Source organism: Narcine bancroftii, chromosome 6, assembly GCF_036971445.1.
Source record: "Narcine bancroftii isolate sNarBan1 chromosome 6, sNarBan1.hap1, whole genome shotgun sequence".
NCBI classification, from domain to species: Eukaryota; Metazoa; Chordata; class Chondrichthyes; order Torpediniformes; family Narcinidae; genus Narcine; species Narcine bancroftii.
Window position 1 is genome coordinate 105403198 of NC_091474.1, and position 288358 is coordinate 105691555.

Sequence of the window (288358 nt, forward strand, 5' to 3'; positions counted from 1 at the left end):
ACAAGTTCCAACCACTATGTTTCGCCCATCTCTTTCACCGCCTCTATTTATGCACCTATGTTTACCCGCTTCTGTTTACCCGCCTGTTTCCCCACATCTCTTTCACCACCTCTGATTCCCTGCCTCTGATTCCCCGCCTCTGATTCCCCGCCTCTGATTCACCGCCTCCCTTTCCGTGCATCTTTCCTGGCCTACGTTTCCCCACATCTCTTTCCCCACCTCTGATTCCACGCCTCAGATTCGCCGTCTCTGATTTCCCGCCTCTGATTCCCCGCCTCTGATTCCCCGCCTCTGATTCCCCCCTCTGATTCCCCGCCTCTGATTCCCCGCCTCTTATTCCCCACCTCAGATTCCCCGCCTCTGATTCCCTGCCTCTCTTTCCCTGCCTCTATTTCCGTGCCTCTTTCTCTGCATCTCGTTTCCCAAATCTCATTTCCACCTTCTGATAACCCTCATCAGATTCCCTGCCACAGATTCCCTGCCTCAGATTCCCTGCCTCAGATTCCCTGCATCAGAGTCCCTTCATCTGATTCCCTGCCTCTGATTCCCCGCCTCTGATTCCCCACCTCTGACTCCCTGCCTCAGATTCCCTGCCTCTGATTCCCTGCCTCTGATTCCCTGCCTCTGATTTCCTGCATCTGATTGCCCGCCTATGATTCTCCGCCTCTGATTCCCCGCCTCTGATTCCCCGCCTCTGATTCCCCACCTCTCATTTTCCGCCTCTGATTCCACGCCTCAGATTCCCCGCATCTGATTCCCTGCCTCTGATAACCTGCCTCTGATTCCCTGCCTCTGATTCCCTGCCTCTGAGTCCCCACCTCTGATTCCCCGCGTCCGATTCCGCACCCATGTTTCACCGCCTCTGTTGCTATGCTTCTGATTTCCCGGCTCAGATTCACCGGCTCTGATTCCGCACCTCTATTCTACGCCTCTCTTTCTGTGTCTCTGATTCCCCGCCTCTGATTCCACGCCTATGATTACCCGCCTCTGATACCCTGCCTCTCTTTCCCTACCTCTATTTCCGTGCCTCTTTCTCTGCATCTCGTTTCCCACATCTCATTTCCCCCTTCTGATAACCCGCATCAGATTTTCTGCCACAGATTCCCTGCCTCAGATTCCCTGCCTAAGATTCCCTGCATCAGATTCACTTCATCTGATTCCCTGCCTCTGATTCCCCGCCTCTGAATCCCAGCCTCTGATTCCCCATATCTGATTCCCCGCCTCTGATTACCTGCCTCTGATTCCCCAGCTCTGATTCCCCGCCTTTGATTCCCCCCGTCTGATTCCCAGCCTCTGAATCCCCGTGTCTGATTTCCTGCCTCTGATTCCCCGCCTCTGATTCCCCATCTCTGATTCACCGCCTCTGATTCCCCATCTCTGATTCCCCACATCTGATTCCCCATATCTGATTCCCTGCCTCTGTTTCCCCGCCTCTGATTCCCCACCTCTGTTTCCCCATATCTGATTCCCCGCCTTTGATTCCCCAACTCTAATACCCCACCTCTGATTCCCCAGCTCTGATTCCCCGCCTCTGATTCCCCGCATCTGATTCCCTGCCTCTGATTCCCCGCCTCCGATTCCAGGCCTCTGATTCCCAGCATCTGATTCCGGCCTCTGATTCCCGGCCTCTGATTCCCTGCTTCTGATTCTGATTCCTTGCCTCTAATTCCCCACCTCTGATTCCCCATATCTGATTCCCCGCCTGGGTTTCCCCGCCTCTGATTCCCCGCCTCTGTTTCCCAATATCTAAGTCCCCGCCTCTGATTCCCCAAATCTGATTCCCCACCTCTTATTCCCCAGCTCTGATTCCCCGCCTCTGATTCCCCGCATCTGATTCCCTGCATCTGATTCCAAGCCTCTGATTCCCTGCCTCTGATTCCCAACCTCTGATTCCCCACCTCTGATTCCCCATATCTGATTCCCCGCCTCTGTTTCCCCGCCTCGGATTCCCCGCCTCTGTTTCCCCATATCTGATTCCTTGCCTCTGATTCCCTGCCTCTGATTCCCCGCCTCTGATTCACTGCCTCTGATTCCCCATCTCCGATTCCCCTCGTCTAATACCCCGCCTCTGATTCTCCGCCACTGATTCACCGCATCTGATTCCACGCCTCTGATTCCCCGCCTCTGATTCCCCGCCTCTGATTCCCCGCCTCTGATTCCCCGCCTCTGATTCCCTGCCTATGTTTACCCGCCTCTGATTCCCCGCCTCTGATTCCACGCCTCTGATTTCCCGCCTCTGATTCCCCGCCTCTAATTCCCCGCCTCTGATACCGCACCTCTGATGTCCCGCATCTGATTCCCTGCATCTGATTCCCCGCCTCAGATTCCCCGCCTCTGATTTCCCGGCTCTGATTCCCCGCCTCTGATTCCCCACCTATGTTTACCCGCCTCTGTTTACTCGCCTGTTTTCCCGCCTCTGGTTCCCCAACACAGATTCCCTGCCTCAGATTCCCTGCCTCTGATTCCCTGCCTCTGATTCCCTGCCTCTGATTCCCTGCATCTGATTTCCCGCCTCTGATTCCCCGCCTCTGATTCCCCGCCTCTGATTCCCCACCTCTGATTCCCCACTTCTGATTCCCCGCCTCTGATTCACCGCCTCTGTTTCCCCGCCTCTGATTCCCCGCTTCTGATTCCCCACTTCTGATTGCCCGCTTCTGATTCCCTTCCTCTGATTCCCCGGCTCTGATTCCCCACATCTGATTCCCCACTTCTGATTCCCCGCCTCTGATTCCCCGCCTCTGATTCCACGCCTCTGATTCCCCGCCTCTGATTCCCCGCCTCTGATTCCCCGCCTCTGATTCCCCTCATCTAATACCCCACCTCTGATTCCCCGCCTCTGATTCCCCGCATCTGATTCCCCGCCTCTGATTCCCCGCCTCTGATTCACCGCCTCTGAGTCCCCGCCTCTGATTCCCTGCCTCTGATTCCCCGCCTATGTTTACCCGCCTCTGTTTACCCGCCTGTTTCCCCGCCTCTGATTCCCCACCTCAGATTCCCTACCTCAGATTCCGTGACTCTGATTCCCTGCCTCGGATTCCCTGCCTCTGATTCCCTGCATCTGAATGCCCATCTCTGATTCTCAACCTCTGATACCCCGCCTCTGATTCCCCACCTCTGATTCCCCTCTTCTGATTCCCCGCCTCTGATTCCCCGCCTCTGATTCCCCGCCTCTGATTCCCCGCCTCTGATTCCCCACCTCTGATTCACTGCCTCCCTTTCCGCTCAACTTTCCTGGCCTACGTTTCCCCACATATCTTTCCCCGCCTCTGATTCCCTGCCTCTGATTCCCCGCCTCTGATTCCCCGCCTCTGATTCCCCACCACTGTCTCTACGCCTCTCTTTTGCCTGCACTCTTTCCCCTCCACTCTTTCCGTGCCTCTCTTTCCCTCCCTCAATTTCAGCAACTCTGTTTGATCTGTTCTGTGTAACTCATTTTCAACATACAAGTTCCAACCACTATGTTTCGCCCATCTCTTTCACCGCCTCTATTTATGCACCTATGTTTACCCGCTTCTGTTTACCCGCCTGTTTCCCCACATCTCTTTCACCACCTCTGATTCCCTGCCTCTGATTCCCCGCCTCTGATTCCCCGCCTCTGATTCACCGCCTCCCTTTCCGTGCATCTTTCCTGGCCTACGTTTCCCCACATCTCTTTCCCCACCTCTGATTCCACGCCTCAGATTCGCCGTCTCTGATTTCCCGCCTCTGATTCCCTGCCTCTGATTCCCCGCCTCTGATTCCCCGCCTCTGATTCCCCCCTCTGATTCCCCGCCTCTGATTCCCCGCCTCTTATTCCCCACCTCAGATTCCCCGCCTCTGATTCCCTGCCTCTCTTTCCCTGCCTCTATTTCCGTGCCTCTTTCTCTGCATCTCGTTTCCCAAATCTCATTTCCACCTTCTGATAACCCTCATCAGATTCCCTGCCACAGATTCCCTGCCTCAGATTCCCTGCCTCAGATTCCCTGCATCAGAGTCCCTTCATCTGATTCCCTGCCTCTGATTCCCCGCCTCTGATTCCCCACCTCTGACTCCCTGCCTCAGATTCCCTGCCTCTGATTCCCTGCCTCTGATTCCCTGCCTCTGATTTCCTGCATCTGATTGCCCGCCTATGATTCTCCGCCTCTGATTCCCCGCCTCTGATTCCCCGCCTCTGATTCCCCACCTCTCATTTTCCGCCTCTGATTCCACGCCTCTGATTCCCCGCATCTGATTCCCTGCCTCTGATAACCTGCCTCTGATTCCCTGCCTCTGATTCCCTGCCTCTGAGTCCCCACCTCTGATTCCCCGCGTCCGATTCCGCACCCATGTTTCACCGCCTCTGTTGCTATGCTTCTGATTTCCCGGCTCAGATTCACCGGCTCTGATTCCGCACCTCTGATTCTACGCCTCTCTTTCTGTGTCTCTGATTCCCCGCCTCTGATTCCACGCCTATGATTACCCGCCTCTGATACCCTGCCTCTCTTTCCCTACCTCTATTTCCGTGCCTCTTTCTCTGCATCTCGTTTCCCACATCTCATTTCCCCCTTCTGATAACCCGCATCAGATTTTCTGCCACAGATTCCCTGCCTCAGATTCCCTGCCTAAGATTCCCTGCATCAGATTCCCTTCATCTGATTCCCTGCCTCTGATTCCCCGCGGCTGATTCCCTGCCTCTGATTCCCAGCCTCTGTTTACCCGCCTGTTTGCCCGCCTCTGATTCACTACCTCATATTCGCCCCCTCAGATTCCCTGCCTCTGATTCCCTGCCTCTGATTCCCTGCCTCTGATTCCCTGCATCTGATTGCCCGCCTCTGATTCCCTGCCTCTGATTCCCCGCCTCTGATTCCCCGCCTCTGATTCCCCGCCTCTGATTCCCCACCTCTGATTCCCCACTTCTGATTCCCCGCCTCTGATTCCCCGCCTCTGATTCCCTGCCTCTGATTCCCCGCCTCTGATTCCCCACCTCTGATTCACTGCCTCCATTTCCGCTCAACTTTCCTGGCCTACGTTTCCCCACATATCTTTCCCCGCCTCTGAATTCCCGCCTCTGATTCCACGCCTCTGATTCCCCGCCTCTGATTCCCCGCCTCTGATTCCCCGCCTCTGATTCCCCTCCTCTGATACCCCGCTTCTGATTCCCCACCTCTGATTCCCCGCATCTGATTCCCCGCATCTGATTCCCCGCCTCTGATTCCCCGCCTCTGATTCCCCGCCTCTGATTCCCCGCCTCTGATTCCCCGCCTCTGATTCGCCGCCTCTGATTCACCGCCTCCCTTTCCGCGCAACTTTCCTGGCCTACGTTTCCCCACATCTCTTTCCCCACCTCTGATTCCACGCCTCAGATTCGCCGTCTCTGATTTCCCGCCTCTGATTCCCTGCCTCTGATTCCCCGCCTCTGATTCCCTGCCTCTGATTCCCCCCTCTGATTCCCCGCCTCTGATTCCCCGCCTCTGATTCCCCGCCTCTGATTCCCTGCCTCTCTTTCCCTGCCTCTATTTCCGTGCCTCTTTCTCTGCATCTCGTTTCCCAAATCTCATTTCCCCCTTCTGATAACCCTCATCAGATTCCCTGCCACAGATTCCCTGCCTCAGATTCCCTGCCTCAGATTCCCTGCATCAGATTCCCTTCATCTGATTCCCTGCCTCTGATTCTCCGCCTCTGATTCCCCACCTCTGACTCCCTGCCTCAGATTCCCTGCCTCTGATTCCGTGCCTCTGATTCCCTGCCTCTGATTTCCTGCATCTGATTGCCCGCCTATGATTCTCCGCCTCTGATTCCCCGCCTCTGATTCCCCGCCTCTGATTCCCCGCCTCTGATTCCCCGCCTCTGATTCCCCGCATCTGATTCCCTGCCTCTGATAACCTGCCTCTGATTCCCTGCCTCTGAGTCCCCACCTCTGATTCCCCGCGTCTGATTCCGCACCCATGTTGCACCGCCTCTGTTGCTATGCTTCTGATTTCCCGGCTCAGATTCACCGGCTCTGATTCCGCACCTCTGATTCCACGCCTCTCTTTCTGTGTCTCTGATTCCCCGCCTCTGATTCCATGCCTCTGATTACCCGCCTCTGATACCCTGCCTCTCTTTCCCTGCCTCTATTTCCGTGCCTCTTTCTCTGCATCTCGTTTCCCACATCTCATTTCCCCCTTCTGATAACCCGCATCAGATTTTCTGCCACAGATTCCCTGCCTCAGATTCCCTACCTCAGATTCCCTGCATCTGATTGCCCGCCTCTGATTCCCTGCCTCTGATTCCCTGCCTCTGATTCCCTGCATCTGATTGCCCGCCTCTGATTCCCTGCCTCTGATTCCCCGCCTCTGATTCCCCGCTTCTGATTCCCCGCCTCTGATTCCCCACCTCTGATTCCCCACTTCTGATTCCCCGCCTCTGATTCCCCGCCTCTGATTCCCCGCCTCTGATTCCCCGCCTCTGATTCCCCACCTCTGATTCACTGCCTCCATTTCCGCTCAACTTTCCTGGCCTACGTTTCCCCACATATCTTTCCCCGCCTCTGAATTCCCGCCTCTGATTCCACGCCTCTGATTCCCCGCCTCTGATTCCCCACCTCTGATTCCCCGCCTCTGTTTCCCCTCCTCTGATACCCCGCTTCTGATTCCCCACCTCTGATTCCCCGCATCTGATTCCCCGCATCTGATTCCCCGCCTCTGATTCCCCGCCTCTGATTCCCCGCCTCTGATTCCCCGCCTCTGATTCCCCGCCTCTGATTCCCCGCCTATGTTTACCCGCCTCTGTTTACCCGCCTGTTTCCCCGCCTCAGATTCCCTGCCTCAGATTCACTGCATCAGATTCCCTTCATCTGATTCCCTGCCTCTGATTCCCCGCCTCTGTTTACCCGACTGTTTCCCCGCCTCTGATTCACCACCTCATATTCGCCATCTCAGGTTCCCTGCCTCAGATTCCCTGCCTCAGATTCCCTGCATCAGATTCCCTTCATTTGATTCCCTGCGTCTGATTCCCTGCCGCAGATTCCCTGCCTCCGATTCCCTACCTCAGATTCCCTGCCTCAGATTCCCTGCATCAGATTCCCTTCATCTGATTCCCCGCCTCTGATTCCCCACCTCTGTCTCTACGCCTCTATTTTGCCTGCACTCTTTCCCCTCCACTCTTTCTGTGCCTCTCTTTCCCTCCCTCAATTTCAACAACTCTGTTTGATCTGTTCTGTGTACCTAATTTTCAACACACAAGTTCCAACCACTATGTTTCGCCCATCTCTTTCGCTGCCTCTATTTATGCAGCTATGTTTACCCGCTTCTGTTTACCCGCCTGATTCCCCACATCTCTTTCCTCACCTCTGATTCCACGCCTCTGATTCCCCGCCTCTGATTCCCCGCCTCTGATTCCCCGCCTCTGATTCACCGCCTCCCTTTCCGCGCAACTTTACTGGCCTACGTTTCCCCACATCTCTTTCCCCACCTCTGATTCCACGCCTCAGATTCGCCGCCTCTGATTTCCCGCCTCTGATTCCCTGCCTCTGATTCCCTGCCTCTGATTCCCCACCTCTGATTCCCCCCTCTGATTCCCCGCCTATGATTCCCAGCCTCTGATTCCCCACCTCTGATTCCCCGCCTCTGATTCCCTGCCTGTCTTTCCCTGCCTCTATTTCCGTGCCTCTTTCTCTGCATCTCGTTTCCCACATCTCATTTCCCCCTTCTGATAACCCGCATCAGATTCCCTGCCACAGATTCCCTGCCTCAGATTCCCTGCCTCAGATTCCCTGCATCAGATTCCCTTCATCTGATTCCCTGCCTCTGATTCCCCGCCTCTGATTCCCCACCTCTGATTCCCTGCCTCAGATTCCCTGCCTCTGATTCCCTGCCTCTGATTCCCTGCCTCTGATTTCCTGCATCTGATTGCCCGCCTCTGATTCTCCGCCTCTGATTCGCCGCCTCTGATTCCCCGCCTCTGATTCGCCGCCTCTGATTCCCCGCCTCTGATTTCCCACCTCTGATTCCCTGCCTCTGATAACCTGCCTCTGATTCCCTGCCTCTGATTCCCGGCCTCTGAGTCCCCACCTCTGATTCCCCGTGTCCGATTCCGCACCCATGTTTCACCACCTCTGTTGCTCTGCTTCTGATTTCCCGGCTCAGATTCACCGGCTCTGATTCCGCACCTCTGATTCCACGCCTCTCTTTCTGTGTCTCTGATTCCCCGCCTCTGATTCCACGCCTCTGATTACCCGCCTCTGATACACTGCCTCTCTTTCCCTGCCTCTATTTCCGTGCCTCTTTCTCTGCATCTCGTTTCCCACATCTCATTTCCCCCTTCTGATAACCCGCATCAGATTCCCTGCCACAGATTCCCTGCCTCAGATACCCTGCCTCAGATTCCCTGCATCAGATTCCCTTCATCTGATTCCCTGCCTCTGATTCCCCGCGGCTGATTCCCTGCCTCTGATTCCCCGCCTCTGTTTACCCGACTGTTTCCCCGCCTCTGATTCACCACCTCATATTCGCCATCTCAGGTTCCCTGCCTCTGATTGCCTGCCTCTGATTCCCTGCCTCTGATTCCCTGCATCTGATTGCCCGCCTCTGATACCCTGCCTCTGATTCCCCGCCTCTGATTTCCCACCTCTGATTCCCAGCCTCTGATTTCCCACCTCTGATTCCCCACTTCTGATTCCCCGCCTCTGATTCCCCGTCTCTGATTCCACGCCTCTGATTCCCCGCCTCTGATTCCGCGCCTCTGATTCCCCGCCTCTGATACCCCGCCTCTGATTCCCCGCCTCTGATTCCCTGCATCTGATTCCCCGCCTCAGATTCCCCGCCTCTGATTCCCCGACTCTGATTCCCCGCCTCTGATTCCCCGCCTCTGATTCCCCGCCTCTGATTCCCCGCCTATGTTTACCTGCCCTGATTCCCCATCTCTGTTTCACCGCCTTTGATTCGCCACCTCTGATTCCCCATATCTGATTCCCCGCCTCTGTTTCCCCGCCTCTGATTCCCTGCCTCTGATTCCCAACCCCTGATTCCACACCTCTGATTCCCCATATCTGATTCCCCGCCTCTATTTCCCCATATCGGATTCCCCGCCTCTGATTCCCCAACTCTGATACCCCGCCTCTGATTCCCCAGCTCTGATTCCCCGCCTCTGATTCCCGGCGTCCGATTCCCTGCCTCTGATTCCCCGCCTCTGATTCCCCATCTCTGATTCACCACCTCTGATTCCCCACCTCTGATTCCCCATATCTAATTCCCCGCCTCTGTTTTCCCGCCTCTGATTCCCCGCCTCTCTTTCCCCATATCTGATTCCCCGCCTCTGAATCCCCAACTCTGATTCCCTGCCTCAGATTCCCCAGCTCTGATTCCCCGCCTTTGATTCCCCCCGTCTGATTCCCAGCCTCTGAATCCCCGTGTCTGATTTCCTGCCTCTGATTCCCCGCCTCTGATTCCCCATCTTTGATTCACCGCCTCTGATTCCCCACCTCTGATTCCCCATCTCTGATTCCGCACATCCAATTCCCTGCCTCTGATTCCCCAACTCTGATTCCCCACCTCTGATTCCCCAGCTCTGATTCCCCGCCTCAGATTCCCCGCTTCTGTTTCCCTGCCTCTGATTCCCCATATCTGATTCCCTGCCTCTGATTCCCCATATCTGATTCCCCGCCTCTGATTCCCCAACTCTGATTCCCCGCTTCTGATTCCCCAGCTCTGAATCCCCGCCTCTGATTCCCCGCGTCTGATTCCCTGCCTCTGATTCCCCGCCTCTAATTCCCCATCTGTGATTCACAACTTCTGATGCCCCACCTCTGATTCCCCATATCTGATTCCCCGCCTCTGTTTCCCCGCCTCTGATTCCCTGCCTCTGATTCCCTGCCTCTGATTCCCAACCTCGGATTCCCCACCTCTGATTCCCCATATCTGATTCCCCGCCTCTGTTTCCCCGCCTCTGTTTCCCCGCCTCTGATTCCCCGCCTCTGTTTCCCTATATCTAATTCCCCACCTCTGATGCCCCAACTCTGATTCCCCGCCCCTGATTCCCCAGCTCTGATTCCCCGCCTCTGATTCCCTGCATCCGATTCCCCATATCTGATTCCCCGCCTCTGTTTCCCCGCCACTGATTCCCCGCCTCTGTTTCCCCATATCTGATTCCCCACCTCTGATTCCCAACTATGATTCCCCGCCTCTGATTCCCCAGCTCTGATTCCCTGCCTCTGATTCCCCGCGTTCTATTCCCTGCCTCTGATTCCCCGCCTGTGATTCCCCATCACTGATTCACCACCTCTGATTCCCCACCTCTGTTTCCCCATATCTAATTCCCCGCCTCTGTTTTCCCGCCTCTGATTCCCCGCCTCTGTTTCCCCATATCTGATTCCCCGCCTCTGAATCCCCAACTCTGATTCCCTGCCTCAGATTCCCCAGCTCTGATTCCCCGCCTTTGATTCCCCCCGTCTGATTCCCAGCCTCTGAATCCCCGTGTCTGATTTCCTGCCTCTGATTCCCCGCCTCTGATTCCCCATCTCTGATTCACCGCCTCTGATTCCCCACCTCTGATTCACTGCCTCCATTTCCGCTCAACTTTCCTGGCCTACGTTTCCCCACATATCTTTCCCCGCCTCTGAATTCCCGCCTCTGATTCCACGCCTCTGATTCCCCGCCTCTGATTCCCCGCCTCTGATTCCCCGCCTCTGATTCCCCGCCTCTGATTCCCCACCTCTGATTCCCCGCCTCTGATTCCCCGCCTGTTTACCCGCCTCTGTTTACCCGCCTGTTTCCCCGCCTCAGATTCCCTGCCTCAGATTCCCTGCATCAGATTCCCTTCATCTGATTCCCTGCCTCTGATTCCCCGCATCTGATTCCCCGCATCTGATTCCCCGCCTCTGATTCCCCGCCTCTGATTCCCCGCCTCTGATTCCCCGCCTCTGATTCCCCGCCTCTGATTCGCCGCCTCTGATTCACCGCCTCCCTTTCCGCGCAACTTTCCTGGCCTACGTTTCCCCACATCTCTTTCCCCACCTCTGATTCCACGCCTCAGATTCGCCGTCTCTGATTTCCCGCCTCTGATTCCCTGCCTCTGATTCCTCGCCTCTGATTCCCTGCCTCTGATTCCCCCCTCTGATTCCCCGCCTCTGATTCCCCGCCTCTGATTCCCCGCCTCTGATTCCCTGCCTCTCTTTCCCTGCCTCTATTTCCGTGCCTCTTTCTCTGCATCTCGTTTCCCAAATCTCATTTCCCCCTTCTGATAACCCTCATCAGATTCCCTGCCACAGATTCCCTGCCTCAGATTCCCTGCCTCAGATTCCCTGCATCAGATTCCCTTCATCTGATTCCCTGCCTCTGATTCCCCGCCTCTGATTCCCCACCTCTGACTCCCTGCCTCAGATTCCCTGCCTCTGATTCCGTGCCTCTGATTCCCTGCCTCTGATTTCCTGCATCTGATTGCCCGCCTATGATTCTCCGCCTCTGATTCCCCGCCTCTGATTCCCCGCCTCTGATTCCCCGCCTCTGATTCCCCGCCTCTGATTCCCCGCATCTGATTCCCTGCCTCTGATAACCTGCCTCTGATTCCCTGCCTCTGAGTCCCCACCTCTGATTCCCCGCGTCTGATTCCGCACCCATGTTGCACCGCCTCTGTTGCTATGCTTCTGATTTCCCGGCTCAGATTCACCGGCTCTGATTCCGCACCTCTGATTCCACGCCTCTCTTTCTGTGTCTCTGATTCCCCGCCTCTGATTCCATGCCTCTGATTACCCGCCTCTGATACCCTGCCTCTCTTTCCCTGCCTCTATTTCCGTGCCTCTTTCTCTGCATCTCGTTTCCCACATCTCATTTCCCCCTTCTGATAACCCGCATCAGATTTTCTGCCACAGATTCCCTGCCTCAGATTCCCTACCTCAGATTCCCTGCATCTGATTGCCCGCCTCTGATTCCCTGCCTCTGATTCCCTGCCTCTGATTCCCTGCATCTGATTGCCCGCCTCTGATTCCCTGCCTCTGATTCCCCGCCTCTGATTCCCCGCCTCTGATTCCCCGCCTCTGATTCCCCACCTCTGATTCCCCACTTCTGATTCCCTGCCTCTGATTCCCCGCCTCTGATTCACCGCCTCTGATTCCCCACCTCTGATTCACTGCCTCCATTTCCGCTCAACTTTCCTGGCCTACGTTTCCCCACATATCTTTCCCCGCCTCTGAATTCCCGCCTCTGATTCCACGCCTCTGATTCCCCGCCTCTGATTCCCCACCTCTGATTCCCCGCCTCTGATTCCCCTCCTCTGATACCCCGCTTCTGATTCCCCACCTCTGATTCCCCGCATTTGATTCCCCGCATCTGATTCCCCGCCTCTGATTCCCCGCCTCTGATTCCCCGCCTCTGATTCCCCGCCTCTGATTCCCCGCCTCTGATTCCCCGCCTATGTTTACCCGCCTCTGTTTACCCGCCTGTTTCCCCGCCTCAGATTCCCTGCCTCAGATTCACTGCATCAGATTCCCTTCATCTGATTCCCTGCCTCTGATTCCCCGCCTCTGTTTACCCGACTGTTTCCCCGCCTCTGATTCACCACCTCATATTCGCCATCTCAGGTTCCCTGCCTCAGATTCCCTGCCTCAGATTCCCTGCATCAGATTCCCTTCATTTGATTCCCTGCGTCTGATTCCCTGCCGCAGATTCCCTGCCTCCGATTCCCTACCTCAGATTCCCTGCCTCAGATTCCCTGCATCAGATTCCCTTCATCTGATTCCCCGCCTCTGATTCCCCACCTCTGTCTCTACGCCTCTATTTTGCCTGCACACTTTCCCCTCCACTCTTTCAGTGCCTCTCTTTCCCTCCCTCAATTTCAACAACTCTGTTTGATCTGTTCTGTGTACCTAATTTTCAACACACAAGTTCCAACCACTATGTTTCGCCCATCTCTTTCGCTGCCTCTATTTATGCAGCTATGTTTACCCGCTTCTGTTTACCCGCCTGATTCCCCACATCTCTTTCCTCACCTCTGATTCCACGCCTCTGATTCCCCGCCTCTGATTCCCCGCCTCTGATTCACCGCCTCCCTTTCCGCGCAACTTTACTGGCCTACGTTTCCCCACATCTCTTTCCCCACCTCTGATTCCACGCCTCAGATTCGCCGCCTCTGATTTCCCGCCTCTGATTCCCTGCCTCTGATTCCCTGCCTCTGATTCCCCACCTCTGATTCCCCCCTCTGATTCCCCGCCTCTGATTCCCAGCCTCTGATTCCCCACCTCTGATTCCCCGCCTCTGATTCCCTGCCTGTCTTTCCCTGCCTCTATTTCCGTGCCTCTTTCTCTGCATCTCGTTTCCCACATCTCATTTCCCCCTTCTGATAACCCGCATCAGATTCCCTGCCACAGATTCCCTGCCTCAGATTCCCTGCCTCAGATTCCCTGCATCAGATTCCCTTCATCTGATTCCCTGCCTCTGATTCCCCGCCTCTGATTCCCCACCTCTGATTCCCTGCCTCAGATTCCCTGCCTCTGATTCCCTGCCTCTGATTCCCTGCCTCTGATTTCCTGCATCTGATTGCCCGCCTCTGATTCTCCGCCTCTGATTCCCCGCCTCTGATTCCCCGCCTCTGATTCGCCGCCTCTGATTCACCGCCTCCCTTTCCGCGCAACTTTCCTGGCCTACGTTTCCCCACATCTCTTTCCCCACCTCTGATTCCACGCCTCAGATTCGCCGTCTCTGATTTCCCGCCTCTGATTCCCTGCCTCTGATTCCCCGCCTCTGATTCCCTGCCTCTGATTCCCCCCTCTGATTCCCCGCCTCTGATTCCCCGCCTCTGATTCCCCGCCTCTGATTCCCTGCCTCTCTTTCCCTGCCTCTATTTCCGTGCCTCTTTCTCTGCATCTCGTTTCCCAAATCTCATTTCCCCCTTCTGATAACCCTCATCAGATTCCCTGCCACAGATTCCCTGCCTCAGATTCCGTGCCTCAGATTCCCTGCATCAGATTCCCTTCATCTGATTCCCTGCCTCTGATTCCCCGCCTCTGATTCCCCACCTCTGACTCCCTGCCTCAGATTCCCTGCCTCTGATTCCGTGCCTCTGATTCCCTGCCTCTGATTTCCTGCATCTGATTGCCCGCCTATGATTCTCCGCCTCTGATTCCCCGCCTCTGATTCCCCGCCTCTGATTCCCCGCCTCTGATTCCCCGCCTCTGATTCCCTGCATCTGATTCCCTGCCTCTGATAACCTGCCTCTGATTCCCTGCCTCTGAGTCCCCACCTCTGATTCCCCGCGTCTGATTCCGCACCCATGTTGCACCGCCTCTGTTGCTATGCTTCTGATTTCCCGGCTCAGATTCACCGGCTCTGATTCCGCACCTCTGATTCCACGCCTCTCTTTCTGTGTCTCTGATTCCCCGCCTCTGATTCCATGCCTCTGATTACCCGACTCTGATACCCTGCCTCTCTTTCCCTGCCTCTATTTCCGTGCCTCTTTCTCTGCATCTCGTTTCCCACATCTCATTTCCCCCTTCTGATAACCCGCATCAGATTTTCTGCCACAGATTCCCTGCCTCAGATTCCCTACCTCAGATTCCCTGCATCTGATTGCCCGCCTCTGATTCCCTGCCTCTGATTCCCTGCCTCTGATTCCCTGCATCTGATTGCCCGCCTCTGATTCCCTGCCTCTGATTCCCCGCCTCTGATTCCCCGCTTCTGATTCCCCGCCTCTGATTCCCCACCTCTGATTCCCCACTTCTGATTCCCCGCCTCTGATTCCCCGCCTCTGATTCCCCGCCTCTGATTCCCCGCCTCTGATTCCCCACCTCTGATTCACTGCCTCCATTTCCGCTCAACTTTCCTGGCCTACGTTTCCCCACATATCTTTCCCCGCCTCTGAATTCCCGCCTCTGATTCCACGCCTCTGATTCCCCACCTCTGATTCCCCACCTCTGATTCCCCGCCTCTGATTCCCCTCCTCTGATACCCCGCTTCTGATTCCCCACCTCTGATTCCCCGCATCTGATTCCCCGCATCTGATTCCCCGCCTCTGATTCCCCGCCTCTGATTCCCCGCCTCTGATTCCCCGCCTCTGATTCCCCGCCTCTGATTCCCCGCCTATGTTTACCCGCCTCTGTTTACCCGCCTGTTTCCCCGCCTCAGATTCCCTGCCTCAGATTCACTGCATCAGATTCCCTTCATCTGATTCCCTGCCTCTGATTCCCCGCCTCTGTTTACCCGACTGTTTCCCCGCCTCTGATTCACCACCTCATATTCGCCATCTCAGGTTCCCTGCCTCAGATTCCCTGCCTCAGATTCCCTGCATCAGATTCCCTTCATTTGATTCCCTGCGTCTGATTCCCTGCCGCAGATTCCCTGCCTCCGATTCCCTACCTCAGATTCCCTGCCTCAGATTCCCTGCATCAGATTCCCTTCATCTGATTCCCCGCCTCTGATTCCCCACCTCTGTCTCTACGCCTCTATTTTGCCTGCACTCTTTCCCCTCCACTCTTTCTGTGCCTCTCTTTCCCTCCCTCAATTTCAACAACTCTGTTTGATCTGTTCTGTGTACCTAATTTTCAACACACAAGTTCCAACCATTATGTTTCGCCCATCTCTTTCGCTGCCTCTATTTATGCAGCTATGTTTACCCGCTTCTGTTTACCCGCCTGATTCCCCACATCTCTTTCCTCACCTCTGATTCCACGCCTCTGATTCCCCGCCTCTGATTCCCTGCCTCTGATTCACCGCCTCCCTTTCCGCGCAACTTTACTGGCCTACGTTTCCCCACATCTCTTTCCCCACCTCTGATTCCACGCCTCAGATTCGCCGCCTCTGATTTCCCGCCTCTGATTCCCTGCCTCTGATTCCCTGCCTCTGATTCCCCACCTCTGATTCCCCCCTCTGATTCCCCGCCTCTGATTCCCAGCCTCTGATTCCCCACCTCTGATTCCCCGCCTCTGATTCCCTGCCTGTCTTTCCCTGCCTCTATTTCCGTGCCTCTTTCTCTGCATCTCGTTTCCCACATCTCATTTCCCCCTTCTGATAACCCGCATCAGATTCCCTGCCACAGATTCCCTGCCTCAGATTCCCTGCCTCAGATTCCCTGCATCAGATTCCCTTCATCTGATTCCCTGCCTCTGATTCCCCGCCTCTGATTCCCCACCTCTGATTCCCTGCCTCAGATTCCCTGCCTCTGATTCCCTGCCTCTGATTCCCTGCCTCTGATTTCCTGCATCTGATTGCCCGCCTCTGATTCTCCGCCTCTGATTCGCCGCCTCTGATTCCCCGCCTCTGATTCGCCGCCTCTGATTCCCCGCCTATGATTTCCCACCTCTGATTCCCTGCCTCTGATAACCTGCCTCTGATTCCCTGCCTCTGATTCCCGGCCTCTGAGTCCCCACCTCTGATTCCCCGTGTCCGATTCCGCACCCATGTTTCACCACCTCTGTTGCTCTGCTTCTGATTTCCCGGCTCAGATTCACCGGCTCTGATTCCGCACCTCTGATTCCACGCCTCTCTTTCTGTGTCTCTGATTCCCCGCCTCTGATTCCACGCCTCTGATTACCCGCCTCTGATACACTGCCTCTCTTTCCCTGCCTCTATTTCCGTGCCTCTTTCTCTGCATCTCGTTTCCCACATCTCATTTCCCCCTTCTGATAACCCGCATCAGATTCCCTGCCACAGATTCCCTGCCTCAGATACCCTGCCTCAGATTCCCTGCATCAGATTCCCTTCATCTGATTCCCTGCCTCTGATTCCCCGCGGCTGATTCCCTGCCTCTGATTCCCCGCCTCTGTTTACCCGACTGTTTCCCCGCCTCTGATTCACCACCTCATATTCGCCATCTCAGGTTCCCTGCCTCTGATTGCCTGCCTCTGATTCCCTGCCTCTGATTCCCTGCATCTGATTGCCCGCCTCTGATACCCTGCCTCTGATTCCCCGCCTCTGATTTCCCACCTCTGATTCCCAGCCTCTGATTTCCCACCTCTGAGTCCCCACTTCTGATTCCCCGCCTCTGATTCCCCGTCTCTGATTCCACGCCTCTGATTCCCCGCCTCTGATTCCGCGCCTCTGATTCCCCGCCTCTGATACCCCGCCTCTGATTCCCCGCCTCTGATTCCCTGCATCTGATTCCCCGCCTCAGATTCCCCGCCTCTGATTCCCCGACTCTGATTCCCCGCCTCTGATTCCCCGCCTCTGATTCCCCGCCTCTGATTCCCCGCCTATGTTTACCTGCCCTGATTCCCCATCTCTGTTTCACCGCCTTTGATTCGCCACCTCTGATTCCCCATATCTGATTCCCCGCCTCTGTTTCCTCGCCTCTGATTCCCTGCCTCTGATTCCCAACCCCTGATTCCACACCTCTGATTCCCCATATCTGATTCCCCGCCTCTATTTCCCCATATCGGATTCCCCGCCTCTGATTCCCCAACTCTGATACCCCGCCTCTGATTCCCCAGCTCTGATTCCCCGCCTCTGATTCCTGGCGTCCGATTCCCTGCCTCTGATTCCCCGCCTCTGATTCCCCATCTCTGATTCACCACCTCTGATTCCCCACCTCTGATTCCCCATATCTAATTCCCCGCCTCTGTTTTCCCGCCTCTGATTCCCCGCCTCTCTTTCCCCATATCTGATTCCCCGCCTCTGAATCCCCAACTCTGATTCCCTGCCTCAGATTCCCCAGCTCTGATTCCCCGCCTTTGAATCCCCGTGTCTGATTTCCTGCCTCTGATTCCCCGCCTCTGATTCCCCATCTTTGATTCACCGCCTCTGATTCCCCACCTCTGATTCCCTGCCTCAGATTCCCCAGCTCTGATTCCCAGCCTCTGAATCCCCGTGACTGATTTCCTGCCTCTGATTCCCCGCCTCTGATTCCCCATCTTTGATTCACCGCCTCTGATTCCCCACCTCTGATTCCCCATCTCTGATTCCGCACATCCAATTCCCTGCCTCTGATTCCCCAACTCTGATTCCCCACCTCTGATTCCCCAGCTCTGATTCCCCGCCTCAGATTCCCCGCTTCTGATGCCCTGCCTCTGATTCCCCATATCTGATTCCCTGCCTCTGATTCCCCATATCTGATTCCCCGCCTCTGATTCCCCAACTCTGATTCCCCGCTTCTGATTCCCCAGCTCTGAATCCCCGCCTCTGATTCCCCGCGTCTGATTCCCTGCCTCTGATTCCCCGCCTCTAATTCCCCATCTGTGATTCACAACTTCTGATGCCCCACCTCTGATTCCCCATATCTGATTCCCCGCCTCTGTTTCCCCGCCTCTGATTCCCTGCCTCTGATTCCCTGCCTCTGATTCCCAACCTCGGATTCCCCACCTCTGATTCCCCATATCTGATTCCCCGCCTCTGTTTCCCCGCCTCTGTTTCCCCGCCTCTGATTCCCCGCCTCTGTTTCCCTATATCTAATTCCCCACCTCTGATGCCCCAACTCTGATTCCCCGCCCCTGATTCCCCAGCTCTGATTCCCCGCCTCTGATTCCCTGCATCCGATTCCCCATATCTGATTCCCCGCCTCTGTTTCCCCGCCACTGATTCCCCGCCTCTGTTTCCCCATATCTGATTCCCCACCTCTGATTCCCAACTATGATTCCCCGCCTCTGATTCCCCAGCTCTGATTCCCTGCCTCTGATTCCCCGCGTTCTATTCCCTGCCTCTGATTCCCCGCCTGTGATTCCCCATCACTGATTCACCACCTCTGATTCCCCACCTCTGATTCCCCATATCTAATTCCCCGCCTCTGTTTTCCCGCCTCTGATTCCCCGCCTCTGTTTCCCCATATCTGATTCCCCGCCTCTGAATCCCCAACTCTGATTCCCTGCCTCAGATTCCCCAGCTCTGATTCCCCGCCTTTGATTCCCCCCGTCTGATTCCCAGCCTCTGAATCCCCGTGTCTGATTTCCTGCCTCTGATTCCCCGCCTCTGATTCCCCATCTCTGATTCACCGCCTCTGATTCCCCACCTCTGATTCACTGCCTCCATTTCCGCTCAACTTTCCTGGCCTACGTTTCCCCACATATCTTTCCCCGCCTCTGAATTCCCGCCTCTGATTCCACGCCTCTGATTCCCCGCCTCTGATTCCCCGCCTCTGATTCCCCGCCTCTGATTCCCCGCCTCTGATTCCCCGCCTCTGATTCCCCGCCTCTGATTCCCCGCCTGTTTACCCGCCTCTGTTTACCCGCCTGTTTCCCCGCCTCAGATTCCCTGCCTCAGATTCCCTGCATCAGATTCCCTTCATCTGATTCCCTGCCTCTGATTCCCCGCATCTGATTCCCCGCATCTGATTCCCCGCCTCTGATTCCCCGCCTCTGATTCCCCGCCTCTGATTCCCCGCGTCTGATTCCCCGCCTCTGATTCGCCGCCTCTGATTCACCGCCTCCCTTTCCGCGCAACTTTCCTGGCCTACGTTTCCCCACATCTCTTTCCCCACCTCTGATTCCACGCCTCAGATTCGCCGTCTCTGATTTCCCGCCTCTGATTCCCTGCCTCTGATTCCCCGCCTCTGATTCCCTGCCTCTGATTCCCCCCTCTGATTCCCCGGCTCTGATTCCCCGCCTCTGATTCCCCGCCTCTGATTCCCTGCCTCTCTTTCCCTGCCTCTATTTCCGTGCCTCTTTCTCTGCATCTCGTTTCCCAAATCTCATTTCCCCCTTCTGATAACCCTCATCAGATTCCCTGCCACAGATTCCCTGCCTCAGATTCCCTGCCTCAGATTCCCTGCATCAGATTCCCTTCATCTGATTCCCTGCCTCTGATTCCCCGCCTCTGATTCCCCACCTCTGACTCCCTGCCTCAGATTCCCTGCCTCTGATTCCGTGCCTCTGATTCCCTGCCTCTGATTTCCTGCATCTGATTGCCCGCCTATGATTCTCCGCCTCTGATTCCCCGCCTCTGATTCCCCGCCTCTGATTCCCCGCCTCTGATTCCCCGCCTCTGATTCCCCGCATCTGATTCCCTGCCTCTGATAACCTGCCTCTGATTCCCTGCCTCTGAGTCCCCACCTCTGATTCCCCGCGTCTGATTCCGCACCCATGTTGCACCGCCTCTGTTGCTATGCTTCTGATTTCCCGGCTCAGATTCACCGGCTCTGATTCCGCACCTCTGATTCCACGCCTCTCTTTCTGTGTCTCTGATTCCCCGCCTCTGATTCCATGCCTCTGATTACCCGCCTCTGATACCCTGCCTCTCTTTCCCTGCCTCTATTTCCGTGCCTCTTTCTCTGCATCTCGTTTCCCACATCTCATTTCCCCCTTCTGATAACCCGCATCAGATTTTCTGCCACAGATTCCCTGCCTCAGATTCCCTACCTCAGATTCCCTGCATCTGATTGCCCGCCTCTGATTCCCTGCCTCTGATTCCCTGCCTCTGATTCCCTGCATCTGATTGCCCGCCTCTGATTCCCTGCCTCTGATTCCCCGCCTCTGATTCCCCGCTTCTGATTCCCCGCCTCTGATTCCCCACCTCTGATTCCCCACTTCTGATTCCCCGCCTCTGATTCCCCGCCTCTGATTCCCCGCCTCTGATTCCCCGCCTCTGATTCCCCACCTCTGATTCACTGCCTCCATTTCCGCTCAACTTTCCTGGCCTACGTTTCCCCACATATCTTTCCCCGCCTCTGAATTCCCGCCTCTGATTCCACGCCTCTGATTCCCCGCCTCTGATTCCCCACCTCTGATTCCCCGCCTCTGATTCCCCTCCTCTGATACCCCGCTTCTGATTCCCCACCTCTGATTCCCCGCATCTGATTCCCCGCATCTGATTCCCCGCCTCTGATTCCCCGCCTCTGATTCCCCGCCTCTGATTCCCCGCCTCTGATTCCCCGCCTCTGATTCCCCGCCTATGTTTACCCGCCTCTGTTTACCCGCCTGTTTCCCCGCCTCAGATTCCCTGCCTCAGATTCACTGCATCAGATTCCCTTCATCTGATTCCCTGCCTCTGATTCCCCGCCTCTGTTTACCCGACTGTTTCCCCGCCTCTGATTCACCACCTCATATTCGCCATCTCAGGTTCCCTGCCTCAGATTCCCTGCCTCAGATTCCCTGCATCAGATTCCCTTCATTTGATTCCCTGCGTCTGATTCCCTGCCGCAGATTCCCTGCCTCCGATTCCCTACCTCAGATTCCCTGCCTCAGATTCCCTGCATCAGATTCCCTTCATCTGATTCCCCGCCTCTGATTCCCCACCTCTGTCTCTACGCCTCTATTTTGCCTGCACTCTTTCCCCTCCACTCTTTCTGTGCCTCTCTTTCCCTCCCTCAATTTCAACAACTCTGTTTGATCTGTTCTGTGTACCTAATTTTCAACACACAAGTTCCAACCACTATGTTTCGCCCATCTCTTTCGCTGCCTCTATTTATGCAGCTATGTTTACCCGCTTCTGTTTACCCGCCTGATTCCCCACATCTCTTTCCTCACCTCTGATTCCACGCCTCTGATTCCCCGCCTCTGATTCCCTGCCTCTGATTCACCGCCTCCCTTTCCGCGCAACTTTACTGGCCTACGTTTCCCCACATCTCTTTCCCCACCTCTGATTCCACGCCTCAGATTCGCCGCCTCTGATTTCCCGCCTCTGATTCCCTGCCTCTGATTCCCTGCCTCTGATTCCCCACCTCTGATTCCCCCCTCTGATTCCCCGCCTCTGATTCCCAGCCTCTGATTCCCCACCTCTGATTCCCCGCCTCTGATTCCCTGCCTGTCTTTCCCTGCCTCTATTTCCGTGCCTCTTTCTCTGCATCTCGTTTCCCACATCTCATTTCCCCCTTCTGATAACCCGCATCAGATTCCCTGCCACAGATTCCCTGCCTCAGATTCCCTGCCTCAGATTCCCTGCATCAGATTCCCTTCATCTGATTCCCTGCCTCTGATTCCCCGCCTCTGATTCCCCACCTCTGATTCCCTGCCTCAGATTCCCTGCCTCTGATTCCCTGCCTCTGATTCCCTGCCTCTGATTTCCTGCATCTGATTGCCCGCCTCTGATTCTCCGCCTCTGATTCGCCGCCTCTGATTCCCCGCCTCTGATTCGCCGCCTCTGATTCCCCGCCTATGATTTCCCACCTCTGATTCCCTGCCTCTGATAACCTGCCTCTGATTCCCTGCCTCTGATTCCCGGCCTCTGAGTCCCCACCTCTGATTCCCCGTGTCCGATTCCGCACCCATGTTTCACCACCTCTGTTGCTCTGCTTCTGATTTCCCGGCTCAGATTCACCGGCTCTGATTCCGCACCTCTGATTCCACGCCTCTCTTTCTGTGTCTCTGATTCCCCGCCTCTGATTCCACGCCTCTGATTACCCGCCTCTGATACACTGCCTCTCTTTCCCTGCCTCTATTTCCGTGCCTCTTTCTCTGCATCTCGTTTCCCACATCTCATTTCCCCCTTCTGATAACCCGCATCAGATTCCCTGCCACAGATTCCCTGCCTCAGATACCCTGCCTCAGATTCCCTGCATCAGATTCCCTTCATCTGATTCCCTGCCTCTGATTCCCCGCGGCTGATTCCCTGCCTCTGATTCCCCGCCTCTGTTTACCCGACTGTTTCCCCGCCTCTGATTCACCACCTCATATTCGCCATCTCAGGTTCCCTGCCTCTGATTGCCTGCCTCTGATTCCCTGCCTCTGATTCCCTGCATCTGATTGCCCGCCTCTGATACCCTGCCTCTGATTCCCCGCCTCTGATTTCCCACCTCTGATTCCCAGCCTCTGATTTCCCACCTCTGAGTCCCCACTTCTGATTCCCCGCCTCTGATTCCCCGTCTCTGATTCCACGCCTCTGATTCCCCGCCTCTGATTCCGCGCCTCTGATTCCCCGCCTCTGATACCCCGCCTCTGATTCCCCGCCTCTGATTCCCTGCATCTGATTCCCCGCCTCAGATTCCCCGCCTCTGATTCCCCGACTCTGATTCCCCGCCTCTGATTCCCCGCCTCTGATTCCCCGCCTCTGATTCCCCGCCTATGTTTACCTGCCCTGATTCCCCATCTCTGTTTCACCGCCTTTGATTCGCCACCTCTGATTCCCCATATCTGATTCCCCGCCTCTGTTTCCTCGCCTCTGATTCCCTGCCTCTGATTCCCAACCCCTGATTCCACACCTCTGATTCCCCATATCTGATTCCCCGCCTCTATTTCCCCATATCGGATTCCCCGCCTCTGATTCCCCAACTCTGATACCCCGCCTCTGATTCCCCAGCTCTGATTCCCCGCCTCAGATTCCCCGCTTCTGTTTCCCTGCCTCTGATTCCCCATATCTGATTCCCTGCCTCTGATTCCCCATATCTGATTCCCCGCCTCTGATTCCCCAACTCTGATTCCCCGCTTCTGATTCCCCAGCTCTGAATCCCCGCCTCTGATTCCCCGCGTCTGATTCCCTGCCTCTGATTCCCCGCCTCTAATTCCCCATCTGTGATTCACAACTTCTGATGCCCCACCTCTGATTCCCCATATCTGATTCCCCGCCTCTGTTTCCCCGCCTCTGATTCCCTGCCTCTGATTCCCTGCCTCTGATTCCCAACCTCGGATTCCCCACCTCTGATTCCCCATATCTGATTCCCCGCCTCTGTTTCCCCGCCTCTGTTTCCCCGCCTCTGATTCCCCGCCTCTGTTTCCCTATATCTAATTCCCAACCTCTGATGCCCCAACTCTGATTCCCCGCCCCTGATTCCCCAGCTCTGATTCCCCGCCTCTGATTCCCTGCATCCGATTCCCCATATCTGATTCCCCGCCTCTGTTTCCCCGCCACTGATTCCCCGCCTCTGTTTCCCCATATCTGATTCCCCACCTCTGATTCCCAACTATGATTCCCCGCCTCTGATTCCCCAGCTCTGATTCCCTGCCTCTGATTCCCCGCGTTCTATTCCCTGCCTCTGATTCCCCGCCTGTGATTCCCCATCACTGATTCACCACCTCTGATTCCCCACCTCTGTTTCCCCATATCTAATTCCCCGCCTCTGTTTTCCCGCCTCTGATTCCCCGCCTCTGTTTCCCCATATCTGATTCCCCGCCTCTGAATCCCCAACTCTGATTCCCTGCCTCAGATTCCCCAGCTCTGATTCCCCGCCTTTGATTCCCCCCGTCTGATTCCCAGCCTCTGAATCCCCGTGTCTGATTTCCTGCCTCTGATTCCCCGCCTCTGATTCCCCATCTCTGATTCACCGCCTCTGATTCCCCACCTCTGATTCACTGCCTCCATTTCCGCTCAACTTTCCTGGCCTACGTTTCCCCACATATCTTTCCCCGCCTCTGAATTCCCGCCTCTGATTCCACGCCTCTGATTCCCCGCCTCTGATTCCCCGCCTCTGATTCCCCGCCTCTGATTCCCCGCCTCTGATTCCCCACCTCTGATTCCCCGCCTCTGATTCCCCGCCTGTTTACCCGCCTCTGTTTACCCGCCTGTTTCCCCGCCTCAGATTCCCTGCCTCAGATTCCCTGCATCAGATTCCCTTCATCTGATTCCCTGCCTCTGATTCCCCGCATCTGATTCCCCGCATCTGATTCCCCGCCTCTGATTCCCCGCCTCTGATTCCCCGCCTCTGATTCCCCGCCTCTGATTCCCCGCCTCTGATTCGCCGCCTCTGATTCACCGCCTCCCTTTCCGCGCAACTTTCCTGGCCTACGTTTCCCCACATCTCTTTCCCCACCTCTGATTCCACGCCTCAGATTCGCCGTCTCTGATTTCCCGCCTCTGATTCCCTGCCTCTGATTCCTCGCCTCTGATTCCCTGCCTCTGATTCCCCCCTCTGATTCCCCGCCTCTGATTCCCCGCCTCTGATTCCCCGCCTCTGATTCCCTGCCTCTCTTTCCCTGCCTCTATTTCCGTGCCTCTTTCTCTGCATCTCGTTTCCCAAATCTCATTTCCCCCTTCTGATAACCCTCATCAGATTCCCTGCCACAGATTCCCTGCCTCAGATTCCCTGCCTCAGATTCCCTGCATCAGATTCCCTTCATCTGATTCCCTGCCTCTGATTCCCCGCCTCTGATTCCCCACCTCTGACTCCCTGCCTCAGATTCCCTGCCTCTGATTCCGTGCCTCTGATTCCCTGCCTCTGATTTCCTGCATCTGATTGCCCGCCTATGATTCTCCGCCTCTGATTCCCCGCCTCTGATTCCCCGCCTCTGATTCCCCGCCTCTGATTCCCCGCCTCTGATTCCCCGCATCTGATTCCCTGCCTCTGATAACCTGCCTCTGATTCCCTGCCTCTGAGTCCCCACCTCTGATTCCCCGCGTCTGATTCCGCACCCATGTTGCACCGCCTCTGTTGCTATGCTTCTGATTTCCCGGCTCAGATTCACCGGCTCTGATTCCGCACCTCTGATTCCACGCCTCTCTTTCTGTGTCTCTGATTCCCCGCCTCTGATTCCATGCCTCTGATTACCCGCCTCTGATACCCTGCCTCTCTTTCCCTGCCTCTATTTCCGTGCCTCTTTCTCTGCATCTCGTTTCCCACATCTCATTTCCCCCTTCTGATAACCCGCATCAGATTTTCTGCCACAGATTCCCTGCCTCAGATTCCCTACCTCAGATTCCCTGCATCTGATTGCCCGCCTCTGATTCCCTGCCTCTGATTCCCTGCCTCTGATTCCCTGCATCTGATTGCCCGCCTCTGATTCCCTGCCTCTGATTCCCCGCCTCTGATTCCCCGCCTCTGATTCCCCGCCTCTGATTCCCCACCTCTGATTCCCCACTTCTGATTCCCTGCCTCTGATTCCCCGCCTCTGATTCACCGCCTCTGATTCCCCACCTCTGATTCACTGCCTCCATTTCCGCTCAACTTTCCTGGCCTACGTTTCCCCACATATCTTTCCCCGCCTCTGAATTCCCGCCTCTGATTCCACGCCTCTGATTCCCCGCCTCTGATTCCCCACCTCTGATTCCCCGCCTCTGATTCCCCTCCTCTGATACCCCGCTTCTGATTCCCCACCTCTGATTCCCCGCATTTGATTCCCCGCATCTGATTCCCCGCCTCTGATTCCCCGCCTCTGATTCCCCGCCTCTGATTCCCCGCCTCTGATTCCCCGCCTCTGATTCCCCGCCTATGTTTACCCGCCTCTGTTTACCCGCCTGTTTCCCCGCCTCAGATTCCCTGCCTCAGATTCACTGCATCAGATTCCCTTCATCTGATTCCCTGCCTCTGATTCCCCGCCTCTGTTTACCCGACTGTTTCCCCGCCTCTGATTCACCACCTCATATTCGCCATCTCAGGTTCCCTGCCTCAGATTCCCTGCCTCAGATTCCCTGCATCAGATTCCCTTCATTTGATTCCCTGCGTCTGATTCCCTGCCGCAGATTCCCTGCCTCCGATTCCCTACCTCAGATTCCCTGCCTCAGATTCCCTGCATCAGATTCCCTTCATCTGATTCCCCGCCTCTGATTCCCCACCTCTGTCTCTACGCCTCTATTTTGCCTGCACACTTTCCCCTCCACTCTTTCAGTGCCTCTCTTTCCCTCCCTCAATTTCAACAACTCTGTTTGATCTGTTCTGTGTACCTAATTTTCAACACACAAGTTCCAACCACTATGTTTCGCCCATCTCTTTCGCTGCCTCTATTTATGCAGCTATGTTTACCCGCTTCTGTTTACCCGCCTGATTCCCCACATCTCTTTCCTCACCTCTGATTCCACGCCTCTGATTCCCCGCCTCTGATTCCCCGCCTCTGATTCACCGCCTCCCTTTCCGCGCAACTTTACTGGCCTACGTTTCCCCACATCTCTTTCCCCACCTCTGATTCCACGCCTCAGATTCGCCGCCTCTGATTTCCCGCCTCTGATTCCCTGCCTCTGATTCCCTGCCTCTGATTCCCCACCTCTGATTCCCCCCTCTGATTCCCCGCCTCTGATTCCCAGCCTCTGATTCCCCACCTCTGATTCCCCGCCTCTGATTCCCTGCCTGTCTTTCCCTGCCTCTATTTCCGTGCCTCTTTCTCTGCATCTCGTTTCCCACATCTCATTTCCCCCTTCTGATAACCCGCATCAGATTCCCTGCCACAGATTCCCTGCCTCAGATTCCCTGCCTCAGATTCCCTGCATCAGATTCCCTTCATCTGATTCCCTGCCTCTGATTCCCCGCCTCTGATTCCCCACCTCTGATTCCCTGCCTCAGATTCCCTGCCTCTGATTCCCTGCCTCTGATTCCCTGCCTCTGATTTCCTGCATCTGATTGCCCGCCTCTGATTCTCCGCCTCTGATTCCCCGCCTCTGATTCCCCGCCTCTGATTCGCCGCCTCTGATTCACCGCCTCCCTTTCCGCGCAACTTTCCTGGCCTACGTTTCCCCACATCTCTTTCCCCACCTCTGATTCCACGCCTCAGATTCGCCGTCTCTGATTTCCCGCCTCTGATTCCCTGCCTCTGATTCCCCGCCTCTGATTCCCTGCCTCTGATTCCCCCCTCTGATTCCCCGCCTCTGATTCCCCGCCTCTGATTCCCCGCCTCTGATTCCCTGCCTCTCTTTCCCTGCCTCTATTTCCGTGCCTCTTTCTCTGCATCTCGTTTCCCAAATCTCATTTCCCCCTTCTGATAACCCTCATCAGATTCCCTGCCACAGATTCCCTGCCTCAGATTCCCTGCCTCAGATTCCCTGCATCAGATTCCCTTCATCTGATTCCCTGCCTCTGATTCCCCGCCTCTGATTCCCCACCTCTGACTCCCTGCCTCAGATTCCCTGCCTCTGATTCCGTGCCTCTGATTCCCTGCCTCTGATTTCCTGCATCTGATTGCCCGCCTATGATTCTCCGCCTCTGATTCCCCGCCTCTGATTCCCCGCCTCTGATTCCCCGCCTCTGATTCCCCGCCTCTGATTCCCTGCATCTGATTCCCTGCCTCTGATAACCTGCCTCTGATTCCCTGCCTCTGAGTCCCCACCTCTGATTCCCCGCGTCTGATTCCGCACCCATGTTGCACCGCCTCTGTTGCTATGCTTCTGATTTCCCGGCTCAGATTCACCGGCTCTGATTCCGCACCTCTGATTCCACGCCTCTCTTTCTGTGTCTCTGATTCCCCGCCTCTGATTCCATGCCTCTGATTACCCGACTCTGATACCCTGCCTCTCTTTCCCTGCCTCTATTTCCGTGCCTCTTTCTCTGCATCTCGTTTCCCACATCTCATTTCCCCCTTCTGATAACCCGCATCAGATTTTCTGCCACAGATTCCCTGCCTCAGATTCCCTACCTCAGATTCCCTGCATCTGATTGCCCGCCTCTGATTCCCTGCCTCTGATTCCCTGCCTCTGATTCCCTGCATCTGATTGCCCGCCTCTGATTCCCTGCCTCTGATTCCCCGCCTCTGATTCCCCGCTTCTGATTCCCCGCCTCTGATTCCCCACCTCTGATTCCCCACTTCTGATTCCCCGCCTCTGATTCCCCGCCTCTGATTCCCCGCCTCTGATTCCCCGCCTCTGATTCCCCACCTCTGATTCACTGCCTCCATTTCCGCTCAACTTTCCTGGCCTACGTTTCCCCACATATCTTTCCCCGCCTCTGAATTCCCGCCTCTGATTCCACGCCTCTGATTCCCCACCTCTGATTCCCCACCTCTGATTCCCCGCCTCTGATTCCCCTCCTCTGATACCCCGCTTCTGATTCCCCACCTCTGATTCCCCGCATCTGATTCCCCGCATCTGATTCCCCGCCTCTGATTCCCCGCCTCTGATTCCCCGCCTCTGATTCCCCGCCTCTGATTCCCCGCCTCTGATTCCCCGCCTATGTTTACCCGCCTCTGTTTACCCGCCTGTTTCCCCGCCTCAGATTCCCTGCCTCAGATTCACTGCATCAGATTCCCTTCATCTGATTCCCTGCCTCTGATTCCCCGCCTCTGTTTACCCGACTGTTTCCCCGCCTCTGATTCACCACCTCATATTCGCCATCTCAGGTTCCCTGCCTCAGATTCCCTGCCTCAGATTCCCTGCATCAGATTCCCTTCATTTGATTCCCTGCGTCTGATTCCCTGCCGCAGATTCCCTGCCTCCGATTCCCTACCTCAGATTCCCTGCCTCAGATTCCCTGCATCAGATTCCCTTCATCTGATTCCCCGCCTCTGATTCCCCACCTCTGTCTCTACGCCTCTATTTTGCCTGCACTCTTTCCCCTCCACTCTTTCTGTGCCTCTCTTTCCCTCCCTCAATTTCAACAACTCTGTTTGATCTGTTCTGTGTACCTAATTTTCAACACACAAGTTCCAACCATTATGTTTCGCCCATCTCTTTCGCTGCCTCTATTTATGCAGCTATGTTTACCCGCTTCTGTTTACCCGCCTGATTCCCCACATCTCTTTCCTCACCTCTGATTCCACGCCTCTGATTCCCCGCCTCTGATTCCCTGCCTCTGATTCACCGCCTCCCTTTCCGCGCAACTTTACTGGCCTACGTTTCCCCACATCTCTTTCCCCACCTCTGATTCCACGCCTCAGATTCGCCGCCTCTGATTTCCCGCCTCTGATTCCCTGCCTCTGATTCCCTGCCTCTGATTCCCCACCTCTGATTCCCCCCTCTGATTCCCCGCCTCTGATTCCCAGCCTCTGATTCCCCACCTCTGATTCCCCGCCTCTGATTCCCTGCCTGTCTTTCCCTGCCTCTATTTCCGTGCCTCTTTCTCTGCATCTCGTTTCCCACATCTCATTTCCCCCTTCTGATAACCCGCATCAGATTCCCTGCCACAGATTCCCTGCCTCAGATTCCCTGCCTCAGATTCCCTGCATCAGATTCCCTTCATCTGATTCCCTGCCTCTGATTCCCCGCCTCTGATTCCCCACCTCTGATTCCCTGCCTCAGATTCCCTGCCTCTGATTCCCTGCCTCTGATTCCCTGCCTCTGATTTCCTGCATCTGATTGCCCGCCTCTGATTCTCCGCCTCTGATTCGCCGCCTCTGATTCCCCGCCTCTGATTCGCCGCCTCTGATTCCCCGCCTATGATTTCCCACCTCTGATTCCCTGCCTCTGATAACCTGCCTCTGATTCCCTGCCTCTGATTCCCGGCCTCTGAGTCCCCACCTCTGATTCCCCGTGTCCGATTCCGCACCCATGTTTCACCACCTCTGTTGCTCTGCTTCTGATTTCCCGGCTCAGATTCACCGGCTCTGATTCCGCACCTCTGATTCCACGCCTCTCTTTCTGTGTCTCTGATTCCCCGCCTCTGATTCCACGCCTCTGATTACCCGCCTCTGATACACTGCCTCTCTTTCCCTGCCTCTATTTCCGTGCCTCTTTCTCTGCATCTCGTTTCCCACATCTCATTTCCCCCTTCTGATAACCCGCATCAGATTCCCTGCCACAGATTCCCTGCCTCAGATACCCTGCCTCAGATTCCCTGCATCAGATTCCCTTCATCTGATTCCCTGCCTCTGATTCCCCGCGGCTGATTCCCTGCCTCTGATTCCCCGCCTCTGTTTACCCGACTGTTTCCCCGCCTCTGATTCACCACCTCATATTCGCCATCTCAGGTTCCCTGCCTCTGATTGCCTGCCTCTGATTCCCTGCCTCTGATTCCCTGCATCTGATTGCCCGCCTCTGATACCCTGCCTCTGATTCCCCGCCTCTGATTTCCCACCTCTGATTCCCAGCCTCTGATTTCCCACCTCTGAGTCCCCACTTCTGATTCCCCGCCTCTGATTCCCCGTCTCTGATTCCACGCCTCTGATTCCCCGCCTCTGATTCCGCGCCTCTGATTCCCCGCCTCTGATACCCCGCCTCTGATTCCCCGCCTCTGATTCCCTGCATCTGATTCCCCGCCTCAGATTCCCCGCCTCTGATTCCCCGACTCTGATTCCCCGCCTCTGATTCCCCGCCTCTGATTCCCCGCCTCTGATTCCCCGCCTATGTTTACCTGCCCTGATTCCCCATCTCTGTTTCACCGCCTTTGATTCGCCACCTCTGATTCCCCATATCTGATTCCCCGCCTCTGTTTCCTCGCCTCTGATTCCCTGCCTCTGATTCCCAACCCCTGATTCCACACCTCTGATTCCCCATATCTGATTCCCCGCCTCTATTTCCCCATATCGGATTCCCCGCCTCTGATTCCCCAACTCTGATACCCCGCCTCTGATTCCCCAGCTCTGATTCCCCGCCTCTGATTCCTGGCGTCCGATTCCCTGCCTCTGATTCCCCGCCTCTGATTCCCCATCTCTGATTCACCACCTCTGATTCCCCACCTCTGATTCCCCATATCTAATTCCCCGCCTCTGTTTTCCCGCCTCTGATTCCCCGCCTCTCTTTCCCCATATCTGATTCCCCGCCTCTGAATCCCCAACTCTGATTCCCTGCCTCAGATTCCCCAGCTCTGATTCCCCGCCTTTGAATCCCCGTGTCTGATTTCCTGCCTCTGATTCCCCGCCTCTGATTCCCCATCTTTGATTCACCGCCTCTGATTCCCCACCTCTGATTCCCTGCCTCAGATTCCCCAGCTCTGATTCCCAGCCTCTGAATCCCCGTGTCTGATTTCCTGCCTCTGATTCCCCGCCTCTGATTCCCCATCTTTGATTCACCGCCTCTGATTCCCCACCTCTGATTCCCCATCTCTGATTCCGCACATCCAATTCCCTGCCTCTGATTCCCCAACTCTGATTCCCCACCTCTGATTCCCCAGCTCTGATTCCCCGCCTCAGATTCCCCGCTTCTGATGCCCTGCCTCTGATTCCCCATATCTGATTCCCTGCCTCTGATTCCCCATATCTGATTCCCCGCCTCTGATTCCCCAACTCTGATTCCCCGCTTCTGATTCCCCAGCTCTGAATCCCCGCCTCTGATTCCCCGCGTCTGATTCCCTGCCTCTGATTCCCCGCCTCTAATTCCCCATCTGTGATTCACAACTTCTGATGCCCCACCTCTGATTCCCCATATCTGATTCCCCGCCTCTGTTTCCCCGCCTCTGATTCCCTGCCTCTGATTCCCTGCCTCTGATTCCCAACCTCGGATTCCCCACCTCTGATTCCCCATATCTGATTCCCCGCCTCTGTTTCCCCGCCTCTGTTTCCCCGCCTCTGATTCCCCGCCTCTGTTTCCCTATATCTAATTCCCCACCTCTGATGCCCCAACTCTGATTCCCCGCCCCTGATTCCCCAGCTCTGATTCCCCGCCTCTGATTCCCTGCATCCGATTCCCCATATCTGATTCCCCGCCTCTGTTTCCCCGCCACTGATTCCCCGCCTCTGTTTCCCCATATCTGATTCCCCACCTCTGATTCCCAACTATGATTCCCCGCCTCTGATTCCCCAGCTCTGATTCCCTGCCTCTGATTCCCCGCGTTCTATTCCCTGCCTCTGATTCCCCGCCTGTGATTCCCCATCACTGATTCACCACCTCTGATTCCCCACCTCTGATTCCCCATATCTAATTCCCCGCCTCTGTTTTCCCGCCTCTGATTCCCCGCCTCTGTTTCCCCATATCTGATTCCCCGCCTCTGAATCCCCAACTCTGATTCCCTGCCTCAGATTCCCCAGCTCTGATTCCCCGCCTTTGATTCCCCCCGTCTGATTCCCAGCCTCTGAATCCCCGTGTCTGATTTCCTGCCTCTGATTCCCCGCCTCTGATTCCCCATCTCTGATTCACCGCCTCTGATTCCCCACCTCTGATTCACTGCCTCCATTTCCGCTCAACTTTCCTGGCCTACGTTTCCCCACATATCTTTCCCCGCCTCTGAATTCCCGCCTCTGATTCCACGCCTCTGATTCCCCGCCTCTGATTCCCCGCCTCTGATTCCCCGCCTCTGATTCCCCGCCTCTGATTCCCCGCCTCTGATTCCCCGCCTCTGATTCCCCGCCTGTTTACCCGCCTCTGTTTACCCGCCTGTTTCCCCGCCTCAGATTCCCTGCCTCAGATTCCCTGCATCAGATTCCCTTCATCTGATTCCCTGCCTCTGATTCCCCGCATCTGATTCCCCGCATCTGATTCCCCGCCTCTGATTCCCCGCCTCTGATTCCCCGCCTCTGATTCCCCGCGTCTGATTCCCCGCCTCTGATTCGCCGCCTCTGATTCACCGCCTCCCTTTCCGCGCAACTTTCCTGGCCTACGTTTCCCCACATCTCTTTCCCCACCTCTGATTCCACGCCTCAGATTCGCCGTCTCTGATTTCCCGCCTCTGATTCCCTGCCTCTGATTCCCCGCCTCTGATTCCCTGCCTCTGATTCCCCCCTCTGATTCCCCGGCTCTGATTCCCCGCCTCTGATTCCCCGCCTCTGATTCCCTGCCTCTCTTTCCCTGCCTCTATTTCCGTGCCTCTTTCTCTGCATCTCGTTTCCCAAATCTCATTTCCCCCTTCTGATAACCCTCATCAGATTCCCTGCCACAGATTCCCTGCCTCAGATTCCCTGCCTCAGATTCCCTGCATCAGATTCCCTTCATCTGATTCCCTGCCTCTGATTCCCCGCCTCTGATTCCCCACCTCTGACTCCCTGCCTCAGATTCCCTGCCTCTGATTCCGTGCCTCTGATTCCCTGCCTCTGATTTCCTGCATCTGATTGCCCGCCTATGATTCTCCGCCTCTGATTCCCCGCCTCTGATTCCCCGCCTCTGATTCCCCGCCTCTGATTCCCCGCCTCTGATTCCCCGCATCTGATTCCCTGCCTCTGATAACCTGCCTCTGATTCCCTGCCTCTGAGTCCCCACCTCTGATTCCCCGCGTCTGATTCCGCACCCATGTTGCACCGCCTCTGTTGCTATGCTTCTGATTTCCCGGCTCAGATTCACCGGCTCTGATTCCGCACCTCTGATTCCACGCCTCTCTTTCTGTGTCTCTGATTCCCCGCCTCTGATTCCATGCCTCTGATTACCCGCCTCTGATACCCTGCCTCTCTTTCCCTGCCTCTATTTCCGTGCCTCTTTCTCTGCATCTCGTTTCCCACATCTCATTTCCCCCTTCTGATAACCCGCATCAGATTTTCTGCCACAGATTCCCTGCCTCAGATTCCCTACCTCAGATTCCCTGCATCTGATTGCCCGCCTCTGATTCCCTGCCTCTGATTCCCTGCCTCTGATTCCCTGCATCTGATTGCCCGCCTCTGATTCCCTGCCTCTGATTCCCCGCCTCTGATTCCCCGCTTCTGATTCCCCGCCTCTGATTCCCCACCTCTGATTCCCCACTTCTGATTCCCCGCCTCTGATTCCCCGCCTCTGATTCCCCGCCTCTGATTCCCCGCCTCTGATTCCCCACCTCTGATTCACTGCCTCCATTTCCGCTCAACTTTCCTGGCCTACGTTTCCCCACATATCTTTCCCCGCCTCTGAATTCCCGCCTCTGATTCCACGCCTCTGATTCCCCGCCTCTGATTCCCCACCTCTGATTCCCCGCCTCTGATTCCCCTCCTCTGATACCCCGCTTCTGATTCCCCACCTCTGATTCCCCGCATCTGATTCCCCGCATCTGATTCCCCGCCTCTGATTCCCCGCCTCTGATTCCCCGCCTCTGATTCCCCGCCTCTGATTCCCCGCCTCTGATTCCCCGCCTATGTTTACCCGCCTCTGTTTACCCGCCTGTTTCCCCGCCTCAGATTCCCTGCCTCAGATTCACTGCATCAGATTCCCTTCATCTGATTCCCTGCCTCTGATTCCCCGCCTCTGTTTACCCGACTGTTTCCCCGCCTCTGATTCACCACCTCATATTCGCCATCTCAGGTTCCCTGCCTCAGATTCCCTGCCTCAGATTCCCTGCATCAGATTCCCTTCATTTGATTCCCTGCGTCTGATTCCCTGCCGCAGATTCCCTGCCTCCGATTCCCTACCTCAGATTCCCTGCCTCAGATTCCCTGCATCAGATTCCCTTCATCTGATTCCCCGCCTCTGATTCCCCACCTCTGTCTCTACGCCTCTATTTTGCCTGCACTCTTTCCCCTCCACTCTTTCTGTGCCTCTCTTTCCCTCCCTCAATTTCAACAACTCTGTTTGATCTGTTCTGTGTACCTAATTTTCAACACACAAGTTCCAACCACTATGTTTCGCCCATCTCTTTCGCTGCCTCTATTTATGCAGCTATGTTTACCCGCTTCTGTTTACCCGCCTGATTCCCCACATCTCTTTCCTCACCTCTGATTCCACGCCTCTGATTCCCCGCCTCTGATTCCCTGCCTCTGATTCACCGCCTCCCTTTCCGCGCAACTTTACTGGCCTACGTTTCCCCACATCTCTTTCCCCACCTCTGATTCCACGCCTCAGATTCGCCGCCTCTGATTTCCCGCCTCTGATTCCCTGCCTCTGATTCCCTGCCTCTGATTCCCCACCTCTGATTCCCCCCTCTGATTCCCCGCCTCTGATTCCCAGCCTCTGATTCCCCACCTCTGATTCCCCGCCTCTGATTCCCTGCCTGTCTTTCCCTGCCTCTATTTCCGTGCCTCTTTCTCTGCATCTCGTTTCCCACATCTCATTTCCCCCTTCTGATAACCCGCATCAGATTCCCTGCCACAGATTCCCTGCCTCAGATTCCCTGCCTCAGATTCCCTGCATCAGATTCCCTTCATCTGATTCCCTGCCTCTGATTCCCCGCCTCTGATTCCCCACCTCTGATTCCCTGCCTCAGATTCCCTGCCTCTGATTCCCTGCCTCTGATTCCCTGCCTCTGATTTCCTGCATCTGATTGCCCGCCTCTGATTCTCCGCCTCTGATTCGCCGCCTCTGATTCCCCGCCTCTGATTCGCCGCCTCTGATTCCCCGCCTATGATTTCCCACCTCTGATTCCCTGCCTCTGATAACCTGCCTCTGATTCCCTGCCTCTGATTCCCGGCCTCTGAGTCCCCACCTCTGATTCCCCGTGTCCGATTCCGCACCCATGTTTCACCACCTCTGTTGCTCTGCTTCTGATTTCCCGGCTCAGATTCACCGGCTCTGATTCCGCACCTCTGATTCCACGCCTCTCTTTCTGTGTCTCTGATTCCCCGCCTCTGATTCCACGCCTCTGATTACCCGCCTCTGATACACTGCCTCTCTTTCCCTGCCTCTATTTCCGTGCCTCTTTCTCTGCATCTCGTTTCCCACATCTCATTTCCCCCTTCTGATAACCCGCATCAGATTCCCTGCCACAGATTCCCTGCCTCAGATACCCTGCCTCAGATTCCCTGCATCAGATTCCCTTCATCTGATTCCCTGCCTCTGATTCCCCGCGGCTGATTCCCTGCCTCTGATTCCCCGCCTCTGTTTACCCGACTGTTTCCCCGCCTCTGATTCACCACCTCATATTCGCCATCTCAGGTTCCCTGCCTCTGATTGCCTGCCTCTGATTCCCTGCCTCTGATTCCCTGCATCTGATTGCCCGCCTCTGATACCCTGCCTCTGATTCCCCGCCTCTGATTTCCCACCTCTGATTCCCAGCCTCTGATTTCCCACCTCTGAGTCCCCACTTCTGATTCCCCGCCTCTGATTCCCCGTCTCTGATTCCACGCCTCTGATTCCCCGCCTCTGATTCCGCGCCTCTGATTCCCCGCCTCTGATACCCCGCCTCTGATTCCCCGCCTCTGATTCCCTGCATCTGATTCCCCGCCTCAGATTCCCCGCCTCTGATTCCCCGACTCTGATTCCCCGCCTCTGATTCCCCGCCTCTGATTCCCCGCCTCTGATTCCCCGCCTATGTTTACCTGCCCTGATTCCCCATCTCTGTTTCACCGCCTTTGATTCGCCACCTCTGATTCCCCATATCTGATTCCCCGCCTCTGTTTCCTCGCCTCTGATTCCCTGCCTCTGATTCCCAACCCCTGATTCCACACCTCTGATTCCCCATATCTGATTCCCCGCCTCTATTTCCCCATATCGGATTCCCCGCCTCTGATTCCCCAACTCTGATACCCCGCCTCTGATTCCCCAGCTCTGATTCCCCGCCTCTGATTCCTGGCGTCCGATTCCCTGCCTCTGATTCCCCGCCTCTGATTCCCCATCTCTGATTCACCACCTCTGATTCCCCACCTCTGATTCCCCATATCTAATTCCCCGCCTCTGTTTTCCCGCCTCTGATTCCCCGCCTCTCTTTCCCCATATCTGATTCCCCGCCTCTGAATCCCCAACTCTGATTCCCTGCCTCAGATTCCCCAGCTCTGATTCCCCGCCTTTGATTCCCCCCGTCTGATTCCCAGCCTCTGAATCCCCGTGTCTGATTTCCTGCCTCTGATTCCCCGCCTCTGATTCCCCATCTTTGATTCACCGCCTCTGATTCCCCACCTCTGATTCCCCATCTCTGATTCCGCACATCCAATTCCCTGCCTCTGATTCCCCAACTCTGATTCCCCACCTCTGATTCCCCAGCTCTGATTCCCCGCCTCAGATTCCCCGCTTCTGATTCCCTGCCTCTGATTCCCCATATCTGATTCCCTGCCTCTGATTCCCCATATCTGATTCCCCGCCTCTGATTCCCCAACTCTGATTCCCCGCTTCTGATTCCCCAGCTCTGAATCCCCGCCTCTGATTCCCCGCGTCTGATTCCCTGCCTCTGATTCCCCGCCTCTAATTCCCCATCTGTGATTCACAACTTCTGATGCCCCACCTCTGATTCCCCATATCTGATTCCCCGCCTCTGTTTCCCCGCCTCTGATTCCCTGCCTCTGATTCCCTGCCTCTGATTCCCAACCTCGGATTCCCCACCTCTGATTCCCCATATCTGATTCCCCGCCTCTGTTTCCCCGCCTCTGTTTCCCCGCCTCTGATTCCCCGCCTCTGTTTCCCTATATCTAATTCCCCACCTCTGATGCCCCAACTCTGATTCCCCGCCCCTGATTCCCCAGCTCTGATTCCCCGCCTCTGATTCCCTGCATCCGATTCCCCATATCTGATTCCCCGCCTCTGTTTCCCCGCCACTGATTCCCCGCCTCTGTTTCCCCATATCTGATTCCCCACCTCTGATTCCCAACTATGATTCCCCGCCTCTGATTCCCCAGCTCTGATTCCCTGCCTCTGATTCCCCGCGTTCTATTCCCTGCCTCTGATTCCCCGCCTGTGATTCCCCATCACTGATTCACCACCTCTGATTCCCCACCTCTGATTCCCCATATCTAATTCCCCGCCTCTGTTTTCCCGCCTCTGATTCCCCGCCTCTGTTTCCCCATATCTGATTCCCCGCCTCTGAATCCCCAACTCTGATTCCCTGCCTCAGATTCCCCAGCTCTGATTCCCCGCCTTTGATTCCCCCCGTCTGATTCCCAGCCTCTGAATCCCCGTGTCTGATTTCCTGCCTCTGATTCCCCGCCTCTGATTCCCCATCTCTGATTCACCGCCTCTGATTCCCCACCTCTGATTCACTGCCTCCATTTCCGCTCAACTTTCCTGGCCTACGTTTCCCCACATATCTTTCCCCGCCTCTGAATTCCCGCCTCTGATTCCACGCCTCTGATTCCCCGCCTCTGATTCCCCGCCTCTGATTCCCCGCCTCTGATTCCCCGCCTCTGATTCCCCGCCTCTGATTCCCCGCCTCTGATTCCCCGCCTGTTTACCCGCCTCTGTTTACCCGCCTGTTTCCCCGCCTCAGATTCCCTGCCTCAGATTCCCTGCATCAGATTCCCTTCATCTGATTCCCTGCCTCTGATTCCCCGCATCTGATTCCCCGCATCTGATTCCCCGCCTCTGATTCCCCGCCTCTGATTCCCCGCCTCTGATTCCCCGCGTCTGATTCCCCGCCTCTGATTCGCCGCCTCTGATTCACCGCCTCCCTTTCCGCGCAACTTTCCTGGCCTACGTTTCCCCACATCTCTTTCCCCACCTCTGATTCCACGCCTCAGATTCGCCGTCTCTGATTTCCCGCCTCTGATTCCCTGCCTCTGATTCCCCGCCTCTGATTCCCTGCCTCTGATTCCCCCCTCTGATTCCCCGGCTCTGATTCCCCGCCTCTGATTCCCCGCCTCTGATTCCCTGCCTCTCTTTCCCTGCCTCTATTTCCGTGCCTCTTTCTCTGCATCTCGTTTCCCAAATCTCATTTCCCCCTTCTGATAACCCTCATCAGATTCCCTGCCACAGATTCCCTGCCTCAGATTCCCTGCCTCAGATTCCCTGCATCAGATTCCCTTCATCTGATTCCCTGCCTCTGATTCCCCGCCTCTGATTCCCCACCTCTGACTCCCTGCCTCAGATTCCCTGCCTCTGATTCCGTGCCTCTGATTCCCTGCCTCTGATTTCCTGCATCTGATTGCCCGCCTATGATTCTCCGCCTCTGATTCCCCGCCTCTGATTCCCCGCCTCTGATTCCCCGCCTCTGATTCCCCGCCTCTGATTCCCCGCATCTGATTCCCTGCCTCTGATAACCTGCCTCTGATTCCCTGCCTCTGAGTCCCCACCTCTGATTCCCCGCGTCTGATTCCGCACCCATGTTGCACCGCCTCTGTTGCTATGCTTCTGATTTCCCGGCTCAGATTCACCGGCTCTGATTCCGCACCTCTGATTCCACGCCTCTCTTTCTGTGTCTCTGATTCCCCGCCTCTGATTCCATGCCTCTGATTACCCGCCTCTGATACCCTGCCTCTCTTTCCCTGCCTCTATTTCCGTGCCTCTTTCTCTGCATCTCGTTTCCCACATCTCATTTCCCCCTTCTGATAACCCGCATCAGATTTTCTGCCACAGATTCCCTGCCTCAGATTCCCTACCTCAGATTCCCTGCATCTGATTGCCCGCCTCTGATTCCCTGCCTCTGATTCCCTGCCTCTGATTCCCTGCATCTGATTGCCCGCCTCTGATTCCCTGCCTCTGATTCCCCGCCTCTGATTCCCCGCCTCTGATTCCCCGCCTCTGATTCCCCACCTCTGATTCCCCACTTCTGATTCCCCGCCTCTGATTCCCCGCCTCTGATTCCCCGCCTCTGATTCCCCGCCTCTGATTCCCCACCTCTGATTCACTGCCTCCATTTCCGCTCAACTTTCCTGGCCTACGTTTCCCCACATATCTTTCCCCGCCTCTGAATTCCCGCCTCTGATTCCACGCCTCTGATTCCCCGCCTCTGATTCCCCACCTCTGATTCCCCGCCACTGATTCCCCTCCTCTGATACCCCGCTTCTGATTCCCCACCTCTGATTCCCCGCATTTGATTCCCCGCATCTGATTCCCCGCCTCTGATTCCCCGCCTCTGATTCCCCGCCTCTGATTCCCCGCCTCTGATTCCCCGCCTCTGATTCCCCGCCTATGTTTACCCGCCTCTGTTTACCCGCCTGTTTCCCCGCCTCAGATTCCCTGCCTCAGATTCACTGCATCAGATTCCCTTCATCTGATTCCCTGCCTCTGATTCCCCGCCTCTGTTTACCCGACTGTTTCCCCGCCTCTGATTCACCACCTCATATTCGCCATCTCAGGTTCCCTGCCTCAGATTCCCTGCCTCAGATTCCCTGCATCAGATTCCCTTCATTTGATTCCCTATGTCTGATTCCCTGCCGCAGATTCCCTGCCTCCGATTCCCTACCTCAGATTCCCTGCCTCAGATTCCCTGCATCAGATTCCCTTCATCTGATTCCCCGCCTCTGATTCCCCACCTCTGTCTCTACGCCTCTATTTTGCCTGCACACTTTCCCCTCCACTCTTTCTGTGCCTCTCTTTCCCTCCCTCAATTTCAACAACTCTGTTTGATCTGTTCTGTGTACCTAATTTTCAACACACAAGTTCCAACCACTATGTTTCGCCCATCTCTTTCGCTGCCTCTATTTATGCAGCTATGTTTACCCGCTTCTGTTTACCCGGCTGATTCCCCACATCTCTTTCCTCACCTCTGATTCCACGCCTCTGATTCCCCGCCTCTGATTCCCCGCCTCTGATTCACCGCCTCCCTTTCCGCGCAACTTTACTGGCCTACGTTTCCCCACATCTCTTTCCCCACCTCTGATTCCACGCCTCAGATTCGCCGCCTCTGATTTCCCGCCTCTGATTCCCTGCCTCTGATTCCCTGCCTCTGATTCCCCACCTCTGATTCCCTCCTCTGATTCCCCGCCTCTGATTCCCAGCCTCTGATTCCCCACCTCTGATTCCCCGCCTCTGATTCCCTGCCTGTCTTTCCCTGCCTCTATTTCCGTGCCTCTTTCTCTGCATCTCGTTTCCCACATCTCATTTCCCCCTTCTGATAACCCGCATCAGATTCCCTGCCACAGATTCCCTTCCTCAGATTCCCTGCCTCAGATTCCCTGCATCAGATTCCCTTCATCTGATTCCCTGCCTCTGATTCCCCGCCTCTGATTCCCCACCTCTGATTCCCTGCCTCAGATTCCCTGCCTCTGATTCCCTGCCTCTGATTCCCTGCCTCTGATTTCCTGCATCTGATTGCCCGCCTCTGATTCTCCGCCTCTGATTCCCCGCCTCTGATTCCCCGCCTCTGATTCGCCGCCTCTGATTCCCCGCCTCTGATTTCCCACCTCTGATTCCCTGCCTCTGATAACCTGCCTCTGATTCCCTGCCTCTGATTCCCGGCCTCTGAGTCCCCACCTCTGATTCCCCGTGTCCGATTCCGCACCCATGTTTCACCACCTCTGTTGCTCTGCTTCTGATTTCCCGGCTCAGATTCACCGGCTCTGATTCCGCACCTCTGATTCCACGCCTCTCTTTCTGTGTCTCTGATTCCCCGCCTCTGATTCCACGCCTCTGATTACCCGCCTCTGATACACTGCCTCTCTTTCCCTGCCTCTATTTCCGTGCCTCTTTCTCTGCATCTCGTTTCCCACATCTCATTTCCCCCTTCTGATAACCCGCATCAGATTCCCTGCCACAGATTCCCTGCCTCAGATACCCTGCCTCAGATTCCCTGCATCAGATTCCCTTCATCTGATTCCCTGCCTCTGATTCCCCGCGGCTGATTCCCTGCCTCTGATTCCCCGCCTCTGTTTACCCGACTGTTTCCCCGCCTCTGATTCACCACCTCATATTCGCCATCTCAGGTTCCCTGCCTCTGATTGCCTGCCTCTGATTCCCTGCCTCTGATTCCCTGCATCTGATTGCCCGCCTCTGATACCCTGCCTCTGATTCCCCGCCTCTGATTTCCCACCTCTGATTCCCAGCCTCTGATTTCCCACCTCTGATTCCCCACTTCTGATTCCCCGCCTCTGATTCCCCGTCTCTGATTCCACGCCTCTGATTCCCCGCCTCTGATTCCGCGCCTCTGATTCCCCGCCTCTGATACCCCGCCTCTGATTCCCCGCCTCTGATTCCCTGCATCTGATTCCCCGCCTCAGATTCCCCGCCTCTGATTCCCCGACTCTGATTCCCCGCCTCTGATTCCCCGCCTCTGATTCCCCGCCTCTGATTCCCCGCCTATGTTTACCTGCCCTGATTCCCCATCTCTGTTTCACCGCCTTTGATTCGCCACCTCTGATTCCCCATATCTGATTCCCCGCCTCTGTTTCCCCGCCTCTGATTCCCTGCCTCTGATTCCCAACCTCTGATTCCACACCTCTGATTCCCCATATCTGATTCCCCGCCTCTATTTCCCCATATCGGATTCCCCGCCTCTGATTCCCCAACTCTGATACCCCGCCTCTGATTCCCCAGCTCTGATTCCCCGCCTCTGATTCCCGGCGTCCGATTCCCTGCCTCTGATTCCCCGCCTCTGATTCCCCATCTCTGATTCACCACCTCTGATTCCCCACCTCTGATTCCCCATATCTAATTCCCCGCCTCTGTTCTCCCGCCTCTGATTCCCCGCCTCTCTTTCCCCATATCTGATTCCCCGCCTCTGAATCCCCAACTCTGATTCCCTGCCTCAGATTCCCCAGCTCTGATTCCCCGCCTTTGATTCCACCCGTCTGATTCCCAGCCTCTGAATCCCCGTGTCTGATTTCCTGCCTCTGATTCCCCGCCTCTGATTCCCCATCTTTGATTCACCGCCTCTGATTCCCCACCTCTGATTCCCCATCTCTGATTCCGCACATCCAATTCACTGCCTCTGATTCCCCAACTCTGATTCCCCACCTCTGATTCCCCAGCTCTGATTCCCCGCCTCAGATTCCCCGCTTCTGATTCCCTGCCTCAGATTCCCCATATCTGATTCCCTGCCTCTGATTCCCCATATCTGATTCCCCGCCTCTGATTCCCCAACTCTGATTCCCCGCTTCTGATTCCCCAGCTCTGAATCCCCGCCTCTGATTCCCCGCGTCTGATTCCCTGCCTCTGATTCCCCGCCTCTAATTCCCCATCTGTGATTCACAACTTCTGATGCCCCACCTCTGATTCCCCATATCTGATTCCCCGCCTCTGTTTCCCCGCCTCTGATTCCCTGCCTCTGATTCCCTGCCTCTGATTCCCAACCTCGGATTCCCCACCTCTGATTCCCCATATCTGATTCCCCGCCTCTGTTTCCCCGCCTCTGTTTCCCCGCCTCTGATTCCCCGCCTCTGTTTCCCTATATCTAATTCCCCACCTCTGATGCCCCAACTCTGATTCCCCGCCCCTGATTCCCCAGCTCTGATTCCCCGCCTCTGATTCCCTGCATCCGATTCCCCATATCTGATTCCCCGCCTCTGTTTCCCCGCCACTGATTCCCCGCCTCTGTTTCCCCATATCTGATTCCCCGCCTCTGATTCCCAACTATGATTCCCCGCCTCTGATTCCCCAGCTCTGATTCCCTGCCTCTGATTCCCCGCGTTCTATTCCCTGCCTCTGATTCCCCGCCTGTGATTCCCCATCACTGATTCACCACCTCTGATTCCCCACCTCTGATTCCCCATATCTAATTCCCCGCCTCTGTTTTCCCGCCTCTGATTCCCCGCCTCTGTTTCCCCATATCTGATTCCCCGCCTCTGAATCCCCAACTCTGATTCCCTGCCTCAGATTCCCCAGCTCTGATTCCCCGCCTTTGATTCCCCCCGTCTGATTCCCAGCCTCTGAATCCCCGTGTCTGATTTCCTGCCTCTGATTCCCCGCCTCTGATTCCCCATCTCTGATTCACCGCCTCTGATTCCCCACCTCTGATTCACTGCCTCCATTTCCGCTGAACTTTCCTGGCCTACGTTTCCCCACATATCTTTCCCCGCCTCTGAATTCCCGCCTCTGATTCCACGCCTCTGATTCCCCGCCTCTGATTCCCCGCCTCTGATTCCCCGCCTCTGATTCCCCGCCTCTGATTCCCCGCCTCTGATTCCCCGCCTCTGATTCCCCGCCTGTTTACCCGCCTCTGTTTACCCGCCTGTTTCCCCGCCTCAGATTCCCTGCCTCAGATTCCCTGCATCAGATTCCCTTCATCTGATTCCCTGCCTCTGATTCCCTGCCTCTGATTCCCCGCCTCTGATTCCCCGCCTCTGATTCCCCACCTCAGATTCCCCCCTCTGATTCCCCGCCTCTGATTCCCCGCCTCTGATTCCCCGCCTCTGAATCCACCCTCTGATTCCCCGCCTCTGATTCCCCGCCTCTGATTCCCCACATCAGATTCCCTGCCTCCGATTCCCTGCCTCAGATTCCCTGCCTCAGATACCCTGCATCAGATTCCCTTCATCTGATTCCCTGCCTCTGATTCCCCGCCTCTGATTCCCCGCCACTGATTCGCCACCTCTGTCTCTACGCCTCTATTTTGCCTGCACTCTTTCCCCTCCACTCTTTCCGTGCCTCTCTTTCCCTCCCTCAATTTCAACAACTCTGTTTGATCTGTTCTGTGTAACTCATTTACAACATACAAGTTCCAACCACTATGTTTCGCCCATCTCTTTCGCCGCCTCTATTTGTGCACCTATGTTTACCCGCTTCTGTTTACCCGCCTGTTTCCCCACTTCTCTTTCCACACCTCTGATTCCACGCCTCTGATTCGCCGCCTCTGATTGCCCCCCTCTGATTCCCTGCCTCTGATTCCCCGCCTCTGATTCGCCGCCTCTGATTCACCGCCTCTGATTCACCGCCTCCCTTTCCGCGCAACTTTCCTGGCCTACGTTTCCCCACATCTCTTTCCCCACCTCTGATTCCACGCCTCAGATTCGCCGTCTCTGATTTCCCACCTCTGATTCCCTGCCTCTGATTCCCCGCCTCTGATTCCCTGCCTCTGATTCCCCCCTCTGATTCCCCGCCTCTGCTTCCCCACCTCTGATTCCCCGCCTCTGATTCCCTGCCTCTCTTTCCCTGCCTCTATTTCCGTGCCTCTTTCTCTGCATCTCGTTTCCCAAATCTCATTTCCCCCTTCTGATAACCCTCATCAGATTCCCTGCCACAGATTCCCTGCCTCAGATTCCCTGCCTCAGATTCCCTGCATCAGATTCCCTTCATCTGATTCCCTGCCTCTGATTCCCCGCCTCTGATTCCCCACCTCTGACTCCCTGCCTCAGATTCCCTGCCTCTGATTCCCTGCCTCTGATTCCGTGCCTCTGATTTCCTGCATCTGATTGCCCGGCTATGATTCTCCGCCTCTGATTCCCCGCCTCTGATTCCCCGCCTCTGATTCCCCGCCTCTGATTCCCCGCCTCTGATTCCCCGCATCTGATTCCCTGCCTCTGATAACCTGCCTCTGATTCCCTGCCTCTGATTCCCTGCCTCTGAGTCCCCACCTCTGATTCCCCGCGTCCGATTCCGCACCCATGTTTCACCGCCTCTGTTGCTATGCTTCTGATTTCCCGGCTCAGATTCACCGGCTCTGATTCCGCACCTCTGATTCCACGCCTCTCTTTCTGTGTCTCTGATTCCCCGCCTCTGATTCCATGCCTCTGATTACCCGCCTCTGATACCCTGCCTCTCTTTCCCTGCCTCTATTTCCGTGCCTCTTTCTCTGCATCTCGTTTCCCACATCTCATTTCCCCCTTCTGATAACCCGCATCAGATTTTCTGCCACAGATTCCCTGCCTCAGATTCCCTACCTCAGATTCCCTGCATCTGATTGCCCGCCTCTGATTCCCTGCCTCTGATTCCCTGCCTCTGATTCCCTGCATCTGATTGCCCGCCTCTGATTCCCTGCCTCTGATTCCCCGCCTCTGATTCCCCGCCTCTGATTCCCCGCCTCTGATTCCCCACCTCTGATTCCCCGCCTCTGATTCCCCACCTCTGATTCACTGCCTCCATTTCCGCTCAACTTTCCTGGCCTACGTTTCCCCACATATCTTTCCCCGCCTCTGAATTCCCGCCTCTGATTCCACGCCTCTGATTCCCCGCCTCTGATTCCCCACCTCTGATTCCCCGCCTCTGATTCCCCTCCTCTGATACCCCGCTTCTGATTCCCCACCTCTGATTCCCCGCATCTGATTCCCCGCATCTGATTCCCCGCCTCTGATTCCCCGCCTCTGATTCCCCGCCTCTGATTCCCCGCCTCTGATTCCACGCCTCTGATTCCCCGCCTATGTTTACCCGCCTCTGTTTACCCGCCTGTTTCCCCGCCTCAGATTCCCTGCCTCAGATTCACTGCATCAGATTCCCTTCATCTGATTCCCTGCCTCTGATTCCCCGCCTCTGTTTACCCGACTGTTTCCCCGCCTCTGATTCACCACCTCATATTCGCCATCTCAGGTTCCCTGCCTCAGATTCCCTGCCTCAGATTCCCTGCATCAGATTCCCTTCATTTGATTCCCTGCGTCTGATTCCCTGCCTCTGATTCCCTGCATCTGATTCCCCGCCTCTGATTCCCCGCCTCTGATTCGCCGCCTCTGATTCACCGCCTCCCTTTCCGCGCAACTTTCCTGGCCTACGTTTCCCCACATCTCTTTCCCCACCTCTGATTCCACGCCTCAGATTCGCCGTCTCTGATTTCCCGCCTCTGATTCCCTGCCTCTGATTCCCCGCCTCTGATTCCCTGCCTCTGATTCCCCCCTCTGATTCCCCGCCTCTGATTCCCCACCTCTGATTCCCCGCCTCTGATTCCCTGCCTCTCTTTCCCTGCCTCTATTTCCGTGCCTCTTTCTCTGCATCTCGTTTCCCAAATCTCATTTCCCCCTTCTGATAACCCTCATCAGATTCCCTGCCACAGATTCCCTGCCTCAGATTCCCTGCCTCAGATTCCCTGCATCAGATTCCCTTCATCTGATTCCCTGCCTCTGATTCCCCGCCTCTGATTCCCCACCTCTGACTCCCTGCCTCAGATTCCCTGCCTCTGATTCCCTGCCTCTGATTCCCTGCCTCTGATTTCCTGCATCTGATTGCCCGCCTATGATTCTCCGCCTCTGATTCCCCGCCTCTGATTCCCCGCCTCTGATTCCCCGCCTCTGATTCCCCGCCTCTGATTCCCCGCATCTGATTCCCTGCCTCTGATAACCTGCCTCTGATTCCCTGCCTCTGATTCCCTGCCTCTGAGTCCCCACCTCTGATTCCCCGCGTCCGATTCCGCACCCATGTTTCACCGCCTCTGTTGCTATGCTTCTGATTTCCCGGCTCAGATTCACCGGCTCTGATTCCGCACCTTTGATTCCACGCCTCTCTTTCTGTGTCTCTGATTCCCCGCCTCTGATTCCATGCCTCTGATTACCCGCCTCTGATACCCTGCCTCTCTTTCCCTGCCTCTATTTCCGTGCCTCTTTCTCTGCATCTCTTTTCCCACATCTCATTTCCCCCTTCTGATAACCCGCATCAGATTTTCTGCCACAGATTCCCTGCCTCAGATTCCCTACCTCAGATTCCCTGCATCTGATTGCCCGCCTATGATTCCCTGCCTCTGATTCCCTGCCTCTGATTCCCTGCATCTGATTGCCCGCCTCTGATTCCCTGCCTCTGATTCCCTGCCTCTGATTCCCCGCCTCTGATTCCCCGCCTCTGATTCCCCACCTCTGATTCCCCACTTCTGATTCCCCGCCTCTGATTCCCCGCCTCTGATTCCCCGCCTCTGATTCCCCGCCTCTGATTCCCCACCTCTGATTCACCGCCTCCATTTCCGCTCAACTTTCCTGGCCTACGTTTCCCCACATATCTTTCCCCGCCTCTGAATTCCCGCCTCTCATTCCACGCCTCTGATTCCCCGCCTCTGATTCCCCACCTCTGATTCCCCGCCTCTGATTCCCCTCCTCTGATACCCCGCTTCTGATTCCCCACCTCTGATTCCCCGCATCTGATTCCCCGCATCTGATTCCCCGCCTCTGATTCCCCGCCTCTGATTCCCCGCCTCTGATTCCCCGCCTCTGATTCCACGCCTCTGATTCCCCGCCTATGTTTACCCGCCTCTGTTTACCCGCCTGTTTCCCCGCCTCAGATTCCCTGCCTCAGATTCACTGCATCAGATTCCCTTCATCTGATTCCCTGCCTCTAATTCCCCGCCTCTGTTTACCCGACTGTTTCACCGCTTCTGATTCACCACCTCATATTCGCCATCTCAGGTTCCCTGCCTCAGATTCCCTGCCTCAGATTCCCTGCATCAGATTCCCTTCATTTGATTCCCTGCGTCTGATTCCCTGCCTCTGATTCCCTGCATCTGATTCCCCGCCTCTGATTCCCCGCCTCAGATTCCCCGCCTCTGATTCCCCACCTCTGATTCCCCACTTCTGATTCCCCGCCTCTGATTCCCTGCATCTGATTCCCCACCTCTGATTCCCCACTTCTGATTGCCCGCCTTTGATTCCACGCCTCTGATTCCCCGCCTCTGATTCCCCTCCTCTGATTCCCCACTTCTGATTCCCCACCTCTGATTCCCCGCCTCTGATTCCACGCCTCTGATTCCCCACTTCTGAATCCCCACCTCTGATTCTCCGCCTCTGATACCCTGCCTCTGATAACTTTTTACTGATTCCCTGCCGCAGATTCCCTGCCTCCGATTCCCTGCCTCAGATTCCCTGCCTCAGATTCCCTGCATCAGATTCCCTTCATCTGATTCCCCGCCTCTGATTCCCCACCTCTGTCTCTACGCCTCTATTTTGCCTGCACTCTTTCCCCTCCACTCTTTCTGTGCCTCTCTTTCCCTCCCTCAATTTCAACAACTCTATTTGATCTGTTCTGTGTACCTAATTTTCAACACACAAGTTCCAACCACTATGTTTCGCCCATCTCTTTCGCTGCCTCTATTTATGCAGCTATGTTTACCCGCTTCTGTTTACCCGCCTGATTCCCCACATCTCTTTCCCCACCTCTGATTCCACGCCTCTGATTCCCCGCCTCTGATTCCCCGCCTCTGATTCCCCGCCTCTGATTCACCGCCTCCCTTTCCGCGCAACTTTCCTGGCCTACGTTTCCCCACATCTCTTTCCCCACCTCTGATTCCACGCCTCAGATTCGCCGCCTCTGATTTCCCGCCTCTGATTCCCTGCCTCTGATTCCCTGCCTCTGATTCCCCACCTCTGATTCCCCCCTCTGATTCCCCGCCTCTGATTCCCAGCCTCTGATTCCCCACCTCTGATTCCCCGCCTCTGATTCCCTGCCTGTCTTTCCCTGCCTCTATTTCCGTGCCTCTTTCTCTGCATCTCGTTTCCCACATCTCATTTCCCCCTTCTGATAACCCGCATCAGATTCCCTGCCACAGATTCCCTGCCTCAGATTCCCTGCCTCAGATTCCCTGCATCAGATTCCCTTCATCTGATTCCCTGCCTCTGATTCCCCGCCTCTGATTCCCCACCTCTGATTCCCTGCCTCAGATTCCCTGCCTCTGATTCCCTGCCTCTGATTCCCTGCCTCTGATTTCCTGCATCTGATTGCCCGCCTCTGATTCTCCGCCTCTGATTCCCCGCCTCTGATTCCCCGCCACTGATTCGCCGCCTCTGATTCCCCGCCTCTGATTTCCCACCTCTGATTCCCTGCCTCTGATAACCTGCCTCTGATTCCCTGCCTCTGATTCCCGGCCTCTGAGTCCCCACCTCTGATTCCCCGTGTCCGATTCCGCACCCATGTTTTACCACCTCTGTTGCTCTGCTTGTGATTTCCCGGCTCAGATTCACCGGCTCTGATTCCGCACCTCTGATTCCACGCCTCTCTTTCTGTGTCTCTGATTCCCCGCCTCTGATTCCACGCCTCTAATTACCCGCCTCTGATACACTGCCTCTCTTTCCCTGCCTCTATTTCCGTGCCTCTTTCTCTGCATCTTGTTTCCAACATCTCATTTCCCCCTTCTGATAACCCGCATCAGATTCCCTGCCACAGATTCCCTGCCACAGATTCCCTGCCTCAGATACCCTGCCTCTGATTCCCTGCATCTGATTGCCCGCCTCTGATACCCTGCCTCTGATTCCCCGCCTCTGATTCCCTGCATCTGATTCCCCGCCTCTGATTCCCCGCCTCTGATTCCCCGCCTCTGATTCCCCACCTCTGATTCCCCACTTCTGATTCCCCGCCTCTGATTCCCCGCCTCTGATTCCCCGCCTCTGATTCACCGCCTCTGATTCCCCGCCTCTGATTCCCCACCTCTGATTCCCCACTTCTGATTGCCCGCCTCTGATTCCACGCCTCTGACTCCCCGCCTCTGATTCCCCACCTCTGATTCCCCACTTCTGATTCCCCACCTCTGATTCCCCGCCTCTGATTCCACGCCTCTGATTCCCCACTTCTGAATCCCCACCTCTGATTCTCCGCCTCTGATACCCTGCCTCTGATAACTTTTTACTGATTCCCTGCCGCAGATTCCCTGCCTCCGATTCCCTGCCTCAGATTCCCTGCCTCAGATTCCCTGCATCAGATTCCCTTCATCTGATTCCCCGCCTCTGATTCCCCACCTCTGTCTCTACGCCTCTATTTTGCCTGCACTCTTTCCCCTCCACTCTTTCTGTGCCTCTCTTTCCCTCCCTCAATTTCAACAACTCTGTTTGATCTGTTCTGTGTACCTAATTTTCAACACACAAGTTCCAACCACTATGTTTCGCCCATCTCTTTCGCTGCCTCTATTTATGCAGCTATGTTTACCCGCTTCTGTTTACCCGCCTGATTCCCCACATCTCTTTCCCCACCTCTGATTCCACGCCTCTGATTCCCCGCCTCTGATTCCCCGCCTCTGATTCCCCGCCTCTGATTCACCGCCTCCCTTTCCGCGCAACTTTCCTGGCCTACGTTTCCCCACATCTCTTTCCCCACCTCTGATTCCACGCCTCAGATTCGCCGCCTCTGATTTCCCGCCTCTGATTCCCTGCCTCTGATTCCCTGCCTCTGATTCCCCACCTCTGATTCCCCCCTCTGATTCCCCGCCTCTGATTCCCAGCCTCTGATTCCCCACCTCTGATTCCCCGCCTCTGATTCCCTGCCTGTCTTTCCCTGCCTCTATTTCCGTGCCTCTTTCTCTGCATCTCGTTTCCCACATCTCATTTCCCCCTTCTGATAACCCGCATCAGATTCCCTGCCACAGATTCCCTGCCTCAGATTCCCTGCCTCAGATTCCCTGCATCAGATTCCCTTCATCTGATTCCCTGCCTCTGATTCCCCGCCTCTGATTCCCCACCTCTGATTCCCTGCCTCAGATTCCCTGCCTCTGATTCCCTGCCTCTGATTCCCTGCCTCTGATTTCCTGCATCTGATTGCCCGCCTCTGATTCTCCGCCTCTGATTCCCCGCCTCTGATTCCCCGCCTCTGATTCGCCGCCTCTGATTCCCCGCCTCTGATTTCCCACCTCTGATTCCCTGCATCAGATTCCCTTCATCTGATTCCCTGCCTCTGATTCCCCGCGGCTGATTCCCTGCCTCTGATTCCCCGCCTCTGTTTACCCGACTGTTTCCCCGCCTCTGATTCACCACCTCATATTCGCCATCTCAGGTTCCCTGCCTCTGATTCCCTGCCTCTGATTCCCTGCCTCTGATTCCCTGCATCTGATTGCCCGCCTCTGATACCCTGCCTCTGATTCCCCGCCTCTGATTCCCCGCCTCTGATTCCCAGCCTCTGATTTCCCACCTCTGATTCCCCACATCTGATTCCCCGCCTCTGATTCCCCGTCTCTGATTCCACGCCTCTGATTCCCCGCCTCTGATTCCGCGCCTCTGATTCCCCGCCTCTGATACCCCGCCTCTGATTCCCCGCCTCTGATTCCCTGCATCTGATTCCCCGCCTCAGATTCCGCGCCTCTGATTCCCCGACTCTGATTCCCCGCCTCTGATTCCCCGCCTCTGATTCCCCGCCTCTGATTCCCCGCCTATGTTTACCTGCCCTGATTCCCCATCTCTGTTTCACCGCCTTTGATTCGCCACCTCTGATTCCCCATATCTGATTCCCCGCCTCTGTTTCCCCGCCTCTGATTCCCTGCCTCTGATTCCCAACCTCTGATTCCACACCTCTGATTCCCCATATCTGATTCCCCGCCTCTATTTCCCCATATCTGATTCCCCGCCTCTGATTCCCCAACTTTGATTCCCCGCCTCTGATTCCCCAGCTCTGATTCCCCGCCTCTGATTCCCGGCGTCCGATTCCCTGCCTCTGATTCCCCGCCTCTGATTCCCCATCTCTGATTCACCACCTCTGATTCCCCACCTCTGATTCCCCATATCTAATTCCCCGCCTCTGTTTTCCCGCCTCTGATTCCCCGCCTCTGTTTCCCCATATCTGATTCCCCGCCTCTGAATCCCCAACTCTGATTCCCTGCTCAGATTCCCCAGCTCTGATTCCCCGCCTTTGATTCCCCCCGTCTGATTCCCAACCTCTGAATCCCCGTGTCTGATTTCCTGCCTCTGATTCCCCGCCTCTGATTCCCCATCTCTGATTCACCGCCTCTGATTCCCCACCTCTGATTCCCCATCTCTGATTCCGCACATCCAATTCCCTGCCTCTGATTCCCCATATCTGATTCCCCGCCTCTGATTCCCCAACTCTGATTCCTCGCTTCTGATTCCCCAGCTCTGAATCCCCGCCTCTGATTCCCCACGTCTGATTCCCTGCCTCTGATTCCCCGCCTCTAATTCCCCATATGTGATTCACAACTTCTGATGCCCCACCTCTGATTCCCCATATCTGATTCCCCGCCTCTGTTTCCCCGCCTCTGATTCCCCGCCTCTGATTCCCTGCCTCTGATTCCCAACCTCGGAATCCCCACCTCTGATTCCCCATATCTTATTCCCCGCCTCTGTTTCCCCGCCTCTGTTTCCCCGCCTCTGATTCCCCGCCTCTGTTTCCCTATATCTAATTCCCCACCTCTGATGCCCCAACTCTGATTCCCCGCCTCTGATTCCCCAGCTCTGATTCCCCGCCTCTGATTCCCTGCATCCGATTCCCCATATCTGATTCCCCGCCTCTGTTTCCCCGCCACTGATTCCCCGCCTCTGTTTCCCCATATCTGATTCCCCGCCTCTGATTCCCAACTATGATTCCCCGCCTCTGATTCCCCAGCTCTGATTCCCTGCCTCTGATTCCCCGCGTTCTATTCCCTGCCTCTGATTCCCCGCCTGTGATTCCCCATCACTGATTCACCACCTCTGATTCCCCACCTCTGATTCCCCATATCTAATTCCCCGCCTCTGTTATCCCGCCTCTGATTCCCCGCCTCTGTTTCCCCATATCTGATTCCCCGCCTCTGAATCCCCAACTCTGATTCCCTGCCTCAGATTCCCCAGCTCCGATTCCCCGCCTTTGATTCCCCCCGTCTGATTCCCAGCCTCTGAATCCCCGTGTCTGATTTCCTGCCTCTGATTCCCCGCCTCTGATTCCCCATCTCTTATTCACCGCCTCTGATTCCCCACCTCTGATTCCCCATCTCTGATTCCGCACATCCAATTCCCTGCCTCTGATTCCCCAACTCTGGTTCCCCACCTCTGATTCCCCAGCTCTGATTCCCCGCCTCAGATTCCCCGCGTCTGATTCCCTGCCTCTGATTCCCCATATCTGATTCCACGCCTCTGATTCCCCAACTCTGATTCCCCGCTTCTGATTCCCCAGCTCTGAATCCCCGCCTCCGATTCCCCGCGTCTGATTCCCTTCCTCTGATTCCCCGCCTCTAATTCCCCATCTGTGATTCACAACCTCTGATGCCCCACCTCTGATTCCCCATATCTGATTCCCCGCCTCTGTTTCCCCGCCTCTGATTCCCCGCCTCTGATTCCCCATATCTGATTCACCACCTCTGATTCCCGGCCTCTGATTCCCCATCTCTGATTCCGCACATCCGATTCCCTGCCTATGATTCCCCACCTCTGATTCCCCGCCTCTGATTCCCCATATCTGATTCCCTGCCTCTGTTTCCCCGCCTCTGATTCCCCACCTCTGTTTCCCCATATCTGATTCCCCGCCTCTGATTCCCCAACTCTAATACCCTGCCTCTGATTCCCCAGCTCTGATTCCCCGCCTCTGATTCCCCGCATCTGATACCCTGCCTCTGATTCCCCGCCTCTGATTCCAGGCCTCTGATTTCCCGCATCTGATTCCCTGCCTCTGATTCCCCGCCTCTGATTCCAGGCCTCTGATCCCAGCATCTGATTCCGGCCTCTGATTCCCAGCCTCTGATTCCCTGCTTCTGATTCTGATTCCCTGCCTCTGATTCCCCATCTCTGATTCCGCACATCTGATTCCCTGCCTCTGATTCCCCACCTCTGATTCCCCATATCTGATTCCCCGCCTCTGTTTCCCCGCCTCTGATTCCCCGCCTCTGTTTCCCCATATCTGATTCCCCGCCTCTGATTCCCCAACTCCGATTCCCCTCCTCTAATTCGCCAGCTATGATTCCCCGCCTCTGATTTCCTGCGTCTGATTCCCTGCCTCTGATTCCCAGCCTCTGATTCGCAACCTCTAATTCCCCACCTCTGATTCCCCATATCTGATTCCCCGCCTCTGTTTCCCTGCCTCTGATTCCCGGCCTCTGTTTCCCCATATCTGATTCCCCGCCTCTGTTTTCCCGCCTCTGATTCCCTGCCTCTGATTCCCCATATCTGATTCCCCGCCTCTGATTCCCCAACTCTGATTCCCCGCCTCTGATTCCCCAGCTCTGAATCCCCGCCTCTGATTCCCCGCGTCTGATTCCCTGCCTCTGATTCCCCGCCTCTGATTCCCCATCTGTGATTCACAACCTCTGATGCCCCACCTCTGATTCCCCATATCTGATTCCCCGCCTCTGTTTCCCCGCCTCTGATTCCCCGCCTCTGATTCCCCATATCTGATTCCCCGCCTCTGATTGCCCACCTCTGATTCCCCGCGTCTGATTCCCTGCCTCTGATTCCCCGCCTCTGATTCCCCATCTCTGATTCACCACCTCTGATTCCCGGCCTCTGATTCCCCATCTCTGATTCCGCACATCCGATTCCCTGCCTATGATTCCCCACCTCTGATTCCCCGCCTCTGATTCCCCATATCTGATTCCCTGCCTCAGTTTCCCCGCCTCTGATTCCCCACCTCTGTTTCCCCATATCTGATTCCCCGCCTCTGATTCCCCAACTCTAATACCCCGCCTCTGATTTCCCAGCTCTGATTCCCCGCCTCTGATTCCCCGCATCTGATTCCCTGCCTCTGATTCCCCGCCTCTGATTCCAGGCCTCTGATTCCCAGCATCTGATTCCGGCCTCTGATTCCCGGCCTCTGATTCCCTGCTTCTGATTCTGATTCCCTGCCTCTGATTCCCCATCTCTGATATCGCACATCTGATTCCTTGCCTCTGATTCCCCACCTCTGATTCCCCATATCTGATTCCCCGCCTGGGTTTCCCCGCCTCTGATTCCCCGCCTCTGTTTCCCAATATCTAAGTCCCCGCCTCTGATTCCCCAAATCTGATTCCCCACCTCTGATTCCCCGCCTCTGATTCCCTGCCTGTCTTTCCCTGCCTCTATTTCCGTGCCTCTTTCTCTGCATCTCGTTTCCCACATCTCATTTCCCCCTTCTGATAACCCGCATCAGATTCCCTGCCACAGATTCCCTGCCTCAGATTCCCTGCCTCAGATTCCCTGCATCAGATTCCCTTCATCTGATTCCCTGCCTCTGATTCCCCGCCTCTGATTCCCCATCTCTGATTCCGCACATCCGATTCCCTGCCTATGATTCCCCACCTCTGATTCCCCGCCTCTGATTCCCCATATCTGATTCCCTGCCTCTGTTTCCCCGCCTCTGATTCCCCACCTCTGTTTCCCCATATCTGATTCCCCGCCTCTGATTCCCCAACTCTAATACCCTGCCTCTGATTCCCCAGCTCTGATTCCCCGCCTCTGATTCCCCGCATCTGATACCCTGCCTCTGATTCCCCGCCTCTGATTCCAGGCCTCTGATTTCCCGCATCTGATTCCCTGCCTCTGATTCCCCGCCTCTGATTCCAGGCCTCTGATCCCAGCATCTGATTCCGGCCTCTGATTCCCAGCCTCTGATTCCCTGCTTCTGATTCTGATTCCCTGCCTCTGATTCCCCATCTCTGATTCCGCACATCTGATTCCCTGCCTCTGATTCCCCACCTCTGATTCCCCATATCTGATTCCCCGCCTCTGTTTCCCCGCCTCTGATTCCCCGCCTCTGTTTCCCCATATCTGATTCCCCGCCTCTGATTCCCCAACTCCGATTCCCCTCCTCTAATTCGCCAGCTATGATTCCCCGCCTCTGATTTCCTGCGTCTGATTCCCTGCCTCTGATTCCCAGCCTCTGATTCGCAACCTCTAATTCCCCACCTCTGATTCCCCATATCTGATTCCCCGCCTCTGTTTCCCTGCCTCTGATTCCCGGCCTCTGTTTCCCCATATCTGATTCCCCGCCTCTGTTTTCCCGCCTCTGATTCCCTGCCTCTGATTCCCCATATCTGATTCCCCGCCTCTGATTCCCCAACTCTGATTCCCCGCCTCTGATTCCCCAGCTCTGAATCCCCGCCTCTGATTCCCCGCGTCTGATTCCCTGCCTCTGATTCCCCGCCTCTGATTCCCCATCTGTGATTCACAACCTCTGATGCCCCACCTCTGATTCCCCATATCTGATTCCCCGCCTCTGTTTCCCCGCCTCTGATTCCCCGCCTCTGATTCCCCATATCTGATTCCCCGCCTCTGATTGCCCACCTCTGATTCCCCGCGTCTGATTCCCTGCCTCTGATTCCCCGCCTCTGATTCCCCATCTCTGATTCACCACCTCTGATTCCCGGCCTCTGATTCCCCATCTCTGATTCCGCACATCCGATTCCCTGCCTATGATTCCCCACCTCTGATTCCCCGCCTCTGATTCCCCATATCTGATTCCCTGCCTCAGTTTCCCCGCCTCTGATTCCCCACCTCTGTTTCCCCATATCTGATTCCCCGCCTCTGATTCCCCAACTCTAATACCCCGCCTCTGATTTCCCAGCTCTGATTCCCCGCCTCTGATTCCCCGCATCTGATTCCCTGCCTCTGATTCCCCGCCTCTGATTCCAGGCCTCTGATTCCCAGCATCTGATTCCGGCCTCTGATTCCCGGCCTCTGATTCCCTGCTTCTGATTCTGATTCCCTGCCTCTGATTCCCCATCTCTGATATCGCACATCTGATTCCTTGCCTCTGATTCCCCACCTCTGATTCCCCATATCTGATTCCCCGCCTGGGTTTCCCCGCCTCTGATTCCCCGCCTCTGTTTCCCAATATCTAAGTCCCCGCCTCTGATTCCCCAAATCTGATTCCCCACCTCTGATTCCCCGCCTCTGATTCCCTGCCTGTCTTTCCCTGCCTCTATTTCCGTGCCTCTTTCTCTGCATCTCGTTTCCCACATCTCATTTCCCCCTTCTGATAACCCGCATCAGATTCCCTGCCACAGATTCCCTGCCTCAGATTCCCTGCCTCAGATTCCCTGCATCAGATTCCCTTCATCTGATTCCCTGCCTCTGATTCCCCGCCTCTGATTCCCCACCTCTGATTCCCTGCCTCAGATTCCCTGCCTCTGATTCCCTGCCTCTGATTCCCTGCCTCTGATTTCCTGCATCTGATTGCCCGCCTCTGATTCTCCGCCTCTGATTCCCCGCCTCTGATTCCCCGCCTCTGATTCCCCGCCTCTGATTCGCCGCCTCTGATTCCCCGCCTCTGATTTCCCACCTCTGATTCCCTGCCTCTGATAACCTGCCTCTGATTCCCTGCCTCTGATTCCCGGCCTCTGAGTCCCCACCTCTGATTCCCCGTGTCCGATTCCGCACCCATGTTTTACCACCTCTGTTGCTCTGCTTCTGATTTCCCGGCTCAGATTCACCGGCTCTGATTCCGCACCTCTGATTCCACGCCTCTCTTTCTGTGTCTCTGATTCCCCGCCTCTGATTCCACGCCTCTAATTACCCGCCTCTGATACACTGCCTCTCTTTCCCTGCCTCTATTTCCGTGCCTCTTTCTCTGCATCTTGTTTCCAACATCTCATTTCCCCCTTCTGATAACCCGCATCAGATTCCCTGCCACAGATTCCCTGCCACAGATTCCCTGCCTCAGATACCCTGCCTCTGATTCCCTGCATCTGATTGCCCGCCTCTGATACCCTGCCTCTGATTCCCCGCCTCTGATTCCCTGCATCTGATTCCCCGCCTCTGATTCCCCGCCTCTGATTCCCCGCCTCTGATTCCCCACCTCTGATTCCCCACTTCTGATTCCCCGCCTCTGATTCCCCGCCTCTGATTCCCCGCCTCTGATTCACCGCCTCTGATTCCCCGCCTCTGATTCCCCACCTCTGATTCCCCACTTCTGATTGCCAGCCTCTGATTCCACGCCTCTGACTCCCCACTTCTGATTCCCCACCTCTGATTCCCCGCCTCTGATTCCACGCCTCTGATTCCCCACTTCTGAATCCCCACCTCTGATTCTCCGCCTCTGATACCCTGCCTCTGATAACTTTTTACTGATTCCCTGCCGCAGATTCCCTGCCTCCGATTCCCTGCCTCAGATTCCCTGCCTCAGATTCCCTGCATCAGATTCCCTTCATCTGATTCCCCGCCTCTGATTCCCCACCTCTGTCTCTACGCCTCTATTTTGCCTGCACTCTTTCCCCTCCACTCTTTCTGTGCCTCTCTTTCCCTCCCTCAATTTCAACAACTCTGTTTGATCTGTTCTGTGTACCTAATTTTCAACACACAAGTTCCAACCACTATGTTTCGCCCATCTCTTTCGCTGCCTCTATTTATGCAGCTATGTTTACCCGCTTCTGTTTACCCGCCTGATTCCCCACATCTCTTTCCCCACCTCTGATTCCACGCCTCTGATTCCCCGCCTCTGATTCCCCGCCTCTGATTCCCCGCCTCTGATTCACCGCCTCCCTTTCCGCGCAACTTTCCTGGCCTACGTTTCCCCACATCTCTTTCCCCACCTCTGATTCCACGCCTCAGATTCGCCGCCTCTGATTTCCCGCCTCTGATTCCCTGCCTCTGATTCCCTGCCTCTGATTCCCCACCTCTGATTCCCCCCTCTGATTCCCCGCCTCTGATTCCCAGCCTCTGATTCCCCACCTCTGATTCCCCGCCTCTGATTCCCTGCCTGTCTTTCCCTGCCTCTATTTCCGTGCCTCTTTCTCTGCATCTCGTTTCCCACATCTCATTTCCCCCTTCTGATAACCCGCATCAGATTCCCTGCCACAGATTCCCTGCCTCAGATTCCCTGCCTCAGATTCCCTGCATCAGATTCCCTTCATCTGATTCCCTGCCTCTGATTCCCCGCCTCTGATTCCCCACCTCTGATTCCCTGCCTCAGATTCCCTGCCTCTGATTCCCTGCCTCTGATTCCCTGCCTCTGATTTCCTGCATCTGATTGCCCGCCTCTGATTCTCCGCCTCTGATTCCCCGCCTCTGATTCCCCGCCTCTGATTCGCCGCCTCTGATTCCCCGCCTCTGATTTCCCACCTCTGATTCCCTGCATCAGATTCCCTTCATCTGATTCCCTGCCTCTGATTCCCCGCGGCTGATTCCCTGCCTCTGATTCCCCGCCTCTGTTTACCCGACTGTTTCCCCGCCTCTGATTCACCACCTCATATTCGCCATCTCAGGTTCCCTGCCTCTGATTCCCTGCCTCTGATTCCCTGCCTCTGATTCACTGCATCTGATTGCCCGCCTCTGATACCCTGCCTCTGATTCCCCGCCTCTGATTCCCCGCCTCTGATTCCCAGCCTCTGATTTCCCACCTCTGATTCCCCACATCTGATTCCCCGCCTCTGATTCCCCGTCTCTGATTCCACGCCTCTGATTCCCCGCCTCTGATTCCGCGCCTCTGATTCCCCGCCTCTGATACCCCGCCTCTGATTCCCCGCCTCTGATTCCCTGCATCTGATTCCCCGCCTCAGATTCCGCGCCTCTGATTCCCCGACTCTGATTCCCCGCCTCTGATTCCCCGCCTCTGATTCCCCGCCTCTGATTCCCCGCCTATGTTTACCTGCCCTGATTCCCCATCTCTGTTTCACCGCCTTTGATTCGCCACCTCTGATTCCCCATATCTGATTCCCCGCCTCTGTTTCCCCGCCTCTGATTCCCTGCCTCTGATTCCCAAACTCTGATTCCACACCTCTGATTCCACATATCTGATTCCCCGCCTCTATTTCCCCATATCTGATTCCCCGCCTCTGATTCCCCAACTTTGATTCCCCGCCTCTGATTCCCCAGCTCTGATTCCCCGCCTCTGATTCCCGGCGTCCGATTCCCTGCCTCTGATTCCCCGCCTCTGATTCCCCATCTCTGATTCACCACCTCTGATTCCCCACCTCTGATTCCCCATATCTAATTCCCCGCCTCTGTTTTCCCGCCTCTGATTCCCCGCCTCTGTTTCCCCATATCTGATTCCCCGCCTCTGAATCCCCAACTCTGATTCCCTGCCTCAGATTCCCCAGCTCTGATTCCCCGCCTTTGATTCCCCCCGTCTGATTCCCAACCTCTGAATCCCCGTGTCTGATTTCCTGCCTCTGATTCCCCGCCTCTGATTCCCCATCTCTGATTCACCGCCTCTGATTCCCCACCTCTGATTCCCCATCTCTGATTCCGCACATCCAATTCCCTGCCTCTGATTCCCCATATCTGATTCCCCGCCTCTGATTCCCCAACTCTGATTCCTCGCTTCTGATTCCCCAGCTCTGAATCCCCGCCTCTGATTCCCCGCGTCTGATTCCCTGCCTCTGATTCCCCGCCTCTAAATCCCCATCTGTGATTCACAACTTCTGATGCCCCACCTCTGATTCCCCATATCTGATTCCCCGCCTCTGTTTCCCCGCCTCTGATTCCCCGCCTCTGATTCCCTGCCTCTGATTCCCAACCTCGGATTCCCCACCTCTGATTCCCCATATCTGATTCCCCGCCTCTGTTTCCCCGCCTCTGTTTCCCCGCCTCTGATTCCCCGCCTCTGTTTCCCTATATCTAATTCCCCACCTCTGATGCCCCAACTCTGATTCCCCGCCTCTGATTCCCCAGCTCTGATTCCCCGCCTCTGATTCCCTGCATCCGATTCCCCATATCTGATTCCCCGCCTCTGTTTCCCCGCCACTGATTCCCCGCCTCTGTTTCCCCATATCTGATTCCCCGCCTCTGATTCCCAACTATGATTCCCCGCCTCTGATTCCCCAGCTCTGATTCCCTGCCTCTGATTCCCCGCGTTCTATTCCCTGCCTCTGATTCCCCGCCTGTGATTCCCCATCACTGATTCACCACCTCTGATTCCCCACCTCTGATTCCCCATATCTAATTCCCCACCTCTGTTATCCCGCCTCTGATTCCCCGCCTCTGTTTCCCCATATCTGATTCCCCGCCTCTGAATCCCCAACTCTGATTCCCTGCCTCAGATTCCCCAGCTCCGATTCCCCGCCTTTGATTCCCCCCGTCTGATTCCCAGCCTCTGAATCCCCGTGTCTGATTTCCTGCCTCTGATTCCCGGCCTCTGATTCCCCATCTCTGATTCACCGCCTCTGATTCCCCACCTCTGATTCCCCATCTCTGATTCCGCACATCCAATTCCCTGCCTCTGATTCCCCAACTCTGGTTCCCCACCTCTGATTCCCCAGCTCTGATTCCCCGCCTCAGATTCCCCGCGTCTGATTCCCTGCCTCTGATTCCCCGCCTCTGATTCCCTGCCTCTGATTCCCCATATCTGATTCCACGCCTCTGATTCCCCAACTCTGATTCCCCGCTTCTGATTCCCCAGCTCTGAATCCCCGCCTCCGATTCCCCGCGTCTGATTCCCTTCCTCTGATTCCCCGCCTCTAATTCCCCATCTGTGATTCACAACCTCTGATGCCCCACCTCTGATTCCCCATATCTGATTCCCCGCCTCTGTTTCCCCGCCTCTGATTCCCCGCCTCTGATTCCCCATATCTGATTCACCACCTCTGATTCCCGGCCTCTGATTCCCCATCTCTGATTCCGCACATCCGATTCCCTGCCTATGATTCCCCACCTCTGATTCCCCGCCTCTGATTCCCCATATCTGATTCCCTGTCTCTGTTTCCCCGCCTCTGATTCCCCACCTCTGTTTCCCCATATCTGATTCCCCGCCTCTGATTCCCCAACTCTAATACCCTGCCTCTGATTCCCCAGCTCTGATTCCCCGCCTCTGATTCCCCGCATCTGATACCCTGCCTCTGATTCCCCGCCTCTGATTCCAGGCCTCTGATTTCCCGCATCTGATTCCCTGCCTCTGATTCCCCGCCTCTGATTCCAGGCCTCTGATCCCAGCATCTGATTCCGGCCTCTGATTCCCAGCCTCTGATTCCCTGCTTCTGATTCTGATTCCCTGCCTCTGATTCCCCATCTCTGATTCCGCACATCTGATTCGCTGCCTCTGATTCCCCACCTCTGATTCCCCATATCTGATTCCCCGCCTCTGTTTCCCCGCCTCTGATTCCCCGCCTCCGTTTCCCCATATCTGATTCCCCGCCTCTGATTCCCCAACTCTGATTCCCCTCCTCTAATTCGCCAGCTATGATTCCCCGCCTCTGATTTCCTGCGTCTGATTCCCTGCCTCTGATTCCCAGCCTCTGATTCGCAACCTCTAATTCACCACCTCTGATTCCCCATATCTGATTCCCCGCCTCTGTTTCCCTGCCTCTGATTCCCGGCCTCTGTTTCCCCATATCTGATTCCCCGCCTCTGTTTTCCCGCCTCTGATTCCCTGCCTCTGATTCCCCATATCTGATTCCCCGCCTCTGATTCCCCAACTCTGATTCCCCGCCTCTGATTCCCCAGCTCTGAATCCCCGCCTCTGATTCCCCGCGTCTGATTCCCTGCCTCTGATTCCCCGCCTCTGATTCCCCATCTGTGATTCACAACCTCTGATGCCCCACCTCTGATTCCCCATATCTGATTCCCCGCCTCTGTTTCCCCGCCTCTGATTCCCCGCCTCTGATTCCCCATATCTGATTCCCCGCCTCTGATTGCCCACCTCTGATTCCCCGCGTCTGATTCCCTGCCTCTGATTCCCCGCCTCTGATTCCCCATCTCTGATTCACCACCTCTGATTCCCGGCCTCTGATTCCCCATCTCTGATTCCTCACATCCGATTCACTGCCTATGATTCCCCACCTCTGATTCCCCGCCTCTGATTCCCCATATCTGATTCCCCGCCTCTGTTTCCCTATATCTAATTCCCCACCTCTGATGCCCCAACTCTGATTCCCCGCCTCTGATTCCCCAGCTCTGATTCCCCGCCTCTGATTCCCTGCATCCGATTCCCCATATCTGATTCCCCGCCTCTGTTTCCCCGCCACTGATTCCCCGCCTCTGTTTCCCCATATCTGATTCCCCGCCTCTGATTCCCAACTATGATTCCCCGCCTCTGATTCCCCAGCTCTGATTCCCTGCCTCTGATTCCCCGCGTTCTATTCCCTGCCTCTGATTCCCCGCCTGTGATTCCCCATCACTGATTCACCACCTCTGATTCCCCACCTCTGATTCCCCATATCTAATTCCCCGCCTCTGTTATCCCGCCTCTGATTCCCCGCCTCTGTTTCCCCATATCTGATTCCCCGCCTCTGAATCCCCAACTCTGATTCCCTGCCTCAGATTCCCCAGCTCCGATTCCCCGCCTTTGATTCCCCCCGTCTGATTCCCAGCCTCTGAATCCCCGTGTCTGATTTCCTGCCTCTGATTCCCCGCCTCTGATTCCCCATCTCTGATTCACCGCCTCTGATTCCCCACCTCTGATTCCCCATCTCTGATTCCGCACATCCAATTCCCTGCCTCTGATTCCCCAACTCTGGTTCCCCACCTCTGATTCCCCAGCTCTGATTCCCCGCCTCAGATTCCCCGCGTCTGATTCCCTGCCTCTGATTCCCCGCCTCTGATTCCCTGCCTCTGATTCCCCATATCTGATTCCACGCCTCTGATTCCCCAACTCTGATTCCCCGCTTCTGATTCCCCAGCTCTGAATCCCCGCCTCCGATTCCCCGCGTCTGATTCCCTTCCTCTGATTCCCCGCCTCTAATTCCCCATCTGTGATTCACAACCTCTGATGCCCCACCTCTGATTCCCCATATCTGATTCCCCGCCTCTGTTTCCCCGCCTCTGATTCCCCGCCTCTGATTCCCCATATCTGATTCACCACCTCTGATTGCCGGCCTCTGATTCCCCATCTCTGATTCCGCACATCCGATTCCCTGCCTATGATTCCCCACCTCTGATTCCCCGCCTCTGATTCCCCATATCTGATTCCCTGTCTCTGTTTCCCCGCCTCTGATTCCCCACCTCTGTTTCCCCATATCTGATTCCCCGCCTCTGATTCCCCAACTCTAATACCCTGCCTCTGATTCCCCAGCTCTGATTCCCCGCCTCTGATTCCCCGCATCTGATACCCTGCCTCTGATTCCCCGCCTCTGATTCCAGGCCTCTGATTTCCCGCATCTGATTCCCTGCCTCTGATTCCCCGCCTCTGATTCCAGGCCTCTGATCCCAGCATCTGATTCCGGCCTCTGATTCCCAGCCTCTGATTCCCTGCTTCTGATTCTGATTCCCTGCCTCTGATTCCCCATCTCTGATTCCGCACATCTGATTCCCTGCCTCTGATTCCCCACCTCTGATTCCCCATATCTGATTCCCCGCCTCTGTTTCCCCGCCTCTGATTCCCCGCCTCTGTTTCCCCATATCTGATTCCCCGCCTCTGATTCCCCAACTCTGATTCCCCTCCTCTAATTCGCCAGCTATGATTCCCCGCCTCTGATTTCCTGCGTCTGATTCCCTGCCTCTGATTCCCAGCCTCTGATTCGCAACCTCTAATTCCCCACCTCTGATTCCCCATATCTGATTCCCCGCCTCTGTTTCCCTGCCTCTGATTCCCGGCCTCTGTTTCCCCATATCTGATTCCCCGCCTCTGTTTTCCCGCCTCTGATTCCCTGCCTCTGATTCCCCATATCTGATTCCCCGCCTCTGATTCCCCAACTCTGATTCCCCGCCTCTGATTCCCCAGCTCTGAATCCCCGCCTCTGATTCCCCGCGTCTGATTCCCTGCCTCTGATTCCCCGCCTCTGATTCCCCATCTGTGATTCACAACCTCTGATGCCCCACCTCTGATTCCCCATATCTGATTCCCCGCCTCTGTTTCCCCGCCTCTGATTCCCCGCCTCTGATTCCCCATATCTGATTCCCCGCCTCTGATTGCCCACCTCTGATTCCCCGCGTCTGATTCCCTGCCTCTGATTCCCCGCCTCTGATTCCCCATCTCTGATTCACCACCTCTGATTCCCGGCCTCTGATTCCCCATCTCAGATTCCGCACATCCGATTCACTGCCTATGATTCCCCACCTCTGATTCCCCGCCTCTGATTCCCCATATCTGATTCCCTGCCTCAGTTTCCCCGCCTCTGATTCCCCACCTCTGTTTCCCCATATCTGATTCCCCGCCTCTGATTCCCCAACTCTAATACCCCGCCTCTGATTCCCCAGCTCTGATTCCCCGCCTCTGATTCCCCGCATCTGATTCCCTGCCTCTGATTCCCCGCCTCTGATTCCAGGCCTCTGATTCCCAGCATCTGATTCCGGCCTCTGATTCCCGGCCTCTGATTCCCTGCTTCTGATTCTGATTCCCTGCCTCTGATTCCCCATCTCTGATATCGCACATCTGATTCCTTGCCTCTGATTCCCCACCTCTGATTCCCCATATCTGATTCCCCGCCTGGGTTTCCCCGCCTCTGATTCCCCGCCTCTGTTTCCCAATATCTAAGTCCCCGCCTCTGATTCCCCAAATCTGATTCCCCACCTCTGATTCCCCAGCTCTGATTCCCCGCCTCTGATTCCCCGCATCTGATTCCCTGCATCTGATTCCAAGCCTCTGATTCCCTGCCTCTGATTCCCAACCTCTGATTCCCCACCTCTGATTCCCCATATCTGATTCCCCGCCTCTGTTTCCCCGCCTCGGATTCCCCGCCTCTGTTTCCCCATATCTGATTCCCGGCCTCTGATTCCCCGCCTCTGATTCCCCGCCTCTGATTCCCTGCCTCTGATTCCCCATCTCCGATTCCGCACATCTGATTCCCTTCCTCTGATTCCCCGCCTCTGATTCCCCGCCTCTGATTCCCTGCCTCTGATTCCCAACCTCGGATTCCCCACCTCTGATTCCCCATATCAGATTCCCCGCCTCTGTTTCCCCGCCTCTGTTTCCCCGCCTCTGATTCCCCGCCTCTGTTTCCCTATATCTAATTCCCCACCTCTGATGCCCCAACTCTGATTCCCCGCCTCTGATTCCCCAGCTCTGATTCCCCGCCTCTGATTCCCTGCATCCGATTCCCCATATCTGATTCCCCGCCTCTGTTTCCCCGCCACTGATTCCCCGCCTCTGTTTCCCCATATCTGATTCCCCGCCTCTGATTCCCAACTATGATTCCCCGCCTCTGATTCCCTGCCTCTGATTCCCCGCCTGTGATTCCCCATCACTGATTCACCACCTCTGATTCCCCACCTCTGATTCCCCATATCTAATTCCCCGCCTCTGTTTTCCCGCCTCTGATTCCCCGCCTCTGAATCCCCAACTCTGATTCCCTGCCTCAGATTCCCCAGCTCTGATTCCCCGCATTTGATTCCCCCCGTCTGATTCCCAGCCTCTGAATCCCCGTGTCTGATTTCCTGCCTCTGATTCCCCGCCTCTGATTCCCCATCTCTGATTCACCGCCTCTGATTCCCCACCTCTGATTCCCCATCTCTGATTCCGCACATCCAATTCCCTGCCTCTGATTCCCCAACTCTGATTCCCCACCTCTGATTCCCCAGCTCTGATTCCCCGCCTCAGATTCCCCGCGTCTGATTCCCTGCCTCTGATTCCCCGCCTCTGATTCCCTGCCTCTGATTCCCCATATCTGATTCCCCGCCTCTGATGACCCAACTCTGATTCCCCGCTTCTGATTCCCCAGCTCTGAATCCCCGCCTCTGATTCCCCGCGTCTGATTCCCTGCCTCTGATTCCCCGCCTCTAATTCCCCATCTGTGATTCACAACCTCTGATGCCCCACATCTGATTCCCCATATCTGATTCCCCGCCTCTGTTTCCCCGCCTCTGATTCCCCGCCTCTGATTCCCCATATCTGATTCCCCGCCTCTGATTGCCCACCTCTGATTCCCCGCGTCTGATTCCCTGCCTCTGATACCCCGCCTCTGATTCCCCATATCTGATTCACCACTTCTGATTCCCGGCCTCTGATTCCCCATCTCTGATTCCGCACATCCGATTCCCTGCCTATGATTCCCCACCTCTGATTCCCCGCCTCTGATTCCCCATATCTGATTCCCTGCCTCTGTTTCCCCGCCTCTGATTCCCCACCTCTGGTTCCCCATATCTGATTCCCCGCCTCTGATTCCCCAACTCTAAAACCCTGCCTCTGATTCCCCAACTCTGATTCCCCGCCTCTGATTCCCCGCATCTGATTCCCTGCCTCTGATTCCCCGCCTCTGATTCCAGGCCTCTGATTTCCCGCATCTGATTCCCTGCCTCTGATTCCCCGCCTCTGATTCCAGGCCTCTGATTCCCAGCATCTGATTCCGGCCTCTGATTCCCGGCCTCTGATTCCCTGCTTCTGATTCTAATTCCCTGCCTCTGATTCCCCATCTCTGATTTCGCCAATCTGATTCCCTGCCTCTGATTCCCCACCTCTGATTCCCCATATCTGATTCCCCGCCTCTGTTTCCCCGCCTCTGATTCCCCGCCTCTGTTTCCCCATATCTGATTCCCCGCCTCTGATTCCCCAACTCTGATTCCCCTCCTCTAATTCGCCAGCTATGATTCCCCGCCTCTGATTCCCTGCGTCTGATTCCCTGCCTCTGATTCCCAGCCTCTGATTCCCCTTCTCTTATTCACCACCTCTGAATCCCCACCTCTGATTCCCCATCTCTGATTCCGCACATCCGATTCCCTGCCTCTGATTCCCCGCCTCTGATTCCCCGCCTCTGATTCGCAACCTCTAATTCCCCACCTCTGATTCCCCATATCTGATTCCCCGCCTCTGTTTCCCTGCCTCTGATTCCCGGCCTCTGTTTCCCCATATCTGATTCCCCTCCTCTGATTCCCCAACTCTGATTCCCCGCCTCTGATTCCCCAGCTCTGATTCCCCGCCTTTTATTCCCGGCCTCTGATTCCCTGCCACTGATTCCCCGCCCCTGATTCCCCACCTCTGATTCCCCATATCTGATTCCCCGCCTCTGTTTCCCCAGCGCTGATTCCCCACCTCTGATTCCCCAGCTCTGATTCCCTGCCACTGATTCCCCGCCCCTGATTCCCCACCTCTGATTCCCCATATCTGATTCCCCGCCTCTGTTTCCCCAGCTCTGATTCCCTGCCTCTGATTCCCTGCCCTGATTCCCCATCTCTGTTTCACCGCCTTTGATTCGCCACCTCTGATTCCCCATATCTGATTCTCCGCCTCTGTTTCCCCGCCTCTGATTCCCTGCCTGTGATTCCCAACCTCTGATTCCACACCTCTGATTCCCCATATCTGATTCCCCGCCTCTATTTCCCCATATCTGATTCCCCGCCTCTGATTCCCCAACTCTGATTCCCCGCCTCTGATTCCCCAGCTCTGATTCCCCACCTCTGATTCCCGGCGTCCGATTCCCTGCCTCTGATTCCCCGCCTCTGATTCCCCATCTCTGATTCACCACCTCTGATTCCCCACCTCTGATTCCCCATATCTAATTCCCCGCCTCTGTTTTCCCGCCTCTGATTCCCCGCCTCTGTTTCCCCATATCTGATTCCGCGCCTCTGAATCCCCAACTCTGATTCCCTGCCTCAGATCACCCAGCTCTGATTCCCCGCCTTTGATTCCCCCCGTCTGATTCCCAGCCTCTGAATCCCCGTGTCTGATTTCCTGCCTCTGATTCCCCGCCTCTGATTCCCCATCTCTGATTCACCGCCTCTGATTCCCCACCTCTGATTCCCCATCTCTGATTCCGCACATCCAATTCCCTGCCTCTGATTCCCCAACTCTGATTCCCCACCTCTGATTGCCCAGCTCTGATTCCCCGCCTCAGATTCCCCGCGTCTGATTCCCTGCCTCTGATTCCCCTCCTCTGATTCCCTGCCTCTGATTCCCCATATCTGATTCCCCGCCTCTGTTTCCCCGACTCTGATTCCCCGCCTCTGATTCCCAACTCTGATTCACCACCTCTGATTCCCGGCCTCTGATTCCCCATCTCTGATTCCGCACATCCGATTCCCTGCCTATGATTCCCCACCTCTGATTCCCCGCCTCTGATTCCCCATATCTGATTCCCTGCCTCTGTTTCCCCGCCTCTGATTCCCCACCTCTGTTTCCCCATATCTGATTCCCTGCCTCTGATTCCCCAACTCTAATACCCCGCCTCTGATTCCCCAGCTCTGATTCCCCGCCTCTGATTCCCCGCATCTGATTCCCTGCCTCTGATTCCCCGCCTCTGATTCCAGGCCTCTGATTCCCAGCATCTGATTCCGGCCTCTGATTCCCGGCCTCTGATTCCCTGCTTCTGATTCTGATTCCCTGCCTCTGATTCCCCATCTCTGATATCGCACATCTGATTCCTTGCCTCTGATTCCCCACCTCTGATTCCCCATATCTGATTCCCCGCCTGGGTTTCCCCGCCTCTGATTCCCCGCCTCTGTTTCCCAATATCTAAGTCCCCGCCTCTGATTCCCCAAATCTGATTCCCCACCTCTGATTCCCCAGCTCTGATTCCCCGCCTCTGATTCCCCGCATCTGATTCCCTGCATCTGATTCCAAGCCTCTGATTCCCTGCCTCTGATTCCCAACCTCTGATTCCCCACCTCTGATTCCCCATATCTGATTCCCCGCCTCTGTTTCCCCGCTTCGGATTCCCCGCCTCTGTTTCCCCATATCTGATTCCCGGCCTCTGATTCCCCGCCTCTGATTCCCCGCCTCTGATTCCCTGCCTCTGATTCCCCATCTCCGATTCCGCACATCTGATTCCCTTCCTCTGATTCCCCGCCTCTGATTCCCCGCCTCTGATTCCCTGCCTCTGATTCCCAACCTCGGATTCCCCACCTCTGATTCCCCATATCAGATTCCCCGCCTCTGTTTCCCCGCCTCTGTTTCCCCGCCTCTGATTCCCCGCCTCTGTTTCCCTATATCTAATTCCCCACCTCTGATGCCCCAACTCTGATTCCCCGCCTCTGATTCCCCAGCTCTGATTCCCCGCCTCTGATTCCCTGCATCCGATTCCCCATATCTGATTCCCCGCCTCTGTTTCCCCGCCACTGATTCCCCGCCTCTGTTTCCCCATATCTGATTCCCCGCCTCTGATTCCCAACTATGATTCCCTGCCTCTGATTCCCCAGCTCTGATTCCCTGCCTCTGATTCCCCGCCTGTGATTCCCCATCACTGATTCACCACCTCTGATTCCCCACCTCTGATTCCCCATATCTAATTCCCCGCCTCTGTTTTCCCGCCTCTGATTCCCCGCCTCTGTTTCCCCATATCTGATTCCCCGCCTCTGAATCCCCAACTCTGATTCCCTGCCTCAGATTCCCCAGCTCTGATTCCCCGCATTTGATTCCCCCCGTCTGATTCCCAGCCTCTGAATCCCCGTGTCTGATTTCCTGCCTCTGATTCCCCGCCTCTGATTCCCCATCTCTGATTCACCGCCTCTGATTCCCCACCTCTGATTCCCCATCTCTGATTCCGCACATCCAATTCCCTGCCTCTGATTCCCCAACTCTGATTCCCCACCTCTGATTCCCCAGCTCTGATTCCCCGCCTCAGATTCCCCGCGTCTGATTCCCTGCCTCTGATTCCCCGCCTCTGATTCCCTGCCTCTGATTCCCCATATCTGATTCCCCGCCTCTGATTCCCCAACTCTATTTCCCCGCTTCTGATTCCCCAGCTCTGAATCCCCGCCTCTGATTCCCCGCGTCTGATTCCCTGCCTCTGATTCCCCGCCTCTAATTCCCCATCTGTGATTCACAACCTCTGATGCCCCACCTCTGATTCCCCATATCTGATTCCCCGCCTCTGTTTCCCCGCCTCTGATTCCCCGCCTCTGATTCCCCATATCTGATTCCCCGCCTCTGATTGCCCACCTCTGATTCCCCGCGTCTGATTCCCTGCCTCTGATACCCCGCCTCTGATTTCCCATATCTGATTCACCACTTCTGATTCCCGGCCTCTGATTCCCCATCTCTGATTCCGCACATCCGATTCCCTGCCTATGATTCCCCACCTCTGATTCCCCGCCTCTGATTCCCCATATCTGATTCCCTGCCTCTGTTTCCCCGCCTCTGATTCCCCACCTCTGGTTCCCCATATCTGATTCCCCGCCTCTGATTCCCCAACTCTAAAACCCTGCCTCTGATTCCCCAACTCTGATTCCCCGCCTCTGATTCCCCGCATCTGATTCCCTGCCTCTGATTCCCCGCCTCTGATTCCAGGCCTCTGATTTCCCGCATCTGATTCCCTGCCTCTGATTCCCCGCCTCTGATTCCAGGCCTCTGATTCCCAGCATCTGATTCCGGCCTCTGATTCCCGGCCTCTGATTCCCTGCTTCTGATTCTAATTCCCTGCCTCTGATTCCCCATCTCTGATTTCGCACATATGATTCCCTGCCTCTGATTCCCCACCTCTGATTCCCCATATCTGATTCCCCGCCTCTGTTTCCCCGCCTCTGATTCCCCGCCTCTGTTTCCCCATATCTGATTCCCCGCCTCTGATTCCCCAACTCTGATTCCCCTCCTCTAATTCGCCAGCTATGATTCCCCGCCTCTAATTCCCTGCGTCTGATTCCCTGCCTCTGATTCCCAGCCTCTGATTCCCCTTCTCTGATTCACCACCTCTGAATCCCCACCTCTGATTCCCCATCTCTGATTCCGCACATCCGATTCCCTGCCTCTGATTCCCCGCCTCTGATTCCCCGCCTCTGATTCGCAACCTCTAATTCCCCACCTCTGATTCCCCATATCTGATTCCCCGCCTCTGTTTCCCTGCCTCTGATTCCCGGCCTCTGTTTCCCCATATCTGATTCCCCTCCTCTGATTCCCCAACTCTGATTCCCCGCCTCTGATTCCCCAGCTCTGATTCCCCGCCTTTTATTCCCGGCCTCTGATTCCCTGCCACTGATTCCCCGCCCCTGATTCCCCACCTCTGATTCCCCATATCTGATTCCCCGCCTCTGTTTCCCCAGCTCTGATTCCCCACCTCTGATTCCCCAGCTCTGATTCCCTGCCACTGATTCCCCGCCCCTGATTCCCCACCTCTGATTCCCCATATCTGATTCCCCGCCTCTGTTTCCCCAGCTCTGATTCCCTGCCTCTGATTCCCTGCCCTGATTCCCCATCTCTGTTTCACCGCCTTTGATTCGCCACCTCTGATTCCCCATATCTGATTCCCCTCCTCTGTTTCCCCGCCTCTGATTCCCTGCCTGTGATTCCCAACCTCTGATTCCACACCTCTGGTTCCCCATATCTGATTCCCCGCCTCTGATTCCCCAACTCTAAAACCCTGCCTCTGATTCCCCAACTCTGATTCCCCGCCTCTGATTCCCCGCATCTGATTCCCTGCCTCTGATTCCCCGCCTCTGATTCCAGGCCTCTGATTTCCCGCATCTGATTCCCTGCCTCTGATTCCCCGCCTCTGATTCCAGGCCTCTGATTCCCAGCATCTGATTCCGGCCTCTGATTCCCGGCCTCTGATTCCCTGCTTCTGATTCTAATTCCCTGCCTCTGATTCCCCATCTCTGATTTCGCACATCTGATTCCCTGCCTCTGATTCCCCACCTCTGATTCCCCATATCTGATTCCCCGCCTCTGTTTCCCCGCCTCTGATTCCCCGCCTCTGTTTCCCCATATCTGATTCCCCGCCTCTGATTCCCCAACTCTGATTCCCCTCCTCTAATTCGCCAGCTATGATTCCCCGCCTCTGATTCCCTGCGTCTGATTCCCTGCCTCTGATTCCCAGCCTCTGATTCCCCTTCTCTGATTCACCACCTCTGAATCCCCACCTCTGATTCCCCATCTCTGATTCCGCACATCCGATTCCCTGCCTCTGATTCCCCGCCTCTGATTCCCCGCCTCTGATTCGCAACCTCTAATTCCCCACCTCTGATTCCCCATATCTGATTCCCCGCCTCTGTTTCCCTGCCTCTGATTCCCGGCCTCTGTTTCCCCATATCTGATTCCCCTCCTCTGATTCCCCAACTCTGATTCCCCGCCTCTGATTCCCCAGCTCTGATTCCCCGCCTTTTATTCCCGGCCTCTGATTCCCTGCCACTGATTCCCCGCCCCTGATTCCCCACCTCTGATTCCCCATATCTGATTCCCCGCCTCTGTTTCCCCAGCTCTGATTCCCCACCTCTGATTCCCCAGCTCTGATTCCCTGCCACTGATTCCCCGCCCCTGATTCCCCACCTCTGATTCCCCATATCTGATTCCCCGCCTCTGTTTCCCCAGCTCTGATTCCCTGCCTCTGATTCCCTGCCCTGATTCCCCATCTCTGTTTCACCGCCTTTGATTCGCCACCTCTGATTCCCCATATCTGATTCCCCTCCTCTGTTTCCCCGCCTCTGATTCCCTGCCTGTGATTCCCAACCTCTGATTCCACACCTCTGATTCCCCATATCTGATTCCCCGCCTCTATTTCCCCATATCTGATTCCCCGCCTCTGATTCCCCAACTCTGATTCCCCGCCTCTGATTCCCCAGCTCTGATTCCCCACCTCTGATTCCCGGCGTCCGATTCCCTGCCTCTGATTCCCCGCCTCTGATTCCCCATCTCTGATTCACCACCTCTGATTCCCCACCTCTGATTCCCCATATCTAATTCCCCGCCTCTGTTTTCCTGCCTCTGATTCCCCGCCTCTGATTCCCCATCTCTGATTCACCGCCTCTGATTCCCCACCTCTGATTCCCCATCTCTGATTCCGCACATCCAATTCCCTGCCTCTGATTCCCCAACTCTGATTCCCCACCTCTGATTGCCCAGCTCTGATTCCCCGACTCTGATTCCCCGCCTCTGATTCCCTGCCTCTGATTCCCCGCCTCTGATTCCCCAGCTCTGATTCCCCGTGTTTGATTCCCTGCCTCTGATTCCCTGCCCTGATTCCCCATCTCTGTTTCACCGCCTTTGATTCGCCACCTCTGATTCCCCATATCTGATTCCCCGCCTCTGTTTCCCCGACTCTGATTCCCTGCCTCTGATTCCCAACCTCTGATTCCACACCTCTGATTCCCCATATCTGATTCCCCGCCTCTATTTCCCCATATCTGATTCCCCGCCTCTGATTCCCCAACTCTGATTCCCCGCCTCTGATTCCCCAGCTCTGATTCCCCGACTCTGATTCCCGGCATCCGATTCCCTGCCTCTGATTCCCCGCCTCTGATTCCCCATCTCTGATTCCCCGCCTCTGATTCCCCATGTCTGATTCCCTGCCTCTGATTCCCCGCCTCTGATTCCCCGCCTCTGATTCCCTGCCACTGATTCCCTGCCCCTGATTCCCCACCTCTGATTCCCCATATCTGATTCCCCGCCTCTGTTTCCCCGCCTCTGATTCCCCGCCTCTGATTCCCCTTATCTGATTCCCTGCCTCTGATTCCCCAACTCTGATTCCCCGCCTCTGATTCCCCAGCTCTGAATCCCCGCCTCTGATTCCCTGCGTCTGATTCCCTGCCTCTGATTCCCCGCCTTGATTCCCCATCTCTGATTCACAACCTCTGATTTCCCACCTCAGATTCCCTATATTTGATTCCCCGCCTCTGTTTCCCCGCCTCTGATTCCCCACCTCTGATTCCCCATATCTGATACCCCGCCTCTGATTGCCCACCTTTGATTCCCCGCCTCTGATTCGCCAGCTCTGATTCCCCGCCTCTGATTCCCCGCATCTGATTCCCTGCCTCTGATTCCCCGCCTCTGATTCCCCATCTCTGATTCACCGCCTTTGATTCGCCACCTCTGATTCCCCATATCTGATTCCCCACCTCTGTTTCCCCGCCTCTGATTCCCCGCCTCTGATTCTCCATATCTCATTCCCCGCCTCTGAATCCCCATCTCTGATTTCCGGACTCTGATTCCCCACCTCTGATTCCCGGCCTCTTATTCCCAGCATCTGATTCCCGGCCTCTTATTCCCGGCCTCTGATTCCCCGCTTCTGATTCTGATTCCCTGCCTCTGATTCCCCATCTCTGATTCCGCACATCTGATTCCCTGCCTCTGATTCCCCACCTCTGATTCCACATATCTGATTCCCCGCCTCTGTTTCCCCGCCTCTGATTCCCCGCCTCTGTTTCCCTATATCTAAATCCCCGCCTCTGATTCCCCAGCTCTGATTCCCCGCCTCTGATTCCCTGCATCCGATTCCCCATATCTGATTCCCCGCCTCTGTTTCCCCGCCTCTGATTCCCCGCCTCTGTTTCCCCATATCTGATTCCCCAACTCTGATTCCCCTCCTCTAATTCGCCAGCTATGATTCCCCGCCTCTGATTCCCTGCGTCTGATTCCCTGCCTCTGATTCCCAGCCTCTGATTCCCCTTCTCTGATTCACCACCTCTGAATCCCCACCTCTGATTCCCCATCTCTGATTCCGCACATCCGATTCCCTGCCTCTGATTCCCCGCCTCTGATATCCCGCCTCTGATTCGCAACCTCTAATTCCCCACCTCTGATTTCCCATATCTGATTCCCCGCCTCTGTTTCCCTGCCTCTGATTCCCGGCCTCTGTTTCCCCATATCTGATTCCCCTCCTCTGATTCCCCAACTCTGATTCCCCGCCTCTGATTCCCCAGCTTTGATTCCCCGCCTTTTATTCCCGGCCTCTGATTCCCTGCCACTGATTCCCCGCCTCTGATTCCCAACCTCTGATTCCCCATATCTGATTCCCCGCCTCTGTTTCCCCACCTCTGATTCCCGGCCTCTTATTCCCAGCATCTGATTCCCGGCCTCTGATTCCATGCCTCTGATTCCCCGCCTCTGATTCCCCATCTCTGATTCCCCGCCTCTGATTCCCCGTGTCTGATTCCCTGCCTCTGATTCCCCGTCTCTGATTCCCCGCGTCTGATTCCCTGCCACTGATTCCCTGCCCCTGATTCCCCACCTCTGATTCCCCATATCTGATTCCCCGCCTCTGTTTCCCCAACTCTGATTCCCTTCCTCTAATTCGCCAGCTATGATTCCCCGCCTCTGATTCCCTGCCACTGATTCCCTGCCCCTGATTCCCCACCTCTGATTCCCCATATATGATTCCCCGCCTCTGATTCCCCAACTCTGATTCCCCTCCTCTAATTCGCCAGCTATGATTCCCCGCCTCTGATTCCCTGCGTCTGATTCCCTGCCTCTGATTCCCAGCCTCTGATTCCCCTTCTCTGATTCACCACCTCTGAATCCCCACCTCTGATTCCCCATCTCTGATTCCGCACATCCGATTCCCTGCCTCTGATTCCCCGCCTCTGATTCCCCGCCTCTGATTCCCCGCCTCTGATTCCCCGCGTCTGATTCCCTGCCACTGATTCCCTGCCCCTGATTCCCCACCTCTGATTCCCCATATCTGATTCCCCGCCTCTGTTTCCCCACCTCTGATTCCCCGCCTCTGTTTCCCCATATCTGATTCCCCGCCTCTGATTCCCCAACTCTGATTCCCCTCCTCTAATTCGCCAGCTATGATTCCCCGCCTCTGATTCCCTGCATCTGATTCCCTGCCTCTGATTCCCAGCTTATGATTCCCCTTCTCTGATTCACCACCTCTAAATCCCCAGCTCTGATTCCCCATCTCTGATTCTGCACATCCGATTCCCCGCCTCTGATTCCCCACCTCTGATTCCCCATATCTGATACCCCGCCTCTGATTGCCAACCTTTGATTCCCCGCCTCTGATTCGCCAGCTCCGATTCCCCGCCTCTGATTCCCCGCATCTGATTCCCTGCCTCTGATTCCCCGCCTCTGATTCCCAATCTCTGATTCACCGCCTTTGATTCGCCACCTCTGATTCCCCATATCTGATTCCCCACCTCTGTTTCCCCGCCTCTGATTCCCCGCCTCTGATTCTCCATATCTCATTCCCCGCCTCTGAATCCCCATCTCTGATTTCCGGACTCTGATTCCCCACCTCTGATTCCCGGCCTCTTATTCCCAGCATCTGATTCCCGGCCTCTTATTCCCGGCCTCTGATTCCCCGCTTCTGATTCTGATTCCCTGCCTCTGATTCCCCATCTCTGATTCCGCACATCTGATTCCCTGCCTCTGATTCCCCACCTCTGATTCCCCATATCTGATTCCCCGCCTCTGTTTCCCCGCCTCTGATTCCCCGCCTCTGTTTCCCTATATCTAAATCCCCGCCTCTGATTCCCCAGCTCTGATTCCCCGCCTCTGATTCCCTGCATCTGATTCCCCATATCTGATTCCCCGCCTCTGTTTCCCCGCCTCTGATTCCCCGCCTCTGTTTCCCCATATCTGATTCCCCGCCTCTGATTCCCCAACTCTGATTCCCCTCCTCTAATTCGCCAGCTATGATTCCCCGCCTCTGATTCCCTGCGTCTGATTCCCTGCCTCTGATTCCCAGCCTCTGATTCCCCTTCTCTGATTCACCACCTCTGAATCCCCACCTCTGATTCCCCATCTCTGATTCCGCACATCCGATTCCCTGCCTCTGATTCCCCGCCTCTGATATCCCGCCTCTGATTCGCAACCTCTAATTCCCCACCTCTGATTTCCCATATCTGATTCCCCGCCTCTGTTTCCCTGCCTCTGATTCCCGGCCTCTGTTTCCCCATATCTGATTCCCCTCCTCTGATTCCCCAACTCTGATTCCCCGCCTCTGATTCCCCAGCTTTGATTCCCCGCCTTTTATTCCCGGCCTCTGATTCCCTGCCACTGATTCCCCGCCTCTGATTCCCAACCTCTGATTCCCCATATCTGATTCCCCGCCTCTGTTTCCCCACCTCTGATTCCCGGCCTCTTATTCCCAGCATCTGATTCCCGGCCTCTGATTCCATGCCTCTGATTCCCCGCCTCTGATTCCCCATCTCTGATTCCCCGCCTCTGATTCCCCGTGTCTGATTCCCCGCGTCTGATTCCCTGCCACTGATTCCCTGCCCCTGATTCCCCACCTCTGATTCCCCATATCTGATTCCCCGCCTCTGTTTCCCCAACTCTGATTCCCTTCCTCTAATTCGCCAGCTATGATTCCCCGCCTCTGATTCCCTGCCACTGATTCCCTGCCCCTGATTCCCCACCTCTGATTCCCCATATATGATTCCCCGCCTCTGATTCCCCAACTCTGATTCCCCTCCTCTAATTCGCCAGCTATGATTCCCCGCCTCTGATTCACTGCGTCTGATTCCCTGCCTCTGATTCCCAGCCTCTGATTCCCCTTCTCTGATTCACCACCTCTGAATCCCCACCTCTGATTCCCCATCTCTGATTCCGCACATCCGATTCCCTGCCTCTGATTCCCCGCCTCTGATTCCCCGCCTCTGATTCCCCGCCTCTGATTCCCCGCGTCTGATTCCCTGCCACTGATTCCCTGCCCCTGATTCCCCACCTCTGATTCCCCATATCTGATTCCCCGCCTCTGTTTCCCCACCTCTGATTCCCCGCCTCTGTTTCCCCATATCTGATTCCCCGCCTCTGATTCCCCAACTCTGATTCCCCTCCTCTAATTCGCCAGCTATGATTCCCCGCCTCTGATTCCCTGCATCTGATTCCCTGCCTCTGATTCCCAGCTTATGATTCCCCTTCTCTGATTCACCACCTCTAAATCCCCAGCTCTGATTCCCCATCTCTGATTCTGCACATCCGATTCCCTGCCTCTGATTCCCCGCCTTTTATTCCCGGCCTCTGATTCCCTGCCACTGATTCCCTGCTTCTGATTCTGATTCCCTGCCTCTGATTCCCCATCTCTGATTCCGCACATCTGATTCCCTGCCTCTGATTCCCCACCTCTGATTCCCCATATCTGATTCCCCGCCTCTGTTTCCCCGCCTCTGATTCCCCGCCTCTGTTTCCCGATATCTGATTCCCCGCCTCTGATTCCCCAACTCTGATTCCCCTCCTCTAATTCGCCAGTTATGATTCCCCGCCTCTGATTCCCTGCGTCTGATTCCCTGCCTCTGATTCCCAGCCTCTGATTCCCCTTCTCTGATTCACCACCTCTGAATCCCCACCTCTGATTCCCCATCTCTGATTCCGCACATCCGATTCCCTGCCTCTGATTCCCAGCCTCTGATTCCCCGCCTCTGATTCGCAACCTCTAATTCCGCACCTCTGATTCCCCATATCTGATTCCCCGCCTCTGTTTCCCTGCCTCTGATTCCCGGCCTCTGTTTCCCCATATCTGATTCCCCTCCTCTGATTCCCCAACTCTGATTCCCCGCCTCTGATTCCCCAGCTCTGATTCCCCGCCTTTTATTCCCGGCCTCTGATTCCCTGCCACTGATTCCCCGCCCCTGATTCCCCACCTCTGATTCCCCATATCTGATTCCCCGCCTCTGTTTCCCCAGCTCTGATTCCCCACCTCTGATTCCCCAGCTCTGATTCCCTGCCACTGATTCCCCGCCCCTGATTCCCCACCTCTGATTCCCCATATCTGATTCCCCGCCTCTGTTTCCCCAGCTCTGATTCCCTGCCTCTGATTCCCTGCCCTGATTCCCCATCTCTGTTTCACCGCCTTTGATTCGCCACCTCTGATTCCCCATATCTGATTCCCCGCCTCTGTTTCCCCGCCTCTGATTCCCTGCCTCTGATTCCCAACCTCTGATTCCACACCTCTGATTCCCCATATCTGATTCCCCGCCTCTATTTCCCCATATCTGATTCCCCGCCTTTGATTCCCCAACTCTGATTCCCCGCCTCTGATTCCCCAACTCTGATTCCCAGCCTCTGATTCCCGGCGTCCGATTCCCTGCCTCTGATTCCCCGCCTCTGATTCGCCATCTCTGATTCCCCGCCTCTGATTTCCCGTGTCTGATTCCCTGCCTCTGATTCCCCGCCTCAGATTCCCCGCCTCTGATTCCCTGCCACTGATTCCCTGCCCCTGATTCCCCACCTCTGATTCCCCATATCTGATTCCTCGCCTCTGTTTCCCCGCCTCTGATTCCCCGCCTCAGATTCCCCATATCTGATTCCCCGCCTCTGATTGCCCACCTCTGATTCCCCGCCTCTGATTCGCCAGCTCCGATTCCCCGCCTCTGATTCCCCGCATCTGATTCCCTGCCTCTGATTCCCCGCCTCTGATTCCCCATCTCTGATTCACCGCCTTTGATTCGCCACCTCTGATTCCCCATATCTGATTCCCCACCTCTGTTTCCCCGCCTCTGATTCCCCGCCTCTGATTCTCCATATCTCATTCCCCGCCTCTGAATCCCCATCTCTGATTCCCGGACTCTGATTCCCCACCTCTGATTCCCGGCCTCTTATTCCCAGCATCTGATTCCCGGCCTCTTATTCCCGGCCTCTGATTCCCCGCTTCTGATTCTGATTCCCTGCCTCTGATTCCCCATCTCTGATTCCGCACATCTGATTCCCTGCCTCTGATTCCCCACCTCTGATTCCCCATATCTGATTCCCCGCCTCTGTTTCCCCGCCTCTGATTCCCCGCCTCTGTTTCCCTATATCTAATTCCCCACCTCTGATGCCCCAACTCTGATTCCCCGCCTCTGATTCCCCAGCTCTGATTCCCCGCCTCTGATTCCCTGCATCCGATTCCCCATATCTGATTCCCCGCCTCTGTTTCCCCGCCTCTGATTCCCCGCCTCTGTTTCCCCATATCTTATTCCCCGCCTCTGATTCCCAACTATGATTCCCCGCCTCTGATTCTCCAGCTCTGATTCCCTGCCTCTGATTCCCCGCGTTCTATTCCCTGCCTCTGATTCCCCGCCTGTGATTCCCCATCACTGATTCACCACCTCTGATTCCCCACCTCTGATTCCCTGCATCTGATTCCCTGCCTCTGATTCCCAGCTTATGATTCCCCTTCTCTGATTCACCACCTCTAAATCCCCAGCTCTGATTCCCCATCTCTGATTCTGCACATCCGATTCCCTGCCTCTGATTCCCCGCCTTTTATTCCCGGCCTCTGATTCCCTGCCACTGATTCCCTGCTTCTGATTCTGATTCCCTGCCTCTGATTCCCCATCTCTGATTCCGCACATCTGATTCCCTGCCTCTGATTCCCCACCTCTGATTCCCCATATCTGATTCCCCGCCTCTGTTTCCCCGCCTCTGATTCCCCGCCTCTGTTTCCCGATATCTGATTCCCCGCCTCTGATTCCCCAACTCTGATTCCCCTCCTCTAATTCGCCAGCTATGATTCCCCGCCTCTGATTCCCTGCGTCTGATTCCCTGCCTCTGATTCCCAGCCTCTGATTCCCCTTCTCTGATTCACCACCTCTGAATCCCCACCTCTGATTCCCCATCTCTGATTCCGCACATCCGATTCCCTGCCTCTGATTCCCAGCCTCTGATTCCCCGCCTCTGATTCGCAACCTCTAATTCCGCACCTCTGATTCCCCATATCTGATTCCCCGCCTCTGTTTCCCTGCCTCTGATTCCCGGCCTCTGTTTCCCCATATCTGATTCCCCTCCTCTGATTCCCCAACTCTGATTCCCCGCCTCTGATTCCCCAGCTCTGATTCCCCGCCTTTTATTCCCGGCCTCTGATTCCCTGCCACTGATTCCCCGCCCCTGATTCCCCACCTCTGATTCCCCATATCTGATTCCCCGCCTCTGTTTCCCCAGCTCTGATTCCCCACCTCTGATTCCCCAGCTCTGATTCCCTGCCACTGATTCCCCGCCCCTGATTCCCCACCTCTGATTCCCCATATCTGATTCCCCGCCTCTGTTTCCCCAGCTCTGATTCCCTGCCTCTGATTCCCTGCCCTGATTCCCCATCTCTGTTTCACCGCCTTTGATTCGCCACCTCTGATTCCCCATATCTGATTCCCCGCCTCTGTTTCCCCGCCTCTGATTCCCTGCCTCTGATTCCCAACCTCTGATTCCACACCTCTGATTCCCCATATCTGATTCCCCGCCTCTATTTCCCCATATCTGATTCCCCGCCTCTGATTCCCCAACTCTGATTCCCCGCCTCTGATTCCCCAACTCTGATTCCCCGCCTCTGATTCCCGGCGTCCGATTCCCTGCCTCTGATTCCCCGCCTCTGATTCGCCATCTCTGATTCCCCGCCTCTGATTCCCCGTGTCTGATTCCCTGCCTCTGATTCCCCGCCTCAGATTCCCCGCCTCTGATTCCCTGCCACTGATTCCCTGCCCCTGATTCCCCACCTCTGATTCCCCATATCTGATTCCTCGCCTCTGTTTCCCCGCCTCTGATTCCCCGCCTCTGATTCCCCATATCTGATTCCCCGCCTCTGATTGCCCACCTCTGATTCCCCGCCTCTGATTCGCCAGCTCCGATTCCCCGCCTCTGATTCCCCGCATCTGATTCCCTGCCTCTGATTCCCCGCCTCTGATTCCCCATCTCTGATTCACCGCCTTTGATTCGCCACCTCTGATTCCCCATATCTGATTCCCCACCTCTGTTTCCCCGCCTCTGATTCCCCGCCTCTGATTCTCCATATCTCATTCCCCGCCTCTGAATCCCCATCTCTGATTCCCGGACTCTGATTCCCCAGCTCTGATTCCCCGCCTCTGATTCCCGGCCTCTGATTCCCCGCTTCTGATTCTGATTCCCTGCCTCTGATTCCCCATCTCTGATTCCGCACATCTGATTCCCTGCCTCTGATTCCCCACCTCTGATTCCCCATATCTGATTCCCCGCCTCTGTTTCCCCGCCTCTGATTCCCCGCCTCTGTTTCCCTATATCTAATTCCCCACCTCTGATGCCCCAACTCTGATTCCCCGCCTCTGATTCCCCAGCTCTGATTCCCCGCCTCTGATTCCCTGCATCCGATTCCCCATATCTGATTCCCCGCCTCTGTTTCCCCGCCTCTGATTCCCCGCCTCTGTTTCCCCATATCTTATTCCCCGCCTCTGATTCCCAACTATGATTCCCCGCCTCTGATTCTCCAGCTCTGATTCCCTGCCTCTGATTCCCCGCGTTCTATTCCCTGCCTCTGATTCCCCGCCTGTGATTCCCCATCACTGATTCACCACCTCTGATTCCCCACCTCTGATTCCCCATATCTAATTCCCCGCCTCTGCTTTCCCGCCTCTGATTCACCGCCTCTGTTTCCCCATATCTGATTCCCCACCTCTGAATCCCCAACTCTGATTCCCTGCCTCAGATTCCCCAGCTCTGATTCCCCGCCTTTGATTCCCCCCGTCTGATTCCCAGCCTCTGAATCCCCGTGTCTGATTTCCTGCCTCTGATTCCCCGCCTCTGATTCCCCATCTCTGATTCACCGCCTCTGATTCCCCACCTCTGATACCCCATCTCTGATTCCGCACATCCAATTCCCTGCCTCTGATTCCCCAACTCTGATTCCCCACCTCTGATTCCCCAGCTCTGATTCCCCGCCTCAGATTCCCCACGTCTGATTCCCTGCCTCTGATTCCCCGCCTCTGATTCCCTGCCTCTGATTCCCCATATCTGATTCCCCGCCTCTGATTCCCCAACTCTGATTCCCCGCTTCTGATTCCCCAGCTCTGAATCCCCGCCTCTGATTCCCCGCGTCTGATTCACTGCCTCTGATTCCCCGCCTCTAATTCCCCATCTGTTATTCACAACCTCTGATGCCCCACCTCTGATTCCCCATATCTGATTCCCCGCCTGTTTCCCCGCCTCTGATTCCCCACCTCTGATTCCCCATATCTGATTCCCCGCCTCTGATTGCCCACCTCTGATTCCCCGCGTCTGATTCCCCAGCTCTGAATCCCCGCCTCTGATTCCCCGCGTCTGATTCCCTGCCTCTGATTCCCCGCCTCTAATTCCCCATCTGTTATTCACAACCTCTGATGCCCCACCTCTGATTCCCCATATCTGATTCCCCGCCTGTTTCCCCGCCTCTGATTCCCCACCTCTGATTCCCCATATCTGATTCCCCGCCTCTGATTGCCCACCTCTGATTCCCCGCGTCTGATTCCCTGCCTCTGATTCCCCGCCTCTGATTCCCCATATCTGATTCCCCATCTCTGATTCCGCACATCCGATTCCCTGCCTATGATTCCCCACCTCTGATTCCCCGCCTCTGATTCCCCATATCTGATTCCCTGCCTCTGTTTCCCCGTCTCTGATTCCCCACCTCTGTTTCCCCATATCTGATTCCCCGCCTCTGATTCCCCAACTCTAATACCCTGCCTCTGATTCCCCAGCTCTGATTCCCCGCCTCTGATTCCCCGCATCTGATTCCCTGCCTCTGATTCCCCGCCTCTGATTCCAGGCCTCTGATTCCCAGCATCTGATTCCGGCCTCTGATTCCCGGCCTCTGATTCCCTGCTTCTGATTCTGATTCCCTGCCTCTGATTCCCCATCTCTGATTCCGCACATCTGATTCCCTGCCTCTGATTCCCCACCTCTGATTCCCCATATCTGATTCCACGCCTCTGTTTCCCCGCCTCTGATTCCCCGCCTCTGTTTCCCGATATCTGATTCCCCGCCTCTGATTCCCCAACTCTGATTCCTCTCCTCTAATTCGCCAGCTATGATTCCCCGCCTCTGATTCCCTGCGTCTGATTCCCTGCCTCTGATTCCCAGCCTCTGATTCCCCTTCTCTGATTCACCACCTCTGAATCCCCACATCTGATTCCCCATCTCTGATTCCGCACATCCGATTCCCTGCCTCTGATTCCCCGCCTCTGATATCCCGCCTCTGATTCGCAACCTCTAATTCCCCACCTCTGATTTCCCATATCTGATTCCCCGCCTCTGTTTCCCTGCCTCTGATTCCCGGCCTCTGTTTCCCCATATCTGATTCCCCTCCTCTGATTCCCCAACTCTGATTCCCCGCCTCTGATTCCCCAGCTTTGATTCCCCGCCTTTTATTCCCGGCCTCTGATTCCCTGCCACTGATTCCCCGCCTCTGATTCCCCACCTCTGATTCCCCATATCTGATTCCCCGCCTCTGTTTCCCTGCCTCTGATTCCCGGCCTCTGTTTCCCCATATCTGATTCCCCTCCTCTGATTCCCCAACTCTGATTCCCCGCCTCTGATTCCCCAGCTTTGATTCCCCGCCTTTTATTCCCGGCCTCTGATTCCCTGCCACTGATTCCCCGCCTCTGATTCCCCACCTCTGATTCCCCATATCTGATTCCCCGCCTCTGTTTCCCCACCTCTGATTCCCGGCCTCTTATTCCCAGCATCTGATTCCCGGCCTCTGATTCCCTGCCTCTGATTCCCCGCCTCTGATTCCCCATCTCTGATTCCCCGTCTCTGATTCCCCGCGTCTGATTCCCTGCCACTGATTCCCTGCCCCTGATTCCCCACCTCTGATTCCCCATATCTGATTCCCCGCCTCTGTTTCCCCAACTCTGATTCCCTTCCTCTAATTCGCCAGCTATGATTCCCCGCCTCTGATTCCCTGCCACTGATTCCCTGCCCCTGATTCCCCACCTCTGATTCCCCATATATGATTCCCCGCCTCTGATTCCCCAACTCTGATTCCCCTCCTCTAATTCGCCAGCTATGATTCCCCGCCTCTGATTCCCTGCGTCTGATTCCCTGCCTCTGATTCCCAGACTCTGATTCCCCTTCTCTGATTCACCACCTCTGAATCCCCACCTCTGATTCCCCATCTCTGATTCCGCACATCCGATTCCCTGCCTCTGATTCCCCGCCTCTGATTCCCCGCCTCTGATTCCCCGCCTCTGATTCCTCGCGTCTGATTCCCTGCCACTGATTCCCTGCCCCTGATTCCCCACCTCTGATTCCCCATATCTGATTCCCCGCCTCTGTTTCCCCACCTCTGATTCCCCGCCTCTGTTTCCCCATATCTGATTCCCCGCCTCTGATTCCCCAACTCTGACTCCCCTCCTCTAATTCGCCAGCTATGATTCCCCGCCTCTGATTCCCTGCATCTGATTCCCTGCCTCTGATTCCCAGCCTCTGATTCCCCTTCTCTGATTCACCACCTCTGAATCCCCACCTCTGATTCCCCATCTCTGATTCCACACATCCGATTCCCTGCCTCTGATTCCCCGCCTTTTATTCCCGGCCTCTGATTCCCTGCCACTGATTCCCTGCTTCTGATTCTGATTCCCTGCCTCTGATTCCCCATCTCTGATTCCGCACATCTGATTCCCTGCCTCTGATTCCCCACCTCTGATTCCCCATATCTGATTCCCCGCCTCTGTTTCCCCGCCTCTGATTCCCCGCCCCTGTTTCCCGATATCTGATTCCCCGCCTCTGATTCCCCAACTCTGATTCCCCTCCTCTAATTCGCCAGCTATGATTCCCCGCCTCTGATTCCCTGCGTCTGATTCCCTGCCTCTGATTCCCAGCCTCTGATTCCCCTTCTCTGATTCACCACCTCTGAATCCCCACCTCTGATTCCCCATCTCTGATTCCGCACATCCGATTCCCTGCCTCTGATTCCCAGCCTCTGATTCCCCGCCTCTGATTCGCAACCTCTAATTCCCCACCTCTGATTCCCCATATCCGATTCCCCGCCTCTGTTTCCCTGCCTCTGATTCCCGGCCTCTGTTTCCCCATATCTGATTCCCCTCCTCTGATTCCCCAACTCTGATTCCCCGCCTCTGATTCCCCAGCTCTGATTCCTCGCCTTTTATTCCCGGCCTCTCATTCCCTGCCACTGATTCCCCGCCCCTGATTCCCCACCTCTGATTCCCCATATCTGATTCCCCGCCTCTGTTTCCCCAGCTCTGATTCCCTGCCTCTGATTCCCTGCCCTGATTCCCCATCTCTGTTTCACCGCCTTTGATTCGCAACCTCTGATTCCCCATATCTGATTCCCCGCCTCTGTTTCCCCGCCTCTAATTCCCTGCCTCTGATTCCCAACCTCTGATTCCACACCTCTGATTCCCCATATCTGATTCCCCGCCTCTATTTCCCCATATCTGATTCCCCGCCTCTGATTCCCCAACTCTGTTTCCCCGCCTCTGATTCCCCAACTCTGATTCCCCGCCTCTGATTCCCGGCATCCGATTCCCTGCCTCTGATTCCCCGCCTCTGATTCGCCATCTCTGATTCCCCTCCTCTGATTCCCCGTGTCTGATTCCCTGCCTCTGATTCCCCGCCTCAGATTCCACGCCTCTGATTCCCTGCCACTGATTCCCTGCCCCTGATTCCCCACCTCTGATTCCCCATATCTGATTCCCCGCCTCTGTTTCCCCGCCTCTGATTCCCCGCCTCTGATTCCCCATATCTGATTCCCTGCCTCTGATTCCCCAACTCTGATTCCCCGCCTCTGATTCCCCAGCTCTGAAACCCCGCCTCTGATTCCCCGCGTCTGATTCCCTCCCTCTGATTCCCCGCCTTGATTCCCCATCTCTGGTTCACAACCTCTGATTCCCCACCTCTGATTCCCCATATCTGATTCCCTGCATCTGTTTCCCCGCCTCTGATTCCCCGCCTCTGATTCCCCGCCTCTGATTCCCCGGCTCTGATTGCCCACCTCTGATTCCCCGCCTCTGATTCGCCAACTCTGATTCCCCGCCTCTGAATCCCCGCTTCTGATTCCCTGCCTCTGATTCCCCGCCTATGATTCCCCATCTCTGACTCACCGCCTTTGATTCCCCACCTCTGATTCTCCATATCGGATTCCCCACCTCTGTTTCCCCGCCTCTGATTCCCCGCCTCTGATTCTCCATACCTCATTCCCCGCCTCTGAATCCCCATCTCTGATTCCCGGACTCTGATTCCCCACCTCTGATTCCCGGCCTCTTATTCCCAGCATCTGATTCCCGGCCTCTGATTCCCGGCCTCTGATTCCCCGCTTCTGATTCTGATTCCCTGCCTCTGATTCCCCATCTCTGATTCCGCACATCTGATTCCCTGCCTCTGATTCCCCACCTCTGATTCCCCATATCTGATTCCCCGCCTCTGTTTCCCCGCCTCTGATTCCCCGCCTCTGTTTCCCCATATCTGATTCCCCGCCTCTGATTCCCCAGCTCTGATTCCCCGCCTCTGATTCCCCGCAACCGATTCCCCATGTCTGATTCCCCGCCTCTGTATCCCCGCCTCTGATTCCCCGCCTCTGTTTCCCCATATCTGATTCCCCGCCTCTGATTCCCCAGCTCTGATTCCCTGCCTCTGATTCCCCGCATTCTATTCGCTGCCTCTGATTCCCCTCCTGTGATTCCCCATCTCTGATTCACCACCTCTGATTCCCCACCTCTGATTCCCCATATCTAATTCCCCGCCTCTGCTTGCCCGCCTCTGAATCCCCAACTCTGATTCCCTGCCTCTGATTCACCAGCTCTGATTCCCCGCCTTTGATTCCCCCCGTCTGATTCCCAGCCTCTGAATCCCCGTCTGATTTCTTGCCTCTGATTCCCCGCCTCTGATTCCCCATCTCTGATTCACTGCCTCTGATTCCCCACATCTGATTCCCCATCTCTGATTCCGCACAACCGATTCCCTGCCTCTGATTCCCCGACTCTGATTCCACACCTCTGATTCCCCAGCTCTGATTCCCCGCCTCTGATTCCCCGCGTCTGATTCCCTGCCTGTGATTCCCCGCCTCTGATTCCCCATCTCTGATTCCCCACCTCTGATTCCCCGTGTCTGATTCCCTTCCTTTGATTCCCCGCCTCTGATTCCCCGCCTCTGATTCCCTGCCACTGATTCCCCGCCCCTGATTCCCCACCTCTGATTCTCCATATCTTATTCCCCGCCTCTGTTTCCCCCCCTCTGATTCCCAGCCTCTGATTCCCCATATCTGATTCCCCGCCTCTGATTCCCCATATCTGATTCCCCGCCTCTATTTCCTCATATCTGCTTCGCCGCCTCTGATTCCCCAACTCTGATTCCCCGCCTCTGATTCCCCAGCTCTGATTTCCCGTCTCTGATTCCCGGCATCCGATTCCCTGCCTCTGATTCCCCGCCTCTGATTCCCCATCTCTGATTCCCCGCCTCTGATTCCCCGTGTCTGATTCCCTGCCTCTGATTCCCCGCCTCTGATTCCCCATATCTGATTCCCCGCCTCTGTTTTCCCGCCTCTGATTCCCTGCCTCTGATTCCCCATATCTGATTCCCCGCCTCTGATTCCCCAACTCTGATTCCCCGCCTCTGATTCCCCAGCTCTGAATCCCCGCCTCTGATTCCCCGCGTCTGATTCCCTGCCTCTGATTCCCCGCCTCTGATTCCCCATCTGTGATTCACAACCTCTGATGCCCCACCTCTGATTCCCCATATCTGATTCCCCGCCTCTGTTTCCCCGCCTCTGATACCCCGCCTCTGATTCCCCATATCTGATTCCCCGCCTCTGATTGCCCACCTCTGATTCCCCGCGTCTGATTCCCTGCCTCTGATTCCCCGCCTCTGATTCCCCATCTCTGATTCACCACCTCTGATTCCCGGCCTCTGATTCCCCATCTCTGATTCCGCACATCCGATTCCCTGCCTATGATTCCCCACCTCTGATTCCCCGCCTCTGATTCCCCATATCTGATTCCCTGCCTCTGTTTCCCCGCCTCTGATTCCCCATCTCTGTTTCCCCATATCTGATTCCCCGCCTCTGATTCCCCAACTCTAAAACCCCGCCTCTGATTCCCCAGCTCTGATTCCCCGCCTCTGATTCCCCGCATCTGATTCCCTGCCGCTGATTCCCCACCTCTGATTCCCGCCTCTGATTCCCGGCCTCTGATTCCCTGCTTCTGATTCTGATTCCCTGCCTCTGATTCCCCATCTCTGATTCCGCACATCTGATTCCTTGCCTCTGATTCCCCACCTCTGATTCCCCATATCTGATTCCCCGCCTGGGTTTCCCCGCCTCTGATTCCCCGCCTCTGTTTCCCAATATCTAAGTCCCCGCCTCTGATTCCCCAAATCTGATTCCCCACCTCTGATTCCCCAGCTCTGATTCCCCGCCTCTGATTCCCCGCATCTGATTCCCTGCATCTGATTCCAAGCCTCTGATTCCCTGCCTCTGATTCCCAACCTCTGATTCCCCACCTCTGATTCCCCATATCTGATTCCCCGCCTCTGTTTCCCCGCCTCGGATTCCCAGCCTCTGTTTCCCCATATCTGATTCCCGGCCTCTGATTCCCCGCCTCTGATTCCCCGCCTCTGATTCCCTGCCTCTGATTCCCCATCTCCGATTCCGCACATCTGATTCCCTTCCTCTGATTCCCTGCCTCTGATTCCCCGCCTCTGATTCCTTGCCTCTGATTCCCAACCTCGGATTCCCCACCTCTGATTCCCCATATCTGATTCCCCGCCTCTGTTTCCCCGCCTCTGTTTCCCCGCCTCTGATTCCCCGCCTCTGTTTCCCTATATCTAATTCCCCACCTCTGATTCCCCATATCTGATTCCCCGCCTCTGTTTCCCCGCCTCTGATTCCCCGCCTCTGATTCCCCATATCTGATTCCCTGCCTCTGATTCCCCAACTCTGATTCCCTGCCTCTGATTCCCCACCTCTGATTCTCCATATCTTATTCCCCGCCTCTGTTTCCCCCCCTCTGATTCCCAGCCTCTGATTCCCCATATCTGATTCCCCGCCTCTGTTTCCCCATATCTGATTCCCCGCCTCTATTTCCCCATATCTGCTTCGCCGCCTCTGATTCCCCAACTCTGATTCCCCGCCTCTGATTCCCCAGCTCTGATTTCCCGTCTCTGATTCCCGGCATCCGATTCCCTGCCTCTGATTCCCCGCCTCTGATTCCCCATCTCTGATTCCCCGCCTCTGATTCCCCGTGTCTGATTCCCTGCCTCTGATTCCCCGCCTCTGATTGCCCATATCTGATTCCCCGCCTCTGTTTACCCGCCTCTGATTCCCTGCCTCTGATTCCCCATATCTGATTCCCCGCCTCTGATTCCCCAACTCTGATTCCCCGCCTCTGATGCCCCAGCTCTGAATCCCCGCCTCTGATTCCCCGCGTCTGATTCCCTGCCTCTGATTCCCCGCCTCTGATTCCCCATCTGTGATTCACAACCTCTGATGCCCCACCTCTGATTCCCCATATCTGATTCCCCGCCTCTGTTTCCCCGCCTCTGATTCCCCGCCTCTGATTCCCCATATCTGATTCCCCGCCTCTGATTGCCCACCTCTGATTCCCCACGTCTGATTCCCTGCCTCTGATTCCCCGCCTCTGATTCCCCATCTCTGATTCACCACCTCTGATTCCCGGCCTCTGATTCCCCATCTCTGATTCCGCACATCCGATTCCCTGCCTATGATTCCCCACCTCTGATTCCCCGCCTCTGATTCCCCATATCTGATTCCCTGCCTCTGTTTCCCCGCCTCTGATTCCCCACCTCTGTTTCCCCATATCTGATTCCCCGCCTCTGATTCCCCAACTCTAATACCCCGCCTCTGATTCCCCAGCTCTGATTACCCGCCTCTGATTCCCCGCATCTGATTCCCTGCCGCTGATTCCCCACCTCTGATTCCCGCCTCTGATTCCCGGCCTCTGATTTCCTGCTTCTGATTCTGATTCCCTGCCTCTGATTCCCCATCTCTGATTCCGCACATCTGATTCCTTGCCTCTGATTCACCACCTCTGATTCCCCATATCTGATTCCCCGCCTGGGTTTCCCCGCCTCTGATTCCCCGCCTCTGTTTCCCAATATCTAAGTCCCCGCCTCTGATTCCCCAAATCTGATTCCCCACCTCTGATTCCCCAGCTCTGATTCCCCGCCTCTGATTCCCCGCATCTGATTCCCTGCATCTGATTCCAAGCCTCTGATTCCCTGCCTCTGATTCCCAACCTCTGATTCCCCACCTCTGATTCCCCATATCTGATTCCCCGCCTCTGTTTCCCCGCCTCGGATTCCCAGCCTCTGTTTCCCCATATCTGATTCCCGGCCTCTGATTCCCCGCCTCTGATTCCCCGCCTCTGATTCCCCATCTCGGATTCCCCGCCTCTGATTCCCCGTGTCTGATTCCCTGCCTCTGATTCCCCGCCTCTGATTCCCCATATCTGATTCCCCGCCTCTGTTTTCCCGCCTCTGATTCCCTGCCTCTGATTCCCCATATCTGATTCCCCGCCTCTGATTCCCCAACTCTGATTCCCCGCCTCTGATTCCCCAGCTCTGAATCCCCGCCTCTGATTCCCCGCGTCTGATTCCCTGCCTCTGATTCCCCGCCTCTGATTCCCCATCTGTGATTCACAACCTCTGATGCCCCACCTCTGATTCCCCATATCTGATTCCCCGCCTCTGTTTCCCCGCCTCTGATTCCCCGCCTCTGATTCCCCATATCTGATTCCCCGCCTCTGATTGCCCACCTCTGATTCCCAGCGTCTGATTCCCTGCCTCTGATTCCCCGCCTCTGATTCCCCATCTCTGATTCACCACCTCTGATTCCCGGCCTCTGATTCCCCATCTCTGATTCCGCACATCCGATTCCCTGCCTATGATTCCCCACCTCTGATTCCCCGCCTCTGATTCCCCATATCTGATTCCCTGCCTCTGTTTCCCCGCCTCTGATTCCCCACCTCTGTTTCCCCATATCTGATTCCCCGCCTCTGATTCCCCAACTCTAATACCCCGCCTGTGATTCCCCAGCTCTGATTCCCCGCCTCTGATTCCCCGCATCTGATTCCCTGCCGCTGATTCCCCACCTCTGATTCCCGCCTCTGATTCCCTTCCTCTGATTCCCCGCCTCTGATTCCCCGCCTCTGATTCCTTGCCTCTGATTCCCAACCTCGGATTCCCCACCTCTGATTCCCCATATCTGATTCCCCGCCTCTGTTTCCCCGCCTCTGTTTCCCCGCCTCTGATTCCCCGCCTCTGTTTCCCTATATCTAATTCCCCACCTCTGATTCCCCATATCTGATTCCCCGCCTCTGTTTCCCCGCCTCTGATTCCCCGCCTCTGATTCCCCATATCTGATTCCCTGCCTCTGATTCCCCAACTCTGATTCCCTGCCTCTGATTCCCCACCTCTGATTCTCCATATCTTATTCCCCGCCTCTGTTTCCCCCCCTCTGATTCCCAGCCTCTGATTCCCCATATCTGATTCCCCGCCTCTGTTTCCCCATATCTGATTCCCCGCCTCTATTTCCCCATATCTGCTTCGCCGCCTCTGATTCCCCAACTCTGATTCCCCGCCTCTGATTCCCCAGCTCTGATTTCCCGTCTCTGATTCCCGGCATCCGCTTCCCTGCCTCTGATTCCCCGCCTCTGATTCCCCATCTCTGATTCCCCGCCTCTGATTCCCCGTGTCTGATTCCCTGCCTCTGATTCCCCGCCTCTGATTCCCCATATCTGATTCCCCGCCTCTGTTTACCCGCCTCTGATTCCCTGCCTCTGATTCCCCATATCTGATTCCCCGCCTCTGATTCCCCAACTCTGATTCCCCGCCTCTGATTCCCCAGCTCTGAATCCCCGCCTCTGATTCCCCGCGTCTGATTCCCTGCCTCTGATTCCCCGCCTCTGATTCCCCATCTGTGATTCACAACTTCTGATGCCCCACCTCTGATTCCCCATATCTGATTCCCCGCCTCTGTTTCCCCGCCTCTGATTCCCCGCCTCTGATTCCCCATATCTGATTCCCCGCCTCTGATTGCCCACCTCTGATTCCCCACGTCTGATTCCCTGCCTCTGATTCCCCGCCTCTGATTCCCCATCTCTGATTCACCACCTCTGATTCCCGGCCTCTGATTCCCCATCTCTGATTCCGCACATCCGATTCCCTGCCTATGATTCCCCACCTCTGATTCCCCGCCTCTGATTCCCCATATCTGATTCCCTGCCTCTGTTTCCCCGCCTCTGATTCCCCACCTCTGTTTCCCCATATCTGATTCCCCGCCTCTGATTCCCCAACTCTAATACCCCGCCTCTGATTCCCCAGCTCTGATTACCCGCCTCTGATTCCCCGCATCTGATTCCCTGCCGCTGATTCCCCACCTCTGATTCCCGCCTATGATTCCCGGCCTCTGATTTCCTGCTTCTGATTCTGATTCCCTGCCTCTGATTCCCCATCTCTGATTCCGCACATCTGATTCCTTGCCTCTGATTCCCCACCTCTGATTCCCCATATCTGATTCCCCGCCTGGGTTTCCCCGCCTCTGATTCCCCGCCTCTGTTTCCCAATATCTAAGTCCCCGCCTCTGATTCCCCAAATCTGATTCCCCACCTCTGATTCCCCAGCTCTGATTCCCCGCCTCTGATTCCCCGCATCTGATTCCCTGCATCTGATTCCAAGCCTCTGATTCCCTGCCTCTGATTCCCAACCTCTGATTCCCCACCTCTGATTCCCCATATCTGATTCCCCGCCTCTGTTTCCCCGCCTCGGATTCCCAGCCTCTGTTTCCCCATATCTGATTCCCGGCCTCTGATTCCCCGCCTCTGATTCCCCGCCTCTGATTCCCTGCCTCTGATTCCCCATCTCCGATTCCGCACATCTGATTCCCTTCCTCTGATTCCCCGCCTCTGATTCCCCGCCTCTGATTCCTTGCCTCTGATTCCCAACCTCGGATTCCCCACCTCTGATTCCCCATATCTGATTCCCCGCCTCTGTTTCCCCGCCTCTGTTTCCCTATATCTAATTCCCCACCTCTGATTCCCCATATCTGATTCCCCGCCTCTGTTTCCCCGCCTCTGATTCCCCGCCTCTGATTCCCCATATCTGAATCCCTGCCTCTGATTCCCCAACTCTGATTCCCTGCCTCTGATTCCCCGCCTCTGATTCCCCATCTCTGATTCACCACCTCTGATTCCCGGTCTCTGATTCCCCATCTCTGATTCCGCACATCCGAATCCCTGCCTATGATTCCCCACCTCTGATTCCCCGCCTCTGATTCCCCATATCTGATTCCCTGCCTCTGTTTCCCCGCCTCTGATTCCCCACCTCTGTTTCCCCATATCTGATTCCCCGCCTCTGATTCCCCAACTCTAATACCCCGCCTCTGATTCCCCAGCTCTGAATCCCCGCCTCTGATTCCCCGCGTCTGATTCCCTGCCTCTGATTCCCCGCCTTGATTCCCCATCTCTGATTCACCGCCTTTGATTCGCCACCTCTGATTCCCCATATCTGATTCCCCACCTCTGTTTCCCCGCCTCTGATTCCCCGCCTCTGATTCTCCATATCTCATTCCCCGCCTCTGAATCCCCATCTCTGATTCCCGGACTCTGATTCCCCACCTCTGATTCCCGGCCTCTTATTCCCAGCATCTGATTCCCGGCCTCTTATTCCCGGCCTCTGATTCCCCGCTTCTGATTCTGATTCCCTGCCTCTGATTCCCCATCTCTGATTCCGCACATCTGATTCCCTGCCTCTGATTCCCCACCTCTGATTCCCCATATCTGATTCCCCGCCTCTGTTTCCCCGCCTCTGATTCCCCGCCTCTGTTTCCCTATATCTAATTCCCCACCTCTGATGCCCCAACTCTGATTCCCCGCCTCTGATTCCCCAGCTCTGATTCCCCGCCTCTGATTCCCTGCATCCGATTCCCCATATCTGATTCCCCGCCTCTGTTTCCCCGCCTCTGATTCCCCGCCTCTGTTTCCCCATATCTGATTCCCCGCCTCTGATTCCCAACTATGATTCCCCGCCTCTGATTCCCCAGCTCTGATTCCCTGCCTCTGATTCCCCGCGTTCTATTCCCTGCCTCTGATTCCCCGCCTGTGATTCCCCCACTGATTCACCACCTCTGATTCCCCACCTCTGATTCCCCATATCTAATTCCCCGCCTCTGTTTTCCCGCCTCTGATTCCCCGCCTCTGTTTACCCATATCTGATTCCCCGCCTCTGAATCCCCAACTCTGATTCCCTGCCTCAGATTCCCCAGCTCTGATTCCCCGCCTTTGATTCCCCCCGTCTGATTCCCAGCCTCTGAATCCCCGTGTCTGATTTCCTGCCTCTGATTCCCCGCCTCTGATTCCCCATCTCTGATTCACCGCCTCTGATTCCCCACCTCTGATTCCCCATCTCTGATTCCGCACATCCAATTCCCTGCCTCTGATTCCCCAACTCTGATTCCCCACCTCTGATTCCCCAGCTCTGATTCCCCGCCTCAGATTCCCCACGTCTGATTCCCTGCCTCTGATCCCCCGCCTCTGATTCCCTGCCTCTGATTCCCCATATCTGATTCCCCGCCTCTGATTCCCCAACTCTGATTCCCCGCTTCTGATTCCCCAGCTCTGAATCCCCGCCTCTGATTCCCCGCATCTGATTCCCTGCCTCTGATTCCCCGCCTCTAATTCCCCATCTGTGATTCACAACCTCTGATGCCCCACCTCTGATTCCCCATATCTGATTTCCCCGCCTGTTTCCCCGCCTCTGATTCCCCACCTCTGATTCCCCATATCTGATTCCCCGCCTCTGATTGCCCACCTCTGATTCCCCGCGTCTGATTCCCTGCCTCTGATTCCCCGCCTCTGATTCCCCATATCTGATTCACCACCTCTGATTCCCGGCCTCTGATTCCCCATCTCTGATTCCGCACATCCGATTCCCTGCCTATGATTCCCCACCTCTGATTCCCCGCCTCTGATTCCCCATATCTGATTCCCTGCCTCTGTTTCCCCGCCTCTGATTCCCCACCTCTGTTTCCCCATATCTGATTCACCGCCTCTGATTCCCCAACTCTAATACCCTGCCTCTGATTCCCCAGCTCTGATTCCCCGCCTCTGATTCCCCGCATCTGATTCCCTGCCTCTGATTCCCCGCCTCTGATTCCAGGCCTCTGATTCCCAGCATCTGATTCCGGCCTCTGATTCCCGGCCTCTGATTCCCTGCTTCTGATTCTGATTCCCTGCCTCTGATTCCCCATCTCTGATTCCGCACATCTGATTCCCTGCCTCTGATTCCCCACCTCTGATTCCCCATATCTGATTCCCCGCCTCTGTTTCCCCGCCTCTGATTCCCCGCCTCTGTTTCCCCATATCTGATTCCCGGCCTCTGATTCCCCGCCTCTGATTCCCCGCCTCTGATTCCCTGCCTCTGATTCCCCATCTCCGATTCCGCACATCTGATTCCCTTCCTCTGATTCCCAACCTCGGATTCCCCACCTCTGATTCCCCATATCTGATTCCCCGCCTCTGTTTCCCCGCCTCTGTTTCCCCGCCTCTGATTCCCCGCCTCTGTTTCCCTATATCTAATTCCCCACCTCTGATTCCCCATATCTGATTCCCCGCCTCTGTTTCCCCGCCTCTGATTCCCCGCCTCTGATTCCCCATATCTGATTCCCTGCCTCTGATTCCCCAACTCTGATTCCCTGCCTCTGATTCCCCGCCTCTGATTCCCCATCTCTGATTCACCACCTCTGATTCCCGGTCTCTGATTCCCCATCTCTGATTCCGCACATCCGATTCCCTGCCTATGATTCCCCACCTCTGATTCCCCGCCTCTGATTCCCCATATCTGATTCCCTGCCTCTGTTTCCCCGCCTCTGATTCCCCACCTCTGTTTCCCCATATCTGATTCCCCGCCTCTGATTCCCCAACTCTAATACCCCGCCTATGATTCCCCAGCTCTGAATCCCCGCCTCTGATTCTCCGCATCTTATTCCCTGCCGCTGATTCCCCACCTCTGATTCCCGCCTCTGATTCCCGGCCTCTGATTCCCTGCTTCTGATTCTGATTCCCTGCCTCTGATTCCCCATCTCTGATTCCGCACATCTGATTCCTTGCCTCTGATTCCCCACCTCTGATTCCCCATATCTGATTCCCCGCCTGGGTTTCCCCGCCTCTGATTCCCCGCCTCTGTTTCCCAATATCTAAGTCCCCGCCTCTGATTCCCCAAATCTGATTCCCCACCTCTGATTCCCCAGCTCTGATTCCCCGCCTCTGATTCCCCGCATCTGATTCTCTGCATCTGATTCCAAGCCTCTGATTCCCTGCCTCTGATTCCCAACCTCTGATTCCCCACCTCTGATTCCCCATATGTGATTCCCCGCCTCTGTTTCCCCGCCTCGGATTCCCAGCCTCTGTTTCCCCATATCTGATTCCCGGCCTCTGATTCCCCGCCTCTGATTCCCCGCCTCTGATTCCCTGCCTCTGATTCCCCATCTCCGATTCCACACATCTGATTCCCTTCCTCTGATTCCCCGCCTCTGATTCCCCGCCTCTGATTCCTTGCCTCTGATTCCCAACCTCGGATTCCCCACCTCTGATTCCCCATATCTGATTCCCCGCCTCTGTTTCCCCGCCTCTGTTTCCCCGCCTCTGATTCCCCGCCTCTGTTTCCCTATATCTAATTCCCCACCTCTGATTCCCCATATCTGATTCCCCGCCTCTGTTTCCCCGCCTCTGATTCCCCGCCTCTGATTCCCCATATCTGATTCCCTGCCTCTGATTCCCCAACTCTGATTCCCCGCCTCTGATTCCCCAGCTCTGAATCCCCGCCTCTGATTCCCCGCGTCTGATTCCCTGCCTCTGATTCCCCGCCTCTGATTCCCCATATCTGATTCCCCGCCTCAGATTGCCCAACTCTGATTCCCCGCCTCTGATTCCCCAGCTCTGAATCCCCGCCTCTGATTCCCCGCGTCTGATTCCCTGCCTCTGATTCCCCGCCTTGATTCCCCATCTCTGAATCACCGCCTTTGATTCGCCACCTCTGATTCCCCATATCTGATTCCCCACCTCTGTTTCCCCGCCTCTGATTCCCCGCCTCTGATTCTCCATATCTCATTCCCCGCCTCTGAATCCCCATCTCTGATTCCCGGTCTCTGATTCCCCACCTCTGATTCCCGGCCTCTTATTCCCAGCATCTGATTCCCGGCCTCTTATTCCCGGCCTCTGATTCCCCGCTTCTGATTCTGATTCCCTGCCTCTGATTCCCCATCTCTGATTCCGCACATCTGATTCCCTGCCTCTGATTCCCCACCTCTGATTCCCCATATCTGATTCCCCGCCTCTGTTTCCCCGCCTCTGATTCCCCGCCTCTGTTTCCCTATATCTAATTCCCCACCTCTGATGCCCCAACTCTGATTCCCCGCCTCTGATTCCCCAGCTCTGATTCCCCGCCTCTGATTCCCTGCATCCGATTCCCCATATCTGATTCCCCGCCTCTGTTTCCCCGCCTCTGATTCCCCGCCTCTGTTTCCCCATATCTGATTCCCCGCCTCTGATTCCCAACTATGATTCCCCGCCTCTGATTCCCCAGCTCTGATTCCCTGCCTCTGATTCCCCGCATTCTATTCCCTGCCTCTGATTCCCCGCCTGTGATTCCCCCACTGATTCACCACCTCTGATTCCCCACCTCTGATTCCCCATATCTAATTCCCCGCCTCTGTTTTCCCGCCTCTGATTCCCCGCCTCTGTTTACCCATATCTGATTCCCCGCCTCTGAATCCCCAACTCTGATTCCCTGCCTCAGATTCCCCAGCTCTGATTCCCCGCCTTTGATTCCCCCCGTCTGATTCCCAGCCTCTGAATCCCCGTGTCTGATTTCCTGCCTCTGATTCCCCGCCTCTGATTCCCCATCTCTGATTCACCGCCTCTGATTCCCCACCTCTGATTCCCCATCTCTGATTCCGCACATCCAATTCCCTGCCTCTGATTCCCCAACTCTGATTCCCCACCTCTGATTCCCCAGCTCTGATTCCCCGCCTCAGATTCCCCACGTCTGATTCCCTGCCTCTGATTCCCCGCCTCTGATTCCCTGCCTCTGATTCCCCATATCTGATTCCCCGCCTCTGATTCCCCAACTCTGATTCCCCGCTTCTGATTCCCCAGCTCTGAATCCCCGCCTCTGATTCCCCGCGTCTGATTCCCTGCCTCTGATTCCCCGCCTCTAATTCCCCATCTGTGATTCACAACCTCTGATGCCCCACCTCTGATTCCCCATATCTGATTTCCCCGCCTGTTTCCCCGCCTCTGATTCCCCACCTCTGATTCCCCATATCTGATTCCCCGCCTCTGATTGCCCACCTCTGATTCCCCGCGTCTGATTCCCTGCCTCTGATTCCCCGCCTCTGATTCCCCATATCTGATTCACCACCTCTGATTCCCGGCCTCTGATTCCCCATCTCTGATTCCGCACATCCGATTCCCTGCCTATGATTCCCCACCTCTGATTCCCCGCCTCTGATTCCCCATATCTGATTCCCTGCCTCTGTTTCCCCGCCTCTGATTCCCCACCTCTGTTTCCCCATATCTGATTCCCCGCCTCTGATTCCCCAACTCTAATACCCTGCCTCTGATTCCCCAGCTCTGATTCCCCGCCTCTGATTCCCCGCATCTGATTCCCTGCCTCTGATTCCCCGCCTCTGATTCCAGGCCTCTGGTTCCCAGCATCTGATTCCGGCCTCTGATTCCCGGCCTCTGATTCCCTGCTTCTGATTCTGATTCCCTGCCTCTGATTCCCCATCTCTGATTCCGCACATCTGATTCCCTGCCTCTGATTCCCCACCTCTGATTCCCCATATCTGATTCCCCGCCTCTGTTTCCCCGCCTCTGATTCCCCGCCTCTGTTTCCCCATATCTGATTCCCCGCCTCTGATTCCCCAACTCTGATTCCCCTCCTCTAATTCGCCAGCTATGATTCCCCGCCTCTGATTCCCTGCGTCTGATTCCCTGCCTCTGATTCACAGCCTCTGATTCCCCTTCTCTGATTCACCACCTCTGAATCCCCACCTCTGATTCCCCATCTCTGATTCCGCACATCCGATTCCCTGCCTCTGATTCCCCGCCTCTGATATCCCGCCTCTGATTCGCAACCTCTAATTACCCACCTCTGATTTCCCATACCTGATTCCCCGCCTCTGTTTCCCTGCCTCTGATTCCCGGCCTCTGTTTCCCCATATCTGATTCCCCTCCTCTGATTCCCCAACTCTGATTCCCCGCCTCTGATTCCCCAGCTTTGATTCCCCGCCTTTTATTCCCGGCCTCTGATTCCCTGCCACTGATTCCCCGCCTCTGATTCCCCACCTCTGATTCCCCATATCTGATTCCCCGCCTCTGTTTCCCCACCTCTGATTCCCTGCCTCAGATTCCCCAGCTCTGATTCCCCGCCTTTGATTCCCCCCGTCTGATTCCCAGCCTCTGAATCCCCGTGTCTGATTTCCTGCCTCTGATTCCCCGCCTCTGATTCCCCATCTCTGATTCACCGCCTCTGATTCCCCACCTCTGATTCCCCATCTCTGATTCCGCACATCCAATTCCCTGCCTCTGATTCCCCAACTCTGATTCCCCACCTCTGATTCCCCAGCTCTGATTCCCCGCCTCAGATTCCCCACGTCTGATTCCCTGCCTCTGATTCCCCGCCTCTGATTCCCTGCCTCTGATTCCCCATATCTGATTCCCCGCCTCTGATTCCCCAACTCTGATTCCCCGCTTCTGATTCCCCAGCTCTGAATCCCCGCCTCTGATTCCCCGCGTCTGATTCCCTGCCTCTGATTCCCCGCCTCTAATTCCCCATCTGTGATTCACAACCTCTGATGCCCCACCTCTGATTCCCCATATCTGATTTCCCCGCCTGTTTCCCCGCCTCTGATTCCCCACCTCTGATTCCCCATATCTGATTCCCCGCCTCTGATTGCCCACCTCTGATTCCCCGCGTCTGATTCCCTGCCTCTGATTCCCCGCCTCTGATTCCCCATATCTGATTCACCACCTCTGATTCCCGGCCTCTGATTCCCCATCTCTGATTCCGCACATCCGATTCCCTGCCTATGATTCCCCACCTCTGATTCCCCGCCTCTGATTCCCCATATCTGATTCCCCGCCTCTGTTTCCCCGCCTCTGATTCCCCACCTCTGTTTCCCCATATCTGATTCCCCGCCTCTGATTCCCCAACTCTGATTCCCCTCCTCTAATTCGCCAGCTATGATTCCCCGCCTCTGATTCCCTGCGTCTGATTCCCTGCCTCTGATTCCCAGCCTCTGATTCCCCTTCTCTGATTCACCACCTCTGAATCCCCACCTCTGATTCCCCATCTCTGATTCCGCACATCCGATTCCCTGCCTCTGATTCCCCGCCTCTGATATCCCGCCTCTGATTCGCAACCTCTAATTCCCCACCTCTGATTTCCCATACCTGATTCCCCGCCTCTGTTTCCCTGCCTCTGATTCCCGGCCTCTGTTTCGCCATATCTGATTCCCTTCCTCTGATTCCCCAACTCTGATTCCCCGCCTCTGATTCCCCAGCTTTGATTCCCCGCCTTTTATTCCCGGCCTCTGATTCCATGCCACTGATTCCCCGCCTCTGATTCCCCACCTCTGATTCCCCATATCTGATTCCCCGCCTCTGTTTCCCCACCTCTGATTCCCGGCCTCTTATTCCCAGCATCTGATTCCCGGCCTCTGATTCCCTGCCTCTGATTCCCCGCCTCTGATTCCCCATCTCTGATTCCCCGCCTCTGATTCCCCGTGTCTGATTCCCTGCCTCTGATTCCCCGTCTCTGATTCCCCGCGTCTGATTCCCTGCCACTGATTCCCTGCCCCTGATTCCCCACCTCTGATTCCCCATATCTGATTCCCGCCTCTGTTTCCCCAACTCTGATTCCCTTCCTCTAATTCGCCAGCTATGATTCCCCGCCTCTGATTCCCTGCCACTGATTCCCTGCCCCTGATTCCCCACCTCTGATTCCCCATATCTGATTCCCCGCCTCTGTTTCCCCAACTCTGATTCCCCTCCTCTAATTCGCCAGCTATGATTCCCCGCCTCTGATTCCCTGCGTCTGATTCCCTGCCTCTGATTCCCAGCCTCTGATTCCCCTTCTCTGATTCACCACTTCTGAATCCCCACCTCTGATTCCCCATCTCTGATTCCGCACATCCGTTTCCCTGCCTCTGATTCCCCACCTCTGATTCCCCAAATCTGATTCCCCACCTCTGATTCCCCAGCTCTGATTCCCCGCCTCTGATTCCCCGCATCTGATTCCCTGCATCTGATTCCAAGCCTCTGATTCCCTGCCTCTGATTCCCAACCTCTGATTCCCCACCTCTGATTCCCCATATGTGATTCCCCGCCTCTGTTTCCCCGCCTCGGATTCCCAGCCTCTGTTTCCCCATATCTGATTCCCGGCCTCTGATTCCCCGCCTCTGATTCCCCGCCTCTGATTCCCTGCCTCTGATTCCCCATCTCCGATTCCACACATCTGATTCCCTTCCTCTGATTCCCCGCCTCTGATTCCCCGCCTCTGATTCCTTGCCTCTGATTCCCAACCTCGGATTCCCCACCTCTGATTCCCCATATCTGATTCCCCGCCTCTGTTTCCCCGCCTCTGTTTCCCCGCCTCTGATTCCCCGCCTCTGTTTCCCTATATCTAATTCCCCACCTCTGATTCCCCATATCTGATACCCCGCCTCTGTTTCCCCGCCTCTGATTCCCCGCCTCTGATTCCCCATATCTGATTCCCTGCCTCTGATTCCCCAACTCTGATTCCCCGCCTCTGATTCCCCAGCTCTGAATCCCCGCCTCTGATTCCCCGCGTCTGATTCCCTGCCTCTGATTCCCCGCCTCTGATTCCCAATATCTGATTCCCCGCCTCAGATTGCCCAACTCTGATTCCCCGCCTCTGATTCCCCAGCTCTGAATCCCCGCCTCTGATTCCCCGCGTCTGATTCCCTGCCTCTGATTCCCCGCCTTGATTCCCCATCTCTGATTCACCGCCTTTGATTCGCCACCTCTGATTCCCCATATCTGATTCCCCACCTCTGTTTCCCCGCCTCTGATTCCCCGCCTCTGATTCTCCATATCTCATTCCCCGCCTCTGAATCCCCATCTCTGATTCCCGGTCTCTGATTCCCCACCTCTGATTCCCGGCCTCTTATTCCCAGCATCTGATTCCCGGCCTCTTATTCCCGGCCTCTGATTCCCCGCTTCTGATTCTGATTCCCTGCCTCTGATTCCCCATCTCTGATTCCGCACATCTGATTCCCTGCCTCTGATTCCCCACCTCTGATTCCCCATATCTGATTCCCCGCCTCTGTTTCCCCGCCTCTGATTCCCCGCCTCTGTTTCCCTATATCTAATTCCCCACCTCTGATGCCCCAACTCTGATTCCCCGCCTCTGTTTCCCCAGCTCTGATTCCCCGCCTCTGATTCCCTGCATCCGATTCCCCATATCTGATTCCCCGCCTCTGTTTCCCCGCCTCTGATTCCCCGCCTCTGTTTCCCCATATCTGATTCCCCGCCTCTGATTCCCAACTATGATTCCCCGCCTCTGATTCCCCAGCTCTGATTCCCTGCCTCTGATTCCCCGCATTCTATTCCCTGCCTCTGATTCCCCGCCTGTGATTCCCCCACTGATTCACCACCTCTGATTCCCCACCTCTGATTCCCCATATCTAATTCCCCGCCTCTGTTTTCCCGCCTCTGATTCCCCGCCTCTGTTTACCCATATCTGATTCCCCGCCTCTGAATCCCCAACTCTGATTCCCTGCCTCAGATTCCCCAGCTCTGATTCCCCGCCTTTGATTCCCCCCGTCTGATTCCCAGCCTCTGAATCCCCGTGTCTGATTTCCTGCCTCTGATTCCCCGCCTCTGATTCCCCATCTCTGATTCACCGCCTCTGATTCCCCACCTCTGATTCCCCATCTCTGATTCCGCACATCCAATTCCCTGCCTCTGATTCCCCAACTCTGATTCCCCACCTCTGATTCCCCAGCTCTGATTCCCCGCCTCAGATTCCCCACGTCTGATTCCCTGCCTCTGATTCCCCGCCTCTGATTCCCTGCCTCTGATTCCCCATATCTGATTCCCCGCCTCTGATTCCCCAACTCTGATTCCCCGCTTCTGATTCCCCAGCTCTGAATCCCCGCCTCTGATTCCTTGCGTCTGATTCCCTGCCTCTGATTCCCCGCCTCTAATTCCCCATCTGTGATTCACAACCTCTGATGCCCCACCTCTGATTCCCCATATCTGATTTCCCCGCCTGTTTCCCCGCCTCTGATTCCCCACCTCTGATTCCCCATATCTGATTCCCCGCCTCTGATTGCCCACCTCTGATTCCCCGCGTCTGATTCCCTGCCTCTGATTCCCCGCCTCTGATTCCCCATATCTGATTCACCACCTCTGATTCCCGGCCTCTGATTCCCCATCTCTGATTCCGCACATCCGATTCCCTGCCTATGATTCCCCACCTCTGATTCCCCGCCTCTGATTCCCCATATCTGATTCCCTGCCTCTGTTTCCCCGCCTCTGATTCCCCACCTCTGTTTCCCCATATCTGATTCCCCGCCTCTGATTCCCCAACTCTAATACCCTGCCTCTGATTCCCCAGCTCTGATTCCCCGCCTCTGATTCCCCGCATCTGATTCCCTGCCTCTGATTCCCCGCCTCTGATTCCAGGCCTCTGGTTCCCAGCATCTGATTCCGGCCTCTGATTCCCGGCCTCTGATTCCCTGCTTCTGATTCTGATTCCCTGCCTCTGATTCCCCATCTCTGATTCCGCACATCTGATTCCCTGCCTCTGATTCCCCACCTCTGATTCCCCATATCTGATTCCCCGCCTCTGTTTCCCCGCCTCTGATTCCCCGCCTCTGTTTCCCCATATCTGATTCCCCGCCTCTGATTCCCCAACTCTGATTCCCCTCCTCTAATTCGCCAGCTATGATTCCCCGCCTCTGATTCCCTGCGTCTGATTCCCTGCCTCTGATTCACAGCCTCTGATTCCCCTTCTCTGATTCACCACCTCTGAATCCCCACCTCTGATTCCCCATCTCTGATTCCGCACATCCGATTCCCTGCCTCTGATTCCCCGCCTCTGATATCCCGCCTCTGATTCGCAACCTCTAATTCCCCACCTCTGATTTCCCATACCTGATTCCCCGCCTCTGTTTCCCTGCCTCTGATTCCCGGCCTCTGTTTCCCCATATCTGATTCCCCTCCTCTGATTCCCCAGCTTTGATTCCCCGCCTTTTATTCCCGGCCTCTGATTCCCTGCCACTGATTCCCCGCCTCTGATTCCCCACCTCTGATTCCCCATATCTGATTCCCCGCCTCTGTTTCCCCACCTCTGATTCCCTGCCTCAGATTCCCCAGCTCTGATTCCCCGCCTTTGATTCCCCCCATCTGATTCCCAGCCTCTGAATCCCCGTGTCTGATTTCCTGCCTCTGATTCCCCGCCTCTGATTCCCCATCTCTGATTCACCGCCTCTGATTCCCCACCTCTGATTCCCCATCTCTGATTCCGCACATCCAATTCCCTGCCTCTGATTCCCCAACTCTGATTCCCCACCTCTGATTCCCCAGCTCTGATTCCCCGCCTCAGATTCCCCACGTCTGATTCCCTGCCTCTGATTCCCCGCCTCTGATTCCCTGCCTCTGATTCCCCATATCTGATTCCCCGCCTCTGATTCCCCAACTCTGATTCCCCGCTTTTGATTCCCCAGCTCTGAATCCCCGCCTCTGATTCCCCGCGTCTGATTCCCTGCCTCTGATTCCCCGCCTCTAATTCCCCATCTGTGATTCACAACCTCTGATGCCCCACCTCTGATTCCCCATATCTGATTTCCCCGCCTGTTTCCCCGCCTCTGATTCCCCACCTCTGATTCCCCATATCTGATTCCCCGCCTCTGATTGCCCACCTCTGATTCCCCGCGTCTGATTCCCTGCCTCTGATTCCCCGCCTCTGATTCCCCATATCTGATTCACCACCTCTGATTCCCGGCCTCTGATTCCCCATCTCTGATTCCGCACATCCGATTCCCTGCCTATGATTCCCCACCTCTGATTCCCCGCCTCTGATTCCCCATATCTGATTCCCCGCCTCTGTTTCCCCGCCTCTGATTCCCCACCTCTGTTTCCCCATATCTGATTCCCCGCCTCTGATTCCCCAACTCTGATTCCCCTCCTCTAATTCGCCAGCTATGATTCCCCGCCTCTGATTCCCTGCGTCTGATTCCCTGCCTCTGATTCCCAGCCTCTGATTCCCCTTCTCTGATTCACCACCTCTGAATCCCCACCTCTGATTCCCCATCTCTGATACCGCACATCCGATTCCCTGCCTCTGATTCCCCGCCTCTGATATCCCGCCTCTGATTCGCAACCTCTAATTCCCCACCTCTGATTTCCCATACCTGATTCCCCGCCTCTGTTTCCCTGCCTCTGATTCCCGGCATCTGTTTCCCCATATCTGATTCCCTTCCTCTGATTCCCCAACTCTGATTCCCCGCCTCTGATTCCCCAGCTTTGATTCCCCGCCTTTTATTCCCGGCCTCTGATTCCATGCCACTGATTCCCCGCCTCTGATTCCCCACCTCTGATTCCCCATATCTGATTCCCCGCCTCTGTTTCCCCACCTCTGATTCCCGGCCTCTTATTCCCAGCATCTGATTCCCGGCCTCTGATTCCCTGCCTCTGATTCCCCGCCTCTGATTCCCCATCTCTGATTCCCCACCTCTGATTCCCCATATCTGATTCCCCGCCTCTGTTTCCCCACCTCTGATTCCCCGCCTCTGTTTCCCCATATCTGATTCCCCGCCTCTGATTCCCCAACTCTGATTCCCCTCCTCTAATTCGCCAGCTATTATTCCCCGCCTCTGATTCCCTGCATCTGATTCCCTGCCTCTGATTCCCAGCCTCTGATTCCCCTTCTCTGATTCACCACCTCTGAATCCCCACCTCTGATTCCCCATCTCTGATTCCACACATCCGATTCCCTGCCTCTGATTCCCCGCCTTTTATTCCCGGCCTCTGATTCCCTGCCACTGATTCCCTGCTTCTGATTCTGATTCCCTGCCTCTGATTCCCCATCTCTGATTCCGCACATCTGATTCCCTGCCTCTGATTCCCCACCTCTGATTCCCCATATCTGATTCCCCGCCTCTGTTTCCCGATATCTGATTCCCCGCCTCTGATTCCCCAACTCTGATTCCCCTACTCTAATTCGCCAGCTATGATTCCCCGCCTCTGATTCCCTGCGTCTGATTCCCTGCCTCTGATTCCCAGCCTCTGATTCCCTTTCTCTGATTCACCACCTCTGAATCCCCACCTCTGATTCCCCATCTCTGATTCCGCACATCCGATTCCCTGCCTCTGATTCCCAGCCTCTGATTCCCCGCCTCTGATTCGCAACCTCTAATTCCCCACCTCTGATTCCCCATATCTGATTCCCCGCCTCTGTTTCCCTGCCTCTGATTCCCGGCCTCTGTTTCCCCATATCTGATTCCCCTCCTCTGATTCCCCAACTCTGATTCCCCGCCTCTGATTCCCCAGCTCTGATTCCCCGCCTTTTATTCCCGGCCTCTGATTCCCTGCCACTGATTCCCCGCCCCTGATTCCCCACCTCTGATTCCCCATATCTGATTCCCCGCCTCTGTCTCCCCAGCTCTGATTCCCCAGCTCTGATTCCCCAGCTCTGATTCCCTGCCACTGATTCCCCGCCCCTGATTCCCCACCTCTGATTCCCCATATCTGATTCCCCGCCTCTGTTTCCCCAGCTCTGATTCCCTGCCTCTGATTCCCTGCCCTGATTCCCCATCTCTGTTTCACCGCCTTTGATTTGCCACCTCTGATTCCCCATATCTGATTCCCCGCCTCTGTTTCCCCGCCTCTGATTCCCTGCCTCTGATTCCCAACCTCTGATTCCACACCTCTGATTCCCCATATCTGATTCCCCGCCTCTATTTCCCCATATCGGATTCCCCGCCTCTGATTCCCCAACTCTGATTCCCCGCCTCTGATTCCCCAACTCTGATTCCCCGCCTCTGATTCCCGGCATCCGATTCCCTGCCTCTGATTCCCCGCCTCTGATTCGCCATCTCTGATTCCCCGCCTCTGATTCCCCATGTCTGATTCCCTGCCTCTGATTCCCCGCCTCAGATTCCCCGCCTGTGATTCCCTGCTACTGATTCCCTGCCCCTGATTCCCCACCTCTGATTCCCCATATCTGATTCCCCACCTCTGTTTCCCCGCCTCTTATTCCCCTCCTCTGATTCCCCATATCTGATTCCCTGCCTCTGATTCCCCAACTCTGATTCCCCGCCTCTGATTCCCCAGCTCTGAAACCCCGCCTCTGATTCCCCGCGTCTGATTCCCTCCCTCTGATTCCCCGCCTTGATTCCCCATCTCTGGTTCACAACCTCTGATTCCCCACCTCTGATTCCCCATATCTGATTCCCCGCCTCTGTTTCCCCGCCTCTGATTCCCCGCCTCTGATTTCCCATATCTGATTCCCCGGCTCTGATTGCCCACCTCTGATTCCCCGCCTCTGATTCGCCAGCTCTGATTCCCCGCCTCTGAATCCCCGCATCTGATTCCCTGCCTCTGATTCCCCGCCTCTGATTCCCCATCTCTGATTCACCGCCTTTGATTCCCCACCTCTGATTCTCCATATCGGATTCACCACCTCTGTTTCCCCGCCTCTGATTCCCCGCCTCTGATTCTCCATATCTCATTCCCCGCCTCTGAATCCCCATCTCTGATTCCCGGACTCTGATTCCCCACCTCTGATTCCCGGCCTCTTATTCCCAGCATCTGATTCCCGGCCTCTGATTCCCGGCCTCTGATTCCCCGCTTCTGATTCTGATTCCCTGCCTCTGATTCCCCATCTCTGATTCCGCACATCTGATTCCCTGCCTCTGATTCCCCACCTCTGATTCCCCATATCTGATTCCCCGCCTCTGTTTCCCCGCCTCTGATTCCCCGCGTCTGATTCCCTGCCTGTGATTCCCCGCCTCTGATTCCCCATCTCTGATTCCCCACCTCTGATTCCCCGTGTCTGATTCCCTTCCTTTGATTCCCCGCCTCTGATTCCCCGCCTCTGATTCCCTGCCACTGATTCCCCGCCCCTGATTCCCCACCTCTGATTCTCCATATCTTATTCCCCGCCTCTGTTTCCCCCCCTCTGATTCCCAGCCTCTGATTCCCCATATCTGATTCCCCGCCTCTGATTCCCCATATCTGATTCCCCGCCTCTATTTCCTCATATCTGCTTCGCCGCCTCTGATTCCCCAACTCTGATTCCCCGCCTCTGATTCCCCAGCTCTGATTTCCCGTCTCTGATTCCCGGCATCCGATTCCCTGCCTCTGATTCCCCGCCTCTGATTCCCCATCTCTGATTCCCCGCCTCTGATTCCCCGTGTCTGATTCCCTGCCTCTGATTCCCCGCCTCTGATTCCCCATATCTGATTCCCCGCCTCTGTTTTCCCGCCTCTGATTCCCTGCCTCTGATTCCCCATATCTGATTCCCCGCCTCTGATTCCCCAACTCTGATTCCCCGCCTCTGATTCCCCAGTTCTGAATCCCCGCCTCTGATTCCCCGCGTCTGATTCCCTGCCTCTGATTCCCCGCCTCTGATTCCCCATCTGTGATTCACAACCTCTGATGCCCCACCTCTGATTCCCCATATCTGATTCCCCGCCTCTGTTTCCCCGCCTCTGATTCCCCGCCTCTGATTCCCCATATCTGATTCCCCGCCTCTGATTGCCCACCTCTGATTCCCCGCGTCTGATTCCCTGCCTCTGATTCCCCGCCTCTGATTCCCCATCTCTGATTCACCACCTCTGATTCCCGGCCTCTGATTCCCCATCTCTGATTCCGCACATCCGATTCCCTGCCTATGATTCCCCACCTCTGATTCCCCGCCTCTGATTCCCCATATCTGATTCCCTGCCTCTGTTTCCCCGCCTCTGATTCCCCACCTCTGTTTCCCCATATCTGATTCCCCGCCTCTGATTCCCCAACTCTAATACCCCGCCTCTGATTCCCCAGCTCTGATTCCCCGCCTCTGATTCCCCGCATCTGATTCCCTGCCGCTGATTCCCGACCTCTGATTCCGGCCTCTGATTCCCGGCCTCTGATTCCCTGCTTCTGATTCTGATTCCCTGCCTCTGATTCCCCATCTCTGATTCCGCACATCTGATTCCTTGCCTCTGATTCCCCACCTCTGATTCCCCATATCTGATTCCCCGCCTGGGTTTCCCCGCCTCTGATTCCCCGCCTCTGTTTCCCAATATCTAAGTCCCCGCCTCTGATTCCCCAAATCTGATTCCCCACCTCTGATTCCCCAGCTCTGATTCCCCGCCTCTGATTCCCCGCATCTGATTCCCTGCATCTGATTCCAAGCCTCTGATTCCCTGCCTCTGATTCCCAACCTCTGATTCCCCACCTCTGATTCCCCATATCTGATTCCCCGCCTCTGTTTCCCCGCCTCGGATTCCCCGCCTCTGTTTCCCCATATCTGATTACCGGCCTCTGATTCCCCGCCTCTGATTCCCCGCCTCTGATTCCCTGCCTCTGATTCCCCATCTCCGATTCCGCACATCTGATTCCCTTCCTCTGATTCCCCACCTCTGATTCCCCGCCTCTGATTCCCTGCCTCTGATTCCCAACCTCGGAATCCCCACCTCTGATTCCCCATATCTGATTCCCCGCCTCTGTTTCCCCGCCTCTGTTTCCCCGCCTCTGATTCCCCGCCTCTGTTTCCCTATATCTAATTCCCCACCTCTGATTCCCCATATCTGATTCCCCGCCTCTGTTTCCCCGCCTCTGATTCCCCGCCTCTGATTCCCCAGCTCTGAATCCCCGCCTCTGATTCCCCGCGTCTGATTCCCTGCCTCTGATTCCCCGCTTTGATTCCCCATCTCTGATTCACAACCTCTGATTCCCCACCTCTGATTCCCTATATTTGATTCCCCAACTCTGATTCCCCTCCTCTAATTCGCCAGCTATGATTCCCCGCCTCTGATTCCCTGCGTCTGATTCCCTGCCTCTGATTCCCAGCCTCTGATTCCCCTTCTCTGATTCACCACTTCTGAATCCCCACCTCTGATTCCCCATCTCTGATTCCGCACATCCGTTTCCCCGCCTCTGATTCCCCACCTCTGATTCCCCATATCTGATTCCCCGCCTCTGATTGCTCACCTCTGATTCCCCGCGTCTGATTCCCTGCCTCTGATTCCCCGCCTCTGATTCCCCATATCTGATTCACCACCTCTGATTCCCGGCCTCTGATTCCCCATCTCTGATTCCGCACATCCGATTCCCTGCCTATGATTCCCCACCTCTGATTCCCCGCCTCTGATTCCCCATATCTGATTCCCTGCCTCTGTTTCCCCGCCTCTGATTCCCCACCTCTGTTTCCCCATATCTGATTCCCCGCCTCTGATTCCCCAACTCTAATACCCTGCCTCTGATTCCCCAGCTCTGATTCCCCGCCTCTGATTCCCCGCATCTGATTCCCTGCCTCTGATTCCCCGCCTCTGATTCCAGGCCTCTGATTCCCAGCATCTGATTCCGGCCTCTGATTCCCGGCCTTTGATTCCCTGCTTCTGATTCTGATTCCCTGCCTCTGATTCCCCATCTCTGATTCCGCACATCTGATTCCCTGCCTCTGATTCCCCACCTCTGATTCCCCATATCTGATTCCCCGCCTCTGTTTCCCCGCCTCTGATTCCCCGCCTCTGTTTCCCCATATCTGATTCCCCGCCTCTGATTCCCCAACTCTGATTCCCCTCCTCTAATTCGCCAGCTATGATGCCCCGCCTCTGATTCCCTGCGTCTGATTCCCTGCCTCTGATTCCCAGCCTCTGATTCCCCTTCTCTGATTCACCACCTCTGAATCCCCACCACTGATTCCCCATCTCTGATTCCGCACATCCGATTCCCTGCCTCTGATTCCCCGCCTCTGATATCCCGCCTCTGATTCGCAACCTCTAATTCCCCACCTCTGATTTCCCATATCTGATTCCCCGCCTCTGTTTCCCTGCCTCTGATTCCCGGCCTCTGTTTCCCCATATCTGATTCCCCTCCTCTGATTCCCCAACTCTGATTCCCCGCCTCTGATTCCCCAGCTTTGATTCCCCGCCTTTTATTCCCGGCCTCTGATTCCCTGCCACTGATTCCCCGCCTCTGATTCCCCACCTCTGATTCCCCATATCTGATTCCCCGCCTCTGTTTCCCCACCTCTGATTCCCGGCCTCTTATTCCCAGCATCTGATTCCCGGCCTCTGATTCCCTGCCTCTGATTCCCCGCCTCTGATTCCCCATCTCTGATTCCCCGCCTCTGATTCCCCGTGTCTGATTCCCTGCCTCTGATTCCCCGTCTCTGATTCCCCGCGTCTGATTCCCTGCCACTGATTCCCTGCCCCTGATTCCCCACCTCTGATTCCCCATATCTGATTCCCCGCCTCTGTTTCCCCAACTCTGATTCCCTTCCTCTAATTCGCCAGCTATGATTCCCCGCCTCTGATTCCCTGCCACTGATTCCCTGCCCCTGATTCCCCACCTCTGATTCCCCATATATGATTCCCCGCATCTGATTCCCCAACTCTGATTCCCCTCCTCTAATTCGCCAGCTATGATTCCCCGCCTCTGATTCCCTGCGTCTGATTCCCTGCCTCTGATTCCCAGCCTCTGATTTCCCTTCTCTGATTCACCACCTCTGAATCCCCACCTCTGATTCCCCATCTCTGATTCCGCACATCCGATTCCCTGCCTCTGATTCCCCGCCTCTGATTCCCCGCCTCTGATTCCCCGCCTCTGATTCCCCGCATCTGATTCCCTGCCACTGATTCCCTGCCCCTGATTCCCCACTTCTGATTCCCCATATCTGATTCCCCGCCTCTGTTTCCCCACCTCTGATTCCCCGCCTCTGTTTCCCCATATCTGATTCCCCGCCTCTGATTCCCCAACTCTGATTCCCCTCCTCTAATTCGCCAGCTATTATTCCCCGCCTCTGATTCCCTGCATCTGATTCCCTGCCTCTGATTCCCAGCCTCTGATTCCCCTTCTCTGATTCACCACCTCTGAATCCCCACCTCTGATTCCCCATCTCTGATTCCACACATCCGATTCCCTGCCTCTGATTCCCCGCCTTTTATTCCCGGCCTCTGATTCCCTGCCACTGATTCCCTGCTTCTGATTCTGATTCCCTGCCTCTGATTCCCCATCTCTGATTCCGCACATCTGATTCCCTGCCTCTGATTCCCCACCTCTGATTCCCCATATCTGATTCCCCGCCTCTGTTTCCCGCTATCTGATTCCCCGCCTCTGATTCCCCAACTCTGATTCCCCTACTCTAATTCGCCAGCTATGATTCCCCGCCTCTGATTCCCTGCGTCTGATTCCCTGCCTCTGATTCCCAGCCTCTGATTCCCTTTCTCTGATTCACCACCTCTGAATCCCCACCTCTGATTCCCCATCTCTGATTCCGCACATCCGATTCCCTGCCTCTGATTCCCAGCCTCTGATTCCCCGCCTCTGATTCGCAACCTCTAATTCCCCACCTCTGATTCCCCATATCTGATTCCCCGCCTCTGTTTCCCTGCCTCTGATTCCCGGCCTCTGTTTCCCCATATCTGATTCCCCTCCTCTGATTCCCCAACTCTGATTCCCCGCCTCTGATTCCCCAGCTCTGATTCCCCGCCTTTTATTCCCGGCCTCTGATTCCCTGCCACTGATTCCCCGCCCCTGATTCCCCACCTCTGATTCCCCATATCTGATTCCCCGCCTCTGTTTCGCCAGCTCTGATTCCCCAGCTCTGATTCCCCAGCTCTGATTCCCTGCCACTGATTCCCCGCCCCTGATTCCCCACCTCTGATTCCCCATATCTGATTCCCCGCCTCTGTTTCCCCAGCTCTGATTCCCTGCCTCTGATTCCCTGCCCTGATTCCCCATCTCTGTTTCACCGCCTTTGATTTGCCACCTCTGATTCCGCATATCTGATTCCCCGCCTCTGTTTCCCCGCCTCTGATTCCCTGCCTCTGATTCCCAACCTCTGATTCCACACCTCTGATTCCCCATATCTGATTCCCCGCCTCTATTTCCCCATATCGGATTCCCCGCCTCTGATTCCCCAACTCTGATTCCCCGCCTCTGATTCCCCAACTCTGATTCCCCGCCTCTGATTCCCGGCATCCGATTCCCTGCCTCTGATTCCCCGCCTCTGATTCGCCATCTCTGATTCCCCGCCTCTGATTCCCCATGTCTGATTCCCTGCCTCTGATTCCCCGCCTCAGATTCCCCGCCTGTGATTCCCTGCTACTGATTCCCTGCCCCTGATTCCCCACCTCTGATTCCCCATATCTGATTCCCCGCCTCTGTTTCCCCGCCTCTGATTCCCCGCCTCTGATTCCCCATATCTGATTCCCTGCCTCTGATTCCCCAACTCTGATTCCCCGCCTCTGATTCCCCAGCTCTGAAACCCCGCCTCTGATTCCCCGCGTCTGATTCCCTCCCTCTGATTCCCCGCCTTGATTCCCCATCTCTGGTTCACAACCTCTGATTCCCCACCTCTGATTCCCCATATCTGATTCCCCGCCTCTGTTTCCCCGCCTCTGATTCCCCGCCTCTGATTTCCCATATCTGATTCCCCGGCTCTGATTGCCCACCTCTGATTCCCCGCCTCTGATTCGCCAGCTCTGATTCCCCGCCTCTGAATCCCCGCATCTGATTCCCTGCCTCTGATTCCCCGCCTCTGATTCCCCATCTCTGATTCACCGCCTTTGATTCCCCACCTCTGATTCTCCATATCGGATTCCCCACCTCTGTTTCCCCGCCTCTGATTCCCCGCCTCTGATTCTCCATATCTCATTCCCCGTCTCTGAATCCCCATCTCTGATTCCCGGACTCTGATTCCCCACCTCTGATTCCCGGCCTCTTATTCCCAGCATCTGATTCCCGGCCTCTGATTCCCGGCCTCTGATTCCCCGCTTCTGATTCTGATTCCCTGCCTCTGATTCCCCATCTCTGATTCCGCACATCTGATTCCCTGCCTCTGATTCCCCACCTCTGATTCCCCATATCTGATTCCCCGCCTCTGTTTCCCCGCCTCTGATTCCCCGCATCTGTTTCCCCATATCTAATTCCCCACCTCTGATGCCCCAACTCTGATTCCCCGCCTCTGATTCCCCAGCTCTGATTCCCCGCCTCTGATTCCCCACAACCGATTCCCCATGTCTGATTCCCCGCCTCTGTTTCCCCGCATCTGATTCCCCGCCTCTGTTTCCCCATATCTGATTCCCCGCCTCTGATTCCCCAGCTCTGATTCCCTGCCTCTGATTCCCCGCGTTCTATTCGCTGCCTCTGATTCCCCTCCTGTGATTCCCCATCTCTGATTCACCACCTCTGATTCCCCACCTCTGATTCCCCATATCTAATTCCCCGCCTCTGCTTGCCCGCCTCTCATTCCCCGCCTCTGTTTCCCCATATCTGATTCCCCGCCTCTGAATCCCCAACTCTGATTCCCTGCCTCTGATTCACCCGCTCTGATTCCCCGCCTTTGATTCCCCCCGTCTGATTCCCAGCCTCTGAATCCCCGTCTGATTTCTTGCCTCTGATTCCCCGCCTCTGATTCCCCATCTCTGATTCACTGCCTCTGATTCCCCACATCTGATTCCCCATCTCTGATTCCGCACAACCGATTCCCTGCCTCTGATTCCCCGACTCTGAATCCACACCTCTGATTCCCCAGCTCTGATTCCCCGCATCTGATTCCCCGCGTCTGATTCCCTGCCTGTGATTCCCCGCCTCTGATTCCCCATCTCTGATTCCCCACCTCTGATTCCCCGTGTCTGATTCCCTTACTTTGATTCCCCGCCTCTGATTCCCCGCCTCTGATTCCCTGCCACTGATTCCCCGCCCCTGATTCCCCACCTCTGATTCTCCATATCTTATTCCCCGCCTCTGTTTCCCCCCCTCTGATTCCCAGCCTCTGATTCCCCATATCTGATTCCCCGCCTCTGATTCCCCATATCTGATTCCCCGCCTCTATTTCCTCATATCTGCTTCGCCGCCTCTGATTCCCCAACTCTGATTCCCCGCCTCTGATTCCCCAGCTCTGATTTCCCGTCTCTGATTCCCGGCATCCGATTCCCTGCCTCTGATTCCCCGCCTCTGATTCCCCATCTCTGATTCCCCGCCTCTGATTCCCCGTGTCTGATTCCCTGCCTCTGATTCCCCGCCTCTGATTCCCCATATCTGATTCCCCGCCTCTGTTTTCCCGCCTCTGATTCCCTGCCTCTGATTCCCCATATCTGATTCCCCGCCTCTGATTCCCCAACTCTGATTCCCCGCCTCTGATTCCCCAGCTCTGAATCCCCGCCTCTGATTCCCCGCGTCTGATTCCCTGCCTCTGATTCCCCGCCTCTGATTCCCCATCTGTGATTCACAACCTCTGATGCCCCACCTCTGATTCCCCATATCTGATTCCCCGCCTCTGTTTCCCCGCCTCTGATTCCCCGCCTCTGATTCCCCATATCTGATTCCCCGCCTCTGATTGCCCACCTCTGATTCCCCGCGTCTGATTCCCTGCCTCTGATTCCCCGCCTCTGATTCCCCATCTCTGATTCACCACCTCTGATTCCCGGCCTCTGATTCCCCATCTCTGATTCCGCACATCCGATTCCCTGCCTATGATTCCCCACCTCTGATTCCCCGCCTCTGATTCCCCATATCTGATTCCCTGCCTCTGTTTCCCCGCCTCTGATTCCCCACCTCTGTTTCCCCATATCTGATTCCCCGCCTCTGATTCCCCAACTCTAATACCCCGCCTCTGATTCCCCAGCTCTGATTCCCCGCCTCTGATTCCCCGCATCTGATTCCCTGCTGCTGATTCCCGACCTCTGATTCCGGCCTCTGATTCCCGGCCTCTGATTCCCTGCTTCTGATTCTGATTCCCTGCCTCTGATTCCCCATCTCTGATTCCGCACATCTGATTCCTTGCCTCTGATTCCCCACCTCTGATTCCCCATATCTGATTCCCCGCCTGGGTTTCCCCGCCTCTGATTCCCCGCCTCTGTTTCCCAATATCTAAGTCCCCGCCTCTGATTCCCCAAATCTGATTCCCCACCTCTGATTCCCCAGCTCTGATTCCCCGCCTCTGATTCCCCGCATCTGATTCCCTGCATCTGATTCCAAGCCTCTGATTCCCTGCCTCTGATTCCCAACCTCTGATTCCCCACCTCTGATTCCCCATATCTGATTCCCCGCCTCTGTTTCCCCGCCTCGGATTCCCCGCCTCTGTTTCCCCATATCTGATTACCGGCCTCTGATTCCCCGCCTCTGATTCCCCGCCTCTGATTCCCTGCCTCTGATTCCCCATCTCCGATTCCGCACATCTGATTCCCTTCCTCTGATTCCCCACCTCTGATTCCCCGCCTCTGATTCCCTGCCTCTGATTCCCAACCTCGGATTCCCCACCTCTGATTCCCCATATCTGATTCCCCGCCTCTGTTTCCCCGCCTCTGTTTCCCCGCCTCTGATTCCCCGCCTCTGTTTCCCTATATCTAATTCCCCACCTCTGATTCCCCATATCAGATTCCCCGCCTCTGTTTCCCCGCCTCTGATTCCCCGCCTCTGATTCCCCAGCTCTGAATCCCCGCCTCTGATTCCCCGCGTCTGATTCCCTGCCTCTGATTCCCCGCTTTGATTCCCCATCTCTGATTCACAACCTCTGATTCCCCACCTCTGATTCCCTATATTTGATTCCCCGCCTCTGTTTCCCCGCCTCTGATTCCCCGCCTCTGATTCCCCATATCTGATTCCCCGCCTCTGATTGCCCACCTCTGATTCCCCGCCTCTGATTCGCCAGCTCCGATTCCCCGCCTCTGATTCCCCGCATCTGATTCCCTGCCTCTGATTCCCCGCCTCTGATTACCCATCTCTGATTCACCGCCTTTGATTCGCCACCTCTGATTCCCCATATCTGATTCCCCACCTCTGTTTCCCCGCCTCTGATTCCCCGCCTCTGATTCTCCATATCTCATTCCCCGCCTCTGAATCCCCATCTCTGATTCCCGGACTCTGATTCCCCACCTCTGATTCCCGGTCTCTTATTCCCAGCATCTGATTCCCTGCCTCTTATTCCCGGCCTCTGATTCCCCGCTTCTGATTCTGATTCCTTGACTCTGATTCCCCATCTCTGATTCCGCACATCTGATTCCCTGCCTCTGATTCCCCACCTCTGATTCCCCATATCTGATTCCCCGCCTCTGTTTCCCCGCCTCTGATTCCCCGCCTCTGTTTCCCTATATCTTATTCCCCACCTCTGATGCCCCAACTCTGATTCCCCGCCTCTGATTCCCCAGCTCTGATTCCCCGCCTCTGATTCCCTGCATCCGATTCCCCATATCTGATTCCCCGCCTCTGTTTCCCCGCCTCTGATTCCCCGCCTCTGTTTCCCCATATCTGATTCCCCGCCTCTGATTCCCAACTATGATTCCCCGCCTCTGATTCCCCAGCTCTGATTCCCTGCCTCTGATTCCCCGCGTTCTATTCCCTGCCTCTGATTCCCCGCCTGTGATTCCCCCACTGATTCACCACCTCTGATTCCCCACCTCTGATTCCCCATATCTAATTCCCCGCCTCTGTTTTCCCGCCTCTGATTCCCCGCCTCTGTTTCCCCATATCTGATTCCCCGCCTCTGAATCCCCAACTCTGATTCCCTGCCTCAGATTCCCCAGCTCTGATTCCCCGCCTTTGATTCCCCCCGTCTGATTCCCAGCCTCTGAATCCCCGTGTCTGATTTCCTGCCTCTGATTCCCCGCCTCTGATTCCCCATCTCTGATTCACCGCCTCTGATTCCCCACCTCTGATTCCCCATCTCTGATTCCGCACATCCAATTCCCTGCCTCTGATTCCCCAACTCTGATTCCCCACCTCTGATTCCCCAGCTCTGATTCCCCGCCTCAGATTCCCCACGTCTGATTCCCTGCCTCTGATTCCCCGCCTCTGATTCCCTGCCTCTGATTCCCCATATCTGATTCCCCGCCTCTGATTCCCCAACTCTGATTCCCCGCTTCTGATTCCCCAGCTCTGAATCCCCGCCTCTGATTCCCCGCGTCTGATTCCCTGCCTCTGATTCCCCGCCTCTAATTCCCCATCTGTGATTCACAACCTCTGATGCCCCACCTCTGATTCCCCATATCTGATTCCCCGCCTGTTTCCCCGCCTCTGATTCCCCACCTCTGATTCCCCATATCTGATTCCCCGCCTCTGATTGCCCACCTCTGATTCCCCGCGTCTGATTCCCTGCCTCTGATTCCCCGCCTGTGATTCCCCATATCTGATTCACCTCCTCTGATTCCCGGCCTCTGATTCCCCATCTCTGATTCCGCACATCCGATTCCCTGCCTATGATTCCCCACCTCTGATTCCCCGCCTCTGATTCCCCATATCTGATTCCCTGCCTCTGTTTCCCCGCCTCTGATTCCCCACCTCTGTTTCCGCATATCTGATTCCCCGCCTCTGATTCCCCAACTCTAATACCCTGCCTCTGATTCCCCAGCTCTGATTCCCCGCCTCTGATTCCCCGCATCTGATTCCCTGCCTCTGATTCCCCGCCTCTGATTCCAGGCCTCTGATTCCCAGCATCTGATTCCGGCCTCTGATTCCCGGCCTCTGATTCCCTGCTTCTGATTCTGATTCCCTGCCTCTGATTCCCCACCTCTGATTCCCCATATCTGATTCCCCGCCTCTGTTTCCCCGCCTCTGATTCCCCGCCTCTGTTTCCCCATATCTGATTCCCCGCCTCTGATTCCCCAACTCTGATTCCCCTCCTGTAATTCGCCAGCTATGTTTCCCCGCCTCTGATTCCCCAGCTCTGAATCCCCGCCTCTGATTCCCCGTGTCTGATTCCCTGCCTCTGATTCCCCGCCTTGATTCCCCATCTTTGATTCACAACCTCTGATTCCCCACCTCTGATTCCCTATATTTGATTCCCCGCCTCTGTTTCCCCGCCTCTGATTCCCCGCCTCTGATTCCCCATATCTCATTCCCCGCCTCTGATTGCCCACCTCTGATTCCCCGCCTCTGATTCGCCAGCTCCGATTCCCCGCCTCTGATTCCCCGCATCTGATTCCCTGCCTCTGATTCCCCGCCTCTGATTCCCCATCTCTGATTCACCGCCTTTGATTCGCCACCTCTGATTCCCCATATCTGATTCCCCACCTCTGTTTCCCCGCCTCTGATTCCCCGCCTCTGATTCTCCATATCTCATTCCCCGCCTCTGAATCCCCATCTCTGATTCCCGGACTCTGATTCCCCACTCTGATTCCCGGCCTCTTATTCCCAGCATCTGATTCCCGGCCTCTTATTCCCGGCCTCTGATTCCCCGCTTCTGATTCTGATTCCCTGCCTCTGATTCCCCATCTCTGATTCCGCACATCTGATTCCCTGCCTCTGATTCCCCACCTCTGATTCCCCATATCTGATTCCCCGCCTCTGTTTCCCCGCCTCTGATTCCCCGCCTCTGTTTCCCTATATCTAATTCCCCACCTCTGATGCCCCAACTCTGATTCCCCGCCTCTGATTCCCCAGCTCTGATTCCCCGCCTCTGATTCCCTGCATCCGATTCCCCATATCTGATTCCCCGCCTCTGTTTCCCCGCCTCTGATTCCCCACCTCTGTTTCCCCATATCTGATTCCCCGCCTCTGATTCCCAACTATGATTCCCCGCCTCTGATTCCCCAGCTCTGATTCCCTGCCTCTGATTCCCCGCGTTCTATTCCCTGCCTCTGATTCCCCTCCTGTGATTCCCCCACTGATTCACCACCTCTGATTCCCCACCTCTGATTCCCCATATCTAATTCCCCGCCTCTGTTTTCCCGCCTCTGATTCCCCGCCTCTGTTTCCCCATATCTGATTCCCCGCCTCTGAATCCCCAACTCTGATTCCCTGCCTCAGATTCCCCAGCTCTGATTCCCCACCTTTGATTCCCCCCGTCTGATTCCCAGCCTCTGAATCCCCGTGTCTGATTTCCTGCCTCTGATTCCCCGCCTCTGATTCCCCATCTCTGATTCACCGCCTCTGATTCCCCACCTCTGATTCCCCATCTCTGATTCCGCACATCCAATTCCCTGCCTCTGATTCCCCAACTCTGATTCCCCACCTCTGATTCCCCAGCTCTGATTCCCCGCCTCAGATTCCCCACGTCTGATTCCCTGCCTCTGATTCCCCGCCTCTGATTCCCTGCCTCTGATTCCCCATATCTGATTCCCCGCCTCTGATTCCCCAACTCTGATTCCCCGCTTCTGATTCCCCAGCTCTGAATCCCCGCCTCTGATTCCACGCGTCTGATTCCCTGCCTCTGATTCCCCGCCTCTAATTCCCCATCTGTGATTCACAACCTCTGATGCCCCACCTCTGATTCCCCATATCTGATTTCCCCGCCTGTTTCCCCGCCTCTGATTCCCCACCTCTGATTCCCCATATCTGATTCCCCGCCTCTGATTGCCCACCTCTGATTCCCCGCGTCTGATTCCCTGCCTCTGATTCCCCGCCTCTGATTCCCCATATCTGATTCACCACCTCTGATTCCCGGCCTCTGATTCCCCATCTCTGATTCCGCACATCCGATTCCCTGCCTATGATTCCCCACCTCTGATTCCCCGCCTCTGATTCCCCATATCTGATTCCCTGCCTCTGTTTCCCCGCCTCTGATTCCCCACCTCTGTTTCCCCATATCTGATTCCCCGCCTCTGATTCCCCAACTCTAATACCCTGCCTCTGATTCCCCAGCTCTGATTCCCCGCCTCTGATTCCCCGCATCTGATTCCCTGCCTCTGATTCCCCGCCTCTGATTCCAGGCCTCTGATTCCCAGCATCTGATTCCGGCCTCTGATTCCCGGCCTCTGATTCCCTGCTTCTGATTCTGATTCCCTGCCTCTGATTCCCCATCTCCGATTCCGCACATCTGATTCCCTGCCTCTGATTCCCCACCTCTGATTCCCCATATCTGATTCCCCGCCTCTGTTTCCCCGCCTCTGATTCCCCGCCTCTGTTTCCCCATATCTGATTCCCCGCCTCTGATTCCCCAACTCTGATTCCCCTCCTCTAATTCGCCAGCTATGATTCCCCGCCTCTGATTCCCCTTCTCTGATTCACCACCTCTGAATCCCCACCTCTGATTCCCCATCTCTGATTCCGCACATCCGATTCCCTGCCTCTGATTCCCCGCCTCTGATATCCCGCCTCTGATTCGCAACCTCTAATTCCCCACCTCTGATTTCCCATACCTGATTCCCCGCCTCTGTTTCCCTGCCTCTGATTCCCCGCCTCTAATTCCCCATCTGTGATTCACAACCTCTGATGCCCCACCTCTGATTCCCCATATCTGATTTCCCCGCCTGTTTCCCCGCCTCTGATTCCCCACCTCTGATTCCGCACATCCGATTCCCTGCCTATGATTCCCCACCTCTGATTCCCCACCTCTGATTCCCCATATCTGATTCCCCGCCTCTGATTGCCCACCTCTGATTCCCCGCGTCTGATTCCCCTCCTCTGATTCCCCAACTCTGATTCCCCGCCTCTGATTCCCCAGCTTTGATTCCCCGCCTTTTATTCCCGGTCTCTGATTCCCTGCCACTGATTCCCCGCCTCTGGTTCCCCACCTCTGATTCCCCATATCTGATTCCCCGCCTCTGTTTCCCCACCTCTGATTCCCGGCCTCTTATTCACAGCATCTGATTCCCGGCCTCTGATTCCCTGCCTCTGATTCCCCGCCTCTGATTCCCCATCTCTGATTCCCCGCCTCTGATTCCCCGTGTCTGATTCCCTGCCTCTGATTCCCCGTCTCTGATTCCCCGCGTCTGATTCCCTGCCACTGATTCCCTGCCCCTGATTCCCCACCTCTGATTCCCCATATCTGATTCCCCGCCTCTGTTTCCCCAACTCTGATTCCCTTCCTCTAATTCGCCAGCTATGATTCCCCGCCTCTGATTCCCTGCCACTGATTCCCTGCCCCTGATTCCCCACCTCTGATTCCCCATATCTGATTCCCCGCCTCTGTTTCCCAAACTCTGATTCCCCTCCTCTAATTCGCCAGCTATGATTCCCCGCCTCTGATTCCCTGCGTCTGATTCCCTGCCTCTGATTCCCAGCCTCTGATTCCCCTTCTCTCATTCACCACTTCTGAATCCCCACCTCTGATTCCCCATCTCTGATTCCGCACATCCGTTTCCCCGCCTCTGATTCCCCACCTCTGATTCCCCATATCTGATTCCCCGCCTCTGATTGCCCACCTCTGATTCCCCGCGTCTGATTCCCTGCCTCTGATTCCCCGCCTCTGATTCCCCATATCTGATTCACCACCTCTGATTCCCGGCCTCTGATTCCCCATCTCTGATTCCGCACATCCGATTCCCTGCCTATGATTCCCCACCTCTGATTCCCCGCCTCTGATTCCCCATATCTGATTCCCTGCCTCTGTTTCCCCGCCTCTGATTCCCCACCTCTGTTTCCCCATATCTGATTCCCCGCCTCTGATTCCCCAACTCTAATACCCTGCCTCTGATTCCCCAGCTCTGATTTCCCGCCTCTGATTCCCCGCATCTGATTCCCTGCCTCTGATTCCCCGCCTCTGATTCCTGGCCTCTGATTCCCAGCATCTGATTCCGGCCTCTGATTCCCGGCCTCTGATTCCCTGCTTCTGATTCTGATTCCCTGCCTCTGATTCCCCATCTCTGATTCCGCACATCTGATTCCCTGCCTCTGATTCCCCACCACTGATTCCCCATATCTGATTCCCCGCCTCTGTTTCCCCGCCTCTGATTCCCCGCCTCTGTTTCCCCATATCTGATTCCCCGCCTCTGATTCCCCAACTCTGATTCCCCTCCTCTAATTCGCCAGCTATGATTCCCCGCCTCTGATTCCCTGCGTCTGATTCCCTGCCTCTGATTCCCAGCCTCTGATTCCCCTTCTCTGATTCACCACCTCTGAATCCCCACCACTGATTCCCCATCTCTGATTCCGCACATCCGATTCCCTGCCTCTGATTCCCCGCCTCTGATATCCCGCCTCTGATTCGCAACCTCTAATTCCCCACCTCTGATTTCCCATATCTGATTCCCCGCCTCTGTTTCCCTGCCTCTGATTCCCGGCCTCTGTTTCCCCATATCTGATTCCCCTCCTCTGATTCCCCAACTCTGATTCCCCGCCTCTGATTCCCCAGCTTTGATTCCCCTCCTTTTATTCCCGGCCTCTGATTCCCTGCCACTGATTCCCCGCCTCTGATTCCCCACCTCTGATTCCCCATATCTGATTGCCCGCCTCTGTTTCCCCACCTCTGATTCCCGGCCTCTTATTCCCAGCATCTGATTCCCGGCCTCTGATTCCCTGCCTCTGATTCCCCGCCTCTGATTCCCCATCTCTGATTCCCCGCCTCTGATTCCCCGTGTCTGATTCCCTGCCTCTGATTCCCCGTCTCTGATTCCCCGCGTCTGATTCCCTGCCACTGATTCCCTGCCCCTGATTCCCCACCTCTGATTCCCCATATCTGATTCCCCGCCTCTGTTTCCCCAACTCTGATTCCCTTCCTCTAATTCGCCAGCTATGATTCCCCGCCTCTGATTCCCTGCCACTGATTCCCTGCCCCTGATTCCCCACCTCTGATTCCCCATATCTGATTCCCCGCCTCTGATTCCCCAACTCTGATTCCCCGCCTCTGATTCCCCAACTCTGATTCCCCGCCTCTGATTCCCGGCGTCCGATTCCCTGCCTCTGATTCCCCGCCTCTGATTCGCCATCTCTGATTCCCCGCCTCTGATTCCCCATGTCTGATTCCCTGCCTCTGATTCCCCGCCTCAGATTCCCCGCCTCTGATTCCCTGCCACTGATTCCCTGCCCCTGATTCCCCACCTCTGATTCCCCATATCTGATTCCCCGCCTCTGTTTCCCCGCCTCTGATTCCCCGCCTCTGATTCCCCATATCTGATTCCCTGCCTCTGATTCCCCAACTCTGATTCCCCGCCTCTGATTCCCCAGCTCTGAAACCCCGCCTCTGATTCCCCGCGTCTGATTCCCTCCCTCTGATTCCCCGCCTTGATTCCCCATCTCTGGTTCACAACCTCTGATTCCCCACCTCTGATTCCCCATATCTGATTCCCCGCCTCTGTTTCCCCGCCTCTGATTCCCCGCCTCTGATTCCCCATATCTGATTCCCCGGCTCTGATTGCCCACCTCTGATTCCCCGCCTCTGATTCGCCAGCTCTGATTCCCCGCCTCTGAATCCCCGCATCTGATTCCCTGCCTCTGATTCCCCGCCTCTGATTCCCCGCCTCTGATTCTCCATATCTCATTCCCCGCCTCTGAATCCCCATCTCTGATTCCCGGACTCTGATTCCCCACCTCTGATTCCCGGCCTCTTATTCCCAGCATCTGATTCCCGGCCTCTGATTCCCGGCCTCTGATTCCCCGCTTCTGATTCTGATTCCCTGCCTCTGATTCCCCATCTCTGATTCCGCACATCTGATTCCCTGCCTCTGATTCCCCACCTCTGATTCCCCATATCTGATTCCCCGCCTCTGTTTCCCCGCCTCTGATTCCCCGCATCTGTTTCCCCATATCTAATTCCCCACCTCTGATGCCCCAACTCTGATTCCCCGCCTCTGATTCCCCAGCTCTGATTCCCCGCCTCTGATACCCCGCAACCGATTCCCCATGTCTGATTCCCCGCCTCTGTTTCCCCGCCTCTGATTCCCCGCCTCTGTTTCCCCATATCTGATTCCCCGCCTCTGATTCCCCAGCTCTGATTCCCTGCCTCTGATTCCCCGCGTTCTATTCGCTGCCTCTGATTCCCCTCCTGTGATTCCCCATCTCTGATTCACCACCTCTGATTCCCCACCTCTGATTCCCCATATCTAATTCCCCGCCTCTGCTTGCCCGCCTCTCATTCCCCGCCTCTGTTTCCCCATATCTGATTCCCCGCCTCTGAATCCCCAACTCTGATTCCCTGCCTCTGATTCACCAGCTCTGATTCCCCGCCTTTGATTCCCCCCGTCTGATTCCCAGCCTCTGAATCCCCGTCTGATTTCTTGCCTCTGATTCCCCGCCTCTGATTCCCCATCTCTGATTCACTGCCTCTGATTCCCCACATCTGATACCCCATCTCTGATTCCGCACAACCGATTCCCTGCATCTGATTCCCCGACTCTGAATCCACACCTCTGATTCCCTAGCTCTGGTTCCCCGCCTCTGATTCCCCGCGTCTGATTCCCTGCCTGTGATTCCCCGCCTCTGATTCCCCATCTCTGATTCCCCACCTCTGATTCCCCGTGTCTGATTCCCTTCCTTTGATTCCCCGCCTCTGATTCCCCGCCTCTGATTCCCTGCCACTGATTCCCCACCCCTGATTCCCCACCTCTGATTCTCCATATCTTATTCCCCGCCTCTGTTTCCCCCCCTCTGATTCCCAGCCTCTGATTCCCCATATCTGATTCCCCGCCTCTGATTCCCCATATCTGATTCCCCGCCTCTATTTCCTCATATCTGCTTCGCCGCCTCTGATTCCCCAACTCTGATTCCCCGCCTCTGATTCCCCAGCTCTGATTTCCCGTCTCTGATTCCCGGCATCCGATTCCCTGCCTCTGATTCCCCGCCTCTGATTCCCCATCTCTGATTCCCCGCCTCTGATTCCCCGTGTCTGATTCCCTGCCTCTGATTCCCCGCCTCTGATTCCCCATATCTGATTCCCCGCCTCTGTTTTCCCGCCTCTGATTCCCTGCCTCTGATTCCCCATATCTGATTCCCCGCCTCTGATTCCCCAACTCTGATTCCCCGCCTCTGATTCCCCAGCTCTGAATCCCCGCCTCTGATTCCCCGCGTCTGATTCCCTTCCTCTGATTCACCGCCTCTGATTCCCCATCTGTGATTCACAACCTCTGATGCCCCACCTCTGATTCCCCATATCTGATTCCCCGCCTCTGTTTCCCCGCCTCTGATTCCCCGCCTCTGATTCCCCATATCTGATTCCCCGCCTCTGATTGCCCACCTCTGATTCCCCGCGTCTGATTCCCTGCCTCTGATTCCCCGCCTCTGATTCCCCATCTCTGATTCACCACCTCTGATTCCCGGCCTCTGATTCCCCATCTCTGATTCCGCACATCCGATTCCCTGCCTATGATTCCCCACCTCTGATTCCCCGCCTCTGATTCCCCATATCTGATTCCCTGCCTCTGTTTCCCCGCCTCTGATTCCCCACCTCTGTTTCCCCATATCTGATTCCCCGCCTCTGATTCCCCAACTCTAATACCCCGCCTCTGATTCCCCAGCTCTGATTCCCCGCCTCTGATTCCCCGCATCTGAATCCCTGCCGCTGATTCCCCACCTCTGATTCCGGCCTCTGATTCCCGGCCTCTGATTCACTGCTTCTGATTCTGATTCCCTGCCTCTGATTCCCCATCTCTGATTCCGCACATCTGATTCCTTGCCTCTGATTCCCCACCTCTGATTCCCCATATCTGATTCCCCGCCTGGGTTTCCCCGCCTCTGATTCCCCGCCTCTGTTTCCCAATATCTAAGTCCCCGCCTCTGATTCCCCAAATCTGATTCCCCACCTCTGATTCCCCAGCTCTGATTCCCCGCCTCTGATTCCCCGCATCTGATTCCCTGCATCTGATTCCAAGCCTCTGATTCCCTGCCTCTGATTCCCAACCTCTGATTCCCCACCTCTGATTCCCCATATCTGATTCCCCGCCTCTGTTTCCCCGCCTCGGATTCCCCGCCTCTGTTTCCCCATATCTGATTACCGGCCTCTGATTCCCCGCCTCTGATTCCCCGCCTCTGATTCCCTGCCTCTGATTCCCCATCTCCGATTCCGCACATCTGATTCCCTTCCTCTGATTCCCCGCCTCTGATTCCCCGCCTCTGATTCCCTGCCTCTGATTCCCAACCTCGGATTCCCCACCTCTGATTCCCCATATCTGATTCCCCGCCTCTGTTTCCCCGCCTCTGTTTCCCCGCCTCTGATTCCCCGCCTCTGTTTCCCTATATCTAATTCCCCACGTCTGATTCCCCATATCTGATTCCCCGCCTCTGTTTCCCCGCCTCTGATTCCCCGCCTCTGATTCCCCATATCTGATTCCCCAACTCTGATTCCCCAACTCTGATTCCCCGCCTCTGATTCCCCAGCTCTGAATCCCCGCCTCTGATTCCCCGCGTCTGATTCCCTGCCTCTGATTCCCCGCTTTGATTCCCCATCTCTGATTCACAACCTCTGATTCCCCACCTCTGATTCCCTATATTTGATTCCCCGCCTCTGTTTCCCCGCCTCTGATTCCCCGCCTCTGATTCCCCATATCTGATTCCCCGCCTCTGATTGCCCACCTCTGATTCCCCGCCTCTGATTCGCCAGCTCCGATTCCCCGCCTCTGATTCCCCGCATCTGATTCCCTGCCTCTGATTCCCCGCCTCTGATTCCCCATCTCTGATTCACCGCCTTTGATTCGCCACCTCTGATTCCCCATATCTGATTCCCCACCTCTGTTTCCCCGCCTCTGATTCCCCGCCTCTGATTCTCCATATCTCATTCCCCGCCTCTGAATCCCCATCTCTGATTCCCGGACTCTGATTCCCCACCTCTGATTCCCGGTCTCTTATTCCCAGCATCTGATTCCCTGCCTCTTATTCCCGGCCTCTGATTCCCCGCTTCTGATTCTGATTCCCTGCCTCTGATTCCCCATCTCTGATTCCGCACATCTGATTCCCCATATCTGATTCCCCGCCTCTGTTTCCCCAGCTCTGATTCCCCAGCTCTGATTCCCCAGCTCTGATTCCCTGCCACTGATTCCCCGCCCCTGATTCCCCACCTCTGATTCCCCATATCTGATTCCCCGCCTCTGTTTCCCCAGCTCTGATTCCCTGCCTCTGATTCCCTGCCCTGATTCCCCATCTCTGTTTCACCGCCTTTGATTTGCCACCTCTGATTCCCCATATCTGATTCCCCGCCTCTGTTTCCCCGCCTCTGATTCCCTGCCTCTGATTCCCAACCTCTGATTCCACACCTCTGATTCCCCATATCTGATTCCCCGCCTCTATTTCCCCATATCGGATTCCCCGCCTCTGATTCCCCAACTCTGATTCCCCGCCTCTGATTCCCCAACTCTGATTCCCCGCCTCTGATTCCCGGCATCCGATTCCCTGCCTCTGATTCCCCGCCTCTGATTCGCCATCTCTGATTCCCCGCCTCTGATTCCCCATGTCTGATTCCCTGCCTCTGATTCCCCGCCTCAGATTCCCCGCCTGTGATTCCCTGCTACTGATTCCCTGCCCCTGATTCCCCACCTCTGATTCCCCATATCTGATTCCCCGCCTCTGTTTCCCCGCCTCTGATTCCCCGCCTCTGATTCCCCATATCTGATTCCCTGCCTCTGATTCCCCAACTCTGATTCCCCGCCTCTGATTCCCCAGCTCTGAAACCCCGCCTCTGATTCCCCGCGTCTGATTCCCTCCCTCTGATTCCCCGCCTTGATTCCCCATCTCTGGTTCACAACCTCTGATTCCCCACCTCTGATTCCCCATATCTGATTCCCCGCCTCTGTTTCCCCGCCTCTGATTCCCCGCCTCTGATTTCCCATATCTGATTCCCCGGCTCTGATTGCCCACCTCTGATTCCCCGCCTCTGATTCGCCAGCTCTGATTCCCCGCCTCTGAATCCCCGCATCTGATTCCCTGCCTCTGATTCCCCGCCTCTGATTCCCCATCTCTGATTCACCGCCTTTGATTCCCCACCTCTGATTCTCCATATCGGATTCCCCACCTCTGTTTCCCCGCCTCTGATTCCCCGCCTCTGATTCTCCATATCTCATTCCCCGCCTCTGAATCCCCATCTCTGATTCCCGGACTCTGATTCCCCACCTCTGATTCCCGGCCTCTTATTCCCAGCATCTGATTCCCGGCCTCTGATTCCCGGCCTCTGATTCCCCGCTTCTGATTCTGATTCCCTGCCTCTGATTCCCCATCTCTGATTCCGCACATCTGATTCCCTGCCTCTGATTCCCCACCTCTGATTCCCCATATCTGATTCCCCGCCTCTGTTTCCCCGCCTCTGATTCCCCGCATCTGTTTCCCCATATCTAATTCCCCACCTCTGATGCCCCAACTCTGATTCCCCGCCTCTGATTCCCCAGCTCTGATTCCCCGCCTCTGATTCCCCACAACCGATTCCCCATGTCTGATTCCCCGCCTCTGTTTCCCCGCCTCTGATTCCCCGCCTCTGTTTCCCCATATCTGATTCCCCGCCTCTGATTCCCCAGCTCTGATTCCCTGCCTCTGATTCCCCGCGTTCTATTCGCTGCCTCTGATTCCCCTCCTGTGATTCCCCATCTCTGATTCACCACCTCTGATTCCCCACCTCTGATTCCCCATATCTAATTCCCCGCCTCTGCTTGCCCGCCTCTCATTCCCCGCCTCTGTTTCCCCATATCTGATTCCCCGCCTCTGAATCCCCAACTCTGATTCCCTGCCTCTGATTCACCAGCTCTGATTCCCCGCCTTTGATTCCCCCCGTCTGATTCCCAGCCTCTGAATCCCCGTCTGATTTCTTGCCTCTGATTCCCCGCCTCTGATTCCCCATCTCTGATTCACTGCCTCTGATTCCCCACATCTGATTCCCCATCTCTGATTCCGCACAACCGATTCCCTGCCTCTGATTCCCCGACTCTGAATCCACACCTCTGATTCCCCAGCTCTGATTCCCCGCCTCTGATTCCCCGCGTCTGATTCCCTGCCTGTGATTCCCCGCCTCTGATTCCCCATCTCTGATTCCCCACCTCTGATTCCCCGTGTCTGATTCCCTTCCTTTGATTCCCCGCCTCTGATTCCCCGCCTCTGATTCCCTGCCACTGATTCCCCGCCCCTGATTCCCCACCTCTGATTCTCCATATCTTATTCCCCGCCTCTGTTTCCCCCCCTCTGATTCCCAGCCTCTGATTCCCCATATCTGATTCCCCGCCTCTGATTCCCCATATCTGATTCCCCGCCTCTATTTCCTCATATCTGCTTCGCCGCCTCTGATTCCCCAACTCTGATTCCCCGCCTCTGATTCCCCAGCTCTGATTTCCCGTCTCTGATTCCCGGCATCCGATTCCCTGCCTCTGATTCCCCGCCTCTGATTCCCCATCTCTGATTCCCCGCCTCTGATTCCCCGTGTCTGATTCCCTGCCTCTGATTCCCCGCCTCTGATTCCCCATATCTGATTCCCCGCCTCTGTTTTCCCGCCTCTGATTCCCTGCCTCTGATTCCCCATATCTGATTCCCCGCCTCTGATTCCCCAACTCTGATTCCCCGCCTCTGATTCCCCAGCTCTGAATCCCCGCCTCTGATTCCCCGCGTCTGATTCCCTGCCTCTGATTCCCCGCCTCTGATTCCCCATCTGTGATTCACAACCTCTGATGCCCCACCTCTGATTCCCCATATCTGATTCCCCGCCTCTGTTTCCCCGCCTCTGATTCCCCGCCTCTGATTCCCCATATCTGATTCCCCGCCTCTGATTGCCCACCTCTGATTCCCCGCGTCTGATTCCCTGCCTCTGATTCCCCGCCTCTGATTCCCCATCTCTGATTCACCACCTCTGATTCCCGGCCTCTGATTCCCCATCTCTGATTCCGCACATCCGATTCCCTGCCTATGATTCCCCACCTCTGATTCCCCGCCTCTGATTCCCCATATCTGATTCCCTGCCTCTGTTTCCCCGCCTCTGATTCCCCACCTCTGTTTCCCCATATCTGATTCCCCGCCTCTGATTCCCCAACTCTAATACCCCGCCTCTGATTCCCCAGCTCTGATTCCCCGCCTCTGATTCCCCGCATCTGATTCCCTGCCGCTGATTCCCGACCTCTGATTCCGGCCTCTGATTCCCGGCCTCTGATTCCCTGCTTCTGATTCTGATTCCCTGCCTCTGATTCCCCATCTCTGATTCCGCACATCTGATTCCTTGCCTCTGATTCCCCACCTCTGATTCCCCATATCTGATTCCCCGCCTGGGTTTCCCCCGCCTCTGATTCCCCGCCTCTGTTTCCCAATATCTAAGTCCCCGCCTCTGATTCCCCAAATCTGATTCCCCACCTCTGATTCCCCAGCTCTGATTCCCCGCCTCTGATTCCCCGCATCTGATTCCCTGCATCTGATTCCAAGCCTCTGATTCCCTGCCTCTGATTCCCAACCTCTGATTCCCCACCTCTGATTCCCCATATCTGATTCCCCGCCTCTGTTTCCCCGCCTCGGATTCCCCGCCTCTGTTTCCCCATATCTGATTACCGGCCTCTGATTCCCCGCCTCTGATTCCCCGCCTCTGATTCCCTGCCTCTGATTCCCCATCTCCGATTCCGCACATCTGATTCCCTTCCTCTGATTCCCCACCTCTGATTCCCCGCCTCTGATTCCCTGCCTCTGATTCCCAACCTCGGATTCCCCACCTCTGATTCCCCATATCTGATTCCCCGCCTCTGTTTCCCCGCCTCTGTTTCCCCGCCTCTGATTCCCCGCCTCTGTTTCCCTATATCTAATTCCCCACCTCTGATTCCCCATATCTGATTCCCCGCCTCTGTTTCCCCGCCTCTGATTCCCCGCCTCTGATTCCCCAGCTCTGAATCCCCGCCTCTGATTCCCCGCGTCTGATTCCCTGCCTCTGATTCCCCGCTTTGATTCCCCATCTCTGATTCACAACCTCTGATTCCCCACCTCTGATTCCCTATATTTGATTCCCCGCCTCTGTTTCCCCGCCTCTGATTCCCCGCCTCTGATTCCCCATATCTGATTCCCCGCCTCTGATTGCCCACCTCTGATTCCCCGCCTCTGATTCGCCAGCTCCGATTCCCCGCCTCTGATTCCCCGCATCTGATTCCCTGCCTCTGATTCCCCGCCTCTGATTACCCATCTCTGATTCACCGCCTTTGATTCGCCACCTCTGATTCCCCATATCTGATTCCCCACCTCTGTTTCCCCGCCTCTGATTCCCCACCTCTGATTCTCCATATCTCATTCCCCGCCTCTGAATCCCCATCTCTGATTCCCGGACTCTGATTCCCCACCTCTGATTCCCGGTCTCTTATTCCCAGCATCTGATTCCCTGCCTCTTATTCCCGGCCTCTGATTCCCCGCTTCTGATTCTGATTCCTTGACTCTGATTCCCCATCTCTGATTCCGCACATCTGATTCCCTGCCTCTGATTCCCCACCTCTGATTCCCCATATCTGATTCCCCGCCTCTGTTTCCCCGCCTCTGATTCCCCGCCTCTGTTTCCCTATATCTAATTCCCCACCTCTGATGCCCCAACTCTGATTCCCCGCCTCTGATTCCCCAGCTCTGATTCCCCGCCTCTGATTCCCTGCATCCGATTCCCCATATCTGATTCCCCGCCTCTGTTTCCCCGCCTCTGATTCCCCGCCTCTGTTTCCCCATATCTGATTCCCCGCCTCTGATTCCCAACTATGATTCCCCGCCTCTGATTCCCCAGCTCTGATTCCCTGCCTCTGATTCCCCGCGTTCTATTCCCTGCCTCTGATTCCCCGCCTGTGATTCCCCCACTGATTCACCACCTCTGATTCCCCACCTCTGATTCCCCATATCTAATTCCCCGCCTCTGTTTTCCCGCCTCTGATTCCCCGCCTCTGTTTCCCCATATCTGATTCCCCGCCTCTGAATCCCCAACTCTGATTCCCTGCCTCAGATTCCCCAGCTCTGATTCCCCGCCTTTGATTCCCCCCGTCTGATTCCCAGCCTCTGAATCCCCGTGTCTGATTTCCTGCCTCTGATTCCCCGCCTCTGATTCCCCATCTCTGATTCACCGCCTCTGATTCCCCACCTCTGATTCCCCATCTCTGATTCCGCACATCCAATTCCCTGCCTCTGATTCCCCAACTCTGATTCCCCACCTCTGATTCCCCAGCTCTGATTCCCCGCCTCAGATTCCCCACGTCTGATTCCCTGCCTCTGATTCCCCGCCTCTGATTCCCTGCCTCTGATTCCCCATATCTGATTCCCCGCCTCTGATTCCCCAACTCTGATTCCCCGCTTCTGATTCCCCAGCTCTGAATCCCCGCCTCTGATTCCCCGCGTCTGATTCCCTGCCTCTGATTCCCCGCCTCTAATTCCCCATCTGTGATTCACAACCTCTGATGCCCCACCTCTGATTCCCCATATCTGATTCCCCGCCTGTTTCCCCGCCTCTGATTCCCCACCTCTGATTCCCCATATCTGATTCCCCGCCTCTGATTGCCCACCTCTGATTCCCCGCGTCTGATTCCCTGCCTCTGATTCCCCGCCTGTGATTCCCCATATCTGATTCACCTCCTCTGATTCCCGGCCTCTGATTCCCCATCTCTGATTCCGCACATCCGATTCCCTGCCTATGATTCCCCACCTCTGATTCCCCGCCTCTGATTCCCCATATCTGATTCCCTGCCTCTGTTTCCCCGCCTCTGATTCCCCACCTCTGTTTCCGCATATCTGATTCCCCGCCTCTGATTCCCCAACTCTAATACCCTGCCTCTGATTCCCCAGCTCTGATTCCCCGCCTCTGATTCCCCGCATCTGATTCCCTGCCTCTGATTCCCCGCCTCTGATTCCAGGCCTCTGATTCCCAGCATCTGATTCCGGCCTCTGATTCCCGGCCTCTGATTCCCTGCTTCTGATTCTGATTCCCTGCCTCTGATTCCCCATCTCTGATTCCGCACATCTGATTCCCTGCCTCTGATTCCCCACCTCTGATTCTCCATATCTCATTCCCCGCCTCTGAATCCCCATCTCTGATTCCCGGACTCTGATTCCCCACCTCTGATTCCCGGTCTCTTATTCCCAGCATCTGATTCCCTGCCTCTTATTCCCGGCCTCTGATTCCCCGCTTCTGATTCTGATTCCCTGCCTCTGATTCCCCATCTCTGATTCCGCACATCTGATTCCCCATATCTGATTCCCCGCCTCTGTTTCCCCAGCTCTGATTCCCCAGCTCTGATTCCCCAGCTCTGATTCCCTGCCACTGATTCCCCGCCCCTGATTCCCCACCTCTGATTCCCCATATCTGATTCCCCGCCTCTGTTTCCCCAGCTCTGATTCCCTGCCTCTGATTCCCTGCCCTGATTCCCCATCTCTGTTTCACCGCCTTTGATTTGCCACCTCTGATTCCCCATATCTGATTCCCCGCCTCTGTTTCCCCGCCTCTGATTCCCTGCCTCTGATTCCCAACCTCTGATTCCACACCTCTGATTCCCCATATCTGATTCCCCGCCTCTATTTCCCCATATCGGATTCCCCGCCTCTGATTCCCCAACTCTGATTCCCCGCCTCTGATTCCCCAACTCTGATTCCCCGCCTCTGATTCCCGGCATCCGATTCCCTGCCTCTGATTCCCCGCCTCTGATTCGCCATCTCTGATTCCCCGCCTCTGATTCCCCATGTCTGATTCCCTGCCTCTGATTCCCCGCCTCAGATTCCCCGCCTGTGATTCCCTGCTACTGATTCCCTGCCCCTGATTCCCCACCTCTGATTCCCCATATCTGATTCCCCGCCTCTGTTTCCCCGCCTCTGATTCCCCGCCTCTGATTCCCCATATCTGATTCCCTGCCTCTGATTCCCCAACTCTGATTCCCCGCCTCTGATTCCCCAGCTCTGAAACCCCGCCTCTGATTCCCCGCGTCTGATTCCCTCCCTCTGATTCCCCGCCTTGATTCCCCATCTCTGGTTCACAACCTCTGATTCCCCACCTCTGATTCCCCATATCTGATTCCCCGCCTCTGTTTCCCCGCCTCTGATTCCCCGCCTCTGATTTCCCATATCTGATTCCCCGGCTCTGATTGCCCACCTCTGATTCCCCGCCTCTGATTCGCCAGCTCTGATTCCCCGCCTCTGAATCCCCGCATCTGATTCCCTGCCTCTGATTCCCCGCCTCTGATTCCCCATCTCTGATTCACCGCCTTTGATTCCCCACCTCTGATTCTCCATATCGGATTCCCCACCTCTGTTTCCCCGCCTCTGATTCCCCGCCTCTGATTCTCCATATCTCATTCCCCGCCTCTGAATCCCCATCTCTGATTCCCGGACTCTGATTCCCCACCTCTGATTCCCGGCCTCTTATTCCCAGCATCTGATTCCCGGCCTCTGATTCCCGGCCTCTGATTCCCCGCTTCTGATTCTGATTCCCTGCCTCTGATTCCCCATCTCTGATTCCGCACATTTGATTCCCTGCCTCTGATTCCCCACCTCTGATTCCCCATATCTGATTCCCCGCCTCTGTTTCCCCGCCTCTGATTCCCCGCATCTGTTTCCCCATATCTAATTCCCCACCTCTGATGCCCCAACTCTGATTCCCCTCCTGTGATTCCCCATCTCTGATTCACCACCTCTGATTCCCCACCTCTGATTCCCCATATCTAATTCCCCGCCTCTGCTTGCCCGCCTCTCATTCCCCGCCTCTGTTTCCCCATATCTGATTCCCCGCCTCTGAATCCCCAACTCTGATTCCCTGCCTCTGATTCACCAGCTCTGATTCCCCGCCTTTGATTCCCCCCGTCTGATTCCCAGCCTCTGAATCCCCGTCTGATTTCTTGCCTCTGATTCCCCGCCTCTGATTCCCCATCTCTGATTCACTGCCTCTGATTCCCCACATCTGATTCCCCATCTCTGATTCCGCACAACCGATTCCCTGCCTCTGATTCCCCGACTCTGAATCCACACCTCTGATTCCCCAGCTCTGATTCCCCGCCTCTGATTCCCCGCGTCTGATTCCCTGCCTGTGATTCCCCGCCTCTGATTCCCCATCTCTGATTCCCCACCTCTGATTCCCCGTGTCTGATTCCCTTCCTTTGATTCCCCGCCTCTGATTCCCCGCCTCTGATTCCCTGCCACTGATTCCCCGCCCCTGATTCCCCACCTCTGATTCTCCATATCTTATTCCCCGCCTCTGTTTCCCCCCCTCTGATTCCCAGCCTCTGATTCCCCATATCTGATTCCCCGCCTCTGATTCCCCATATCTGATTCCCCGCCTCTATTTCCTCATATCTGCTTCGCCGCCTCTGATTCCCCAACTCTGATTCCCCGCCTCTGATTCCCCAGCTCTGATTTCCCGTCTCTGATTCCCGGCATCCGATTCCCTGCCTCTGATTCCCCGCCTCTGATTCCCCATCTCTGATTCCCCGCCTCTGATTCCCCGTGTCTGATTCCCTGCCTCTGATTCCCCGCCTCTGATTCCCCATATCTGATTCCCCGCCTCTGTTTTCCCGCCTCTGATTCCCTGCCTCTGATTCCCCATATCTGATTCCCCGCCTCTGATTCCCCAACTCTGATTCCCCGCCTCTGATTCCCCAGCTCTGAATCCCCGCCTCTGATTCCCCGCGTCTGATTCCCTGCCTCTGATTCCCCGCCTCTGATTCCCCATCTGTGATTCACAACCTCTGATGCCCCACCTCTGATTCCCCATATCTGATTCCCCGCCTCTGTTTCCCCGCCTCTGATTCCCCGCCTCTGATTCCCCATATCTGATTCCCCGCCTCTGATTGCCCACCTCTGATTCCCCGCGTCTGATTCCCTGCCTCTGATTCCCCGCCTCTGATTCCCCATCTCTGATTCACCACCTCTGATTCCCGGCCTCTGATTCCCCATCTCTGATTCCGCACATCCGATTCCCTGCCTATGATTCCCCACCTCTGATTCCCCGCCTCTGATTCCCCATATCTGATTCCCTGCCTCTGTTTCCCCGCCTCTGATTCCCCACCTCTGTTTCCCCATACCTGATTCCCCGCCTCTGATTCCCCAACTCTAATACCCCGCCTCTGATTCCCCAGCTCTGATTCCCCGCCTCTGATTCCCCGCATCTGATTCCCTGCCGCTGATTCCCGACCTCTGATTCCGGCCTCTGATTCCCGGCCTCTGATTCCCTGCTTCTGATTCTGATTCCCTGCCTCTGATTCCCCATCTCTGATTCCGCACATCTGATTCCTTGCCTCTGATTCCCCACCTCTGATTCCCCATATCTGATTCCCCGCCTGGGTTTCCCCCGCCTCTGATTCCCCGCCTCTGTTTCCCAATATCTAAGTCCCCGCCTCTGATTCCCCAAATCTGATTCCCCACCTCTGATTCCCCAGCTCTGATTCCCCGCCTCTGATTCCCCGCATCTGATTCCCTGCATCTGATTCCAAGCCTCTGATTCCCTGCCTCTGATTCCCAACCTCTGATTCCCCACCTCTGATTCCCCATATCTGATTCCCCGCCTCTGTTTCCCCGCCTCGGATTCCCCGCCTCTGTTTCCCCATATCTGATTACCGGCCTCTGATTCCCCGCCTCTGATTCCCCGCCTCTGATTCCCTGCCTCTGATTCCCCATCTCCGATTCCGCACATCTGATTCCCTTCCTCTGATTCCCCACCTCTGATTCCCCGCCTCTGATTCCCTGCCTCTGATTCCCAACCTCGGATTCCCCACCTCTGATTCCCCATATCTGATTCCCCGCCTCTGTTTCCCCGCCTCTGTTTCCCCGCCTCTGATTCCCCGCCTCTGTTTCCCTATATCTAATTCCCCACCTCTGATTCCCCATATCTGATTCCCCGCCTCTGTTTCCCCGCCTCTGATTCCCCGCCTCTGATTCCCCAGCTCTGAATCCCCGCCTCTGATTCCCCGCGTCTGATTCCCTGCCTCTGATTCCCCGCTTTGATTCCCCATCTCTGATTCACAACCTCTGATTCCCCACCTCTGATTCCCTATATTTGATTCCCCGCCTCTGTTTCCCCGCCTCTGATTCCCCGCCTCTGATTCCCCATATCTGATTCCCCGCCTCTGATTGCCCACCTCTGATTCCCCGCCTCTGATTCGCCAGCTCCGATTCCCCGCCTCTGATTCCCCGCATCTGATTCCCTGCCTCTGATTCCCCGCCTCTGATTACCCATCTCTGATTCACCGCCTTTGATTCGCCACCTCTGATTCCCCATATCTGATTCCCCACCTCTGTTTCCCCGCCTCTGATTCCCCACCTCTGATTCTCCATATCTCATTCCCCGCCTCTGAATCCCCATCTCCGATTCCCGGACTCTGATTCCCCACCTCTGATTCCCGGTCTCTTATTCCCAGCATCTGATTCCCTGCCTCTTATTCCCGGCCTCTGATTCCCCGCTTCTGATTCTGATTCCTTGACTCTGATTCCCCATCTCTGATTCCGCACATCTGATTCCCTGCCTCTGATTCCCCACCTCTGATTCCCCATATCTGATTCCCCGCCTCTGTTTCCCCGCCTCTGATTCCCCGCCTCTGTTTCCCTATATCTAATTCCCCACCTCTGATGCCCCAACTCTGATTCCCCGCCTCTGATTCCCCAGCTCTGATTCCCCGCCTCTGATTCCCTGCATCCGATTCCCCATATCTGATTCCCCGCCTCTGTTTCCCCGCCTCTGATTCCCCGCCTCTGTTTCCCCATATCTGATTCCCCGCCTCTGATTCCCAACTATGATTCCCCGCCTCTGATTCCCCAGCTCTGATTCCCTGCCTCTGATTCCCCGCGTTCTATTCCCTGCCTCTGATTCCCCGCCTGTGATTCCCCCACTGATTCACCACCTCTGATTCCCCACCTCTGATTCCCCATATCTAATTCCCCGCCTCTGTTTTCCCGCCTCTGATTCCCCGCCTCTGTTTCCCCATATCTGATTCCCCGCCTCTGAATCCCCAACTCTGATTCCCTGCCTCAGATTCCCCAGCTCTGATTCCCCGCCTTTGATTCCCCCCGTCTGATTCCCAGCCTCTGAATCCCCGTGTCTGATTTCCTGCCTCTGATTCCCCGCCTCTGATTCCCCATCTCTGATTCACCGCCTCTGATTCCCCACCTCTGATTCCCCATCTCTGATTCCGCACATCCAATTCCCTGCCTCTGATTCCCCAACTCTGATTCCCCACCTCTGATTCCCCAGCTCTGATTCCCCGCCTCAGATTCCCCACGTCTGATTCCCTGCCTCTGATTCCCCGCCTCTGATTCCCTGCCTCTGATTCCCCATATCTGATTCCCCGCCTCTGATTCCCCAACTCTGATTCCCCGCTTCTGATTCCCCAGCTGTGAATCCCCGCCTCTGATTCCCCGCGTCTGATTCCCTGCCTCTGATTCCCCGCCTCTAATTCCCCATCTGTGATTCACAACCTCTGATGCCCCACCTCTGATTCCCCATATCTGATTCCCCGCCTGTTTCCCCGCCTCTGATTCCCCACCTCTGATTCCCCATATCTGATTCTTCGCCTCTGATTGCCCACCTCTGATTCCCCGCGTCTGATTCCCTGCCTCTGATTCCCCGCCTGTGATTCCCCATATCTGATTCACCTCCTCTGATTCCCGGCCTCTGATTCCCCATCTCTGATTCCGCACATCCGATTCCCTGCCTATGATTCCCCACCTCTGATTCCCCGCCTCTGATTCCCCATATCTGATTCCCTGCCTCTGTTTCCCCGCCTCTGATTCCCCACCTCTGTTTCCGCATATCTGATTCCCCGCCTCTGATTCCCCAACTCTAATACCCTGCCTCTGATTCCCCAGCTCTGATTCCCCGCCTCTGATTCCCCGCATCTGATTCCCTGCCTCTGATTCCCCGCCTCTGATTCCAGGCCTCTGATTCCCAGCATCTGATTCCGGCCTCTGATTCCCGGCCTCTGATTCCCTGCTTCTGATTCTGATTCCCTGCCTCTGATTCCCCATCTCTGATTCCGCACATCTGATTCCCTGCCTCTGATTCCCCACCTCTGATTCCCCATATCTGATTCCCCGCCTCTGTTTCCCCGCCTCTGATTCCCCGCCTCTGTTTCCCCATATCTGATTCCCCGCCTCTGATTCCCCAACTCTGATTCCCCTCCTGTAATTCGCCAGCTATGTTTCCCCGCCTCTGATTCCCCAGCTCTGAATCCCCGCCTCTGATTCCCCGTGTCTGATTCCCTGCCTCTGATTCCCCGCCTTGATTCCCCATCTCTGATTCACAACCTCTGATTCCCCACCTCTGATTCCCTATATTTGATTCCCCGCCTCTGTTTCCCCGCCTCTGATTCCCCGCCTCTGATTCCCCATATCTGATTCCCCGCCTCTGATTGCCCACCTCTGATTCCCCGCCTCTGATTCGCCAGCTCCGATTCCCCGCCTCTGATTCCCCGCATCTGATTCCCTGCCTCTGATTCCCCGCCTCTGATTCCCCATCTCTGATTCACCGCCTTTGATTCGCCACCTCTGATTCCCCATATCTGATTCCCCACCTCTGTTTCCCCGCCTCTGATTCCCCGCCTCTGATTCTCCATATCTCATTCCCCGCCTCTGAATCCCCATCTCTGATTCCCGGACTCTGATTCCCCACTCTGATTCCCGGCCTCTTATTCCCAGCATCTGATTCCCGGCCTCTTATTCCCGGCCTCTGATTCCCCGCTTCTGATTCTGATTCCCTGCCTCTGATTCCCCATCTCTGATTCCGCACATCTGATTCCCTGCCTCTGATTCCCCACCTCTGATTCCCCATATCTGATTCCCCGCCTCTGTTTCCCCGCCTCTGATTCCCCGCCTCTGTTTCCCTATATCTAATTCCCCACCTCTGATGCCCCAACTCTGATTCCCCGCCTCTGATTCCCCAGCTCTGATTCCCCGCCTCTGATTCCCTGCATCCGATTCCCCATATCTGATTCCCCGCCTCTGTTTCCCCGCCTCTGATTCCCCGCCTCTGTTTCCCCATATCTGATTCCCCGCCTCTGATTCCCAACTATGATTCCCCGCCTCTGATTCCCCAGCTCTGATTCCCTGCCTCTGATTCCCCGCGTTCTATTCCCTGCCTCTGATTCCCCGCCTGTGATTCCCCCACTGATTCACCACCTCTGATTCCCCACCTCTGATTCCCCATATCTAATTCCCCGCCTCTGTTTTCCCGCCTCTGATTCCCCGCCTCTGTTTCCCCATATCTGATTCCCCGCCTCTGAATCCCCAACTCTGATTCCCTGCCTCAGATTCCCCAGCTCTGATTCCCCACCTTTGATTCCCCCCGTCTGATTCCCAGCCTCTGAATCCCCGTGTCTGATTTCCTGCCTCTGATTCCCCGCCTCTGATTCCCCATCTCTGATTCACCGCCTCTGATTCCCCGCCTCTGATTGCCCACCTCTGATTCCCCGCGTCTGATTCCCTGCCTCTGATTCCCCGCCTCTGATTCCCCATATCTGATTCACCACCTCTGATTCCCGGCCTCTGATTCCCCATCTCTGATTCCGCACATCCGATTCCCTGCCTATGATTCCCCACCTCTGATTCCCCGCCTCTGATTCCCCATATCTGATTCCCTGCCTCTGTTTCCCCGCCTCTGATTCCCCACCTCTGTTTCCCCATATCTGATTCCCCGCCTCTGATTCCCCAACTCTAATACCCTGCCTCTGATTCCCCAGCTCTGATTCCCCGCCTCTGATTCCCCGCATCTGATTCCCTGCCTCTGATTCCCCGCCTCTGATTCCAGGCCTCTGATTCCCAGCATCTGATTCCGGCCTCTGATTCCCGGCCTCTGATTCCCTGCTTCTGATTCTGATTCCCTGCCTCTGATTCCCCATCTCCGATTCCGCACATCTGATTCCCTGCCTCTGATTCCCCACCTCTGATTCCCCATATCTGATTCCCCGCCTCTGTTTCCCCGCCTCTGATTCCCCGCCTCTGTTTCCCCATATCTGATTCCCCGCCTCTGATTCCCCAACTCTGATTCCCCTCCTCTAATTCGCCAGCTATGATTCCCCGCCTCTGATTCCCTGCGTCTGATTCCCTGCCTCTGATTCCCAGCCTCTGATTCCCCTTCTCTGATTCACCACCTCTGAATCCCCACCTCTGATTCCCCATCTCTGATTCCGCACATCCGATTCCCTGCCTCTGATTCCCCGCCTCTGATATCCCGCCTCTGATTCGCAACCTCTAATTCCCCACCTCTGATTTCCCATACCTGATTCCCCGCCTCTGTTTCCCTGCCTCTGATTCCCCGCCTCTAATTCCCCATCTGTGATTCACAACCTCTGATGCCCCACCTCTGATTCCCCATATCTGATTTCCCCGCCTGTTTCCCCGCCTCTGATTCCCCACCTCTGATTCCCCATATCTGATTCCCCGCCTCTGATTGCCCACCTCTGATTCCCCGCGTCTGATTCCCCTCCTCTGATTCCCCAACTCTGATTCCCCGCCTCTGATTCCCCAGCTTTGATTCCCCGCCTTTTATTCCCGGTCTCTGATTCCCTGCCACTGATTCCCCGCCTCTGGTTCCCCACCTCTGATTCCCCATATCTGATTCCCCGCCTCTGTTTCCCCACCTCTGATTCCCGGCCTCTTATTCCCAGCATCTGATTCCCGGCCTCTGATTCCCTGCCTCTGATTCCCCGCCTCTGATTCCCCATCTCTGATTCCCCGCCTCTGATTCCCCGTGTCTGATTCCCTGCCTCTGATTCCCTGCCCCTGATTCCCCACCTCTGATTCCCCATATCTGATTCCCCATATCTGATTCCCCGCCTCTGTTTCCCCAACTCTGATTCCCTTCCTCTAATTCGCCAGCTATGATTCCCCGCCTCTGATTCCCTGCCACTGATTCCCTGCCCCTGATTCCCCACCTCTGATTCCCCATATCTGATTCCCCGCCTCTGTTTCCCAAACTCTGATTCCCCTCCTCTAATTCGCCAGCTATGATTCCCCGCCTCTGATTCCCTGCGTCTGATTCCCTGCCTCTGATTCCCAGCCTCTGATTCCCCTTCTCTCATTCACCACTTCTGAATCCCCACCTCTGATTCCCCATCTCTGATTCCGCACATCCGTTTCCCCGCCTCTGATTCCCCACCTCTGATTCCCCATATCTGATTCCCCGCCTCTGATTGCCCACCTCTGATTCCCCGCGTCTGATTCCCTGCCTCTGATTCCCCGCCTCTGATTCCCCATATCTGATTCACCACCTCTGATTCCCGGCCTCTGATTCCCCATCTCTGATTCCGCACATCCGATTCCCTGCCTATGATTCCCCACCTCTGATTCCCCGCCTCTGATTCCCCATATCTGATTCCCTGCCTCTGTTTCCCCGCCTCTGATTCCCCACCTCTGTTTCCCCATATCTGATTCCCCGCCTCTGATTCCCCAACTCTAATACCCTGCCTCTGATTCCCCAGCTCTGATTTCCCGCCTCTGATTCCCCGCATCTGATTCCCTGCCTCTGATTCCCCGCCTCTGATTCCTGGCCTCTGATTCCCAGCATCTGATTCCGGCCTCTGATTCCCGGCCTCTGATTCCCTGCTTCTGATTCTGATTCCCTGCCTCTGATTCCCCATCTCTGATTCCGCACATCTGATTCCCTGCCTCTGATTCCCCACCACTGATTCCCCATATCTGATTCCCCGCCTCTGTTTCCCCGCCTCTGATTCCCCGCCTCTGTTTCCCCATATCTGATTCCCCGCCTCTGATTCCCCAACTCTGATTCCCCTCCTCTAATTCGCCAGCTATGATTCCCCGCCTCTGATTCCCTGCGTCTGATTCCCTGCCTCTGATTCCCAGCCTCTGATTCCCCTTCTCTGATTCACCACCTCTGAATCCCCACCACTGATTCCCCATCTCTGATTCCGCACATCCGATTCCCTGCCTCTGATTCCCCGCCTCTGATATCCCGCCTCTGATTCGCAACCTCTAATTCCCCACCTCTGATTTCCCATATCTGATTCCCCGCCTCTGTTTCCCTGCCTCTGATTCCCGGCCTCTGTTTCCCCATATCTGATTCCCCTCCTCTGATTCCCCAACTCTGATTCCCCGCCTCTGATTCCCCAGCTTTGATTCCCCTCCTTTTATTCCCGGCCTCTGATTCCCTGCCACTGATTCCCCGCCTCTGATTCCCCACCTCTGATTCCCCATATCTGATTGCCCGCCTCTGTTTCCCCACCTCTGATTCCCGGCCTCTTATTCCCAGCATCTGATTCCCGGCCTCTGATTCCCTGCCTCTGATTCCCCGCCTCTGATTCCCCATCTCTGATTCCCCGCCTCTGATTCCCCGTGTCTGATTCCCTGCCTCTGATTCCCCGTCTCTGATTCCCCGCGTCTGATTCCCTGCCACTGATTCCCTGCCCCTGATTCCCCACCTCTGATTCCCCATATCTGATTCCCCGCCTCTGTTTCCCCAACTCTGATTCCCTTCCGCTAATTCGCCAGCTATGATTCCCCGCCTCTGATTCCCTGCCACTGATTCCCTGCCCCTGATTCCCCACCTCTGATTCCCCATATCTGATTCCCCGCCTCTGATTCCCCAACTCTGGTTCCCCGCCTCTGATTCCCCAACTCTGATTCCCCGCCTCTGATTCCCGGCGTCCGATTCCCTGCCTCTGATTCCCCGCCTCTGATTCGCCATCTCTGATTCCCCGCCTCTGATTCCCCATGTCTGATTCCCTGCCTCTGATTCCCCGCCTCAGATTCCCCGCCTCTGATTCCCTGCCACTGATTCCCTGCCCCTGATTCCCCACCTCTGATTCCCCATATCTGATTCCCCGCCTCTGTTTCCCCGCCTCTGATTCCCCGCCTCTGATTCCCCATATCTGATTCCCTGCCTCTGATTCCCCAACTCTGATTCCCCGCCTCTGATTCCCCAGCTCTGAAACCCCGCCTCTGATTCCCCGCGTCTGATTCCCTCCCTCTGATTCCCCGCCTTGATTCCCCATCTCTGGTTCACAACCTCTGATTCCCCACCTCTGATTCCCCATATCTGATTCCCCGCCTCTGTTTCCCCGCCTCTGATTCCCCGCCTCTGATTCCCCATATCTGATTCCCCGGCTCTGATTGCCCACCTCTGATTCCCCGCCTCTGATTCGCCAGCTCTGATTCCCCGCCTCTGAATCCCCGCATCTGATTCCCTGCCTCTGATTCCCCGCCTCTGATTCCCCGCCTCTGATTCTCCATATCTCATTCCCCGCCTCTGAATCCCCATCTCTGATTCCCGGACTCTGATTCCCCACCTCTGATTCCCGGCCTCTTATTCCCAGCATCTGATTCCCGGCCTCTGATTCCCGGCCTCTGATTCCCCGCTTCTGATTCTGATTCCCTGCCTCTGATTCCCCATCTCTGATTCCGCACATCTGATTCCCTGCCTCTGATTCCCCACCTCTGATTCCCCATATCTGATTCCCCGCCTCTGTTTCCCCGCCTCTGATTCCCCGCATCTGTTTCCCCATATCTAATTCCCCACCTCTGATGCCCCAACTCTGATTCCCCGCCTCTGATTCCCCAGCTCTGATTCCCCGCCTCTGATACCCCGCAACCGATTCCCCATGTCTGATTCCCCGCCTCTGTTTCCCCGCCTCTGATTCCCCGCCTCTGTTTCCCCATATCTGATTCCCCGCCTCTGATTCCCCAGCTCTGATTCCCTGCCTCTGATTCCCCGCGTTCTATTCGCTGCCTCTGATTCCCCTCCTGTGATTCCCCATCTCTGATTCACCACCTCTGATTCGCCACCTCTGATTCCCCATATCTAATTCCCCGCCTCTGCTTGCCCGCCTCTCATTCCCCGCCTCTGTTTCCCCATATCTGATTCCCCGCCTCTGAATCCCCAACTCTGATTCCCTGCCTCTGATTCACCAGCTCTGATTCCCCGCCTTTGATTCCCCCCGTCTGATTCCCAGCCTCTGAATCCCCGTCTGATTTCTTGCCTCTGATTCCCCGCCTCTGATTCCCCATCTCTGATTCACTGCCTCTGATTCCCCACATCTGATTCCCCATCTCTGATTCCGCACAACCGATTCCCTGCATCTGATTCCCCGACTCTGAATCCACACCTCTGATTCCCCAGCTCTGGTTCCCCGCCTCTGATTCCCCGCGTCTGATTCCCTGCCTGTGATTCCCCGCCTCTGATTCCCCATCTCTGATTCCCCACCTCTGATTCCCCGTGTCTGATTCCCTTCCTTTGATTCCCCGCCTCTGATTCCCCGCCTCTGATTCCCTGCCACTGATTCCCCGCCCCTGATTCCCCACCTCTGATTCTCCATAACTTATTCCCCGCCTCTGTTTCCCCCCCTCTGATTCCCAGCCTCTGATTCCCCATATCTGATTCCCCGCCTCTGATTCCCCATATCTGATTCCCCGCCTCTATTTCCTCATATCTGCTTCGCCGCCTCTGATTCCCCAACTCTGATTCCCCGCCTCTGATTCCCCAGCTCTGATTTCCCGTCTCTGATTCCCGGCATCCGATTCCCTGCCTCTGATTCCCCGCCTCTGATTCCCCATCTCTGATTCCCCGCCTCTGATTCCCCGTGTCTGATTCCCTGCCTCTGATTCCCCGCCTCTGATTCCCCATATCTGATTCCCCGCCTCTGTTTTCCCGCCTCTGATTCCCTGCCTCTGATTCCCCATATCTGATTCCCCGCCTCTGATTCCCCAACTCTGATTCCCCGCCTCTGATTCCCCAGCTCTGAATCCCCGCCTCTGATTCCCCGCGTCTGATTCCCTTCCTCTGATTCACCGCCTCTGATTCCCCATCTGTGATTCACAACCTCTGATGCCCCACCTCTGATTCCCCATATCTGATTCCCCGCCTCTGTTTCCCCGCCTCTGATTCCCCGCCTCTGATTCCCCATATCTGATTCCCTGCCTCTGTTTCCCCGCCTCTGATTCCCCACCTCTGTTTCCCCATATCTGATTCCCCGCCTCTGATTCCCCAACTCTAATACCCCGCCTCTGATTCCCCAGCTCTGATTCCCCGCCTCTGATTCCCCGCATCTGAATCCCTGCCGCTGATTCCCCACCTCTGATTCCGGCCTCTGATTCCCGGCCTCTGATTCACTGCTTCTGATTCTGATTCCCTGCCTCTGATTCCCCATCTCTGATTCCGCACATCTGATTCCTTGCCTCTGATTCCCCACCTCTGATTCCCCATATCTGATTCCCCGCCTGGGTTTCCCCGCCTCTGATTCCCCGCCTCTGTTTCCCAATATCTAAGTCCCCGCCTCTGATTCCCCAAATCTGATTCCCCACCTCTGATTCCCCAGCTCTGATTCCCCGCCTCTGATTCCCCGCATCTGATTCCCTGCATCTGATTCCAAGCCTCTGATTCCCTGCCTCTGATTCCCAACCTCTGATTCCCCACCTCTGATTCCCCATATCTGATTCCCCGCCTCTGTTTCCCCGCCTCGGATTCCCCGCCTCTGTTTCCCCATATCTGATTACCGGCCTCTGATTCCCCGCCTCTGATTCCCCGCCTCTGATTCCCTGCCTCTGATTCCCCATCTCCGATTCCGCACATCTGATTCCCTTCCTCTGATTCCCCGCCTCTGATTCCCCGCCTCTGATTCCCTGCCTCTGATTCCCAACCTCGGATTCCCCACCTCTGATTCCCCATATCTGATTCCCCGCCTCTGTTTCCCCGCCTCTGTTTCCCCGCCTCTGATTCCCCGCCTCTGTTTCCCTATATCTAATTCCCCACGTCTGATTCCCCATATCTGATTCCCCGCCTCTGTTTCCCCGCCTCTGATTCCCCGCCTCTGATTCCCCATATCTGATTCCCCAACTCTGATTCCCCAACTCTGATTCCCCGCCTCTGATTCCCCAGCTCTGAATCCCCGCCTCTGATTCCCCGCGTCTGATTCCCTGCCTCTGATTCCCCGCTTTGATTCCCCATCTCTGATTCACAACCTCTGATTCCCCACCTCTGATTCCCTATATTTGATTCCCCGCCTCTGTTTCCCCGCCTCTGATTCCCCGCCTCTGATTCCCCATATCTGATTCCCCGCCTCTGATTGCCCACCTCTGATTCCCCGCCTCTGATTCGCCAGCTCCGATTCCCCGCCTCTGATTCCCCGCATCTGATTCCCTGCCTCTGATTCCCCGCCTCTGATTCCCCATCTCTGATTCACCGCCTTTGATTCGCCACCTCTGATTCCCCATATCTGATTCCCCACCTCTGTTTCCCCGCCTCTGATTCCCCGCCTCTGATTCTCCATATCTCATTCCCCGCCTCTGAATCCCCATCTCTGATTCCCGGACTCTGATTCCCCACCTCTGATTCCCGGTCTCTTATTCCCAGCATCTGATTCCCTGCCTCTTATTCCCGGCCTCTGATTCCCCGCTTCTGATTCTGATTCCCTGCCTCTGATTCCCCATCTCTGATTCCGCACATCTGATTCCCTGCCTCTGATTCCCCACCTCTGATTCCCCATATCTGATTCCCCGCCTCTGTTTCCCCGCCTCTGATTCCCCGCCTCTGTTTCCCTATATCTAATTCCCCACCTCTGATGCCCCAACTCTGATTCCCCGCCTCTGATTCCCCAGCTCTGATTCCCCGCCTCTGATTCCCAACTATGATTCCCCGCCTCTGATTCCCCAGCTCTGATTCCCTGCCTCTGATTCCCCGCGTTCTATTCCCTGCCTCTGATTCCCCGCCTGTGATTCCCCCACTGATTCACCACCTCTGATTCCCCACCTCTGATTCCCCATATCTAATTCCCCGCCTCTGTTTTCCCGCCTCTGATTCCCCGCCTCTGTTTCCCCATATCTGATTCCCCGCCTCTGAATCCCCAACTCTGATTCCCTGCCTCAGATTCCCCAGCTCTGATTCCCCGCCTTTGATTCCCCCCGTCTGATTCCCAGCCTCTGAATCCCCGTGTCTGATTTCCTGCCTCTGATTCCCCGCCTCTGATTCCCCATCTCTGATTCACCGCCTCTGATTCCCCACCTCTGATTCCCCATCTCTGATTCCGCACATCCAATTCCCTGCCTCTGATTCCCCAACTCTGATTCCCCACCTCTGATTCCCCAGCTCTGATTCCCCGCCTCAGATTCCCCACGTCTGATTCCCTGCCTCTGATTCCCCGACTCTGATTCCCTGCCTCTGATTCCCCATATCTGATTCCCCGCCTCTGATTCCCCAACTCTGATTCCCCGCTTCTGATTCCCCAGCTCTGAATCCCCGCCTCTGATTCCACGCGTCTGATTCCCTGCCTCTGATTCCCCGCCTCTAATTCCCCATCTGTGATTCACAACCTCTGATGTCCCACCTCTGATTCCCCATATCTGATTCCCCGCCTGTTTCCCCGCCTCTGATTCCCCACCTCTGATTCCCCATATCTGATTCCCCGCCTCTGATTGCCCACCTCTGATTCCCCGCGTCTGATTCCCTGCCTCTGATTCCCCGCCTCTGATTCCCCATATCTGATTCACCACCTCTGATTCCCGGCCTCTGATTCCCCATCTCTGATTCCGCACATCCGATTACCTGCCTATGATTCCCCACCTCTGATTCCCCGCCTCTGATTCCCCATATCTGATTCCCTGCCTCTGTTTCCCCGCCTCTGATTCCCCACCTCTGTTTCCCCATATCTGATTCCCCGCCTCTGATTCCCCAACTCTAATACCCTGCCTCTGATTCCCCAGCTCTGATTCCCCGCCTCTGATTCCCCGCATCTGATTCCCTGCCTCTGATTCCCCGCCTCTGATTCCAGGCCTCTGATTCCCAGCATCTGATTCCGGCCTCTGATTCCCGGCCTCTGATTCCCTGCTTCTGATTCTGATTCCCTGCCTCTGATTCCCCATCTCTGATTCCGCACATCTGATTCCCTGCCTCTGATTCCCCACCTCTGATTCCCCATATCTGATTCCCCGCCTCTGTTTCCCCGCCTCTGATTCCCCGCCTCTGTTTCCCCATATCTGATTCCCCGCCTCTGATTCCCCAACTCTGATTCCCCTCCTCTAATTCGCCAGCTATGATTCCCCGCCTCTGATTCCCTGCGTTTGATTCCCTGCCTCTGATTCCCAGCCTCTGATTCCCCTTCTCTGATTCACCACCTCTGAATCCCCACCTCTGATTCCCCATCGCTGATTCCGCACATCCGATTCCCTGCCTCTGATTCCCCGCCTCTGATATCCCGACTCTGATTCGCAACCTCTAATTCCCCACCTCTGATTTCCCATATCTGATTCCCCGCCTCTGTTTCCCTGCCTCTGATTCCCGGCCTCTGTTTCCCCATATCTGATTCCCCTCCTCTGATTCCCCAACTCTGATTCCCCGCCTCTGATTCCCCAGCTTTGATTCCCCGCCTTTTATTCCCGGCCTCTGATTCCCTGCCACTGATTCCCCGCCTCTGATTCCCCACCTCTGATTCCCCATATCTGACTCCCCGCCTCTGTTTCCCCACCTCTGATTCCCGGCCTCTTATTCCCAGCATCTGATTCCCGGCCTCTGATTCCCTGCCTCTGATTCCCCGCCTCTGATTCCCCATCTCTGATTCCCCGCCTCTGATTCCCCGTGTCTGATTCCCTGCCTCTGATTCCCCGTCTCTGATTCCCCGCGTCTGATTCCCTGCCACTGATTCCCTGCCCCTGATTCCCCACCTCTGATTCCCCATATCTGATTCCCCGCCTCTGTTTCCCCAACTCTGATTCCCTTCGTATAATTCGCCAGCTATGATTCCCCGCCTCTGATTCCCTGCCACTGATTCCCTGCCCCTGATTCCCCACCTCTGATTCCCCATATCTGATTCCCCGCCTCTGTTTCCCCAACTCTGATTCCCCTCCTCTAATTCGCCAGCTATGATTCCCCGCCTCTGATTCCCTGCGTCTGATTCCCTGCCTCTGATTCCCAGCCTCTGATTCCCCTTCTCTGATTCACCACCTCTGAATCCCCACCTCTGATTCCCCATCTCTGATTCCGCACATCCGATTCCCTGCCTCTGATTCCCCGCCTCTGATTCCCCGCCTCTGATTCCCCGCCTCTGATTCCCCGCGTCTGATTCCCTGCCACTGATTCCCTGCCCCTGATTCCCCACCTCTGATTCCCCATATCTGATTCCCCGCCTCTGTTTCCCCACCTCTGATTCCCCGCCTCTGTTACCCCATATCTGATTCCCCGCCTCTGATTCCCCAACTCTGATTCCCCTCCTCTAATTCGCCAGCTATGATTCCCCGCCTATGATTCCCTGCATCTGATTCCCTGCCTCTGATTCCCAGCCTCTGATTCCCCTTCTCTGATTCACCACCTCTGAATCCCCACCTCTGATTCCCCATCTCTGATTGCGCACATCCGATTCCCTGCCTCTGATTCCCCGCCTTTTATTCCCGGCCTCTGATTCCCTGCCACTGATTCCCTGCTTCTGATTCTGATTCCCTGCCTCTGATTCCCCATCTCTGATTCCGCACATCTGATTCCCTGCCTCTGATTCCCCACCTCTGATTCCCCATATCTGATTCCCCGCCTCTGTTTCCCCGCCTCTGATTCCCCGCCTCTGTTTCCCGATATCTGATTCCCCGCCTCTGATTCCCCAACTCTGATTCCCCTCCTCTAATTCGCCAGCTATGATTCCCCGCCTCTGATTCCCTGCGTCTGATTCCCTGCCTCTGATTCCCAGCCTCTGATTCCCCTTCTCTGATTCACCACCTCTGAATCCCCACCTCTGATTCCCCATCTCTGATTCCGCACATCCGATTCCCTGCCTCTGATTCCCAGCCTCTGATTCCCCGCCTCTGATTCGCAACCTCTAATTCCCCACCTCTGATTCCCCATATCTGATTCCCCGCCTCTGTTTCCCTGCCTCTGATTCCCGGCCTCTGTTTCCCCATATCTGATTCCCCTCCTCTGATTCCCCAACTCTGATTCCCCGCCTCTGATTCCCCAGCTCTGATTCCCCGCCTTTTATTCCCGGCCTCTGATTCCCTGCCACTGATTCCCCGCCCCTGATTCCCCACCTCTGATTCCCCATATCTGATTCCCCGCCTCTGTTTCCCCAGCTCTGATTCCCCACCTCTGATTCCCCAGCTCTGATTCCCTGCCACTGATTCCCCGCCCCTGATTCCCCACCTCTGATTCCCCATATCTGATTCCCCGCCTCTGTTTCCCCAGCTCTGATTCCCTGCCTCTGATTCCCTGCCCTGATTCCCCATCTCTGTTTCACCGCCTTTGATTCGCCACCTCTGATTCCCCATATCTGATTCCCCGCCTCTGTTTCCCCGCCTCTGATTCCCTGCCTCTGATTCCCAACCTCTGATTCCACACCTCTGATTCCCCATATCTGATTCCCCGCCTCTATTTCCCCATATCTGATTCCCCGCCTCCGATTCCCCAACTCTGATTCCCCGCCTCTGATTCCCCAACTCTGATTCCCCGCCTCTGATTCACGGCGTCCGATTCCCTGCCTCTGATTCCCCGCCTCTCATTCGCCATCTCTGATTCCCCGCCTCTGATTCCCCGTGTCTGATTCCCTGCCTCTGATTCCCCGCCTCAGATTCCCCGCCTCTGATTCCCTGCCACTGATTCCCTGCCCCTGATTCCCCACCTCTGATTCCCCATATCCGATTCCCCGCCTCTGTTTCCCCGCCTCTGATTCCCCGCATCTGATTCCCCATATCTGATTCCCTGCCTCTGATTCCACAACTCTGATTCCCCGCCTCTGATTCCCCAGCTCTGAAACCCCGCCTCTGATTCCCCGCGTCTGATTCCCTCCCTCTGATTCCACGCCTTGATTCCCCATCTCTGATTCACAACCTCTGATTCCCCACCTCTGATTCCCCATATCTGATTCCCCGCCTCTGTTTCCCCGCCTCTGATTCCCCGCCTCTGATTCCCCATATCTGATTCCCCGGCTCTGATTGCCCACCTCTGATTCCCCGCCTCTGATTCGCCAGCTCTGATTCCCCGCCTCTGAATCCCCGCATCTGATTCCCTGCCTCTGATTCCCCGCCTCTGATTCCCCATCTCTGATTCACCGCCTTTGATTCCCCACCTCTGATTCTCCATATCTGATTCCCCACCTCTGTTTCCCCGCCTCTGATTCCCCGCCTCTGATTCTCCATATCTCATTCCCCGCCTCTGAATCCCCATCTCTGATTCCCGGACTCTGATTCCCCACCTCTGATTCCCGGCCTCTTATTCCCAGCATCTGATTCCCGGCCTCTGATTCCCGGCCTCTGATTCCCCGCTTCTGATTCTGATTCCCTGCCTCTGATTCCCCATCTCTGATTCCGCACATCTGATTCCCTGCCTCTGATTCCCCACCTCTGATTCCCCATATCTGATTCCCCGCCTCTGTTTCCCCGCCTCTGATTCCCCGCCTCTGTTTCCCCATATCTAATTCCCCACCTCTGATTCCCCAACTCTGATTCCCCGCCTCTGATTCCCCAGCTCTGATTCCCCGCCTCTGATTCCCCGCAACCGATTCCCCATGTCTGATTCCCCGCCTCTGTTTCCCCGCCTCTGATTCCCCGCCTCTGTTTCCCCATATCTGATTCCCCGCCTCTGATTCCCCAGCTCTGATTCCCTGCCTCTGATTCCCCGCGTTCTATTCGCTGCCTCTGATTCCCCTCCTGTGATTCCCCATCTCTGATTCACCACCTCTGATTCCCCACCTCTGATTCCCCATATCTAATTCCCCGCCTCTGCTTGCCCGCCTCTCATTCTCCGCCTCTGTTTCCCCATATCTGAATCCCCGCCTCTGAATCCCCAACTCTGATTCCCTGCCTCTGATTCACCAGCTCTGATTCCCCGCCTTTGATTCCACCCGTCTGATTCCCAGCCTCTGAATCCCCGTCTGATTTCTTGCCTCTGATTCCCCGCCTCTGATTCCCCATCTCTGATTCACTACCTCTGATTCCCCACATCTGATTCCCCATCTCTGATTCCGCACAACCGATTCCCTGCCTCTGATTCCCCGACTCTGATTCCACACCTCTGATTCCCCAGCTCTGATTCCCCGCCTCTGATTCCCCGCGTCTGATTCCCTGCCTGTGATTCCCCGCCTCTGATTCCCCATCTCTGATTCCCCACCTCTGATTCCCCGTGTCTGATTCCCTTCCTTTGATTCCCCGCCTCTGATTCCCCGCCTCTGATTCCCTGCCACTGATTCCCCGCCCCTGATTCCCCACCTCTGATTCTCCATATCTTATTCCCCGCCTCTGTTTCCCCCCCTCTGATTCCCAGCCTCTGATTCCCCATATCTGATTCCCCGCATCTGATTCCCCATATCTGATTCCCCGCCTCTATTTCCCCATATCTGCTTCGCTGCCTCTGATTCCCCAACTCTGATTCCCCGCCTCTGATTCCCCAGTTCTGATTTCCCGCCTCTGATTCCCGGCATCCGATTCCCTGCCTCTGATTCCCCGCCTCTGATTCCCCATCTCTGATTCCCCGCCTCTGATTCCCCGTGCCTGATTCCCTGCCTCTGATTCCCCGCCTCTGATTCCCCATATCTGATTCCCCGCCTCTGTTTTCCCGCCTCTGATTCCCTGCCTCTGATTCCCCATATCTGATTCCCCGCCTCTGATTCCCCAACTCTGATTCCCCGCCTCTGATTCCCCAGCTCTGAATCCCCACGTCTGATTCCCCGCGTCTGATTCCCTGCCTCTGATTCCCCGCCTCTGATTCCCCATCTGTGATTCACAACCTCCGATGCCCCACCTCTGATTCCCCATATCTGATTCCCCGCCTCTGTTTCCCCGCCTCTGATTCCCCACCTCTGATTCCCCATATCTGATTCCCCGCCTCTGATTGCCCACCTCTGATTCCCCGCGTCTGATTCCCTGCCTCTGATTCCCCGCCTCTGATTCCCCATCTCTGATTCACCACCTCTGATTCCCGGCCTCTGATTCCCCATCTCTGATTCCGCACATCCGATTCCCTGCCTATGATTCCCCACCTCTGATTCCCCGCCTCTGATTCCCCATATCTGATTCCCTGCCTCTGTTTCCCCGCCTCTGATTCCCCACCTCTGTTTCCCCATATCTGATTCCCCGCCTCTGATTCCCCAACTCTAATACCCTGCCTCTGATTCCCCAGCTCTGATTCCCCGCCTCTGATTCCCCGCATCTGATTCCCTGCCTCTGATTCCACGCCTCTGATTCCAGGCCTCTGATTCCCAGCATCTGATTCCGGCCTCTGATTCCCGGCCTCTGATTCCCTGCTTCTGATTCTGATTCCCTGCCTCTGATTCCCCATCTCTGATTCCGCACATCTGATTCCCTGCCTCTGATTCCCCACCTCTGATTCCCCATATCTGATTCCCCGCCTCTGTTTCCCCGCCTCTGATTCCCCGCCTCTGTTTCCCCATATCTGATTCCCCGCCTCTGATTCCCCAACTCTGATTCCCCTCCTCTAATTCGCCAGCTATGATTCCCCGCCTCTGATTCCCTGCGTCTGATTCCCTGCCTCTGATTCCCAGCCTCTGATTCCCCTTCTCTGATTCACCACCTCTGAATCCCCACCTCTGATTCCCCATCGCTGATTCCGCACATCCGATTCCCTGCCTCTGATTCCCCGCCTCTGATATCCCGCCTCTGATTCGCAACCTCTAATTCCCCACCTCTGATTTCCCATATCTGATTCCCCGCCTCTGTTTCCCTGCATCTGATTCCCGGCCTCTGTTTCCCCATATCTGATTCCCCTCCTCTGATTCCCCAACTCTGATTCCCCGCCTCTGATTCCCCAGCTTTGATTCCCCGCCTTTTATTCCCGGCCTCTGATTCCCTGCCACTGATTCCCCGCCTCTGATTCCCCACCTCTGATTCCCCATATCTGACTCCCCGCCTCTGTTTCCCCACCTCTGATTCCCGGCCTCTTATTCCCAGCATCTGATTCCCGGCCTCTGATTCCCTGCCTCTGATTCCCCGCCTCTGATTCCCCATCTCTGATTCCCCGCCTCTGATTCCCCGTGTCTGATTCCCTGCCTCTGATTCCCCGTCTCTGATTCCCCGCGTCTGATTCCCTGCCACTGATTCCCTGCCCCTGATTCCCCACCTCTGATTCCCCATATCTGATTCCCCGCCTCTGTTTCCCCAACTCTGATTCCCTTCCTATAATTCGCCAGCTATGATTCCCCGCCTCTGATTCCCTGCCACTGATTCCCTGCCCCTGATTCCCCACCTCTGATTCCCCATATCTGATTCCCCGCCTCTGTTTCCCCAACTCTGATTCCCCTCCTCTAATTCGCCAGCTATGATTCCCCGCCTCTGATTCCCTGCGTCTGATTCCCTGCCTCTGATTCCCAGCCTCTGATTCCCCTTCTCTGATTCACCACCTCTGAATCCCCACCTCTGATTCCCCATCTCTGATTCCGCACATCCGATTCCCTGCCTCTGATTCCCCGCCTCTGATTCCCCGCCTCTGATTCCCCGCCTCTGATTCCCCGCGTCTGATTCCCCATATCTGATTCCCTGCCCCTGATTCCCCACCTCTGATTCCCCATATCTGATTCCCCGCCTCTGTTTCCCCACCTCTGATTCCCCGCCTCTGTTACCCCATATCTGATTCCCCGCCTCTGATTCCCCAACTCTGATTCCCCTCCTCTAATTCGCCAGCTATGATTTCCCGCCTCTGATTCCCTGCATCTGATTCCCTGCCTCTGATTCCCAGCCTCTGATTCCCCTTCTCTGATTCACCACCTCTGAATCCCCACCTCTGATTCCCCATCTCTGATTCCGCACATCCGATTCCCTGCCTCTGATTCCCCGCCTTTTATTCCCGGCCTCTGATTCCCTGCCACTGATTCCCTGCTTCTGATTCTGATTCCCTGCCTCTGATTCCCCATCTCTGATTCCGCACATCTGATTCCCTGCCTCTGATTCCCCACCTCTGATTCCCCATATCTGATTCCCCGCCTCTGTTTCCCCGCCTCTGATTCCCCGCCTCTGTTTCCCGATATCTGATTCCCCGCCTCTGATTCCCCAACTCTGATTCCCCTCCTCTAATTCGCCAGCTATGATTCCCCGCCTCTGATTCCCTGCGTCTGATTCCCTGCCTCTGATTCCCAGCCTCTGATTCCCCTTCTCTGATTCACCACCTCTGAATCCCCACCTCTGATTCCCCATCTCTGATTCCGCACATCCGATTCCCTGCCCCTGATTCCCAGCCTCTGATTCCCCGCCTCTGATTCGCAACCTCTAATTCCCCACCTCTGATTCCCCATATCTGATTCCCCGCCTCTGTTTCCCTGCCTCTGATTCCCGGCCTCTGTTTCCCCATATCTGATTCCCCTCCTCTGATTCCCCAACTCTGATTCCCCGCCTCTGATTCCCCAGCTCTGATTCCCCGCCTTTTATTCCCGGCCTCTGATTCCCTGCCACTGATTCCCCGCCCCTGATTCCCCACCTCTGATTCCCCATATCTGATTCCCCGCCTCTGTTTCCCCAGCTCTGATTCCCCACCTCTGATTCCCCAGCTCTGATTCCCTGCCACTGATTCCCCGCCCCTGATTCCCCACCTCTGATTCCCCATATCTGATTCCCCGCCTCTGTTTCCCCAGCTCTGATTCCCTGCCTCTGATTCCCTGCCCTGATTCCCCATCTCTGTTTCACCGCCTTTGATTCGCCACCTCTGATTCCCCATATCTGATTCCCCGCCTCTGTTTCCCCGCCACTGATTCCCTGCCTCTGATTCCCAACCTCTGATTCCACACCTCTGATTCCCCATATCTGATTCCCCGCCTCTATTTCCCCATATCTGATTCCCCGCCTCCGATTCCCCAACTCTGATTCCCCGTCTCTGATTCCCCAACTCTGATTCCCCGCCTCTGATTCCCGGCGTCCGATTCCCTGCCTCTGATTCCCCGCCTCTGATTCGCCATCTCTGATTCCCCGCCTCTGATTCCCCGTGTCTGATTCCCTGCCTCTGATTCCCCGCCTCAGATTCCCCGCCTCTGATTCCCTGCCACTGATACCCTGCCCCTGATTCCCCACCTCTGATTCCCCATATCTGATTCCCCGCATCTGTTTCCCCGCCTCTGATTCCCCGCCTCTGATTCCCCATATCTGATTCCCTGCCTCTGATTCCACAACTCTGATTCCCCGCCTCTGATTCCCCAGCTCTGAAACCCCGCCTCTGATTCCCCGCGTCTGATTCCCTCCCTCTGATTCCCCGCCTTGATTCCCCATCTCTGATTCACAACCTCTGATTCCCCACCTCTGATTCCCCATATCTGATTCCCCGCCTCTGTTTCCCCGCCTCTGATTCCCCGCCTCTGATTCCCCATATCTGATTCCCCGGCTCTGATTGCCCACCTCTGATTCCCCGCCTCTGATTCGCCAGCTCTGATTCCCCGCCTCTGAATCCCCGCATCTGATTCCCTGCCTCTGATTCCCCGCCTCTGATTCCCCATCTCTGATTCACCGCCTTTGATTCCCCACCTCTGATTCTCCATATCTGATTCCCCACCTCTGTTTCCCCGCCTCTGATTCCCCGCCTCTGATTCTCCATATCTCATTCCCCGCCTCTGAATCCCCATCTCTGATTCCCGGACTCTGATTCCCCACCTCTGATTCCCGGCCTCTTATTCCCAGCATCTGATTCCCGGCCTCTGATTCCCGGCCTCTGATTCCCCGCTTCTGATTCTGATTCCCTGCCTCTGATTCCCCATCTCTGATTCCGCACATCTGATTCCCTGCCTCTGATTCCCCACCTCTGATTCCCCATATCTGATTCCCCGCCTCTGTTTCCCCGCCTCTGATTCCCCGCCTCTGTTTCCCCATATCTAATTCCCCACCTCTGATTCCCCAACTCTGATTCCCCGCCTCTGATTCCCCAGCTCTGATTCCCCGCCTCTGATTCCCCGCAACCGATTCCCCATGTCTGATTCCCCGCCTCTGTTTCCCCGCCTCTGATTCCCCGCCTCTGTTTCCCCATATCTGATTCCCCGCCTCTGATTCCCCAGCTCTGATTCCCTGCCTCTGATTCCCCGCGTTCTATTCGCTGCCTCTGATTCCCCTCCTGTGATTCCCCATCTCTGATTCACCACCTCTGATTCCCCACCTCTGATTCCCCATATCTAATTCCCCGCCTCTGCTTGCCCGCCTCTCATTCCCCGCCTCTGTTTCCCCATATCTGATTCCCCGCCTCTGAATCCCCAACTCTGATTCCCTGCCTCTCATTCACCAGCTCTGATTCCCCGCCTTTGATTCCACCCGTCTGATTCCCAGCCTCTGAATCCCCGTCTGATTTCTTGCCTCTGATTCCCCGCCTCTGATTCCCCATCTCTGATTCACTGCCTCTGATTCCCCACATCTGATTCCCCATCTCTGATTCCGCACAACCGATTCCCTGCCTCTGATTCCCCGACTCTGATTCCACACCTCTGATTCCCCAGCTCTGATTCCCCGCCTCTGATTCCCCGCGTCTGATTCCCTGCCTGTGATTCCCCGCCTCTGATTCCCCATCTCTGATTCCCCACCTCTGATTCCCCGTGTCTGATTCCCTTCCTTTGATTCCCCGCCTCTGATTCCCCGCCTCTGATTCCCTGCCACTGATTCCCCGCCCCTGATTCCCCACCTCTGATTCTCCATATCTTATTCCCCGCCTCTGTTTCCCCCCCTCTGATTCCCAGCCTCTGATTCCCCATATCTGATTCCCCGCTTCTGATTCCCCATATCTGATTCCCCGCCTCTATTTCCCCATATCTGCTTCGCTGCCTCTGATTCCCCAACTCTGATTCCCCATATCTGATTCCCCGCCTCTATTTCCCCATATCTGCTTCGCTGCCTCTGATTCCCCAACTCTGATTCCCCGCCTCTGATTCCCCATCTCTGATTCCCCGCCTCTGATTCCCCGTGCCTGATTCCCTGCCTCTGATTCCCCGCCTCTGATTCCCCATATCTGATTCCCCGCCTCTGTTTTCCCGCCTCTGATTCCCTGCCTCTGATTCCCCATATCTGATTCCCCGCCTCTGATTCCCCAACTCTGATTCCCCGCCTCTGATTCCCCAGCTCTGAATCCCCGCGTCTGATTCCCAGCGTCTGATTCCCTGCCTCTGATTCCCCGCCTCTGATTCCCCATCTGTGATTCACAACCTCCGATGCCCCACCTCTGATTCCCCATATCTGATTCCCCGCCTCTGTTTCCCCGCCTCTGATTCCCCGCCTCTGATTCCCCATATCTGATTCCCCGCCTCTGATTGCCCACCTCTGATTCCCTGCGTCTGATTCCCTGCCTCTGATTCCCCGCCTCTGATTCCCCATCTCTGATTCACCACCTCTGATTCCCGGCCTCTGATTCCCCATCTCTGATTCCGCACATCCGATTCCCTGCCTATGATTCCCCACCTCTGATTCCCCGCCTCTGATTCCCCATATCTGATTCCGTGCCTCTGTTTCCCCGCCTCTGATTCCCCACCTCTGTTTCCCCATATCTGATTCCCCGCCTCTGATTCCCCAACTCTAATACCCCGCCTCTGATTCCCCAGCTCTGATTCCCCGCCTCTGATTCCCCGCATCTGATTCCCTGCCGCTGATTCCCCGCCTCTGATTCCGGCCTCTGATTCCCGGCCTCTGATTCCCTGCTTCTGATTCTGATTCCCTGCCTCTGATTCCCCATCTCTGATTCCGCACATCTGATTCCTTGCTCTGATTCCCCACCTCTGATTCCCCATATCTGATTCCCCGCCTGGGTTTCCCCGCCTCTGATTCCCCGCCTCTGTTTCCCAATATCTAAGTCCCCGCCTCTGATTCCCCAAATCTGATTCCCCACCTCTGATTCCCCAGCTCTGATTCCCCGCCTCTGATTCCCCGCATCTGATTCCCTGCATCTGATTCCAAGCCTCTGATTCCCTGCCTCTGATTCCCAACCTCTGATTCCCCACCTCTGATTCCCCATATCTGATTCCCCGCCTCTGTTTCCCCGCCTATGATTCCCCGCCTCTGTTTCCTCATATCTGATTCCCGGCCTCTGATTCCCTGCCTCTGATTCCCCGCCTCTGATTCCCTGCCTCTGATTCCCCATCTCCGATTCCGCACATCTGATTCCCTTCCTCTGATTCCCCGCCTCTGATTCCCCGCCTCTGATTCCCTGCCTCTGATTCCCAACCTCGGATTCCCCACCTCTGATTCACCATATCTGATTCCCCGCCTCTGTTTCCCCGCCTCTGATTCCCCGCCTCTGATTCCCCATATCTGATTCCCCGCCTCTGATTGCCCACCTCTGATTCCCCGCGTCTGATTCCCTGCCTCTGATTCCCCGCCTCTGATTCTCCATCTCTGATTCACCACCTCTGATTCCCGGCCTCTGATTCCCCATCTCTGATTCCGCACATCCGATTCCCTGCCTATGATTCCCCACCTCTGATTCCCCGCCTCTGATTCCCCATATCTGATTCCCTGCCTCTGTTTCCCCGCCTCTGATTCCCCACCTCTGTTTCCCCATATCTGATTCCCCGCCTCTGATTCCCCAACTCTAATACCCCGCCTCTGATTCCCCAGCTCTGATTCCCCGCCTCTGATTCCCCGCATCTGATTCCCTGCCGCTGATTCCCCACCTCTGATTCCGGCCTCTGATTCCCGGCCTCTGATTCCCTGCTTCTGATTCTGATTCCCTGCCTCTGATTCCCCATCTCTGATTCCGCACATCTGATTCCTTGCCTCTGATTCCCCACCTCTGATTCCCCATATCTGATTCCCCGCCTGGGTTTCCCCGCCTCTGATTCCCCGCCTCTGTTTCCCAATATCTAAGTCCCCGCCTCTGATTCCCCAAATCTGATTCCCCACCTCTGATTCCCCAGCTCTGATTCCCCGCCTCTGATTCCCCGCATCTGATTCCCTGCATCTGATTCCAAGCCTCTGATTCCCTGCCTCTGATTCCCAACCTCTGATTCCCCACCTCTGATTCCCCATATCTGATTCCCCGCCTCTGTTTCCCCGCCTCGGATTCCCCGCCTCTGTTTCCCCATATCTGATTCCCGGCCTCTGATTCCCCGCCTCTGATTCCCCGCCTCTGATTCCCTACCTCTGATTCCCCATCTCAGATTCCGCACATCTGATTCCCTTCCTCTGATTCCCCGCCTCTGATTCCCCGCCTCTGATTCCCTGCCTCTGATTCCCAACCTCGGATTCCCCACCTCTGATTCCCCATATCTGATTCCCCGCCTCTGTTTCCCCGCCTCTGTTTCCCCGCCTCTGATTCACCGCCTCTGTTTCCCTATATCTAATTCCCCACCTCTGATTCCCCATATCTGATTCCCCGCCTCTGTTTCCCCGCCTCTGATTCCCCGCCTCTGATTCCCCATATCTGATTCCCTGCCTCTGATTCCCCAACTCTGATTCCCCGCCTCTGATTCCCCAGCTCTGAATCCCCGCCTCTGATTCCCCGCGTCTGATTCCCTGCCTCTGATTCCCCGCCTTGATTCCCCATCTCTGATTCACAACCTCTGATTCCCCACCTCTGATTCCCTATATTTGATTCCCCGCCTCTGTTTCCCCGCATCTGATTCCCCGCCTCTGATTCCCCATATCTGATTCCCCGCCTCTGATTGCCCACCTCTGATTCCCCGCCTCTGATTCGCCAGCTCCGATTCCCCGCCTCTGATTCCCCGCATCTGATTCCCTGCCTCTGATTCCCCGCCTCTGATTCCCCATCTCTGATTCACCGCCTTTGATTCGCCACCTCTGATTCCCCATATCTGATTCCCCACCTCTGTTTCCCCGCCTCTGATTCCCCGCCTCTGATTCTCCATATCTCATTCCCCGCCTCTGAATCCCCTTCTCTGATTCCCGGACTCTGATTCCCCACCTCTGATTCCCGGCCTCTTATTCCCAGCATCTGATTCCCGGCCTCTTATTCCCGGCCTCTGATTCCCCGCTTCTGATTCTGATTCCCTGCCTCTGATTCCCCATCTCTAATTCCGCACATCTGATTCCCTGCCTTTGATTCCCCACCTCTGATTCCCCATATCTGATTCCCCGCCTCTGTTTCCCCGCCTCTGATTCCCCGCCTCTGTTTCCCTATATCTAATTCCCCACCTCTGATGCCCCAACTCTGATTCCCCGCCTCTGATTCCCCAGCTCTGATTCCCCGCCTCTGATTCCCTGCATCCGATTCCCCATATCTGATTCCCCGCCTCTGTTTCCCCGCCTCTGATTCCCCGCCTCTGTTTCCCCATATCTGATTCCCCGCCTCTGATTCCCAACTATGATTCCCCGCCTCTGATTCCCCAGCTCTGATTCCCTGCCTCTGATTCCCCGCGTTCTATTCCCTGCCTCTGATTCCCCGCCTGTGATTCCCCCACTGATTCACCACCTCTGATTCCCCACCTCTGATTCCCCATATCTAATTCCCCGCCTCTGTTTTCCCGCCTCTGATTTCCCGCCTCTGTTTCCCCATATCTGATTCCCCGCCTCTGAATCCCCAACTCTGATTCCCTGCCTCAGATTCCCCAGCTCTGATTCCCCGCCTTTGATTCCCCCCGTCTGATTCCCAGCCTCTGAATCCCCGTGTCTGATTTCCTGCCTCTGATTCCCCGCCTCTGATTCCCCATCTCTGATTCACCGCCTCTGATTCCCCACCTCTGATTCCCCATCTCTGATTCCGCACATCCAATTCCCTGCCTCTGATTCCCCAACTCTGATTCCCCACCTCTGATTCCCCAGCTCTGATTCCCCGCCTAAGATTCCCCACGTCTGATTCCCTGCCTCTGATTCCCCGCCTCTGATTCCCTGCCTCTGATTCCCCATATCTGATACCCCGCCTCTGATTCCCCAACTCTGATTCCCCGCTTCTGATTCCCCAGCTCTGAATCCCCGCCTCTGATTCCCCGCGTCTGATTCCCTGCCTCTGATTCCCCGCCTCTAATTCCCCATCTGTGATTCACAACCTCTGATGCCCCACCTCTGATTCCCCATATCTGATTCCCCGCCTGTTTCCCCGCCTCTGATTCCCCACCTCTGATTCCCCATATCTGATTCCCCGCCTCTGATTGCCCACCTCTGATTCCCCGCGTCTGATTCCCCAACTCTAATACCCTGCCTCTGATTCCCCAGCTCTGATTCCCCGCCTCTGTTTTCCCGCCTCTGATTCCCTGCCTCTGATTCCCCATATCTGATTCCCCGCCTCTGATTCCCCAACTCTGATTCCCCGCCTCTGATTCCCCAGCTCTGAATCCCCGCGTCTGATTCCCAGCGTCTGATTCCCTGCCTCTGATTCCCCGCCTCTGATTCCCCATCTGTGATTCACAACCTCCGATGCCCCACCTCTGATTCCCCATATCTGATTCCCCGCCTCTGTTTCCCCGCCTCTGATTCCCCGCCTCTGATTCCCCATATCTGATTCCCCGCCTCTGATTGCCCACCTCTGATTCCCCGCGTCCGATTCCCTGCCTCTGATTCCCCGCCTCTGATTCCCCATCTCTGATTCACCACCTCTGATTCCCGGCCTCTGATTCCCCATCTCTGATTCCGCACATCCGATTCCCTGCCTATGATTCCCCACCTCTGATTCCCCGCCTCTGATTCCCCATATCTGATTCCCTGCCTCTGTTTCCCCGCCTCTGATTCCCCACCTCTGTTTCCCCATATCTGATTCCCCGCCTCTGATTCCCCAACTCTAATACCCCGCCTCTGATTCCCCAGCTCTGATTCCCCGCCTCTGATTCCCCGCATCTGATTCCCTGCCGCTGATTCCCCGCCTCTGATTCCGGCCTCTGATTCCCGGCCTCTGATTCCCTGCTTCTGATTCTGATTCCCTGCCTCTGATTCCCCATCTCTGATTCCGCACATCTGATTCCTTGCTCTGATTCCCCACCTCTGATTCCCCATATCTGATTCCCCGCCTGGGTTTCCCCGCCTCTGATTCCCCGCCTCTGTTTCCCAATATCTAAGTCCCCGCCTCTGATTCCCCAAATCTGATTCCCCACCTCTGATTCCCCAGCTCTGATTCCCCACCTCTGATTCCCCGCATCTGATTCCCTGCATCTGATTCCAAGCCTCTGATTCCCCGCCTCTGTTTCCCCGCCTATGATTCCCCGCCTCTGTTTCCCCATATCTGATTCCCGGCCTCTGATTCCCCGCCTCTGATTCCCCGCCTCTGATTCCCTGCCTCTGATTCCCCATCTCCGATTCCGCACATCTGATTCCCTTCCTCTGATTCCCCGCCTCTGATTCCCCGCCTCTGATTCCCTGCCTCTGATTCCCAACCTCGGATTCCCCACCTCTGATTCCCCATATCTGATTCCCCGCCTCTGTTTCCCCACCTCTGATTCCCCGCCTCTGATTCCCCATATCTGATTCCCCGCCTCTGATTGCCCACCTCTGATTCCCCGCGTCTGATTCCCTGCCTCTGATTCCCCGCCTCTGATTCTCCATCTCTGATTCACCACCTCTGATTCCCGGCCTCTGATTCCCCATCTCTGATTCCGCACATCCGATTCCCTGCCTATGATTCCCCACCTCTGATTCCCCGCCTCTGATTCCCCATATCTGATTCCCTGCCTCTGTTTCCCCGCCTCTGATTCCCCACCTCTGTTTCCCCATATCTGATTCCCCGCCTCTGATTCCCCAACTCTAATACCCCGCCTCTGATTCCCCAGCTCTGATTCCCCGCCTCTGATTCCCCGCATCTGATTCCCTGCCGCTGATTCCCCACCTCTGATTCCGGCCTCTGATTCCCGGCCTCTGATTCCCTGCTTCTGATTCTGATTCCCTGCCTCTGATTCCCCATCTCTGATTCCGCACATCTGATTCCTTGCCTCTGATTCCCCACCTCTGATTCCCCATATCTGATTCCCCGCCTGGGTTTCCCCGCCTCTGATTCCCCGCCTCTGTTTCCCAATATCTAAGTCCCCGCCTCTGATTCCCCAAATCTGATTCCCCACCTCTGATTCCCCAGCTCTGATTCCCCGCCTCTGATTCCCCGCATCTGATTCCCTGCATCTGATTCCAAGCCTCTGATTCCCTGCCTCTGATTCCCAACCTCTGATTCCCCACCTCTGATTCCCCATATCTGATTCCCCGCCTCTGTTTCCCCGCCTCGGATTCCCCGCCTCTGTTTCCCCATATCTGATTCCCGGCCTCTGATTCCCCGCCTCTGATTCCCCGCCTCTGATTCCCTACCTCTGATTCCCCATCTCAGATTCCGCACATCTGATTCCCTTCCTCTGATTCCCCGCCTCTGATTCCCCGCCTCTGATTCCCTGCCTCTGATTCCCAACCTCGGATTCCCCACCTCTGATTCCCCATATCTGATTCCCCGCCTCTGTTTCCCCGCCTCTGTTTCCCCGCCTCTGATTCACCGCCTCTGTTTCCCTATATCTAATTCCCCACCTCTGATTCCCCATATCTGATACCCCGCCTCTGTTTCCCCGCCTCTGATTCCCCGCCTCTGATTCCCCATATCTGATTCCCTGCCTCTGATTCCCCAACTCTGATTCCCCGCCTCTGATTCCCCAGCTCTGAATCCCCGCCTCTGATTCCCCGCGTCTGATTCCCTGCCTCTGATTCCCCGCCTTGATTCCCCATCTCTGATTCACAAACTCTGATTCCCCACCTCTGATTCCCTATATTTGATTCCCCGCCTCTGTTTCCCCGCATCTGATTCCCCGCCTCTGATTCCCCATATCTGATTCCCCGCCTCTGATTGCCCACCTCTGATTCCCCGCCTCTGATTCGCCAGCTCCGATTCCCCGCCTCTGATTCCCCGCATCTGATTCCCTGCCTCTGATTCCCCGCCTCTGATTCCCCATCTCTGATTCACCGCCTTTGATTCGCCACCTCTGATTCCCCATATCTGATTCCCCACCTCTGTTTCCCCGCCTCTGATTCCCCGCCTCTGATTCTCCATATCTCATTCCCCGCCTCTGAATCCCCTTCTCTGATTCCCGGACTCTGATTCCCCACCTCTGATTCCCGGCCTCTTATTCCCAGCATCTGATTCCCGGCCTCTTATTCCCGGCCTCTGATTCCCCGCTTCTGATTCTGATTCCCTGCCTCTGATTCCCCATCTCTAATTCCGCACATCTGATTCCCTGCCTTTGATTCCCCACCTCTGATTCCCCATATCTGATTCCCCGCCTCTGTTTCCCCGCCTCTGATTCCCCGCCTCTGTTTCCCTATATCTAATTCCCGACCTCTGATGCCCCAACTCTGATTCCCCGCCTCTGATTCCCCAGCTCTGATTCCCCGCCTCTGATTCCCTGCATCCGATTCCCCATATCTGATTCCCCGCCTCTGTTTCCCCGCCTCTGATTCCCCGCCTCTGTTTCCCCATATCTGATTCCCCGCCTCTGATTCCCAACTATGATTCCCCGCCTCTGATTCCCCAGCTCTGATTCCCTGCCTCTGATTCCCCGCGTTCTATTCCCTGCCTCTGATTCCCCGCCTGTGATTCCCCCACTGATTCACCACCTCTGATTCCCCACCTCTGATTCCCCATATCTAATTCCCCGCCTCTGTTTTCCCGCCTCTGATTCCCCGCCTCTGTTTCCCCATATCTGATTCCCCGCCTCTGAATCCCCAACTCTGATTCCCTGCCTCAGATTCCCCAGCTCTGATTCCCCGCCTTTGATTCCCCCCGTCTGATTACCAGCCTCTGAATCCCCGTGTCTGATTTCCTGCCTCTGATTCCCCGCCTCTGATTCCCCATCTCTGATTCACCGCCTCTGATTCCCCACCTCTGATTCCCCATCTCTGATTCCGCACATCCAATTCCCTGCCTCTGATTCCCCAACTCTGATTCCCCACCTCTGATTCCCCAGCTCTGATTCCCCGCCTCAGATTCCCCACGTCTGATTCCCTGCCTCTGATTCCCCGCCTCTGATTCCCTGCCTCTGATTCCCCATATCTGATACCCCGCCTCTGATTCCCCAACTCTGATTCCCCGCTTCTGATTCCCCAGCTCTGAATCCCCGCCTCTGATTCCCCGCGTCTGATTCCCTGCCTCTGATTCCCCGCCTCTAATTCCCCATCTGTGATTCACAACCTCTGATGCCCCACCTCTGATTCCCCATATCTGATTCCCCGCCTGTTTCCCCGCCTCTGATTCCCCACCTCTGATTCCCCATATCTGATTCCCCGCCTCTGATTGCCCACCTCTGATTCCCCGCGTCTGATTCCCTGCCTCTGATTCCCCGCCTCTGATTCCCCATATCTGGTTCACCACCTCTGATTCCCGGCCTCTGATTCCCCATCTCTGATTCCGCACATCCGATTCCCTGCCTATGATTCCCCACCTCTGATTCCCCGCCTCTGATTCCCCGCCTCTGATTCCCCAACTCTAATACCCTGCCTCTGATTCCCCAGCTCTGATTCCCCGCCTCTGATTCCCCGCATCTGATTCCCTGCCTCTGATTCCCCGCCTCTGATTCCAGGCCTCTGATTCCCAGCATCTGATTCCGGCCTCTGATTCCCGGCCTCTGATTCCCTGCTTCTGATTCTGATTCCCTGCCTCTGATTCCCCATCTCTGATTCCGCACATCTGATTCCCTGCCTCTGATTCCCCACCTCTGATTCCCCATATCTGATTCCCCGCCTCTGTTTCCCCGCCTCTGATTCCCCGCCTCTGTTTCCCCATATCTGATTCCCCGCCTCTGATTCCCCAACTCTGATTCCCCTCCTCTAATTCGCCAGCTATGATTCCCCGCCTCTGATTCCCTGCGTCTGATTCCCTGCCTCTGATTCCCAGCCTCTGATTCCCCTTCTCTGATTCACCACCTCTGAATCCCCACCTCTGATTCCCCATCTCTGATTCCGCACATCCGATTCCCTGCCTCTGATTCCCCGCCTCTGATATCCCGCCTCTGATTCGCAACCTCTAATTCCCCACCTCTGATTTCCCATATCTGATTCCCCACCTCTGTTTCCCTGCCTCTGATTCCCGGCCTCTGTTTCCCCATATCTGATTCCCCTCCTCTGATTCCACAACTCTGATTCCCCGCCTCTGATTCCCCAGCTTTGATTCCCCGCCTTTTATTCCCGGCCTTGATTCCCCATCTCTGATTCACAACCTCTGATTCCCCACCTCTGATTCCCTATATTTGATTCCCCGCCTCTGTTTCCCCGCCTCTGATTCCCCGCCTCTGATTCCCCATATCTGATTCCCCGCCTCTGATTGCCCACCTCTGATTCCCAGCCTCTGATTCGCCAGCTCCGATTCCCCGCCTCTGATTCCCCGCATCTGATTCCCTGCCTCTGATTCCCCGCCTCTGATTCCCCATCTCTGATTCACCGCCTTTGATTCGCCACCTCTGATTCCCCATATCTGATTCCCCACCTCTGTTTCCCCGCCTCTGATTCCCCGCCTCGGATTCTCCATATCTCATTCCCCGCCTCTGAATCCCCATCTCTGATTCCCGGACTCTGATTCCCCACCTCTGATTCCCGGCCTCTTATTCCCAGCATCTGATTCCCGGCCTCTTATTCCCGGCCTCTGATTCCCCGCTTCTGATTCTGATTCCCTGCCTCTGATTCCCCATCTCTGATTCCGCACATCTGATTCCCTGCCTCTGATTCCCCACCTCTGATTCCCCATATCTGATTCCCCGCCTCTGTTTCCCCGCCTCTGATTCCCCGCCTCTGTTTCCCTATATCTAATTCCCCACCTCTGATGCCCCAACTCTGATTCCCCGCCTCTGATTCCCCAGCTCTGATTCCCCGCCTCTGATTCCCTGCATCCGATTCCCCATATCTGATTCCCCACCTCTGTTTCCCCGCCTCTGATTCCCCGCCTCTGTTTCCCCATATCTGATTCCCCGCCTCTGATTCCCAACTATGATTCCCCGCCTCTGATTCCCCAGCTCTGATTCCCTGCCTCTGATTCCCCGCGTTCTATTCCCTGCCTCTGATTCCCCGCCTGTGATTCCCCCACTGATTCACCACCTCTGATTCCCCACCTCTGATTCCCCATATCTAATTCCCCGCCTCTGTTTTCCCGCCTCTGATTCCCCGCCTCTGTTTCCCCATATCTGATTCCCCGCCTCTGAATCCCCAACTCTGATTCCCTGCCTCAGATTCCCCAGCTCTGATTCCCCGCCTTTGATTCCCCCCGTCTGATTCCCAGCCTCTGAATCCCCGTGTCTGATTTCCTGCCTCTGATTCCCCGCCTCTGATTCCCCATCTCTGATTCACCGCCTCTGATTCCCCACCTCTGATTCCCCATCTCTGATTCCGCACATCCAATTCCCTGCCTCTGATTCCCCAACTCTGATTCCCCACATCTGATTCCCCAGCTCTGATTCCCCACCTCAGATTCCCCACGTCTGATTCCCTGCCTCTGATTCCCCGCCTCTGATTCCCTGCCTCTGATTCCCCATATCTGATTCCCCGCCTCTGATTCCCCAACTCTGATTCCCCGCTTCTGATTCCCCAGCTCTGAATCCCCGCCTCTGATTCCCCGCGTCTGATTCCCTGCCTCTGATTCCCCGCCTCTAATTCCCCATCTGTGATTCACAACCTCTGATGCCCCACCTCTGATTCCCCATATCTGATTCCCCGCCTGTTTCCCCGCCTCTGATTCCCCACCTCTGATTCCCCATATCTGATTCCCCGCCTCTGATTGCCCACCTCTGATTCCCCGCGTCTGATTCCCTGCCTCTGATTCCCCGCCTCTGATTCCCCATATCTGATTCACCACCTCTGATTCCCGGCCTCTGATTCCCCATCTCTGATTCCGCACATCCGATTCCCTGCCTATGATTCCCCACCTCTGATTCCCCGCCTCTGATTCCCCATATCTGATTCCCTGCCTCTGTTTACCCGCCTCTGATTCCCCACCTCTGTTTCCCCATGTCTGATTCCCCGCCTCTGATTCCCCAACTCTAATACCCTGCCTCCGATTCCCCAGCTCTGATTCCCCGCCTCTGATTCCCCGCATCTGATTCCGTGCCTCTGATTCCCCGCCTCTGATTCCAGGCCTCTGATTCCCAGCATCTGATTCCGGCCTCTGATTCCCGGCCTCTGATTCCCTGCTTCTGATTCTGATTCCCTGCCTCTGATTCCCCATCTCTGATTCCGCACATCTGATTCCCTGCCTCTGATTCCCCACCTCTGATTCCCCATATCTGATTCCCCGCCTCTGTTTCCCCGCCTCTGATTCCCCGCCTCTGTTTCCCCATATCTGATTCCCCGCCTCTGATTCCCCAACTCTGATTCCCCTCCTCTAATTCGCCAGCTATGATTCCCCGCCTCTGATTCCCTGCGTCTGATTCTCTGCCTCTGATTCCCAGCCTCTGATTCCCCTTCTCGGATTCACCACCTCTGAATCCCCACCTCTGATTCCCCATCTCTGATTGCGCACATCCGATTCCCTGCCTCTGATTCCCCGCCTCTGATATCCCGCCTCTGATTCGCAACCTCTAATTCCCCACCTCTGATTTCCCATACCTGATTCCCCGCTTCTGTTTCCCTGCCTCTGATTCCCGGCCTCTGTTTCCCCATATCTGATTCCCCTCCTCTGATTCCCCAATTCTGATTCCCCGCCTCTGATTCCCCAGCTCTGATTCCCCGCCTTTTATTCCCGGCCTCTGATTCCCTGCCACTGATTCCCCGCCTCTGATTCCCCACCTCTGATTCCCCATATCTGATTCCCCGCCTCTGTTTCCCCACCTCTGATTCCCGGCCTCTTATTCCCAGCATCTGATTCCCGGCCTCTGATTCCCTGCCTCTGATTCCCCGCCTCTGATTCCCCATCTCTGATTCCCCACCTCTGATTCCCCGTGTCTGATTCCCTGCCTCTGATTCCCCGTCTCTGATTCCCCGCGTCTGATTCCCTGCCACTGATTCCCTGCCCCTGATTCCCCACCTCTGATTCCCCTATCTGATTCCCCGCCTCTGTTTCCCCAACTCTGATTCCCTTCCTCTAATTCGCCAGCTATGATTCCCCGCCTCTGATTCCCTGCCACTGATTCCCTGCCCCTGATTCCCCACCTCTGATTCCCCATATCTGATTCCCCGCCTCTGTTTCCCCAACTCTGATTCACCTCCTCTAATTCGCCAGCTATGATTCCCCGCCTCTGATTCCCTGCGTCTGATTCCCTGCCTCTGATTCCCAGCCTCTGATTCCCCTTCTCTGATTCACCACTTCTGAATCCCCACCTCTGATTCCCCATCTCTGATTCCGCACATCCGTTTCCCCGCCTCTGATTCCCCACCTCTGATTCCCCATATCTGATTCCCCGCCTCTGATTGCCCACCTCTGATTCCCCGCGTCTGATTCCCTGCCTCTGATTCCCCGCCTCTGATTCCCCATATCTGATTCACCACCTCTGATTCCCGGCCTCTGATTCCCCATCTCTGATTCCGCACATCCGATTCCCTGCCTATGATTCCCCACCTCTGATTCCCCGCCTCTGATTCCCCATATCTGATTCCCTGCCTCTGTTTACCCGCCTCTGATTCCCCACCTCTGTTTCCCCATATCTGATTCCCCGCCTCTGATTCCCCAACTCTAATACCCTGCCTCTGATTCCCCAGCTCTGATTCCCCGCCTCTGATTCCCCGCATCTGATTCCCTGCCTCTGATTCCCCGCCTCTGATTCCAGGCCTCTGATTCCCAGCATCTGATTCCGGCCTTTGATTCCCGGCCTCTGATTCCCTGCTTCTGATTCTGATTCCCTGCCTCTGATTCCCCATCTCTGATTCCGCACATCTGATTCCCTGCCTCTGATTCCCCACCTCTGATTCCCCATATCTGATTCCCCGCCTCTGTTTCCCCGCCTCTGATTCCCCGCCTCTGTTTCCCCATATCTGATTCCCCGCCTCTGATTCCCCAACTCTGATTCCCCTCCTCTAATTCGCCAGCTATGATTCCCCGCCTCTGATTCCCTGCGTCTGATTCCCTGCCTCTGATTCCCAGCCTCTGATTCCCCTTCTCTGATTCACCACCTCTGAATCCCCACCACTGATTCCCCATCTCTGATTCCGCACATCCGATTCCCTGCCTCTGATTCCCCGCCTCTGATATCCCGCCTCTGATTCGCAACCTCTAATTCCCCACCTCTGATTTCCCATATCTGATTCCCCGCCTCTGTTTCCCTGCCTCTGATTCCCGGCCTCTGTTTCCCCATATCTGATTCCCCTCCTCTGATTCCCCAACTCTGATTCCCCGCCTCTGATTCCCCAGCTTTGATTCCCCGCCTTTTATTCCCGGCCTCTGATTCCCTGCCACTGATTCCCCGCCTCTGATTCCCCACCTCTGATTCCCCATATCTGATTCCCCGCCTCTGTTTCCCCACGTCTGATTCCCGGCCTCTTATTCCCAGCATCTGATTCCCGGCCTCTGATTCCCTGCCTCTGATTCCCCGCCTCTGATTCCCCATCTCTGATTCCCCGCCTCTGATTCCCCGTGTCTGATTCCCTGCCTCTGATTCCCCGTCTCTGATTCCCCGCGTCTGATTCCCTGCCACTGATTCCCTGCCCCTGATTCCCCACCTCTGATTCCCCATATCTGATTCCCCGCCTCTGTTTCCCCAACTCTGATTCCCTTCCTCTAATTCGCCAGCTATGATTCCCCGCCTCTGATTCCCTGCCACTGATTCCCTGCCCCTGATTCCCCACCTCTGATTCCCCATATATGATTCCCCGCCTCTGATTCCCCAACTCTGATTCCCCTCCTCTAATTCGCCAGCTATGATTCCCCGCCTCTGATTCCCTGCGTCTGATTCCCTGCCTCTGATTCCCAGCCTCTGATTCCCCTTCTCTGATTCACCGCCTCTGATTCCCCACCTCTGATTCCCCATCTCTGATTCCGCACATCCAATTCCCTGCCTCTGATTCCCCAACTCTGATTCCCCACATCTGATTCCCCAGCTCTGATTCCCCACCTCAGATTCCCCACGTCTGATTCCCTGCCTCTGATTCCCCGCCTCTGATTCCCTGCCTCTGATTCCCCATATCTGATTCCCCGCCTCTGATTCCCCAACTCTGATTCCCCGCTTCTGATTCCCCAGCTCTGAATCCCCGCCTCTGATTCCCCGCGTCTGATTCCCTGCCTCTGATTCCCCGCCTCTAATTCCCCATCTGTGATTCACAACCTCTGATGCCCCACCTCTGATTCCCCATATCTGATTCCCCGCCTGTTTCCCCGCCTCTGATTCCCCACCTCTGATTCCCCATATCTGATTCCCCGCCTCTGATTGCCCACCTCTGATTCCCCGCGTCTGATTCCCTGCCTCTGATTCCCCGCCTCTGATTCCCCATATCTGATTCACCACCTCTGATTCCCGGCCTCTGATTCCCCATCTCTGATTCCGCACATCCGATTCCCTGCCTATGATTCCCCACCTCTGATTCCCCGCCTTTGATTCCCCATATCTGATTCCCTGCCTCTGTTTACCCGCCTCTGATTCCCCACCTCTGTTTCCCCATATCTGATTCCCCGCCTCTGATTCCCCAACTCTAATACCCTGCCTCCGATTCCCCAGCTCTGATTCCCCGCCTCTGATTCCCCGCATCTGATTCCCTGCCTCTGATTCCCCGCCTCTGATTCCAGGCCTCTGATTCCCAGCATCTGATTCCGGCCTCTGATTCCCGGCCTCTGATTCCCTGCTTCTGATTCTGATTCCCTGCCTCTGATTCCCCATCTCTGATTCCGCACATCTGATTCCCTGCCTCTGATTCCCCACCTCTGATTCCCCATATCTGATTCCCCGCCTCTGTTTCCCCGCCTCTGATTCCCCGCCTCTGTTTCCCCATATCTGATTCCCCGCCTCTGATTCCCCAACTCTGATTCCCCTCCTCTAATTCGCCAGCTATGATTCCCCGCCTCTGATTCCCTGCGTCTGATTCCCTGCCTCTGATTCCCAGCCTCTGATTCCCCTTCTCGGATTCACCACCTCTGAATCCCCACCTCTGATTCCCCATCTCTGATTGCGCACATCCGATTCCCTGCCTCTGATTCCCCGCCTCTGATATCCCGCCTCTGATTCGCAACCTCTAATTCCCCACCTCTGATTTCCCATACCTGATTCCCCGCTTCTGTTTCCCTGCCTCTGATTCCCGGCCTCTGTTTCCCCATATCTGATTCCCCTCCTCTGATTCCCCAACTCTGATTCCCCGCCTCTGATTCCCCAGCTCTGATTCCCCGCCTTTTATTCCCGGCCTCTGATTCCCTGCCACTGATTCCCCGCCTCTGATTCCCCACCTCTGATTCCCCATATCTGATTCCCCGCCTCTGTTTCCCCACCTCTGATTCCCGGCCTCTTATTCCCAGCATCTGATTCCCGGCCTCTGATTCCCTGCCTCTGATTCCCCGCCTCTGATTCCCCATCTCTGATTCCCCACCTCTGATTCCCCGTGTCTGATTCCCTGCCTCTGATTCCCCGTCTCTGATTCCCCGCGTCTGATTCCCTGCCACTGATTCCCTGCCCCTGATTCCCCACCTCTGATTCTCCTATCTGATTCCCCGCCTCTGTTTCCCCAACTCTGATTCCCTTCCTCTAATTCGCCAGCTATGATTCCCCGCCTCTGATTCCCTGCCACTGATTCCCTGCCCCTGATTCCCCACCTCTGATTCCCCATATCTGATTCCCCGCCTCTGTTTCCCCAACTCTGATTCACCTCCTCTAATTCGCCAGCTATGATTCCCCGCCTCTGATTCCCTGCGTCTGATTCCCTGCCTCTGATTCTCAGCCTCTGATTCCCCTTCTCTGATTCACCACTTCTGAATCCCCACCTCTGATTCCCCATCTCTGATTCCGCACATCCGTTTCCCCGCCTCTGATTCCCCACCTCTGATTCCCCATATCTGATTCCCCGCCTCTGATTGCCCACCTCTGATTCCCCGCGTCTGATTCCCTGCCTCTGATTCCCCGCCTCTGATTCCCCATATCTGATTCACCACCTCTGATTCCCGGCCTCTGATTCCCCATCTCTGATTCCGCACATCCGATTCCCTGCCTATGATTCCCCACCTCTGATTCCCCGCCTCTGATTCCCCATATCTGATTCCCTGCCTCTGTTTACCCGCCTCTGATTCCCCACCTCTGTTTCCCCATATCTGATTCCCCGCCTCTGATTCCCCAACTCTAATACCCTGCCTCTGATTCCCCAGCTCTGATTCCCCGCCTCTGATTCCCCGCATCTGATTCCCTGCCTCTGATTCCCCGCCTCTGATTCCAGGCCTCTGATTCCCAGCATCTGATTCCGGCCTTTGATTCCCGGCCTCTGATTCCCTGCTTCTGATTCTGATTCCCTGCCTCTGATTCCCCATCTCTGATTCCGCACATCTGATTCCCTGCCTCTGATTCCCCACCTCTGATTCCCCATATCTGATTCCCCGCCTCTGTTTCCCCGCCTCTGATTCCCCGCCTCTGTTTCCCCATATCTGATTCCCCGCCTTTGATTCCCCAACTCTGATTCCCCTCCTCTAATTCGCCAGCTATGATTCCCCGCCTCTGATTCCCTGCGTCTGATTCCCTGCCTCTGATTCCCAGCCTCTGATTCCCCTTCTCTGATTCACCACCTCTGAATCCCCACCACTGATTCCCCATCTCTGATTCCGCACATCCGATTCCCTGCCTCTGATTCCCCGCCTCTGATATCCCGCCTCTGATTCGCAACCTCTAATTCCCCACCTCTGATTTCCCATATCTGATTCCCCGCCTCTGTTTCCCTGCCTCTGATTCCCGGCCTCTGTTTCCCCATATCTGATTCCCCTCCTCTGATTCCCCAACTCTGATTCCCCGCCTCTGATTCCCCAGCTTTGATTCCCCGCCTTTTATTCCCGGCCTCTGATTCCCTGCCACTGATTCCCCGCCTCTGATTCCCCACCTCTGATTCCCCATATCTGATTCCCCGCCTCTGTTTCCCCAAGTCTGATTCCCGGCCTCTTATTCCCAGCATCTGATTCCCGGCCTCTGATTCCCTGCCTCTGATTCCCCGCCTCTGATTCCCCATCTCTGATTCCCCGCCTCTGATTCCCCGTGTCTGATTCCCTGCCTCTGATTCCCCGTCTCTGATTCCCCGCGTCTGATTCCCTGCCACTGATTCCCTGCCCCTGATTCCCCACCTCTGATTCCCCATATCTGATTCCCCGCCTCTGTTTCCCCAACTCTGATTCCCTTCCTCTAATTCGCCAGCTATGATTCCCCGCCTCTGATTCCCTGCCACTGATTCCCTGCCCCTGATTCCCCACCTCTGATTCCCCATATATGATTCCCCGCCTCTGATTCCCCAACTCTGATTCCCCTCCTCTAATTCGCCAGCTATGATTCCCCGCCTCTGATTCCCTGCGTCTGATTCCCTGCCTCTGATTCCCAGCCTCTGATTCCCCTTCTCTGATTCACCACTTCTGAATCCCCACCTCTGATTCCCCATCTCTGATTCCGCACATCCGATTCCCTGCCTCTGATTCCCCGCCTCTGATTCCCCGCCTCTGATTCCCCGCCTCTGATTCCCCGCGTCTGATTCCCTGCCACTGATTCCCTGCCCCTGATTCCCCACCTCTGATTCCCCATATCTGATTCCCCGCCTCTGTTTCCCCACCTCTGATTCCCCGCCTCTGTTTCCCCATATCTGATTCCCCGCCTCTGATTCCACAACTCTGATTCCCCTCCTCTAATTCGCCAGCTATGATTCCCCGCCTCTGATTCCCTGCATCTGATTCCCTGCCTCTGATTCCCAGCCTCTGATTCCCCTTCTCTGATTCACCACCTCTGAATCCCCACCTCTGATTCCCCATCTCTGATTCCACACATCCGATTCCCTGCCTCTGATTCCCCGCCTTTTATTCCCGGCCTCTGATTCCCTGCCACTGATTCCCTGCTTCTGATTCTGATTCCCTGCCTCTGATTCCCCATCTCTGATTCCGCACATCTGATTCCCCACCTCTGATTCCCCATATCTGATTCCCCGCCTCTGTTTCCCGATATCTGATTCCCCGCCTCTGATTCCCCAACTCTGATTCCCCTCCTCTAATTCGCCAGCTATGATTCCCCGCCTCTGATTCCCTGCGTCTGATTCCCTGCCTCTGATTCCCAGCCTCTGATTCCCCTTCTCTGATTCACCACCTCTGAATCCCCACCTCTGATTCCCCATCTCTGATTCCGCACATCCGATTCCCTGCCTCTGATTCCCAGCCTCTGATTCCCCGCCTCTGATTCGCAACCTCTAATTCCCCACCTCTGATTCCCCATATCTGATTCCCCGCCTCTGTTTCCCTGCCTCTGATTCCCGGCCTCTGTTTCCCCATATCTGATTCCCCTCCTCTGATTCCCCAACTCTGATTCCCCGCCTCTGATTCCCCAGCTCTGATTCCCCGCCTTTTATTCCCGGCCTCTGATTCCCTCCCACTGATTCCCCGCCCCTGATTCCCCACCTCTGATTCCCCATATCTGATTCCCCGCCTCTGTTTCCCCAGCTCTGATTCGCCACCTCTGATTCCCAAGCTCTGATTCCCTGCCACTGATTCCCCGCCCCTGATTCCCCACCTCTGATTCCCCATATCTGATTCCCCGCCTCTGTTTCCCCAGCTCTGATTCCCTGCCTCTGATTCCCTGCCCTGATTCCCCATCTCTGTTTCACCGCCTTTGATTCGCCACCTCTGATTCCCCATATCTGATTCCCCGCCTCTGTTTCCCCGCCTCTGATTCCCTGCCTCTGATTCCCAACCTCTTATTCCACACCTCTGATTCCCCATATCTGATTCCCCTCCTCTATTTCCCCATATCTGATTCCCCGCCTCTGATTCCCCAACTCTGATTCCCCGCCTCTGATTCCCCAACTCTGATTCCCCGCCTCTGATTCCCGGCGTCCGATTCCCTGCCTCTGATTCCCCACCTCTGATTCGCCATCTCTGATTCCCCGCCTCTGATTCCCCATGTCTGATTCCCTGCCTCTGATTCCCCGCCTCAGATTCCCCGCCTCTGATTCCCTGCCACTGATTCCCTGCCCCTGATTCCCCACCTCTGATTCCCCATATCTGATTCCCCGCCTCTGTTTCCCCGCCTCTGATTCCCCGCCTCTGATTCCCCATATCTGTTTCCCTGCCTCTGATTCCCCAACTCTGATTCCCCGCCTCTGATTCCCCAGCTCTGAAACCCCGCCTCTGATTCCCCGCGTCTGATTCCCTCCCTCTGATTCCCCGCCTTGATTCCCCATCTCTGGTACACAACCTCTGATTCCCCACCTCTGATTCCCCATATCTGATTCCCCGCCTCTGTTTCCCCGCCTCTGATTCCCCGCCTCTGATTCCCCATATCTGATTCCCCGGCTCTGATTGCCCACCTCTGATTCCCCGCCTCTGATTCGCCAGCTCTGATTCCCCGCCTCTGAATCCCCGCATCTGATTCCCTGCCTCTGATTCCCCGCCTCTGATTCCCCATCTCTGATTCACCGCCTTTGATTCCCCACCTCTGATTCTCCATATCGGATTCCCCACCTCTGTTTCCCCGCCTCTGATTCCCCGCCTCTGATTCTCCATATCTCATTCCCCGCCTCTGAATCCCCATCTCTGATTCCCGGACTCTGATTCCCCACCTCTGATTCCCGGCCTCTTATTCCCAGCATCTGAATCCCGGCCTCTGATTCCCGGCCTCTGATTCCCCGCTTCTGATTCTGATTCCCTGCCTCTGATTCCCCATCTCTGATTCCGCACATCTGATTCCCTGCCTCTGATTCCCCACCTCTGATTCCCCATATCTGATTCCCCGCCTCTGTTTCCCCGCCTCTGATTCCCCGCATCTGTTTCCCCATATCTAATTCCCCACCTCTGATGCCCCAACTCTGATTCCCCGCCTCTGATTCCCCAGCTCTGATTCCCCGCCTCTGATTCCCCGCAACCGATTCCCCATGTCTGATTCCCCGCCTCTGTTTCCCCGCCTCTGATTCCCCGCCTCTGTTTCCCCATATCTGATTCCCCGCCTCTGATTCCCCAGCTCTGATTCCCTGCCTCTGATTCCCCGCGTTCTATTCGCTGCCTCTGATTCCCCTCCTGTGATTCCCCATCTCTGATTCACCACCTCTGATTCCCCACCTCTGATTCCCCATATCTAATTCCCCGCCTCTGCTTGCCCGCCTCTCATTCCCCGCCTCTGTTTCCCCATATCTGATTCCCCGCCTCTGAATCCCCAACTCTGATTCACCTCCTCTAATTCGCCAGCTATGATTCCCCGCCTCTGATTCCCTGCGTCTGATTCCCTGCCTCTGATTCCCAGCCTCTGATTCCCCTTCTCTGATTCACCACTTCTGAATCCCCACCTCTGATTCCCCATCTCTGATTCCGCACATCCGTTTCCCCGCCTCTGATTCCCCACCTCTGATTCCCCATATCTGATTCCCCGCCTCTGATTGCCCACCTCTGATTCCCCGCGTCTGATTCCCTGCCTCTGATTCCCCGCCTCTGATTCCCCATATCTGATTCACCACCTCTGATTCCCGGCCTCTGATTCCCCATCTCTGATTCCGCACATCCGATTCCCTGCCTATGATTCCCCACCTCTGATTCCCCGCCTCTGATTCCCCATATCTGATTCCCTGCCTCTGTTTACCCGCCTCTGATTCCCCACCTCTGTTTCCCCATATCTGATTCCCCGCCTCTGATTCCCCAACTCTAATACCCTGCCTCCGATTCCCCAGCTCTGATTCCCCGCCTCTGATTCCCCGCATCTGATTCCCTGCCTCTGATTCCCCGCCTCTGATTCCAGGCCTCTGATTCCCAGCATCTGATTCCGGCCTCTGATTCCCGGCCTCTGATTCCCTGCTTCTGATTCTGATTCCCTGCCTCTGATTCCCCATCTCTGATTCCGCACATCTGATTCCCTGCCTCTGATTCCCCACCTCTGATTCCCCATATCTGATTCACCACCTCTGAATCCCCACCACTGATTCCCCATCTCTGATTCCGCACATCCGATTCCCTGCCTCTGATTCCCCGCCTCTGATATCCCGCCTCTGATTCGCAAACTCTAATTCCCCACCTCTGATTTCCCATATCTGATTCCCCGCCTCTGTTTCCCTGCCTCTGATTCCCGGCCTCTGTTTCCCCATATCTGATTCCCCTCCTCTGATTCCCCAACTCTGATTCCACGCCTCTGATTCCCCAGCTTTGATTCCCCGCCTTTTATTCCCGGCCTCTGATTCCCTGCCACTGATTCCCCGCCTCTGATTCCCCACCTCTGATTCCCCATATCTGATTCCCCGCCTCTGTTTCCCCACCTCTGATTCCGGCCTCTTATTCCCAGCATCTGATACCCGGCCTCTGATTCCCTGCCTCTGATTCCCCGCCTCTGATTCCCCATCTCTGATTCCCCGCCTCTGATTCCCCGTGTCTGATTCCCTGCCACTGATTCCCTGCCCCTGATTCCCCACCTCTGATTCCCCATATCTGATTCCCCGCCTCTGTTTCCCCAACTCTGATTCCCTTCCTCTAATTCGCCAGCTATGATTCCCCGCCTCTGATTCCCTGCCACTGATTCCCTGCCCCTGATTCCCCACCTCTGATTCCCCATATATGATTCCCCACCTCTGATTCCCCAACTCTGATTCCCCTCCTCTAATTCGCCAGCTATGATTCCCCGCCTCTGATTCCCTGCATCTGATTCCCTGCCTCTGATTCCCAGCCTCTGATTCCCCTTCTCTGATTCACCACCTCTGAATCCCCACCTCTGATTCCCCATCTCTGATTCCGCACATCCGATTCCCTGCCTCTGATTCCCCGCCTCTGATTCCCCGCCTCTGATTCCCCACCTCTGATTCCCCATATCTGATTCCCCGCCTCTGTTTCCCCGCCTCTGATTCCCCGCCTCTGTTTCCCCATATCTGATTCCCCGCCTCTGATTCCCCAACTCTGATTCCCCTCCTCTAATTCGCCAGCTATGATTCCCCGCCTCTGATTCCCTGCGTCTGATTCCCTGCCTCTGATTCCCAGCCTCTGATTCCCCTTCTCTGATTCACCACCTCTGAATCCCCACCTCTGATTCCCCATCTCTGATTCCGCACATCCGATTCCCTGCCTCTGATTCCCCGCCTCTGATATCCCGCCTCTGATTCGCAACCTCTAATTCCCCACCTCTGATTTCCCATATCTGATTCCCCACCTCTGTTTCCCTGCCTCTGATTCCCGGCCTCTGTTTCCCCATATCTGATTCCCCTCCTCTGATTCCACAACTCTGATTCCCCGCCTCTGATTCCCCAGCTTTGATTCCCCGCCTTTTATTCCCGGCCTTGATTCCCCATCTCTGATTCACAACCTCTGATTCCCCACCTCTGATTCCCTATATTTGATTCCCCGCCTCTGTTTCCCCGCCTCTGATTCCCCGCCTCTGATTCCCCATATCTGATTCCCCGCCTCTGATTGCCCACCTCTGATTCCCAGCCTCTGATTCGCCAGCTCCGATTCCCCGCCTCTGATTCCCCGCATCTGATTCCCTGCCTCTGATTCCCCGCCTCTGATTCCCCATCTCTGATTCACCGCCTTTGATTCGCCACCTCTGATTCCCCATATCTGATTCCCCACCTCTGTTTCCCCGCCTCTGATTCCCCGCCTCGGATTCTCCATATCTCATTCCCCGCCTCTGAATCCCCATCTCTGATTCCCGGACTCTGATTCCCCACCTCTGATTCCCGGCCTCTTATTCCCAGCATCTGATTCCCGGCCTCTTATTCCCGGCCTCTGATTCCCCGCTTCTGATTCTGATTCCCTGCCTCTGATTCCCCATCTCTGATTCCGCACATCTGATTCCCTGCCTCTGATTCCCCACCTCTGATTCCCCATATCTGATTCCCCGCCTCTGTTTCCCCGCCTCTGATTCCCCGCCTCTGTTTCCCTATATCTAATTCCCCACCTCTGATGCCCCAACTCTGATTCCCCGCCTCTGATTCCCCAGCTCTGATTCCCCGCCTCTGATTCCCTGCATCCGATTCCCCATATCTGATTCCCCACCTCTGTTTCCCCGCCTCTGATTCCCCGCCTCTGTTTCCCCATATCTGATTCCCCGCCTCTGATTCCCAACTATGATTCCCCGCCTCTGATTCCCCAGCTCTGATTCCCTGCCTCTGATTCCCCGCGTTCTATTCCCTGCCTCTGATTCCCCGCCTGTGATTCCCCCACTGATTCACCACCTCTGATTCCCCACCTCTGATTCCCCATATCTAATTCCCCGCCTCTGTTTTCCCGCCTCTGATTCCCCGCCTCTGTTTCCCCATATCTGATTCCCCGCCTCTGAATCCCCAACTCTGATTCCCTGCCTCAGATTCCCCAGCTCTGATTCCCCGCCTTTGATTCCCCCCGTCTGATTCCCAGCCTCTGAATCCCCGTGTCTGATTTCCTGCCTCTGATTCCCCGCCTCTGATTCCCCATCTCTGATTCACCGCCTCTGATTCCCCACCTCTGATTCCCCATCTCTGATTCCGCACATCCAATTCCCTGCCTCTGATTCCCCAACTCTGATTCCCCACATCTGATTCCCCAGCTCTGATTCCCCACCTCAGATTCCCCACGTCTGATTCCCTGCCTCTGATTCCCCGCCTCTGATTCCCTGCCTCTGATTCCCCATATCTGATTCCCCGCCTCTGATTCCCCAACTCTGATTCCCCGCTTCTGATTCCCCAGCTCTGAATCCCCGCCTCTGATTCCCCGCGTCTGATTCCCTGCCTCTGATTCCCCGCCTCTAATTCCCCATCTGTGATTCACAACCTCTGATGCCCCACCTCTGATTCCCCATATCTGATTCCCCGCCTGTTTCCCCGCCTCTGATTCCCCACCTCTGATTCCCCATATCTGATTCCCCGCCTCTGATTGCCCACCTCTGATTCCCCGCGTCTGATTCCCTGCCTCTGATTCCCCGCCTCTGATTCCCCATATCTGATTCACCACCTCTGATTCCCGGCCTCTGATTCCCCATCTCTGATTCCGCACATCCGATTCCCTGCCTATGATTCCCCACCTCTGATTCCCCGCCTCTGATTCCCCATATCTGATTCCCTGCCTCTGTTTACCCGCCTCTGATTCCCCACCTCTGTTTCCCCATGTCTGATTCCCCGCCTCTGATTCCCCAACTCTAATACCCTGCCTCCGATTCCCCAGCTCTGATTCCCCGCCTCTGATTCCCCGCATCTGATTCCGTGCCTCTGATTCCCCGCCTCTGATTCCAGGCCTCTGATTCCCAGCATCTGATTCCGGCCTCTGATTCCCGGCCTCTGATTCCCTGCTTCTGATTCTGATTCCCTGCCTCTGATTCCCCATCTCTGATTCCGCACATCTGATTCCCTGCCTCTGATTCCCCACCTCTGATTCCCCATATCTGATTCCCCGCCTCTGTTTCCCCGCCTCTGATTCCCCGCCTCTGTTTCCCCATATCTGATTCCCCGCCTCTGATTCCCCAACTCTGATTCCCCTCCTCTAATTCGCCAGCTATGATTCCCCGCCTCTGATTCCCTGCGTCTGATTCTCTGCCTCTGATTCCCAGCCTCTGATTCCCCTTCTCGGATTCACCACCTCTGAATCCCCACCTCTGATTCCCCATCTCTGATTGCGCACATCCGATTCCCTGCCTCTGATTCCCCGCCTCTGATATCCCGCCTCTGATTCGCAACCTCTAATTCCCCACCTCTGATTTCCCATACCTGATTCCCCGCTTCTGTTTCCCTGCCTCTGATTCCCGGCCTCTGTTTCCCCATATCTGATTCCCCTCCTCTGATTCCCCAATTCTGATTCCCCGCCTCTGATTCCCCAGCTCTGATTCCCCGCCTTTTATTCCCGGCCTCTGATTCCCTGCCACTGATTCCCCGCCTCTGATTCCCCACCTCTGATTCCCCATATCTGATTCCCCGCCTCTGTTTCCCCACCTCTGATTCCCGGCCTCTTATTCCCAGCATCTGATTCCCGGCCTCTGATTCCCTGCCTCTGATTCCCCGCCTCTGATTCCCCATCTCTGATTCCCCACCTCTGATTCCCCGTGTCTGATTCCCTGCCTCTGATTCCCCGTCTCTGATTCCCCGCGTCTGATTCCCTGCCACTGATTCCCTGCCCCTGATTCCCCACCTCTGATTCCCCTATCTGATTCCCCGCCTCTGTTTCCCCAACTCTGATTCCCTTCCTCTAATTCGCCAGCTATGATTCCCCGCCTCTGATTCCCTGCCACTGATTCCCTGCCCCTGATTCCCCACCTCTGATTCCCCATATCTGATTCCCCGCCTCTGTTTCCCCAACTCTGATTCACCTCCTCTAATTCGCCAGCTATGATTCCCCGCCTCTGATTCCCTGCGTCTGATTCCCTGCCTCTGATTCCCAGCCTCTGATTCCCCTTCTCTGATTCACCACTTCTGAATCCCCACCTCTGATTCCCCATCTCTGATTCCGCACATCCGTTTCCCCGCCTCTGATTCCCCACCTCTGATTCCCCATATCTGATTCCCCGCCTCTGATTGCCCACCTCTGATTCCCCGCGTCTGATTCCCTGCCTCTGATTCCCCGCCTCTGATTCCCCATATCTGATTCACCACCTCTGATTCCCGGCCTCTGATTCCCCATCTCTGATTCCGCACATCCGATTCCCTGCCTATGATTCCCCACCTCTGATTCCCCGCCTCTGATTCCCCATATCTGATTCCCTGCCTCTGTTTACCCGCCTCTGATTCCCCACCTCTGTTTCCCCATATCTGATTCCCCGCCTCTGATTCCCCAACTCTAATACCCTGCCTCTGATTCCCCAGCTCTGATTCCCCGCCTCTGATTCCCCGCATCTGATTCCCTGCCTCTGATTCCCCGCCTCTGATTCCAGGCCTCTGATTCCCAGCATCTGATTCCGGCCTTTGATTCCCGGCCTCTGATTCCCTGCTTCTGATTCTGATTCCCTGCCTCTGATTCCCCATCTCTGATTCCGCACATCTGATTCCCTGCCTCTGATTCCCCACCTCTGATTCCCCATATCTGATTCCCCGCCTCTGTTTCCCCGCCTCTGATTCCCCGCCTCTGTTTCCCCATATCTGATTCCCCGCCTCTGATTCCCCAACTCTGATTCCCCTCCTCTAATTCGCCAGCTATGATTCCCCGCCTCTGATTCCCTGCGTCTGATTCCCTGCCTCTGATTCCCAGCCTCTGATTCCCCTTCTCTGATTCACCACCTCTGAATCCCCACCACTGATTCCCCATCTCTGATTCCGCACATCCGATTCCCTGCCTCTGATTCCCCGCCTCTGATATCCCGCCTCTGATTCGCAACCTCTAATTCCCCACCTCTGATTTCCCATATCTGATTCCCCGCCTCTGTTTCCCTGCCTCTGATTCCCGGCCTCTGTTTCCCCATATCTGATTCCCCTCCTCTGATTCCCCAACTCTGATTCCCCGCCTCTGATTCCCCAGCTTTGATTCCCCGCCTTTTATTCCCGGCCTCTGATTCCCTGCCACTGATTCCCCGCCTCTGATTCCCCACCTCTGATTCCCCATATCTGATTCCCCGCCTCTGTTTCCCCACGTCTGATTCCCGGCCTCTTATTCCCAGCATCTGATTCCCGGCCTCTGATTCCCTGCCTCTGATTCCCCGCCTCTGATTCCCCATCTCTGATTCCCCGCCTCTGATTCCCCGTGTCTGATTCCCTGCCTCTGATTCCCCGTCTCTGATTCCCCGCGTCTGATTCCCTGCCACTGATTCCCTGCCCCTGATTCCCCACCTCTGATTCCCCATATCTGATTCCCCGCCTCTGTTTCCCCAACTCTGATTCCCTTCCTCTAATTCGCCAGCTATGATTCCCCGCCTCTGATTCCCTGCCACTGATTCCCTGCCCCTGATTCCCCACCTCTGATTCCCCATATATGATTCCCCGCCTCTGATTCCCCAACTCTGATTCCCCTCCTCTAATTCGCCAGCTATGATTCCCCGCCTCTGATTCCCTGCGTCTGATTCCCTGCCTCTGATTCCCAGCCTCTGATTCCCCTTCTCTGATTCACCGCCTCTGATTCCCCACCTCTGATTCCCCATCTCTGATTCCGCACATCCAATTCCCTGCCTCTGATTCCCCAACTCTGATTCCCCACATCTGATTCCCCAGCTCTGATTCCCCACCTCAGATTCCCCACGTCTGATTCCCTGCCTCTGATTCCCCGCCTCTGATTCCCTGCCTCTGATTCCCCATATCTGATTCCCCGCCTCTGATTCCCCAACTCTGATTCCCCGCTTCTGATTCCCCAGCTCTGAATCCCCGCCTCTGATTCCCCGCGTCTGATTCCCTGCCTCTGATTCCCCGCCTCTAATTCCCCATCTGTGATTCACAACCTCTGATGCCCCACCTCTGATTCCCCATATCTGATTCCCCGCCTGTTTCCCCGCCTCTGATTCCCCACCTCTGATTCCCCATATCTGATTCCCCGCCTCTGATTGCCCACCTCTGATTCCCCGCGTCTGATTCCCTGCCTCTGATTCCCCGCCTCTGATTCCCCATATCTGATTCACCACCTCTGATTCCCGGCCTCTGATTCCCCATCTCTGATTCCGCACATCCGATTCCCTGCCTATGATTCCCCACCTCTGATTCCCCGCCTTTGATTCCCCATATCTGATTCCCTGCCTCTGTTTACCCGCCTCTGATTCCCCACCTCTGTTTCCCCATATCTGATTCCCCGCCTCTGATTCCCCAACTCTAATACCCTGCCTCCGATTCCCCAGCTCTGATTCCCCGCCTCTGATTCCCCGCATCTGATTCCCTGCCTCTGATTCCCCGCCTCTGATTCCAGGCCTCTGATTCCCAGCATCTGATTCCGGCCTCTGATTCCCGGCCTCTGATTCCCTGCTTCTGATTCTGATTCCCTGCCTCTGATTCCCCATCTCTGATTCCGCACATCTGATTCCCTGCCTCTGATTCCCCACCTCTGATTCCCCATATCTGATTCCCCGCCTCTGTTTCCCCGCCTCTGATTCCCCGCCTCTGTTTCCCCATATCTGATTCCCCGCCTCTGATTCCCCAACTCTGATTCCCCTCCTCTAATTCGCCAGCTATGATTCCCCGCCTCTGATTCCCTGCGTCTGATTCCCTGCCTCTGATTCCCAGCCTCTGATTCCCCTTCTCGGATTCACCACCTCTGAATCCCCACCTCTGATTCCCCATCTCTGATTGCGCACATCCGATTCCCTGCCTCTGATTCCCCGCCTCTGATATCCCGCCTCTGATTCGCAACCTCTAATTCCCCACCTCTGATTTCCCATACCTGATTCCCCGCTTCTGTTTCCCTGCCTCTGATTCCCGGCCTCTGTTTCCCCATATCTGATTCCCCTCCTCTGATTCCCCAACTCTGATTCCCCGCCTCTGATTCCCCAGCTCTGATTCCCCGCCTTTTATTCCCGGCCTCTGATTCCCTGCCACTGATTCCCCGCCTCTGATTCCCCACCTCTGATTCCCCATATCTGATTCCCCGCCTCTGTTTCCCCACCTCTGATTCCCGGCCTCTTATTCCCAGCATCTGATTCCCGGCCTCTGATTCCCTGCCTCTGATTCCCCGCCTCTGATTCCCCATCTCTGATTCCCCACCTCTGATTCCCCGTGTCTGATTCCCTGCCTCTGATTCCCCGTCTCTGATTCCCCGCGTCTGATTCCCTGCCACTGATTCCCTGCCCCTGATTCCCCACCTCTGATTCTCCTATCTGATTCCCCGCCTCTGTTTCCCCAACTCTGATTCCCTTCCTCTAATTCGCCAGCTATGATTCCCCGCCTCTGATTCCCTGCCACTGATTCCCTGCCCCTGATTCCCCACCTCTGATTCCCCATATCTGATTCCCCGCCTCTGTTTCCCCAACTCTGATTCACCTCCTCTAATTCGCCAGCTATGATTCCCCGCCTCTGATTCCCTGCGTCTGATTCCCTGCCTCTGATTCTCAGCCTCTGATTCCCCTTCTCTGATTCACCACTTCTGAATCCCCACCTCTGATTCCCCATCTCTGATTCCGCACATCCGTTTCCCCGCCTCTGATTCCCCACCTCTGATTCCCCATATCTGATTCCCCGCCTCTGATTGCCCACCTCTGATTCCCCGCGTCTGATTCCCTGCCTCTGATTCCCCGCCTCTGATTCCCCATATCTGATTCACCACCTCTGATTCCCGGCCTCTGATTCCCCATCTCTGATTCCGCACATCCGATTCCCTGCCTATGATTCCCCACCTCTGATTCCCCGCCTCTGATTCCCCATATCTGATTCCCTGCCTCTGTTTACCCGCCTCTGATTCCCCACCTCTGTTTCCCCATATCTGATTCCCCGCCTCTGATTCCCCAACTCTAATACCCTGCCTCTGATTCCCCAGCTCTGATTCCCCGCCTCTGATTCCCCGCATCTGATTCCCTGCCTCTGATTCCCCGCCTCTGATTCCAGGCCTCTGATTCCCAGCATCTGATTCCGGCCTTTGATTCCCGGCCTCTGATTCCCTGCTTCTGATTCTGATTCCCTGCCTCTGATTCCCCATCTCTGATTCCGCACATCTGATTCCCTGCCTCTGATTCCCCACCTCTGATTCCCCATATCTGATTCCCCGCCTCTGTTTCCCCGCCTCTGATTCCCCGCCTCTGTTTCCCCATATCTGATTCCCCGCCTTTGATTCCCCAACTCTGATTCCCCTCCTCTAATTCGCCAGCTATGATTCCCCGCCTCTGATTCCCTGCGTCTGATTCCCTGCCTCTGATTCCCAGCCTCTGATTCCCCTTCTCTGATTCACCACCTCTGAATCCCCACCACTGATTCCCCATCTCTGATTCCGCACATCCGATTCCCTGCCTCTGATTCCCCGCCTCTGATATCCCGCCTCTGATTCGCAACCTCTAATTCCCCACCTCTGATTTCCCATATCTGATTCCCCGCCTCTGTTTCCCTGCCTCTGATTCCCGGCCTCTGTTTCCCCATATCTGATTCCCCTCCTCTGATTCCCCAACTCTGATTCCCCGCCTCTGATTCCCCAGCTTTGATTCCCCGCCTTTTATTCCCGGCCTCTGATTCCCTGCCACTGATTCCCCGCCTCTGATTCCCCACCTCTGATTCCCCATATCTGATTCCCCGCCTCTGTTTCCCCAAGTCTGATTCCCGGCCTCTTATTCCCAGCATCTGATTCCCGGCCTCTGATTCCCTGCCTCTGATTCCCCGCCTCTGATTCCCCATCTCTGATTCCCCGCCTCTGATTCCCCGTGTCTGATTCCCTGCCTCTGATTCCCCGTCTCTGATTCCCCGCGTCTGATTCCCTGCCACTGATTCCCTGCCCCTGATTCCCCACCTCTGATTCCCCATATCTGATTCCCCGCCTCTGTTTCCCCAACTCTGATTCCCTTCCTCTAATTCGCCAGCTATGATTCCCCGCCTCTGATTCCCTGCCACTGATTCCCTGCCCCTGATTCCCCACCTCTGATTCCCCATATATGATTCCCCGCCTCTGATTCCCCAACTCTGATTCCCCTCCTCTAATTCGCCAGCTATGATTCCCCGCCTCTGATTCCCTGCGTCTGATTCCCTGCCTCTGATTCCCAGCCTCTGATTCCCCTTCTCTGATTCACCACTTCTGAATCCCCACCTCTGATTCCCCATCTCTGATTCCGCACATCCGATTCCCTGCCTCTGATTCCCCGCCTCTGATTCCCCGCCTCTGATTCCCCGCCTCTGATTCCCCGCGTCTGATTCCCTGCCACTGATTCCCTGCCCCTGATTCCCCACCTCTGATTCCCCATATCTGATTCCCCGCCTCTGTTTCCCCACCTCTGATTCCCCGCCTCTGTTTCCCCATATCTGATTCCCCGCCTCTGATTCCACAACTCTGATTCCCCTCCTCTAATTCGCCAGCTATGATTCCCCGCCTCTGATTCCCTGCATCTGATTCCCTGCCTCTGATTCCCAGCCTCTGATTCCCCTTCTCTGATTCACCACCTCTGAATCCCCACCTCTGATTCCCCATCTCTGATTCCACACATCCGATTCCCTGCCTCTGATTCCCCGCCTTTTATTCCCGGCCTCTGATTCCCTGCCACTGATTCCCTGCTTCTGATTCTGATTCCCTGCCTCTGATTCCCCATCTCTGATTCCGCACATCTGATTCCCCACCTCTGATTCCCCATATCTGATTCCCCGCCTCTGTTTCCCGATATCTGATTCCCCGCCTCTGATTCCCCAACTCTGATTCCCCTCCTCTAATTCGCCAGCTATGATTCCCCGCCTCTGATTCCCTGCGTCTGATTCCCTGCCTCTGATTCCCAGCCTCTGATTCCCCTTCTCTGATTCACCACCTCTGAATCCCCACCTCTGATTCCCCATCTCTGATTCCGCACATCCGATTCCCTGCCTCTGATTCCCAGCCTCTGATTCCCCGCCTCTGATTCGCAACCTCTAATTCCCCACCTCTGATTCCCCATATCTGATTCCCCGCCTCTGTTTCCCTGCCTCTGATTCCCGGCCTCTGTTTCCCCATATCTGATTCCCCTCCTCTGATTCCCCAACTCTGATTCCCCGCCTCTGATTCCCCAGCTCTGATTCCCCGCCTTTTATTCCCGGCCTCTGATTCCCTCCCACTGATTCCCCGCCCCTGATTCCCCACCTCTGATTCCCCATATCTGATTCCCCGCCTCTGTTTCCCCAGCTCTGATTCGCCACCTCTGATTCCCAAGCTCTGATTCCCTGCCACTGATTCCCCGCCCCTGATTCCCCACCTCTGATTCCCCATATCTGATTCCCCGCCTCTGTTTCCCCAGCTCTGATTCCCTGCCTCTGATTCCCTGCCCTGATTCCCCATCTCTGTTTCACCGCCTTTGATTCGCCACCTCTGATTCCCCATATCTGATTCCCCGCCTCTGTTTCCCCGCCTCTGATTCCCTGCCTCTGATTCCCAACCTCTTATTCCACACCTCTGATTCCCCATATCTGATTCCCCTCCTCTATTTCCCCATATCTGATTCCCCGCCTCTGATTCCCCAACTCTGATTCCCCGCCTCTGATTCCCCAACTCTGATTCCCCGCCTCTGATTCCCGGCGTCCGATTCCCTGCCTCTGATTCCCCACCTCTGATTCGCCATCTCTGATTCCCCGCCTCTGATTCCCCATGTCTGATTCCCTGCCTCTGATTCCCCGCCTCAGATTCCCCGCCTCTGATTCCCTGCCACTGATTCCCTGCCCCTGATTCCCCACCTCTGATTCCCCATATCTGATTCCCCGCCTCTGTTTCCCCGCCTCTGATTCCCCGCCTCTGATTCCCCATATCTGTTTCCCTGCCTCTGATTCCCCAACTCTGATTCCCCGCCTCTGATTCCCCAGCTCTGAAACCCCGCCTCTGATTCCCCGCGTCTGATTCCCTCCCTCTGATTCCCCGCCTTGATTCCCCATCTCTGGTACACAACCTCTGATTCCCCACCTCTGATTCCCCATATCTGATTCCCCGCCTCTGTTTCCCCGCCTCTGATTCCCCGCCTCTGATTCCCCATATCTGATTCCCCGGCTCTGATTGCCCACCTCTGATTCCCCGCCTCTGATTCGCCAGCTCTGATTCCCCGCCTCTGAATCCCCGCATCTGATTCCCTGCCTCTGATTCCCCGCCTCTGATTCCCCATCTCTGATTCACCGCCTTTGATTCCCCACCTCTGATTCTCCATATCGGATTCCCCACCTCTGTTTCCCCGCCTCTGATTCCCCGCCTCTGATTCTCCATATCTCATTCCCCGCCTCTGAATCCCCATCTCTGATTCCCGGACTCTGATTCCCCACCTCTGATTCCCGGCCTCTTATTCCCAGCATCTGAATCCCGGCCTCTGATTCCCGGCCTCTGATTCCCCGCTTCTGATTCTGATTCCCTGCCTCTGATTCCCCATCTCTGATTCCGCACATCTGATTCCCTGCCTCTGATTCCCCACCTCTGATTCCCCATATCTGATTCCCCGCCTCTGTTTCCCCGCCTCTGATTCCCCGCATCTGTTTCCCCATATCTAATTCCCCACCTCTGATGCCCCAACTCTGATTCCCCGCCTCTGATTCCCCAGCTCTGATTCCCCGCCTCTGATTCCCCGCAACCGATTCCCCATGTCTGATTCCCCGCCTCTGTTTCCCCGCCTCTGATTCCCCGCCTCTGTTTCCCCATATCTGATTCCCCGCCTCTGATTCCCCAGCTCTGATTCCCTGCCTCTGATTCCCCGCGTTCTATTCGCTGCCTCTGATTCCCCTCCTGTGATTCCCCATCTCTGATTCACCACCTCTGATTCCCCACCTCTGATTCCCCATATCTAATTCCCCGCCTCTGCTTGCCCGCCTCTCATTCCCCGCCTCTGTTTCCCCATATCTGATTCCCCGCCTCTGAATCCCCAACTCTGATTCACCTCCTCTAATTCGCCAGCTATGATTCCCCGCCTCTGATTCCCTGCGTCTGATTCCCTGCCTCTGATTCCCAGCCTCTGATTCCCCTTCTCTGATTCACCACTTCTGAATCCCCACCTCTGATTCCCCATCTCTGATTCCGCACATCCGTTTCCCCGCCTCTGATTCCCCACCTCTGATTCCCCATATCTGATTCCCCGCCTCTGATTGCCCACCTCTGATTCCCCGCGTCTGATTCCCTGCCTCTGATTCCCCGCCTCTGATTCCCCATATCTGATTCACCACCTCTGATTCCCGGCCTCTGATTCCCCATCTCTGATTCCGCACATCCGATTCCCTGCCTATGATTCCCCACCTCTGATTCCCCGCCTCTGATTCCCCATATCTGATTCCCTGCCTCTGTTTACCCGCCTCTGATTCCCCACCTCTGTTTCCCCATATCTGATTCCCCGCCTCTGATTCCCCAACTCTAATACCCTGCCTCCGATTCCCCAGCTCTGATTCCCCGCCTCTGATTCCCCGCATCTGATTCCCTGCCTCTGATTCCCCGCCTCTGATTCCAGGCCTCTGATTCCCAGCATCTGATTCCGGCCTCTGATTCCCGGCCTCTGATTCCCTGCTTCTGATTCTGATTCCCTGCCTCTGATTCCCCATCTCTGATTCCGCACATCTGATTCCCTGCCTCTGATTCCCCACCTCTGATTCCCCATATCTGATTCACCACCTCTGAATCCCCACCACTGATTCCCCATCTCTGATTCCGCACATCCGATTCCCTGCCTCTGATTCCCCGCCTCTGATATCCCGCCTCTGATTCGCAAACTCTAATTCCCCACCTCTGATTTCCCATATCTGATTCCCCGCCTCTGTTTCCCTGCCTCTGATTCCCGGCCTCTGTTTCCCCATATCTGATTCCCCTCCTCTGATTCCCCAACTCTGATTCCACGCCTCTGATTCCCCAGCTTTGATTCCCCGCCTTTTATTCCCGGCCTCTGATTCCCTGCCACTGATTCCCCGCCTCTGATTCCCCACCTCTGATTCCCCATATCTGATTCCCCGCCTCTGTTTCCCCACCTCTGATTCCGGCCTCTTATTCCCAGCATCTGATACCCGGCCTCTGATTCCCTGCCTCTGATTCCCCGCCTCTGATTCCCCATCTCTGATTCCCCGCCTCTGATTCCCCGTGTCTGATTCCCTGCCACTGATTCCCTGCCCCTGATTCCCCACCTCTGATTCCCCATATCTGATTCCCCGCCTCTGTTTCCCCAACTCTGATTCCCTTCCTCTAATTCGCCAGCTATGATTCCCCGCCTCTGATTCCCTGCCACTGATTCCCTGCCCCTGATTCCCCACCTCTGATTCCCCATATATGATTCCCCGCCTCTGATTCCCCAACTCTGATTCCCCTCCTCTAATTCGCCAGCTATGATTCCCCGCCTCTGATTCCCTGCATCTGATTCCCTGCCTCTGATTCCCAGCCTCTGATTCCCCTTCTCTGATTCACCACCTCTGAATCCCCACCTCTGATTCCCCATCTCTGATTCCGCACATCCGATTCCCTGCCTCTGATTCCCCGCCTCTGATTCCCCGCCTCTGATTCCCCGCCTCTGATTCCCCGCGTCTGATTCCCTGCCACTGATTCCCTGCCCCTGATTCCCCACCTCTGATTCCCCATATCTGATTCCCCGCCTCTGTTTCCCCACCTCTGATTCCCCGCCTCTGTTTCCCCATATCTGATTCCCCACCTCTGATTCCACAACTCTGATTCCCCTCCTCTAATTCGCCAGCTATGATTTCCCGCCTCTGATTCCCTGCATCTGATTCCCTGCCTCTGATTCCCAGCCTCTGATTCCCCTTCTCTGATTCACCACCTCTGAATCCCCACCTCTGATTCCCCATCTCTGATTCCACACATCCGATTCCCTGCCTCTGATTCCCCGCCTTTTATTCCCGGCCTCTGATTCCCTGCCACTGATTCCCTGCTTCTGATTCTGATTCCCTGCCTCTGATTCCCCATCTCTGATTCCGCACATCTGATTCCCCACCTCTGATTCCCCATATCTGATTCCCCGCCTCTGTTTCCCGATATCTGATTCCCCGCCTCTGATTCCCCAACTCTGATTCCCCTCCTCTAATTCGCCAGCTATGATTCCCCGCCTCTGATTCCCTGCGTCTGATTCCCTGCCTCTGATTCCCAGCCTCTGATTCCCCTTCTCTGATTCACCACCTCTGAATCCCCACCTCTGATTCCCCATCTCTGATTCCGCACATCCGATTCCCTGCCTCTGATTCCCAGCCTCTGATTCCCCGCCTCTGATTCGCAACCTCTAATTCCCCACCTCTGATTCCCCATATCTGATTCCCCGCCTCTGTTTCCCTGCCTCTGATTCCCGGCCTCTGTTTCCCCATATCTGATTCCCCTCCTCTGATTCCCCAACTCTGATTCCCCGCCTCTGATTCCCCAGCTCTGATTCCCCGCCTTTTATTCCCGGCCTCTGATTCCCTCCCACTGATTCCCCGCCCCTGATTCCCCACCTCTGATTCCCCATATCTGATTCCCCGCCTCTGTTTCCCCAGCTCTGATTCGCCACCTCTGATTCCCAAGCTCTGATTCCCTGCCACTGATTCCCCGCCCCTGATTCCCCACCTCTGATTCCCCATATCTGATTCCCCGCCTCTGTTTCCCCAGCTCTGATTCCCTGCCTCTGATTCCCTGCCCTGATTCCCCATCTCTGTTTCACCGCCTTTGATTCGCCACCTCTGATTCCCCATATCTGATTCCCCGCCTCTGTTTCCCCGCCTCTGATTCCCTGCCTCTGATTCCCAACCTCTTATTCCACACCTCTGATTCCCCATATCTGATTCCCCTCCTCTATTTCCCCATATCTGATTCCCCGCCTCTGATTCCCCAACTCTGATTCCCCGCCTCTGATTCCCCAACTCTGATTCCCCGCCTCTGATTCCCGGCGTCCGATTCCCTGCCTCTGATTCCCCACCTCTGATTCGCCATCTCTGATTCCCCGCCTCTGATTCCCCATGTCTGATTCCCTGCCTCTGATTCCCCGCCTCAGATTCCCCGCCTCTGATTCCCTGCCACTGATTCCCTGCCCCTGATTCCCCACCTCTGATTCCCCATATCTGATTCCCCGCCTCTGTTTCCCCGCCTCTGATTCCCCGCCTCTGATTCCCCATATCTGATTCCCTGCCTCTGATTCCCCAACTCTGATTCCCCGCCTCTGATTCCCCAGCTCTGAAACCCCGCCTCTGATTCCCCGCGTCTGATTCCCTCCCTCTGATTCCCCGCCTTGATTCCCCATCTCTGGTACACAACCTCTGATTCCCCACCTCTGATTCCCCATATCTGATTCCCCGCCTCTGTTTCCCCGCCTCTGATTCCCCGCCTCTGATTCCCCATATCTGATTCCCCGGCTCTGATTGCCCACCTCTGATTCCCCGCCTCTGATTCGCCAGCTCTGATTCCCCGCCTCTGAATCCCCGCATCTGATTCCCTGCCTCTGATTCCCCGCCTCTGATTCCCCATCTCTGATTCACCGCCTTTGATTCCCCACCTCTGATTCTCCATATCGGATTCCCCACCTCTGTTTCCCCGCCTCTGATTCCCCGCCTCTGATTCTCCATATCTCATTCCCCGCCTCTGAATCCCCATCTCTGATTCCCGGACTCTGATTCCCCACCTCAGATTCCCGGCCTCTTATTCCCAGCATCTGATTCCCGGCCTCTGATTCCCGGCCTCTGATTCCCCGCTTCTGATTCTGATTCCCTGCCTCTGATTCCCCATCTCTGATTCCGCACATCTGATTCCCTGCCTCTGATTCCCCACCTCTGATTCCCCATATCTGATTCCCCGCCTCTGTTTCCCCGCCTCTGATTCCCCGCATCTGTTTCCCCATATCTAATTCCCCACCTCTGATGCCCCAACTCTGATTCCCCGCCTCTGATTCCCCAGCTCTGATTCCCCGCCTCTGATTCCCCGCAACCGATTCCCCATGTCTGATTCCCCGCCTCTGTTTCCCCGCCTCTGATTCCCCGCCTCTGTTTCCCCATATCTGATTCCCCGCCTCTGATTCCCCAGCTCTGATTCCCTGCCTCTGATTCCCCGCGTTCTATTCGCTGCCTCTGATTCCCCTCCTGTGATTCCCCATCTCTGATTCACCACCTCTGATTCCCCACCTCTGATTCCCCATATCTAATTCCCCGCCTCTGCTTGCCCGCCTCTCATTCCCCGCCTCTGTTTCCCCATATCTGATTCCCCGCCTCTGAATCCCCAACTCTGATTCACCTCCTCTAATTCGCCAGCTATGATTCCCCGCCTCTGATTCCCTGCGTCTGATTCCCTGCCTCTGATTCCCAGCCTCTGATTCCCCTTCTCTGATTCACCACTTCTGAATCCCCACCTCTGATTCCCCATCTCTGATTCCGCACATCCGTTTCCCCGCCTCTGATTCCCCACCTCTGATTCCCCATATCTGATTCCCCGCCTCTGATTGCCCACCTCTGATTCCCCGCGTCTGATTCCCTGCCTCTGATTCCCCGCCTCTGATTCCCCATATCTGATTCACCACCTCTGATTCCCGGCCTCTGATTCCCCATCTCTGATTCCGCACATCCGATTCCCTGCCTATGATTCCCCACCTCTGATTCCCCGCCTCTGATTCCCCATATCTGATTCCCTGCCTCTGTTTACCCGCCTCTGATTCCCCACCTCTGTTTCCCCATATCTGATTCCCCGCCTCTGATTCCCCAACTCTAATACCCTGCCTCCGATTCCCCAGCTCTGATTCCCCGCCTCTGATTCCCCGCATCTGATTCCCTGCCTCTGATTCCCCGCCTCTGATTCCAGGCCTCTGATTCCCAGCATCTGATTCCGGCCTCTGATTCCCGGCCTCTGATTCCCTGCTTCTGATTCTGATTCCCTGCCTCTGATTCCCCATCTCTGATTCCGCACATCTGATTCCCTGCCTCTGATTCCCCACCTCTGATTCCCCATATCTGATTCACCACCTCTGAATCCCCACCACTGATTCCCCATCTCTGATTCCGCACATCCGATTCCCTGCCTCTGATTCCCCGCCTCTGATATCCCGCCTCTGATTCGCAAACTCTAATTCCCCACCTCTGATTTCCCATATCTGATTCCCCGCCTCTGTTTCCCTGCCTCTGATTCCCGGCCTCTGTTTCCCCATATCTGATTCCCCTCCTCTGATTCCCCAACTCTGATTCCACGCCTCTGATTCCCCAGCTTTGATTCCCCGCCTTTTATTCCCGGCCTCTGATTCCCTGCCACTGATTCCCCGCCTCTGATTCCCCACCTCTGATTCCCCATATCTGATTCCCCGCCTCTGTTTCCCCACCTCTGATTCCGGCCTCTTATTCCCAGCATCTGATACCCGGCCTCTGATTCCCTGCCTCTGATTCCCCGCCTCTGATTCCCCATCTCTGATTCCCCGCCTCTGATTCCCCGTGTCTGATTCCCTGCCACTGATTCCCTGCCCCTGATTCCCCACCTCTGATTCCCCATATCTGATTCCCCGCCTCTGTTTCCCCAACTCTGATTCCCTTCCTCTAATTCGCCAGCTATGATTCCCCGCCTCTGATTCCCTGCCACTGATTCCCTGCCCCTGATTCCCCACCTCTGATTCCCCATATATGATTCCCCGCCTCTGATTCCCCAACTCTGATTCCCCTCCTCTAATTCGCCAGCTATGATTCCCCGCCTCTGATTCCCTGCGTCTGATTCCCTGCCTCTGATTCCCAGCCTCTGATTCCCCTTCTCTGATTCACCACCTCTGAATCCCCACCTCTGATTCCCCATCTCTGATTCCGCACATCCGATTCCCTGCCTCTGATTCCCCGCCTCTGATTCCCCGCCTCTGATTCCCCGCCTCTGATTCCCCGCGTCTGATTCCCTGCCACTGATTCCCTGCCCCTGATTCCCCACCTCTGATTCCCCATATCTGATTCCCCGCCTCTGTTTCCCCACCTCTGATTCCCCGCCTCTGTTTCCCCATATCTGATTCCCCACCTCTGATTCCACAACTCTGATTCCCCTCCTCTAATTCGCCAGCTATGATTTCCCGCCTCTGATTCCCTGCATCTGATTCCCTGCCTCTGATTCCCAGCCTCTGATTCCCCTTCTCTGATTCACCACCTCTGAATCCCCACCTCTGATTCCCCATCTCTGATTCCACACATCCGATTCCCTGCCTCTGATTCCCCGCCTTTTATTCCCGGCCTCTGATTCCCTGCCACTGATTCCCTGCTTCTGATTCTGATTCCCTGCCTCTGATTCCCCATCTCTGATTCCGCACATCTGATTCCCCACCTCTGATTCCCCATATCTGATTCCCCGCCTCTGTTTCCCGATATCTGATTCCCCGCCTCTGATTCCCCAACTCTGATTCCCCTCCTCTAATTCGCCAGCTATGATTCCCCGCCTCTGATTCCCTGCGTCTGATTCCCTGCCTCTGATTCCCAGCCTCTGATTCCCCTTCTCTGATTCACCACCTCTGAATCCCCACCTCTGATTCCCCATCTCTGATTCCGCACATCCGATTCCCTGCCTCTGATTCCCAGCCTCTGATTCCCCGCCTCTGATTCGCAACCTCTAATTCCCCACCTCTGATTCCCCATATCTGATTCCCCGCCTCTGTTTCCCTGCCTCTGATTCCCTGCCTCTGTTTCCCCATATCTGATTCCCCTCCTCTGATTCCCCAACTCTGATTCCCCGCCTCTGATTCCCCAGCTCTGATTCCCCGCCTTTTATTCCCGGCCTCTGATTCCCTCCCACTGATTCCCCGCCCCTGATTCCCCACCTCTGATTCCCCATATCTGATTCCCCGCCTCTGTTTCCCCAGCTCTGATTCCCCACCTCTGATTCCCAAGCTCTGATTCCCTGCCACTGATTCCCCGCCCCTGATTCCCCACCTCTGATTCCCCATATCTGATTCCCCGCCTCTGTTTCCCCAGCTCTGATTCCCTGCCTCTGATTCCCTGCCCTGATTCCCCATCTCTGTTTCACCGCCTTTGATTCGCCACCTCTGATTCCCCATATCTGATTCCCCGCCTCTGTTTCCCCGCCTCTGATTCCCTGCCTCTGATTCCCAACCTCTGATTCCACACCTCTGATTCCCCATATCTGATTCCCCGACTCTATTTCCCCATATCTGATTCCCCGCCTCTGATTCCCCAACTCTGATTCCCCGCCTCTGATTCCCCAACTCTGATTCCCCGCCTCTGATTCCCGGCGTCTGATTCCCTGCCTCTGATTCCCCGCCTCTGATTCGCCATCTCTGATTCCCCGCCTCTGATTCCCCATGTCTGATTCCCTGCCTCTGATTCCCCGCCTCAGATTCCCCGCCTCTGATTCCCTGCCACTGATTCCCTGCCCCTGATTCCCTGCCTCTGATTCCCCAACTCTGATTCCCCGCCTCTGATTCCCCAGCTCTGAAACCCCGCCTCTGATTCCCCGCGTCTGATTCCCTCCCTCTGATTCCCCGCCTTGATTCCCCATCTCTGGTTCACAACCTCTGATTCCCCACCTCTGATTCCCCATATCTGATTCCCCGCCTCTGTTTCCCCGCCTCTGATTCCCCGCCTCTGATTCCCCATATCTGATTCCCCGGCTCTGATTGCCCACCTCTGATTCCCCGCCTCTGATTCGCCAGCTCTGATTCCCCGCCTCTGAATCCCCGCATCTGATTCCCTGCCTCTGATTCCCCGCCTCTGATTCCCCATCTCTGATTCACCGCCTTTGATTCCCCACCTCTGATTCTCCATATCGGATTCCCCACCTCTGTTTCCCCGCCTCTGATTCCCCGCCTCTGATTCTCCATATCTCATTCCCCGCCTCTGAATCCCCATCTCTGATTCCCGGACTCTGATTCCCCACCTCTGATTCCCGGCCTCTTATTCCCAGCATCTGATTCCCGGCCTCTGATTCCCGGCCTCTGATTCCCCGCTTCTGATTCTGATTCCCTGCCTCTGATTCCCCATCTCTGATTCCGCACATCTGATTCCCTGCCTCTGATTCCCCACCTCTGATTCCCCATATCTGATTCCCCGCCTCTGTTTCCCCGCCTCTGATTCCCCGCATCTGTTTCCCCATATCTAATTCCCCACCTCTGATGCCCCAACTCTGATTCCCCGCCTCTGATTCCCCAGCTCTGATTCCCCGCCTCTGATTCCCCGCAACCGATTCCCCATGTCTGATTCCCCGCCTCTGTTTCCCCGCCTCTGATTCCCCGCCTCTGTTTCCCCATATCTGATTCCCCGCCTCTGATTCCCCAGCTCTGATTCCCTGCCTCTGATTCCCCGCGTTCTATTCGCTGCCTCTGATTCCCCTCCTGTGATTCCCCATCTCTGATTCACCACCTCTGATTCCCCACCTCTGATTCCCCATATCTAATTCCCCGCCTCTGCTTGCCCGCCTCTCATTCCCCGCCTCTGTTTCCCCATATCTGATTCCCCGCCTCTGAATCCCCAACTCTGATTCCCTGCCTCTGATTCACCAGCTCTGATTCCCCGCCTTTGATTCCCCCCGTCTGATTCCCAGCCTCTGAATCCCCGTCTGATTTCTTGCCTCTGATTCCCCGCCTCTGATTCCCTATCTCTGATTCACTGCCTCTGATTCCCCACATCTGATTCCCCATCTCTGATTCCGCACAACCGATTCCCTGCCTCTGATTCCCCGACTCTGAATCCACACCTCTGATTCCCCAGCTCTGATTCCCCGCCTCTGATTCCCCGCATCTGATTCCCTGCCTGTGATTCCCCGCCTCTGATTCCCCATCTCTGATTCCCCACCTCTGATTCCCCGTGTCTGATTCCCTTCCTTTGATTCCCCGCCTCTGATTCCCCGCCTCTGATTCCCTGCCACTGATTCCCCGCCCCTGATTCCCCACCTCTGATTCTCCATATCTTATTCCCCGCCTCTGTTTCCCCCCCTCTGATTCCCAGCCTCTGATTCCCCATATCTGATTCCCCGCCTCTGATTCCCCATATCTGATTCCCCGCCTCTATTTCCTCATATCTGCTTCGCCGCCTCTGATTCCCCAACTCTGATTCCCCGCCTCTGATTCCCCAGCTCTGATTTCCCGTCTCTGATTCCCGGCATCCGATTCCCTGCCTCTGATTCCCCGCCTCTGATTCCCCATCTCTGATTCCCCGCCTCTGATTCCCCGTGTCTGATTCCCTGCCTCTGATTCCCCGCCTCTGATTCCCCATATCTGATTCCCCGCCTCTGTTTTCCCGCCTCTGATTCCCTGCCTCTGATTCCCCATATCTGATTCCCCTCCTCTATTTCCCCATATCTGATTCCCCGCCTCTGATTCCCCAACTCTGATTCCCCGCCTCTGATTCCCCAACTCTGATTCCCCGCCTCTGATTCCCGGCGTCCGATTCCCTGCCTCTGATTCCCCACCTCTGATTCGCCATCTCTGATTCCCCGCCTCTGATTCCCCATGTCTGATTCCCTGCCTCTGATTCCCCGCCTCAGATTCCCCGCCTCTGATTCCCTGCCACTGATTCCCTGCCCCTGATTCCCCACCTCTGATTCCCCATATCTGATTCCCCGCCTCTGTTTCCCCGCCTCTGATTCCCCGCCTCTGATTCCCCATATCTGATTCCCTGCCTCTGATTCCCCAACTCTGATTCCCCGCCTCTGATTCCCCAGCTCTGAAACCCCGCCTCTGATTCCCCGCGTCTGATTCCCTCCCTCTGATTCCCCGCCTTGATTCCCCATCTCTGGTACACAACCTCTGATTCCCCACCTCTGATTCCCCATATCTGATTCCCCGCCTCTGTTTCCCCGCCTCTGATTCCCCGCCTCTGATTCCCCATATCTGATTCCCCGGCTCTGATTGCCCACCTCTGATTCCCCGCCTCTGATTCGCCAGCTCTGATTCCCCGCCTCTGAATCCCCGCATCTGATTCCCTGCCTCTGATTCCCCGCCTCTGATTCCCCATCTCTGATTCACCGCCTTTGATTCCCCACCTCTGATTCTCCATATCGGATTCCCCACCTCTGTTTCCCCGCCTCTGATTCCCCGCCTCTGATTCTCCATATCTCATTCCCCGCCTCTGAATCCCCATCTCTGATTCCCGGACTCTGATTCCCCACCTCAGATTCCCGGCCTCTTATTCCCAGCATCTGATTCCCGGCCTCTGATTCCCGGCCTCTGATTCCCCGCTTCTGATTCTGATTCCCTGCCTCTGATTCCCCATCTCTGATTCCGCACATCTGATTCCCTGCCTCTGATTCCCCACCTCTGATTCCCCATATCTGATTCCCCGCCTCTGTTTCCCCGCCTCTGATTCCCCGCATCTGTTTCCCCATATCTAATTCCCCACCTCTGATGCCCCAACTCTGATTCCCCGCCTCTGATTCCCCAGCTCTGATTCCCCGCCTCTGATTCCCCGCAACCGATTCCCCATGTCTGATTCCCCGCCTCTGTTTCCCCGCCTCTGATTCCCCGCCTCTGTTTCCCCATATCTGATTCCCCGCCTCTGATTCCCCAGCTCTGATTCCCTGCCTCTGATTCCCCGCGTTCTATTCGCTGCCTCTGATTCCCCTCCTGTGATTCCCCATCTCTGATTCACCACCTCTGATTCCCCACCTCTGATTCCCCATATCTAATTCCCCGCCTCTGCTTGCCCGCCTCTCATTCCCCGCCTCTGTTTCCCCATATCTGATTCCCCGCCTCTGAATCCCCAACTCTGATTCACCTCCTCTAATTCGCCAGCTATGATTCCCCGCCTCTGATTCCCTGCGTCTGATTCCCTGCCTCTGATTCCCAGCCTCTGATTCCCCTTCTCTGATTCACCACTTCTGAATCCCCACCTCTGATTCCCCATCTCTGATTCCGCACATCCGTTTCCCCGCCTCTGATTCCCCACCTCTGATTCCCCATATCTGATTCCCCGCCTCTGATTGCCCACCTCTGATTCCCCGCGTCTGATTCCCTGCCTCTGATTCCCCGCCTCTGATTCCCCATATCTGATTCACCACCTCTGATTCCCGGCCTCTGATTCCCCATCTCTGATTCCGCACATCCGATTCCCTGCCTATGATTCCCCACCTCTGATTCCCCGCCTCTGATTCCCCATATCTGATTCCCTGCCTCTGTTTACCCGCCTCTGATTCCCCACCTCTGTTTCCCCATATCTGATTCCCCGCCTCTGATTCCCCAACTCTAATACCCTGCCTCCGATTCCCCAGCTCTGATTCCCCGCCTCTGATTCCCCGCATCTGATTCCCTGCCTCTGATTCCCCGCCTCTGATTCCAGGCCTCTGATTCCCAGCATCTGATTCCGGCCTCTGATTCCCGGCCTCTGATTCCCTGCTTCTGATTCTGATTCCCTGCCTCTGATTCCCCATCTCTGATTCCGCACATCTGATTCCCTGCCTCTGATTCCCCACCTCTGATTCCCCATATCTGATTCACCACCTCTGAATCCCCACCACTGATTCCCCATCTCTGATTCCGCACATCCGATTCCCTGCCTCTGATTCCCCGCCTCTGATATCCCGCCTCTGATTCGCAAACTCTAATTCCCCACCTCTGATTTCCCATATCTGATTCCCCGCCTCTGTTTCCCTGCCTCTGATTCCCGGCCTCTGTTTCCCCATATCTGATTCCCCTCCTCTGATTCCCCAACTCTGATTCCACGCCTCTGATTCCCCAGCTTTGATTCCCCGCCTTTTATTCCCGGCCTCTGATTCCCTGCCACTGATTCCCCGCCTCTGATTCCCCACCTCTGATTCCCCATATCTGATTCCCCGCCTCTGTTTCCCCACCTCTGATTCCGGCCTCTTATTCCCAGCATCTGATACCCGGCCTCTGATTCCCTGCCTCTGATTCCCCGCCTCTGATTCCCCATCTCTGATTCCCCGCCTCTGATTCCCCGTGTCTGATTCCCTGCCACTGATTCCCTGCCCCTGATTCCCCACCTCTGATTCCCCATATCTGATTCCCCGCCTCTGTTTCCCCAACTCTGATTCCCTTCCTCTAATTCGCCAGCTATGATTCCCCGCCTCTGATTCCCTGCCACTGATTCCCTGCCCCTGATTCCCCACCTCTGATTCCCCATATATGATTCCCCGCCTCTGATTCCCCAACTCTGATTCCCCTCCTCTAATTCGCCAGCTATGATTCCCCGCCTCTGATTCCCTGCGTCTGATTCCCTGCCTCTGATTCCCAGCCTCTGATTCCCCTTCTCTGATTCACCACCTCTGAATCCCCACCTCTGATTCCCCATCTCTGATTCCGCACATCCGATTCCCTGCCTCTGATTCCCCGCCTCTGATTCCCCGCCTCTGATTCCCCGCCTCTGATTCCCCGCGTCTGATTCCCTGCCACTGATTCCCTGCCCCTGATTCCCCACCTCTGATTCCCCATATCTGATTCCCCGCCTCTGTTTCCCCACCTCTGATTCCCCGCCTCTGTTTCCCCATATCTGATTCCCCACCTCTGATTCCACAACTCTGATTCCCCTCCTCTAATTCGCCAGCTATGATTTCCCGCCTCTGATTCCCTGCATCTGATTCCCTGCCTCTGATTCCCAGCCTCTGATTCCCCTTCTCTGATTCACCACCTCTGAATCCCCACCTCTGATTCCCCATCTCTGATTCCACACATCCGATTCCCTGCCTCTGATTCCCCGCCTTTTATTCCCGGCCTCTGATTCCCTGCCACTGATTCCCTGCTTCTGATTCTGATTCCCTGCCTCTGATTCCCCATCTCTGATTCCGCACATCTGATTCCCCACCTCTGATTCCCCATATCTGATTCCCCGCCTCTGTTTCCCGATATCTGATTCCCCGCCTCTGATTCCCCAACTCTGATTCCCCTCCTCTAATTCGCCAGCTATGATTCCCCGCCTCTGATTCCCTGCGTCTGATTCCCTGCCTCTGATTCCCAGCCTCTGATTCCCCTTCTCTGATTCACCACCTCTGAATCCCCACCTCTGATTCCCCATCTCTGATTCCGCACATCCGATTCCCTGCCTCTGATTCCCAGCCTCTGATTCCCCGCCTCTGATTCGCAACCTCTAATTCCCCACCTCTGATTCCCCATATCTGATTCCCCGCCTCTGTTTCCCTGCCTCTGATTCCCTGCCTCTGTTTCCCCATATCTGATTCCCCTCCTCTGATTCCCCAACTCTGATTCCCCGCCTCTGATTCCCCAGCTCTGATTCCCCGCCTTTTATTCCCGGCCTCTGATTCCCTCCCACTGATTCCCCGCCCCTGATTCCCCACCTCTGATTCCCCATATCTGATTCCCCGCCTCTGTTTCCCCAGCTCTGATTCCCCACCTCTGATTCCCAAGCTCTGATTCCCTGCCACTGATTCCCCGCCCCTGATTCCCCACCTCTGATTCCCCATATCTGATTCCCCGCCTCTGTTTCCCCAGCTCTGATTCCCTGCCTCTGATTCCCTGCCCTGATTCCCCATCTCTGTTTCACCGCCTTTGATTCGCCACCTCTGATTCCCCATATCTGATTCCCCGCCTCTGTTTCCCCGCCTCTGATTCCCTGCCTCTGATTCCCAACCTCTGATTCCACACCTCTGATTCCCCATATCTGATTCCCCGACTCTATTTCCCCATATCTGATTCCCCGCCTCTGATTCCCCAACTCTGATTCCCCGCCTCTGATTCCCCAACTCTGATTCCCCGCCTCTGATTCCCGGCGTCTGATTCCCTGCCTCTGATTCCCCGCCTCTGATTCGCCATCTCTGATTCCCCGCCTCTGATTCCCCATGTCTGATTCCCTGCCTCTGATTCCCCGCCTCAGATTCCCCGCCTCTGATTCCCTGCCACTGATTCCCTGCCCCTGATTCCCTGCCTCTGATTCCCCAACTCTGATTCCCCGCCTCTGATTCCCCAGCTCTGAAACCCCGCCTCTGATTCCCCGCGTCTGATTCCCTCCCTCTGATTCCCCGCCTTGATTCCCCATCTCTGGTTCACAACCTCTGATTCCCCACCTCTGATTCCCCATATCTGATTCCCCGCCTCTGTTTCCCCGCCTCTGATTCCCCGCCTCTGATTCCCCATATCTGATTCCCCGGCTCTGATTGCCCACCTCTGATTCCCCGCCTCTGATTCGCCAGCTCTGATTCCCCGCCTCTGAATCCCCGCATCTGATTCCCTGCCTCTGATTCCCCGCCTCTGATTCCCCATCTCTGATTCACCGCCTTTGATTCCCCACCTCTGATTCTCCATATCGGATTCCCCACCTCTGTTTCCCCGCCTCTGATTCCCCGCCTCTGATTCTCCATATCTCATTCCCCGCCTCTGAATCCCCATCTCTGATTCCCGGACTCTGATTCCCCACCTCTGATTCCCGGCCTCTTATTCCCAGCATCTGATTCCCGGCCTCTGATTCCCGGCCTCTGATTCCCCGCTTCTGATTCTGATTCCCTGCCTCTGATTCCCCATCTCTGATTCCGCACATCTGATTCCCTGCCTCTGATTCCCCACCTCTGATTCCCCATATCTGATTCCCCGCCTCTGTTTCCCCGCCTCTGATTCCCCGCATCTGTTTCCCCATATCTAATTCCCCACCTCTGATGCCCCAACTCTGATTCCCCGCCTCTGATTCCCCAGCTCTGATTCCCCGCCTCTGATTCCCCGCAACCGATTCCCCATGTCTGATTCCCCGCCTCTGTTTCCCCGCCTCTGATTCCCCGCCTCTGTTTCCCCATATCTGATTCCCCGCCTCTGATTCCCCAGCTCTGATTCCCTGCCTCTGATTCCCCGCGTTCTATTCGCTGCCTCTGATTCCCCTCCTGTGATTCCCCATCTCTGATTCACCACCTCTGATTCCCCACCTCTGATTCCCCATATCTAATTCCCCGCCTCTGCTTGCCCGCCTCTCATTCCCCGCCTCTGTTTCCCCATATCTGATTCCCCGCCTCTGAATCCCCAACTCTGATTCCCTGCCTCTGATTCACCAGCTCTGATTCCCCGCCTTTGATTCCCCCCGTCTGATTCCCAGCCTCTGAATCCCCGTCTGATTTCTTGCCTCTGATTCCCCGCCTCTGATTCCCTATCTCTGATTCACTGCCTCTGATTCCCCACATCTGATTCCCCATCTCTGATTCCGCACAACCGATTCCCTGCCTCTGATTCCCCGACTCTGAATCCACACCTCTGATTCCCCAGCTCTGATTCCCCGCCTCTGATTCCCCGCATCTGATTCCCTGCCTGTGATTCCCCGCCTCTGATTCCCCATCTCTGATTCCCCACCTCTGATTCCCCGTGTCTGATTCCCTTCCTTTGATTCCCCGCCTCTGATTCCCCGCCTCTGATTCCCTGCCACTGATTCCCCGCCCCTGATTCCCCACCTCTGATTCTCCATATCTTATTCCCCGCCTCTGTTTCCCCCCCTCTGATTCCCAGCCTCTGATTCCCCATATCTGATTCCCCGCCTCTGATTCCCCATATCTGATTCCCCGCCTCTATTTCCTCATATCTGCTTCGCCGCCTCTGATTCCCCAACTCTGATTCCCCGCCTCTGATTCCCCAGCTCTGATTTCCCGTCTCTGATTCCCGGCATCCGATTCCCTGCCTCTGATTCCCCGCCTCTGATTCCCCATCTCTGATTCCCCGCCTCTGATTCCCCGTGTCTGATTCCCTGCCTCTGATTCCCCGCCTCTGATTCCCCATATCTGATTCCCCGCCTCTGTTTTCCCGCCTCTGATTCCCTGCCTCTGATTCCCCATATCTGATTCCCCGCCTCTGATTCCCCAACTCTGATTCCCCGCCTCTGATTCCCCAGCTCTGAATCCCCGCCTCTGATTCCCCGCGTCTGATTCCCTGCCTCTGATTCCCCGCCTCTGATTCCCCATCTGTGATTCACAACCTCTGATGCCCCACCTCTGATTCCCCATATCTGATTCCCCGCCTCTGTTTCCCCGCCTCTGATTCCCCGCCTCTGATTCCCCATATCTGATTCCCCGCCTCTGATTGCCCACCTCTGATTCCCCGCGTCTGATTCCCTGCCTCTGATTCCCCGCCTCTGATTCCCCATCTCTGATTCACCACCTCTGATTCCCGGCCTCTGATTCCCCATCTCTGATTCCGCACATCCGATTCCCTGCCTATGATTCCCCACCTCTGATTCCCCGCCTCTGATTCCCCAGATCTGATTCCCTGCCTCTGTTTCCCCGCCTCTGATTCCCCACCTCTGTTTCCCCATATCTGATTCCCCGCCTCTGATTCCCCAACTCTAATACCCCGCCTCTGATTCCCCAGCTCTGATTCCCCACCTCTGATTCCCCGCATCTGATTCCCTGCCGCTGATTCCCCACCTCTGATTCCGGCCTCTGATTCCCGGCCTCTGATTCCCTGCTTCTGATTCTGATTCCCTGCCTCTGATTCCCCATCTCTGATTCCGCACATCTGATTCCTTGCCTCTGATTCCCCACCTCTGATTCCCCATATCTGATTCCCCGCCTGGGTTTCCCCGCCTCTGATTCTCCGCCTCTGTTTCCCAATATCTAAGTCCCCGCCTCTGATTCCCCAAATCTGATTCCCCACCTCTGATTCCCCAGCTCTGATTCCCCGCCTCTGATTCCCCGCATCTGATTCCCTGCCACTGATTCCCTGCCCCTGATTCCCCACCTCTGATTCCCCATATCTGATTCCCCGCCTCTGTTTCCCCACCTCTGATTCCCCGCCTCTGTTACCCCATATCTGATTCCCCGCCTCTGATTCCCCAACTCTGATTCCCCTCCTCTAATTCGCCAGCTATGATTCCCCGCCTCTGATTCCCTGCATCTGATTCCCTGCCTCTGATTCCCAGCCTCTGATTCCCCTTCTCTGATTCACCACCTCTGAATCCCCACCTCTGATTCCCCATCTCTGATTCCGCACATCCGATTCCCTGCCTCTGATTCCCCGCCTTTTATTCCCGGCCTCTGATTCCCTGCCACTGATTCCCTGCTTCTGATTCTGATTCCCTGCCTCTGATTCCCCATCTCTGATTCCGCACATCTGATTCCCTGCCTCTGATTCCCCACCTCTGATTCCCCATATCTGATTCCCCGCCTCTGTTTCCCCGCCTCTGATTCCCCGCCTCTGTTTCCCGATATCTGATTCCCCGCCTCTGATTCCCCAACTCTGATTCCCCTCCTCTAATTCGCCAGCTATGATTCCCCGCCTCTGATTCCCTGCGTCTGATTCCCTGCCTCTGATTCCCAGCCTCTGATTCCCCTTCTCTGATTCACCACCTCTGAATCCCCACCTCTGATTCCCCATCTCTGATTCCGCACATCCGATTCCCTGCCTCTGATTCCCAGCCTCTGATTTCCCGCCTCTGATTCGCAACCTCTAATTCCCCACCTCTGATTCCCCATATCTGATTCCCCGCCTCTGTTTCCCTGCCTCTGATTCCCGGCCTCTGTTTCCCCATATCTGATTCCCCTCCTCTGATTCCCCAACTCTGATTCCCCGCCTCTGATTCCCCAGCTCTGATTCCCCGCCTTTTATTCCCGGCCTCTGATTCCCTGCCACTGATTCCCCGCCCCTGATTCCCCACCTCTGATTCCCCATATCTGATTCCCCGCCTCTGTTTCCCCAGCTCTGATTCCCCACCTCTGATTCCCCAGCTCTGATTCCCTGCCACTGATTCCCCGCCCCTGATTCCCCACCTCTGATTCCCCATATCTGATTCCCCGCCTCTGTTTCCCCAGCTCTGATTCCCTGCCTCTGATTCCCTGCCCTGATTCCCCATCTCTGTTTCACCGCCTTTGATTCGCCACCTCTGATTCCCCATATCTGATTCCCCGCCTCTGTTTCCCCGCCTCTGATTCCCTGCCTCTGATTCCCAACCTCTGATTCCACACCTCTGATTCCCCATATCTGATTCCCCGCCTCTATTTCCCCATATCTGATTCCCCGCCTCCGATTCCCCAACTCTGATTCCCCGCCTCTGATTCCCCAACTCTGATTCCCCGCCTCTGATTCCCGGCGTCCGATTCCCTGCCTCTGATTCCCCGCCTCTGATTCGCCATCTCTGATTCCCCGCCTCTGATTCCCCGTGTCTGATTCCCTGCCTCTGATTCCCCGCCTCAGATTCCCCGCCTCTGATTCCCTGCCACTGATTCCCTGCCCCTGATTCCCCACCTCTGATTCCCCATATCTGATTCCCCGCCTCTGTTTCCCCGCCTCTGATTCCCCACCTCTGATTCCCCATTTCTGATTCCCTGCCTCTGATTCCACAACTCTGATTCCCCGCCTCTGATTCCCCAGCTCTGAAACCCCGCCTCTGATTCCCCGCGTCTGATTCCCTCCCTCTGATTCCCCGCCTTGATTCCCCATCTCTGATTCACAACCTCTGATTCCCCACCTCTGATTACCCATATCTGATTCCCCGCCTCTGTTTCCCCGCCTCTGATTCCCCGCCTCTGATTCCCCATATCTGATTCCCCGGCTCTGATTGCCCACCTCTGATTCCCCGCCTCTGATTCGCCAGCTCTGATTCCCCGCCTCTGAATCCCCGCATCTGATTCCCTGCCTCTGATTCCCCGCCTCTGATTCCCCATCTCTGATTCACCGCCTTTGATTCCCCACCTCTGATTCTCCATATCTGATTCCCCACCTCTGTTTCCCCGCCTCTGATTCCCCGCCTCTGATTCTCCATATCTCATTCCCCGCCTCTGAATCCCCATCTCTGATTCCCGGACTCTGATTCCCCACCTCTGATTCCCGGCCTCTTATTCCCAGCATCTGATTCCCGGCCTCTGATTCCCGGCCTCTGATTCCCCGCTTCTGATTCTGATTCCCTGCCTCTGATTCCCCATCTCTGATTCCGCACATCTGATTCCCTGCCTCTGATTCCCCACCTCTGATTCCCCATATCTGATTCCCCGCCTCTGTTTCCCCGCCTCTGATTCCCCGCCTCTGTTTCCCCATATCTAATTCCCCACCTCTGATGCCCCAACTCTGATTCCCCGCCTCTGATTCCCCAGCTCTGATTCCCCGCCTCTGATTCCCCGCAACCGATTCCCCATGTCTGATTCCCCGCCTCTGTTTCCCCGCCTCTGATTCCCCGCCTCTGTTTCCCCATATCTGATTCCCCGCCTCTGATTCCCCAGCTCTGATTCCCTGCCTCTGATTCCCCGCGTTCTATTCGCTGCCTCTGATTCCCCTCCTGTGATTCCCCATCTCTGATTCACCACCTCTGATTCCCCACCTCTGATTCCCCATATCTAATTCCCCGCCTCTGCTTGCCCGCCTCTCATTCCCCGCCTCTGTTTCCCCATATCTGATTCCCCGCCTCTTAATCCCCAACTCTGATTCCCTGCCTCTGATTCACCAGCTCTGATTCCCCGCCTTTGATTCCACCCGTCTGATTCCCAGCCTCTGAATCCCCGTCTGATTTCTTGCCTCTGATTCCCCGCCTCTGATTCCCCATCTCTGATTCACTGCCTCTGATTCCCCACATCTGATTCCCCATCTCTGATTCCGCACAACCGATTCCCTGCCTCTGATTCCCCGACTCTGATTCCACACCTCTGATTCCCCAGCTCTGATTCCCCGCCTCTGATTCCCCGCGTCTGATTCCCTGCCTGTGATTCCCCGCCTCTGATTCCCCATCTCTGATTCCCCACCTCTGATTCCCCATATCTGATTCCCCGCCTCTGATTCCCCAACTCTGATTCCCCTCCTCTAATTCGCCAGCTATGATTCCCCGCCTCTGATTCCCTGCGTCTGATTCCCTGCCTCTGATTCCCAGCCTCTGATTCCCCTTCTCTGATTCACCACCTCTGAATCCCCACCTCTGATTCCCCATCGCTGATTCCGCACATCCGATTCCCTGCCTCTGATTCCCCGCCTCTGATATCCCGCCTCTGATTCGCAACCTCTAATTCCCCACCTCTGATTTCCCATATCTGATTCCCCGCCTCTGTTTCCCTGCCTCTGATTCCCGGCCTCTGTTTCCCCATATCTGATTCCCCTCCTCTGATTCCCCAACTCTGATTCCCCGCCTCTGATTCCCCAGCTTTGATTCCCCGCCTTTTGTTCCCGGCCTCTGATTCCCTGCCACTGATTCCCCGCCTCTGATTCCCCACCTCTGATTCCCCATATCTGACTCCCCGCCTCTGTTTCCCCACCTCTGATTCCCGGCCTCTTATTCCCAGCATCTGATTCCCGGCCTCTGATTCCCTGCCTCTGATTCCCCGCCTCTGATTCCCCATCTCTGATTCCCCGCCTCTGATTCCCCGTGTCTGATTCCCTGCCTCTGATTCCCCGTCTCTGATTCCCCGCGTCTGATTCCCTGCCACTGATTCCCTGCCCCTGATTCCCCACCTCTGATTCCCCATATCTGATTCCCCGCCTCTGTTTCCCCAACTCTGATTCCCTTCCTATAATTCGCCAGCTATGATTCCCCGCCTCTGATTCCCTGCCACTGATTCCCTGCCCCTGATTCCCCACCTCTGATTCCCCATATCTGATTCCCCGCCTCTGTTTCCCCAACTCTGATTCCCCTCCTCTAATTCGCCAGCTATGATTCCCCGCCTCTGATTCCCTGCGTCTGATTCCCTGCCTCTGATTCCCAGCCTCTGATTCCCCTTCTCTGATTCACCTCCTCTGAATCCCCACCTCTGATTCCCCATCTCTGATTCCGCACATCCGATTCCCTGCCTCTGATTCCCCGCCTCTGATTCCCCGCCTCTGATTCCCCGCCTCTGATTCCCCGCGTCTGATTCCCTGCCACTGATTCCCTGCCCCTGATTCCCCACCTCTGATTCCCCATATCTGATTCCCCGCCTCTGTTTCCCCACCTCTGATTCCCCGCCTCTGTTACCCCATATCTGATTCCCCGCCTCTGATTCCCCAACTCTGATTCCCCTCCTCTAATTCGCCAGCTATGATTCCCCGCCTCTGATTCCCTGCATCTGATTCCCTGCCTCTGATTCCCAGCCTCTGATTCCCCTTCTCTGATTCACCACCTCTGAATCCCCACCTCTGATTCCCTATCTCTGATTCCGCACATCCGATTCCCTGCCTCTGATTCCCCGCCTTTTATTCCCGGCCTCTGATTCCCTGCCACTGATTCCCTGCTTCTGATTCTGATTCCCTGCCTCTGATTCCCCATCTCTGATTCCGCACATCTGATTCCCTGCCTCTGATTCCCCACCTCTGATTCCCCATATCTGATTCCCCGCCTCTGTTTCCCCGCCTCTGATTCCCCGCCTCTGTTTCCCGATATCTGATTCCCCGCCTCTGATTCCCCAACTCTGATTCCCCTCCTCTAATTCGCCAGCTATGATTCCCCGCCTCTGATTCCCTGCGTCTGATTCCCTGCCTCTGATTCCCAGCCTCTGATTCCCCTTCTCTGATTCACCACCTCTGAATCCCCACCTCTGATTCCCCATCTCTGATTCCGCACATCCGATTCCCTGCCTCTGATTCCCAGCCTCTGATTCCCCGCCTCTGATTCGCAACCTCTAATTCCCCACCTCTGATTCCCCATATCAGATTCCCCGCCTCTGTTTCCCTGCCTCTGATTCCCGGCCTCTGTTTCCCCATATCTGATTCCCCTCCTCTGATTCCCCAACTCTGATTCCCCGCCTCTGATTCCCCAGCTCGGATTCCCCGCCTTTTATTCCCGGCCTCTGATTCCCTGCCACTGATTCCCCGCCCCTGATTCCCCACCTCTGATTCCCCATATCTGATTCCCCGCCTCTGTTTCCCCAGCTCTGATTCCCCACCTCTGATTCCCCAGCTCTGATTCCCTGCCACTGATTCCCCGCCCCTGATTCCCCACCTCTGATTCCCCATATCTGATTCCCCGCCTCTGTTTCCCCAGCTCTGATTCCCTGCCTCTGATTCCCTGCCCTGATTCCCCATCTCTGTTTCACCGCCTTTGATTCGCCACCTCTGATTCCCCATATCTGATTCCCCGCCTCTGTTTCCCCGCCTCTGATTCCCTGCCTCTGATTCCCAACCTCTGATTCCACACCTCTGATTCCCCATATCTGATTCCCCGCCTCTATTTCCCCATATCTGATTCCCCGCCTCCGATTCCCCAACTCTGATTCCCCGCCTCTGATTCCCCAACTCTGATTCCCCGCCTCTGATTCCCGGCGTCCGATTCCCTGCCTCTGATTCCCCGCCTCTGATTCGCCATCTCTGATTCCCCGCCTCTGATTCCCCGTGTCTGATTCCCTGCCTCTGATTCCCCGCCTCAGATTCCCCGCCTCTGATTCCCTGCCACTGATTCCCTGCCCCTGATTCCCCACCTCTGATTCCCCATATCTGATTCCCCGCCTCTGTTTCCCCGCCTCTGATTCCCCGCCTCTGATTCCCCATATCTGATTCCCTGCCTCTGATTCCACAACTCTGATTCCCCGCCTCTGATTCCCCAGCTCTGAAACCCCGCCTCTGATTCCCCGCGTCTGATTCCCTCCCTCTGATTCCCCGCCTTGATTCCCCATCTCTGATTCACAACCTCTGATTCCCCACCTCTGATTCCCCATATCTGATTCCCCGCCTCTGTTTCCCCGCCTCTGATTCCCCGCCTCTGATTCCCCATATCTGATTCCCCGGCTCTGATTGCCCACCTCTGATTCCCCGCCTCTGATTCGCCAGCTCTGATTCCCCGCCTCTGAATCCCCGCATCTGATTCCCTGCCTCTGATTCCCCGCCTCTGATTCCCCATCTCTGATTCACCGCCTTTGATTCCCCACCTCTGATTCTCCATATCTGATTCCCCACCTCTGTTTCCCCGCCTCTGATTCCCAGCCTCTGATTCTCAATATCTCATTCCCCGCCTCTGAATCCCCATCTCTGATTCCCGGACTCTGATTCCCCACCTCTGATTCCCGGCCTCTTATTCCCAGCATCTGATTCCCGGCCTCTGATTCCCGGCCTCTGATTCCCCGCTTCTGATTCTGATTCCCTGCCTCTGATTCCCCATCTCTGATTCCGCACATCTGATTCCCTGCCTCTGATTCCCCACCTCTGATTCCCCATATTTGATTCCCCGCCTCTGTTTCCCCGCCTCTGATTCCCCGCCTCTGTTTCCCCATATCTAATTCCCCACCTCTGATGCCCCAACTCTGATTCCCCGCCTCTGATTCCCCAGCTCTGATTCCCCGCCTCTGATTCCCCGCAACCGATTCCCCATGTCTGATTCCCCGCCTCTGTTTCCCCGCCTCTGATTCCCCGCCTCTGTTTCCCCATATCTGATTCCCCGCCTCTGATTCCCCAGCTCTGATTCCCTGCCTCTGATTCCCCGCGTTCTATTCGCTGCCTCTGATTCCCCTCCTGTGATTCCCCATCTCTGATTCACCACCTCTGATTCCCCACCTCTGATTCCCCATATCTAATTCCCCGCCTCCGCTTGCCCGCCTCTCATTCCCCGCCTCTGTTTCCCCATATCTGATTCCCCGCCTCTGAATCCCCAACTCTGATTCCCTGCCTCTGATTCACCAGCTCTGATTCCCCGCCTTTGATTCCACCCGTCTGATTCCCAGCCTCTGAATCCCCGTCTGATTTATTGCCTCTGATTCCCCGCCTCTGATTCCCCATCTCTGATTCACTGCCTCTGATTCCCCACATCTGATTCCCCATCTCTGATTCCGCACAACCGATTCCCTGCCTCTGATTCCCCGACTCTGATTCCACACCTCTGATTCCCCAGCTCTGATTCCCCGCCTCTGATTCCCCGCGTCTGATTCCCTGCCTGTGATTCCCCGCCTCTGATTCCCCATCTCTGATTCCCCACCTCTGATTCCCCGTGTCTGATTCCCTTCCTTTGATTCCCCGCCTCTGATTCCCCGCCTCTGATTCCCTGCCACTGATTCCCCGCCCCTGATTCCCCACCTCTGATTCTCCATATCTTATTCCCCGCCTCTGTTTCCCCCCCTCTGATTCCCAGCCTCTGATTCCCCATATCTGATTCCCCGCTTCTGATTCCCCATATCTGATTCCCCGCATCTATTTCCCCATATCTGCTTCGCTGCCTCTGATTCCCCAACTCTGATTCCCCGCCTCTGATTCCCCAGCTCTGATTTACCGCCTCTGATTCCCGGCATCCGATTCCCTGCCTCTGATTCCCCGCCTCTGATTCCCCATCTCTGATTCCCCGCCTCTGATTCCCCGTGCCTGATTCCCTGCCTCTGATTCCCCGCCTCTGATTCCCCATATCTGATTCCCCGCCTCTGTTTTCCCATCTCTGATTCCCTGCCTCTGATTCCCCATATCTGATTCCCCGCCTCTGATTCCCCAACTCTGATTCCCCGCCTCTGATTCCCCAGCTCTGAATCCCCGCGTCTGATTCCCCGCGTCTGATTCCCTGCCTCTGATTCCCCGCCTCTGATTCCCCATCTGTGATTCACAACCTCCGATGCCCCACCTCTGATTCCCCATATCTGATTCCCCGCCTCTGTTTCCCCGCCTCTGATTCCCCGCCTCTGATTCCCCATATCTGATTCCCCGCCTCTGATTGCCCACCTCTGATTCCCCGCGTCTGATTCCCTGCCTCTGATTCCCCGCCTCTGATTCCCCATCTCTGATTCACCACCTCTGATTCCCGGCCTCTGATTCCCCATCTCTGATTCCGCACATCCGATTCCCTGCCTATGATTCCCCACCTCTGATTCCCCGCCTCTGATTCCCCATATCTGATTCCCTGCCTCTGTTTCCCCGCCTCTGATTCCCCACCTCTGTTTCCCCATATCTGATTCCCCGCCTCTGATTCCCCAACTCTAATACCCCGCCTCTGATTCCCCAGCTCTGATTCCCCGCCTCTGATTCCCCGCATCTGATTCCCTGCCGCTGATTCCCCGCCTCTGATTCCGGCCTCTGATTCCCGGCCTATGATTCCCTGCTTCTGATTCTGATTCCCTGCCTCTGATTCCCCATCTCTGATTCCGCACATCTGATTCCTTGCTCTGATTCCCCACCTCTGATTCCCCATATCTGATTCCCCGCCTGGGTTTCCCCGCCTCTGATTCCCCGCCTCTGTTTCCCAATATCTAAGTCCCCGCCTCTGGTTCCCCAAATCTGATTCCCCACCTCTGATTCCCCAGCTCTGATTCCCCGCCTCTGATTCCCCGTATCTGATTCCCTGCATCTGATTCCAAGCCTCTGATTCCCTGCCTCTGATTCCCAACCTCTGATTCCCCACCTCTGATTCCACATATCTGATTCCCCGCCTCTGTTTCCCCGCCCCGGATTCCCCGCCTCTGTTTCCCCATATCTGATTCCCGGCCTCTGATTCCCCGCCTCTGATTCCCCGCCTCTGATTCCCTGCCTCTGATTCCCCATCTCCGATTCCGCACATCTGATTCCCTTCCTCTGATTCCCCGCCTCTGATTCCCCGCCTCTGATTCCCTGCCTCTGATTCCCAACCTCGGATTCCCCACCTCTGATTCCCCATATCTGATTCCCCGCCTCTGTTTCCCTGCCTCTGATTCCCCGCCTCTGATTCCCCATATCTGATTCCCCGCCTCTGATTGCCCACCTCTGATTCCCTGCGTCTGATTCCCTGCCTCTGATTCCCCGCCTCTGATTCTCCATCTCTGATTCACCACCTCTGATTCCCGGCCTCTGATTCCCCATCTCTGATTCCGCACATCCGATTCCCTGCCTATGATTCCCCACCTCTGATTCCCCGCCTCTGATTCCCCATATCTGATTCCCTGCCTCTGTTTCCCCGCCTCTGATTCCCCACCTCTGTTTCCCCATATCTGATTCCCCGCCTCTGATTCCCCAACTCTAATACCCCGCCTCTGATTCCCCAGCTCTGATTCCCCGCCTCTGATTCCCCGCATCTGATTCCCTGCCGCTGATTCCCCACCTCTGATTCCGGCCTCTGATTCCCGGCCTCTGATTCCTGCTTCTGATTCTGATTCCCTGCCTCTGATTCCCCATCTCTGATTCCGCACATCTGATTCCTTGCCTCTGATTCCCCACCTCTGATTCCCCATATCTGATTCCCCGCCTGGGTTTCCCCGCCTCTGATTCCCCGCCTCTGTTTCCCAATATCTAAGTCCCCGCCTCTGATTCCCCAAATCTGATTCCCCACCTCTGATTCCCCAGCTCTGATTCCCCGCCTCTGATTCCCCGCATCTGATTCCCTGCATCTGATTCCAAGCCTCTGATTCCCTGCCTCTGATTCCCAACCTCTGATTCCCCACCTCTGATTCCCCATATCTGATTCCCCGCCTCTGTTTCCCCGCCTCTGATTCCCCGCCTCTGATTCCCTACCTCTGATTCCCCATCTCCGATTCCGCACATCTGATTCCCTTCCTCTGATTCCCCGCCTCTGATTCCCCGCCTCTGATTCCCTGCCTCTGATTCCCAACCTCGGATTCCCCACCTCTGATTCCCCATATCTGATTCCCTGCCTCTGTTTCCCCGCCTCTGTTTCCCCGCCTCTGTTTCCCTATATCTAATTCCCCACCTCTGATTCCCCATATCTGATTCCCCGCCTCTGTTTCCCCGCCTCTGATTCCCCGCCTCTGATTCCCCATATCTGATTCCCTGCCTCTGATTCCCCAACTCTGATTCCCCGCCTCTGATTCCCCAGCTCTGAATCCCCGCCTCTGATTCCCCGCGTCTGATTCCCTGCCTCTGATTCCCCGCCTTGATTCCCCATCTCTGATTCACAACCTCTGATTCCCCACCTCTGATTCCCCATATCTGATTCCCCGCCTCTGTTTCCCCAGCTCAGATTCCCCACCTCTGATTCCCCAGCTCTGATTCCCTGCCACTGATTCCCCGCCCCTGATTCCCCACCTCTGATTCCCCATATCTGATTCCCCGCCTCTGTTTCCCCAGCTCTGATTCCCTGCCTCTGATTCCCTGCCCTGATTCCCCATCTCTGTTTCACCGCCTTTGATTCGCCACCTCTGATTCCCCATATCTGATTCCCCGCCTCTTTTCCCCGCCTCTGATTCCCTGCCTCTGATTCCCAACCTCTGATTCCACACCTCTGATTCCCCATATCTGATTCCCCGCCTCTATTTCCCCATATCTGATTCCCCGCCTCCGATTCCCCAACTCTGATTCCCCGCCTCTGATTCCCCAAATCTGATTCCCCGCCTCTGATTCCCGGCGTCCGATTCCCTGCCTCTGATTCCCCGCCTCTGATTCGCCATCTCTGATTCCCCGCCTCTGATTCCCCGTGTCTGATTCCCTGCCTCTGATTCCCCGCCTCAGATTCCCCGCCTCTGATTCCCTGCCACTGATTCCCTGCCCCTGATTCCCCACCTCTGATTCCCCATATCTGATTCCCCGCCTCTGTTTCCCCGCCTCTGATTCCCCGCCTCTGATTCCCCATATCTGATTCCCTGCCTCTGATTCCACAACTCAGATTCCCCGCCTCTGATTCCCCAGCTCTGAAACCCCGCCTCTGATTCCCCGCGTCTGATTCCCTCCCTCTGATTCCCCGCCTTGATTCCCCATCTCTGATTCACAACCTCTGATTCCCCACCTCTGATTCCCCATATCTGATTCCCCGCCTCTGTTTCCCCGCCTCTGATTCCCCGCCTCTGATTCCCCATATCTGATTCCCCGGCTCTGATTGCCCACCTCTGATTCCCCGCCTCTGATTCGCCAGCTCTGATTCCCCGCCTCTGAATCCCCGCATCTGATTCCCTGCCTCTGATTCCCCGCCTCTGATTCCCCATCTCTGATTCACCGCCTTTGATTCCCCACCTCTGATTCTCCATATCTGATTCCCCACCTCTGTTTCCCCGCCTCTGATTCCCCGCCTCTGATTCTCCATATCTCATTCCCCGCCTCTGAATCCCCATCTCTGATTCCCGGACTCTGATTCCCCACCTCTGATTCCCGGCCTCTTATTCCCAGCATCTGATTCCCGGCCTCTGATTCCCGGCCTCTGATTCCCCGCTTCTGATTCTGATTCCCTGCCTCTGATTCCCCATCTCTGATTCCGCACATCTGATTCCCTGCCTCTGATTCCCCACCTCTGATTCCCCATATCTGATTCCCCGCCTCTGTTTCCCCGCCTCTGATTCCCCGCCTCTGTTTCCCCATATCTAATTCCCCACCTCTGATGCCCCAACTCTGATTCCCCGCCTCTGATTCCCCAGCTCTGATTCCCCGCCTCTGATTCCCCGCAACCGATTCCCCATGTCTGATTCCCCGCCTCTGTTTCCCCGCCTCTGATTCCCCGCCTCTGTTTCCCCATATCTGATTCCCCGCCTCTGATTCCCCAGCTCTGATTCCCTGCCTCTGATTCCCCGCGTTCTATTCGCTGCCTCTGATTCCCCTCCTGTGATTCCCCATCTCTGATTCACCACCTCTGATTCCCCACCTCTGATTCCCCATATCTAATTCCCCGCCTCTGCTTGCCCGCCTCTCATTCCCCGCCTCTGTTTCCCCATATCTGATTCCCCGCCTCTGAATCCCCAACTCTGATTCCCTGCCTCTGATTCACCAGCTCTGATTCCCCGCCTTTGATTCCACCCGTCTGATTCCCAGCCTCTGAATTCCCGTCTGATTTCTTGCCTCTGATTCCCCGCCTCTGATTCCCCATCTCTGATTCACTGCCTCTGATTCCCCACATCTGATTCCCCATCTCTGATTCCGCACAACCGATTCCCTGCCTCTGATTCCCCGACTCTGATTCCACACCTCTGATTCCCCAGCTCTGATTCCCCGCCTCTGATTCCCCGCGTCTGATTCCCTGCCTGTGATTCCCCGCCTCTGATTCCCCATCTCTGATTCCCCACCTCTGATTCCCCGTGTCTGATTCCCTTCCTTTGATTCCCCGCCTCTGATTCCCCGCCTCTGATTCCCTGCCACTGATTCCCGCCCCTGATTCCCCACCTCTGATTCTCCATATCTTATTCCCCGCCTCTGTTTCCCCCCCTCTGATTCCCAGCCTCTGATTCCCCATATCTGATTCCCCGCTTCTGATTCCCCATATCTGATTCCCCGCCTCTATTTCCCCATATCTGCTTCGCTGCCTCTGATTCCCCAACTCTGATTCCCCGCCTCTGATTCCCCAGCTCTGATTTCCCGCCTCTGATTCCCGGCATCCGATTCCCTGCCTCTGATTCCCCGCCTCTGATTCCCCATCTCTGATTCCCCGCCTCTGATTCCCCGTGCCTGATTCCCTGCCTCTGATTCCCCGCCTCTGATTCCCCATATCTGATTCCCCGCCTCTGTTTTCCCGCCTCTGATTCCCTGCCTCTGATTCCCCATATCTGATTCCCCGCCTCTGATTCCCCAACTCTGATTCCCCGCCTCTGATTCCCCAGCTCTGAATCCCCGCGTCTGATTCCCCGCGTCTGATTCCCTGCCTCTGATTCCCCGCCTCTGATTCCCCATCTGTGATTCACAACCTCCGATGCCCCACCTCTGATTCCCCATATCTGATTCCCCGCCTCTGTTTCCCCGCCTCTGATTCCCCGCCTCTGATTCCCCATATCTGATTCCCCGCCTCTGATTGCCCACCTCTGATTCCCCGCGTCTGATTCCCTGCCTCTGATTCCCCGCCTCTGATTCCCCATCTCTGATTCACCACCTCTGATTCCCGGCCTCTGATTCCCCATCTCTGATTCCGCACATCCGATTCCCTGCCTATGATTCCCCACCTCTGATTCCCCGCCTCTGATTCCCCATATCTGATTCCCTGCCTCTGTTTCCCCGCCTCTGATTCCCCACCTCTGTTTCCCCATATCTGATTCCCCGCCTCTGATTCCCCAACTCTAATACCCCGCCTCTTATTCCCCAGCTCTGATTCCCCGCCTCTGATTCCCCGCATCTGATTCCCTGCCGCTGATTCCCCGCCTCTGATTCCGGCCTCTGATTCCCGGCCTCTGATTCCCTGCTTCTGATTCTGATTCCCTGCCTCTGATTCCCCATCTCTGATTCCGCACATCTGATTCCTTGCTCTGATTCCCCACCTCTGATTCCCCATATCTGATTCCCCGCCTGGGTTTCCCCGCCTCTGATTCCCCGCCTCTGTTTCCCAATATCTAAGTCCCCGCCTCTGATTCCCCAAATCTGATTCCCCACCTCTGATTCCCCACCTCTGATTCCCCGCCTCTGATTCCCCGCATCTGATTCCCTGCATCTGATTCCAAGCCTCTGATTCCCTGCCTCTGATTCCCAACCTCTGATTCCCCACCTCTGATTCCCCATATCTGATTCCCCGCCTCTGTTTCCCCGCCTCGGATTCCCCGCCTCTGTTTCCCCATATCTGATTCCCGGCCTCTGATTCCCCGCCTCTGATTCCCCGCCTCTGATTCCCTGCCTCTGATTCCCCATCTCCGATTCCGCACATCTGATTCCCTTCCTCTGATTCCCCGCCTCTGATTCCCCGCCTCTGATTCCCTGCCTCTGATTCCCAACCTCGGATTCCCCACCTCTGATTCCCCATATCTGATTCCCCGCCTCTGTTTCCCCGCCTCTGATTCCCCGCCTCTGATTCCCCATATCTGATTCCCCGCCTCTGATTGCCCACCTCTGATTCCCCGCGTCTGATTCCCTGCCTCTGATTCCCGGCCTCTGTTTCCCCATATCTGATTCCCCTCCTCTGATTCCCCAACTCTGATTCCCCGCCTCTGATTCCCCAGCTTTGATTCCCCGCCTTTTATTCCCGGCCTCTGATTCCCTGCCACTGATTCCCCGCCTCTGATTCCCCACCTCTGATTCCCCATATCTGATTCCCCGCCTCTGTTTCCCCACGTCTGATTCCCGGCCTCTTATTCCCAGCATCTGATTCCCGGCCTCTGATTCCCTGCCTCTGATTCCCCGCCTCTGATTCCCCATCTCTGATTCCCCGCCTCTGATTCCCCGTGTCTGATTCCCTGCCTCTGATTCCCCGTCTCTGATTCCCCGCGTCTGATTCCCTGCCACTGATTCCCTGCCCCTGATTCCCCACCTCTGATTCCCCATATCTGATTCCCCGCCTCTGTTTCCCCAACTCTGATTCCCTTCCTCTAATTCGCCAGCTATGATTCCCCGCCTCTGATTCCCTGCCACTGATTCCCTGCCCCTGATTCCCCACCTCTGATTCCCCATATATGATTCCCCGCCTCTGATTCCCCAACTCTGATTCCCCTCCTCTAATTCGCCAGCTATGATTCCCCGCCTCTGAATCCCTGCGTCTGATTCCCTGCCTCTGATTCCCAGCCTCTGATTCCCCTTCTCTGATTCACCGCCTCTGATTCCCCACCTCTGATTCCCCATCTCTGATTCCGCACATCCAATTCCCTGCCTCTGATTCCCCAACTCTGATTCCCCACATCTGATTCCCCAGCTCTGATTCCCCACCTCAGATTCCCCACGTCTGATTCCCTGCCTCTGATTCCCCGCCTCTGATTCCCTGCCTCTGATTCCCCATATCTGATTCCCCGCCTCTGATTCCCCAACTCTGATTCCCCGCTTCTGATTCCCCAGCTCTGAATCCCCGCCTCTGATTCCCCGCGTCTGATTCCCTGCCTCTGATTCCCCGCCTCTAATTCCCCATCTGTGATTCACAACCTCTGATGCCCCACCTCTGATTCCCCATATCTGATTCCCCGCCTGTTTCCCCGCCTCTGATTCCCCACCTCTGATTCCCCATATCTGATTCCCCGCCTCTGATTGCCCACCTCTGATTCCCCGCGTCTGATTCCCTGCCTCTGATTCCCCGCCTCTGATTCCCCATATCTGATTCACCACCTCTGATTCCCGGCCTCTGATTCCCCATCTCTGATTCCGCACATCCGATTCCCTGCCTATGATTCCCCACCTCTGATTCCCCGCCTCTGATTCCCCATATCTGATTCCCTGCCTCTGTTTTCCCGCCTCTGATTCCCCACCTCTGTTTCCCCATATCTGATTCCCCGCCTCTGATTCCCCAACTCTAATACCCTGCCTCCGATTCCCCAGCTCTGATTCCCCGCCTCTGATTCCCCGCATCTGATTCCCTGCCTCTGATTCCCCGCCTCTGATTCCAGGCCTCTGATTCCCAGCATCTGATTCCGGCCTCTGATTCCCGGCCTCTGATTCCCTGCTTCTGATTCTGATTCCCTGCCTCTGATTCCCCATCTCTGATTCCGCACATCTGATTCCCTGCCTCTGATTCCCCACCTCTGATTCCCCATATCTGATTCCCCGCCTCTGTTTCCCCGCCTCTGATTCCCCGCCTCTGTTTCCCCATATCTGATTCCCCGCCTCTGATTCCCCAACTCTGATTCCCCTCCTCTAATTCGCCAGCTATGATTCCCCGCCTCTGATTCCCTGCGTCTGATTCCCTGCCTCTGATTCCCAGCCTCTGATTCCCCTTCTCGGATTCACCACCTCTGAATCCCCACCTCTGATTCCCCATCTCTGATTGCGCACATCCGTTTCCCCGCCTCTGATTCCCCACCTCTGATTCCCCATATCTGATTCCCCGCCTCTGATTGCCCACCTCTGATTCCCCGCGTCTGATTCCCTGCCTCTGATTCCCCGCCTCTGATTCCCCATATCTGATTCACCACCTCTGATTCCCGGCCTCTGATTCCCCATCTCTGATTCCGCACATCCGATTCCCTGCCTATGATTCCCCACCTCTGATTCCCCGCCTCTGATTCCCCATATCTGATTCCCTGCCTCTGTTTACCCGCCTCTGATTCCCCACCTCTGTTTCCCCATATCTGATTCCCCGCCTCTGATTCCCCAACTCTAATACCCTGCCTCTGATTCCCCAGCTCTGATTCCCCGCCTCTGATTCCCCGCATCTGATTCCCTGCCTCTGATTCCCCGCCTCTGATTCCAGGCCTCTGATTCCCAGCATCTGATTCCGGCCTTTGATTCCCGGCCTCTGATTCCCTGCTTCTGATTCTGATTCCCTGCCTCTGATTCCCCATCTCTGATTCCGCACATCTGATTCCCTGCCTCTGATTCCCCACCTCTGATTCCCCATATCTGATTCCCCGCCTCTGTTTCCCCGCCTCTGATTCCCCGCCTCTGTTTCCCCATATCTGATTCCCCGCCTCTGATTCCCCAACTCTGATTCCCCTCCTCTAATTCGCCAGCTATGATTCCCCGCCTCTGATTCCCTGCGTCTGATTCCCTGCCTCTGATTCCCAGCCTCTGATTCCCCTTCTCTGATTCACCACCTCTGAATCCCCACCACTGATTCCCCATCTCTGATTCCGCACATCCGATTCCCTGCCTCTGATTCCCCGCCTCTGATATCCCGCCTCTGATTCGCAACCTCTAATTCCCCACCTCTGATTTCCCATATCTGATTCCCCGCCTCTGTTTCCCTGCCTCTGATTCCCGGCCTCTGTTTCCCCATATCTGATTCCCCTCCTCTGATTCCCCAACTCTGATTCCCCGCCTCTGATTCCCCAGCTTTGATTCCCCGCCTTTTATTCCCGGCCTCTGATTCCCTGCCACTGATTCCCCGCCTCTGATTCCCCACCTCTGATTCCCCATATCTGATTCCCCGCCTCTGTTTCCCCAAGTCTGATTCCCGGCCTCTTATTCCAAGCATCTGATTCCCGGCCTCTGATTCCCTGCCTCTGATTCCCCGCCTCTGATTCCCCATCTCTGATTCCCCGCCTCTGATTCCCCGTGTCTGATTCCCTGCCTCTGATTCCCCGTCTCTGATTCCCCGCGTCTGATTCCCTGCCACTGATTCCCTGCCCCTGATTCCCCACCTCTGATTCCCCATATCTGATTCCCCGCCTCTGTTTCCCCAACTCTGATTCCCTTCCTCTAATTCGCCAGCTATGATTCCCCGCCTCTGATTCCCTGCCACTGATTCCCTGCCCCTGATTCCCCACCTCTGATTCCCCATATATGATTCCCCGATCTGATTCCCCAACTCTGATTCCCCTCCTCTAATTCGCCAGCTATGATTCCCCGCCTCTGATTCCCTGCGTCTGATTCCCTGCCTCTGATTCCCAGCCTCTGATTCCCCTTCTCTGATTCACCACTTCTGAATCCCCACCTCTGATTCCCCATCTCTGATTCCGCACATCCGATTCCCTGCCTCTGATTCCCCGCCTCTGATTCCCCGCCTCTGATTCCCCGCCTCTGATTCCCCGCGTCTGATTCCCTGCCACTGATTCCCTGCCCCTGATTCCCCACCTCTGATTCCCCATATCTGATTCCCCGCCTCTGTTTCCCCACCTCTGATTCCCCGCCTCTGTTTCCCCATATCTGATTCCCCGCCTCTGATTCCACAACTCTGATTCCCCTCCTCTAATTCGCCAGCTATGATTCCCCGCCTCTGATTCCCTGCATCTGATTCCCTGCCTCTGATTCCCAGCCTCTGATTCCCCTTCTCTGATTCACCACCTCTGAATCCCCACCTCTGATTCCCCATCTCTGATTCCACACATCCGATTCCCTGCCTCTGATTCCCCGCCTTTTATTCCCGGCCTCTGATTCCCTGCCACTGATTCCCTGCTTCTGATTCTGATTCCCTGCCTCTGATTCCCCATCTCTGATTCCGCACATCTGATTCCCCACCTCTGATTCCCCATATCTGATTCCCCGCCTCTGTTTCCCGATATCTGATTCCCCGCCTCTGATTCCCCAACTCTGATTCCCCTCCTCTAATTCGCCAGCTATGATTCCCCGCCTCTGATTCCCTGCGTCTGATTCCCTGCCTCTGATTCCCAGCCTCTGATTCCCCTTCTCTGATTCACCACCTCTGAATCCCCACCTCTGATTCCCCATCTCTGATTCCGCACATCCGATTCCCTGCCTCTGATTCCCAGCCTCTGATTCCCCGCCTCTGATTCGCAACCTCTAATTCCCCACCTCTGATTCCCCATATCTGATTCCCCGCCTCTGTTTCCCTGCCTCTGATTCCCGGCCTCTGTTTCCCCATATCTGATTCCCCTCCTCTGATTCCCCAACTCTGATTCCCCGCCTCTGATTCCCCAGCTCTGATTCCCCGCCTTTTATTCCCGGCCTCTGATTCCCTCCCACTGATTCCCCGCCCCTGATTCCCCACCTCTGATTCCCCATATCTGATTCCCCGCCTCTGTTTCCCCAGCTCTGATTCGCCACCTCTGATTCCCAAGCTCTGATTCCCTGCCACTGATTCCCCGCCCCTGATTCCCCACCTCTGATTCCCCATATCTGATTCCCCGCCTCTGTTTCCCCAGCTCTGATTCCCTGCCTCTGATTCCCTGCCCTGATTCCCCATCTCTGTTTCACCGCCTTTGATTCGCCACCTCTGATTCCCCATATCTGATTCCCCGCCTCTGTTTCCCCGCCTCTGATTCCCTGCCTCTGATTCCCAACCTCTTATTCCACACCTCTGATTCCCCATATCTGATTCCCCTCCTCTATTTCCCCATATCTGATTCCCCGCCTCTGATTCCCCAACTCTGATTCCCCGCCTCTGATTCCCCAACTCTGATTCCCCGCCTCTGATTCCCGGCGTCCGATTCCCTGCCTCTGATTCCCCACCTCTGATTCGCCATCTCTGATTCCCCGCCTCTGATTCCCCATGTCTGATTCCCTGCCTCTGATTCCCCGCCTCAGATTCCCCGCCTCTGATTCCCTGCCACTGATTCCCTGCCCCTGATTCCCCACCTCTGATTCCCCATATCTGATTCCCCGCCTCTGTTTCCCCGCCTCTGATTCCCCGCCTCTGATTCCCCATATCTGATTCCCTGCCTCTGATTCCCCAACTCTGATTCCCCGCCTCTGATTCCCCAGCTCTGAAACCCCGCCTCTGATTCCCCGCGTCTGATTCCCTCCCTCTGATTCCCCGCCTTGATTCCCCATCTCTGGTACACAACCTCTGATTCCCCACCTCTGATTCCCCATATCTGATTCCCCGCCTCTGTTTCCCCGCCTCTGATTCCCCGCCTCTGATTCCCCATATCTGATTCCCCGGCTCTGATTGCCCACCTCTGATTCCCCGCCTCTGATTCGCCAGCTCTGATTCCCCGCCTCTGAATCCCCGCATCTGATTCCCTGCCTCTGATTCCCCGCCTCTGATTCCCCATCTCTGATTCACCGCCTTTGATTCCCCACCTCTGATTCTCCATATCGGATTCCCCACCTCTGTTTCCCCGCCTCTGATTCCCCGCCTCTGATTCTCCATATCTCATTCCCCGCCTCTGAATCCCCATCTCTGATTCCCGGACTCTGATTCCCCACCTCTGATTCCCGGCCTCTTATTCCCAGCATCTGATTCCCGGCCTCTGATTCCCGGCCTCTGATTCCCCGCTTCTGATTCTGATTCCCTGCCTCTGATTCCCCATCTCTGATTCCGCACATCTGATTCCCTGCCTCTGATTCCCCACCTCTGATTCCCCATATCTGATTCCCCGCCTCTGTTTCCCCGCCTCTGATTCCCCGCATCTGTTTCCCCATATCTAATTCCCCACCTCTGATGCCCCAACTCTGATTCCCCGCCTCTGATTCCCCAGCTCTGATTCCCCGCCTCTGATTCCCCGCAACCGATTCCCCATGTCTGATTCCCCGCCTCTGTTTCCCCGCCTCTGATTCCCCGCCTCTGTTTCCCCATATCTGATTCCCCGCCTCTGATTCCCCAGCTCTGATTCCCTGCCTCTGATTCCCCGCGTTCTATTCGCTGCCTCTGATTCCCCTCCTGTGATTCCCCATCTCTGATTCACCACCTCTGATTCCCCACCTCTGATTCCCCATATCTAATTCCCCGCCTCTGCTTGCCCGCCTCTCATTCCCCGCCTCTGTTTCCCCATATCTGATTCCCCGCCTCTGAATCCCCAACTCTGATTCACCTCCTCTAATTCGCCAGCTATGATTCCCCGCCTCTGATTCCCTGCGTCTGATTCCCTGCCTCTGATTCCCAGCCTCTGATTCCCCTTCTCTGATTCACCACTTCTGAATCCCCACCTCTGATTCCCCATCTCTGATTCCGCACATCCGTTTCCCCGCCTCTGATTCCCCACCACTGATTCCCCATATCTGATTCCCCGCCTCTGATTGCCCACCTCTGATTCCCCGCGTCTGATTCCCTGCCTCTGATTCCCCGCCTCTGATTCCCCATATCTGATTCACCACCTCTGATTCCCGGCCTCTGATTCCCCATCTCTGATTCCGCACATCCGATTCCCTGCCTATGATTCCCCACCTCTGATTCCCCGCCTCTGATTCCCCATATCTGATTCCCTGCCTCTGTTTACCCGCCTCTGATTCCCCACCTCTGTTTCCCCATATCTGATTCCCCGCCTCTGATTCCCCAACTCTAATACCCTGCCTCCGATTCCCCAGCTCTGATTCCCCGCCTCTGATTCCCCGCATCTGATTCCCTGCCTCTGATTCCCCGCCTCTGATTCCAGGCCTCTGATTCCCAGCATCTGATTCCGGCCTCTGATTCCCGGCCTCTGATTCCCTGCTTCTGATTCTGATTCCCTGCCTCTGATTCCCCATCTCTGATTCCGCACATCTGATTCCCTGCCTCTGATTCCCCACCTCTGATTCCCCATATCTGATTCACCACCTCTGAATCCCCACCACTGATTCCCCATCTCTGATTCCGCACATCCGATTCCCTGCCTCTGATTCCCCGCCTCTGATATCCCGCCTCTGATTCGCAAACTCTAATTCCCCACCTCTGATTTCCCATATCTGATTCCCCGCCTCTGTTTCCCTGCCTCTGATTCCCGGCCTCTGTTTCCCCATATCTGATTCCCCTCCTCTGATTCCCCAACTCTGATTCCACGCCTCTGATTCCCAAGCTTTGATTCCCCGCCTTTTATTCCCGGCCTCTGATTCCCTGCCACTGATTCCCCGCCTCTGATTCCCCACCTCTGATTCCCCATATCTGATTCCCCGCCTCTGTTTCCCCACCTCTGATTCCGGCCTCTTATTCCCAGCATCTGATACCCGGCCTCTGATTCCCTGCCTCTGATTCCCCGCCTCTGATTCCCCATCTCTGATTCCCCGCCTCTGATTCCCCGTGTCTGATTCCCTGCCACTGATTCCCTGCCCCTGATTCCCCACCTCTGATTCCCCATATCTGATTCCCCGCCTCTGTTTCCCCAACTCTGATTCCCTTCCTCTAATTCGCCAGCTATGATTCCCCGCCTCTGATTCCCTGCCACTGATTCCCTGCCCCTGATTCCCCACCTCTGATTCCCCATATATGATTCCCCGCCTCTGATTCCCCAACTCTGATTCCCCTCCTCTAATTCGCCAGCTATGATTCCCCGCCTCTGATTCCCTGCGTCTGATTCCCTGCCTCTGATTCCCAGCCTCTGATTCCCCTTCTCTGATTCACCACCTCTGAATCCCCACCTCTGATTCCCCATCTCTGATTCCGCACATCCGATTCCCTGCCTCTGATTCCCCGCCTCTGATTCCCCGCCTCTGATTCCCCGCCTCTGATTCCCCGCGTCTGATTCCCTGCCACTGATTCCCTGCCCCTGATTCCCCACCTCTGATTCCCCATATCTGATTCCCCGCCTCTGTTTCCCCACCTCTGATTCCCCGCCTCTGTTTCCCCATATCTGATTCCCCACCTCTGATTCCACAACTCTGATTCCCCTCCTCTAATTCGCCAGCTATGATTTCCCGCCTCTGATTCCCTGCATCTGATTCCCTGCCTCTGATTCCCAGCCTCTGATTCCCCTTCTCTGATTCACCACCTCTGAATCCCCACCTCTGATTCCCCATCTCTGATTCCACACATCCGATTCCCTGCCTCTGATTCCCCGCCTTTTATTCCCGGCCTCTGATTCCCTGCCACTGATTCCCTGCTTCTGATTCTGATTCCCTGCCTCTGATTCCCCATCTCTGATTCCGCACATCTGATTCCCCACCTCTGATTCCCCATATCTGATTCCCCGCCTCTGTTTCCCGATATCTGATTCCCCGCCTCTGATTCCCCAACTCTGATTCCCCTCCTCTAATTCGCCAGCTATGATTCCCCGCCTCTGATTCCCTGCGTCTGATTCCCTGCCTCTGATTCCCAGCCTCTGATTCCCCTTCTCTGATTCACCACCTCTGAATCCCCACCTCTGATTCCCCATCTCTGATTCCGCACATCCGATTCCCTGCCTCTGATTCCCAGCCTCTGATTCCCCGCCTCTGATTCGCAACCTCTAATTCCCCACCTCTGATTCCCCATATCTGATTCCCCGCCTCTGTTTCCCTGCCTCTGATTCCCTGCCTCTGTTTCCCCATATCTGATTCCCCTCCTCTGATTCCCCAACTCTGATTCCCCGCCTCTGAATCCCCAGCTCTGATTCCCCGCCTTTTATTCCCGGCCTCTGATTCCCTCCCACTGATTCCCCGCCCCTGATTCCCCACCTCTGATTCCCCATATCTGATTCCCCGCCTCTGTTTCCCCAGCTCTGATTCCCCACCTCTGATTCCCAAGCTCTGATTCCCTGCCACTGATTCCCCGCCCCTGATTCCCCACCTCTGATTCCCCATATCTGATTCCCCGCCTCTGTTTCCCCAGCTCTGATTCCCTGCCTCTGATTCCCTGCCCTGATTCCCCATCTCTGTTTCACCGCCTTTGATTCGCCACCTCTGATTCCCCATATCTGATTCCCCGCCTCTGTTTCCCCGCCTCTGATTCCCTGCCTCTGATTCCCAACCTCTGATTCCACACCTCTGATTCCCCATATCTGATTCCCCGACTCTATTTCCCCATATCTGATTCCCCGCCTCTGATTCCCCAACTCTGATTCCCCGCCTCTGATTCCCCAACTCTGATTCCCCGCCTCTGATTCCCGGCGTCCGATTCCCTGCCTCTGATTCCCCGCCTCTGATTCGCCATCTCTGATTCCCCGCCTCTGATTCCCCATGTCTGATTCCCTGCCTCTGATTCCCCGCCTCAGATTCCCCGCCTCTGATTCCCTGCCACTGATTCCCTGCCCCTGATTCCCTGCCTCTGATTCCCCAACTCTGATTCCCCGCCTCTGATTCCCCAGCTCTGAAACCCCGCCTCTGATTCCCCGCGTCTGATTCCCTCCCTCCGATTCCCCGCCTTGATTCCCCATCTCTGGTTCACAACCTCTGATTCCCCACCTCTGATTCCCCATATCTGATTCCCCGCCTCTGTTTCCCCGCCTCTGATTCCCCGCCTCTGATTCCCCATATCTGATTCCCCGGCTCTGATTGCCCACCTCTGATTCCCCGCCTCTGATTCGCCAGCTCTGATTCCCCGCCTCTGAATCCCCGCATCTGATTCCCTGCCTCTGATTCCCCGCCTCTGATTCCCCATCTCTGATTCACCGCCTTTGATTCCCCACCTCTGATTCTCCATATCGGATTCCCCATATCTGATTCCCCTCCTCTATTTCCCCATATCTGATTCCCCGCCTCTGATTCCCCAACTCTGATTCCCCGCCTCTGATTCCCCAACTCTGATTCCCCGCCTCTGATTCCCGGCGTCCGATTCCCTGCCTCTGATTCCCCACCTCTGATTCGCCATCTCTGATTCCCCGCCTCTGATTCCCCATGTCTGATTCCCTGCCTCTGATTCCCCGCCTCAGATTCCCCGCCTCTGATTCCCTGCCACTGATTCCCTGCCCCTGATTCCCCACCTCTGATTCCCCATATCTGATTCCCCGCCTCTGTTTCCCCGCCTCTGATTCCCCGCCTCTGATTCCCCATATCTGATTCCCTGCCTCTGATTCCCCAACTCTGATTCCCCGCCTCTGATTCCCCAGCTCTGAAACCCCGCCTCTGATTCCCCGCGTCTGATTCCCTCCCTCTGATTCCCCGCCTTGATTCCCCATCTCTGGTACACAACCTCTGATTCCCCACCTCTGATTCCCCATATCTGATTCCCCGCCTCTGTTTCCCCGCCTCTGATTCCCCGCCTCTGATTCCCCATATCTGATTCCCCGGCTCTGATTGCCCACCTCTGATTCCCCGCCTCTGATTCGCCAGCTCTGATTCCCCGCCTCTGAATCCCCGCATCTGATTCCCTGCCTCTGATTCCCCGCCTCTGATTCCCCATCTCTGATTCACCGCCTTTGATTCCCCACCTCTGATTCTCCATATCGGATTCCCCACCTCTGTTTCCCCGCCTCTGATTCCCCGCCTCTGATTCTCCATATCTCATTCCCCGCCTCTGAATCCCCATCTCTGATTCCCGGACTCTGATTCCCCACCTCTGATTCCCGGCCTCTTATTCCCAGCATCTGATTCCCGGCCTCTGATTCCCGGCCTCTGATTCCCCGCTTCTGATTCTGATTCCCTGCCTCTGATTCCCCATCTCTGATTCCGCACATCTGATTCCCTGCCTCTGATTCCCCACCTCTGATTCCCCATATCTGATTCCCCGCCTCTGTTTCCCCGCCTCTGATTCCCCGCATCTGTTTCCCCATATCTAATTCCCCACCTCTGATGCCCCAACTCTGATTCCCCGCCTCTGATTCCCCAGCTCTGATTCCCCGCCTCTGATTCCCCGCAACCGATTCCCCATGTCTGATTCCCCGCCTCTGTTTCCCCGCCTCTGATTCCCCGCCTCTGTTTCCCCATATCTGATTCCCCGCCTCTGATTCCCCAGCTCTGATTCCCTGCCTCTGATTCCCCGCGTTCTATTCGCTGCCTCTGATTCCCCTCCTGTGATTCCCCATCTCTGATTCACCACCTCTGATTCCCCACCTCTGATTCCCCATATCTAATTCCCCGCCTCTGCTTGCCCGCCTCTCATTCCCCGCCTCTGTTTCCCCATATCTGATTCCCCGCCTCTGAATCCCCAACTCTGATTCACCTCCTCTAATTCGCCAGCTATGATTCCCCGCCTCTGATTCCCTGCGTCTGATTCCCTGCCTCTGATTCCCAGCCTCTGATTCCCCTTCTCTGATTCACCACTTCTGAATCCCCACCTCTGATTCCCCATCTCTGATTCCGCACATCCGTTTCCCCGCCTCTGATTCCCCACCTCTGATTCCCCATATCTGATTCCCCGCCTCTGATTGCCCACCTCTGATTCCCCGCGTCTGATTCCCTGCCTCTGATTCCCCGCCTCTGATTCCCCATATCTGATTCACCACCTCTGATTCCCGGCCTCTGATTCCCCATCTCTGATTCCGCACATCCGATTCCCTGCCTATGATTCCCCACCTCTGATTCCCCGCCTCTGATTCCCCATATCTGATTCCCTGCCTCTGTTTACCCGCCTCTGATTCCCCACCTCTGTTTCCCCATATCTGATTCCCCGCCTCTGATTCCCCAACTCTAATACCCTGCCTCCGATTCCCCAGCTCTGATTCCCCGCCTCTGATTCCCCGCATCTGATTCCCTGCCTCTGATTCCCCGCCTCTGATTCCAGGCCTCTGATTCCCAGCATCTGATTCCGGCCTCTGATTCCCGGCCTCTGATTCCCTGCTTCTGATTCTGATTCCCTGCCTCTGATTCCCCATCTCTGATTCCGCACATCTGATTCCCTGCCTCTGATTCCCCACCTCTGATTCCCCATATCTGATTCACCACCTCTGAATCCCCACCACTGATTCCCCATCTCTGATTCCGCACATCCGATTCCCTGCCTCTGATTCCCCGCCTCTGATATCCCGCCTCTGATTCGCAAACTCTAATTCCCCACCTCTGATTTCCCATATCTGATTCCCCGCCTCTGTTTCCCTGCCTCTGATTCCCGGCCTCTGTTTCCCCATATCTGATTCCCCTCCTCTGATTCCCCAACTCTGATTCCACGCCTCTGATTCCCAAGCTTTGATTCCCCGCCTTTTATTCCCGGCCTCTGATTCCCTGCCACTGATTCCCCGCCTCTGATTCCCCACCTCTGATTCCCCATATCTGATTCCCCGCCTCTGTTTCCCCACCTCTGATTCCGGCCTCTTATTCCCAGCATCTGATACCCGGCCTCTGATTCCCTGCCTCTGATTCCCCGCCTCTGATTCCCCATCTCTGATTCCCCGCCTCTGATTCCCCGTGTCTGATTCCCTGCCACTGATTCCCTGCCCCTGATTCCCCACCTCTGATTCCCCATATCTGATTCCCCGCCTCTGTTTCCCCAACTCTGATTCCCTTCCTCTAATTCGCCAGCTATGATTCCCCGCCTCTGATTCCCTGCCACTGATTCCCTGCCCCTGATTCCCCACCTCTGATTCCCCATATATGATTCCCCGCCTCTGATTCCCCAACTCTGATTCCCCTCCTCTAATTCGCCAGCTATGATTCCCCGCCTCTGATTCCCTGCGTCTGATTCCCTGCCTCTGATTCCCAGCCTCTGATTCCCCTTCTCTGATTCACCACCTCTGAATCCCCACCTCTGATTCCCCATCTCTGATTCCGCACATCCGATTCCCTGCCTCTGATTCCCCGCCTCTGATTCCCCGCCTTTGATTCCCCGCCTCTGATTCCCCGCGTCTGATTCCCTGCCACTGATTCCCTGCCCCTGATTCCCCACCTCTGATTCCCCATATCTGATTCCCCGCCTCTGTTTCCCCACCTCTGATTCCCCGCCTCTGTTTCCCCATATCTGATTCCCCACCTCTGATTCCACAACTCTGATTCCCCTCCTCTAATTCGCCAGCTATGATTTCCCGCCTCTGATTCCCTGCATCTGATTCCCTGCCTCTGATTCCCAGCCTCTGATTCCCCTTCTCTGATTCACCACCTCTGAATCCCCACCTCTGATTCCCCATCTCTGATTCCACACATCCGATTCCCTGCCTCTGATTCCCCGCCTTTTATTCCCGGCCTCTGATTCCCTGCCACTGATTCCCTGCTTCTGATTCTGATTCCCTGCCTCTGATTCCCCATCTCTGATTCCGCACATCTGATTCCCCACCTCTGATTCCCCATATCTGATTCCCCGCCTCTGTTTCCCGATATCTGATTCCCCGCCTCTGATTCCCCAACTCTGATTCCCCTCCTCTAATTCGCCAGCTATGATTCCCCGCCTCTGATTCCCTGCGTCTGATTCCCTGCCTCTGATTCCCAGCCTCTGATTCCCCTTCTCTGATTCACCACCTCTGAATCCCCACCTCTGATTCCCCATCTCTGATTCCGCACATCCGATTCCCTGCCTCTGATTCCCAGCCTCTGATTCCCCGCCTCTGATTCGCAACCTCTAATTCCCCACCTCTGATTCCCCATATCTGATTCCCCGCCTCTGTTTCCCTGCCTCTGATTCCCTGCCTCTGTTTCCCCATATCTGATTCCCCTCCTCTGATTCCCCAACTCTGATTCCCCGCCTCTGATTCCCCAGCTCTGATTCCCCGCCTTTTATTCCCGGCCTCTGATTCCCTCCCACTGATTCCCCGCCCCTGATTCCCCACCTCTGATTCCCCATATCTGATTCCCCGCCTCTGTTTCCCCAGCTCTGATTCCCCACCTCTGATTCCCAAGCTCTGATTCCCTGCCACTGATTCCCCGCCCCTGATTCCCCACCTCTGATTCCCCATATCTGATTCCCCGCCTCTGTTTCCCCAGCTCTGATTCCCTGCCTCTGATTCCCTGCCCTGATTCCCCATCTCTGTTTCACCGCCTTTGATTCGCCACCTCTGATTCCCCATATCTGATTCCCCGCCTCTGTTTCCCCGCCTCTGATTCCCTGCCTCTGATTCCCAACCTCTGATTCCACACCTCTGATTCCCCATATCTGATTCCCCGACTCTATTTCCCCATATCTGATTCCCCGCCTCTGATTCCCCAACTCTGATTCCCCGCCTCTGATTCCCCAACTCTGATTCCCCGCCTCTGATTCCCGGCGTCCGATTCCCTGCCTCTGATTCCCCGCCTCTGATTCGCCATCTCTGATTCCCCGCCTCTGATTCCCCATGTCTGATTCCCTGCCTCTGATTCCCCGCCTCAGATTCCCCGCCTCTGATTCCCTGCCACTGATTCCCTGCCCCTGATTCCCTGCCTCTGATTCCCCAACTCTGATTCCCCGCCTCTGATTCCCCAGCTCTGAAACCCCGCCTCTGATTCCCCGCGTCTGATTCCCTCCCTCTGATTCCCCGCCTTGATTCCCCATCTCTGGTTCACAACCTCTGATTCCCCACCTCTGATTCCCCATATCTGATTCCCCGCCTCTGTTTCCCCGCCTCTGATTCCCCGCCTCTGATTCCCCATATCTGATTCCCCGGCTCTGATTGCCCACCTCTGATTCCCCGCCTCTGATTCGCCAGCTCTGATTCCCCGCCTCTGAATCCCCGCATCTGATTCCCTGCCTCTGATTCCCCGCCTCTGATTCCCCATCTCTGATTCACCGCCTTTGATTCCCCACCTCTGATTCTCCATATCGGATTCCCCACCTCTGTTTCCCCGCCTCTGATTCCCCGCCTCTGATTCTCCATATCTCATTCCCCGCCTCTGAATCCCCATCTCTGATTCCCGGACTCTGATTCCCCACCTCTGATTCCCGGCCTCTTATTCCCAGCATCTGATTCCCGGCCTCTGATTCCCGGCCTCTGATTCCCCGCTTCTGATTCTGATTCCCTGCCTCTGATTCCCCATCTCTGATTCCGCACATCTGATTCCCTGCCTCTGATTCCCCACCTCTGATTCCCCATATCTGATTCCCCGCCTCTGTTTCCCCGCCTCTGATTCCCCGCATCTGTTTCCCCATATCTAATTCCCCACCTCTGATGCCCCAACTCTGATTCCCCGCCTCTGATTCCCCAGCTCTGATTCCCCGCCTCTGATTCCCCGCAACCGATTCCCCATGTCTGATTCCCCGCCTCTGTTTCCCCGCCTCTGATTCCCCGCCTCTGTTTCCCCATATCTGATTCCCCGCCTCTGATTCCCCAGCTCTGATTCCCTGCCTCTGATTCCCCGCGTTCTATTCGCTGCCTCTGATTCCCCTCCTGTGATTCCCCATCTCTGATTCACCACCTCTGATTCCCCACCTCTGATTCCCCATATCTAATTCCCCGCCTCTGCTTGCCCGCCTCTCATTCCCCGCCTCTGTTTCCCCATATCTGATTCCCCGCCTCTGAATCCCCAACTCTGATTCCCTGCCTCTGATTCACCAGCTCTGATTCCCCGCCTTTGATTCCCCCCGTCTGATTCCCAGCCTCTGAATCCCCGTCTGATTTCTTGCCTCTGATTCCCCGCCTCTGATTCCCTATCTCTGATTCACTGCCTCTGATTCCCCACATCTGATTCCCCATCTCTGATTCCGCACAACCGATTCCCTGCCTCTGATTCCCCGACTCTGAATCCACACCTCTGATTCCCCAGCTCTGATTCCCCGCCTCTGATTCCCCGCATCTGATTCCCTGCCTGTGATTCCCCGCCTCTGATTCCCCATCTCTGATTCCCCACCTCTGATTCCCCGTGTCTGATTCCCTTCCTTTGATTCCCCGCCTCTGATTCCCCGCCTCTGATTCCCTGCCACTGATTCCCCGCCCCTGATTCCCCACCTCTGATTCTCCATATCTTATTCCCCGCCTCTGTTTCCCCCCCTCTGATTCCCAGCCTCTGATTCCCCATATCTGATTCCCCGCCTCTGATTCCCCATATCTGATTCCCCGCCTCTATTTCCTCATATCTGCTTCGCCGCCTCTGATTCCCCAACTCTGATTCCCCGCCTCTGATTCCCCAGCTCTGATTTCCCGTCTCTGATTCCCGGCATCCGATTCCCTGCCTCTGATTCCCCGCCTCTGATTCCCCATCTCTGATTCCCCGCCTCTGATTCCCCGTGTCTGATTCCCTGCCTCTGATTCCCCGCCTCTGATTCCCCATATCTGATTCCCCGCCTCTGTTTTCCCGCCTCTGATTCCCTGCCTCTGATTCCCCATATCTGATTCCCCGCCTCTGATTCCCCAACTCTGATTCCCCGCCTCTGATTCCCCAGCTCTGAATCCCCGCCTCTGATTCCCCGCGTCTGATTCCCTGCCTCTGATTCCCCGCCTCTGATTCCCCATCTGTGATTCACAACCTCTGATGCCCCACCTCTGATTCCCCATATCTGATTCCCCGCCTCTGTTTCCCCGCCTCTGATTCCCCGCCTCTGATTCCCCATATCTGATTCCCCGCCTCTGATTGCCCACCTCTGATTCCCCGCGTCTGATTCCCTGCCTCTGATTCCCCGCCTCTGATTCCCCATCTCTGATTCACCACCTCTGATTCCCGGCCTCTGATTCCCCATCTCTGATTCCGCACATCCGATTCCCTGCCTATGATTCCCCACCTCTGATTCCCCGCCTCTGATTCCCCAGATCTGATTCCCTGCCTCTGTTTCCCCGCCTCTGATTCCCCACCTCTGTTTCCCCATATCTGATTCCCCGCCTCTGATTCCCCAACTCTAATACCCCGCCTCTGATTCCCCAGCTCTGATTCCCCACCTCTGATTCCCCGCATCTGATTCCCTGCCGCTGATTCCCCACCTCTGATTCCGGCCTCTGATTCCCGGCCTCTGATTCCCTGCTTCTGATTCTGATTCCCTGCCTCTGATTCCCCATCTCTGATTCCGCACATCTGATTCCTTGCCTCTGATTCCCCACCTCTGATTCCCCATATCTGATTCCCCGCCTGGGTTTCCCCGCCTCTGATTCTCCGCCTCTGTTTCCCAATATCTAAGTCCCCGCCTCTGATTCCCCAAATCTGATTCCCCACCTCTGATTCCCCAGCTCTGATTCCCCGCCTCTGATTCCCCGCATCTGATTCCCTGCCACTGATTCCCTGCCCCTGATTCCCCACCTCTGATTCCCCATATCTGATTCCCCGCCTCTGTTTCCCCACCTCTGATTCCCCGCCTCTGTTACCCCATATCTGATTCCCCGCCTCTGATTCCCCAACTCTGATTCCCCTCCTCTAATTCGCCAGCTATGATTCCCCGCCTCTGATTCCCTGCATCTGATTCCCTGCCTCTGATTCCCAGCCTCTGATTCCCCTTCTCTGATTCACCACCTCTGAATCCCCACCTCTGATTCCCCATCTCTGATTCCGCACATCCGATTCCCTGCCTCTGATTCCCCGCCTTTTATTCCCGGCCTCTGATTCCCTGCCACTGATTCCCTGCTTCTGATTCTGATTCCCTGCCTCTGATTCCCCATCTCTGATTCCGCACATCTGATTCCCTGCCTCTGATTCCCCACCTCTGATTCCCCATATCTGATTCCCCGCCTCTGTTTCCCCGCCTCTGATTCCCCGCCTCTGTTTCCCGATATCTGATTCCCCGCCTCTGATTCCCCAACTCTGATTCCCCTCCTCTAATTCGCCAGCTATGATTCCCCGCCTCTGATTCCCTGCGTCTGATTCCCTGCCTCTGATTCCCAGCCTCTGATTCCCCTTCTCTGATTCACCACCTCTGAATCCCCACCTCTGATTCCCCATCTCTGATTCCGCACATCCGATTCCCTGCCTCTGATTCCCAGCCTCTGATTCCCCGCCTCTGATTCGCAACCTCTAATTCCCCACCTCTGATTCCCCATATCTGATTCCCCGCCTCTGTTTCCCTGCCTCTGATTCCCGGCCTCTGTTTCCCCATATCTGATTCCCCTCCTCTGATTCCCCAACTCTGATTCCCCGCCTCTGATTCCCCAGCTCTGATTCCCCGCCTTTTATTCCCGGCCTCTGATTCCCTGCCACTGATTCCCCGCCCCTGATTCCCCACCTCTGATTCCCCATATCTGATTCCCCGCCTCTGTTTCCCCAGCTCTGATTCCCCACCTCTGATTCCCCAGCTCTGATTCCCTGCCACTGATTCCCCGCCCCTGATTCCCCACCTCTGATTCCCCATATCTGATTCCCCGCCTCTGTTTCCCCAGCTCTGATTCCCTGCCTCTGATTCCCTGCCCTGATTCCCCATCTCTGTTTCACCGCCTTTGATTCGCCACCTCTGATTCCCCATATCTGATTCCCCGCCTCTGTTTCCCCGCCTCTGATTCCCTGCCTCTGATTCCCAACCTCTGATTCCACACCTCTGATTCCCCATATCTGATTCCCCGCCTCTATTTCCCCATATCTGATTCCCCGCCTCCGATTCCCCAACTCTGATTCCCCGCCTCTGATTCCCCAACTCTGATTCCCCGCCTCTGATTCCCGGCGTCCGATTCCCTGCCTCTGATTCCCCGCCTCTGATTCGCCATCTCTGATTCCCCGCCTCTGATTCCCCGTGTCTGATTCCCTGCCTCTGATTCCCCGCCTCAGATTCCCCGCCTCTGATTCCCTGCCACTGATTCCCTGCCCCTGATTCCCCACCTCTGATTCCCCATATCTGATTCCCCGCCTCTGTTTCCCCGCCTCTGATTCCCCACCTCTGATTCCCCATTTCTGATTCCCTGCCTCTGATTCCACAACTCTGATTCCCCGCCTCTGATTCCCCAGCTCTGAAACCCCGCCTCTGATTCCCCGCGTCTGATTCCCTCCCTCTGATTCCCCGCCTTGATTCCCCATCTCTGATTCACAACCTCTGATTCCCCACCTCTGATTACCCATATCTGATTCCCCGCCTCTGTTTCCCCGCCTCTGATTCCCCGCCTCTGATTCCCCATATCTGATTCCCCGGCTCTGATTGCCCACCTCTGATTCCCCGCCTCTGATTCGCCAGCTCTGATTCCCCGCCTCTGAATCCCCGCATCTGATTCCCTGCCTCTGATTCCCCGCCTCTGATTCCCCATCTCTGATTCACCGCTTTTGATTCCCCACCTCTGATTCTCCATATCTGATTCCCCACCTCTGTTTCCCCGCCTCTGATTCCCCGCCTCTGATTCTCCATATCTCATTCCCCGCCTCTGAATCCCCATCTCTGATTCCCGGACTCTGATTCCCCACCTCTGATTCCCGGCCTCTTATTCCCAGCATCTGATTCCCGGCCTCTGATTCCCGGCCTCTGATTCCCCGCTTCTGATTCTGATTCCCTGCATCTGATTCCCCATCTCTGATTCCGCACATCTGATTCCCTGCCTCTGATTCCCCACCTCTGATTCCCCATATCTGATTCCCCGCCTCTGTTTCCCCGCCTCTGATTCCCCGCCTCTGTTTCCCCATATCTAATTCCCCACCTCTGATGCCCCAACTCTGATTCCCCGCCTCTGATTCCCCAGCTCTGATTCCCCGCCTCTGATTCCCCGCAACCGATTCCCCATGTCTGATTCCCCGCCTCTGTTTCCCCGCCTCTGATTCCCCGCCTCTGTTTCCCCATATCTGATTCCCCGCCTCTGATTCCCCAGCTCTGATTCCCTGCCTCTGATTCCCCGCGTTCTATTCGCTGCCTCTGATTCCCCTCCTGTGATTCCCCATCTCTGATTCACCACCTCTGATTCCCCACCTCTGATTCCCCATATCTAATTCCCCGCCTCTGCTTGCCCGCCTCTCATTCCCCGCCTCTGTTTCCCCATATCTGATTCCCCGCCTCTTAATCCCCAACTCTGATTCCCTGCCTCTGATTCACCAGCTCTGATTCCCCGCCTTTGATTCCACCCGTCTGATTCCCAGCCTCTGAATCCCCGTCTGATTTCTTGCCTCTGATTCCCCGCCTCTGATTCCCCATCTCTGATTCACTGCCTCTGATTCCCCACATCTGATTCCCCATCTCTGATTCCGCACAACCGATTCCCTGCCTCTGATTCCCCGACTCTGATTCCACACCTCTGATTCCCCAGCTCTGATTCCCCGCCTCTGATTCCCCGCGTCTGATTCCCTGCCTGTGATTCCCCGCCTCTGATTCCCCATCTCTGATTCCCCACCTCTGATTCCCCATATCTGATTCCCCGCCTCTGATTCCCCAACTCTGATTCCCCTCCTCTAATTCGCCAGCTATGATTCCCCGCCTCTGATTCCCTGCGTCTGATTCCCTGCCTCTGATTCCCAGCCTCTGATTCCCCTTCTCTGATTCACCACCTCTGAATCCCCACCTCTGATTCCCCATCGCTGATTCCGCACATCCGATTCCCTGCCTCTGATTCCCCGCCTCTGATATCCCGCCTCTGATTCGCAACCTCTAATTCCCCACCTCTGATTTCCCATATCTGATTCCCCGCCTCTGTTTCCCTGCCTCTGATTCCCGGCCTCTGTTTCCCCATATCTGATTCCCCTCCTCTGATTCCCCAACTCTGATTCCCCGCCTCTGATTCCCCAGCTTTGATTCCCCGCCTTTTGTTCCCGGCCTCTGATTCCCTGCCACTGATTCCCCGCCTCTGATTCCCCACCTCTGATTCCCCATATCTGACTCCCCGCCTCTGTTTCCCCACCTCTGATTCCCGGCCTCTTATTCCCAGCATCTGATTCCCGGCCTCTGATTCCCTGCCTCTGATTCCCCGCCTCTGATTCCCCATCTCTGATTCCCCGCCTCTGATTCCCCGTGTCTGATTCCCTGCCTCTGATTCCCCGTCTCTGATTCCCCGCGTCTGATTCCCTGCCACTGATTCCCTGCCCCTGATTCCCCACCTCTGATTCCCCATATCTGATTCCCCGCCTCTGTTTCCCCAACTCTGATTCCCTTCCTATAATTCGCCAGCTATGATTCCCCGCCTCTGATTCCCTGCCACTGATTCCCTGCCCCTGATTCCCCACCTCTGATTCCCCATATCTGATTCCCCGCCTCTGTTTCCCCAACTCTGATTCCCCTCCTCTAATTCGCCAGCTATGATTCCCCGCCTCTGATTCCCTGCGTCTGATTCCCTGCCTCTGATTCCCAGCCTCTGATTCCCCTTCTCTGATTCACCTCCTCTGAATCCCCACCTCTGATTCCCCATCTCTGATTCCGCACATCCGATTCCCTGCCTCTGATTCCCCGCCTCTGATTCCCCGCCTCTGATTCCCCGCCTCTGATTCCCCGCGTCTGATTCCCTGCCACTGATTCCCTGCCCCTGATTCCCCACCTCTGATTCCCCATATCTGATTCCCCGCCTCTGTTTCCCCACCTCTGATTCCCCGCCTCTGTTACCCCATATCTGATTCCCCGCCTCTGATTCCCCAACTCTGATTCCCCTCCTCTAATTCGCCAGCTATGATTCCCCGCCTCTGATTCCCTGCATCTGATTCCCTGCCTCTGATTCCCAGCCTCTGATTCCCCTTCTCTGATTCACCACCTCTGAATCCCCACCTCTGATTCCCTATCTCTGATTCCGCACATCCGATTCCCTGCCTCTGATTCCCCGCCTTTTATTCCCGGCCTCTGATTCCCTGCCACTGATTCCCTGCTTCTGATTCTGATTCCCTGCCTCTGATTCCCCATCTCTGATTCCGCACATCTGATTCCCTGCCTCTGATTCCCCACCTCTGATTCCCCATATCTGATTCCCCGCCTCTGTTTCCCCGCCTCTGATTCCCCGCCTCTGTTTCCCGATATCTGATTCCCCGCCTCTGATTCCCCAACTCTGATTCCCCTCCTCTAATTCGCCAGCTATGATTCCCCGCCTCTGATTCCCTGCGTCTGATTCCCTGCCTCTGATTCCCAGCCTCTGATTCCCCTTCTCTGATTCACCACCTCTGAATCCCCACCTCTGATTCCCCATCTCTGATTCCGCACATCCGATTCCCTGCCTCTGATTCCCAGCCTCTGATTCCCCGCCTCTGATTCGCAACCTCTAATTCCCCACCTCTGATTCCCCATATCAGATTCCCCGCCTCTGTTTCCCTGCCTCTGATTCCCGGCCTCTGTTTCCCCATATCTGATTCCCCTCCTCTGATTCCCCAACTCTGATTCCCCGCCTCTGATTCCCCAGCTCTGATTCCCCGCCTTTTATTCCCGGCCTCTGATTCCCTGCCACTGATTCCCCGCCCCTGATTCCCCACCTCTGATTCCCCATATCTGATTCCCCGCCTCTGTTTCCCCAGCTCTGATTCCCCACCTCTGATTCCCCAGCTCTGATTCCCTGCCACTGATTCCCCGCCCCTGATTCCCCACCTCTGATTCCCCATATCTGATTCCCCGCCTCTGTTTCCCCAGCTCTGATTCCCTGCCTCTGATTCCCTGCCCTGATTCCCCATCTCTGTTTCACCGCCTTTGATTCGCCACCTCTGATTCCCCATATCTGATTCCCCGCCTCTGTTTCCCCGCCTCTGATTCCCTGCCTCTGATTCCCAACCTCTGATTCCACACCTCTGATTCCCCATATCTGATTCCCCGCCTCTATTTCCCCATATCTGATTCCCCGCCTCCGATTCCCCAACTCTGATTCCCCGCCTCTGATTCCCCAACTCTGATTCCCCGCCTCTGATTCCCGGCGTCCGATTCCCTGCCTCTGATTCCCCGCCTCTGATTCGCCATCTCTGATTCCCCGCCTCTGATTCCCCGTGTCTGATTCCCTGCCTCTGATTCCCCGCCTCAGATTCCCCGCCTCTGATTCCCTGCCACTGATTCCCTGCCCCTGATTCCCCACCTCTGATTCCCCATATCTGATTCCCCGCCTCTGTTTCCCCGCCTCTGATTCCCCGCCTCTGATTCCCCATATCTGATTCCCTGCCTCTGATTCCACAACTCTGATTCCCCGCCTCTGATTCCCCAGCTCTGAAACCCCGCCTCTGATTCCCCGCGTCTGATTCCCTCCCTCTGATTCCCCGCCTTGATTCCCCATCTCTGATTCACAACCTCTGATTCCCCACCTCTGATTCCCCATATCTGATTCCCCGCCTCTGTTTCCCCGCCTCTGATTCCCCGCCTCTGATTCCCCATATCTGATTCCCCGGCTCTGATTGCCCACCTCTGATTCCCCGCCTCTGATTCGCAAGCTCTGATTCCCCGCCTCTGAATCCCCGCATCTGATTCCCTGCCTCTGATTCCCCGCCTCTGATTCCCCATCTCTGATTCACCGCCTTTGATTCCCCACCTCTGATTCTCCATATCTGATTCCCCACCTCTGTTTCCCCGCCTCTGATTCCCAGCCTCTGATTCTCCATATCTCATTCCCCGCCTCTGAATCCCCATCTCTGATTCCCGGACTCTGATTCCCCACCTCTGATTCCCGGCCTCTTATTCCCAGCATCTGATTCCCGGCCTCTGATTCCCGGCCTCTGATTCCCCGCTTCTGATTCTGATTCCCTGCCTCTGATTCCCCATCTCTGATTCCGCACATCTGATTCCCTGCCTCTGATTCCCCACCTCTGATTCCCCATATTTGATTCCCCGCCTCTGTTTCCCCGCCTCTGATTCCCCGCCTCTGTTTCCCCATATCTAATTCCCCACCTCTGATGCCCCAACTCTGATTCCCCGCCTCTGATTCCCCAGCTCTGATTCCCCGCCTCTGATTCCCCGCAACCGATTCCCCATGTCTGATTCCCCGCCTCTGTTTCCCCGCCTCTGATTCCCCGCCTCTGTTTCCCCATATCTGATTCCCCGCCTCTGATTCCCCAGCTCTGATTCCCTGCCTCTGATTCCCCGCGTTCTATTCGCTGCCTCTGATTCCCCTCCTGTGATTCCCCATCTCTGATTCACCACCTCTGATTCCCCACCTCTGATTCCCCATATCTAATTCCCCGCCTCCGCTTGCCCGCCTCTCATTCCCCGCCTCTGTTTCCCCATATCTGATTCCCCGCCTCTGAATCCCCAACTCTGATTCCCTGCCTCTGATTCACCAGCTCTGATTCCCCGCCTTTGATTCCACCCGTCTGATTCCCAGCCTCTGAATCCCCGTCTGATTTATTGCCTCTGATTCCCCGCCTCTGATTCCCCATCTCTGATTCACTGCCTCTGATTCCCCACATCTGATTCCCCATCTCTGATTCCGCACAACCGATTCCCTGCCTCTGATTCCCCGACTCTGATTCCACACCTCTGATTCCCCAGCTCTGATTCCCCGCCTCTGATTCCCCGCGTCTGATTCCCTGCCTGTGATTCCCCGCCTCTGATTCCCCATCTCTGATTCCCCACCTCTGATTCCCCGTGTCTGATTCCCTTCCTTTGATTCCCCGCCTCTGATTCCCCGCCTCTGATTCCCTGCCACTGATTCCCCGCCCCTGATTCCCCACCTCTGATTCTCCATATCTTATTCCCCGCCTCTGTTTCCCCCCCTCTGATTCCCAGCCTCTGATTCCCCATATCTGATTCCCCGCTTCTGATTCCCCATATCTGATTCCCCGCATCTATTTCCCCATATCTGCTTCGCTGCCTCTGATTCCCCAACTCTGATTCCCCGCCTCTGATTCCCCAGCTCTGATTTCCCGCCTCTGATTCCCGGCATCCGATTCCCTGCCTCTGATTCCCCGCCTCTGATTCACCATCTCTGATTCCCCGCCTCTGATTCCCCGTGCCTGATTCCCTGCCTCTGATTCCCCGCCTCTGATTCCCCATATCTGATTCCCCGCCTCTGTTTTCCCGTCTCTGATTCCCTGCCTCTGATTCCCCATATCTGATTCCCCGCCTCTGATTCCCCAACTCTGATTCCCCGCCTCTGATTCCCCAGCTCTGAATCCCCGCGTCTGATTCCCCGCGTCTGATTCCCTGCCTCTGATTCCCCGCCTCTGATTCCCCATCTGTGATTCACAACCTCCGATGCCCCACCTCTGATTCCCCATATCTGATTCCCCGCCTCTGTTTCCCCGCCTCTGATTCCCCGCCTCTGATTCCCCATATCTGATTCCCCGCCTCTGATTGCCCACCTCTGATTCCCCGCGTCTGATTCCCTGCCTCTGATTCCCCGCCTCTGATTCCCCATCTCTGATTCACCACCTCTGATTCCCGGCCTCTGATTCCCCATCTCTGATTCCGCACATCCGATTCCCTGCCTATGATTCCCCACCTCTGATTCCCCGCCTCTGATTCCCCATATCTGATTCCCTGCCTCTGTTTCCCCGCCTCTGATTCCCCACCTCTGTTTCCCCATATCTGATTCCCCGCCTCTGATTCCCCAACTCTAATACCCCGCCTCTGATTCCCCAGCTCTGATTCCCCGCCTCTGATTCCCCGCATCTGATTCCCTGCCGCTGATTCCCCGCCTCTGATTCCGGCCTCTGATTCCCGGCCTATGATTCCCTGCTTCTGATTCTGATTCCCTGCCTCTGATTCCCCATCTCTGATTCCGCACATCTGATTCCTTGCTCTGATTCCCCACCTCTGATTCCCCATATCTGATTCCCCGCCTGGGTTTCCCCGCCTCTGATTCCCCGCCTCTGTTTCCCAATATCTAAGTCCCCGCCTCTGGTTCCCCAAATCTGATTCCCCACCTCTGATTCCCCAGCTCTGATTCCCCGCCTCTGATTCCCCGTATCTGATTCCCTGCATCTGATTCCAAGCCTCTGATTCCCTGCCTCTGATTCCCAACCTCTGATTCCCCACCTCTGATTCCACATATCTGATTCCCCGCCTCTGTTTCCCCGCCTCGGATTCCCCGCCTCTGTTTCCCCATATCTGATTCCCGGCCTCTGATTCCCCGCCTCTGATTCCCCGCCTCTGATTCCCTGCCTCTGATTCCCCATCTCCGATTCCGCACATCTGATTCCCTTCCTCTGATTCCCCGCCTCTGATTCCCCGCCTCTGATTCCCTGCCTCTGATTCCCAACCTCGGATTCCCCACCTCTGATTCCCCATATCTGATTCCCCGCCTCTGTTTCCCCGCCTCTGATTCCCCGCCTCTGATTCCCCATATCTGATTCCCCGCCTCTGATTGCCCACCTCTGATTCCCTGCGTCTGATTCCCTGCCTCTGATTCCCCGCCTCTGATTCTCCATCTCTGATTCACCACCTCTGATTCCCGGCCTCTGATTCCCCATCTCTGAGTCCGCACATCCGATTCCCTGCCTATGATTCCCCACCTCTGATTCCCCGCCTCTGATTCCCCATATCTGATTCCCTGCCTCTGTTTCCCCGCCTCTGATTCCCCACCTCTGTTTCCCCATATCTGATTCCCCGCCTCTGATTCCCCAACTCTAATACCCCGCCTCTGATTCCCCAGCTCTGATTCCCCGCCTCTGATTCCCCGCATCTGATTCCCTGCCGCTGATTCCCCACCTCTGATTCCGGCCTCTGATTCCCGGCCTCTGATTCCTGCTTCTGATTCTGATTCCCTGCCTCTGATTCCCCATCTCTGATTCCGCACATCTGATTCCTTGCCTCTGATTCCCCACCTCTGATTCCCCATATCTGATTCCCCGCCTGGGTTTCCCCGCCTCTGATTCCCCGCCTCTGTTTCCCAATATCTAAGTCCCCGCCTCTGATTCCCCAAATCTGATTCCCCACCTCTGATTCCCCAGCTCTGATTCCCCGCCTCTGATTCCCCGCATCTGATTCCCTGCATCTGATTCCAAGCCTCTGATTCCCTGCCTCTGATTCCCAACCTCTGATTCCCCACCTCTGATTCCCCATATCTGATTCCCCGCCTCTGTTTCCCCGCCTCGGATTCCCCGCCTCTGTTTCCCCATATCTGATTCCCGGCCTCTGATTCCCCGCCTCTGATTCCCCGCCTCTGATTCCCTACCTCTGATTCCCCATCTCCGATTCCGCACATCTGATTCCCTTCCTCTGATTCCCCGCCTCTGATTCCCCGCCTCTGATTCCCTGCCTCTGATTCCCAACCTCGGATTCCCCACCTCTGATTCCCCATATCTGATTCCCTGCCTCTGTTTCCCCGCCTCTGTTTCCCCGCCTCTGATTCACCGCCTCTGTTTCCCTATATCTAATTCCCCACCTCTGATTCCCCATATCTGATTCCCCGCCTCTGTTTCCCCGCCTCTGATTCCCCGCCTCTGATTCCCCATATCTGATTCCCTGCCTCTGATTCCCCAACTCTGATTCCCCGCCTCTGATTCCCCAGCTCTGAATCCCCGCCTCTGATTCCCCGCGTCTGATTCCCTGCCTCTGATTCCCCGCCTTGATTCCCCATCTCTGATTCACAACCTCTGATTCCCCACCTCTGATTCCCCATATCTGATTCCCCGCCTCTGTTTCCCCAGCTCTGATTCCCCACCTCTGATTCCCCAGCTCTGATTCCCTGCCACTGATTCCCCGCCCCTGATTCCCCACCTCTGATTCCCCATATCTGATTCCCCGCCTCTGTTTCCCCAGCTCTGATTCCCTGCCTCTGATTCCCTGCCCTGATTCCCCATCTCTGTTTCACCGCCTTTGATTCGCCACCTCTGATTCCCCATATCTGATTCCCCGCCTCTTTTCCCCGCCTCTGATTCCCTGCCTCTGATTCCCAACCTCTGATTCCACACCTCTGATTCCCCATATCTGATTCCCCGCCTCTATTTCCCCATATCTGATTCCCCGCCTCCGATTCCCCAACTCTGATTCCCCGCCTCTGATTCCCCAAATCTGATTCCCCGCCTCTGATTCCCGGCGTCCGATTCCCTGCCTCTGATTCCCCGCCTCTGATTCGCCATCTCTGATTCCCCGCCTCTGATTCCCCGTGTCTGATTCCCTGCCTCTGATTCCCCGCATCAGATTCCCCGCCTCTGATTCCCTGCCACTGATTCCCTGCCCCTGATTCCCCACCTCTGATTCCCCATATCTGATTCCCCGCCTCTGTTTCCCCGCCTCTGATTCCCCGCCTCTGATTCCCCATATCTGATTCCCTGCCTCTGATTCCACAACTCTGATTCCCCGCCTCTGATTCCCCAGCTCTGAAACCCCGCCTCTGATTCCCCGCGTCTGATTCCCTCCCTCTGATTCCCCGCCTTGATTCCCCATCTCTGATTCACAACCTCTGATTCCCCACCTCTGATTCCCCATATCTGATTCCCCGCCTCTGTTTCCCCGCCTCTGATTCCCCGCCTCTGATTCCCCATATCTGATTCCCCGGCTCTGATTGCCCACCTCTGATTCCCCGCCTCTGATTCGCCAGCTCTGATTCCCCGCCTCTGAATCCCCGCATCTGATTCCCTGCCTCTGATTCCCCGCCTCTGATTCCCCATCTCTGATTCACCGCCTTTGATTCCCCACCTCTGATTCTCCATATCTGATTCCCCACCTCTGTTTCCCCGCCTCTGATTCCCCGCCTCTGATTCTCCATATCTCATTCCCCGCCTCTGAATCCCCATCTCTGATTCCCGGACTCTGATTCCCCACCTCTGATTCCCGGCCTCTTATTCCCAGCATCTGATTCCCGGCCTCTGATTCCCGGCCTCTGATTCCCCGCTTCTGATTCTGATTCCCTGCCTCTGATTCCCCATCTCTGATTCCGCACATCTGATTCCCTGCCTCTGATTCCCCACCTCTGATTCCCCATATCTGATTCCCCGCCTCTGTTTCCCCGCCTCTGATTCCCCGCCTCTGTTTCCCCATATCTAATTCCCCACCTCTGATGCCCCAACTCTGATTCCCCGCCTCTGATTCCCCAGCTCTGATTCCCCGCCTCTGATTCCCCGCAACCGATTCCCCATGTCTGATTCCCCGCCTCTGTTTCCCCGCCTCTGATTCCCCGCCTCTGTTTCCCCATATCTGATTCCCCGCCTCTGATTCCCCAGCTCTGATTCCCTGCCTCTGATTCCCCGCGTTCTATTCGCTGCCTCTGATTCCCCTCCTGTGATTCCCCATCTCTGATTCACCACCTCTGATTCCCCACCTCTGATTCCCCATATCTAATTCCCCGCCTCTGCTTGCCCGCCTCTCATTCCCCGCCTCTGTTTCCCCATATCTGATTCCCCGCCTCTGAATCCCCAACTCTGATTCCCTGCCTCTGATTCACCAGCTCTGATTCCCCGCCTTTGATTCCACCCGTCTGATTCCCAGCCTCTGAATTCCCGTCTGATTTCTTGCCTCTGATTCCCCGCCTCTGATTCCCCATCTCTGATTCACTGCCTCTGATTCCCCACATCTGATTCCCCATCTCTGATTCCGCACAACCGATTCCCTGCCTCTGATTCCCCGACTCTGATTCCACACCTCTGATTCCCCAGCTCTGATTCCCCGCCTCTGATTCCCCGCGTCTGATTCCCTGCCTGTGATTCCCCGCCTCTGATTCCCCATCTCTGATTCCCCACCTCTGATTCCCCGTGTCTGATTCCCTTCCTTTGATTCCCCGCCTCTGATTCCCCGCCTCTGATTCCCTGCCACTGATTCCCGCCCCTGATTCCCCACCTCTGATTCTCCATATCTTATTCCCCGCCTCTGTTTCCCCCCCTCTGATTCCCAGCCTCTGATTCCCCATATCTGATTCCCCGCTTCTGATTCCCCATATCTGATTCCCCGCCTCTATTTCCCCATATCTGCTTCGCTGCCTCTGATTCCCCAACTCTGATTCCCCGCCTCTGATTCCCCAGCTCTGATTTCCCGCCTCTGATTCCCGGCATCCGATTCCCTGCCTCTGATTCCCCGCCTCTGATTCCCCATCTCTGATTCCCCGCCTCTGATTCCCCGTGCCTGATTCCCTGCCTCTGATTCCCCGCCTCTGATTCCCCATATCTGATTCCCCGCCTCTGTTTTCCCGCCTCTGATTCCCTGCCTCTGATTCCCCATATCTGATTCCCCGCCTCTGATTCCCCAACTCTGATTCCCCGCCTCTGATTCCCCAGCTCTGAATCCCCGCGTCTGATTCCCCGCGTCTGATTCCCTGCCTCTGATTCCCCGCCTCTGATTCCCCATCTGTGATTCACAACCTCCGATGCCCCACCTCTGATTCCCCATATCTGATTCCCCGCCTCTGTTTCCCCGCCTCTGATTCCCCGCCTCTGATTCCCCATATCTGATTCCCCGCCTCTGATTGCCCACCTCTGATTCCCCGCGTCTGATTCCCTGCCTCTGATTCCCCGCCTCTGATTCCCCATCTCTGATTCACCACCTCTGATTCCCGGCCTCTGATTCCCCATCTCTGATTCCGCACATCCGATTCCCTGCCTATGATTCCCCACCTCTGATTCCCCGCCTCTGATTCCCCATATCTGATTCCCTGCCTCTGTTTCCCCGCCTCTGATTCCCCACCTCTGTTTCCCCATATCTGATTCCCCGCCTCTGATTCCCCAACTCTAATACCCCGCCTCTGATTCCCCAGCTCTGATTCCCCGCCTCTGATTCCCCGCATCTGATTCCCTGCCGCTGATTCCCCGCCTCTGATTCCGGCCTCTGATTCCCGGCCTCTGATTCCCTGCTTCTGATTCTGATTCCCTGCCTCTGATTCCCCATCTCTGATTCCGCACATCTGATTCCTTGCTCTGATTCCCCACCTCTGATTCCCCATATCTGATTCCCCGCCTGGGTTTCCCCGCCTCTGATTCCCCGCCTCTGTTTCCCAATATCTAAGTCCCCGCCTCTGATTCCCCAAATCTGATTCCCCACCTCTGATTCCCCAGCTCTGATTCCCCGCCTCTGATTCCCCGCATCTGATTCCCTGCATCTGATTCCAAGCCTCTGATTCCCTGCCTCTGATTCCCAACCTCTGATTCCCCACCTCTGATTCCCCATATCTGATTCCCCGCCTCTGTTTCCCCGCCTCGGATTCCCCGCCTCTGTTTCCCCATATCTGATTCCCGGCCTCTGATTCCCCGCCTCTGATTCCCCGCCTCTGATTCCCTGCCTCTGATTCCCCATCTCCGATTCCGCACATCTGATTCCCTTCCTCTGATTCCCCGCCTCTGATTCCCCGCCTCTGATTCCCTGCCTCTGATTCCCAACCTCGGATTCCCCACCTCTGATTCCCCATATCTGATTCCCCGCCTCTGTTTCCCCGCCTCTGATTCCCCGCCTCTGATTCCCCATATCTGATTCCCCGCCTCTGATTGCCCACCTCTGATTCCCCGCGTCTGATTCCCTGCCTCTGATTCCCCGCCTCTGATTCTCCATCTCTGATTCACCACCTCTGATTCCCGGCCTCTGATTCCCCATCACTGATTCCGCACATCCGATTCCCTGCCTATGATTCCCCACCTCTGATTCCCCGCCTCTGATTCCCCATATCTGATTCCCTGCCTCTGTTTCCCCGCCTCTGATTCCCCACCTCTGTTTCCCCATATCTGATTCCCCGCCTCTGATTCCCCAACTCTAATACCCCGCCTCTGATTCCCAGCTCTGATTCCCCGCCTCTGATTCCCCGCATCTGATTCCCTGCCGCTGATTCCCCACCTCTGATTCCGGCCTCTGATTCCCGGCCTCTGATTCCCTGCTTCTGATTCTGATTCCCTGCCTCTCATTCCCCATCTCTGATTCCGCACATCTAATTCCTTGCCTCTGATTCCCCACCTCTGATTCCCCATATCTGATTCCCCGCCTGGGTTTCCCCGCCTCTGATTCCCCGCCTCTGTTTCCCAATATCTAAGTCCCCGCCTCTGATTCCCCAAATCTGATTCCCCACCTCTGATTCCCCAGCTCTGATTCCCCGCCTCTGATTCCCCGCATCTGATTCCCTGCATCTGATTCCAAGCCTCTGATTCCCTGCCTCTGATTCCCAACCTCTGATTCCCCACCTCTGATTCCCCATATCTGATTCCCCGCCTCTGTTTCCCCGCCTCGGATTCCCCGCCTCTGTTTCCCCATATCTGATTCCCGGCCTCTGATTCCCCGCCTCTGATTCCCCGCCTCTGATTCCCTACCTCTGATTCCCCATCTCCGATTCCGCACATCTGATTCCCTTCCTCTGATTCCCCGCCTCTGATTCCCCGCCTCTGATTCCCTGCCTCTGATTCCCAACCTCGGATTCCCCACCTCTGATTCCCCATATCTGATTCCCCGCCTCTGTTTCCCCGCCTCTGATTCACCGCCTCTGTTTCCCTATATCTAATTCCCCACCTCTGATTCCCCATATCTGATTCCCCGCCTCTGTTTCCCCGCCTCTGATTCCCCGCCTCTGATTCCCCATATCTGATTCCCTGCCTCTGATTCCCCAACTCTGATTCCCCGCCTCTGATTCCCCAGCTCTGAATCCCCGCCTCTGATTCCCCGCGTCTGATTCCCTGCCTCTGATTCCCCGCCTTGATTCCCCATCTCTGATTCACAACCTCTGATTCCCCACCTCTGATTCCCTATATTTGATTCCCCGCCTCTGTTTCCCCGCCTCTGATTCCCCGCCTCTGATTCCCCATATCTGATTCCCCGCCTCTGATAGCCCACCTCCGATTCCCCGCCTCTGATTCCCCGCATCTGATTCCCTGCCTCTGATTCCCCGCCTCTGATTCCCCATCTCTGATTCACCGCCTTTGATTCGCCACCTCTGATTCCCCATATCTGATTCCCCACCTCTGTTTCCCCGCCTCTGATTCCCCGCCTCTGATTCTCCATATCTCATTCCACGCCTCTGAATCCCCTTCTCTGATTCCCGGACTCTGATTCCCCACCTCTGATTCCCGGCCTCTTATTCCCAGCATCTGATTCCCGGCCTCTTATTCCCGGCCTCTGATTCCCCGCTTCTGATTCTGATTCCCTGCCTCTGATTCCCCATCTCTAATTCCGCACATCTGATTCCCTGCCTTTGATTCCCCACCTCTGATTCCCCATATCTGATTCCCCGCCTCTGTTTCCCCGCCTCTGATTCCCCGCCTCTGTTTCCCTATATCTAATTCCCCACCTCTGATGCCCCAACTCTGATTCCCCGCCTCTGATTCCCCAGCTCTGATTCCCCGCCTCTGATTCCCTGCATCCGATTCCCCATATCTGATTCCCCGCCTCTGTTTCCCCGCATCTGATTCCCCGCCTCTGTTTCCCCATATCTGATTCCCCGCCTCTGATTCCCAACTATGATTCCCCGCCTCTGATTCCCCAGCTCTGATTCCCTGCCTCTGATTCCCCGCGTTCTATTCCCTGCCTCTGATTCCCCGCCTGTGATTCCCCCACTGATTCACCACCTCTGATTCCCCACCTCTGATTCCCCATATCTAATTCCCCGCCTCTGTTTTCCCGCCTCTGATTCCCCGCCTCTGTTTCCCCATATCTGATTCCCCGCCTCTGAATCCCCAACTCTGATTCCCTGCCTCAGATTCCCCAGCTCTGATTCCCCGCCTTTGATTCCCCCCGTCTGATTCCCAGCCTCTGAATCCCCGTGTCTGATTTCCTGCCTCTGATTCCCCGCCTCTGATTCCCCATCTCTGATTCACCGCCTCTGATTCCCCACCTCTGATTCCCCATCTCTGATTCCGCACATCCAATTCCCTGCCTCTGATTCCCCAACTCTGATTCCCCACCTCTGATTCCCCAGCTCTGATTCCCCGCCTCAGATTCCCCACGTCTGATTCCTTGCCTCTGATTCCCCGCCTCTGATTCCCTGCCTCTGATTCCCCATATCTGATACCCCGCCTCTGATTCCCCAACTCTGATTCCCCGCTTCTAATTCCCCAGCTCTGAATCCCCGCCTCTGATTCCCCGCGTCTGATTCCCTGCCTCTGATTCCCCGCCTCTAATTCCCCATCTGTGATTCACAACCTCTGATGCCCCACCTCTGATTCCCCATATCTGATTCCCCGCCTGTTTCCCCGCCTCTGATTCCCCACCTCTGATTCCCCATATCTGATTCCCCGCCTCTGATTGCCCACCTCTGATTCCCCGCGTCTGATTCCCTGCCTCTGATTCCCCGCCTCTGATTCCCCATATCTGATTCACCACCTCTGATTCCCGGCCTCTGATTCCCCATCTCTGATTCCGCACATCCGATTCCCTGCCTATGATTCCCCACCTCTGATTCCCCGCCTCTGATTCCCCATATCTGATTCCCTGCCTCTGTTTCCCCGCCTCTGATTCCCCACCTCTGTTTCCCCATATCTGATTCCCCGCCTCTGATTCCCCAACTCTAATACCCTGCCTCTGATTCCCCAGCTCTGATTCCCCGCCTCTGATTCCCCGCATCTGATTCCCTGCCTCTGATTCCCCGCCTCTGATTCCAGGCCTCTGATTCCCAGCATCTGATTCCGGCCTCTGATTCCCGGCCTCTGATTCCCTGCTTCTGATTCTGATTCCCTGCCTCTGATTCCCCATCTCTGATTCCGCACATCTGATTCCCTGCCTCTGATTCCCCACCTCTGATTCCCCATATCTGATTCCCCGCCTCTGTTTCCCCGCCTCTGATTCCCCGCCTCTGTTTCCCCATATCTGATTCCCCGCCTCTGATTCCCCAACTCTGATTCCCCTCCTCTAATTCGCCAGCTATGATTCCCCGCCTCTGATTCCCTGCGTCTGATTCCCTGCCTCTGATTCCCAGCCTCTGATTCCCCTTCTCTGATTCACCACCTCTGAATCCCCACCTCTGATTCCCCATCTCTGATTCCGCACATCCGATTCCCTGCCTCTGATTCCCCGCCTCTGATATCCCGCCTCTGATTCGCAACCTCTAATTCCCCACCTCTGATTTCCCATATCTGATTCCCCGCCTCTGTTTCCCTGCCTCTGATTCCCGGCCTCTGTTTCCCCATATCTGATTCCCCTCCTCTGATTCCCCAACTCTGATTCCCCGCCTCTGATTCCCCAGCTTTGATTCCCCGCCTTTTATTCCCGGCCTTGATTCCCCATCTCTGATTCACAACCTCTGATTCCCCACCTCTGATTCCCTATATTTGATTCCCCGCCTCTGTTTCCCCGCCTCTGATTCCCCGCCTCTGATTCCCCATATCTGATTCCCCGCCTCTGATTGCCCACCTCTGATTCCCAGCCTCTGATTCGCCAGCTCCGATTCCCCGCCTCTGATTCCCCGCATCTGATTCCCTGCCTCTGATTCCCCGCCTCTGATTCCCCATCTCTGATTCACCGCCTTTGATTCGCCACCTCTGATTCCCCATATCAGATTCCCCACCTCTGTTTCCCCGCCTCTGATTCCCCGCCTCAGATTCTCCATATCTCATTCCCCGCCTCTGAATCCCCATCTCTGATTCCCGGACTCTGATTCCCCACCTCTGATTCCCGGCCTCATATTCCCAGCATCTGATTCCCGGCCTCTTATTCCCGGCCTCTGATTCCCCGCTTCTGATTCTGATTCCCTGCCTCTGATTCCCCATCTCTGATTCCGCACATCTGATTCCCTGCCTCTGATTCACCACCTCTGATTCCCCATATCTGATTCCCCGCCTCTGTTTCCCCGCCTCTGATTCCCCGCCTCTGTTTCCCTATATCTAATTCCCCACCTCTGATGCCCCAACTCTGATTCCCCGCCTCTGATTCCCCAGCTCTGATTCCCCGCCTCTGATTCCCTGCATCCGATTCCCCATATCTGATTCCCCACCTCTGTTTCCCCGCCTCTGATTCCCCGCCTCTGTTTCCCCATATCTGATTCCCCGCCTCTGATTCCCAACTATGATTCCCCGCCTCTGATTCCCCAGCTCTGATTCCCTGCCTCTGATTCCCCGCGTTCTATTCCCTGCCTCTGATTCCCCGCCTGTGATTCCCCCACTGATTCACCACCTCTGATTCCCCACCTCTTATTCCCCATATCTAATTCCCCGCCTCTGTTTTCCCGCCTCTGATTCCCCGCCTCTGTTTCCCCATATCTGATTCCCCGCCTCTGAATCCCCAACTCTGATTCCCTGCCTCAGATTCCCCAGCTCTGATTCCCCGCCTTTGATTCCCCCCGTCTGATTCCCAGCCTCTGAATCCCCGTGTCTGATTTCCTGCCTCTGATTCCCCGCCTCTGATTCCCCATATCTGATTCACCGCCTCTGATTCCCCACCTCTGATTCCCCATCTCTGATTCCGCACATCCAATTCCCTGCCTCTGATTCCCCAACTCTGATTCCCCACCTCTGATTCCCCAGCTCTGATTCCCCGCCTCAGATTCCCCACGTCTGATTCCCTGCCTCTGATTCCCCGCCTCTGATTCCCTGCCTCTGATTCCCCATATCTGATTCCCCGCCTCTGATTCCCCAACTCTGATTCCCCGCTTCTGATTCCCCAGCTCTGAATCCCCGCCTCTGATTCCCCGCGTTTGATTCCCTGCCTCTGATTCCCCGCCTCTAATTCCCCATCTGTGATTCACAACCTCTGATGCCCCACCTCTGATTCCCCATATCTGATTCCCCGCCTGTTTCCCCGCCTCTGATTCCCCACCTCTGATTCCCCATATCTGATTCCCCGCCTCTGATTGCCCACCTCTGATTCCCCGCGTCTGATTCCCTGCCTCTGATTCCCCGCCTCTGATTCCCCATATCTGATTCACCACCTCTGATTCCCGGCCTCTGATTCCCCATCTCTGATTCCGCACATCCGATTCCCTGCCTATGATTCCCCACCTCTGATTCCCCGCCTCTGATTCCCCATATCTGATTCCCCATATCTGATTCCCTGCCTCTGTTTCCCCTCCTCTGATTCCCCACCTCTGTTTCCCCATATCTGATTCCCCGCCTCTGATTCCCCAACTCTAATACCCTGCCTCCGATTCCCCAGCTCTGATTCCCCGCCTCTGATTCCCCGCATCTGATTCCCTGCCTCTGATTCCCCGCCTCTGATTCCAGGCCTCTGATTCCCAGCATCTGATTCCGGCCTCTGATTCCCGGCCTCTGATTCCCTGCTTCTGATTCTGATTCCCTGCCTCTGATTCCCCATCTCTGATTCCGCACATCTGATTCCCTGCCTCTGATTCCCCACCTCTGATTCCCCATATCTGATTCCCCGCCTCTGTTTCCCCGCCTCTGATTCCCCGCCTCTGTTTCCCCATATCTGATTCCCCGCCTCTGATTCCCCAACTCTGATTCCCCTCCTCTAATTCGCCAGCTATGATTCCCCGCCTCTGATTCCCTGCGTCTGATTCCCTGCCTCTGATTCCCAGCCTCTGATTCCCCTTCTCTGATTCACCACCTCTGAATCCCCACCTCTGATTCCCCATCTCTGATTGCGCACATCCGATTCCCTGCCTCTGATTCCCCGCCTCTGATATCCTGCCTCTGATTCGCAACCTCTAATTCCCCACCTCTGATTTCCCATACCTGATTCCCCGCCTCTGTTTCCCTGCCTCTGATTCCCGGCCTCTGTTTCCCCATATCTGATTCCCCTCCTCTGATTCCCCAACTCTGATTCCCCGCCTCTGATTCCCCAGCTTTGATTCCCCGCCTTTTATTCCCGGCCTCTGATTCCCTGCCACTGATTCCCCGCCTCTGATTCCCCACCTCTGATTCCCCATATCTGATTCCCCGCCTCTGTTTCCCCACCTCTGATTCCCGGCCTCTTATTCCCAGCATCTGATTCCCGGCCTCTGATTCCCTGCCTCTGATTCCCCGCCTCTGATTCCCCATCTCTGATTCCCCACCTCTGATTCCCCGTGTCTGATTCCCTGCCTCTGATTCCCCGTCTCTGATTCCCCGCGTCTGATTCCCTGCCACTGATTCCCTGCCCCTGATTCCCCACCTCTGATTCCCCTATCTGATTCCCCGCCTCTGTTTCCCCAACTCTGATTCCCTTCGTCTAATTCACCAGCTATGATTCCCCGCCTCTGATTCCCTGCCACTGATTCCCTGCCCCTGATTCCCCACCTCTGATTCCCCATATCTGATTCCCCGCCTCTGTTTCCCCAACTCTGATTCACCTCCTCTAATTCGCCAGCTATGATTCCCCGCCTCTGATTCCCTGCGTCTGATTCCCTGCCTCTGATTCCCAGCCTCTGATTCCCCTTCTCTGATTCACCACTTCTGAATCCCCACCTCTGATTCCCCATCTCTGATTCCGCACATCCGTTTCCCCGCCTCTGATTCCCCACCTCTGATTCCCCATATCTGATTCCCCGCCTCTGATTGCCCACCTCTGATTCCCCGCGTCTGATTCCCTGTCTCTGATTCCCCGCCTCTGATTCCCCATATCTGATTCACCACCTCTGATTCCCGGCCTCTGATTCCCCATCTCTGATTCCGCACATCCGATTCCCTGCCTATGATTCCCCACCTCTGATTCCCCGCCTCTGATTCCCCATATCTGATTCCCTGCCTCTGTTTACCCGCCTCTGATTCCCCACCTCTGTTTCCCCATATCTGATTCCCCGCCTCTGATTCACCAACTCTAATACCCTGCCTCTGATTCCCCAGCTCTGATTCCCCGCCTCTGATTCCCCGCATCTGATTCCCTGCCTCTGATTCCCCGCCTCTGATTCCAGGCCTCTGATTCCCAGCATCTGATTCCGGCCTCTGATTCCCGGCCTCTGATTCCCTGCTTCTGATTCTGATTCCCTGCCTCTGATTCCCCATCTCTGATTCCGCACATCTGATTCCCTGCCTCTGATTCCCCACCTCTGATTCCCCATATCTGATTCCCCGCCTCTGTTTCCCCGCCTCTTATTCCCCGCCTCTGTTTCCCCATATCTGATTCCCCGCCTCTGATTCCCCAACTCTGATTCCCCTCCTCTAATTCGCCAGCTATGATTCCCCGCCTCTGATTCCCTGCGTCTGATTCCCTGCCTCTGATTCCCAGCCTCTGATTCCCCTTCTCTGATTCACCACCTCTGAATCCCCACCTCTGATTCCCCATCTCTGATTCCGCTCATCCGATTCCCTGCCTCTGATTCCCCGCCTCTGATATCCCGCCTCTGATTCGTAACCTCTAATTCCCCACCTCTGATTTCCCATATCTGATTCCCCGCCTCTGTTTCCCTGCCTCTGATTCCCGGCCTCTGTTTCCCCATATCTGATTCCCCTCCTCTGATTCCCCAACTCTGATTCCCCGCCTCTGATTCCCCAGCTTTGATTCCCCGCCTTTTATTCCCGGCCTCTGATTCCCTGCCACTGATTCCCCGCCTCTGATTCCCCACCTCTGATTCCCCATATCTGATTCCCCGCCTCTGTTTCCCCACCTCTGATTCCCGGCCTCTTATTCCCAGCATCTGATTCCCGGCCTCTGATTCCCTGCCTCTGATTCCCCGCCTCTGATTCCCCATCTCTGATTCCCCGCCTCTGATTCCCCGTGTCTGATTCCCTGCCTCTGATTCCCCGTCTCTGATTCCCCGCGTCTGATTCCCTGCCACTGATTCCCTGCCCCTGATTCCCCACCTCTGATTCCCCATATCTGATTCCCCGCCTGTGTTTCCCCAACTCTGATTCCCTTCCTCTAATTCGCCAGCTATGATTCCCCGCCTCTGATTCCCTGCCACTGATTCCCTGCCCCTGATTCCCCACCTCTGATTCCCCATATATGATTCCCCGCCTCTGATTCCCCAACTCTGATTCCCCTCCTCTAATTCGCCAGCTATGATTCCCCGCCTCTGATTCCCTGCGTCTGATTCCCTGCCTCTGATTCCCAGCCTCTGATTCCCCTTCTCTGATTCACCACCTCTGAATCCCCACCTCTGATTCCCCATCTCTGATTCCGCACATCCGATTCCCTGCCTCTGATTCCCCGCCTCTGATTCCCCGCCTCTGATTCCCCGCCTCTGATTCCCCGCGTCTGATTCCCTGCCACTGATTCCCTGCCCCTGATTCCCCACCTCTGATTCCCCAAATCTGATTCCCCGCCTCTGTTTCCCCACCTCTGATTCCCCGCCTCTGTTTCCCCATATCTGATTCCCCGCCTCTGATTCCCCAACTCTGATTCCCCTCCTCTAATTCGCCAGCTATGATTCCCCGCCTCTGATTCCCTGCATTTGATTCCCTGCCTCTGATTCCCAGCCTCTGATTCCCCTTCTCTGATTCACCACCTCTGAATCCCCACCTCTGATTCCCCATCTCTGATTCCACACATCCGATTCCCTGCCTCTGATTCCCTGCCTCTGATTCCCGGCCTCTGTTTCCCCATATCTGATTCCCCTCCTCTGATTCCCCAACTCTGATTCCCCGCCTCTGATTCCCCAGCTCTGATTCCCCACCTTTTATTCCCGGCCTCTGATTCCCTCCCACTGATTCCCCGCCCCTGATTCCCCACCTCTGATTCCCCATATCTGATTCCCCGCCTCTGTTTCCCCAGCTCTGATTCCCCACCTCTGATTCCCCAGCTCTGATTCCCTGCCACTGATTCCCCGCCCCTGATTCCCCACCTCTGATTCCCCATATCTGATTCCCCGCCTCTGTTTCCCCAGCTCTGATTCCCTGCCTCTGATTCCCTGCCCTGATTCCCCATCTCTGTTTCACCGCCTTTGATTCGCCACCTCTGATTCCCCATATCTGATTCCCCGCCTCTGTTTCCCCGACTCTGATTCCCTGCCTCTGATTCCCAACCTCTGATTCCACACCTCTGATTCCCCATATCTGATTCCCCGCCTCTATTTCCCCATATCTGATTCCCCGCCTCTGATTCCCCAACTCTGATTCCCCGCCTCTGATTCCCCAACTCTGATTCCCCGCCTCTGATTCCCGGCGTCCGATTCCCTGCCTCTGATTCCCCGCCTCTGATTCGCCATCTCTGATTCCCCGCCTCTGATTCCCCATGTCTGATTCCCTGCCTCTGATTCCCCGCCTCAGATTCCCCGCCTCTGATTCCCTGCCACTGATTCCCTGCCCCTGATTCCCCACCTCTGATTCCCCATATCTGATTCCCCGCCTCTGTTTCCCCGCCTCTGATTCCCCGCCTCTGATTCCCCATATCTGATTCCCTGCCTCTGATTCCCCAACTCTGATTCCCCGCCTCTGATTCCCCAGCTCTGAAACCCCGCCTCTGATTCCCCGCGTCTGATTCCCTCCCTCTGATTCCCCGCCTTGATTCCCCATCTCTGGTTCACAACCTCTGATTCCCCACCTCTGATTCCCCATATCTGATTCCCCGCCTCTGTTTCCCCGCCTCTGATTCCACGCCTCTGATTCCCCATATCTGATTCCCCGGCTCTGATTGCCCACCTCTGATTCCCCGCCTCTGATTCGCCAGCTCTGATTCCCCGCCTCTGAATCCCCGCATCTGATTCCCTGCCTCTGATTCCCCGCCTCTGATTCCCCATCTCTGATTCACCGCCTTTGATTCCCCACCTCTGATTCTCCATATCGGATTCCCCACCTCTGTTTCCCCGCCTCTGATTCCCCGCCTCTGATTCTCCATATCTCATTCCCCGCCTCTGAATCCCCATCTCTGATTCCCGGACTCTGATTCCCACCTCTGATTCCCGGCCTCTTATTCCCAGCATCTGATTCCCGGCCTCTGATTCCCGGCCGTTGATTCCCCGCTTCTGATTCTCATTCCCTGCCTCTGATTCCCCATCTCTGATTCCGCACATCTGATTCCCTGCCTCTGATTCCCCACCTCTGATTCCCCATATCTGATTCCCCGCCTCTGTTTCCCCGCCTCTGATTCCCCGCATCTGTTTCCCCATATCTAATTCCCCACCTCTGATGCCCCAACTCTGATTCCCCGCCTCTGATTCCCCAGCTCTGATTCCCCGCCTCTGATTCCCCGCAACCGATTCCCCATGTCTGATTCCCCGCCTCTGTTTCCCCGCCTCTGATTCCCCGCCTCTGTTTCCCCATATCTGATTCCCCGCCTCTGATTCCCCAGCTCTGATTCCCTGCCTCTGATTCCCCGCGTTCTATTCGCTGCCTCTGATTCCCCTCCTGTGATTCCCCATCTCTGATTCACCACCTCTGATTCCCCACCTCTGATTCCCCATATCTAATTCCCCGCCTCTGCTTGCCCGCCTCTCATTCCCCGCCTCTGTTTCCCCATATCTGATTCCCCGCCTCTGAATCCCCAACTCTGATTCCCTGCCTCTGATTCACCAGCTCTGATTCCCCGCCTTTGATTCCCCCCGTCTGATTCCCAGCCTCTGAATCCCCGTCTGATTTCTTGCCTCTGATTCCCCGCCTCTGATTCCCTATCTCTGATTCACTGCCTCTGATTCCCCACATCTGATTCCCCATCTCTGATTCCGCACAACCGATTCCCTGCCTCTGATTCCCCGACTCTGAATCCACACCTCTGATTCCCCAGCTCTGATTCCCCGCCTCTGATTCCCCGCGTCTGATTCCCTGCCTGTGATTCCCCGCCTCTGATTCCCCATCTCTGATTCCCCACCTCTGATTCCCCGTGTCTGATTCCCTTCCTTTGATTCCCCGCCTCTGATTCCCCGCCTCTGATTCCCTGCCACTGATTCCCCGCCCCTGATTCCCCACCTCTGATTCTCCATATCTTATTCCCCGCCTCTGGTTCCCCCCCTCTGATTCCCAGCCTCTGATTCCCCATATCTGATTCCCCGCCTCTGATTCCCCATATCTGATTCCCCGCCTCTATTTCCTCATATCTGCTTCGCCGCCTCTGATTCCCCAACTCTGATTCCCCGCCTCTGATTCCCCAGCTCTGATTTCCCGTCTCTGATTCCCGGCATCCGATTCCCTGCCTCTGATTCCCCGCCTCTGATTCCCCATCTCTGATTCCCCGCCTCTGATTCCCCGTGTCTGATTCCCTGCCTCTGATTCCCCGCCTCTGATTCCCCATATCTGATTCCCCGCCTCTGTTTTCCCGCCTCTGATTCCCTGCCTCTGATTCCCCGCCTCTGATTCCCCAGCTCTGAATCCCCGCCTCTGATTCCCCGCGTCTGATTCCCTGCATCTGATTCCCCGCCTCTGATTCCCCATCTGTGATTCACAACCTCTGATGCCCCACCTCTGATTCCCCATATCTGATTCCCCGCCTCTGTTTCCCCGCCTCTGATTCCCCGCCTCTGATTCCCCAAATCTGATTCCCCGCCTCTGTTTCCCCGCCTCTGATTCCCCGCCTCTGATTCCCCAAATCTGATTCCCCGCCTCTGATTGCCCACCTCTGATTCCCCGCGTCTGATTCCCTGCCTCTGATTCCCCGCCTCTGATTCCCCATCTCTGATTCACCACCTCTGATTCCCGGCCTCTGATTCCCCATCTCTGATTCCGCACATCCGATTCCCTGCCTATGATTCCCCACCTCTGATTCCCCGCCTCTGATTCCCCATATATGATTCCCTGCCTCTGTTTCCCCGCCTCTGATTCCCCACCTCTGTTTCCCCATATCTGATTCCCCGCCTCTGATTCCCCAACTCTAATACCCCGCCTCTGATTCCCCAGCTCTGATTCCCCGCCTCTGATTCCCCGCATCTGATTCCCTGCCGCTGATTCCCCACCTCTGATTCCGGCCTCTGATTCCCGGCCTCTGATTCCCTGCTTCTGATTCTGATTCCCTGCCTCTGATTCCCCATCTCTGATTCCGCACATCTGATTCCTTGCCTCTGATTCCCCACCTCTGATTCCCCATATCTGATTCCCCGCCTGGGTTTCCCCGCCTCTGATTCTCCGCCTCTGTTTCCCAATATCTAAGTCCCCGCCTCTGATTCCCCAAATCTGATTCCCCACCTCTGATTCCCCAGCTCTGATTCCCCGCCTCTGATTCCCCGCATCTGATTCCCTGCATCTGATTCCAAGCCTCTGATTCCCTGCCTCTGATTCCCAACCTCTGATTCCCCACCTCTGATTCCCCATATCTGATTCCCCTCCTCTGTTTCCCCGCCTCGGATTCCCCACCTCTGTTTCCCCATATCTGATTACCGGCCTCTGATTCCCCGCCTCTGATTCCCCGCCTCTGATTCCCTGCCTCTGATTCCCCATCTCCGATTCCGCACATCTGATTCCCTTCCTCTGATTCCACGCCTCAGATTCCCCGCCTCTGATTCCCTGCCTCTGATTCCCAACCTCGGATTCCCCACCTCTGATTCCCCATATCTGATTCCCCGCCTCTGTTTCCCCGCCTCTGTTTCCCCGCCTCTGATTCCCCGCCTCTGTTTCCCTATATCTAATTCCCCACCTCTGATTCCCCATATCTGATTCCCCGCCTCTGTTTCCCCGCCTCTGATTCCCCGCCTCTGATTCCCCATATCTGATTCCCCGCCTCTGTTTCCCCACCTCTGATTCCCCGCCTCTGATTCCCTGCTTCTGATTCTGATTCCCTGCCTCTGATTCCCCATCTCTGATTCCGCACATCTGATTCCCTGCCTCTGATTCCCCACCTCTGATTCCCCATATCTGATTCCCCGCCTCTGTTTCCCCGCCTCTGATTCCCCACCTCTGATTCCCCATATCTGATTCCCCACCTCTGTTTCCCCGCCTCTGATTCCCCGCCTCTGTTTCCCCATATCTGATTCCCCGCCTCTGATTCCCCAACTCTGATTCCCCTCCTCTAATTCGCCAGCTATGATTCCCCGCCTCTGATTCCCTGCGTCTGATTCCCTGCCTCTGATTCCCAGCCTCTGATTCCCCTTCTCTGATTCACCACCTCTGAATCCCCACCTCTGATTCCCCATCTCTGATTCCGCACATCCGATTCCCTGCCTCTGATTCCCCGCCTCTGATATCCCGCCTCTGATTCGCAACCTCTAATTCCCCACCTCTGATTTCCCATATCTGATTCCCCGCCTCTGTTTCCCTGCCTCTGATTCCCGGCCTCTGTTTCCCCATATCTGATTCCCCTCCTCTGATTCCCCAACTCTGATTCCCCGCCTCTGATTCCCCAGCTTTGATTCCCCGCCTTTTATTCCCGGCCTCTGATTCCCTGCCACTGATTCCCCGCCTCTGATTCCCCACCTCTGATTCCCCATATCTGATTCCCCGCCTCTGTTTCCCCACCTCTGATTCCCGGCCTCTTATTCCCAGCATCTGATTCCCGGCCTCTGATTCCCTGCCTCTGATTCCCCGCCTCTGATTCCCCATCTCTGATTCCCCGCCTCTGATTCCCCGTGTCTGATTCCCTGCCTCTGATTCCCCGTCTCTGATTCCCCGCGTCTGATTCCCTGCCACTGATTCCCTGCCCCTGATTCCCCACCTCTGATTCCCCATATCTGATTCCCCGCCTCTGTTTCCCCAACTCTGATTCCCTTCCTCTAATTCGCCAGCTATGATTCCCCGCCTCTGATTCCCTGCCACTGATTCCCTGCCCCTGATTCCCCACCTCTGATTCCCCATATATGATTCCCCGCCTCTGATTCCCCAACTCTGATTCCCCTCCTCTAATTCGCCAGCTATGATTCCCCGCCTCTGATTCCCTGCGTCTGATTCCCTGCCTCTGATTCCCAGCCTCTGATTCCCCTTCTCTGATTCACCACCTCTGAATCCCCACCTCTGATTCCCCATCTCTGATTCCGCACATCCGATTCCCTGCCTCTGATTCCCCGCCTCTGATTCCCCGCCTCTGATTCCCCGCCTCTGATTCCCCGCGTCTGATTCCCTGCCACTGATTCCCTGCCCCTGATTCCCCACCTCTGATTCCCCATATCTGATTCCCCGCCTCTGTTTCCCCACCTCTGATTCCCCGCCTCTGTTTCCCCATATCTGATTCCCCGCCTCTGATTCCCCAACTCTGATTCCCCTCCTCTAATTCGCCAGCTATGATTCCCCGCCTCTGATTCCCTGCATCTGATTCCCTGCCTCTGATTCCCAGCCTCTGATTCCCCTTCTCTGATTCACCACCTCTGAATCCCCACCTCTGATTCCCCATCTCTGATTCCACACATCCGATTCCCTGCCTCTGATTCCCCGCCTTTTATTCCCGGCCTCTGATTCCCTGCCACTGATTCCCTGCTTCTGATTCTGATTCCCTGCCTCTGATTCCCCATCTCTGATTCCGCACATCTGATTCCCTGCCTCTGATTCCCCACCTCTGATTCCCCATATCTGATTCCCCGCCTCTGTTTCCCGATATCTGATTCCCCGCCTCTGATTCCCCAACTCTGATTCCCCTCCTCTAATTCGCCAGCTATGATTCCCCGCCTCTGATTCCCTGCGTCTGATTCCCTGCCTCTGATTCCCAGCCTCTGATTCCCCTTCTCTGATTCACCACCTCTGAATCCCCACCTCTGATTCCCCATCTCTGATTCCGCACATCCGATTCCCTGCCTCTGATTCCCAGCCTCTGATTCCCCGCCTCTGATTCCCCATATCTGATTCCCCGCCTCTGTTTCCCTGCCTCTGATTCCCGGCCTCTGTTTCCCCATATCTGATTCCCCTCCTCTGATTCCCCAACTCTGATTCCCCGCCTCTGATTCCCCAGCTCTGATTCCCCGCCTTTTATTCCCGGCCTCTGATTCCCTCCCACTGATTCCCCGCCCCTGATTCCCCACCTCTGATTCCCCATATCTGATTCCCCGCCTCTGTTTCCCCAGCTCTGATTCCCCACCTCTGATTCCCCAGCTCTGATTCCCTGCCACTGATTCCCCGCCCCTGATTCCCCACCTCTGATTCCCCATATCTGATTCCCCGCCTCTGTTTCCCCAGCTCTGATTCCCTGCCTCTGATTCCCTGCCCTGATTCCCCATCTCTGTTTCACCGCCTTTGATTCGCCACCTCTGATTCCCCATATCTGATTCCCCGCCTCTGTTTCCCCGCCTCTGATTCCCTGCCTCTGATTCCCAACCTCTGATTCCACACCTCTGATTCCCCATATCTGATTCCCCGCCTCTATTTCCCCATATCTGATTCCCCGCCTCTGATTCCCCAACTCTGATTCCCCGCCTCTGATTCCCCAACTCTGATTCCCCGCCTCTGATTCCCGGCGTCCGATTCCCTGCCTCTGATTCCCCGCCTCTGATTCGCCATCTCTGATTCCCCGCCTCTGATTCCCCATGTCTGATTCCCTGCCTCTGATTCCCCGCCTCAGATTCCCCGCCTCTGATTCCCTGCCACTGATTCCCTGCCCCTGATTCCCCACCTCTGATTCCCCATATCTGATTCCCCGCCTCTGTTTCCCCGCCTCTGATTCCCCGCCTCTGATTCCCCATATCTGATTCCCTGCCTCTGATTCCCCAACTCTGATTCCCCGCCTCTGATTCCCCAGCTCTGAAACCCCGCCTCTGATTCCCCGCGTCTGATTCCCTCCCTCTGATTCCCCGCCTTGATTCCCCATCTCTGGTTCACAACCTCTGATTCCCCACCTCTGATTCCCCATATCTGATTCCCCGCCTCTGTTTCCCCGCCTCTGATTCCCCGCCTCTGATTCCCCATATCTGATTCCCCGGCTCTGATTGCCCACCTCTGATTCCCCGCCTCTGATTCGCCAGCTCTGATTCCCCGCCTCTGAATCCCCGCATCTGATTCCCTGCCTCTGATTCCCCGCCTCTGATTCCCCATCTCTGATTCACCGCCTTTGATTCCCCACCTCTGATTCTCCATATCGGATTCCCCACCTCTGTTTCCCCGCCTCTGATTCCCCGCCTCTGATTCTCCATATCTCATTCCCCGCCTCTGAATCCCCATCTCTGATTCCCGGACTCTGATTCCCCACCTCTGATTCCCGGCCTCTTATTCCCAGCATCTGATTCCCGGCCTCTGATTCCCGGCCTCTGATTCCCCGCTTCTGATTCTGATTCCCTGCCTCTGATTCCCCATCTCTGATTCCGCACATCTGATTCCCTGCCTCTGATTCCCCACCTCTGATTCCCCATATCTGATTCCCCGCCTCTGTTTCCCCGCCTCTGATTCCCCGCATCTGTTTCCCCATATCTAATTCCCCACCTCTGATGCCCCAACTCTGATTCCCCGCCTCTGATTCCCCAGCTCTGATTCCCCGCCTCTGATTCCCCGCAACCGATTCCCCATGTCTGATTCCCCGCCTCTGTTTCCCCGCCTCTGATTCCCCGCCTCTGTTTCCCCATATCTGATTCCCCGCCTCTGATTCCCCAGCTCTGATTCCCTGCCTCTGATTCCCCGCGTTCTATTCGCTGCCTCTGATTCCCCTCCTGTGATTCCCCATCTCTGATTCACCACCTCTGATTCCCCACCTCTGATTCCCCATATCTAATTCCCCGCCTCTGCTTGCCCGCCTCTCATTCCCCGCCTCTGTTTCCCCATATCTGATTCCCCGCCTCTGAATCCCCAACTCTGATTCCCTGCCTCTGATTCACCAGCTCTGATTCCCCGCCTTTGATTCCCCCCGTCTGATTCCCAGCCTCTGAATCCCCGTCTGATTTCTTGCCTCTGATTCCCCGCCTCTGATTCCCTATCTCTGATTCACTGCCTCTGATTCCCCACATCTGATTCCCCATCTCTGATTCCGCACAACCGATTCCCTGCCTCTGATTCCCCGACTCTGAATCCACACCTCTGATTCCCCAGCTCTGATTCCCCGCCTCTGATTCCCCGCGTCTGATTCCCTGCCTGTGATTCCCCGCCTCTGATTGCCCACCTCTGATTCCCCGCGTCTGATTCCCTGCCTCTGATTCCCCGCCTCTGATTCCCCATCTCTGATTCACCACCTCTGATTCCCGGCCTCTGATTCCCCATCTCTGATTCCGCACATCCGATTCCCTGCCTCTGATTCCCCGCCTCTGATTCCCCGCCTCTGATTCCCCGCCTCTGATTCCCCGCGTCTGATTCCCTGCCACTGATTCCCTGCCCCTGATTCCCCACCTCTGATTCCCCATATCTGATTCCCCGCCTCTGTTTCCCCACCTCTGATTCCCCGCCTCTGTTTCCCCATATCTGATTCCCCGCCTCTGATTCCCCAACTCTGATTCCCCTCCTCTAATTCGCCAGCTATGATTCCCCGCCTCTGATTCCCTGCATCTGATTCCCTGCCTCTGATTCCCAGCCTCTGATTCCCCTTCTCTGATTCACCACCTCTGAATCCCCACCTCTGATTCCCCATCTCTGATTCCACACATCCGATTCCCTGCCTCTGATTCCCCGCCTTTTATTCCCGGCCTCTGATTCCCTGCCACTGATTCCCTGCTTCTGATTCTGATTCCCTGCCTCTGATTCCCCATCTCTGATTCCGCACATCTGATTCCCTGCCTCTGATTCCCCACCTCTGATTCCCCATATCTGATTCCCCGCCTCTGTTTCCCGATATCTGATTCCCCGCCTCTGATTCCCCAACTCTGATTCCCCTCCTCTAATTCGCCAGCTATGATTCCCCGCCTCTGATTCCCTGCGTCTGATTCCCTGCCTCTGATTCCCAGCCTCTGATTCCCCTTCTCTGATTCACCACCTCTGAATCCCCACCTCTGATTCCCCATCTCTGATTCCGCACATCCGATTCCCTGCCTCTGATTCCCAGCCTCTGATTCCCCGCCTCTGATTCCCCATATCTGATTCCCCGCCTCTGTTTCCCTGCCTCTGATTCCCGGCCTCTGTTTCCCCATATCTGATTCCCCTCCTCTGATTCCCCAACTCTGATTCCCCGCCTCTGATTCCCCAGCTCTGATTCCCCGCCTTTTATTCCCGGCCTCTGATTCCCTCCCACTGATTCCCCGCCCCTGATTCCCCACCTCTGATTCCCCATATCTGATTCCCCGCCTCTGTTTCCCCAGCTCTGATTCCCCACCTCTGATTCCCCAGCTCTGATTCCCTGCCACTGATTCCCCGCCCCTGATTCCCCACCTCTGATTCCCCATATCTGATTCCCCGCCTCTGTTTCCCCAGCTCTGATTCCCTGCCTCTGATTCCCTGCCCTGATTCCCCATCTCTGTTTCACCGCCTTTGATTCGCCACCTCTGATTCCCCATATCTGATTCCCCGCCTCTGTTTCCCCGCCTCTGATTCCCTGCCTCTGATTCCCAACCACTGATTCCACACCTCTGATTCCCCATATCTGATTCCCCGCCTCTATTTCCCCATATCTGATTCCCCGCCTCTGATTCCCCAACTCTGATTCCCCGCCTCTGATTCCCCAACTCTGATTCCCCGCCTCTGATTCCCGGCGTCCGATTCCCTGCCTCTGATTCCCCGCCTCTGATTCGCCATCTCTGATTCCCCGCCTCTGATTCCCCATGTCTGATTCCCTGCCTCTGATTCCCCGCCTCAGATTCCCCGCCTCTGATTCCCTGCCACTGATTCCCTGCCCCTGATTCCCCACCTCTGATTCCCCATATCTGATTCCCCGCCTCTGTTTCCCCGCCTCTGATTCCCCGCCTCTGATTCCCCATATCTGATTCCCTGCCTCTGATTCCCCAACTCTGATTCCCCGCCTCTGATTCCCCAGCTCTGAAACCCCGCCTCTGATTCCCCGCGTCTGATTCCCTCCCTCTGATTCCCCGCCTTGATTCCCCATCTCAGGTTCACAACCTCTGATTCCCCACCTCTGATTCCCCATATCTGATTCCCCGCCTCTGTTTCCCCGCCTCTGATTCCCCGCCTCTGATTCCCCATATCTGATTCCCCGGCTCTGATTGCCCACCTCTGATTCCCCGCCTCTGATTCGCCAGCTCTGATTCCCCGCCTCTGAATCCCCGCATCTGATTCCCTGCCTCTGATTCCCCGCCTCTGATTCCCCATCTCTGATTCACCGCCTTTGATTCCCCACCTCTGATTCTCCATATCGGATTCCCCACCTCTGTTTCCCCGCCTCTGATTCCCCGCCTCTGATTCTCCATATCTCATTCCCCGCCTCTGAATCCCCATCTCTGATTCCCGGACTCTGATTCCCCACCTCTGATTCCCGGCCTCTTATTCCCAGCATCTGATTCCCGGCCTCTGATTCCCAGCCTCTGATTCCCCGCTTCTGATTCTGATTCCCTGCCTCTGATTCCCCATCTCTGATTCCGCACATCTGATTCCCTGCCTCTGATTCCCCACCTCTGATTCCCCATATCTGATTCCCCGCCTCTGTTTCCCCGCCTCTGATTCCCCGCATCTGTTTCCCCATATCTAATTCCCCACCTCTGATGCCCCAACTCTGATTCCCCGCCTCTGATTCCCCAGCTCTGATTCCCCGCCTCTGATTCCCCGCAACCGATTCCCCATGTCTGATTCCCCGCCTCTGTTTCCCCGCCTCTGATTCCCCGCCTCTGTTTCCCCATATCTGATTCCCCGCCTCTGATTCCCCAGCTCTGATTCCCTGCCTCTGATTCCCCGCGTTCTATTCGCTGCCTCTGATTCCCCTCCTGTGATTCCCCATCTCTGATTCACCACCTCTGATTCCCCACCTCTGATTCCCCATATCTAATTCCCCGCCTCTGCTTGCCCGCCTCTCATTCCCCGCCTCTGTTTCCCCATATCTGATTCCCCGCCTCTGAATCCCCAACTCTGATTCCCTGCCTCTGATTCACCAGCTCTGATTCCCCGGCTTTGATTCCCCCCGTCTGATTCCCAGCCTCTGAATCCCCGTCTGATTTCTTGCCTCTGATTCCCCGCCTCTGATTCCCTATCTCTGATTCACTGCCTCTGATTCCCCACATCTGATTCCCCATCTCTGATTCCGCACAACCGATTCCCTGCCTCTGATTCCCCGACTCTGAATCCACACCTCTGATTCCCCAGCTCTGATTCCCCGCCTCTGATTCCCCGCGTCTGATTCCCTGCCTGTGATTCCCCGCCTCTGATTCCCCATCTCTGATTCCCCACCTCTGATTCCCCGTGTCTGATTCCCTTCCTTTGATTCCCCGCCTCTGATTCCCCGCCTCTGATTCCCTGCCACTGATTCCCCGCCCCTGATTCCCCACCTCTGATTCTCCATATCTTATTCCCCGCCTCTGTTTCCCCCCCTCTGATTCCCAGCCTCTGATTCCCCATATCTGATTCCCCGCCTCTGATTCCCCATATCTGATTCCCCGCCTCTATTTCCTCATATCTGCTTCGCCGCCTCTGATTCCCCAACTCTGATTCCCCGCCTCTGATTCCCCAGCTCTGATTTCCCGTCTCTGATTCCCGGCATCCGATTCCCTGCCTCTGATTCCCCTCCTCTGATTCCCCATCTCTGATTCCCCGCCTCTGATTCCCCGTGTCTGATTCCCTGCCTCTGATTCCCCGCCTCTGATTCCCCATATCTGATTCCCCGCCTCTGTTTTCCCGCCTCTGATTCCCTGCCTCTGATTCCCCATATCTGATTCCCCGCCTCTGATTCCCCAACTCTGATTCCCCGCCTCTGATTCCCCAGCTCTGAATCCCCGCCTCTGATTCCCCGCGTCTGATTCCCTGCCTCTGATTCCCCGCCTCTGATTCCCCATCTGTGATTCACAACCTCTGATGCCCCACCTCTGATTCCCCATATCTGATTCCCCGCCTCTGTTTCCCCGCCTCTGATTCCCCGCCTCTGATTCCCCAAATCTGATTCCCCGCCTCTGATTGCCCACCTCTGATTCCCCGCGTCTGATTCCCTGCCTCTGATTCCCCGCCTCTGATTCCCCATCTCTGATTCACCACCTCTGATTCCCGGCCTCTGATTCCCCATCTCTGATTCCGCACATCCGATTCCCTGCCTATGATTCCCCACCTCTGATTCCCCGCCTCTGATTCCCCATATCTGATTCCCTGCCTCTGTTTCCCCGCCTCTGATTCCCCACCTCTGTTTCCCCATATCTGATTCCCCGCCTCTGATTCCCCAACTCTAATACCCCGCCTCTGATTCCCCAGCTCTGATTCCCCGCCTCTGATTCCCCGCATCTGATTCCCTGCCCTGATTCCCCATCTCTGTTTCACCGCCTTTGATTCGCCACCTCTGATTCCCCATATCTGATTCCCCGCCTCTGTTTCCCCGCCTCTGATTCCCTGCCTCTGATTCCCAACCACTGATTCCACACCTCTGATTCCCCATATCTGATTCCCCGCCTCTATTTCCCCATATCTGATTCCCCGCCTCTGATTCCCCAACTCTGATTCCCCGCCTCTGATTCCCCAACTCTGATTCCCCGCCTCTGATTCCCGGCGTCCGATTCCCTGCCTCTGATTCCCCGCCTCTGATTCGCCATCTCTGATTCCCCGCCTCTGATTCCCCATGTCTGATTCCCTGCCTCTGATTCCCCGCCTCAGATTCCCCGCCTCTGATTCCCTGCCACTGATTCCCTGCCCCTGATTCCCCACCTCTGATTCCCCATATCTGATTCCCCGCCTCTGTTTCCCCGCCTCTGATTCCCCGCCTCTGATTCCCCATATCTGATTCCCTGCCTCTGATTCCCCAACTCTGATTCCCCGCCTCTGATTCCCCAGCTCTGAAACCCCGCCTCTGATTCCCCGCGTCTGATTCCCTCCCTCTGATTCCCCGCCTTGATTCCCCATCTCAGGTTCACAACCTCTGATTCCCCACCTCTGATTCCCCATATCTGATTCCCCGCCTCTGTTTCCCCGCCTCTGATTCCCCGCCTCTGATTCCCCATATCTGATTCCCCGGCTCTGATTGCCCACCTCTGATTCCCCGCCTCTGATTCGCCAGCTCTGATTCCCCGCCTCTGAATCCCCGCATCTGATTCCCTGCCTCTGATTCCCCGCCTCTGATTCCCCATCTCTGATTCACCGCCTTTGATTCCCCACCTCTGATTCTCCATATCGGATTCCCCACCTCTGTTTCCCCGCCTCTGATTCCCCGCCTCTGATTCTCCATATCTCATTCCCCGCCTCTGAATCCCCATCTCTGATTCCCGGACTCTGATTCCCCACCTCTGATTCCCGGCCTCTTATTCCCAGCATCTGATTCCCGGCCTCTGATTCCCAGCCTCTGATTCCCCGCTTCTGATTCTGATTCCCTGCCTCTGATTCCCCATCTCTGATTCCGCACATCTGATTCCCTGCCTCTGATTCCCCACCTCTGATTCCCCATATCTGATTCCCCGCCTCTGTTTCCCCGCCTCTGATTCCCCGCATCTGTTTCCCCATATCTAATTCCCCACCTCTGATGCCCCAACTCTGATTCCCCGCCTCTGATTCCCCAGCTCTGATTCCCCGCCTCTGATTCCCCGCAACCGATTCCCCATGTCTGATTCCCCGCCTCTGTTTCCCCGCCTCTGATTCCCCGCCTCTGTTTCCCCATATCTGATTCCCCGCCTCTGATTCCCCAGCTCTGATTCCCTGCCTCTGATTCCCCGCGTTCTATTCGCTGCCTCTGATTCCCCTCCTGTGATTCCCCATCTCTGATTCACCACCTCTGATTCCCCACCTCTGATTCCCCATATCTAATTCCCCGCCTCTGCTTGCCCGCCTCTCATTCCCCGCCTCTGTTTCCCCATATCTGATTCCCCGCCTCTGAATCCCCAACTCTGATTCCCTGCCTCTGATTCACCAGCTCTGATTCCCCGGCTTTGATTCCCCCCGTCTGATTCCCAGCCTCTGAATCCCCGTCTGATTTCTTGCCTCTGATTCCCCGCCTCTGATTCCCTATCTCTGATTCACTGCCTCTGATTCCCCACATCTGATTCCCCATCTCTGATTCCGCACAACCGATTCCCTGCCTCTGATTCCCCGACTCTGAATCCACACCTCTGATTCCCCAGCTCTGATTCCCCGCCTCTGATTCCCCGCGTCTGATTCCCTGCCTGTGATTCCCCGCCTCTGATTCCCCATCTCTGATTCCCCACCTCTGATTCCCCGTGTCTGATTCCCTTCCTTTGATTCCCCGCCTCTGATTCCCCGCCTCTGATTCCCTGCCACTGATTCCCCGCCCCTGATTCCCCACCTCTGATTCTCCATATCTTATTCCCCGCCTCTGTTTCCCCCCCTCTGATTCCCAGCCTCTGATTCCCCATATCTGATTCCCCGCCTCTGATTCCCCATATCTGATTCCCCGCCTCTATTTCCTCATATCTGCTTCGCCGCCTCTGATTCCCCAACTCTGATTCCCCGCCTCTGATTCCCCAGCTCTGATTTCCCGTCTCTGATTCCCGGCATCCGATTCCCTGCCTCTGATTCCCCTCCTCTGATTCCCCATCTCTGATTCCCCGCCTCTGATTCCCCGTGTCTGATTCCCTGCCTCTGATTCCCCGCCTCTGATTCCCCATATCTGATTCCCCGCCTCTGTTTTCCCGCCTCTGATTCCCTGCCTCTGATTCCCCATATCTGATTCCCCGCCTCTGATTCCCCAACTCTGATTCCCCGCCTCTGATTCCCCAGCTCTGAATCCCCGCCTCTGATTCCCCGCGTCTGATTCCCTGCCTCTGATTCCCCGCCTCTGATTCCCCATCTGTGATTCACAACCTCTGATGCCCCACCTCTGATTCCCCATATCTGATTCCCCGCCTCTGTTTCCCCGCCTCTGATTCCCCGCCTCTGATTCCCCAAATCTGATTCCCCGCCTCTGATTGCCCACCTCTGATTCCCCGCGTCTGATTCCCTGCCTCTGATTCCCCGCCTCTGATTCCCCATCTCTGATTCACCACCTCTGATTCCCGGCCTCTGATTCCCCATCTCTGATTCCGCACATCCGATTCCCTGCCTATGATTCCCCACCTCTGATTCCCCGCCTCTGATTCCCCATATCTGATTCCCTGCCTCTGTTTCCCCGCCTCTGATTCCCCACCTCTGTTTCCCCATATCTGATTCCCCGCCTCTGATTCCCCAACTCTAATACCCCGCCTCTGATTCCCCAGCTCTGATTCCCCGCCTCTGATTCCCCGCATCTGATTCCCTGCCGCTGATTCCCCACCTCTGATTCCGGCCTCTGATTCCCGGCCTCTGATTCCCTGCTTCTGATTCTGATTCCCTGCCTCTGATTCCCCATCTCTGATTCCGCACATCTGATTCCTTGCCTCTGATTCCCCACCTCTGATTCCCCATATCTGATTCCCCGCCTGGGTTTCCCCGCCTCTGATTCTCCGCCTCTGTTTCCCAATATCTAAGTCCCCGCCTCTGATTCCCCAAATCTGATTCCCCACCTCTGATTCCCCAGCTCTGATTCCCCGCCTCTGATTCCCCGCATCTGATTCCCTGCATCTGATTCCAAGCCTCTGATTCCCTGCCTCTGATTCCCAACCTCTGATTCCCCACCTCTGATTCCCCATATCTGATTCCCCTCCTCTGTTTCCCCGCCTCGGATTCCCCGCCTCTGTTTCCCCATATCTGATTACCGGCCTCTGATTCCCCGCCTCTGATTCCCCGCCTCTGATTCCCTGCCTCTGATTCCCCATCTCCGATTCCGCACATCTGATTCCCTTCCTCTGATTCCACGCCTCTGATTCCCCGCCTCTGATTCCCTGCCTCTGATTCCCAACCTCGGATTCCCCACCTCTGATTCCCCATATCTGATTCCCCGCCTCTGTTTCCCCGCCTCTGTTTCCCCGCCTCTGATTCCCCGCCTCTGTTTCCCTATATCTAATTCCCCACCTCTGATTCCCCATATCTGATTCCCCGCCTCTGTTTCCCCGCCTCTGATTCCCCGCCTCTGATTCCCCATATCTGATTCCCCAACTCTGATTCCCCAACTCTGATTCCCTGCCTCTGATTCCCCAGCTCTGAATCCCCGCCTCTGATTCCCCGCGTCTGATTCCCTGCCTCTGATTCCCCGCCTTGATTCCCCATCTCTGATTCACAACCTCTGATTCCCCACCTCTGATTCCCTATATTTGATTCCCCGCCTCTGTTTCCCCGCCTCTGATTCCCCGCCTCTGATTCCCCATATCTGATTCCCCGCCTCTGATTGCCCACCTCTGATTCCCCGCCTCTGATTCGCCAGCTCCGATTCCCCGCCTCTGATTCCCCGCATCTGATTCCCTGCCTCTGATTCCCCGCCTCTGATTCCCCATCTCTGATTCACCGCCTTTGATTCGCCACCTCTGATTCCCCATATCTGATTCCCCACCTCTGTTTCCCCGCCTCTGATTCCCCGCCTCTGATTCTCCATATCTCACTCCCCGCCTCTGAATCCCCATCTCTGATTCCCGGACTCTGATTCCCCACCTCTGTTTCCCGGTCTCTTATTCCCAGCATCTGATTCCCTGCCTCTTATTCCCGGCCTCTGATTCCCCGCTTCTGATTCTGATTCCCTGCCTCTGATTCCCCATCTCTGATTCCGCACATCTGATTCCCTGCCTCTGATTCCCCACCTCTGATTCCCCATATCTGATTCCCCGCCTCTGTTTCCCCGCCTCTGATTCCCCGCCTCTGTTTCCCTATATCTAATTCCCCACCTCTGATGCCCGAACTCTGATTCCCCGCCTCTGATTCCCCAGCTCTGATTCCCCGCCTCTGATTCCCTGCATCCGATTCCCCATATCTGATTCCCCGCCTCTGTTTCCCCGCCTCTGATTCCCCGCCTCTGTTTCCCCATATCTGATTCCCCGCCTCTGATTCCCAACTATGATTCCCCGCCTCTGATTCCCCAGCTCTGATTCCCTGCCTCTGATTCCCCGCGTTCTATTCCCTGCCTCTGATTCCCCGCCTGTGATTCCCCCACTGATTCACCACCTCTGATTCCCCACCTCTGATTCCCCATATCTAATTCCCCGCCTCTGTTTTCCCGCCTCTGATTCCCCGCCTCTGTTTCCACATATCTGATTCCCCGCCTCTGAATCCCCAACTCTGATTCCCTGCCTCAGATTCCCCAGCTCTGATTCCCCGCCTTTGATTCCCCCCGTCTGATTCCCAGCCTCTGAATCCCCGTGTCTGATTTCCTGCCTCTGATTCCCCGCCTCTGATTCCCCATCTCTGATTCACCGCCTCTGATTCCCCACCTCTGATTCCCCATCTCTGATTCCGCACATCCAATTCCCTGCCTCTGATTCCCCAACTCTGATTCCCCACCTCTGATTCCCCAGCTCTGATTCCCCGCCTCAGATTCCCCACGTCTGATTCCATGCCTCTGATTCCCCGCCTCTGATTCCCTGCCTCTGATTCCCCATATCTGATTCCCCGCCTCTGATTCCCCAACTCTGATTCCCCGCTTCTGATTCCCCAGCTCTGAATCCCCGCCTCTGATTCCCCGCGTCTGATTCCCTGCCTCTGATTCCCCGCCTCTAATTCCCCATCTGTGATTCACAACCTCTGATGCCCCACCTCTGATTCCCCATATCTGATTCCCCGCCTGTTTCCCCGCCTCTGATTCCCCACCTCTGATTCCCCATATCTGATTCCCCGCCTCTGATTGCCCACCTCTGATTCCCCGCGTCTGATTCCCTGCCTCTGATTCCCCGCCTCTGATTCCCCATATCTGATTCACCACCTCTGATTCCCGGCCTCTGATTCCCCATCTCTGATTCCGCACATCCGATTCCCTGCCTATGATTCCCCACCTCTGATTCCCCGCCTCTGATTCCCCATATCTGATTCCCTGCCTCTGTTTCCCCGCCTCTGATTCCCCACCTCTGTTTCCCCATATCTGATTCCCCGCCTCTGATTCCCCAACTCTAATACGCTGCCTCTGATTCCCCAGCTCTGATTCCCCACCTCTGATTCCCCGCATCTGATTCCCTGCCTCTGATTCCCCGCCTCTGATTCCAGGCCTCTGATTCCCAGCATCTGATTCCGGCCTCTGATTCCCGGCCTCTGATTCCCTGCTTCTGATTCTGATTCACTGCCTCTGATTCCCCATCTCTGATTCCGCACATCTGATTCCCTGCCTCTGATTCCCCACCTCTGATTCCCCATATCTGATTCCCCGCCTCTGTTTCCCCGCCTCTGATTCCCCGCCTCTGTTTCCCCATATCTGATTCCCCGCCTCTGATTCCCCAACTCTGATTCCCCTCCTCTAATTCGCCAGCTATGATTCCCCGCCTCTGATTCCCTGCGTCTGATTCCCTGCCTCTGATTCCCAGCCTCTGATTCCCCTTCTCTGATTCACCACCTCTGAATCCCCACCTCTGATTCCCCATCTCTGATTCCGCACATCCGATTCCCTGCCTCTGATTCCCCGCCTCTGATATCCCGCCTCTGATTCGCAACCTCTAATTCCCCACCTCTGATTTCCCATATCTGATTCCCCGCCTCTGTTTCCCTGCCTCTGATTCCCGGCCTCTGTTTCCCCATATCTGATTCCCCTCCTCTGATTCCCCAACTCTGATTCCCCGCCTCTGATTCCCCAGCTTTGATTCCCCGCCTTTTATTCCCGGCCTCTGATTCCCTGCCACTGATTCCCCGCCTCTGATTCCCCACCTCTGATTCCCCATATCTGATTCCCCGCCTCTGTTTCCCCACCTCTGATTCCCGGCCTCTTATTCCCAGCATCTGATTCCCGGCCTCTGATTCCCTGCCTCTGATTCCCCGCCTCTGATTCCCCATCTCTGATTCCCCGCCTCTGATTCCCCGTGTCTGATTCCCTGCCTCTGATTCCCCGTCTCTGATTCCCCGCGTCTGATTCCCTGCCACTGATTCCCTGCCCCTGATTCCCCACCTCTGATTCCCCATATCTGATTCCCCGCCTCTGTTTCCCCAACTCTGATTCCCTTCCTCTAATTCGCCAGCTATGATTCCCCGCCTCTGATTCCCTGCCACTGATTCCCTGCCCCTGATTCCCCACCTCTGATTCCCCATATCTGATTCCCCGCCTCTGTTTCCCCAACTCTGATTCCCCTCCTCTAATTCGCCATCTATGATTCCCCGCCTCTGATTCCCTGCGTCTGATTCCCTGCCTCTGATTCCCAGCCTCTGATCCCCCTTCTCTGATTCACCACCTCTGAATCCCCACCTCTGATTCCCCATCTCTGATTCCGCACATCCGATTCCCTGCCTCTGATTCCCCGCCTCTGATTCCCCGCCTCTGATTCCCCGCCTCTGATTCCCCGCGTCTGATTCCCTGCCACTGATTCCCTGCCCCTGATTCCCCACCTCTGATTCCCCATATCTGATTCCCCGCCTCTGTTTCCCCACCTCTGATTCCCCGCCTCTGTTACCCCATATCTGATTCCCCGCCTCTGATTCCCCAACTCTGATTCCCCTCCTCTAATTCGCCAGCTATGATTCCCCGCCTCTGATTCCCTGCATCTGATTCCCTGCCTCTGATTCCCAGCCTCTGATTCCCCTTCTCTGATTCACCACCTCTGAATCCCCACCTCTGATTCCCCATCTCTGATTCCGCACATCCGATTCCCTGCCTCTGATTCCCCGCCTTTTATTCCCGGCCTCTGATTCCCTGCCACTGATTCCCTGCTTCTGATTCTGATTCCCTGCCTCTGATTCCCCATCTCTGATTCCGCACATCTGATTCCCTGCCTCTGATTCCCCACCTCTGATTCCCCATATCTGATTCCCCGCCTCTGTTTCCCCGCCTCTGATTCCCCGCCTCTGTTTCCCGATATCTGATTCCCCGCCTCTGATTCCCCAACTCTGATTCCCCTCCTCTAATTCGCCAGCTATGATTCCCCGCCTCTGATTCCCTGCGTCTGATTCCCTGCCTCTGATTCCCAGCCTCTGATTCCCCTTCTCTGATTCACCACCTCTGAATCCCCACCTCTGATTCCCCATCTCTGATTCCGCACATCCGATTCCCTGCCTCTGATTCCCAGCCTCTGATTCCCCGCCTCTGATTCGCAACCTCTAATTCCCCACCTCTGATTCCCCATATCTGATTCCCCGCCTCTGTTTCCCTGCCTCTGATTCCCGACCTCTGTTTCCCCATATCTGATTCCCCTCCTCTGATTCCCCAACTCTGATTCCCCGCCTCTGATTCCCCAGCTCTGATTCCCCGCCTTTTATTCCCGGCCTCTGATTCCCTGCCACTGTTTCCCCGCCCCTGATTCCCCACCTCTGATTCCCCATATCTGATTCCCCGCCTCTGTTTCCCCAGCTCTGATTCCCCACCTCTGATTCCCCAGCTCTGATTCCCTGCCACTGATTCCCCGCCCCTGATTCCCCACCTCTGATTCCCCATATCTGATTCCCCGCCTCTGTTTCCCCAGCTCTGATTCCCTGCCTCTGATTCCCTGCCCTGATTCCCCATCTCTGTTTCACCGCCTTTGATTCGCCACCTCTGATTCCCCATATCTGATTCCCCGCCTCTGTTTCCCCGCCTCTGATTCCCTGCCTCTGATTCCCAACCTCTGATTCCACACCTCTGATTCCCCATATCTGATTCCCCGCCTATATTTCCCCATATCTGATTCCCCGCCTCTGATTCCCCAACTCTGATTCCCCGCCTCTGATTCCCCAACTCTGATTCCCCGCCTCTGATTCCCGGCGTCCGATTCCCTGCCTCTGATTCCCCGCCTCTGATTCGCCATCTCTGATTCCCCGCCTCTGATTCACCGTGTCTGATTCCCTGCCTCTGATTCCCCGCCTCAGATTCCCCGCCTCTGATTCCCTGCCACTGATTCCCTGCCCCTGATTCCCCACCTCTGATTCCCCATATCTGATTCCCCGCCTCTGTTTCCCCGCCTCTGATTCCCCGCCTCTGATTCCCCATATCTGATTCCCTGCCTCTGATTCCACAACTCTGATTCCCCGCCTCTGATTCCCCAGCTCTGAAACCCCGCCTCTGATTCCCCGCGTCTGATTCCCTCCCTCTGATTCCCCGCCTTGATTCCCCATCTCTGATTCACAACCTCTGATTCCCCACCTCTGATTCCCCATATCTGATTCCCCGCCTCTGTTTCCCCGCCTCTGATTCCCCGCCTCTGATTCCCCATATCTGATTCCCCGGCTCTGATTGCCCACCTCTGATTCCCCGCCTCTGATTCGCCAGCTCTGATTCCCCGCCTCTGAATCCCCGCATCTGATTCCCTGCCTCTGATTCCCCGCCTCTGATTCCCCATCTCTGATTCACCGCCTTTGATTCCCCACCTCTGATTCTCCATATCTGATTCACCGCCTTTGATTCCCCACCTCTGATTCTCCATCTCTGATTCACCACCTCTGATTCCCCACCTCTGATTCCCCATATCTAATTCCCCGCCTCTGCTTGCCCGCCTCTCATTCCCCGCCTCTGTTTCCCCATATCTGATTCCCCGCCTCTGAATCCCCAACTCTGATTCCCTGCCTCTGATTCACCAGCTCTGATTCCCCGCCTTTGATTCCCCCCTTCTGATTCCCAGCCTCTGAATCCACGTCTGATTTCTTGCCTCTGATTCCCCGCCTCTGATTCCCCATCTCTGATTCACTGCCTCTGATTCCCCACATCTGATTCCCCATCTCTGATTCCGCACAACCGATTCCCTGCCTCTGATTCCCCGACTCTGATTCCACACCTCTGATTCCCCAGCTCTGATTCCCCGCCTCTGATTCCCCGCGTCTGATTCCCTGCCTGTGATTCCCCGCCTCTGATTCCCCATCTCTGATTCCCCACCTCTGATTCCCCGTGTCTGATTCCCTTCCTTTGATTCCCCGCCTCTGATTCCCCGCCTCTGATTCCCTGCCACTGATTCCCCGCCCCTGATTCCCCACCTCTGATTCTCCATATCTTATTCCCCGCCTCTGTTTCCCCCCCTCTGATTCCCAGCCTCTGATTCCCCATATCTGATTCCCCGCTTCTGATTCCCCATATCTGATTCCCCGCCTCTATTTCCCCATATCTGCTTCGCCGCCTCTGATTCCCCAACTCTGATTCCCCGCCTCTGATTCCCCAGCTCTGATTTCCCGCCTCTGATTCCCGGCATCCGATTCCCTGCCTCTGATTCCCCGCCTCTGATTCCCCATCTCTGATTCCCCGCCTCTGATTCCCCGTGTCTGATTCCCTGCCTCTGATTCCCCGCCTCTGATTCCCCATATCTGATTCCCCGCCTCTGTTTTCCCGCCTCTGATTCCCTGCCTCTGATTCCCCATATCTGATTCCCCGCCTGGGTTTCCACACCTCTGATTCCCCGCCTCTGTTTCCCAATATCTAAGTCCCCGCCTCTGATTCCCCAAATCTGATTCCCCACCTCTGATTCCCCAGCTCTGATTCCCCGCCTCTGATTCCCCGCATCTGATTCCCTGCATCTGATTCCAAGCCTCTGATTCCCTGCCTCTGATTCCCAACCTCTGATTCCCCACCTCTGATTCCCCATATCTGATTCCCCGCCTCTGTTTCCCCGCCTCGGATTCCCCGCCTCTGTTTCCCCATATCTGATTCCCGGCCTCTGATTCCCCGCCTCTGATTCCCCGCCTCTGATTCCCTGCCTCTGATTCCCCATCTCCGATTCCGCACATCTGATTCCCTTCCTCTGATTCCCCGCCTCTGATTCCCCGCCTCTGATTCCCTGCCTCTGATTCCCAACCTCGGATTCCCCACCTCTGATTCCCCATATCTGATTCCCCGCCTCTGTTTCCCCGCCTCTGTTTCCCCGCCTCTGATTCACCGCCTCTGTTTCCCTATATCTAATTCCCCACCTCTGATTCCCCGTATCTGATTCCCCGCCTCTGTTTCCCCGCCTCTGATTCCCCGCCTCTGATTCCCCATATCTGATTCCCTGCCTCTGATTCCCCAACTCTGATTCCCCGCCTCTGATTCCCCAGCTCTGAATCCCCGCCTCTGATTCCCCGCGTCTGATTCCCTGCCTCTGATTCCCCGCCTTGATTCCCCATCTCTGATTCACAACCTCTGATTCCCCACCTCTGATTCCCTATATTTGATTCCCCGCCTCTGTTTCCCCGCCTCTGATTCCCCGCCTCTGATTCCCCATATCTGATTCCCCGCCTCTGATTGCCCACCTCTGATTCCCCGCCTCTGATTCGCCAGCTCCGATTCCCCGCCTCTGATTCCCCGCATCTGATTCCCTGCCTCTGATTCCCCGCCTCTGATTCCCCATCTCTGATTCACCGCCTTTGATTCGCCACCTCTGATTCCCCATATCTGATTCCCCACCTCTGTTTCCCCGCCTCTGATTCCCCGCCTCTGATTCTCCATATCTCATTCCCCGCCTCTGAATCCCCATCTCTGATTCCCGGACTCTGATTACCCACCTCTGATTCCCGGCCTCTT